Source organism: Mustela lutreola, chromosome X, assembly GCF_030435805.1.
Source record: "Mustela lutreola isolate mMusLut2 chromosome X, mMusLut2.pri, whole genome shotgun sequence".
Taxonomy (NCBI): Eukaryota; Metazoa; Chordata; class Mammalia; order Carnivora; family Mustelidae; genus Mustela; species Mustela lutreola.
Window position 1 is genome coordinate 75,083,189 of NC_081308.1, and position 288,358 is coordinate 75,371,546.

The 288,358-nt window shown below is 37.3% G+C and overlaps 2 protein-coding genes and 2 pseudogenes across 5 annotated transcripts; 2 read left to right on the forward strand and 2 right to left on the reverse strand.

Moving 5' to 3' along the window:
* The first annotated feature begins 30,040 nt into the window (after positions 1 to 30,040).
* APOOL (apolipoprotein O like) lies at positions 30,041 to 150,089 on the forward strand. Of its 4 annotated transcripts, none has more exons than XM_059157182.1 (9): positions 30,041 to 30,154; positions 63,441 to 63,545; positions 93,076 to 93,195; positions 96,190 to 96,244; positions 98,112 to 98,210; positions 109,864 to 109,955; positions 115,038 to 115,151; positions 115,358 to 115,475; positions 149,530 to 150,089. In XM_059157182.1, exons 1-9 carry the CDS (start codon positions 30,110 to 30,112, stop codon positions 149,616 to 149,618), a joined length of 837 nt encoding a protein of 278 aa, XP_059013165.1. In that variant the 5' UTR covers positions 30,041 to 30,109; the 3' UTR covers positions 149,619 to 150,089. The 4 variants fall into 4 exon arrangements, with proteins under 4 accessions (XP_059013165.1, XP_059013166.1, XP_059013168.1 ...); XM_059157183.1 differs by lacking the exon at positions 149,530 to 150,089 and adding an exon at positions 144,381 to 144,590; XM_059157185.1 differs by lacking the exon at positions 115,358 to 115,475.
* Positions 66,469 to 74,309, reverse strand: LOC131822086 (vacuolar protein sorting-associated protein 72 homolog; annotated as a pseudogene).
* Positions 150,090 to 152,866: 2,777 nt separating the features above from the next.
* Positions 152,867 to 169,326, reverse strand: SATL1 (spermidine/spermine N1-acetyl transferase like 1). Its single transcript, XM_059157181.1, has 6 exons — positions 168,292 to 169,326; positions 165,967 to 166,018; positions 158,526 to 158,606; positions 158,028 to 158,129; positions 157,419 to 157,459; positions 152,867 to 153,198 (listed from the first exon to the last, which is right to left on the reverse strand). The coding sequence occupies exons 1-6, from the start codon at positions 168,949 to 168,951 to the stop codon at positions 153,028 to 153,030; spliced, it is 1,107 nt and encodes a 368-aa protein (XP_059013164.1). The 5' UTR covers positions 168,952 to 169,326; the 3' UTR covers positions 152,867 to 153,027.
* Positions 169,327 to 283,572: 114,246 nt separating this feature from the next.
* LOC131820996 (protein flightless-1 homolog) lies at positions 283,573 to 285,199 on the forward strand (annotated as a pseudogene).
* The last annotated feature ends 3,159 nt before the right edge of the window (positions 285,200 to 288,358 follow it).

The window sequence follows — 288,358 nt, forward strand, 5'->3', positions numbered from 1 at the left end:
ATCAACATATGCAATAGTAGCTTTATTGTACATAAAAAATAAGGAAACAAAGCCTCAAAAAAGACAAAATATGTTGTCCAATGCTGCAGATACAATTAAAAGAACTTGGAATTGGAACACTTGAATGGCAGTGATGGGTTCCAAAGTAACCTGTGGCTCTGGAAAAAAGTGCTTGTAACAAATTCTCTGACTTCCAGAATCAACATCGTGTTGTTTTATGTTAAATTAAACATGAAATACTTCAAGAAGAAAGTAACAAATTACATGTTTACATAAAACAACTACTATAAATATAACTAATTTTTGTAGATTTCTGTGCTTTCTGTAGTTATAAATAACCTAAAAAATAAATTTCCTTTTTCCCCTATTTTTTTTAATTTGGTAAAATATAATTAACATAAAATTTACCCATCTTAGCTAATTTTCAGTGTACAGTTTAATGGTATTAAATATATTTATGGGGCACCTGGGTGATTTAGTTAAGCATCTGACTCTTGATTTCAGCTCAGGTCATGATTGCAGTGTCTTGGGATTGATCCCTGTGTTGGACTCCACACTGAGCGCAGAGTCTGCTTGTCACTCTCCCTCTCCCCACTTGTGTGCACTCTCTCTCTAAAATAAATAAAATATTAAATAAATAAATATACTCATAATATTGTCCAAACATCGCCACCATCTACCCCATAACTCTTTTTATCTTGTAAAATTGAAACTCTATATCCATTAAATAAGAACTCACAATCCAATCCCCAGCCCATGGAAACCACCATTCTACTCTCTGTATCTGTGATTTTGACTATTCTAAGTATGTCATATAGTGGAATCATACGGTATTTGTCTTTTTGCGACTGGCTCTTTCACTTAGCATAATGTCCTCAAGGTTCATCCATGTCAAGCCATATGTCACAATTTTCTTCCTTTCTAAGGCTAAATAATTTTTCATTGAATATTTATACCACATTTTGCTTATCTTTCATCCAACAATGGATACTCATGTTGCTTCCATGTTTTAGCTTTAATGAAATAATGCTGTTTATGAACATGGGTGCACTAATGTCTCTTCAAGACTTTGCTTTCAATTCATTTGAGCATACACAGTAGTGTAATTTCTTCATCATATGGTAATCCCTTCTTTTTTTGTTTTTGGTGGAACTGCTATATTGCATTCTACAGCAGCTATACCATTTTATATTCCCACCAATACTGCACAACAGTTTCAATTTCCCCACATCCTGGGCAGTATTTGTTATCTTCCTTTTTGTTATTTTGTGGGGTTTGTTTTGTTTTGTTTTTATATAGGTCCCATCCTAATAAGTATGAGATGGCATCTCAATGATGTTTTGATTTGCAGTCCCTTAACGATGAGTGATGTCAAGCATCTTTTCATGGACTTATTGGCCATTTTTACATACTCCTTGGATAAATGTCTATATAACTCTTTTGCCCATTTTTGAGTCATTATTTAATTCTTTTTATTGTGGAATGTTAGAAGATCTCTATATATTCTGAATATTAACCTCTTGCCAGATACATGATTTGCAAATATTTTCTCCCAGTCTGTTGGTTGTCTTTTTACTGTGTTGATGTTGTCTTTTGATGAACATTTTAAAAATACTTCGTGAAATCTCATTTGTCTGTTGTTGTTGTTTTTTTCTTTTTTTGCCTGTGCTTTCTGACTATGCTTTTTTTGCCTAGGCTTATACTGAAGAAATCACTGCCATATCCAATGTCATGAAGATTTCACCTTGTTTTCTTCTAAGAATTTTATAGTTTTAGGTCATACATTTAGCTTTTTGATCCATTTAAATTAAGTATTTATATAGTGTTAGGTAAAGGTCCAACTTCATTCTTTTGCATGTAAATATCCAATTTTCCCAACACCATTTCTTGAAAAGACATCATCAATGAATGGAATTGGGAGCCTTATCAAAAATGATTTAACCATGCATGTAAGAATTTATTGCTGGGCTATTTTTTTCATTGGTCTATATGTCCGTCTTTATGCCAGTACTGCATGGTTTTGAGTCCTATATCTTTTCAATAAGTTTTGAAATCATGAATCACAAGTCCTCCATCTTTGTCCTTTTTTCAAGACTGTTTTAGCTATTTTGGGTCCCTTGAGGTTCCAAATACATTTTGGATGGTTTTTCTATTTCAGCAAGTAACATCATGGGATTTTGATAGAGATTTCATTGAATCTATATATCACTCTGGGTAGTGTTGACATCTTAATAGTGTTAAACATGAGATGCATTTCCAATTATTTATGTCTTTTTTTTTTTTTTTTTTTTTTTTTAGTAATTTTTGTAGTTTTCACTGTACAAGTGTTAACTTCCTCGGTCAAGTTAATTGCCTTTTTCAAGGTATTGTAAATGGAACTTTTTTAATCAGTTATTATTTTTATTTCAAAATATATTTATGGGGCGCCTGGGTGGCTCAGTGGGTTAAGCCTCTGCCTTCGGCTTGGGTCATGGTCTCAGGGTCCGGGGATTGAGCCCTGCACCAGGCTCTCTGCTCAGCTGGGAGCCTGCTTCCTCTTCTCTCTCTCTCCCTGCCTCTCTGCCTACTTGTGATCTCACTCTATTAAATAAATAAATAAAATCTAAAAATATGTATATATATATATTTATTCACCTCAAACAATAATGTAAAAAAAGTATGAGATTCTTTCTAAATTGTTTATTCTTAATGCTTATAAATGCAACTGATTTTTGTGTGTTGACTTTGTATCCTGCTACACTGTTGAATTCATTTATTATCTCCAACTCTGTGTGTGTGTGTGTGTGTGTGTGTGTGTATTTGTGTGTGTGTGTGTGTGTGAGAGAGAGAGAGAGAGAGAGTGTGTAATCATTAGAGTTTTCTGTATGTAAGATCCTATCTGCAAACAGAGGTAATTTTACCTCTTTCAATTTGGATGCATTTTATTTCTTTTTCTCTTAATTGCTCTGGCTATAACTTCCACCACTGTCCTGATCTTGAAAGAATTCTTTGACCCCTGAGTATGATATTCACTGTGGGTTGTTCATGCATAACTTCTATTAAGGTAGTTTCCTGCTATCCCTAGTGTATTATGTTTTTATCATAAAAGAATGTTGAATTTTGTCATTTTTTCTACATTAAATTCTACATTTAATGTAGAATTTCTACATTAAATTCTCAATTTCATTTTTGATTTTAGCAATTTGAATCTTTTCTCTTTTTCTTAGTCCATCTGGCTAAGTGTCTCTCAATTCTGTAAATTAAATGAGATGATCATGTGATTTTCCTCATCATTCTGTTAATGTGATATAATTTACTGATCAATTTTCATATGCTGTGATATCCTTGAATTCCATGAATAAATCTCACTTGGACATGATGTATAATCCTTTTAATATGTTGCTGAATTCTGTTTCCTAGTATTTTGTTGAGGAATTTTGTGTTAGTGTTCATTAGGGATAGTGATTTATGGTTTTTTGTGTGTGATATTCTTTTCTTTTTTTTTTTTTAAAGATTTTATTTATTTATTTGACAGGCAGAGATCACAAGTAGGCTGAGAGGCAGGCAGAGAGAGAGAAGGAGGAAGCAGGCTCCCTGCCGAGCAGAGAGCCCGATGCGGGGCTTGATCCCAGGACCCTGGGATCATGACCTGAGCCGAAGGCAGAGGCTTTAACCCACTGAGCCACCCAGGCGCCCGTGATATTCTTTTCTTGCTTTGACATCAGAATAATGCTAGTCTTATAGAATGAGTCAGGAAGTGCCCCATAATTTCAATTTTTTAGAAACATTTGAGAAGGATTAAGGTTAGTTCTAGTTTAAATGTTTGGTAGAAGTCACAAGTGAAGCCATCAGGTCCATGGTTTTAATTTTGTCAGAAGAGTTTTAATTGTTGATTCAATCTCCTTATTAGTTATAGGTCTATTTACAGTTTCAGTCTTCATAATATATTCTTGGTAGATATTATGTTTCTAAAATTATTTTTCATTTCATTTAGGTTATCCAATTTGAGTATAATTGTTCATAGTACTCTCTTATAATCTTTATTTCTATAGAATTCATAGTAATGTTCTGAATTTCATTTTTGATTTTAGCAATTTGAATCTTTTCTCTTTTTCTTAGTCCATCTGGCTAAGTGTCTCTCAATTCTGTAAATGTTTTATTGATCTTTTTCTATTGTTTTTCTCTTCTCCATTTATTTTACCTCTCCTGTAACATTCCCTTCCTTCTGCTCGCTTTTAGTTTAGTTTGTTCTTTCTCTAGTTCCTTAAATTATATATTTAGGTTGTTGGTTTGAGGTACTCGTTGTTGTTTATTTTTTAGTGTAAGCATTTATAGCCATAAATTTCTCTTTTGGCACTGACTTTGCTTCATCCCATAAGTTTTGATATGTTGTATTTTCATTTTTTTTAGACTTTAAATATAATTTTTTACATTTTAAATTTTTTTCAGTGTTCCAAGATTCATTGTTTATGCATCTCACCCACTGCTCCATGCAATATATGCCCTCCTCAATACCCACCACCAAGCTTACCCATCCCCCCACCTCCTCCCTTCCAAAACCCTCAGTTTGTTTCTCAGAGTCCACAATCTCTCATGGTTCATCTCCCCCTCCAATTTCACCCAGTTGACTTTTCCTTTCCTTTTCTTAATGTCCTCCATGTTATTCCTTATGCTCAAGTAAGTGAAACCATATGATAATTGACTTTCTCTACTTGACTTATTTCACTCAGCATACTCTCCAGTCCCGCCCACGTAGATACAAAAGTTGGGTATTCATCCTTTCTGATGGCTGCATAATATTCCATTATATATATGGACCATATCTTCTTTATCCATTCATCTGTTGAAGGACATCTTGGCTCTTTCCACAGTTTGACGATTGTGGCCATTGTTGTTATGAACATTGGGGTACATATGGCCCTTTTTTTCACTACATCTGTATCTTTGGGGTAAATACCCAGTAGTGCAATGGCTGGGTCATAGGGTAGTTCTATTTTTAATTTTTTGAGGAATCCCCACACTGTTTTTCAAAGTGGCTGCACAACTTGCATTCCCACCAACAGTGCAAGAGGGTTCCCCTTTCTCCACATCCTCTCCAAAATGTGTTGTTTCCTGCCTTGTTGGTTTTTGCCTTTCTAACTGGTGTAAGGTAGTATCTCAATGTGATTTTGATTTGAATCTCCCTGATGGTTAATGATGATGAACATTTAACATGTGTCTGTTAGCTATTTGTATGTCTTCTTCGGAGAAGTGTCTGTTCATGTCTTCTGCCCATTTTTTTTTAACATGGTTATCTGGATTTTGGTTATTGAGTTTGAGGAGTTCTTTATAGATCTTGGAAATCAACTCTTTGTCTGTAGTGTCATTTGGAAATATCTTCTCCTATTCCATAGGTTACCTTCTTGCTTTGTTAACTGTTTCCTTTGCTGTACAGAAAGCTTTAATCTTGATGAAGTCCCAAAAGTTCATTTTTGCTTTTGTTTCCTTTGTCTTTGGAGACATGTGTTGAAAGAAGTTACTGTGGGTGATGTTAGAGAGGTTATTGCCTATATCTTCCTCCAGTATTTTGATAAATTCCTGTCTCACATTGAGGTCTTTCATCCATTTCTAGTTTATCTTTGTGTATAGTGTAAGGAAATGGTTGAATATCTTTCTTCTACACATAGCTGTCCAATTTTCCCAGCACCATTTTTTAAAAGATTTTTATTTATTTATTTATTTGACAGAAAGAGATCACAAGTAGGCAGAGAGGCAGGCAGAGAGAGAGAGAGGGAAGCAGGCTCCCTGCTGATCAGAGAGCCCGATGCGGGGCTCAATCCCAGGACCCTGAGATCATGACCCGAGCTGAAGGCAGAGGCCTTAACCCACTGAACCACACAGGCACCCCCCCAGCACCATTTATTGAAGAGACTTTATTTTTTCTACTGGGCATTTTTTTTTCCTGCTTTGTTGAAGATTATTTGACCATAGAGTTGAAAGTCCATATCTGAGCTCTCTACTCTGTTCCATTAATCTATGTATCCGATTTTGTGCCAGTGCCAGACTGTCTTGGTGATCACTGCTTTGCAATAAAACTTGAAATCAGGCAACGTGATGCCCCCAGCTTTGTTTTTCTTTTTCAACATTTCCTTAGCAATTAAGGGTCTTTTCTGATTCCATACAAATTTTAGGATTGTTTGTTCCAGCACTTTGAAAAATGCCACTGGTATTTTGATTGGAATGGCATCAAAAGTATAGATTGCTCTGGGCAACATAGACATTTTAACAATGTGTATTCTTCTGAGCCATGAGCATGTAATGTTTTTCCATCTTTTTGTGTCTTCTTTGATTTTTTTCATGAATTTTCTGCAGTTCTTTGAGTACAGATATTTTAACTCTTTGGTTAGGTTTATTCCCAGGTCTGTTATGGTTCTCGGTGCTATAGTAAATAGAATTGATTCTCTAATTTCCCTTTCTATATTTTCATTGTTAGTGTATAAGAGAGCAACTGATTTCTGTTCATTGACTTTGTATCCTGCCACATTATTGAATTTCTGTATGAGTTCTCATAGTTTGTGGGTGAAGTCTTTTGGGTTTTCCATATAAAGTATCATGTCATCTGTGAAGAGAGAGAGTTTGACTTCTTCTTTGCCAATTTGAGTGACTTTTATTTCTTTTTGTTGTCTGATTGCTGAAGCTAGGACTTCTAGTTCTATGCTGAAAAACAGTGATGAAAGTGGGCATTCCCATCATGTTCCTGACCTTCATGGGAAAGCTTTCAGGTTTTCCCCATTGAGAATGGTATTTGCTGTGGGTTTTTCATAGACAGCTTTTGTGATATTCAGGTAGGTTCCCTCTATCCCTACACTGGGGAGTGTTTTAATCAAAAAATGATTCTGTATTTTGTCAAATGCATTTTCTACATCTATTTTGACAATCATATGGTTCTTGCCCTTTCATTTATTAATGTGATGTGTCATGTTGATTGGTTAGTGAATGTTGAACCAACCTTGCAGCCCAGGATTAGATCACACTTGATTGTGGTGAATAATCCTTTTTATGTATTGTTGAATCCTATTGGCTAGTTTCTTGGTGAGTATTTTGGCATATATGTTCATCAGATATATTGGGCTATAATTCTCCTTTTTGGTGGGGTCTTTCGTTTTAGGATCAAGGTAATGCTTGACTCATAGAATGAGTCTGGAAGTTTTCCTTCCATTTCTATCTTTTGAAACATCTTCAGAAGAGTAGGTTTTCATTCTTTAAATGTTTGGTAGAATTCCCCTGGAAAGCCATCTGGCCCTGGCGCTTGTTTGTTGAGAGATTTTTAAATAGTGCTTCAATTTTCTTGCTGTTTTGGGGTCTGCTCAGGTTGTCTATTTCTTTCTCTTTCAATTGTGGCAGTTTATATATTTCCTGGAATGCATCCATTTCTTAGATTGTCTAATTTACTGGTATATAGTTGCTCATAATACGTTTTCAAAACTGTATTTTCTTGGTGTTGGTCGTGATCTCTCCTTTTTCATTCATGTTTTATTAATTTGGGTCCTTTCCCTATTCTTTTTCATTAGTCTTGCTAGGGGGTTATTGATCTTATTGATTCGAAGAACCAAGCTTCTAGTTCATTGATCTATTCTACTGTTCTTTTTGTTTCTTTTTAATTGATTTCTGTTCTAATCTTTATGATTTCTCTTCTCCTGCTTACTTTACCTTTTATTTGCTGCTCTTTCTCCAGATCCTGTAGGTGTAAGCCTATTAACATTCAGAGAACTACTGACAGATAGGAATTTAGTGCCATTTTATTACCTGTAAAATCCCTCTTTCCGTAGATTGTCTCTGTTCCTTTCTGGTCTCTGTTAGTTCTGGGCTTTTTCTTTGATTACAGGATCCCCTTTAATATGTCCTGGAGGGCTGGTTTAGTCAACGAAAATTCTTTTAGTTTCTCATTGTCCTGGAAGCTATTTACCTCTCCTCCCATTCTGAATTACAGCCTTGTTGGATAAAGTATTCTTGGCTGAATGCTTTAGCATGCATGATATATTCATTCCCTGAATATATCATGCCAGCCCTTTCTGGCCTGCCAGGTCTCTATGGATAAGTCTGCTGCCTGTCTAGTGTTTCCAAGATTTTAGGTTAAGAAACTCTTTCCTCAAGTTTCTTTCAGGATTTCATTTATCTCTGAAAATTTCAAGCTTCACTATTACATGTCAGGTTGTTGATCTATTTTTATTTATTTTGTGGGGCATTCTCTCTACTTCTTGGACTTGAATGCCTGTTTCTTTCCCCAGATTGGGGAGTTTCTCAGCTGTGATTAGCTCAAATACACCTGCTGTCTCCCTCTCCCTCTCTCTTTCTTCTTCCACTGGGGCCCCAATAATTCTAATATTATTTTACTTTATGGTATTGATTTCTCAAAGCTTTCCCTCAGGGTCCATTAATTGTTTTTATCTCTTTTCCTCAGCTTCCTTCCTTTTCATCATCTTGTCTTCTATGTCATGGACTCTCTCTTCTGCTTCATTTACCCTAGCTGTTAGAACACCCAATTTAGACAGCATCTCAATTAACGCACTTTTAATTTTGACCTGATTAGATTAATTTTGGCTCTAAGAGATTCTCTATTATCTTTCAAAAATTTATATTCAATTAGCCAATACATAGTTTATCATTAGTTTCAGATGCAGTGTTCAACTATTCATCAGTTGCATATAACACCCAGTGCTCATCACATCATGTGCCCTCCTTAATGTTCATCACCCAATTACCCCATCCCCCTACTCACCTCCCCTTTAGAAACTATCAGTTTGTTTCCCATAATTGAGAGTGTCTCTCCCCAGGGTCTTTTTTTTTTTCCCAAGCCCAGCTAGTAACTGGATAATCATTATCCTGAATTCCAGCCCTGATATTTTACTTACACACAAATAGAGCAGATCTGTGGCAGAGAGTATTACCTCTGGGTCTTTCATTTTTTAAAAAATTCCTCCTTCCAGTCATTTTTTTCTCAGAGAAGAATGAAAGAGAGACCAAAATCAAAAATATCAACCATGACCCAAGTGAAATACACACTAGACAAATCTGAAGAGTCAGAAACCAAAAAAGAAAAGAAAAAGAAAAAAAAGAGGGTGAGCAGAGAGAGAATATAATCTTCCAAGTGTTCCAAACAGGGTGATTGGGAGGGAGTCAAGATGGCGGAGAAGTAGCAGGTTGAGACTACTTCAGGTAGCAGGAGATCAGCTAGATAGCTATCTAAAGATTGCAAACACCTACAAATCCAATGGGAGATTGAAGAGAAGATGAACAGCAATTCTAGAAACAGAAAATCAACCACTCTCTGAAAAGTAGGACTGGTGGAGAAGTGAATCCAAAGTGACAGGAAGATAGACTGCAGGGGGCCAGCTCCCGGCAAGCAGCGGAGCAAGAGAGCACAAAATCAGGACTTTTAAGTCTGTTCCGTTGAGGGACATCGCTCCAGAGGCTAAACTGCGGTGAAGTTCACGTGCGGTCAGCATGGCCTCAGGTCCCGCAGGGTCACAGAAGGATCGGGGGTATCTGAGTGTTGCAGAGCTTGCAGGTATTAGAATGGGGAAGCCGGCTACAGAGACAGAGCTGAGGGGTGAGCTCTCAGCTTGGGGTTAACGTGAACCGGTTGCAGGCTCAGTGAGCTCAGAGGTCGGGCGGAGGCCAGGGAGACAGGAATAATTGGGCGCTATTCTCTGAGGGCACACTGAGGAGGGGGCCCAGAGCTCTCGGCTCCTCTAGGCCGGAGACTGGGAGGCCGCCATTTTCATTCCTGTCCTCCGGAACTCTATGGAGAAAGCATTCAGGGAACAAAAGCTCCTGAAAGCAAACCCGAGCTTATTACTCAGCCCGGCCCCCAGTAAGGGCAGTGCAATTCCGCCTGGGGCAAAGACAACTGAGAATCAGTACAACAGGCCCATTCCCCAGAAGAACAACTAGAAATCCAGCCAGGACCAAGTTCACCTACCAAGGAGTGCAGTTTCACTACCAAGGAGAGCAGCAGAATTCCAGAGGAAGAGAAAGCAAAGCATGGAACTCATGGCTTTCTCCCCATGATTCTTTAGTCTTGCAGTTAATTTAATTTTTTTTTTCAGTTTTTTTTCTTCTGCTGCTAATTTTTTTTTTAACTTTTACCCGTTTCTTTTTGAATGTTTTTTAACTAGTTTATCTAATATATATATATATATATATATTTCTTTTTTATATTTTTTCTTTATTCGTTTTCTTTTTTTTAATTGTTTCTTTTTTTTTTTTTCTGAACCTCATTTTATCTCCTTTCTCCTCCGACGATTTGGGATCTCTTCTGATTTGGCTAAAGTATATTTGCCTGGGGTCTTCGCCACCCTTTTAATATTTTACTTGCTCCTTCATATACTCCTATCTGGACAAAATGACAAGGCAGAAAAATTCACCACAAAAAAAAAAAAAAAAAAAAAGAACCAGAGGCAATACCAAAGGCTACGGACCTAATCAATACAGACATTGGTAATATGTCAGATCTAGAGTTCGAAATGACGATTCTCAAGGTTCTAGGCGGGCTCAAAAAAGGCATGGAAGATATTAGAGAAACCCTCTCAGGAGATATAAAAAAGCCTTTCTGGAGAAATAAAAGAACTAAAATCTAACCAAGTTGAAATCAAAAAAGCTACTAATGAGGTGCAATCAAAAATGGAGGCTCCCACTGCTAGGATAAATGAGGCAGAAGAAAGAATTAGCGATATAGAAGAGCAAATGATAGAGAATAAAGAAGCTGAGCAAAAGAGGGACAAACAGCTACTGGACCATGAGGGGAGAATTCGAGAGATAAGTGACACCATAAGACAAAACAACATTAGAATAATTGGGATTCCAGAAGAAGAAGAAAGAGAGAGGGGAGCAGAAGGTATACTGGAGAGAATTATTGGAGAGAATTTCCCCAATATAGCAAAGGGAACAAGCATCAAAATCCAGGAGGTGCAGAGAACCTCCCTCAAAATCAATAAGAATAGGTCCACACCCCGTCGCCTAATAGTAAAATTTACAAGTCTTAGTGACAAAGAGAAAATCCTGAAAGCAGCCCAGGAAAAGAAGTCTGTAACATACAATGCTAAAAATATTAGATTGGCAGCAAACTAATCCACAGAGACCTAGCAGGCCAGAATGAGCTGGCATGATATATTCAGAGGACTAAAGAAGAAACACATGCAGGAAAGAAAACTATATCCAGCTAGGCTATCATTGAAAATAGAAGGAGAGATTAAAAGCTTCCAGGACAAACAAAAACTGAAAGAATTTGCAAACACCAAACCAGCTCTACAGGAAATATTGAAAAGGGTCCTCTAAGAAGAGACAGAGCCTAAAAGTAGTAGATCAGAAAGGAACAGAGACAATATACAGTAACGTCACCTTACAGGCAATACAATGGCACTAAATTCATGTCTCTCAATAGTTACCCTGAATGTTAATGGGCTAAATGCCCCTGTCAAAAGACACAGGGTATCAGAATGGATAAAAAAACAAAACCCATCTATATGTTGCCTCCAAGAAACTCATTTTAAGCCTGAAGACACCTCCAGATTTAAAGTGAGGGGGTGGAAAAGAATTTACCATGCTAATGGACATCATAAGGAAGCAGGAGTGGTGATCCTTACATCAAATGAATTAGATTTCAAGCCAAGACTATAATAAGAGGTGAGGAAGGACACTATATCATACTCAAAGGATCTGTCCAACAAGAAGATCTAACAATTTTAAATATCTATGCCCCTAACGTGGGAGCAGCCCACTATATAAACCAATTAATAACAAAATCAAAGAAACACATCAACGATAATACAATAATAGTAGGGGACTTTAACACTCCCCTCACTGAAATGGACAGATCATCCAAGCAATATATCAACAAGGAAATAAAGGCCTTAAATGACACATTGGACCAGATGGACATCACAGATATATTCAGAACATTTCATCCCAAAGCAACAGAATACACATTCTTCTCTAGTGCACATGGAACATTCTCCAGAACAGATCACATCCTGGGTCCTAAATCAGGTCTCAACCGGTATCAAAAGATTGAGATCATTCCCTGCATATTTTCAGACCACGATGCTCTGAAGCTAGAACTCAATCACAAGAGGAAATTTGGAGAGAACCTAAATACATGGAGACTAAACAGCATCATTCTAAAGAATGAATGCGTCAACATGAAAATTAAAGAAGAATTGAAAAAATTCATGGAAACAAATGATAATGAAAACACAAGAGTTCAAAATTGGTGGGACACAGCAAAAACAGTCCGGAGAGGAAAATATATAACAGTACAAGCCTTTGTCAAGAAACAAGAAAGGTCCCAAGTACACAACCTAAAAATACACCTAAATGAGCTGGAGAAAGAACAAGAAAGAAAGCCTAAACCCAGCAGGAGAAGAGAAATCATAAAGATCAGAGCAGAAACCAATGAAATAGAAACAACAACAACAACAAAAACACAATAGAACAAATCAACAAACTAGGAGCTGGTTCTTTGAAAGAATAAATAAGATTGATAAACCCCTGGCCAGGTTTATCAAAAAGAAAAGAGAAAGGACCCAAATAAATAAAATCATGAATGAAAGAGGAGAGATCACAACTAACACCAAAGAAATACAATTATAAGAACATACTATGAGCAACTGTACGCCAACAAATTTGACAATCTGGAAGAAATGGATGCATTCCTAGAGACATATAAACTACCACAACTGAACCAGGAAGAAATAGAAAGCCTGAAGAAACCCATAACCAGTAAGGAGATTGAAGCAGTCATCAAAAATCTCCAAACAAACAAAAGCTCGGGGCCAGACGGCTTCCTGGGGTAGTTCTACCAAACATTTAGAGAAGAACTAATTCCTATTCTGCTGAAACTGTTCCAAAAAAATAGAAATGGAAGGAAAACTTCCAAATTCATTTTATGAGGCCAGCATCGCCTTGATCCCAAAACCAGACAAGGAACCCATCAAAAAAGAGAACTATAGACCAATATCCTTGATGAACACAGATACAAAAATTCTCACCAAAATACTAGCCAACAGGATTCAACAGTACATTAAAAGGATTATTTACCACGACCAAGTGGGATTTATTTCAGGGCTGCAAGGTTGGTTCAACATCTGCAAATCAATGTGATACAACACATTAATAAAAGAAAGAACAAGAACCATATGATACTCTCAGTAGATGCTGGAAAAGCATTTGACAAAGTACAGCATCCCTTCCTGATCAAAACTCTTCGAAGTGTAGGCATAGAGGGCACATACCTCAATATTGTCAAAGCCATCTATGTAAAATCCACTGCAAATATCATTCTCAATGGAGAAAAATTGAAAGCTTTTCTGCTAAGGTCAGGAACACGGCAGGGATGTCCATTATCACCACTGCTATTCAACATAGTACTAGAAGTCCTAGCCTCAGCAATCACACAACAAAAGGAAATTAAAGGCATCCAAATTGGCAAAGACGAGCACTCTTCATGGATGATCTGATACTATATGTGGAAAAGCCAAAAGGCTCCACTCCAAAACTGCTAGAACTTGTACAGGAATTCAGTAAAGTGTCAGGATATAAAATCAATGCAAATAAATCAGTTGTGTTTCTCTACACCAACAACAAGACAGAAGAGAAATTAAGGAGTCAATCCCATTTACAATTGTACCCCAAATTATAAGATCCCTAGGAATAAACCTAACCAAAGAGGCTAAGAATCTATACTCAGAAAGCTATAAAGTACTCATGAAAGAAATTGAGGAAGCCACAAAGAAATGGAAAAATGTTCCATGCTCCTGGATTGGAAGAATAAATATTGTGAAAATTTCTATGGTACCTAAAGCAATCTACACATTTAATGCAATTCCTATCAAAATACCATCCATTGTTTTCAAAGAAATGGGACATATAATCCTAAAATTTATATGGAACCAGAGAAGACCTCGAATAATCAAAGGAATATTGAAAAAAAAAAAAACAAAAAAAGAAAGCCAAAGTTGGTGGCATCACAATTCCGGACTTCAAGCTCTATTACAAAGCTGTCATCATCAAGACAGCATGGTACTGGCACAAAAACAGACACATAGATCCATGGAACAGAATAGAGAGCCCAGAAGTAGACCCCCAACTCTATAGTCAACTAATCTTCGACAAAGCAGGAAAGAATGTCCAATGGAAAAAAGACAGCCTCTTTAATAAATGGTGTTGGGAAAATTGGACAACCACATACAGAAAAATGAAATTGGACCATTTCCTTACACCACACATGAAAATAGACTCAAAATGGATGAAGGACCTCAATGTGAGAAAGGAATCCATTAAAATCCTTGAGGAGAACACAGGCAGCAACCTCTTCGACCTCAGCTGCAGCAACATCTTCCTAGGAACATCGCCAAAGGCAAGGGAAGCAAGGGCAAAAATGAACTATTGGGACTTCATCAAGATCAAAATCTTTTGCACAGCAAAGGAAACAGTTAACAAAACCAAAAGACAACTCACAGAATGGGAGAAGATATTTGCAAAACACATATCAGATAAAGGACTAGTATCCAAAATATGTAAAGAATTTAGCAAACTCAACACCAAAAGAACAAATAATCCAGTCATGAAATGGGAAGAATACATGAACAGACATTTCTGCAAAGAAGACATCCAGATGGCCAACAGACACATGAAAAAGTGCTCCATATCACTCGGCATCAGTGAAATACAAATCAAAACCACAATGAGATATCACCTCACACCAGTCAGAATGGCTAAAATTAGCAAGTCAGGAAATGACAGATGCTGGCGAGGATGCGGAGAAAGGAGAACCCTCCTACACTGTTGGTGGGAATGCAAGCTGGTGCAACCACTCTGGAAAACAGCATGGAGGTTCCTCAAAATATTGAAAATAGAACTACCCTATGACCCAGCAATTGCACTACTGGGTATTTACCCTAAAGATACAAATGTAGTGATCCGAAGGGGCATGTGCACCCAAATGTTTATAACAGCAATGTCTACAATATCCAAACTATGGATAGAACCTAGATGTCCATCAACAGATGAATGGATCAAGAAGATTTGGTATATATACACAATGGAATAGTATGAAGCCATCAAAAGAAATGAGATCTTGCCATTTGCAACGACGTGGATGGAACTAGAAGGTATCATGCTTAGCAAAATAAGTCAATCAGAAAAAGACAACTATCATATGATCTCCCCGATATGAGGAAGTGGAGATGCAACATGGGGGTTAAGGGGGTAGGAGAAGAATAAATGAAACAAGATGGGATTGGGAGGGAGACAAACCATAAGTGACTCAATCTCACAAAACAAACTGAGTGTTGCTGCGGGGAGGGTGGTTGGGAGAAGGGGGATTGGGTTATGGACATTGGGGAGGGTATGTTCTATGGTGAGTGCTGTGAAGTGTATAAACCTGGCAATTCACAGACCTGTACCCCTGGGGATAAAATATATTATATGTTTATTAAAAAATAAAAATTAAATTAAATTAAAAAAACAACAACCAGGGTGATCTACTTCATCCTGCATGTGTTTTGGTCTGTTTGTTTGGAGATACTAAGTCTGAAAAGTGTAAAGAAGGGAAAACTTGTAAATATTAAAAAAAAATTGAATACAATGAAAGGAAGCCAAAAAAATGAAGAATATATCTATAAAATGTACGTGAAAAATGAAAGTTAAATGAGGACTTAAAAACAAAGATTTGATAAAGACAAGAAACTAGTTGAAAAGGAAAAAAAGAACAAAAAGAAAGGGGAAAGTTTAATCTGAAGGATAAAAGAATAATGAGAAAAAAATAAACTTCTATATACTACTTTTCCCTAGCGCTGGAGTTTTGCCATTCTGTGTGCTTGGTAAACTTGGTATTCCCTTAATATTATAGCTGGTCTTCTGGTGTAGGGACCTGCCATGCTTATTATTAGATGTGTTTGCCTAGGCGGAGTTGTACCACTTCTTGCCAGAGAGCCAGTCTCAGTTTAAGCTGCTTCATGTTCTTCCATGTAGCTTCTTTCCCCTGAAGGCTCTCTGTGCTGCTTCAGAGGTTGAAAATAAAAATGACCATGCCTTGATCTCCAACCCTGGAGCTGAAAGATCACACTTCCCTCTTTCTTTGGTAAACCCTCAGGGAAAAGCAATCTTCATTTTTGTGTGTGCCAAACTCTGCAGACTCATGGGTTGTACACTTGTGCTGCCCCTCTTGGGGCAGGGAAGAGGGTTGCTGGGGCCCTCCCTCTTACAGGGCCCCTGCACCTCACAGTATCCCTGCACAGAGAGCAGTCACTCCATCCTACTATAGACAGTGGTTTATGGAAAATGTAAGTTACAGTAGCCAGTTTCCCGGCTAAATGCTTGGGAATTATGCTGGCTCAGGCACCCTCATTCTTTCTGTGACCCCAGGGATCCTGAGACCACACTGTCCCACTCAGGATTCTGTCCTGCTTCACCACCTGAGCACCTTTCAGGCAGGGATATCTCTCAGTGGAGTAGGTTTCTAAAGGTTCCAATTTTGAACTGTATCTCTTTCTGGTAGCCCACTCGCAGAAGCTCCTTTCTGCATCCATTTATCTTCTAATATATCCCCTCTGACTCACTTTTCCATACATTCTACCTTGCAAAATGTCATCGATTTTCATTTGTAGAAGTTCAGCAATTCTTTTCTTACATCTCAGGTTGAATTCATAGGCATTCAGAATGATTTGATAGATATCGGGCTAAATTCAAGGGTCCAGATGAAATAAAGTCTACTCTTCCACCTTCTTGCCTCCCTGTCTAGTCTACTGTTGATTCCCTCTAGTATTTTTTTTATTTCAGTTACTGTACTCTTCAACTCTCATTGGTTCATTTTTATATTTTTTAACTCTTCATTGAAGTTCTCACTGAGTTTTCCCATTAATTTCTCCAAGCCAGTGAGCATCTTCACAATCATTACTTATAATTTTAATCAAGCATATTGCTTACCCCCTTTCATTTAGTTATTTTCTGAGGTTTAGTCTTGTTCTTTTTTGGGGGGGGGAATATTCCCCTGTCTCCCCATCTTCCTTAACTTTCTGTGTTTGTTTCTATGGACTAGGCAGTACAGCTACTTCATCTAAACTTGAAGGATTGGTCTAATGTGTGATTATCTATGTAGATTTTGTGTGATTTGTGACTTTTGCTATGGCTATTGTGAGCTTGGGTCCTGGTTCTTTCCACAGAGGGACTTTCCACACTGTCAGATCATTTAAGTTGAGGTGGATGTAGATCAGTGTGTCCTGGGGTTCTTTGTGTTGAGGGTACCCTGGCAGGACAGCTGAATCTGAAATGGGTGCAAGCTGGGGTCCCCTAGGGCACTGTGTGTAGGAGATGCCCTGATGGTTCAGCTGGAGCAGAGATATTATGCAAGCTGGGAGGCCCCTGAGCTCTCTGCGCAGAGGGTGCCTTGACAGGCAAGCTAAAACTGAACTGGTTGCAGCCCAGGAGGACGCAAGGTTCTATATACTGAGGGCACCTTGGCCAGAAAACTGACACTGGAGTGGGTATAAACCAAGGATTCCAGGACTCTCTATGCATATGGTACCCACAAGGGGTGACTGCAGGGGAAGCACTGTATAGACCAGGAGTTCCTTGGTGTTCCATGAAGATGGTGCCCTGGCAATTCTGTTAAAGTTAAAATGGATCTGGGGCAGTGTGGTCCCTGGGCTCTTCATACAAAATGTGCCCTGTCAGAGCAGCTGAAGCTGAATTGGGTACAAGCTTGAATATCCCAAGGTACTCAGCTCAGTGAATGTCCTGGCCAGGTAAATGAGACCATGACTGATGTGAGAAGATGTGTTCTGGGGTGCCAGACACAGGGTGTGGCCTGGTGGAAAGGTTCAAATCAATACAACCTTGGGCTAGAGGCTCCAAGGGTGTTCCACATAGGGGGTACCCTTACAGGGCAGGAAACTTAACCAAGTTTCCTGAGCACTCTGCACTGGGGTGCCCTAGCAAGCCATCTAAAGCCAGAATGGTATAGGCCTGGAGTTTTCCACAGTGATTTGTGCCTGTGTCACATTGGCACAAAGGCTGGAGCTGTAGTGATCAATAATCAGGGGTGTTCTAGTGTGCACTGCCTTGTGGCTACCTTGGTAACACCTAGGGCCAGTGTGGGCTATAGGCCTGAGGTTCACTGATGTGACAGGTCAGTTAGGATGCCCAGACTGTACACTGGTCTGTGCTTTCAATGTTAGGGAAAGTGTAAATCTTGTCCATCATCCTTTTCCACCTACAGAGCACTCCAGCAGTTCTCCCAGCCATTTGGTAAAGGTCTAGTGCTAGATTTTTATATGCTTGTTGCTGTTTTAAGCTGCAAATTTTTAAATAAAAAAAGGAAAAAAAGGAAAAAAATGAAGAAAGGGAAGAGAAAAAAGACAACATGTAGCTTTTTGTTTTTGTTTTGTTTTGGTGGGTTTTGTTGTTGTTGTTGGTTGGTTGGTTGTTTTCTGTGTCTTGGAGTGACTGGGACTGGTGTGGGTTTGCAGACGCAGGGCTTGCAGATAGCAATTCAGGACCTTGCTCTGGTCTGTATTTTTAAGGTGGAGAGGGAACATCAACCTGCAGTTCTTCAGTTCCTATAACCCAGAGACCATTCCCATGACTCCTCTGCCATTTGGCAGAATTCCAAAGTTGTCTCTTTCACATATTACTTGTTAATTAATTAATTTATTTTAAGATTTTATTTATTTATTTGATGTATACAGAGAGAGAGAAAGAAAGTGTGAGAAGGGGGAGGGTCAGAGGGAGAAGCAGACTCCCTGCTGAGCAGAGAGCATGATGCAGGACTCCATCCTGGGACTCCAGGATCATGTCCTGAGGCAAAGGTAGATACCCAAATGACTGAGCCGCCCAAGCACCCTTAGTTGCTCTTTTAAACCAACCTTTCTTTTCTGTGCCCAGTAACAAAGGAATCTGTTATAACAAAGGCCCTCAGTACTATCCCTTCCCAATGCAGTTCACAGAGTAGGGTGGTTGACAGAGAACTTTGTTACCGTTTTTCCTTCTCTCTTGCATTTTTATTTTGCTGTTTTATCTTTTGTCATGCAGAAGTTGTTCATCTGCCCTCAGTTCTTCTTTAGGAGGACATGTTCTATAAATAAGTGTAATTTGGTGTGTTTCATGAAGGATGTGAGTTCAGGGTCTTCCTTTGTCACCATCTTGGACCAGAACTCTATACCACAGCTTTTTTATCCATTCATCTATCAAGGGACACAGGGGACACAGGCTGTCTCCCTATCTTTACTATTGTAAATAATACTCTGATAAACAAGAAGGTGCATATGTCTTTTTTATTTAGTGTTTTCATTTTCTTTGGGTAAAGATCCATAGTGGAATTATTGGATCATGTGGTATTTCTACTTTCACTTTTGTGAGGAAGTGCCACATTGTTTTCTACAGTGGCTGCACCAGTTTGCATTCCCACTAACAGTGCATGGGTGTTTGTTTTTCTCCACACCTTCCCAGCATTTGCTATTTATTGTGTCTTTGATTTTAGCCATTCTGAGAGTTGTAAGGCGATATCTCATTGTGGTTTTGATTTCCCTGAAGATTAGTAATATTGAGCATCTTTTCATGAGTCTGTCGAACATCTACATGTCTTCCTTAGAAAAAGGTCTTTCAAGTGCTCTTCACAATTTTTAATGTGATTATTTGTTTTTACGCTATTGAATTGTACCAGTTATCTATATATTTTGGATATTATCCCCTATTGGATATATCATTTGCAGATCTCTTCTTCCATTTATTAGGTCATATTTTTATTTTGTTGATGTTTTCCTTTGCCGTGCAAATGCTTCATAATTTGGTGTAACCCCAATAGTTTGTTTTTGTTTTTGTTTCCCTTACCTCAGGAGAAATAACTAGAAAAATGTTGCTAAGGCCAATATAAGAGAGAATACTCCCTATGTTTTCTATTAGGGGTTTCATGATTTATTTCTCACATTTAGGTCTTTAGTCTATCTTGAATTTGTTTTTGTGTATGATGTAAGAAAGTGGTCCAGTTTTCCCAGGACGATTTACTGACAAAACTATCTTTTCCTCATGTGGATTTATTTATGACTTCTCTATTCTGTTCTATTGATTTATGTGTTTGCTTTTGTGCCAGTAGCATACTATTTTTATTATTATAGCTTTGTAATGAAATCTAGGATTGTGATACTTGCAGCTCTATTCTTTCTCAAGATTTATTTGGCTATTCAGGAGTTATTGTGGATCCATACAAATTTTAGTATTAATTTTTCTAGTTCTGTGAAAAATGATGTTAGTATTTTGATACTAAAATCATTTGCAATAAAAGTGCAGTTTGGGGGCGCCTGGGTGGCTCAGTGGGTTAAAGCCTCTGCCTTCGGCTCAGGTCATGATCTCAGGGTCCTGGGATCGAGTCCCGCATTGGGCTCTCTGCTCGGCAGGGAGCCTGCTTCCTCCTCTCTCTGCCTTCCTCTTTGCCTGCTTCTGATGTGTCTCTGTCAAAGGAATAAATAAAATCTTTAAAAAAAAGTGCAGTTTGGTTTTAGTAGGATGGATATTTTAACAATTACAATTTTTCCACCTCATGAACACGAAATATCCTACCATTTGTTTGTGTTCAATTTTTTTCATCAATGTTTTATAGTTTTCAGAGTACAGGTGTCCTGAATTTCCATCAAACTTTCTGATAAATGCAGTTCCAGCTAACATCTTTTTTTTTTTTTAAGATTTTATTTATTGGACAGTGAGAGATCACAAGTAGGCAGAGAGGCAGGCAGAGAGAGAGGAAGGGAAGCAGGCTCCATGCTGAGCAGAGAGCCCGATGTGGGGCTTGATCCCAGGACCCTGAGATCATGACCTGAGCCGAAGGCAGCGGCTTAACCCACTGAGCCACCCAGGCGCCCCTCCAGCTAACATCTTGAGAAGAACCTCATGAAAGACCTAGAGGTAGAATCACACAGCTAAGCCACTTTTGAAATCCTGAGCCACAGAAACTGTGAAATAGTGTTGGTTTTTTGTACTGCTAAATTTGGGGTAAAATGTTAATGTAGCCAGAGATCACTAATACAGATATCAAGGCCTAGAGATCTTGACAAACCAAAGAAAATGTATGGTTCCAAGAGCATAAAGGATAATAATTGCTTAAATATAAAGCTTCAGAGGAGAAATGGTCTTCCTAGTAATAACAAATACAAGGGTATGAACATTGTTGTAGATGGCTGAAGTGAAGTAGGAGCAAAAGCCACTGGATTTTAATTAATTAATTAAAATAATAATGTATTTCCTAATATAATACCCAACTTTTGTATCAACATGGACGAGACTGGAAGGGATTATGCTGAGTGAAATAAGTCAAGCAGAGAGGATCAACTATCACATGGTTTCGCTTACTTGTGGAGCATAAGGAATAACACGGAGGACATGGAGAGATGGATAGAAGTAAGGGAAAATTGAAGGGGGAGACGAACCATGAGTCTGTGGACTCTGAGAAACAAACTGAGTGTTTTGGAGGGGCATGGGGTAGGAGGTTGGGTGAACCTGGTGGTGGGTACTAAGGAGGGCACGTATTGCATGGAGCCCTGGGTGTGGTGCATAAACAATGAATTCTGGAACACTGAAAAGGAAAAAAAAAAAAAAAACCTTATTTCAGATAAGAAAACTGAGGTTTCGACAGGTTAAGTGAGTTGCTCAAAGTCATACAGCTAGTCTTCGGTCTAGCAGCAAAACTCACATGGGTCCAAGGAGATCTACATATTATAGTTCATAGCAGCATTATTTGTAATAGAAAAAAGTGACCACAGTATCCATTAAGAGAATGGAGAGATACATATACTATATTCATGTAAAAGAATACTATGCACAATGAAAATAAATGAACTATAGCTACACATGTAAACATTATGTACCACAAACAGTGCTACTGCAGAAGAATAGATGCCACATAAATACAATTTATATGAAAAAAGCACACAAAACGACAGTGTATAAAGTTTAGGAATACATGCATATACAGTAAAAGTCTAAAAACATGCATAGCAATTATTAAATAAGTCAGGGAAGTAGCTATGGGGGGTTTCAGGAAGCAAGGGGTACACAGAGTTGGAGGGATACACAGGAGGTTCCACCTACATTTACAGTGTTCATTAATGCCTTTCTGATAACTGTAATATTTTACATTAAATTTAAAAAATCATAAATCATTGTGGATTTATCTCAATGGCTCTCTACTACCTTTAAAATAAAATTCCAACATATCCTAGCACTCAAACACTCCACCATCTTGCTGCTTTTTATCCTTGAGGAGCCCCTTTCCCACTTTAAATTACAAGATGTTAATAACTTAGCTCTTAACAGTAATTCCAAATATATTCTACCATATTTCAACAACTTTACTACTTACTTCTGGAAGGTATTCAAAAGTACATTTATACCAGAAAGACCATGAACCCCCAAAGTGTATCCATCCATCCATTGCCTTGGCCCCTCTAAGAAGCTTCAGAGCATCTGACAATTATAGTGTTCCCTCCTATGATTCCTAACATCGGTTGCTATGCTTTGAACTACAGGACTAATGCCTTGGCCAAAACTGACTAGACTAGGGATTGGTACCTGAGCCAAAGACAGCCAACTAGATGCTGTCTTATAAAGGGGCCTGATGTGCAATTTCTGCCCAAGAGGGGTACTTTGTAGTGGTTAGTGTCTAGCCGACCCAATCAAATCCTTTCCCTAGGAAAGTCTGGATATAAAACATGTAGAGTTAGCAGAAACAGAACAGTCCAGTCATGAGACTGGTAATACCAGACTTGCTATGATATTCTGAATGGTTCTTCTTGAGGTTTGTTTAGCTCGTGAAACACCTTCCCAAGCTTTGTTGCTAAACTACGCATCCAAAACAGGATGGGATCAGGAGGGAGACGAACCATAAGAGACTCTTAATCTCACAAAACAAACTGAGGGTTGCTGGGGAGGATGGGGTGAGGTAGGGAGAGGGTGGTTAGGTTATGGACATTGGGGAGGGTATGTGATATGGTGAGTCCTGTGAAAGGTGTAAGCCTGACGATTCGCAGACCTGTACCCCTGGGGCACATAATACATTTTATGTTAATAAAATATTTTTTTAAAAAACACTACTTAAGATAACTTGAACATGCCTCTGTTCTCCATAACCTTAGGACACATGGCAAGCAATATTTTATCTCCATATTCAATGAGGTTCACAGAATACCTGACCACCACCTGTGAGGATGGTGTTACAGGGAATAGTCAGTCATATGGGTGTGGGAGGAGGCAACGCACACATCATTTTCACTTTACGGCATAAAGTGATATCCTGGAACCTACACCAAACATTGTTAAATAGGTTAAGGGTTTCAAAGCGTAACTTTCAAAGCTGTACTGAAAATAAACATGTTCAACAATGCTGAATGGAAACAGGAACACTGATTTGGCTAGACATAACCACCAGTCTTCCAACCTAACAAATTTCACTTTGTTGGGTTCCAACTATTTTTTGGTATAACTTACATGAAACAAGGAAAAGGAAAGACAAGGACTAAAGTTGACAGAAAGGAATATACAGCTGGTATTATCAAGGATTTTGAAACCGTAAATCCTGTGAGGTCCATGTTCCTCCCCATACCAATCATCCTTGGCCAAAGCCCCAAAATATAATCCCAGTGATGTATTATCTCCTGTATTCTAATTTCTACAGTGCTCTGTATTTTCTCTCCACTGACCAAACTTCCTGCTATTCCTCAAAACTCCAAAAGTCCTTGCATTGTGTCTACCCTCCCCTCTCCTTGCCTGAAATGAAACATGATTGTCCTCTGAGGTCTCTACTTCCCTTACAATCCTCAAGAGAAGGCTAATCAAAGCATCTCAGGGAAAGGAGGTAGTTTTCTTCTTCCTGATATCCAATGCTACTTCTAAGCTGTTACTTCTTTACCCTTAAGTAGAAATCTCTGGTCCTATTAGTGAGGAAGTAGAACAACTAGAACTCTCATGAATGGAATGCAAATTGGTACAACCACTTTGAAAAACTATTTGGCAGTATCTACCAAAGAAAGCTGCATGCTCTAAGACCTGGCAATCCCACTCCTAGGCACGTACTCAGTAGAAATGCACACTTATGTGCACCAAAAAGACATACAGAAGAATATTCACAGGGTCATTATTTGTGTAATAGCTCAAAACTGAAGATAATTCAAATGTTCCTCAAGAGCTGGGTGGCTCAGTTGGTTAAGCAACTGCCTTCAGCTCAGGTCATGATCCTGGAGTCCCAGGATCGAGTCCCGAATTGGGCTCCCTGCTTGGCAGAGAGTCTGCTTCCCTCTCTGACCCTCCCTTTTCTCATGTGCTCGCTCTCTCTCTCAAATAAAAAAAAAATTGTTCCTCAAGAGTAGAATGGATACATAAATTATGATACATTCATCCTCTTATATCGTAATGAAAATGAATTAGTGTCACAAGCATAATGGTTGAATCACAGAAACAAAACTTTGGATGAAAGAAGCCAGACACAGCAGAGTAAATATGGCATCATTTCATTTATATGAAGTTCAAAAATAAGCAAAAATAATCTACAGTGGAGGGTAACGATGTAGAGGAAATAGAAGGAAAGGCTCCTGAGCGGTTGGTAATGCTTTTTTTTTTTTTTTTTAAATTGGGTTCTGATTAAAAAAATAATCATCTTATGAAAATTTACCAAGCTACTTATGACTCGTGTACTTTTACTGTATATATGCTATACTTCAATTTTAAAAAGTTCACATAAAAGAAATAAAACTAACGCTGCTACTTTGAAGTTGATACCATCTATTTATTCATTCTTAGTACTATCATCTACTTGCATCCTGGTCACTGCATCACATCAGAGGTTAGAATTCTGGTTAGCAGTTTTCTATACTCTAAATCCTGCTTTAACTAACAATGGCTTTAATATGCATGTGGACAAACCACCCAAAAGCCTCCCCTCACTCCTTGACTTTACCTCCATAGACCTTTATATTCATTCCACTGTGGCTATCCACTCCATGAGTACACCCTGAATTTACCACTACCCAGACTTGCTAATAGCTAAAATCATACACTCAACAAGCTTTTCTCCAACTACAACCTCCTATTGCTGCTTTGTTTTTTTTTTTGTTTTGTTTTCTGCTCTACTCCTGTTGTCTGAGCTTACCTACATTCAAAAACTTTTCATGAGAGTGAAATGATGTGCATCAACAGCTTGGCACAATGTCAGACACAAAGGAAATGCTCAATAAATGGTAGCCATATTTTCTTTTCTTTTCTTTTTTTAAGATTTTATTTATTTCAGAGGGAGAGGGAATGAGCAGTTAGGTTACTCCCTAACCACTGAGTAGGGACTCTGATGCAGGGCTTGATCCTAGGACCCTGAGATCATGATCTGAGCCAAAAGCAGAGGCTTAACCAAGTGAGCAACCCAAGTGCCCCCATATTTTGGTATTAAGTATTTTATTATAAACAAATTTTCTTTCAAAACTCATGTTTTCCTCAAATTCATTCAACCTCTGGCATGAAAGAAACTTGGCTTTTGTCTAACACTACTACAGTCTTCCCAATTCTTTTTTTTTTTTTTTGAAGATTTATTTATTCATTTGAGAGAGTGAGAGAGGTGGGGAGGGACAGACTCTTAACGACTGAGCCACCCAGGTGCCACCCTATCCCCCTGCTTTTTAGAAGTTTTTATTTATTTATTTGACACAGAAAGAGACAGCAAGAGAGGGAACACAAGCAGGCAGAGTGGGAGAGGGAGAACTGGGCTTCGTGCTAAGCAGGGAGCCTGAGTTTGGTCCAAGTTCTAAACAAATCTTTTGGTTACTTTTGAGTTTTAATAATATATATGTAACTTTCAAATCAGCACATCTTGATTACTTATTCTTTAAGAAACATTGTATTCTCCAGTGAAAGTTAATTTGGATAATTCCAAGTTATACAGTCAGTGTCCAAAAACATGTTGACTGAGCTACACAAATTCTTTTAGAGAGTAAATTTACAAAGTTTCCAAATTGTTGGAGCTCAACTTTGGTGAACGTTGCATCTCTGTCCACTGTGGTATTACAGATCCTCGCATTTAAACAGATTAGAAATGAACAATGATAGCACAGTGATTGAAAAAGACAGTGAAACAGAATTTGGATTATTTCAATTCTGCCATTTTATTGACAATTTGGGGTGTGTGTGTGTCTGTGTGTGTGTATTTAAAATTAAAAGCACTGAAACGGAGTACAAACTTTGAGGTGCAATTTTTGTTTGGAAAAGTGTAACTTAAATAATATTTATTTGAGAGAGAGAGAGAGACAGAGACAGAGAACAGGCAGGAGGAGGGACAGAGGGAGAAGGAGAAGCAGACTTCCCACTGCTCAGGGATCCCAGGGTTCCTGGGACCATGACCTGAGCCAAAGGCAGATGCTTAACTGACTGAGCCACCCAGGCACCCCGAAAAATGTAACTTTTAATTTATCACGAGTTATTTTACTGAATTTGAATTTTCTGGTATGAAAATTTAGATGAGGTTGTTAATCAGGCAGAAAAATATGTGCAAACAGCCAGAATTAGCCTCAAGCACTGCACAGTGAAAAACAAATCTTAAACTTTTCCTTGAAAATTGGGGCACAGAAAATGTGAAGAAAGTAATTTACTATGCAACAATACAATGTAAGGAAATGGAGATTACATAGAAAAGATAACCACATTTAAAAAAATGATAGCAGGAGAAATAACAGAAGATGATTTTGTGATTATTACCAGAAGAAACTAAAAGGGCATTATATGAATGCCTTGATAGTTTTCAAAAAGCACTGGAAACTTGTTTCAAAACAATGGATCAAATGATGTCGAAGTTCCTTCTTGTTTACACATTTTTCACTGATTTCTGCAGAAGAAGAAGTTCTGAAGTTTTTACCTAGTAGTATAGAAATTTATACTTTTCTGAAGAAGATATTTTGGTTTAAATTTTCAACTGTGGAAGATTTTAATGCCACTGAATTTGATCCTGAATAAACTAACACATGGGTGGTATTGTCATTCATGGAAATTCTGTGAAAGAGAATTATTATAATTCTCTTCCAAACTTATTCACAATTTTAAGACTTTTCTTATTTGTATATATGTTGCTTTACAGGAAATTAACTTTATTAATATTAAAATTAATTAAAAAGTGTTCATCTTTAAACTATAAAAAAATATACATCAAAGTCTATCTATACCACCTACTGAATATTTAAAAGTATTAGATTTTGATGAAGTTATTGGCAAATAGGCAAGCTCAAAAGCAGGAACTAATAGTTTTTAAAAGATTTATTTGTTTGAGGGAGAGAAAGTGCAAGTGAGCACAGGGGGATGTGGAGGAGGGAAGGGAGAAAGAGTCCTAAGCAGCCTCCATGCAGACCATGGAGCCAGATGTGGGTCTTAATCTCACAACCCTGAGATCACAACCTGAGCCAAACTATGAGTTAGACACCCAACCAACAGTGCCACCCAGGTATTCCAACTGAAATGCTTTTATTTATTATTCAGTAGACCAATATATAGTTTTAAGTTCCTTCTCCTTTAAAAAATACATTAATGCAATGAGAAAACATTGATCCGTTATTTTTTTCCTTTTCTGTACTGCACTATTTATGTTCTGTTTTATTTTTATGATAGATAGATATAAAATTCAATAAAAGAAAAATTTCAGTGTCTTTTATAACCTTTATTTTTAGTTTAATTTCATCCTTATTTCTTTTGAAATATTTATTTATTATAATATTTAATATTTATAAATAATATTTATGATATTTAATATTTATTAAGTAACTAATATTTTTGAGTATAGTGGACACACAATGTTACATTAGTTTCAGGTGTACAACATAGTGCCTCAATAACTCTATACATTATGCTATGCTCACGACATCTGTCACTATAAAACCCTATTACAATACCTCTGGCTGTATTTCCTGTGCTGTACCTTTTGTTATCCTGACTTATTTTATCATAACTGGAAGTCTGTATCTTCCACTCCCCTTCACTCATATTGCTCATCCCTACCCCTCCTTTCTGGCAGCCATTAATTTGTCCTTTGTACTAATGTCTGTTTCTGCTTTTTGTTTGTTTATTCATTTGTTTTGTTATTTAGTTTCCGTATGTAAATGAAACCATGTGGTATTTGTCTTTCTGTGTCTGACATATTTTATTTAGCATAATATCCTCTAAATCCATCCATGTTGTTCCAGATGGCAATATCTCATCTTTTTTGATGGCTGAATAGCCACGATATGAAAGCATTCTAAGTGTCCAACAATAGATGAATAAATAAAGATGTGGTATATATTATACAATAGAATATTACTCAGTCATCATTCTTTATCAACATAATTTTGTTATATAGAGGAGGAAGCCGTTAAAAATGATTTTCTTAGGGTGTCAAATACGTTACATACGTTACTGATGCCTGGTATATAATTTGCACTTAAATATTTGCTGAATGAATAAATGAACTAATAATGGCTATGCCGATGATCAGATTATGAGCATTTTTTTCCCCTAGCATCATTTACTGGAGGACTAGGAAAGATCTTGCTCCTGTTGAGTATGTTGCTCCTCTTCACTGCATGGTCTGACAGCACCAAGATGATCCTTTTAAAATCTAACTTAGGACATGCCACATCTTTGCTCAAAACCCTCCATTGCCCCCCCCCGCCTCCCCCCGCATTAAGAATCAAATCCAGGGGCGTCTGGGTGGCTCAGTGGGTTAAAGCCTCTGCCTTCAGCCCAGGTCAGGATTCTCTGCTCAGCGGGGAGCTTGCTTCCTTCTTTCTCTCTGCCTGCCTCTCTGCCTGCTTGTGATCTCTGTCTGCCATATAAATAAATAAAATCTTAAAAAAATAATCAAATTCAAAGTCTTTACGGTGGTATGAATAACCTCTACATAGCCTGTTATTTCATTCCTTTTGAACTTACCACCCCAGCCACATCATTGTTGTTCTTTCCACATCAAATGCTTTTCCCTAAATTCCTTCAGCACTTTTCTCAAATGTCAGCTTATCAGAAAGCCTTTCCCTAACCTATTCAAACAAGAAAATTCTCACCTTATCCCCATACTGTTTCACTTTCCTTCATAGCATTTGGCACCTGTAACATTTATTTGTCTTTTTCTCTTGGAAACATCAGCTCCATGATGTTTGTATTGATTGATGATTGCATTGTATTGTTCTGTATGTTGAACAAGTGCCTGGCATATAGGAGGTTCAGAGTGACATAGTCTGACAATGTATGAACTTGACCTTTTGTCAAAGAGGTAAAATGAAGGAAATTTTCAACTTTTCATGTGTTTGTGGGCTCTGCTCCTGGGGTCCCAGAGAATGTATCTTTTAATATTTACCAACGTCAAAATGATTCTGCAAAACTTCCAAGCATGGACTCTATTTCTGCCTCAGGCATATATTGTACACATGCTTCATTAAAAAAATAACAAAAAAGGAGCATTCCAAACATAAAGATAAGAAAAAGGAAAAAAAAATCTCCCAGGTTTCCATAAGATTAAAATTGTACAGCCTTGCACATATTAAAAACCTAAGATAAAGTCTTTAACTTTCTGGAATGTCCTTCCTCAGAATGACTTGTAACTTTTTTAAATGAAAAACAAAACAGAAGAAAACAAAACAAAACATATATAACCCTGGACCAAATGTTCCTTCCCAAGAGCACTCCTTTCTTTGTGAAGATTGTGTTTCCAGGCAATTTTTAAACTTGAGCTTGAATAAAACTCTTTTCCTTTCTCTTTTAAAATTTTAAGAAAGCTTTGTTGAATCTTCCTGGACCCGAATATATAGTTATGTAAAGCAGCTGGACTTGGATTTTAGATCCTTATCTAGACAAATCACATAATGTCTGAAACAGTGAAAATAGTGCAGACTTCTGCACTCAGAATAGCTTTCAACTGGATTATGGAGAGTATTTTGAAAAACTTCATCGAGGATGGGAACCGTCAGTCGCGAGGACAAGCGGTTTGTAGCAGCTTCCCGAAGCCGCGCTGGGAGGGCGGAGAAAGGGCGGAGCCAGCAGCAGAGGGACGTAACCAGGCGGAGCTGCGGAGGAGCCGGATTGAACTGTTTTGTCCCTCTCTGCCCACCATATGAGAACTCTGGCGGAGAAGGTCACAGATATGGCGGCTGTTAGGGTAAGTTTCAGAAAAAAACCCCAAACCTTTCTTAGTTTCTGGGTGCAGATAGCATTCTAGTAACTATCGAAGGGATCCTCCTAACTTCAGAAGGGAGCCCCACAGCAAGAGGCAAGGTGGAGGTGGGGTTGTGAGAGAATTGACAAGGCCAGAGAGTCTTAAACGTTTGAACCTTCAAAACACCTACCTCTCCCCCTTGGATTTCCTCAGTTTGGGACTGTCTCCTCAGTCCCCTGCAGTTAACTGTTTATACAGCGGCATGGTGAAAACTGGGGAACGGCTGGGTGAAAAACGGCCGGCCTGGCGACATGCGGCAGCCAATGTGTGGGTCTCGAACAGAAACGAAGAGTAAAGAATCCTGGACATTGGACTGGGCGCACAGGGCGGAGTCTCAGGACCCTTTAAAGACTTTGTTCAAACGTTATTTGGAGGTGAAATAGACTGGGATAGAGATGTCTCATAGCCTTTACGCAGTGTGCGGTGTTTGTATTCACTATTGTTCTTTCCCGGGTTTGATTAATAAACCCAAGTTTCTTTTGAGTTCTGTAATGGGAAAAGATGCCTTTACTTAGGAATCTTTGTACCGGAAGTGACTCAGCTGCCTGCTAACTGCTGTTCCCTAAGTAGGTTTCAATAATAGTAATAGATATCTACAGGTGAGTATTGGTAGCGGGTTTTAAGGGTGCAGTGCACTGCTTGAGGAAGATACAAATATGAGTAGTTCAGTTCAGCTGAAATGTGAGGTGACTCAGTATCCATCTTGTTTGACCAATCTCCATTACAGCATTTCTGGTTCTCAGAATTTATCACAGAAATCACAGCAGCCTTCTGACTGGACTCTCTGTCTCTAGCCTAGCTCTCAGCGAATCCATTTTCCCTGAACTGCCAGAGTACTCATAGTAAAATGCAGATCTGATTATACTCCTTTCCTGCTTAAAAACCTTTATTGGCACTCCGTCATCTTCCCACTGGGGTCAGGGCAGACTCCTATGTCTAAAACACCTAACCCTGGCTTGGCTTTTAAGCTTCATCTGTTCTCTCTTAGGAAATCTTTTAACATCTGTACTCCAAGCCTTTTCCCCTGCTGTTTCTTTGGACCTGATGGGAAATATCCTCATCTAGTTAGCGCCTGTTGAAGTCCATTCATTCGTTTAACAGCTCTTTGTGTACTGCCTCCTCATATACTAAGTACAAAATGCGTTTTCCAGGCAAGTGTTCCGGACTTCCCCAGTGTAATTTAACTCCTTTTTCGTGCTTCCAGAAGACTCTGGGCATACATTTACCTTAGGACTTTTCACACTTCAGCTAATAGACTATTTGCTTGCCTGTTCTACCATCCTATAAGCTGCTTTAGGACAGTAAGTAGGATATTAATTTTTCTATCCCTAGCACAGGTCTGACTTACATTAGGTACCCAGTAAAAGCTACAGGAAGAAATAAATGCCAGGCAGTGAAGTAGTAGTGTATTCTGATTCAGAGCAATAGAAGTGCCTTGCCTCGGGAGAAGTACAAAGTGATCTGAGGGTTCAAAAGAGAAAACCCAAACCTTGCTGAGGAGAATAAAGAAAGACTTTGTGGAGGAGGTGCAGAGATAGCAGGAACAGTCAGTGGTAAAAAGCAAACCAGAATAGTGTGTTGTCACTGAAGCCTAGAGTAGTGAGTTGAACAGTCTTTGGATTTGGACATTAAAAAGTCACTGGAGGCTACCATTTATTAAGTGCTTACTACAAGATCAGGCACCATACAAAAATATATATGTCATTTCACTTAAATCTCCAGACAACTTTATGTTGTAGTTATTCTGATCACTGTTTTACAAATGAAATTCTAAGATTGGGAGAAGTCCAGTAAATTGCCCCAAATCATAATGCTAATAAGAGCTGAAGTGAGAAGAACCAGTATAAATAAAGTGGAGGAGGGAGAACCTGGATTGTAAGGGGTTAAGGAATGGGTAAGGGGTGGGAAACTGGCCTTAATTTAGCACTTATTTTGGGCAGCTGCTCTACAGATATCATTTCATTTTAATCCTATTGATGACCCTAAGAAATAGGGTAGTATCCTTATTTAATTTATGAAAAAGGCTTAGAAAAATTGTGTGCTCCAGGTTATGCAGCTGCTAAGTGAAGAGTCAGGTTCAAATACAGGTCTGTTTGGCTCCAAAGCCCATGATCCTTCCATTACTCCTTGCTTCTGAAAGGAATGGTATATTACTCTTTGGAAATTGTTGTGGTGAAAGGAAGGAAATAAATCTTGGGATACAGGTAGCAAATCCCAGAAAAGGTGTCTTTTCATTTAAAGTCAGGAGACTGTCAATTGTATCTTGATAAAACTGGAAAAACAGTCAGGAGGCCTGAGCTGGTTTGGTGATGAGGGGAAATGTGCCAAAAACTAGTACAGAGGTGGGACACCTGGGTGGCTCAGTTGTGAGGCCTCTGCCTTCGACTCAGGTTATGATCCTAGGACCCTGGGATCAAGTCCCACACCAGGCTTCTTGCTCAGGAGGGAGCCTGCTTCTCACTCTGCCTGCTGCTCTCCCTGCTTGTGCTCCCCACCCGATATATAAAATCTTAAATTGGTATAGAGGAAAGATAATAATAGTTATCACAGCTAGCTATTAACTTAGTAAACATTTACCATGCTAGGCATTTTGCCGAGGATTTTACTTGATTTTCTCATGCTTTACAGTGGCCCTATGAGTAAGTTCTGTTATCAGCATTTTACAGGTAAGGAAACTGAAGCTTAGAAAGGTTAAGTAACTTGCCCACAGTCACAGTATAGTAAGCAGTAGAGCTAGATCTGCAATTACATGATCTGAGTCCCAGTTACGAGGCTTAAGTTTGAGGAAGCATTTGGACCTACAAGGTCCTAAGAGGGTGATCCATGTTCATTTTGAAGCCCTAGAGTTTAATAGAGTAAGAGAGAGAGGAACCCTGAAAGTTGGCAGAAAACTCTCAAAAAGAGTATATGTATATCTTGGAGTAGAGCTTGTTGCACAGATATGACAGTGAAACACTGACATGAAGTTAGCCTCAAGGAATAAGGACTATGTAGATTTTTCCTCCCAACTTCTTGAATTAGATATAATGATTTGAGGACTGGCCTTCATTTAAAAGGATTGGGAGGAGAGGCACCTGGGTCAGTTAACTTCTAACTCTTACTTAGTTTTTGCTCAGGCCCTCATCTCAGGGTCATGGGACAGAGCCTCATATGGGGCTCTGTGCTGAGTGTAGAGTTGGCTAAAATTTCTCTCTCTCTCCCTCTGCTCCTCCCCACCTCTCTCACTCTCTCAAATGAATAAATAAATCTTCAAAAAAAAAAAAAAGAATTGGGAAGACTGTAGTAGTGTTAGACAAAAGCCAAGTTTCTTTCATGCCAGAGGTTGAATGAATTTGAGGAAAACATGAGTTTTGAAAGAAAATTTGTTTATAATAAAATACTTAATACCAAAATATGGGGGCACTTGGGTTGCTCACTTGGTTAAGCCTCTGCTTTTGGCTCAGATCATGATCTCAGGGTCCTAGGATCAAGCCCTGCATCAGAGTCCCTACTCAGTGGTTAGGGAGTAACCTAACTGCTCATTCCCTCTCCCTCTGAAATAAATAAAATCTTAAAAAAAGAAAAGAAAAGAAAATATGGCTACCATTTATTGAGCATTTCCTTTGTGTCTGACATTGTGCCAAGCTGTTGATGCACATCATTTCACTCTCATGAAAAGTTTTTGAATGTAGGTAAGCTCAGACAACAGGAGTAGAGCAGAAAACAAAACAAAAAAAAAACAAAGCAGCAATAGGAGGTTGTAGTTGGAGAAAAGCTTGTTGAGTGTATGATTTTAGCTATTAGCAAGTCTGGGTAGTGGTAAATTCAGGGTGTACTCATGGAGTGGATAGCCACAGTGGAATGAATATAAAGGTCTATGGAGGTAAAGTCAAGGAGTGAGGGGAGGCTTTTGGGTGGTTTGTCCACATGCATATTAAAGCCATTGTTAGTTAAAGCAGGATTTAGAGTATAGAAAACTGCTAACCAGAATTCTAACCTCTGATGTGATGCAGTGACCAGGATGCAAGTAGATGATAGTACTAAGAATGAATAAATAGATGGTATCAACTTCAAAGTAGCAGCGTTAGTTTTATTTCTTTTATGTGAACTTTTTAAAATTGAAGTATAGCATATATACAGTAAAAGTACACGAGTCATAAGTAGCTTGGTAAATTTTCATAAGATGATTATTTTTTTAATCAGAACCCAATTTAAAAAAAAAAAAAAAAAGCATTACCAACCGCTCAGGAGCCTTTCCTTCTATTTCCTCTACATCGTTACCCTCCACTGTAGATTATTTTTGCTTATTTTTGAACTTCATATAAATGAAATGATGCCATATTTACTCTGCTGTGTCTGGCTTCTTTCATCCAAAGTTTTGTTTCTGTGATTCAACCATTATGCTTGTGACACTAATTCATTTTCATTACGATATAAGAGGATGAATGTATCATAATTTATGTATCCATTCTACTCTTGAGGAACAATTTTTTTTTTATTTGAGAGAGAGAGCGAGCACATGAGAAAAGGGAGGGTCAGAGAGGGAAGCAGACTCTCTGCCAAGCAGGGAGCCCAATTCGGGACTCGATCCTGGGACTCCAGGATCATGACCTGAGCTGAAGGCAGTTGCTTAACCAACTGAGCCACCCAGCTCTTGAGGAACATTTGAATTATCTTCAGTTTTGAGCTATTACACAAATAATGACCCTGTGAATATTCTTCTGTATGTCTTTTTGGTGCACATAAGTGTGCATTTCTACTGAGTACGTGCCTAGGAGTGGGATTGCCAGGTCTTAGAGCATGCAGCTTTCTTTGGTAGATACTGCCAAATAGTTTTTCAAAGTGGTTGTACCAATTTGCATTCCATTCATGAGAGTTCTAGTTGTTCTACTTCCTCACTAATAGGACCAGAGATTTCTACTTAAGGGTAAAGAAGTAACAGCTTAGAAGTAGCATTGGATATCAGGAAGAAGAAAACTACCTCCTTTCCCTGAGATGCTTTGATTAGCCTTCTCTTGAGGATTGTAAGGGAAGTAGAGACCTCAGAGGACAATCATGTTTCATTTCAGGCAAGGAGAGGGGAGGGTAGACACAATGCAAGGACTTTTGGAGTTTTGAGGAATAGCAGGAAGTTTGGTCAGTGGAGAGAAAATACAGAGCACTGTAGAAATTAGAATACAGGAGATAATACATCACTGGGATTATATTTTGGGGCTTTGGCCAAGGATGATTGGTATGGGGAGGAACATGGACCTCACAGGATTTACGGTTTCAAAATCCTTGATAATACCAGCTGTATATTCCTTTCTGTCAACTTTAGTCCTTGTCTTTCCTTTTCCTTGTTTCATGTAAGTTATACCAAAAAATAGTTGGAACCCAACAAAGTGAAATTTGTTAGGTTGGAAGACTGGTGGTTATGTCTAGCCAAATCAGTGTTCCTGTTTCCATTCAGCATTGTTGAACATGTTTATTTTCAGTACAGCTTTGAAAGTTACGCTTTGAAACCCTTAACCTATTTAACAATGTTTGGTGTAGGTTCCAGGATATCACTTTATGCCGTAAAGTGAAAATGATGTGTGCGTTGCCTCCTCCCACACCCATATGACTGACTATTCCCTGTAACACCATCCTCACAGGTGGTGGTCAGGTATTCTGTGAACCTCATTGAATATGGAGATAAAATATTGCTTGCCATGTGTCCTAAGGTTATGGAGAACAGAGGCATGTTCAAGTTATCTTAAGTAGTGTTTTTTAAAAAAATATTTTATTAACATAAAATGTATTATGTGCCCCAGGGGTACAGGTCTGCGAATCGTCAGGCTTACACCTTTCACAGGACTCACCATATCACATACCCTCCCCAATGTCCATAACCTAACCACCCTCTCCCTACCTCACCCCATCCTCCCCAGCAACCCTCAGTTTGTTTTGTGAGATTAAGAGTCTCTTATGGTTCGTCTCCCTCCTGATCCCATCCTGTTTTGGATGCGTAGTTTAGCAACAAAGCTTGGGAAGGTGTTTCACGAGCTAAACAAACCTCAAGAAGAACCATTCAGAATATCATAGCAAGTCTGGTATTACCAGTCTCATGACTGGACTGTTCTGTTTCTGCTAACTCTACATGTTTTATATCCAGACTTTCCTAGGGAAAGGATTTGATTGGGTCGGCTAGACACTAACCACTACAAAGTACCCCTCTTGGGCAGAAATTGCACATCAGGCCCCTTTATAAGACAGCATCTAGTTGGCTGTCTTTGGCTCAGGTACCAATCCCTAGTCTAGTCAGTTTTGGCCAAGGCATTAGTCCTGTAGTTCAAAGCATAGCAACCGATGTTAGGAATCATAGGAGGGAACACTATAATTGTCAGATGCTCTGAAGCTTCTTAGAGGGGCCAAGGCAATGGATGGATGGATACACTTTGGGGGTTCATGGTCTTTCTGGTATAAATGTACTTTTGAATACCTTCCAGAAGTAAGTAGTAAAGTTGTTGAAATATGGTAGAATATATTTGGAATTACTGTTAAGAGCTAAGTTATTAACATCTTGTAATTTAAAGTGGGAAAGGGGCTCCTCAAGGATAAAAAGCAGCAAGATGGTGGAGTGTTTGAGTGCTAGGATATGTTGGAATTTTATTTTAAAGGTAGTAGAGAGCCATTGAGATAAATCCACAATGATTTATGATTTTTTAAATTTAATGTAAAATATTACAGTTATCAGAAAGGCATTAATGAACACTGTAAATGTAGGTGGAACCTCCTGTGTATCCCTCCAACTCTGTGTACCCCTTGCTTCCTGAAACCCCCCATAGCTACTTCCCTGACTTATTTAATAATTGCTATGCATGTTTTTAGACTTTTACTGTATATGCATGTATTCCTAAACTTTATACACTGTCGTTTTGTGTGCTTTTTTCATATAAATTGTATTTATGTGGCATCTATTCTTCTGCAGTAGCACTGTTTGTGGTACATAATGTTTACATTGTGTAGCTATAGTTCATTTATTTTCATTGTGCATAGTATTCTTTTACATGAATATAGTATATGTATCTCTCCATTCTCTTAATGGATACTGTGGTCACTTTTTTCTATTACAAATAATGCTGCTATGAACTATAATATGTAGATCTCCTTGGACCCATGTGAGTTTTGCTGCTAGACCGAAGACTAGCTGTATGACTTTGAGCAACTCACTTAACCTGTCGAAACCTCAGTTTTCTTATCTGAAATAAGGTTTTTTTTTTTTTTTTTCCTTTTCAGTGTTCCAGAATTCATTGTTTATGCACCACACCCAGGGCTCCATGCAATACGTGCCCTCCTTAGTACCCACCACCAGGTTCACCCAACCTCCTACCCCATGCCCCTCCAAAACACTCAGTTTGTTTCTCAGAGTCCACAGACTCATGGTTCGTCTCCCCCTTCAATTTTCCCTTACTTCTATCCATCTCTCCATGTCCTCCGTGTTATTCCTTATGCTCCACAAGTAAGCGAAACCATGTGATAGTTGATCCTCTCTGCTTGACTTATTTCACTCAGCATAATCCCTTCCAGTCTCGTCCATGTTGATACAAAAGTTGGGTATTATACTAGGAAATACTAATAAATAGTATATTATGTGCCCAGCACTATGCATGAGTTATTGCAAACACCCAGTAATTCCTAGCTCCTCTTACTCTTAGTGTTTAAAAGAATATATTCCCAGCACTTATTATAATGCCATTATTTTCTGACCTCTAGATTCCAATTTAAGTCACACCTTGTTCACGCTAGTGTATTGATAACCTGTTTCTTTTGAGTATCAGTAGTCTTAAGTAAGTACAATAGAAATTTGTTGTGTTAATGTGATCAGTTATTTATTGAAATGAACATTTATATATAGCCTTGTTTCTTCTTAGACTTATTTTGATTTCTTTCAGGCTCTTGCTGCATATTCATGATACTCTTAATGATTAATAATCTTTCAAAAAGTATAAAACGTAACGTGCTTTTTTGGTCACCATATCCTTTATGTATAAAATGTTCTTGCTATCTTCATCATTCAAATCCTAAGGCAGTAAACAAAAAATTTGAATGGAGAGATTATTGCAGAGATTGTTTAGTCAAAAACTGTCATGTGAAACTTAGAACAGGTTTTATGACTTAAGAAAGATTTCTTTAAGAATCACCCTAATTACAGGGACCTGGGTGGGTCAGTTGATTAAGAATCGACTCTTGATTTCAGCTCAGGTCATAATCTCAGGGTTGTGGTATTGAGTCCCATGTCAGGCTCCATGCTCATCAGGGAGTCTATTGGAGATTCCCTCTCCATCTGCTCCTCCCCCACCACACTCACTTGCATGCTCTCTCTGTCTCTCAAATAAATAAATCTTAAAAAAAAGAGAATAACCCTGATTGAAGGTGGTAAAATTCTGGTACAGTAGGAATGACAGTATCATTTTTCACTGATCTATGAACCCTACTGATAAAAGAGTGTAATTAAGGTGTAATAGAGTCTTAAACCTTCAAGTATTGAGATACTAAAGGCTTTGTAGTTTGTTGCTGTTTTAGGCCTATAGATTTTTTTCACAGGTATTTTATTTTTTTGTCTTTTCAAATTTTTATTTATATTACACTTAACATATAGTATAATATTAGTTTCAGGTGTACAATATAGTGATTCATTACTTCCATACTAAACATGGTACTCATCAAAACATTTGCAATCCTTAATCACCATCATCTATTTAACCTATCCCTTTGCCCACATTCCCTCTGGTAACCATTTGTTTGTTCTCTATAGTTAAGAGTTTTTTGGTTTGCCTTTCTCTATTTTCCTTTTATGCTCTTTGTTTTGTTTCTTAAAATCCACATATGAGTGAAATTATAATGGTATTTGTCTTTCTCTGACTGACTTATTTCACTTAGCATAATACTCTCTAGCTCCACCCATGTCTTTTCAAAGGGCAAGATCTCATTCGTTTTTATGGCCGAGTAATATTCCAGTAATATTCTGTTGTATGCGCGTGTGTGTATGTTTATGTATATACATACCACTTCTTTAACCATCCATTAGTTGATGGGCATTTGGGCTGTTTTCTTAATGGGCTGTTTTAGATAATGCTTCTGTTAACATTGGGGTGCATGTCTCCCTTTGAATTAGTATTTTTTTTTAATTATGTTCAGATAGTCAGCATGTAGTACATCATAAGTTTCTAAAGTAGGGTTCATGATCCATTAGTTGCATATAACACTCAAGTGCTCTTCACAACACGTATTTTGGGGTAAATCCCTGTTAGTATAAATTGCTAGATTGTAGGATAATTCTATTTTTAATTTTTTGAGAAAGTGCCATGCTATTTTCCTGAGTGGCTTCACCAGTTTGGATTCCCAGCAGTGCTGCCAGAGGGTTCCTTTTTATGCCCTCTCCAGTACTTGTTTCTTGTGCTGTTGATTTTAGCCATTCTCAATGTTGAGAGGTGATATCTCATTGTAATTTCGATTTGTATTTCCCTAATGATGACTTATGTTGAGGATCTTTTCATGTATCTGTTGACCTTCTGTATATCTTTGGAAAAATGTCTATTCATGCCCATTTCTAATTAGATTATTTGTTTTTTGGTGTTGAGTTTTATAAGTTCATTATATTTTTTGGATGCTAATCCTCTATCAGGTATGTTATTTTCAAGTATCTCCTCTTATTCCATAAGTGGCCTTTTAGTTTGTTTCATTATTTCCCTTGCTGTGTAGAAACTTTTTGTCTTGATAAAATCTTAGTAGTTTGTTTTTGCTTTTGTTTCCCTTGCCTCAAGAGAATTATCTACTAAGAAGTTGATGAGGCTGATGTCAAAGAGGTTACTATGTATGTTCTTCTCTAGGATTTTGATGGTTTTGTGTCTCACATTTAGGTCTTTTATCCATTTTGAATTTATTTTTGTGTATGGCAAAAAAAGTGGTCCAACTTCATTCTTTTGCATGTTGCTGTCCAGTTTTCCCAACACCATTTATTGAAGAGATTGTCTTTTTCCCAGTAGATACTGCTTCCTCTTTTGACCAAGATTAATTGACCAGATGGTTGTGGGTTTATTTATGGGTTTTCTGTTACGTTCCATTGACCTATGTGTCTGTTTTTGTACCAGTATCATACTGTTTTGATCACTACAGCTTTGTAATGTAACGTGAAGTCTGGAATTTTGAGGTCTCCAGCTTTGCTTTTCCTTTTCAAGGTTGCTTTGGCTATTCAGGGTCTTTTCTGGTTCCACACAAATCTTAGAATTGTTTGTTCTAGCTCTGTGAAAAATACTGATGATATTTTGATGAGGGATTTCATTAAATGTGTAGATTCCTTTGGGTAATATAGACATTTTAACAATATTTGTTCTTCCAATCCATGAGCATGGCATGTCTTTCCATTATTTCGTTTCCTCTTCAATTTCTTTCATGAATATGGTATAGTTTTGAGAATACAGGTCTTTCACCTCTTTGTTTAAATGTATTCTTAGGTATCTTACTTTTTTTGCAATTGTAAATGGGATTGATTCCTTGATTTCTGTTTCTGCTGCTTCATTATTGGTGTATAGAAATGCAACAGTTTTCTGTGCATTGATTTTGTATCCTGTGACTTTACTGAATTAATGTATCAGTTCTAGTAATTTTTTGGTGGAATCTTTAAGGTTTTCTGTATAGAGTATCATGTCATGTGCAAATACTGGAAGTTTGACTTCTTCCTTGCTGATTTGGATGCTTTTATTTCTTTTTGTTGTCTGATTGCTGTGGCTGGTACTATGTTTAAAAAATAGTAATGACGGGCACCTGGGTGGCTCAGTGGGTTAAGTCTCTGCCTTTGGCTCAGGTCATGATCTTAGGGTCCTGGGATCGAGCCCCGCATTGGGAGTCTCTGCTCATCAGGGAGCCTGCTTCCTCCACTCTGCTGCCTGCCTCTCTGCCCAGTTGTGATCTCTCAAAGAAATAAATAAAATCTTTAAAAAAAATAGTGATGAGAGTGGACATCCCTGTCTTGTTCCTGACCTTGAAGGAAAAGCTCTCAGTTTTTCCCTATTGTGGGTATCAGCTGTGGGTTTTTGTTTAATATATGGCCTTTATTATGTTGATGTACGTTCTTTCTAACCCTACTTTGTTGAGAGTTTCTATTATGAATGGATGTTGTACTTTGCCAAATGCTTTTTCTGCATTTGTTGAACAGATTGTTTGGTTCTTATCCTTTCTTATCCTTTATTGTATGTCTTTATCTGGTTTTGGTATCAGAGTAATGCTGGTATCGTAGAAGGAATTTGGAATTTTTCCTGCTTTTTCTGTCTTTTGGAATATTTTGAGAAGAATGGGTATTAACTCTTCTTTACATGTTTGGTAGAATTTGCCTTTAAAGCCATGTGACCCTGAATTTTTTATTTGGTGGGAGATTTTTGATTACTGATTCTATTTCTTTGCTGATTATCAGCCTTTTCAAGTTTTGTGTTTCTTCCTTTTTCAGTTTTGGTAATTTAAATCTTTCTAGGAATATATTCATTTCTTCCAGATTATTCAATTTGTTGGTGTATAATTTTTCATAATATTCTATTATAATTTTTTATATTTCTGTGGTGTTGGTTGTTATTTTTCCTCTCTTGATTGTGGTTTTATTTAAATGGGTCCATGTTCTTTTGTTTTTGTTCAGTCTGGCTAAGGGTTTATTAATTTTACTGATTTTTTTTTTTCAAAAGCCCAGCTTCTGGTTTCACTGATCTATTCTTCTTTTTATTTTTTAAGTTTCTGTATTATTTTTTTCTGCTCTGATTTTCATTATTTTTTTCATTTTGCTGGCTTTAGGCTTTGTTCCTTTTCTAGCTCCTTTAGGTGTAAGGTTATGTTGTGTATTTGAGATTTTTCTTGCTTCTTAACATAGGCATGAATTGCTATATACTTCCCTGTTAGGACTGCTTTTGCTGCATCCCAAAGGCTTTTGGACTGTTGAGTTTTTCTTTTCATTTATTTTCATGATTTTTAAAAAATTTCCTTCATTTGCTGGTTGACCCATTCATTGTTTAGTAGGATGTTCTTTAAGCTCCATGTATTTATGGTCTTTCCGAATATTTTCTTGTGGTTGACTTCAAGTTCCATAGCATTGTTGTCACAAAAGATGCTTGGTCTGATCTCAATCTTTTTGTATTTGTTAAGGAATGATTTGTGACTTAGTATGTGCTCTCTTGTGGAGAGTGTGCCATGTGAACTTGAAAAGAATGTGTATTCTGCTGTTTTAGAATGGAATGTTCTGAATAGTCTGTTAAGTCCATGTGGTCCTGTGTGTCATTCAGAGCAGCTGTTTCCTTGTTGACTTTATATCTAGATGATCTGTCCATTGGTGTAAGTGGAGTTTAAAATCCCCTGCCATTACTGTATTATCAATGAGTTCCTTTAAATTTGTTATTAATTGTTTTATATATTTGACTGCTCCCTTATTGGGTGCATAAATAATTACAGTTGTTAGATATTCTTGTTGGATTGTCCCCTTATTATGGTATAGTGCTCTTCTTCATCTCCTGTTACAGTCTTTTGTTTAAAGTATAGTTTTCCAATATAAGTATTGGTACTCTGGCTTTCTTGTGACTTCCATTTGTATGATAAATGTTTCTCCCTCCCCTCACTTTCAATGTGCATGTGTCTTTCAGTTTATAATAAATCTCTTGTAGGCAGTATATACTTGGGTCTTGTTTTGTTTAGGATTTTTTTTTTTTTTTTTTTTTTGACAGAGAGAGAGTGAATGCTTGTGTGTGTCTGTTGAGGGAGGGACAGAAGGAAGGAGAGAAAAATCTCAGACTCTGTGCTGAGTGCAGAGCCTGAGCTGGGGCTTGATCTCACCACACTGAGATCACAACCTAAGTTGAAATCAAGAGTCAGTCACTTAAGTGACTGAGCCACCCAGCACCTGGGACTCGTTTTTTTTTTTTTTTTTTTTAATACATTCTTACACCCCATGTCTTTTGCTTGGAGCATTTAGTCCATTTACATTCAGAAGAATTATTGATAGATATGTATATAGTTCCATTTTATTACTTATTTTATCATTGCTTCTGGAGATTTTTCTACTCAGAGTCTCCGTTACTATTTCTTGCAGGGATGGTTTAGTGGTAAGGAACTTCTTTAGTTTTTGTTTTTTTGGAAAACTCTTTATTTGCCTTTCTGTTCTGAATAATAGCCTTGCCTGGTAGAGTATTCTTGGGTGAAGATTTTTTCCATTCAGCACCTTGAATGTCATGCTACTCCCTTCTGAGTTGCAACATTGTGTTGAGAAATCTCCAGCTAGCTTAATGAGTCTTCTCTTGTGTTTGTCTTGCTGGTTTTATGATTTTTTTCATCACTATATTTTACAAATTTAATTACAATATGTCTTGATTTGGGCCTGCTTTTGTTGATTGTGATGGGAGTTCTCAGTGCCTCCTAGGTCTGGATGTCTGTTTCCTTCCCATGATTAGGGAAGTTTTTAGCTGTTATCCCTTCAAAAAATTTTTCTGCCCCTTTTCCCACTCTCTTCTTCAGGGATTCTTACAATATGAATGCTATTAAGTTCAGTGGAGTTATTTTGTCTTCTAGGTTACTTATTCAGTCCTCTCTTTTTTTCCAGCCTGCTGTTCATTGCATCAAGCCTGTGTCCAATCTCAGTTATTGTATTTTTCATTTCTTTTTTTTAATGTTTTCTTTTATGCTGGGTGTGGAGCCCAATGTGGGGCTTGAAATCTTGATCCTGAAATCAAGATCTGAGCTGAAATCAAGACTGGATGCTTAACCAACTGTGCCATTCAGGCATCTCCCATTTTCCATTTCTTACTTTTTAAATTCTTTTATGTCTGTGGTAAGGGCCTCCCTAACGTCTTCCATTCTCATCTCAGCCTCAGCAAGTATCCTTATGATTGTTAGTTTAAATTTCCATCAGGCATGCTACTAATATTGTTTTGGTTAGATTTCTGGTGGTGACTTTAGCTTGTTCTTTCATTTGGGATGAATTCCTCCATCTTGACATTTTTTCTAAGTCTTTGCCACCTTCTGTGTTTTAGAAAAGCCCATTTTGTTTCCTGCTCCTGGAAGTAATGGCTTCATGAAGATGTTATATAGTGTTCAGGGCTTTCTGCTTCAGGGAGTGTCTTTAGTCTGTGCTATGTGTGCTCTGCTGTTGTCCTTTGCCTTTTCTGTTCTTCAGGCCATCAACTGCAGAGGCTTTCCTAGCTTCCAGTGGGCAGTGTTTAGTCCTTAGCCAGAATGTGGCAAGTTTTAACTAGGTGTGCTCCAGTTTGCTCTTTAAATGAGACCTGATACTGCTTCCACTAGAACTGAAGCCCTGCAGAGCTGTCTGGGCTGGACACTTGTTTTGGGCAGGGGTTTCTTCTGGTCTTCTGGCAAAGGGGCCCGCCGTGTTGGTACTGAGGCAGACTCGGCTGAGAAGGGCAGTACTGCCAGAGTGTAGGGGTATGGGACTTGTAACCAGGTTAAGCAGCCAGTGGAGGTGCTGTGGTGTTTGCTACAGGTGGCTCTGTGTTTATGCTGAGGGGCAGATCAGGGAAATGAAGCCAGCCAGCTTCTGTTTCTCTGCAGAGGGCTCTGGGTGCTTGCTGTTCTCCATGAAGCACTCTGAGAAGAGCATATAATCTCTGCACTGTGTGTTCTAGGCTTTTTTCAGATTGGTTTCTACACTGCCTTTGGGTTGTTTACCTGCCTTACTTTCAGGAGCAGGGCATTGCCCCTTGGGCTATGTTCCAGCCAAATCTGCTGCCTTTTAAACTCTAGGCCTTAGGGTCCAAATGGTCTTCTGGGGAAGGCGCTTGCCATACTGGGACTGAAGAAGGCTAACCCAGAAGGGTTCCCACACCAGAACACAGAGGTGTGGGACTTGGTGTAAGCAGGTTAGGCTGCCAGTATTGGGACTCATCTGCTTTCTGCAAGTGGCTTTTTAGTTATGCTTAGGGGCAGGGAAGGGAAATGACTCCATGCACCTCCTTTATCCTGGAAGAGGCATCTCTGCGAATGCTGCCTCTCAGGGATGTGCTCCAAGAAGAGTGAATAATCTCCCAGTGTGTGTCCCAGGTGTCCTCCCTCTCCTCTGCAGGACTCACAGCTTGTTTCTCCCCTTAACCATGTGTCCATACTTCCTACCTTCTTTAGTGTGATTTCTTCTCTTCCTTTAGTGGTAGAATTCATTCTGCCAGTCTCCTGATAGGTTTCTGGGGCATTTAGAATGATTTGATAGTTGTCTAGCTGTGTTTGTGGGACAGGATGAGCCTAGGGTTCTCCTATTCCACCACCATCTTCTCTCTCAACTAGCATTTCATTCGTTTGAAGTACACTGTTTGATATGCAATTGTGGAAGGACCAAATTGTATAGGTACATTTTTGTAGTTTATTTGTTCTTTAGTACCACTATATTTTTCAAGAATTTCATGAGAAAATATAGGCAGCGTTTTAAAATTTTCTATTTCAGTGAATTATCTGCTTTTCATGTAGCAGAATAATGAAAAATGGCATAACTGGGAGACTGCTATTCTCTGTAGATTTAATGATAGCTTATTCTCTTAGAAGTGATTCACCCACTCATTATTTTTTGAAGAAAATAAGCACCATGATACATACAAATTTTTGTTAGTGACTCAACTGGTTCAAACTGTACCTTCATGTAAGACTTTTACATTGCTGTCAAGAAATAGCTCTTGGGCTATGGCTACACAATGCGACATTAGCACCTTTTCTTGTTTTACTTTTAGTCAGAAATAATATTTCTGTTAGAGCAGAAGATGAGTTCAGTAGCATTTGCCATTATCAGAAATGTTATTACCCCTAGAAAGTAGAACAGGAGACACAAGGGTACATTCCAGAAGTCATTTAAAAGGGAATCAAAATATGCTTTCATGGGCAAGTATGGCTGGATGAGTCCTGTATGACCCAAAGGAGTGGAGCCAGGACCAGTGAAAATATATGGGCATGTATTTCAGTTTTGTCTGTGGATGAAATTTTTCATAGAGCTGTATGAAGATGAAATGATCTGTCAGCGGAGTTTCCCATTAGTGAAGGGGTTCATATGTAAATTGGAGGAATTCATAATGAGAGAAATGGTTGGACCAGAAGACCTTTAAGGTCACTTTGCATTGTGATATCAAAATTCTAGTACAAAGATGGTAATATGCCTGAGACAATGCCTTGTATTTTGAAACCAGTCTTTCTTTTGCGATTTTATCCAATATCCATTTTATCCATAATGATCCAATAATCATTAGTTTATTCAGGAGCAGTGCTTGATTTTTCAAGCCAGTTTGCCTTCCATCTCCTATCTGATACGTCAGAAGAGGCTAAACTTCATCAATTACATAGTTATGCCCCCATGTTTGTTTACCTCAGGAGTATTTGTACATTAGGTTCATAGATAACAAAAATCACCCAGAAAAAGTAGTACTGATAGAGTCATCCACAGTTCTCCCTTCCCTGCTGATGATGTAAGCTATTAGCAGTTGAGGTCTACAAAGAAAGGAAAGGGAAAAAGAAGAAAAAGAAATAGGAAGGTAAAATAAAACTTTAAGATCAGTTGGAACATATAATTGCTGGAAAAACAAAGGTTAGAAGAAAGAGATGAAGAGAAGAGCAAAAAATGGGAGAAATTGGAGATGGGTAGTCTTCTTTCTCCTTTACGGAAGATGGAAGACTATAACTTCCTTCTCTTCCCCACCCAGGTCTTGTGATCTAGAGTCATAAATAGCCACATGGTGTTGAGTTTTTTCTTGTGAACAGCTCCTAAAAGATAACAGCCCCACACACTGAAAGAGAAACTCCTTTCATACATTTCCCACTCCTTCCATTTCTCAAACTTTTGACCTCCACAAAAAGGCTTTTTAAGAGTATATATTTAAGCAGTGTAGTATACAGGAGTGTTTTTCTGTAAGGGATTCCTTAATCAAGGTATCATTGATAATTCTAGCTAAAAATGTATCAGTTTAGAAATAAAGTGTATTTTAAAACATTTATTTGATATGGTAATCACCACATTAATTTGACCGAGAAATTTTGTCATGGCATGTGCAAAGTAGAGTGTTGTTTCCAGTAAGAAAGAATCATGTTGGGACAAGATGTCAGGGAAGTAGGAGGAGGCACCATTTCAACCTGTACCCTAAAGTGAGCTAATTACCTACCAAAGAACTCCGATCACCCATAAAATCAGCCTGAGATCAGAATTATACACGTCTGGATCTCTACAGGGCAGAAGACGCCAGTGGACAGGTAAAGTGGAGTGGGAATGGCGGACTGATATCAGAAGATAAACAAAAGGAGGAGGGAGCCACCAGAGGCGACCGGTTGGAAAGTAATACCCCCAATACGAGCGAAAGTGCCCTGCATCTGGGGACCAGCATTAACTTGGAGACTGGTTGAAAGCACTCCAAAAGAGCAAAGGATCATGGGGGTAAATTGTGGGAATCGGGGTGGCTATGGCCAGGGGCTTAAGTCCCTGGTCCCAGGACAGCCTCCCCTGGCACTGAGCCAGAGAGAGTGCAGCGGAGAAACCAGGTCTTGGTCCCTAAGCCGCAGGTGCGCCCGAGAATGCGTGGGGTCCAGCTCCTGTGAGGGGATGGGAGCCACGCTGGACGACAGAACGCTCAAGCCATGCTATAGAGCCTGAGATGCGCGTGCCCCTCATCCTCCCCTGAGAGAGGTACAAAGGCCCAGCCGGCGCCCTTTGATACACGCCATTGTTTCAGAGCCTAAGATGCGTGCACCAAACTCTCCCCCCAGAGAAGTGCGCGAAGGCCCAGCCTGGTGCTTTTGGACCTGCGCCCCATTCTCAGAGCCTGAGACCCGCGCGCGACCCACAGCCTCCCCTAAAAGAGGAGCGCACAAGCCTGGTGCTCTTAGACCCAGAAAGACCTGGCACTCCCAGCCCGGGCCAGCGGGAAAATCTCGGTGTGCGATTGCTCCTTGGAACCTCTCTGGTGATCTGGAGCTGCCCAGACAGCCGCCACTGCCTTGGCTTTGGGTACCAGCAAAAGATCCTGCATCCCCAGGGACCGCGACTCAGAACCTGCTCTGCCAGCGGCCAAGGGGGAACTTATTTGGGCTCTGCAGCCAGACTGAGCCTTCTCTCTAAGAGGGAGGTCAGGGTGCAGTTTGTTTTTCTCTAAAAGTATAAAACCATCAAATGCGGTCAAGGTGAGAGAAATAAAAAGTGAACAAACATAAAAACCGCCAGAGAACAAAAGCCTGAAAAAAACCAGTTTCGTAATAGAGCTAGAAGTGCGGAATTGTGATGCCACCAACGTTGGCTTTCTTTTTCAATATCCCTTTGGCTATTCGAGGTCTTTTCTGGTTCCATATAAATTTTAGAATTATTTGATCCATTTCTTTGAAAAAGATGGATGGTACTTTGATAGGAATTGCATTAAATGTGTAGATTGCTTTAGGTAGCATAGACATTTTCACAATATTTATTCTTCCAATCCAGCAGCATGGAACATTTTTCCATTTTTTTGTGTCTTCCTCAATTTCTTTCATGAGTACTTTATAGTCTTCTGAGTATGGACTTCAAGCTCTATTACAAAGCTGTCATCATCAATACAGCATGGTACTGGCACAAAAACAGACACATAGATCAATGGACCAGAATAGAGAGCCCAGAAATAGACCCTCAACTCTACGGTCAACTCATCTTCGACAAAGCAGGAAAGAATGTCCGATGGGAAAATGACAGCCTCTTCAATAAATGGTGCTGGGAAAATTGGACAGCCACATGCAGAAAAATGAAATTGGACCATTTCCTTACACCACACACAAAAATAGACTCAAAATGGATCAAGGACCTCAATGTGCAAAAGGAATCCATCAAAATCCTTGAGGAGAACACAGGCAGCAACCTCTTCGACATCAGCCGCAGCAACATCTTCCTAGGAACAACGCAAAAGGCAAGGGAAGCAAGGGCAAAAATGAACTATTGGGATTTCATCAAGATCAAAAGCTATTGCACAGCAAAGGAAACAGTTAACAAAATCAAAAGACAACTGACAGAATGGGAGAAGATATTTGCAAACGACATATCAGATAAAGGACTAGTGTCCAGAATCTATAAAGAACTTAGCAAACTCAACACCCAAAGAACAAATAATCCAATCAAGAAATGGGCAGAGGACATGAACAGACATTTCTGCAAAGAAGACATCCAGATGGCCAACAGACACATGAAAAAGTCCTCCATATCACTCGGCATCAGGGAAATACAAATCTAAACCACAATGAGATATCACCTCACACCAGTCAGAATGGCTAAAATCAACAAGTCAGGAAATGACAGATGCTGGCGAGGATGCGGAGAAAGGGGAACCCTCCTACACTGTTGGTGGGAATGCAAGCTGGTGCAGCCACTCTGGAAAACAGCATGGAGGTTCCTCAAAATGTTGAAAATAGAACTGCCCTATGACCCAGCAATTGCACTATTGGGTATTTACCCTAAAGATACAAACGTAGTGATCCAAAGGGACACATGCACCCGAATGTTTATAGCAGCAATGTCCACAATAGCCAAACTATGGAAAGAACCTAGATGTCCATCAACAGATGAATGGATCAAGAAGAAGTGGTATATATACACAATGGAATACTATGCAGCCATCAAAAGAAATGAAATCTTGCCATTTGCGACAACATGGATGGAACTAGAGCATATCATGCTTAGCGAAATAAGTCAAGCAGAGAAAGACAACTATCATATGATCTCCCTGATATGAGGAAGTGTTGATGCAACATGGGGGCTTAAGTGGGTAGGAGAAGAATCAATGAAACAAGATGGGATTGGGAGGGAGACAAACCATAAGTGACTCTTAATCTCACAAAACAAACTGAGGGTTGCTGGGGGGAGGGGGTTTGGGAGAAGGGGGTGGGATTATGGACATTGGGGAGGGTATGTGCTTTGGTGAGTGCTGTGAAGTGTGTAAACCTGGTGATTTACAGACCTGTACCCCTGGGGATAAAAATATATGTTTATAAAAAATAAAAAATTAAAAAAAAATTATCATACATAAAAATTCCCTAATACCAGGTACATGGTCAGTGTTAAAGTATCTCTGCATATGAGGTTGGTTGGAAAGATGACATAGTAGTAGGACTCTAAGATCACCTCATCCCACAGATACACCTAGATAACACTCACATCAGCTTAAGTAATCTAGAAAATGATGTGACAACTCGCATGACAAACTCCAGAGATATAGCCTGGAAACAGCAGTTTGAAAAAGACCAGGGGCATATGGGAGGTAGTTGTTTACTCATCTCAGAGAATGGCCCTAAGAGACAGGGATTATAGGGAGACCTCTCCAGGAACAAAGGAGATGGCAGGCACTAATTCCCTCCCCTATCCCCAGGTATGAATAGTGGCCACTTGCTGGAAGCAGAGCACCACAGACACTCTTTACTTAACATCTTATACCAAGCCCTGCCCATCCCCTCATCCACCATGCGTCTGTGGATTCTTACCTCCCAGTCATGATATACTTAGTCCTGGTGCTGCAAGCCCCTCGCCTGGAAGATAGGAGCAAACCTTGCCAATACCACATTTCCCAACCTGTGTGTTTTGTAGGACCTCAGTTCCAGAGGTGCTAGGTGCAGATCTCATTTCACAAGGAGACCACTGCACATCATGTTAAAATTTGCCCCAACCTGCTGGGGACCAAACACTGCAAAGAGAACCTCTGCAGACAACTGGATTGAAGGATTGAAGGAAAAAGAAGCCAAGACTCAACAGCAGAGCACACGCAACACATATAGGACATAGTCCCTGAAATGCTAGGCTCTGGTGCATTTCTAGTGCACTGCACTGCAGGACACTACAGGATCTCTTTTTCTTAAGGCCATTACTTTCAAAAGCAAGAGACATAGCTAACTCTACTAACATACAGAAGCAGACACAGAAACAAAATGAGAAGACAGAGAAATATGTTCCAAATGGAAGAACAAGACCAAACCATAGCAAGAGACCTAAGCAAAACAGATATAAGTAATATGGCTGATAGAGAATTTAAAGTAATGACCGTAAAGATACTCAGTAGACTTGAGAAGAGTGTGGAGAATATCATTGAGACACTTCACAAAGAGATATAAAAGAATCATTCAGAGCTGAAGAACACAATAAATGAAATTTAAAATGCACTTGCTGGAAAAAAAATAGCAGACTAGAGGAAGCTAAGGAACAAATTAACTACCTGGAAGACAAAGTAATGGAAAGTAACCAAGCTCAGCAAAGGAGAAGAAAACTATTCCAAATGAGAGCAGTCTGCATTATAGGGATCTCAGAAGAAGAGTGAAAAAAGGAGGCAGAAATTTAATTTGAAGAAATAAGAGCAAAAAAACTTCCTAATTCCAATCTGCAAGTGTCTTTAAGTCTATAATGAGTTTCTTGTAGGTAACATAAGGAAGCACAGAGATTCCCCCAACAAAATGAACCAAAGGAGATCCATAACAAGACACAGACAAGACTCAATTTAGCAACACTGTTATTCGAAATAGGAGAGAGAAAGAGTTTCCCAAACAAAAACTAAAGGAGTTTGTGGCCAGTATGCCAGCTCTTCAAGAAATATTAAAGGGGACTCTTTGGAAAGGAGAGACCAAAAATGACAGTATTAAGGCAGGAAGCACAAAAGCAGTAAAATGAGTATTTCTGTAAAAAAACAGCCAAGTAATTCACACACATAAAAGGTATAAAATATAATGACATATACCTAAAACATGAGGAGGAGAGGAAGAAAGAATGGATTGACACTTGAATGACCATAGAGTTAAAATATACTGCTATTTTCAGAAGAGGTTACACAGAAAGTTAGTGGTAACTATCAAAAACCATTACTAAATATGCTAAGGATAAAGAAAAAGAAATACAGATATATCACTAAAGAAAATAAGCGAAACCTGAGAGAAATACAATAAAGGAACAGAAAATTTTCAGAAACAACTACAAAATAAATAAAATTGCAATAAGTACTTATCTATTAATAATTACTTTGTACATGGACTCAGTGCTCCAGTCAAAAGATTTACAGTATCAAAACATATAAAAGAAACCAGACTGGGGCACCTGGGTGGCTCAGTCAGTTAATTGTCTGCCTTCAGATCAGGTCATAATCCCAGGGTCCCAGGACTGAGCCTCTGCATTGGGCTCCCCACTCAGCAGGGAGCCTGCTTTTCCCTCTCCCTCTGCTGCTCCCCCTGTTTGTGTGCTCTCTCTCTTTCTCTCTCTTTCTGTGCCAAATAGATAAATAAACAACTAAACAAACAATAAATAAATACATAACATTTATGTTACCTACAAGAAACTCATTATAGACTTAAAGACACTTGCAGATTGGAAGTGAGAGGATGGACAGATGTTTGTCATGCAAATAGGTGTCATAAGAAAGCTGGAGTAGCAATACTTGTATTGGACAAAATAGATTTTAAAGCAGAGACTGCCATAAGGCACAGTAATGGTACTGTATAATAAAGGGGACAATTCATCAAGAAGATAGAAAAGTTATAATTATTTATGCACCCAAAATGATTAATAGCAATCATTAAGGAACTAATCAATAGTACTACAATAACAAATAGTATGGAACATTAACACTCCACATAACATCAATGGGCAGATCGTCCAAACAGAATATCAGCAAGAAAATAATGGATTTGAGTGACACACTGGACCAGATGGATGTAACAGATGTATTCAGAACTTTACATTCTAAAAGAGCAGAATACACATTTTTTTTCAAGTGTACGTGGAACATTCTCTAAAATAGATCACATATTATGTCACAAAAAATGGCCTCTGTTGGGGCGCATGGGTGGCTCAGTGGGTTAAATCCTCTGCCTTCAGCTCAGGTCACAATCCCAGAGTCCTGGGATCCAGCCCCACATTAGGCTCTCTGCTCAGCAGGGAGCCTGCTTCCCCCCTGCCCCGCCTGCCTCTCTGCCTACTTGTGACCTCTCTCTGTCAAATAAATAAAATTTTTTTTTAAATGGCATCAACAGGATACAGGAAGATTGCAGTCATACTATATGCCTTTGCTGACCACAATATGAAACTTGGAATTCTACCACAAGAAATAATTTGGAAAGTACACAAGTACATGAAGGTTAAATAACATGGTAGCAAACAATGAATGGGTCAACCAGGAAATAAAAAGTTTAAAAAATACAATGGAAACAAATGAAAATTAAAACACAACTACCAAAATGTTTGGGATGCAGCAAAAGCAGTCTTAAGAGGGAAGTATGTAGCAATACAGGCCTACCTCAAGAAACAGGAGCAATCTCAAACGACCTAATTTTGTACCTAAATCAAGAGAAGCAACAAAGGAAGCCTAAGACCTGTAAAAGGAAGGAAATAATAAAAGAATAGAGCAGAAATAAATGATATAGAAACTAAGAAAACAGTAGAACAGATCAATGAAACCAGGAGCTGGTTCTTTGAAAATATCAATAAGATTAACAAATCTGTAGCCAGACATACCAAAAAGAAAAGGGAAAGGACCCAAATAAAACTATAAGTGAAAGTGGAGAAATACCAGCCAACAGCAGAGAAATACAAATTATTAGAATAGTATGAAAAACTATATGTTAACTAACTGGACAAGCTAAAAGAGATGGATAGGGACGCCTGGGTGGCTCAGTTGGTTAAGCAGCTGCCTTCGGCTCAGGTCATGATCCCAGCGTTCTGGGATCGAGTCCCACATCGGGCTCCTTGCCCCGCAGGGAGCCTGCCTCTCCCTCTGACTCTGCCTGCCACTCTGCCTGTGCTCTCTCTCTCTCTGACAAATAAATAAAATCTTTAAAAAATAAAATAAAATAAAAGAGATGGATAAATTCCTAGAAACATACTAACTGCTAAAACTGAAGCAGGAAAAAAAGAAAATTTGAACAGACCAATCACCAGCAAAGAAATTGAATCAGTAATCCATAATCTTGCAACAGAGTCCAGGACCAGATGGCTTCATGGGAGGATTCTACCAAACATTTGAGGAAGAGTTACTACTTACTCTTCTTAAATGATTACAAAAGATAGAAAAGCCAGCATAACCTTGATACAAAAATGAGATAAATACACCATGAAACAGACAACTACAGGCCAATGTCTCTGAGGAGCATCGATGCAAAAATCCTCAACAAAGTACTCGCTGTTGAATCTAAGCATACATTAAAAAAAATTATTCATCACAATCAAGTGGAATTTATTCCTAGGTTGCAAGAGTGGTTCAGTAGTCACAAATCAATCAGTGTGATACACTGTATTAATAAATGATACGAAGCATTTGATCTTCTCAGTAGATGTGGAAAATCATTTGACAAACTGCAACATCCATTCATGCTAAAAATCTTAAATGAAGTAGCTTTGGGGGCAGCATACCTTAACATAATTAAGTCCATATGCTAAAAGCCCACAGCCAATATCATCCTTAATGGGGAAAATACTGAGAGCATTTCCCCTAAGGTCAGAAGCACAACAGCAATGTCCTCTTTCACTGCTGTTATTTAATATTTTACTGGAAGTGCTAGCCACAGCAATCACACAACAAAAAGAAATAAAAGGCATCCAAATTAGCAAGTAAGAAGTCAGACATTCACTATTTGCAGATGATGGAGTACTATATGTAACTAAATTAAAATACCACCCCATAAAACTGCTAGAACTGATAAAATAATTCAGTAAAGTTGCTGGATACAAAATCAATATACAGACATTATTCCATTTCTGTACACCAGAAATGAAGTAGCAAAAAGAGAAATGAAGAAATCAGTCCTATTTACGATTACATAGTAAACACTATGGTACCTTGAGTAAACCTAACCAAAGAGGCGAAAGTCCTGTACTCTGAAAACTATGAAACACTGATTAAAGAAATTGAAGATGACACAAAGGAATGTAAAGACATTTCATGCTCAGGAACTAAAAGAACAGATATTGGTAAAATGTGTATAGTACCCAAAGTAATCTATCCATTTAATGCAATGCCTGTCAAAACAGCAACATTTATTTTTCACAGGAACAAATAATCTTACAATTTGTATGGAACCACAAAAGACCCTGAATAGTCAAAGCAATCTTGTACAAGAAAAGTATAGGTGGAGGCATCACAGTTGGTCAAGTTATTTTACAAAGCTGTAGTGATCAAAACAGTATGGTACTGGCATAAAATTAGAATAGAATAGGAAACCCAGTAATGAATCCATAATTATATGGTCAATTAATCTTTGACAAAGCAAAAAGGAATATCCAATGGGAAAAAGACAAGTCTCTTTAACAAGTGTTCAGAAAACTGGATAGCAACATGCAAAATAATGAAATTGGACCACTTTCTTACACCATAAACAGAAATAAATTGTAAATGGATTAAAGACCTACTGTGAGACCTGAAACTATAAAAATCCTAGAAGTGAACACAGGTATTAACTTCTTTGATATTGGCTATAGTGACTTCTTACTAGATATGTGTCTTGAGGCAAGGGAAACAAGCAGAAATAAACTATAGGGACATCTTCAAACTAAAAAGCTTCTGGATAGTGAAGGAAAAAATCAACAAAGCTAAAAGTCAACCTGTGGAGTAGGAGAAGATATTTGCAAGTGACACATCTGATAAAGGGTTAGTACCAACAATACCTAAAGAACTTAGAAAATTTAACACCTAAAAAATGAATAATCCAATTAAAATGTGCAGAAGACATGAATAGACATTTTTCCAGAGAATATATACAGATGACCTACAGATACATGAAATGGTGTTCAACATCAAAGAGCATTAGGGAGATTCAAATCAAAACTAGAGTGAGATACCATCTTGTCAGAATGGGTGAAATTGAAAACATTAGAAATGTTAGTGAGGATGTGGAGGAAAGAGAACACTCTTGCACTGTTTGTGGAAATGCAAACTGGTATAGCCACTGTGTCAAATGCTATGATGGTTTTTCAAATAATTAAAAATAGAAGTACCCTGTGATCCAGTAATTGCATTACTGGGTATTCATTCACACAAAAAATGCAAAAACGTTAATTCAGAGGGATACATGCACCCCTATGTTTATTGCAGTATTATTTACAGTATGTATACTGTGGAAGCAGCACAAATGCCAAATGCCCATCAGTAGATTAATGGATAAAGAAAATGTGTGTGTGTGTGTAGGTTGTTATACACACACACAATGGGATGTTGTTCAGCTATGGAAAAGAGTGAAATCTTAACCAGCTGCAAATATGGATGGAGCTAATATGTGTAATGCTAAGTGAAATAAGTCAGAAAAAGACAAGTACCATTTGATGTCACTCATATGTAGACTTTAAGAAGCAAAACAAATAAAGAAAGGAAAAAAAGACAGACTATTAACTATGGAAAACCTCCTGAGGGGAAGTGGGTGGGCAATGGGTGAAACAGGTGACAGTTATTAAAGAGTACATTTTAAAAATAATACACCCTTGCTTGAGCTGCACATATATTAAAAATAATCTCTGAATGTGTCATAATTTTTTTAAATTTATTTTTTATTTTCAGCATAACAGTATTCATTGTTTTTGCACCACACCCAGTGCTCCATGCAATCTGTGCCCTCTATAATACCCACCACCTGTTACCCCGACCTCTCACCCCCCGCCCCTTCAAAACCCTCAGATTGTTTTTCAGAATTCATTGTCTCTCATGGTTCACCTCCCCTTCCAATTTCCCCCAACTCCCTTCTCCTCTCTATCTCCCCATGTCCTCCATGCTACTTTTTATGCTCCACAAATAAGTGAAACCATATGATTATTGACTCTCTCTGCTTGACTTATTTTACTCAGCATAATCTCTTACAGTCCCGTCCATGTTGCTACAAAAGTTGGGTATTCATCCTTTCTAATGGAGGCATAATACTCCATAGTGTATATGGACGACATCTTCCTTATCCATTCGTCCGTTGAAGGGCATCTTGGTTCTTTCCACAATTTGGCGACCGTGGCCATTGCTGCTATAAACATTGGGGTACAGATGGCCCTACTTTTCACGACATCTGTATCTTTGGGGTAAATACCCAGGAGTGCAATTGCAGGGTCATAGGGAAGTTCTATTTTTAATTTCTTGAGGAATCTCCACACTGTTCTCCAAAGAGGCTGCACCAACTTGCATTCCCACCAACAGTGGAAGAGGGTTCACCTTTCTCCATATCCTCTCCAACACATGTTGTTTCCTGTCTTGCTAATTTTGGCCATTCTAACTTTGTAAGGTGATATCTCAATGTAGTTTTAATTTGAATCTTCCTGATGGCTAGTGATGATGAACATTTTTTTCGTGTGTCTGATAGCCATTTGTATGTCTTTATTGGAGAAGTGTCTGTACATATCTTCTGCCCATTTTTTGATATGATTGTCTGTTTTGTGTGTGTTGAGTTTGAGGAGTTCATTATAGATCCTGGATATCAACCTTTTGTCTGTACTCTCATTTGCAAATATCTTCTCCCATTCCGTGGGTACATAACTTTTTAAAGTTCATTTTTAAATTCTCATTCCAAATGGTATCATATGTTTGAATTTATTGATTTTAAGTCTCGTAAGTCTCTGCCTCCATTTTGTGTTTATTTATTGAGGAAATCAGGTCATGTCCTTTTCCCCTTAGAGCTTCTGAATTCCTCAATTTTCTTTTTTTTTTTTTAAGATTTTATTTATTTACTTGACAGACAGAGATCATAAGCAGGCAGAGAGGCAGGCAGAGAGAGGGTGGGGAAGCAGGTTCCCTGCAGAGCAAAGAGCCTGATGCGGGGCTCGATCCCGGACCCTGGGACCATGATCAGAGCCAAAGGCAGAGGCTTCAACCCACCGAGCCACCCAGGTGCCCCTGAATTCCTCAATTTTCTTAATGAATTCCCATAGTGTATTTTAATGTGTTTCATTGTCTTTATCTCCTGTATCATAGTAATGTAGGATAATTAACTGACAATTTCTATTTAAATTGAGAGCTAGAAGATTTTGCTTTAATTTCATCTATCTTTTTCGCATACAAAAATCTCAGTCTTTCAAATGCCAATGTACTTTGTTTTATTCTACAAAACAATATATGCAACAGTTTCCTTATAAAGTGTTAACACTGCTTCCAACAGTGTGATTATTAGAAATATATTAAATACATTATTAAAAACAGTTTTAAGATTTTTGTTGTTTTTGCATATGTATTTTTTGCTGTTCTTTCTGGCCTTTGGTTATATTACCCATTAGGGATGGACAATCAATTAACTTGGTTGTAATCACTGTGAATTGTTCCTCTCTGCGATCATTGCCTCTGCATTGTTTATTTCATTTTCTATTTAGTTTTTAGGGCTTACCTTTTATCTTTAAATTTTTGTCAAGATTTACTTATTTCAGAGGTAGAGAAAGCAAGAGTATGTGAGTGGGGGAGGGGCAATGAGAGAGAGGGAGAGAAGCAGACTCCCCGCTGAGCTTGTAGCCTGGCTTGGGGTACGATCCCAGGACCCATGACCTGAGCTGAAATCAAGAGTTGGATGCTTAATCAACTGAGCCACCCAGGCACCTCTTTTTTAATCTTTAAATTTAAAAATTTTATACTTATCATAGGACTCTTGATTTCTTTTTTTTTCTTTCTTTAAACTGAAATTCAATTAGCCAACATATAGTACATTATTAGGTTCAGATGTAGAGTTTAGTAATTTATCAGTTGGATATAACACCTAGGACTCCTGTTTAATACAAAAAATCCTTTGTTACGTGATGATCTCTAAATCATTAGGACTGACTTTATATTAGACTAATAAATATGTAGTCTTTATTACAAAATAGGTAACAAAAATTCTTATAAAGAAAAATTTACATTTCAGTTCTGTTAGGAAAGCAGAAAATAATCCATATTTTATATTCCCAAGTGAAGACGGATAAGGCACTTACCCATTCTGACAATTGTGAGGTGATATCTCATTCTACTTTTGATTTGGATTCCCCTAACTATCCCAACTGTGATCTAATTAGTCCTACATGTTTTTCTCTTTTTTTGGTGGTGCTGCTATTTAAAATGACTCCCATGCGTAGTATACAAATGCTGTCTAGTATTTTTAAGTGCAAGAAATACGTGATGTGCCTTACAGAGAAAATATGTGTTCAATATACTTGGTTTAGGCATGAGTTATAGTGCTGTTGACCATAAGTTTAATGTCAGTGAATTAACTATATATTAAATAAGGTGTTTTTAAACAGAAACACATATGAATCAAGGTTATATATTGGTCAGTTGATAAAAATGTAACCAGAGGATTGCAAGAAATTAACCCCTTATTTTCCCTAGGAGCAGTGTTTCAGTATTCCCTAAATCACTTTTCACAGCTATTTTATGGAATGCAGCTACTGCAAATAATGGGAATCAACTGTATTTTGATTAAAGAAGTGCTTGGAAAGGATGAGTCTTTTTTGTGGGAGTTAATCTGATGCTCTTCTTTAGTGCTGGTTTTTGTAAATCTTTGTCTGATAGAATTCTGTTCTAGGACCTGTTATCTTTTGGAAGAAGCCAGTTTCTCTGTTTTATTGATTTTAAACAAGTCATTAATAATTTTGAATTGACAAGTCATTATTCTAAAGTTTTAAATAATTTTAATGCATGGTCTTCTTATATTATGAAAAGTAGGATTACCTTTGTAAGTTTTAATGCTATTTAATTAATGGCCTTATGGGACTATAAGTTTGTATAGTATGAAGCTCTGATATTTTTTTTAAATCTCTTATTTAATTTTCTAAATCAGGAGTTTTTTCTGTAAAAGTTTAGATAGCAAATTTGTTAGACTCTATAAAACACAAGGTCACATTTTCTTCTTTGTTTTTTATTTTTGTTTTTACAATTCTTTATTTAAAAAAAAAAAGAAGAGGAAGAAGAAAGAAAACAGGACACCTGGGTGGCTCAGTTGGTTAGGTGTCTGCCTTTGGCCCAGGTGGTCTTGGGATCAAGTCCCACACCGGCCTCCTTGCTCAGCAGGGGGCCTGCCTCTCTCTTTGCCTACCACTCCCCCTGCTTGCGCTCATGTGCTCTCACTCTCTCTGGCAAATAAATAGAATCTTTAAAAAATGTAAAAAAGAAAAAAGAAAAGAAAGAAAAAAAACATTTTTAGCTCAGAAGCCTGGTCAGATTTAGCCCAGAGCTGTAATTTGCCAATTCCTATTCTAAAATTTTCATGTGTTATGCAATCAGCTGCCCCTCTTTGGGTAGGGAATCCCTTCTTCATCAGTATAACCTGTGTTTGAAAAAGGCTGAGGATGCTAATGTACCTGTTTTCTTTTAATCAAAATCTTGGCTTTTGTTTTGAGACATCAGGTATGTTGTGTTTTATTGATATGATGTATCTTGGCCAGAACCTCACTAACATCCCATACATCTGAGAAGAAAAATGAGGAGTAAGACCAGCCACTTAACATCTTTGTTCAGCAAGGAAAGACTGGGGAGCTAAAATTACTTGTCCATTTGCCAAGTACAATCCATTTTTATATAATTATGTATTTAGTCTTCATGATAACCATATAAAAGGAAGGCATTTTCATGTTTTTCAGATATATAATCTGAAACTCTAAGGTAGCACTGGACAGTAGGATTTTCTTCAATGATGGAATTACTGTGTATCTGTCCTCTACAGTATACTGTTGAGAATTACTGTATACTGATTACAGTATACTGTGGAATTACTGTGTATCTGTGTTCTACAGTATACTGTTGAGCACTTGAAATGGAGCTAATGTAACTAAGGAAATAAATTTTAAGGTTTATTTTTTTATTTAAATTTAAATAACCACAAGTAGCTAATAGTTACTTGTGCAGCATAGCTCTAAGAGCTTAAGTTACTTGCCCAGATTTAGACAGTTCCACAACTGGAATTCAAAACCAGGTCTGTGTAACTCCTAAGCTAATGTTTTTGCCATTATTCCACACTACCTCATTTATTAAAGGTGGATGGGCCCTACTCTACTGAGTAGAAAATGTAGCAAATTTATGTAGCCATTTTTCAAAATATGTTAACTTTTAGGTCACTAGTTCAGTTAATCTAGACTCTGGAGCACTGGATCATGAATATCAAGCAATACCTATGAATTTATTTTATAGTATATATATTATTACAGTATTATGTGAAGTAAGATTAGTGTACACTGAGAAGATTAGGGCAATAAAATGTTTTTAGCTATTAGCATACTTCAGTGTTTTTTTGTATCTAGGGAATAAGAAAGATCTAATCAGCTGTTTTTAAAATGGCTTTTAACTGTGAGAATTTACATTCTTTAATCACTTCAGAGATAAATTAACAAAGTATCTTAGGTACATGGGAGCGCGTTCTTGATGGCATCAGCTTTAATATTTTTTTATTGAGAAATGACAAAGGTATGGTATAGAAATCTTAATTCATTAGTGAATACCAAGTATAATGAAATCAAATGGAATGTCTTTTGGGAAGGCAGGCCTAGATAAATTATTCTGTGATGCTGATACATCTATCAGAGGGAGGCTTGAAGGGAAAATAACAGTGAATAAAATTTTTATTAGAATTGAGTCTGTAGGGGCACCTGGGTGGCTCAGTGGGTTAAAGACTCTGCTTTCGGCTCAGGTTATGATCCTGGGGTCCTGGGATCAAGCACCACATCGGGCTCTCTGCTCAGTGGGGTGCCTGCTTCCCCCGTCTCTCTGCCTACCTCTCTGCCTGCTTGTGATCTCTAAATAAATAAATAAAATCTTTAAAAAAAAAAGATAGGGGGCGCCTGGGTGGCTCAGTGGGTTAAGCCGCTGCCTTCGGCTCAGGTCATGATCTCAGGATCCTGGGATCGAGTCCCGCATCGGGCTCTCTGCTCAGCAGGGAGCCTGCTTCCCTCTCTCTCTCTCTCTCTGCCTGCCTCTCCATCTACTTGTGATTTCTCTCTGTCAAATGAATAAATAAAATCTTTAAAAATAAATAAATAAATAAATAAAAAGATAGAATTGAGTCTTCATTTACCCTGTCTGAAGTCTCGGTCTAAATCAGTTATGACTGGCTTAAACAGAAAATAGCCTAACTAGAGTCTCTAGCTTCTCCTCTTCTGCTCAGAAAATATTGAAAATGTGTCATAAATGAAGTATAGGCACTATCACTGTCATCAGAGAATATTTAGAGTCCTTTGACTAGTATTTCTTCCAGTTCTTTTATAATTTCCCTTGTTTGTAAGCCAAAGAGACCTCTTTCCTCTGGATGTCCTTTGTCAATTTCAGCAAGCCTCCTTTCCTATGTAAAGAATCAAGCTCTTAAAATATTTGTTCCCTAGGGAGCTTTGCATTTGGCCTTGAATGGATAATCTTTGGGGAATATTTTGATACCTGAATGACACTGGAACATTTTGTTCTTAGAGCCAGTGATTTTCCTGCATTATTTTTTGCTTAAATATTTATTAATTTAGAGATCAGGAGAGAGAGAGAGAGAGAGAGCATGAGCAGGAGGGGCAGAGGGAGAGAGAATCAAAAGCAGACTCCATGCTCAGCGCAGAGCCCCATGCAGGGCTTGGTCTCAACCCTGAGATCACAACCTGAGCCAAAACCAAGACTTGTAGCTTAGCTGACTCTGCCACTCTGGTGCCTCTTTCCTGCATTCTTATTCAAATCAGATTACATCCAAAACACAGTTCACTTTGGCTTCAGATTAAGCATGAGATACGTAAGAAGGAATGTTTTAGAAAGTTAGGAACAAAGGATTTGTAATGGAAGGAAATTGTCTTTATGAATAATATCAGTATAAATGGTATTTCAAGATACAACTTGAATCATCCAGTACTCCAGATCACTCTTATTTTTTACTTTCTCCATAGCATTTATCACTTTGTAATATATAACTTATTTATTGTATTTATTGCCTGTCTGTGCTCCATTAGAATATCAGCTCCATAAGAACAAGAATCTTTGTTTTGTTTATGTATATCCTAAGCACTTGAGACCATGGTCTGACGTGTATTTGTGTACTAAGTGAATACTATGATCTATCCTACTACATCCCTCAAATTTTGTATTCACTTCTTCTTAGTAATTATTTTATTGGTATATTCCATATAAATTAGGCAGTTAACTAATAAAAAATAATACTCTGCTATCCAGGATGATGAGAGAATTTTAGGAATTATACTCTAAAAATATATGCAGCAGTTTGGAGTGCTTGAGTTTTTAATACTTTAAATAAAACCCATCGTGTTGCTTGGATACCCCCAAAATGTATCAGGAAATGGAGGATGACAATCTTCTCAATTAAAAAAATATTTTTGATATATCTTTCTCAGATGGGAAAGCTGACACCCGTACCTGCAGGTCTGATATGTGCATCTATAACTGTGCTTGCAGCTAAAGAAGAAGAATACAAAAAGCAGCTAGTAAAACCGGAGCAGGTAATTTACCTACAAAAGTTTGTGGATTTTGTATAATATAAATATGATGCAAAAGCCATGAGTGTTTTTACTTTTGAGTTATCTTATTCATCAAAAATGTATTTGAAGTATTTGTTAAGCCCATATTACAAGTTGAAAGAAGTAATTTTAGGGTATGTCAAAATAAACACTATATTTTTTATATGTAAATCAAATATCTAAAATTCTAACCCCAATAAAATAAATAGTGATTTTTCTTAGTGAATAATCAATTAGTAGTAGTACTGGATCTTAGTACTTAAAAGCAGTCTGATTTGTTTTTTCTTAACAAATTTATACAAGCACACCTGATATTTGAAAACCCTAGTTTAAGAAATTCATTAAGATCTCAGCTTTGAAAGTGACCTTAAATATTTCCTTTTTTTTAAAAATTAAATTTATTTATTTTCAGCATAATAGTATTCATTATTTTTGCACCACACCCAGTGCTCCATGCAATCTGTGCCCTTTATAATACCCACCACCTGGTACCCCCAACCTCCCACCCCCCCCCACCACTTCATTCCCCTCAGATTGTTTTTCAGAGTCCATAGTCTCTCATGGTTCACCTCCCCTTCCAATTTCCCCCAACTCCCTTCTCCTCTCCAACTCCCCATGTCCTCCATGCTATTTGTTATGCTCCACAAGTAAGTGAAACCATATGATAATTGACTCTCTCTGCTTGACTTATTTCACTCAGCATAATCTTTTCCAGTCCCATCCATGTTGCTACAAAAGTTGGATATTCATCCTTTCTGATGGAGGCATAATACTCCATAGTGTATATGGACCACATTTTCCTTATCCATTCATCTGTTGAAGAGCAGAAAGATTCCCTTTTTTTTTTTTTAATAAACATATATTTTTATCCCCAGGGGTACAGGTCTGTGAATCACCAGGTTTACACACTTCACAGCACTCACCAAAGCACATACCCTCCCCAATGTCCATAATCCCACCCCCTTCTCCCAAACCCCCTCCCCCTAGCAACCCTCAGTTTGTTTTGTGAGATTAAGAGTCACTTATGGTTTGTCTCCCTCCCATCCCATCTTGTTTCATTTATTCTTCTCCTACCCACTTAAGCCCCCATGTAACATCCATCTTTTTCAAAGAAATGGAACAAATAATTCTAAAATTTATATGGAACCAGAAAAGACCTCGAATAGCCAAAGGGATATTGAAAAAGAAAGCCAACGTTGGTGGCATCACAATTCCGGACTTCAAGCTCTATTACAAAGCTGTCGTCATCAAGACAGCATGGTACTGGCACAAAAACAGGCACATAGATCAATGGAACAGAATAGAGAGCCCAGAAATAGACCCTCAACTCTACGGTCAACTCATCTTCGACAAAGCAGGAAAGAATGTCCAATGGAAAAAAGACATCCTCTTCAATAAATGGTGCTGGGAAAATTGGACAGCCACATGCAGAAAAATGAAATTGGACCATTTCCTTACACCACACACAAAAATAGACTCAAAATGGATCAAGGACCTCAATGCCAGAAAGGAATCCATCAAAATCCTTGAGGAGAACACAGGCAGCAACCTCTTCGACCTCAGCCGCAGCAACATCTTCCTAGGAACAACGCCAAAGGCAAGGGAAGCAAGGGCAAAAATGAACTATTGGGATTTTATCAAGATCAAAAGCTTTTGCACAGCAAAGGAAACAGTTAACAAAATCAAAAGACAACTGACAGAATGGGAGAAGATATTTGCAAACGACATATCAGATAAAGAACTAGTGTCCAGAATCTATAAAGAACTTAGCAAACTCAACACCCAAAGAACAAATAATCCAATCAAGAAATGGGCAGAGGACATGAACAGACATTTCTGCAAAGAAGACATCCAGATGGCCAACAGACACATGAAAAAGTCCTCCATATCACTCGGCATCAGGGAAATACAAATCTAAACCACAATGAGATATCACCTCACACCAGTCAGAATGGCTAAAATCAACAAGTCAGGAAATGACAGATGCTGGCGAGGATGCGGAGAAAGGGGAACCCTCCTACACTGTTGGTGGGAATGCAAGCTGGTGCAGCCACTCTGGAAAACAGCATGGAGGTTCCTCAAAATGTTGACCTTAAATATTTTCTAATTCAGCCTTCTGTATGGTAATGTAGTCCCTTCTACGATAGGCACACTAAAGTGGCTATTTGTCTTCTATAACAATAAAACTCTGGATAAAGGAACCTAAGGCAATCATCCATTTCCAGGCAGCTCTCATTCAAGTTAAGGTACTTCCCTATGTCAAACACAAACCTGTTTCATAATAAGTTCTATCCTTTGGCCTTGTTTCTCTTGGCATTGCTACTGTGCAGAAAAATTCTATCCCTGGATAGAGTCAGATTCTGACTTCTCTTATTCTTGATAATGTATTTCTGTTAATACTGCCCGAGATTACATTTATTTTTATGTTTATGTTTGTTTTGAGTGTTCTTATAATCAGCCTTGCTTATAATCAGCTTTTGACCATGAAATAGTTAACTTGGAGTTCTCTAAAATTAATCAAACCTCGTTATATGGGCCACTGGTAAGCTATTTATTTTTCCAGTTGGTACTTATGTTTATGGACTTTTTTTTGGATTCCATTACAATTATGCCTCTTTAACTTAAATTTTGTTGATCTAGTCTATCATACCAGCTTGTTGATACCTAATTATGGCTGTTGATTCTGTTCACCATTGTACTTTTTTTTTGTACTTTTTTTTAAGGAGAATCTTTCTCTTTTATTAGATTAAAAAACAAATAAAACCTAGAGGAATTGAGGGAAAGAAATACAGAAAAGATCTGGGCAAAGCTCAGAGATGACAAAGTAGAGAAACAGAGAGAGGTGGGGGAACATTAAGAGCCCCAAGTCAGGCATGAAAGAGGTTTCTAAAGAGTAAAAATCTCCTTATTTAATGACAGTTTTCTGGTATAAGACTTGGGGCCCAGAGCCAAGGAGTGGCTCGGAAAGTGCTGAGGTACTGGGCGGCAATCCATAGGCAGTGAGGTTCTATTTGTAGGCATCATTGATGATCTTGAAGCCTTGAGCAGTGAAATAGGGGAGGTCTGTGACAGGGTCTAAGTACAGGGCTGGGCAGTGGGTTGCAGGGAAGACCTCCCAGAGACCTTGGGGGCTGCCCTTGGGGAAACCATTACTCAAATGTCACTTCAGTCATTATCACTGAAAATTATGAATGCACAGGACAGTGAGAAGGAGGGTTGATGGGTCCAATGCTGGCACAGGGAGTCAGTGCAGAATCTGTGGGAGCAGGATCAAGTCCTTGCACATCCACAGTCTCTTCTTTAGGGTGTGGCTCCCCTACAGGCAGCACTGCTACTGAATGGTAGGTGATTATGGGCCCAGGGCACTTCTGCTTCTTCTGCACTTGCTTCTTTTTGTCAGCCTTGATCCACTCATATGTTTCTAGTAAATGAAAGTTGAGCTCTGTGATCTTGGCCTTTCTGAGCAGTGCCTCCTGGATCAGTAGCCACTCGCAGTGGGGACTGCTTTCACTGCTATGACTGGCCCTGCCTCTCCTGTACCCAAAGGAATGTCTGTCATGTATGCTCAGCTCAACACATGGAATTCTGCCAGAGCCATTTTCCTGTAATTCCTAGTGGCAGCAGTGCTTTCTCTTATCAGGCCTTCTGAGAGCTACTACCTGGAATGCTGACTTTTTGAGGTCTCAAGATCTTGAGAGGCTCCTTAATGCTTTGATGACTACTCAGCACTTACTTCTTGGTTTTTCTGCTTCTCTGTCACTGGATGGTTCATCCCCTTCATGGATGTCAAAGTCAGAATCCACCTAATCCTCTGTGTCTGACTGGTGCCCTTGATACTCATTATTTCCCAATCCCTCTGTGAAACCCCCATAAATCATCTGATAGAACTCATCTTCCTCCTGTGCCTCCAGGAACCCAGAAACCTGGTTCCTCATGGTCTTCTGGGGACCTGGTTGCCGGCCAAACTCATACCACCTACAGAAACTGCGTTCCTACCAGCAGCCCCTCCTCCCGGCGCCCTGTTCACTGTTGTAATTTTTATCTTTTCCAGCCTGAAGTCACCCCTAAGGTTTGTCTGCATTCTTAGAGAAATTTATGTAAGTCTGAATCTGAATCCTGACTCCACCACTGACTATTCAGATGACATTAAAGAGAATTCTTAATGGTGGGATAAATATTTGGTTGTATGAATGTACCATTACCAAATGTACAATTTCCATAATTTTTTTGAAATTTAATGTCATTCCAATTATTTTGCTATTGTAATCAGTGCTTTGTTGAAACACCTTGTACATAAATCTTTACATACATTTATAACTCTTTCCTTAAAATGAACTTCTGGAAATGGAACTGTATGTCAGAAGGCATAAAGAATACCAATACCATTGCCAAACTGACATGCATAAAGGTAGTATTCATTTAACAAAACTGTTTCCTGAATTCCTCTTGTCTGTGTATGAGGCACTGTATAAGCACTGGGTAAAGTTTCTTAAATTTTCTTTAGCAATCTACGATAGTCATTCTCCTATATACTTGCTAATACACAGTTTTTTTCCTCCTTTTTATTAATCTTAGAGAGATGATGATTTTAAGCTTACCTTGACACTATCATCTTTGAAGAGCTCAAAGTCTGGGTATTCCCGAAAATCTGTTTGTCTCAAATAGCTGAACTTACATATTTCTGAATTTAAAAATTTGTATTCTTTACTATATTATAGAATACACAGAATTCCTTGGTATTTATTGTGTTCCACAATACATTTTAAATAGAATTTAATTGAATTACTTTTCAAACAAAATTGGTGGCCAGCTAAGTGCTGGGGAATATTCCCAAAGATGGAATCCAATTTCTGAGGAACTTAAATTTATGAAGTTCTGGGTAACTTTATTCGGTTGTTATGGGTAACATTGTGTACATTGTAAAGTGAGTTTTGCCTCCTTTTAAATTTACTTAAAGCCTGTACTAAACCAAAACACTGTGAATGAGGTATTCTGGTTAATAGAATCTTCTAGTAAAGTTGTGGTTAACTCAGAAAATCCTTTTATAGTTCAACTCTTATTGTTAAACATCTTTTTAAAAGTTTCAGTATATTTCTACCTTATTAAATACCATCTAGTAAAATAATTAAATATGTTAGAAAAATTTGCAGAGCCACGGGGTTATCATTTTTAAAATATTTTTATTTATTTGACAGAGAGCGAGTGAGAAACACAGTGAGAGAGAGAGAGCACAAGTAGGGGGAGCGACAGGCAGAGGGAGAGGGAGAAGCAGGCTTGCTGCTGAGCAAGGAGCCTGAGTGAGGGCTTGATCCCAGGACCCTGAGACCATGACCTCAGCCCAAGGCAGCCTCTTAACTAAGCTACCCAAGCACCCTGGAGATTATCATTTTTTTAAATTATGAAATTTTCAGTATTATATGTAAAATGGTGCATTTGCACTGTGTGTATACAATCAGCCATAGACATCATTACATGTTTCTTTTTAAAATATTTCTGTGATTCAAGTTTGATTCACTGTTATTTGCTTGTTTTGACCCAAAAAAGAAAACCCCCCAAAATAACAACAACAACAACAAAAACAGAAGAAATACTGATTTAAGAGTTCTAGTTACTTTGGTTCAGTTTAAGTTAAATGTGGCTTTATATGGTTTTATAGCTTACTTAATCTAATTGTAATTTCTAAGAGAGTACAAATTGTATTTGTACAATATGTGCCATTTCAGCCCAGAGCCTCTAATCCATAGTAGGAATGTTCTTCCCTCAGTGAAGACAAAATTCTCAGAGTACAGTTGAAGTTCTTTTTTCCAGCTTTATAACTGACAAATGGGAGTTGAATATATTTAAGGTATACAGCATGAGGTTTAGACCTATGTATTACATTATAAAATTATCACCACAATCAAGCTAATTAATATGTCACCTCTCATAGTTAACATTTTCTTCTGTGTATGTGTGGGGGTTGTAAACACTTAAGATCTACGCTCTTAGCAAATTTCAATTCTACAACACAGTATTATTAACTATAGTCACCATCGTGTACTGTATTTCTGGAACTTATTCTTTAATTGAAACTTTTTACTCTTCAGCCATCACCTCCACATTTCCTTCTCCACCCATCTCTGGTAACCACTATTCTACTCTGTGCTTCTTTTTGTTGGTTGGTTGGTTTGCATTTTGGTTGTAAGTGAAATTGATCTTGCTTTCATTGGATTATTGGCATTTGTATTTTTTTTTGTTGTTCAGGTATAATTAACATACAATGGTAAATTTGTTTCAGGTATACAGTGTAGTGATTCAACAATTCTGTACACTTGTGTGTTTGTGTATCTCACATCTTGTTTATATCTTATTTATTCATTCTTTAGTTGATGGACATGTTGGTTGCTTCCATATCTTTCCTATTGTAAATATTGCTACAGTAAACATAGGATTGCATATATCTTTTTGAATTAGTATTTTTGTTTCCTTTGGATAAATACCCAGAACTGGATTTGCTGGATCATATAGTTGTTCTGTTTTTAATTTTTTGAGGAACCTCCATACTGTATTCCACAGGAGCTGTACCAGTTTACATTGACATGAGGGTAGTGCATGAGGGTTCCCTTTTGTCCATGTCCTCACCAACACTTATTATTTCTAGTCTGTTTGATTTTAGCCATTCTGACAGGTGTGAAATGATATTTTGCTTTGCATTTCCTTGATGATGAGTGATGTTCAGCATCTTTTCATCTGTGTATTGGCCAACTGTATGTCTTCTTTTCAGGTTTTCTGCCCATTTTTAATTGGGTTGCTTGCTTTTTTGGTGCTGAGTTGTATAAGTTCTTTATATGTTCTAGATATTAACCCCTTATCAGATACATCATTTGAAAATATCTTCTTCCATTTAGTAGGTTACCTTTTTGTCTTATTGTTTGCTTTGCTGGGCAGAAGCTTTTTATTTTGGTGTAGTACCAGTAGCCTTATTTTTGCTTTTGTTTCTCTTGCCTTCCAAGTCACATCTAGAAATTTACTTCCACAGCCTGTGTCAAAGAGATTGCTGCTTCTGTTTTCTTCTAGGAGTTTTATGTTTTCAGGTATCACATTTAGGTCTTTAATCCATTTTGAGTTTTTGTGTGTATGTACTTTGAAAGAAAGAAGTCCCACTTCATTGTTTTGCTTGTAGCCATCCAGTTTTCCGAGCACCATTCATTGAAAAAAACTGTCTTTCCTCCATTATATACTCTTGCCTCCTTTGCCATAGATTAATTTATTTTGTAAATGTGCATTTGTCTCTAGGCTCTGTATTCTTTTCTTTTGATCTTTGTATCATTTTTTGTGCCAGTATTTTATTGTTTAGATTACTCTAGTCTTGTATCTTGAAATCTGACAGCATAATACCTCAAGCTTTGTTTTTTTTTTTTTTTTTTTTTTTCTTAAGATTGTTCAGCAAGGGGTGCCTGGGTGGCAGTCTGTTAAGAAGCTGACTCTTGGTTTTGGCTCAGGTTGTGATCTCAGGGTCATGAGATCAAGCCCCACATTGGGCTCCATGTTCAGTGGGGAGTCTGCTTAGGATTCTCTCTCTCTCTCTCTCTCTCTTTTTCTCCCTCCATCTCTCTGAAATAAATAAATCTCTTAAAAAATAGATTGCTTTGGCTAATAGGGTCTTTTATGGCTATATACAAATTTGGGGGTAATTTGTCCTAGTGCTATGAAAAATGTTCTTGGCACTTTGGTAGAGATTGCATTAAATCTGTAGATTGCTTTGTGTAGTATGGTCATTTTAGCAATGTTTGCTTTTCTAGTCTGTGAGCATAGAGTGTATTTCCATTTCTTTTTGTCAGTCATCTTCAGTTTCTTTCATCAATGATTCATAGGATTTGGAATACCAGTATTTCACCATCCTGGTTATTACTAGGTATTTTATTACTTTTAGTTCAGTTGTCATTGGGATTATTTCCTTAGTATCTCTTTTGGCTACTTCATTATTAGTGTGTAGAAATGCAATGGATTTCTGTATATTAATTTTATATCCTGTGGCTTTGCTGAATTAACAGATTTAGTAGTTATTTGATGGTTCTTTAAAGTTTACTATATATAATATTATCATCTGCAAAGAGTGAAAGTTGTATTTCTTCCTTATCAGTTTGGATGCCTTTTATATCTTTTTCTTGCCTGATTACTATGACTAGGACCTCTGGTACCACATTGATTAAAAATGGTGGGAGTGGATATCCTTGTTTTGTTCCTGATCTTAAGAGGATAAGCTCTCAGATTTCACCATATAATATGATGTTATCTGTGGGCTTTTCATATGTGGCCTTTACTATATTGAGGTATGTTCCCACTAGACCTATTTTGTGGGGAGTTTTTATTGTAAATGGGTGTCTTACTTTGTCAAATGCTTGTTATACTTGTATTGATGTTATTGTATGGTTTTTGTACTTTCACATGTTGATGTGATAGATTACATTGATTTGTGCTTACTAAACCACCCGTGCATACTCGGAATAAATCCCACTTGACCATGGTGAGTGATTTTTTTCACACATTGTTGGATTCACTTTGCTAACATTTTGCATCTATGTTTATCAGAGATATTGGCCTATAGTGGGTGTGTGTGTGGGCGTGGTATCTTTATCTAGTTTTGTTGTCAAAGTAATGGTGTCCTTGTAGAATGATTTTGGAAACTTTCCTTCCTTTTTTATTTTTTCGAATAGTTTGAGAAGAATATATATTAACTCTTTTTTAAATGTTTTGTTGGATTCACCTGTGAGTTCATTGGATCCTAGACATTTTTGTTGCCAGATCTTTGATTACTGATTCAATTTCATTGCTAGTAATTGTTCTGTTTCAATGTTCTATTTCTTCCTGATTCAGTTTGTGAAGTTACATGTTTCTAGGAATTTATTCATTTCATCTAGGTTGTTCAAATTGTTGGTATATAATTTCTTATAGTATTCTCAATAACCTTTTGTATTTTGGTGGTGGTGGTTATTATTTCTTTTATTTCATTTCTGATTTTATTTCCTTGAGTTCTCTCTCTCTCTTTTTTTTTCTTTATAAGTCTTGCTAAAGATTGATCAATTTTGTTAACCTTTTCAAAGAAACAGGTCCCTGGTTTCATTGATCTATTGTAGGTTTTTTGTTGTTATTTATTTTCTAGTTCTGATTCATTCTTCTTCATCTAGTCTACCGTTGAACCCCTCTGGTGTATTTTTCAGTTCAGTTATTATATTTTTCAGTTATGTGACTTCAGTTTGGTACTTTCTTATATTTCCTTATATTACTGACATTCTCACTGTGTTTATTGTTTTTTCCCCCCCTACTTTGGTGAACATGTTTATTAACCATTACTCTGAATTCTTTATCAGGTAGATTACTTATCGTTGTATCATTAGGGTTATTTTTCTGAGGTTTTCTCTTGTTCTTTCATTTGGAACACATTTCTCTTTATTCTCATTTAGCTTGACTGTCTCTCTCTACCTCTCTCTCTCTCTCTCTCTTTTTTTTGTTTGTTTGTATGTATTAGGGAAAACATATGCCTAATTTGAAGCTAGACCTCAGGCAGCACCTTTGAAACCATATAAATATTTATAGTTCTGTGGAGCCAAATTTTAATTTCTGTCGATCTCCAGAATATGAGATTTTGAGGTATCCCCAGGGTGATACTTGCCAAAATTGTGGCTCCAGATGAATGTGTAAGTTCTTTCTGGGAGATCTCCTCAAAGTCAAAGTGGTGTACAAGAATGGCATTTCCCTGCTTATGTTCTAGGAAACACCTCATTAACCTATAGATATATGGGTAGCCTAAAGCCTGTTGCTAGACTGAAGCTCCAGGCTAAGTATATAGACCTATTTTTTTTTTTTTTCAGAAGACTAGGGTTATGTTTTACTTTACTGTCTGTGCAGTACCCTGGGTTGGACAACTGCCAAGTACTTTCTTTCCAATTTTTACATTTCCATAGTACTCTGGAAAGCCAGTCCCTTTGACCACCAAGCCCAGATGGTTGAGGAGTATCCTCTCAGTGAACAATGTATGCCCACTGGCTTTAGCTAGGCAGGTGGAGAGTATAGGGGGCTGGGCACATTCACTGGCTTTAAAAAAACAGGGAGGGTGCCTGGGTGGCTCAGTGTGTTAAGCCTCTGCCTTTGGCTCAGGTCATGATCTCAGGGTCCTGGGATCAAGCCCCACGTCGGGCTCTCTGCTTGGTGTTAAGCCTCTGCCTTTGGCTCAGGTCATGATTTCAGGGTCCTGGGATCAAGCCCCACATCGGGCTCTCTGCTTGGCTTCCCCCTCTCTCTCTGCCTGCCTCTCTGCATACTTGTGAGCTCTCGGTCAAATAAAAAATTTAAAATCTTAAAGACAACAGGGAAAATGTTTTGACTATCAAGCCTGTGGGCTTCAGGAATGCAATGGAAGTTTGTAGGAAAATGCTGTGACTGCTTTCATTTGCCAGCCTCAGCCAAGGAAGAAGGGATTGACACACTGTCCATGTTTACTGACTTTAGCTAGGGAGTGGGAAGATGCTATGACTGTGCTAGCCTGCCCCAGCCAGGAGCTAGGTAGTGCTGCAACCACTGACAATTTCTGTCTTGAAGGCAGCGGGATAGTGCCACAACCATTCACCCTGCCTGTCTTACTAAGTCAGTGGGAAGTTGCCATGTCTCAGATCACCTACCTGTACTATCAGAGTAGGTGGAGAGTACAAAATTAGTGTCAGCATCTCTGTATCTGAGGAGATTTTCAACAGTCCCCTGCTTCTCCATCAAATGCTTTTAGGTAGGCATTTATCCTTTACATAGAATTTAGATGCTTTCAAACTACTGTTTTTTAACTGGCTCTCAGGTTGAGTGGGAAAAGGCCTTTATTTTTTTTAAAGATTTGTTAATTTGGGGAGACAAGATGGCAGGGAAGTAGGAGGAGGCGCCCTTTCAACCTGTACCCTAAAGTGAGCTGATTACCTTCCAAGGAACTCTGATCACCCACGAAATCAGACTGAGATCAGAATTATACACGTCTGGATCTCTACCGGAACAGAAGACGCCAGTGGGCAGGTAAAGCGGAGTGGGGAAGTTGGACTGATATTGGAAGATAAACAAAAGGGGGAGGGAGCCACCAGAGGCGACCAGTTGGAAAGTAATATCCCAATATGGGAGTGCCCTGCACCTGGGGACCAGCATTAACTAGGGAGTCTGGTAGAAAGCACTCAAAAAGAGCAAAGGATCACCAGGGGGAAATTGTGGAAATCGGGGTGTTAGGGTCAGGGGCTTAAGTCCCCAGACCCAGGACAGCCACCCCTGGTGCAGAGCTAGAGAGAGTACAACAGCGAACCAGGTCTTGGTCCCTGAACAACCAGCGCTTCTGAGAGTGCCTGGCGCCCGGCTCGCCTGAGGGGCTGGGAGCCTCGCCAGCCAACAGAAGCACAGCCTTTTTGCAGTCCCCACGCAAGTACCCTGTCCTGCCATCAAGAGTCTGAGTCGTGCCCCACTCCCTACCCAGAGAGAGGTGCACAAAGGCACCAGCCTGGTGCTCTCAGACCAGAAAGACCAGGCATTCCCAGCCCGGGCCAGCAGGAAAATCTCAGTGTGTGATCACTGCTTGGAACTTCTCTGGCAGTCTGGAGCTACCCAGACAGCCTCCACTGCCTTGGTTTTGGGTACAAGCAAAAAATTCTGAGTCCCCAGGGACTGCGACTGGGAACCTGCTCTGCCAGCGGCCAAGGGGGGATTTATTTGGTCTTTGCAGCCAGACTGAGGCTTCTCTCTGAGAGGGAGGTCAGGGTGCAGTTTGCTTTCCTCTAAACCTACAAAAACCATCAAAAGCAGTCAAGGCAAGAGAGGAAAAACAAAAGTGAACAAATACAAAAACCTCCAGAGAACAAAAGCCTGAAAAAAACAGTTTCCTCAGAGCCCACCCCCTTGAGGGGGGCAGGAGGACTTAACTCAGAGAACATCATTGACTGAAAACCCACATGGCAGGCCTCTTCCAGAAAACCAACCAGGAAAGGAAAAAAAAAAAAAAACCCAAAAAGACGACAAGAGAACAACCACCACTACTTCACAGGACAATTTTTATTATTAAATCGATCCCACTGTTCTGGCCATTTTTTATAGAGGTAATTTTTTATTATTATATAGATAATTTTTTAACCTATTTACCGTCATGGTGAGATGTCCAGTACATCAAATTCCATAATAACCTTCTAACCTGAACTTTTTGATACATACACCTGTGTTTTCCTTTTGCACCTCTATTTTTTAAATTTCTTTTTCTTTAAATTTTAGTTTAGTCTAGTTTATACCTTTTTTACATTTTTTTTCTAATATTCATATAGAGTTAAACTTCAAGGTAATCCCTTTTCCCCAATCAATGCCACCCCTATAGGTAAACCAATTCCTAATCCCCCTTTATCTTCAGAAAGTTGAGTCCTTTAACAAAGATATCAAGATACATCCAAGAAGAATCAAAACAACCTTCCTCACCCCCACTGAGAATTTACAACCACTCTCCCATCTTTTTCTTCCACCAGTATTTCTGTGTTTTTGTGTTTGTCCTGATAGTATATAAATCTTATACTGCGGGTTCTTTTTGATGAGGTTCTTCCTTTATTTGCATATATATGCAAATATATATATATATATATTCTCTTGTCATATACTTTTATCAGTCTTTTTGTTTGTCTGTTTTTGTTTGTATACTTCATAAATCTTACCTTGGGGCCATTTGGGCTGAACCTTCTCTTTTATCTCACTTTCCGTTCCTGTCTCTCTCCCTCTCTCTTTTTTTGCTTTCCTTCTCTTTTTTGTCTCATTTGGGTGGGGAACCCTGATTGCTCAGAAGCATTCCAGGGTGCACCTTCTTTGACTGCATCACAGTCGATACATCCAGCTACACCCGTTCAGCCATCTCTTACCAAAATGACTAGGAGGAGGAATGCCCAACAGAAGAAAAATACAGAGGATGGACCTTTTTTAACAGAGCTAATGGCTATCAACATAGACAATATGTCGGAAAGAGAATTCAGGCTAACAATTATCCAAGCAATAGCTAGGTTGGAGAAAGCCATGGGTGACCAAATGGAATTGATTAGGGATGAACTGAAAACGACCAGAGATCATGTTTTCAATATTAGGGAAGAGCTAAAAGCTACCAGGGATGAGCTTCATAATGCTCTCAATGAGTTCCAATCTAATCTAAATTCTCTCAATGCTAGAGTAACTGAGACAGTAAATAAAATTAGTGATCTGGAGGATAAACAGAGAGAAAGGATCAGGAGGAAGCCTGGAATAAACAGCTTAGGAGCCACGAAAACAGAATCAGGGAAAGAAATGATGACATGAAACGTTCCAACGTCAGAATTATTGGAATCCCTGAAGGGGAGGAGAAAGAAAGAAGTCTAGATGATATAGTGGAACAAGTTCTTCATGAAAATTTTCTGAATCTCCTGAATGGAACCAGTGTTCATGTAATAGAGGCCGAAGGTTTCCCCCCAATATTACATATTCTCAAAAGTCCTCGAGACACCTAATAGTAAGAATGAAAAATTATAATTGTAGGCAGAACCTCTTGAAAGCAGCTAGGACAAAGAAGATCCTTACGTACAGAGGAAAGCCCATCAGAATAACGTTAGATCTGTCCACAGAGACCTGGCAAGCCAGAAAAGGCTGGCAAGATATATTGAGGGCACTGAATGGGAAGAACATGCAGCCAAGAATACTTTATCCAGCAAGACTGACATTCAAAATGGATGGAGAGATAAAGAGTTTCCAAGACCAGCAAGGCTTAAAAGACTATGCAACCACCAAGCCGATACTGCAGGAAATATTAAGGGGGCTTCTTTAAAGGAGGAAAAGGCCCAAGAATAGCATTGAACAGAAATATAGAGACAATCTACAAAATGATTGACTTCAAAGGTAACACGATGTCAATAAAAACGTATCTATCAATAATCACCCTCAATGTGAATGGCCGAAATGCTCCCATAAAACGGCACAGGGTTGCAGACTGGATAAAACGACAGGACCCATCCATACGTTGTCTAGAAGAGACTCATTTTGAACCTAAAGATACACCCAGACTGAAAGTGAAGGGATGGAGAAGCATCTTTCATGCCAGTGGGCCTCATAAGAAGGCTGGAGTAATGATTCTCATATCAGACAAATTAGATTTTAAACTAAAGACTGTAGTCAGAGATACAGAAGGACACTATATTCCTTAAAGGGACTATCCACCAAGATGATCTAACAATTGTAAATATCTATGCCCCCAATATGGGAGCAGCCAATTACACAAGAAAACTGTTAATCAAGATAAAGAGTCATATTGATATGAATACACTAATTGTTGGAGATCTTAACACACCTCTCTCAGAAATAGACAGATCACCAAAGCAGAAAATCAGTAAAGAAACAAGAGCATTGAATGACACATTGGACCAGATGGACCTCATAGATATATACAGAACATTCCACCCTAAAAAAAACACAATACTCATTCTTCTCAAGTGCACATGGAACTTTCTCCAGAATAGACCACATACTGGGTCACAAATCAGTACTCAACTGATACCAAAAGACTGAGATTATTCCCTGCACATTCTGAGATCACTGTGCTTTGGAGCTCAATCACAAGGAAAAGTTCAGAAGGAACTCAAAGAACCTGGAACTAAAGACCACCTTGCTTAAGAATGCTTGGATCAACCAGGAAATCAAAGAAGAACTTAAACAATTCATGGAAACCAATGAGAATGAAGACACTTCGATCCAAAACCTATGGGATACAGCAAAGGCGGTCCTAAGGGGGAAATACATAGCCATCCAAGCCTCCCTCAAAAAAATTGAAAAATCCAGAACACAGCAGCTGTCTCTACACCTTAATGAACTGGAGAATCAACAACAAATCAAACCAACTCCACACATAAGAAGGGAAATCATCAAGATTAGAGCTGAGATCAATGAGGTAGAAACCAGAGATACAGTAGAATGTATCAATGAAACTAGAAGCTGGTTTTTTGAAAGAATCAATAAGATCGATGAACCATTGGCAACACTAATCCAAAAGAAAAGAGAGAAAGCTCAAATACATAAAATTATGAATGAAAAGGGACAGATCACAACTAACACCAAGGAAGTAGAAACAATCATCCGAAGTTTTTATCAACAGTTATATGCCAATAAGCTAAGCAACCTAAATGGAATGGATTCATTCCTCGAAAACTATAAACTCCCAAAATTGAACCAGGAAGAAGTTGACAACCTGAATAGACCAATATCTAGTAACGAGATTGAAGCAGTGATCAGAAACCTCCCAAGAAACAAGAGCCCAGTTCCTGACGGATTCCGTGGGGAATTCTACCAAACTTTCAAAGAAGAAATAACACCTATTCTCCTGAAGCTGTTTCAAAAAATTGAAGCAGAAGGAAAACTTCCAGACTCTTTCTATGAAGCCAGCATTACCCTGATCCCCAAACCAGGTAAACACTCTACCAAAAAGGAGAATTTCAGACCAATATCACTGATGAATATGGATGCTAAGATTCTCAACAAGATCCTAGCAAACAGGATCCAACAGCCCATTAAAAAGATTATCCACCATGACCAGGTGGGAATCATCCCTAGACTACAAAGGATGGTTCAACATTCGCAAATCAATGTGATAGAACAAATTAATAAGAGAGGAGAGAAGAACCACATGGTCCCCTCAATTGATGCAGAAAAAGCACTTGACAAAATCCAGCATCTGTTCCTGATTAAAACGCTTCAAAGTATAGGGATAGAAGGGACATTCCTGAACTTCATAAAAATCTATCTATGGAAGACCTATAGCAAATATCATCCTCAATGGGAAAAAGCTTGCGTCCTTCCCGTTGAGATCAGGAACACGACAAGGATGCCCACTCTCACCACTCTTGTTCAACATAGTATTAGAAGTCCTAGCAATAGCATTCAGACAACAAAGAGAAATAAAAGATATCCACATTAGCAATGAAGAAGTCAAACTCTCTCTCTTTGCAGATGACATGATTCTTTATATGGAAGACCCAAAAGACTCCACCCCCAAACTACTAGAACTCATACAATTCAGCAACGTGGCAGGATACAAAGTCAATGTACAGAAATCAGTGGCTTTCTTATACACTAACAATGAAAATACAGAAAGGGAAATTAGAGAATCGATTCCATTTACTATAGCACCAAGAACCATAAGATACCTGGGAATAAACCTAAGCAAAGAGGTAAAGGATCTGTACTCGTGGAACTACAGAACACTCATGACAGAAACTGAAGAAGACACAAAAAGATGGAAGACCATTCCATGCTCTTGGATCGGAAGAAGAAACATTGTTAAAATGTCTATACTGCCTAGAGCAGTTTATACTTTTAATGCCATTCCGATCAAAATTCCACCGGCATTCTTCAAAGAGCTGGAGCAAATAATCCAAAAATTCGTGTGGAATCAGAAGAGACCCCCGAATCGCTAAGAAAATGTTGAAAAGCAAAAATAAAATGGGGGGCATCATGTTATCTGATTTCAAGCTTTACTACAAGCTGTGATTACCAAGGCAACATGGTATTGGCATAAAAACAGACACATAGACCAGTGGAACAGAGTAGAGAGCCCAGATATGGACCCTCAATGCTATGGTCAAATAGTCTTCGACAAAGCAGGAAAAAATATACAGTGGAAACAAGGCAGTCTCTTCAATAAATGGTGCTGGGAAAACTGGGCAGCTATATGTAGAAGAATGAAACTCGACCATTCTCTTACACCGTACACAAAGATAAACTCCAAATGGATAAATGACCTCAATGTGAGACAGGAATCCATCAGACTCTTAGAGGAGAACATAAGCAGTAATCTCTTCAATATCAGCTACAGCAACTTCTTTCAAGATATGTCTCCAAAGGCAATGGAAACAAAAGCGAAAATAAACTTTTGGGACTTCATCAAAATCAAAAGCTTCTGCACAGAAAAGGAAACAGTCAAAAAAATAAGAGCCCACGGAATGGGAGAAGATATTTGCAAATGACAGTACAGACAAAAGGTTGTTATCCAGGATCTATAATGAACTCCTCAAACTCAACACACACAAAACAGGCAATCATATCATAAAATGGGCAGAAGATACGGACAGACACTTCTCCAATGAAGACATACAAATGGCTATCAGACCCATGAAAAAATGTTCATCATCATTAGCCATTAGGGAGATTCAAATTAAAACTACATTGAGATATCACCTTACACCAGTTAGAATGGCCAAAATTAACAAGACAGGAAACAACATGTGTTGGAGGGGATGTGGAGAAAGGGAACCCTCTTACACTGTTGGTGGGAATGCACGTTGGTGCAGCCTCTTTGGAGAACAGTGTGGAGATTCCTCAAGAACTTAAAAATAGAACTTCCCTATGACCCTGCAATTGCACTACTGGGTATTTACCCTAAAGATACAGATGTAGTGAAAAAAAGGGCCATCTGTACCCCAATGTTTATAGCAGCAATGGCCCCGGTCGTCAAACTGTGGAAAGAACCAATATGCCCTTCAATGGACGAATGGATAAGGAAGATGTGGTCCATATACACTATGGAGTATTATGCCTCCATCAGAAAGGACGAATACCCAACTTTTGTAGCAACATGGATGGGACTGGAAGAGATTATGCTGAGTGAAGTAAGTCAGGCAGAGAGAGCCAATTATCATATGATTTCACTTATTTGTGGTGCATAACAAATAGAATGGAGGACATGGGGAGATAGGAGAAGGGAGTTGGGGGGAATTGGAAGGGGAGGTAAACCATTAGAGACTATGTATTCTGAAAAACAATCTGAGGGTTTTGAAGGGGCGGGGGGTTGGGAGGTTGGGGTACCAGGTGGTGGGTATTAGAGAGGGTACGGATTGCATGGGCACTGGGCGTGGTGAAAAAATAATGAATACTGTTATGCTGAAAATAAAAAATAAAAGAAACAGAGGAAAATAATGATTTGTTAATTTATTTTAGAGAGAGAAAGAAAGCATGTTGGGTGAGGGGCAGAGGGAGAGGAAGAGAGGGAATCTCAAGCAGACTCACTTTTGAGTGTGAAACCTGATGTGGGGCTCGATCCCACAATCCTGAGCTGAAAACAAGAGTTGTACCCTCAACCAAGTGAGCCACGCATGTGCTCCAAGAAACCCTTTAAAAGCAGAATCTCCGTTTCTTGTAGTGCTTTGGGGCCCTTGGACGTTAGCAACGTCAGTTTTCTAAGGTGGTAGATGTTTGGGGGCTCATCTCTATAGTGTCGATCCTAGTCATTGGGGTGCCTGATGTGGGCTATCGATCCTTCACTCTTTCTGGAGGAACACTGGACTTGTGAGATCCCTCTCTATTGTGTGTTGTCTAGCCAGAAGTTTGGGTTGGTGAGACTGTGTCTTTGTCTCTCTTACCTGTCTCAATGTAGTCTTTTTATCCTTTTTTGTGAAAAAGCATTTCATCTAGTTTTCAGATCTTTTTCAGAAAGAAATATTCCTGTATGTAGCTGTAGATTTAGTATTTCCATTGTAGGAGGTGAGTTTAGGAACTTCCTGTGACACAATGTTAGAGAAGTCCTAGTTCTTTTGTTTTTATCTGCTTTTGATCAACCAGTTGCTGAGAGAATAAGTTAAACCCCTATCTTGTTTATAATATTTTGAGGATATGTTACTAGGTGTATACAAGTTTAAGATTATATTATCTCTGGTTGTTTAAACTTTTTGTCTTGATAGAGTCACTTCATATTTAGTAATGGATTTTGTTTTAAAGTCTTTTTTCTAATATTTAAAATTTTTTTCATCAGTATATATATATTTTTTTAACTATTATCCCAGTTATAGTATGTCATTAGTATTTGATATAATGTTCAAGTATTCATTAGTTACATGTGTTCATCACATCACATCCCTTCCTTATTGCCTGTCACCAAGTTATCCCATCCTCCACCCACCTCCTCTTTATCTAATATTAATATAGCTTGTAGTTGCTTTCTTTTTGTTGCAATTTGTTCAGTATGCCTGTAAAGGTTTGTTTAAGCTTCCTAAAGAGTTATATTCAGAGTGTCTCATGAACAGCATGTGACTATATTTTGGAAATGCTATCTGATGTCATCTTTGGCTTTTAATTATGCCATTTTATCCATTTGTATTTATTATTGTTACCTTTTGAATTCTACAAAATCTTGTAGGTTTTTAATTTTTTGCACATCTTGTTCTTTTTTTCTCTTTTTAAAGATTATTTTTGTCTACTTATTTTTCTGCACAACAGTTACTCAATTATGAATTCTGATTATTTTCTGTAATTGATGAAGTAGAAATTTTAACCTCCATTTGTTTTCAAGTGTGATCAGTATATTCCTCTGAACAATATTGAGAACTTAGAATATTTTTCTGAGTTTTTTCTTTTTTATTATGTTAAGTTAGCCACCATACAGTACATCATTAGTTTCTGATGTAGTGTTCAGTTATTGATTAGTTGTGTATAACACACAGTGCTCATCACAGTATGTGTCTTCCTTAATACCCATCACCCAGCTGCCCCATACCCAACCCCACTCCCCTCTGACCCCCTCAGTTTGTTTCCCAGAGTCCATAGTGTCTTCATGGTTTATCTTTCTCTCTGATTCTCTCCCTCCCAGTTTTCCCTTCCCTCCCCTATAGTCCTCCATGCTATTCCTTATGTTCCACATATGAGTGAAATTGTATGATAACTGTCTTTCTCTGCTTGGCTTACTTCACTTGGAATAACCCCCTCCAGTTTCATCCCTGTCAGTGCTATTAGTAGGCATTCATCCTTTCTGATGGCTGAGTAATATTCTATTGTATATATGAATCACACCTTCTTTATCCATTCATCTGTTGAAGGGTGTCTTGGCTCTTTCAACAGTTCCGCTATTGTGGACATTGCTGCTATGAACATTGGGGTGCATTCTTTTTACAACATCTGTATCTTTGTAGTAGTAGTAGTGCAGTTGCTAGTACCTAGTAGTGCATCTGTTGGGTCATAGGATAGCTCTATTTTTTTAAAGATTTTTATTTATTTATTTGACATACAGAAATCACAAGTAGGCAGAGAGAGAGGAAGGGAAGCGGTCTCCCCGCTGAGCGGAGAGCCTGACTCGGGGCTTGATCCCAGGAACCCAAGACCATGACCTGAGCCAAAGGCAGAGGCTTTAACCCACTGAGCCACCCAGGTGCCCTTAGGGTAGCTCTATTTTTAACTTTGTGAGGAACCTCCATACTGTTTTTCAAATTGGCTGTACCAGCTTGCATTCCCACCAACAGTGTAAGAGGGTTCCCCTTTCTCCATATCCTTGCCAACATTTGTGGTTTCCTGCCTTGTTAATTTTTGCCATTCTGACTGGTGTAAGGTGATATTTAAATGTATGTCATCCCTTCTTATACTATATTAATGTTCATAATTTTGTTCTATTTTTCAAATATATGCATAAAACATTATATATTCATTGGTTCATGTTTACCCACATATTTACCACTTTCTTTGGTAATCATTCCTTCTTATATCTCAAACCTTCTCAATGAGAATATTTTCCTTCTGCCTTAAAAGAAGAGGGCAGCAAGATGGTGGAAGAGACAGGGACCTCATTTCATCTGGTCCCTTGAATTTAGCTAGAGATTTATCAAATCATTCTGAACACCTATGAATTCAACTTGAAATGTAAGAAAAGAATTGCTGAAATTCTACAAATAGAAAAGTAACCACTTTTTGCAATGTGGGAGGTACAGAGAAGTGAATCTGAATGTATATATTTGAAGATACTCTGTGGGGTGAGGGAGCCTCCATCAGCTCCCTATGGGAAAGTAATACAGCCCTGGACCGCAAAATCAGAACCTTTAGAAATCTGCTCCAGTGAGAGACATCCCTGCCTGAAGGGTGCTCAGGTGGTGAAGCAGGGCAGAATGCTAGGTTAGACAGTGTGGTTTCAGGATCCTTGGGTCACAGAAAGAATGGGGGTGCCCGAGCTAGGACAGTTCCCAAGCATTGGAGTGGGCAAACTGGTTCAAGTCAATGAACCCAGGAGGGGGCTCTCAACTCAGTTTGCCATAAACCATGAACTGAGACTTGGCAGGTGACAGCTTTCTGTGTGGGGGCACTGCAAAGGGCAAAACCACAGGAACCCTACACCATTCCTGGAGGTTCATCGCAGGTGTGCACATGACTGGTTGACAGCTCTCTGTGCCGGGGCCCTGCAAAGGACAGAAACAGAGTGACACTCTGCCTGCATGCACCGCAGGAGACTGTGGAGTTTGGCATACACTAAAGTGAAGACTGCTTATCTCTGAGAGTTTACTGAAGAGAGAGAACCATGTCTTTTAGCTTTACTATGCTGTCATTTTTATTTTAGTCCTCTAAAGAGGCACAGAAAGCCCTCACGGAACAAAAGCCACATAGAAAAACCTGAAGCAGTTTACACTGAGCGTGGCCCTCTGGCAAGGGGCGGTGTAACTCCACACAGACAGACACTTGAGAATCAGTGAAACAGACTCCTCCCCAAGAAAACTAACAGGAACATCAGGCTAATACTAAGTTTATGGAGCACACAGGACTGTAAAACTACAATGCTAGGGCAAAATAGTTATATAGAAGTTGAGATTCTCTTTTCCTCATGATTTGCTTATCTTTTAGTTTAAAATATTTATTTTATCAATTCTTTGTTTTGAAGTCTTTTTTAAACTTTCATCTTTTACATTTACATTTTATAGACAGTTTTCATTGTGGCTTCCTTTTACTATATTCAAATATATATATATATATATATATATATATATATATATATATATATACACACACACACACACACACACACACACACACTTCTGCTTTCTTTACAATTTTGAGAATTAGTGTCTTCTAACAAATAGACCAAAACACTTCCAGGACCAAGTGGATCACCCTGTTTTGCCCACTTGGGAGATCATATTCTCTCTTCTTCCACTCCCTCCACTTTTAAAATTGTTTTGTTTGTTTGTTTGTTTTGATTTTGGTTTGGTTTGGTTTCTGACTCTTAGGATTTGTCTAGTGTGTATTTCACTTAGGTCATGGTTGGTATTTTTTATTTTGCTCTCTCATTCATCCATTCTTCTCTGGGCAAAATGACTAGAAGGAGAACTTCACAACAAAAGAAAAACAGAGGGAATACTCTGCCACAGATCTAATTGATATGGACATAAGTAAAATGTCAGAGCTGAAATTCAGGAAAACAGTGATAAAGTTACTAGGTGGGCTTCAGAAAAGAATGAAACATACTAGAGAATTTTTTAGTGCAGAAATAAAATCTAATCAGGCCTACATTAAAAATGCTTTAACTGAGAAGCTGTCTAAAGTGGACTAACAGCTGGGGTAAATGAGGCAGAAGAGAAAGTAAGTGACATAGAAGGCAAGTTGATGAAAGTAAGGAAGCTGAGGAAAAGAGAGAAAAACAACTAATGGAACATGAGGTGAGGCTTCAAGAAATCAGTGATACCAAAAAATATGAAACCAATGTTAGAATTACTGGGATCCCAGAGGAATCCTGAAAGCAGCTCAAGGCAAAAACTTCTTAACCTGCAATGATAAAAAACATTAGGCTGGCTGGCAGCAGTCCTATCTACAGGGACCTGGCAGGCCAGAAAGGGCTGGCATGATATATTCAGGTTACTAAATAAGAAGAACCTGCAACCAGGAGTACTTGATCTGGCAAGGTTATCATTTAGGATGGAAGGAGAGATAAAGAGCTTCCAGGACAAAGGAACTAAAAGAATATGTAGCCACTAAATCAGCCCTGCAAGGGATAATAAAGGGGATCTTGTAAGTGAAGAGAAAGCCCAAAAGTAACATAGACCATAAAGAAATGGACACAATCTACAGAAACAGGGACTTGCAGGTAATATAATGGCACTAAATTCATATCTGTGAATAGTGACTCTGAATGTAAATGTACTAAATGCTCCAATCAAAAGACACAGAGTATCAGTTTGGATAAAAAGGCAAGACCTATCCATATGCTGTTTACAAGAACTCATTTTAGATCTAAAGACACTTACAGACTGAAAGTGAGGGAATGGAGAACCATGTACCACACAGCTGAACCTCAAAAGAAAGCTAGGGTAGCTACCCTCACATCAGACAAATTAAGTTTTAAACCAGACTGTAGTAAGGGGTAAAGAGTGATACTATGTCATACTTAAAGTGTCTGTCCAACAAGGTCTAACAATTGTAAATATTTATGCCCCCAATATGGGGGCAGCCAATTGCATGAACCAATTAATAACCAAATTAAAGAAACATATTGATAATAATACAATAATAGCAAGGGACTTCAACATCCCACTCACAGCAAGGGACAGATTAAGCAGAAGGTGAATGAAGAAATAAAGGATTTCAGTGACACATAGGACCAGATGAACTTTGCAGATAAGTACAGAGCATTCCGTTCTAAAGCAGCATAATACACATTCTTCTTCTTGAGTGCACATGGAACCTTATCCAGAATAGATCACATACTGGGTCACAAATCAGGTTTCAATCATACCAAAAGATTGGGATTATTCCGTGCATATTTTCAGACCACAATTTTGACACTTGAACTCCAACAGAAGAGGAAATTTGGAAGAAATTCAAATGCTTGAGAGATACAGGGCATGCACCTGAAGAATGAATGTGTCAACCAGGAAGGTAAAAATAATTTTTTAAAAATTATGAAAACAAATGAAAATGAAAACAGCTGTTCAAAACCTTTGCGATACAGCAAAGGTGGTCCTAAGGGGGAAATACATAGTAATACAAGCCTTTTTCAAAAAAATTAGAAAAGTCTCACATGTACAAGCTAAATTTACACCTAATGGAGCTGGAGAAAGAACAACAAATAAGCCTAAACTAAGCTGGAAAAGAGAAATCATCAAGATTAGAGCAGAAATCAATGATATAGAAACCAGAAGAATAATAAAACAGATAAGTGAAATAAGGAGCTTGTTTGTTGAAAGAATAAGATTGATAAAACTGTAGCCAGACTTACCAAAAAGAAAAAGAACCCAAATTATTAAAATCATGAATGGAAGAGGAGAGATTATGATCAACATCAAGGAAATACAAACAATTTTCAGAACATAATGTGAGCAACTATATGCCAACATATTAGGCAATTTGGAAGAAATGGATACATTCCTGGAAACTAATAAACTACCACGACTGAAAAGGGAAGAACCATATGATACTCTCAATAGATGCTGAAAAAGCATTTGACAAAGTACAGCATCCCTTCCTGATCAAAACTCTTCAAAGTGTAGGGATAGAGGGCACATACCTCAATATCATCAAAGCCATCTATGAAAAACCCACCGCAAATATCATTCTCAATGGAGAAAAACTGAAAGCTTTTCCGCTAAGGTCAGGAACACGGCAGGGATGTCCATTATCACCACTGCTATTCAACATCGTACTAGAGGTCCTAGCCTCAGCAATCAGACAACAAAAGGAAATTAAAGGCATCCAAATCGGCAAAGAAGAAGTCAAATTATCACTCTTCGCAGATGATGTGATACTATATGTGGAAAACCCAAAAGACTCCACTCCAAAACTGCTAGAACTTATACAGGAATTCAGTAAAGTGTCAGGATATAAAATCAATGCACAGAAATCAGTTGCATTTCTCTACACCAACAGCAAGACAGAAGAAAGGGAAATTAAGGAGTCAATCCCATTTACAATTGCACCCAAAACCATAAGATACCTAGGAATAAACCTAACCAAAGAGACACAGAATCTATACTCAGAAAACTATAAAGTACTCATGAAAGAAATTGAGGAAGACACAAAGAAATGGAAAAATGTTCCATGCTCCTGGATTGGAAGAATAAATATTGTGAAAATGTCTATGCTACCTAAAGCAATCTACACATTTAATGCAATTCCTATCAAAGTACCATCCATCTTTTTCAAAGAAATGGAACAAATAATTCTAAAATTTATATGGAGCCAGAAAAGACCTCGAATAGCCAAAGGGATATTGAAAAAGAAAGCCAATGTTGGTGGCATCACAATTCCGGACTTCAAGCTCGATTACAAAGCTGTCATCATCAAGACAGAATGGTACTGGCACAAAAAAGAAAGACATAACCTAAACAGACCTATAGCCAGCAAGGAAATTGAAATAATAATAAAAAATCTCCCAACAAACAAGAATCCAGGATCAGATGGCTTCCAAGGGGAATTCTACCAAATGTTTAAATAAGAACTAATACCTATTCTTCTGAGGCTGTTCCAAAAAATAGATATGGGGAAAAACTTCCAAAATCATTTTTCAAGGCCAGCATTACCTTGATCCCTAAACAATACAAAGTTCACATCAAAATGGGAATTATAATTGACTTTCTCTGCTTGACTTATTTGACTTAGCATAATCTCCTCCAGTCTCATCCATGTTGATGCAAAAGTTGGGTATTCATCCTTTCTGATGGCTGAGTAGTACTCCATTGTATATATGGACCACATCTTCTTTGTCCATTCGTCTCTTGAAATGCATCTCGGCTCTTTCCACAGTTTGGCAGTTGTGGCCATTGCTGCTATGAACACTGTGGTGCGAATGGCCCTTCTTTTCAGTACATCTGTGTCTTTGGGTTAAATACCCAGTAGTGAAGTTTCTGGGTCATAGAGTAGCGCTAGAGGGGAGGGCGATGAGGAGATGGGTGAGCCCAGTGGTGGGTATTAAGGAGGGCATGTATTACATGGAGCACTGGGTATTATAAGGAAACAATGAATCACATAAAGGTCTTGTATCCAAGATCTAAAAAGAACTTAATAGACTCAACACCCCCAAAATCAAGTAATCCATTTAAAAAATGGGCAAAAGACATAAGCAGATACTTCTCCAAAAAAGACATACAGATGGCTAACAGGCACATGAAAAAATGTTCAACATCATTCATCATCAGGGAAATACAAATCAAAACCACAATGAGATCCCACCTCACACTAGTCAGAATGGCTGAAATAAACAATTCAGGAAACAATATATGATGGTGAGAATGTGGAGAATGGGGAACCCTTTTACACTGTTGGTAAGAATGCAAGCTGGTAACAGCCACTCTGGAAGACAGTATGGAGGTTCCTCAAAGAGTTAAAAATAGGGCTACCCTTTGACCCAGGAATTGTACTACTAGGTATTTACCTCAGAGATAGAAACATGGTGAATCAAAGGGGGCACCTACACCCTAATGTTCATAGCCCCAATGTCCATAATAGTCAAAGTGTAGAAAGAGCTGAGTTGTCCATGGGCAGAGGAATGGATATAGAAGATGTGGTTTATATATGCAAAGGAGTATTACTCAGCCATCAGAAAGGATGAATAATTACCATTTACATTGACATGGATGGAACTGGAGGATATTATGTTGAGCAAAATAAGTCAATGAGAGAAAGATAATTATTATTTGGCTTCATTTATATGTCAAATATAAGAAATGGGGCAGCAGACCACAGGGGAATGGAGGGAAAACAGAATGGTAAGTCATCAGAGAGGGAGAAAAACCATGAGAGAAAGAAACTGAAGTTTGCTGGAGGGGAGGTAATTGGGGGATGAGGTAATTAGGTGATAGGCATTAAGGAGGGCATATAATATGTTGAGCAGTGGGTGTTTTATGCAACTGGTAAATTATTGAACAGTACATTTGAAAAAGAAACAAAAAACAAAAAGGAAGGACACCTCAGTGGCTCAGTCAGTTGTATCTGACTCTTGATTTCACTTCAGGTCATGATCTCATGAGTCCTGAGATCGAGTCCTGCATTGGGCTCCACACTCAGTGGATAGTTTACTTCTCTCCATCTTCCTCTGCCTCTCCCCCTGCTCATGTGCTCTCTCTCCCCCCTTCTGAGATAAATAAATCTTTTTAAAAAAATCCAAAAAGATGCAGTTTGAAGAGCTTCCACATTGAACACATGGATATGTGGGGAGGATGGTGTACCTGGAGAGGGCATGGAAGCTACATTCCCTTTCCCCAGGCCTTGACCTATGCACCTCTTCCATTTAGCTGTTTCTTAGTTATAGCCTTAATAATAAACTGGTGATCTAGTAAGTAAGTATGATCAAGTAAGTAAATAAATAAACTGCCTAATGAGAGTTATTTGGTTGCAGAGTATCTTGGGTTTTATCTGTCTGAATGTATTCTTGCTACCCCCTCATTTTTGAAACAAAAAACCCCTTAATTTTATTGAGTATATAATTCCCAGTTGTGTTACTTCTTCTTGGCACATTGAAGATATTATCTTGTGCAGTGTTGTTATTGAGAAGTCAAAATTTTATTTAATATTTATTCCTGTGAAGGTAATCTATTCTCTGGCTTTTTTTTTTTTTTTTAAAGATTCCTTTTCTGTCATTGGCATTATGGAGTTTTACTATTGTATATCCAATTGTGGTTTATTTTTTTCTTTATCCTTCTAGGGATATGTTGGATTTCTGAATCTCCCCAGTGTTTAGTTTAGTCCTGGAAAAATCTTGGCCATTCTATTTAGATATTTTCTCTGCTCCTCTCTTTTCATTCTATCTTACACATTTCTTTCATTTCTTAAATTTCTTTGCATAATTTCTTCAGATTGACCAGTTCACTAAGTCTTTCAATAGCTATATCTAGTCTAACTTGTCAATTGAGTTCTTTTTCTATCAACTTTTTAATTTTAATTCTAGTATAGTTAACATATGCTGTTATATTCATTTCCAGTATACAATATACTGATTCAACAATTCTATACATTGCTCAAGTGCTCATTGTAAGTGTAATATTTAATCTCCATGACCTATTTTACTCATCTGCCCACCCACCTCTTATCTGGTAACTATCAGTTTGTTATCTATTGTTTAAGAGACTGTTTTTTTTTTGGTCTTTTGTTTTCCTTTGCTCATTCCTTCTCTTTCATTCCACGTACGATTAACATCATGTTGTCTTTCTCTGACCAACTTATTTCACTTAGCATTATACTAATTCCTTCCATATCCTTGCAGATGGCAAGATTGCATTCTTTTTATGACTAAATAATAGTCCTCTGTGTGTGTGTGTATGTATATCACATCTTCTTTATCCATTCATCTGTCCATGGACATATGGGTTACTTCCACAGTGTGGCTGTTGTAAACAATGCTGCGATAAACATAAGGGTATATGTATCTCTTTGAATTAGTGTTACTGTATTTTTGGGTAAGTACCCAGTAGTGCAATTACAGAATTATAGAGGGAACTTCAGACTGTTTTCCACAGTAGCTACACCAATTTTCATTCCCACCAACAGTTCACAAGAGTTCCTTCTTTTCCACATCCTCAACGACACTTGTGTCTCTTACGTTTTTTATTTTAGCCATTCTGACAGCTGTTGAGTTGATAGCTCATTGGGGTTTTGATTTGCATTTTTTTGATGATGAGTTATACTGAACCTCTTTTTTTTTAAGTCTGTTGGCCATTTGTATGTCTTCTTTGGAGAGATATCTGTTCATATCTTACGCCCATTTTTCAAAGGGATAATTTGTTTTTTGGGTATTGATTTTTATAAGTTTTTTGTATATATTTTAGATACTGACACTTTATCAGATATAATATCTTTTCCCATTCAACAGTTTGCAGTTGTATTGATGGTCTCCTTTTTTGTGCAAAAGCCTTTTATTTTGATTAGCCCCCAAAATTTATGTTTGCTTTTATTTCCCTTACCTCAGGAGGCATATCTAGAAAGATGTTGCTGCAGCTAATGTCAGAGTAGTTACTGCCTCTGTTCTCTTCTAGGATTTTTATGGTTTCACATTTAGGTTTTTAATTCACTTTTAATTCATTTTTGTGTATGGTGTAAGAAGGTGGTCCAGTTTCATTCTTTTGTGTATGGTTGTCCAGTTTTCCCAACACCATTTGTTGAAGAAACCGTCCTTTTTCCCATTGCATATTCTTGCCTCTTTGGTTGGAAATTAATTGACTGTATGATATTTGGTCTTATTTCTGGATTTCCTGTGTGTTCCATTGATTTATGTGTCCAGTTTTCTGCCAGTACTACTCTGTTTTGATTACTACAGCTTTGTAATATAACTTAAAATCTGGATTGTGATACCTCCACAGTTTTAGTTATCTTTATTAAAATTGCTTTAGCTATTTGCAGTCTTGTGGTTCCACACAAATTTTAGGATAGTTTGTTCTAGTTCAGTAAAAAAATGCTATTAGTATTTTGATAGGGATGGTATTTTATCTGTAGATTGCTTTTTCTAGGTTTTGTTCATGATTCCATGTTCTATGAACCATCTATTTTAAAGCACATGGTGACAAGGTAAAAGCTGGCTATATTGTTTATCTCTGCATTTCTGTTGTTTTTTAATCTAAGCTTCTGAAAAGTCTTTATAAACAGCTTCCTGGATCATTCCTCCCATTTAAGATATTTTAAAATATATTTTATCAGCATTTTTAGTTGCTTTTAGCATGAAGGTCGATTACTTCTGCTATACTCCTGAAAAAGAAGTCCAGCTGTTTTACATTTTTGACATGATTTTTTTTTTTGCCTCTAGCTTCCCATATATACTGCACCACCTCTGCAGTCTAAATATGTTGAAGAGCAGCCTGGTCATTTACAAAGGGGCTTTGCATCCATCCGCAGTACAACTGGTCATTATATTGGCTGGTGCAAGGTATGTGAGTACTAATAGTGGTTCAACGTTGGAGGTTTCTGATTTTTTCAGACAGGTAATTCTTCTGTTGCATTTGGTATTGGCAGAGGTTACTCAGTGACATTCATCAGGTGAATGGGTTGATCTAGAGGCCCTAAGACGGTCCATTCTCCTCTTTAGTACCTTGTCACAGATAGCTAGAAGGCTGGGCTCAGCTAGGAATGTTGTGTAAAGCAAATACATGTGGCCTGTCAAGCCTTGTGATCTGAGCAGTCAGATAACTTACACAGGCACTTCAGGGCTCTTACAAAGAGGCCCTTGGCAGAATTTACTAAGCTTCTTATTTATCATCAGATGTCCAAGAAAGTTAGTTATACAGCATTCTATTGTTAGATCACAAAGGCCACCCCAGTTTTAAAGGGAGTGGAATTAGATATCACCTCTCAATATGAGTAGCAGCCAAGAATTTGTGGCCATATTTAATCTACTATATCACTACTACATGTATTAAGATAGTTCAGCAAGCATTTATGTTATTTTTCATGTACAGTTGTTTGGCTATTTACAAGAAGTTCTGAAATTATTTCGCAATCTTTTCTTACTTGGCTAAGCAAAATGTTAACTTGTTGGATATAGTTTATAAGACCATTCTGAATATAGTCAGCTATTGGGAAAAATGAAATTCATCTCACTTTAATACTTAGCCTTGGGCGCCTGGATGGCTCAGTGGGTTAAAGCCTCTGCCTTCAGCTCAGGTCATGATCCCAGGGTTCTGGGATTGAGCCCCACATTGGGCTCTCTGATCAGCAGGGAGCCTGCTTCTCTCTCTCTCTCTCTCTCTCTCTCTCTCTCTGCCTGCCTCTACCTACTTGTGATTTCTGTCAAATAAATAAATAAAATCCTTAAAAAAAATACTTAGCCTTTAGTCAGCGTTATCTAGCAGCAGAGTGATGGAGTAAGGATAAAATATTGATGTTACATTATCCTCACATCAACACAGTTGTGTTGGCATCAACATATCCAATGTCAGTGTCATAATGATAATGTTGGTACCATGTTTTCATCATTCTGACCTAATAACTGACCTAACAACTTTTTTTTTTTCAGATACAACCTATCCAATTGTGAACCCTTGTTCTTTTTTGTTTCTAATACATTCTTTTTTTTTTTTTTTTTTTAAGATTCTAATGGTTTTATGAAACACTAAATATGAACTCTGGTCATTCCAGGTGATATTTAAAATATCTGATGAATACTGTTTTTTTTTTTTTTTTAATTTGTGTCTGTCAGACAACTCTAATAATATTAGTTATATTATACACTTTTAATAGTTTGATCTCAGAGGAAAGTGTATTAACTAATAAGGGTTTGAATCATGCCCCTAATACTATATACCAGTAGCCAGATGATTCATACTTAAGTCTCCTGAGACCTAATTTTCCATGGTGTTCTCAAATTTGTTTTCAGTGAGGTAAATTGTTCCTGAGAGATCCTTAAATTGCTGTTGTTAACTATCACCCAATTTAAGACTAAAAGAACTTTTATTCTCTTAATATGCTAAAGTGAATAGGTGGAAGAAGGCACTTTGAATGCATTTCATCTTAGTGTAAACAACTTTTTCTCTCTAATTTTCCCCTAAAAACATAATCTATTCTTTAAAAAATTACTTCTGACTCAGGTTGCATTCTGCGTTAAACTTAGAATCTTGCAGACCAAATTCAGTTCTTCTTCTTCTCCTTAGTGTTTTGAAATTTAGGTAGCAGTGACCCACAGTGGTAAAAGTGATTTCCTAAACAAGCTAAGGAAGACTTCCCAAAAGGAGTGACTACGTTTTTTCCTCAACAGTTACATGGTTTTCAGTCAGCCAGTCAATAGGTATTATAACTTTAAAGGTGAGGTCTTCTTGAGAGAGTCTTTAGGGAGAAGTAACTTTGACAGTTAAGGTCTGTGCTGGTTTGTACAGCTTGAAACCACGATGAAGGGATGAACCTCTACATCTCTGATCTCTGATCTCTGATCACCATGAAAATATCTGTGATAAGGTTACTATTATGGAGATATCATGATAATAATGACTTCTTTGTTTCCTGTGTAATGAAATTATTTCTCTGTTCTTTGCTTTGAAAAATGTTTTTGTTCTTTTTATCCCATGGTTTCATAGCAGCTAGTTCAGAGATGGAGACCATATATTTCAGTTGTATTTTCTGGTTTCTTCAATAGAGTACAGCATGACTATGGGCAATTACTCTGGGTAAATCATCCTCTGCCTTCATTTTTGAAGGCAGATATAATTGAGGTAGTATCTACCACTCGGTAAATGAGTGTAACCAAATTCCTTGCATTAAAATGAATTAGTTAGAAATAGGTAAAAGAGCAAATTTGATTTAAAACTTTAATCACTTCAGTGAGTTAATGATCTTAATTTTTAGAGAATTTATATTCCTATGTAAAAATAATATAAACACTAGTCTTTGTAGGATGATTTCTATCCTGAAATAAATGTCTTATTTAGATTTTTTCCCATTCTTATGCACACTTTTAAAAAAGGAGAAGATGAAGTACTTTCTTTAAGTTTGTTGTTATTACTTTCTTTACAAATCATTATGTCGTTGCTACCACATATGTATTAATTAGATGTTGCTTCTAAGCTGAAATATACCTCTATCCATGATTTATTTAAATTCAATTCATTTTTCTAAGGCTTTATAAAGTAAGATGATAAGTCTTTGTATTTCTGCAATAAATTATCTGTGAGATGCTCTGACTACTTTATAGGCATTACTTCTTTATATGAGGAAAATAGTAAACAAGTATTATCCATGTTAAACAGAATGAAAAGCAGGGCATGAAGCTAATTCAACAAGTATTCTCATGTGAATAAATAGGAAAATTAGAGTTAGATTTGAATACAATGCTAAGTCAACATTTTAATATGGTCTCAGAGATATGGACTATATGATTTAATTATCAACATCTTCAAAAATGCAGATGTCCTTTTTTTTTCTTTTTGCTTAGGGTGTTTATGTGTTTATGAAAAATGGGATAATGGATACAGTACAATTTGGAAAAGGTAGGTGAGTGAACCATCCATAATTAGAAATGTTAAGGAGGGCACGTATTGCATGGAGCACTGGGTATGGGGCATAAACAGTGAATCTTGGAACACTGAAAAAATAAAATCAAATATAATTGGAAAAAAAGAGAAGTTGTAGAATAACAGAAAAAAACAGAAATGTTCTGTTGTCTTGTTAACTTGCAAGGTTTAAATGTGAGAGAAATAAAGGCAGTAAGTTATTCATTATCATGTTTTACCAACTGAGAAGATACTCTATAGAACTTTATGAGAATATGAGAGTAATAGTAACTGTCATTTATTAAGCAATTATATGTTAAGGCACTATGATAAGCATTTTATACAATTTATCAAATTTAATTTCTATACCAATTCTATGAGTGTTGGTATTATAATTATTCCCCTTTTTACAAGATTTTATTTATTTATTTGAGAGAGAGTGTGAGGGTGGGTATGAGCACAAGCCAGGAGAGGTGGAGGAAGAGGGACAAGCAGACTTCACGCTGAGCACAGAGCCCAACATGGGCCTCCATCTCATGACTGTGAGGTCATGACCCAAGCTGAAGTCAAGAGTTGGATACCCAACCAACTGAGCCAACCAGGTGCCCCTGTGATTATCCATTTTTTACAGATAAGACAACTGAGGTTTAAAAAGATAAAGTAGGTTGCCAAGGTCACATAGATACTAAGTGGCAGCGCCTGGACTCAAACTGAGGTCTGTTTAGCTGCAAAGCTCATATTATATGCTCAAAGCATAAAATAGAAACATGTCCACGTTGTTATGAATTAGTTTAAATAGGTGCTGTTTGCTGTTAAAATACATAGAATTTTGGCATCCGTTGCTAGGAAACACTAATACCAGTCATTAGAATATTTGAGCTAATGTTGGAAAGCAATTTTATTTGATTATTTAATTTGATAATGGTATTTGACAGTAGATAGATCTTCCTAATATTCTTGGCCTAAGCCAATTGTTCAAATAAATGTGTATGGGAGACAGAAAGATCAGCTAAAATTTTAAATATCTCCATGATATTGATGACATGTAAAGGTATTATTACTTAAGGTATATAGGAATTAATTCCAAATTATATTCCTCATCAGTCTTGAGGAATATAATTAAACAGGTGATTACTATTAAATAATTAAATGTGATTAAGCATCTATTTTTTGGGTTGCATGGAAACAAATAATTTAATTATATAAAAAGCCAAAACATCTAGGCTTGTGCCCACTCTTCATCTACTTTTGGTTTAGGCTCACTTCTCCTGATCATTGGTTTTAACAAAAAGCATTGGCTGCTCTGGGTATTGGGGAGTATTGGCAAGCAATGTCTACAAGCTACATGTATCCCTAGTTAATTATTCAAAGTTCCTATAATATAGAAAAGTTCCTATAATAGTTCCTATAATAGAACTATAATAGTTCCTATAAAGTTCCTATAATAGAAATAAAATATTTCTATTCCTACTGGATCCTGTCAAACTTTGAACAGGTAGGTCCAGAAGCATTTCCATTAGACAGATAAATACTACATAAACAAGCAGTTACTTTATAATAATTCATGCAAAGGTGTGAACTCTAGCATCATATTTCATTAAAGAGTAATAATTGCCTGTATTAAGAAAACAGTAAGTCAGCTATGGAAGGAAGATTTTATTTTGTAGCAAATAACTTTTAACTAGCTTTTTCATTTGCTGCTCAAATCATTATTTTTGTAGCTTTTTTTGAAGAGTGTTTACCATCTTCTACTATCTTGGCAAATCTCTTTAGCATTTATACATCATATTTAGAATGCCTAAGTCATTTATATTAGTCATTATTATAAGTCATTTATATTAGTTTTTAACTTACTTCTTAATAGATGCATATATTTACCTGAAGAATCCACCTCAAGATTTTCTCCCAAAACTTGGAGTGATTACAGTTTCAGCATTGGCAGGCTTGGTTTCAGCAAGAAAAGGTAGGGTTTAAAAAAATAATTTTTTCTTTCACTTCCTTTATATTCTGAATTTTACAGTCATGGGAAAACCTCATAGTCTTTATTGAATAGTGTTAGGATAGGGTACTGTGAAAATTTTTAGATTCTACGTTACAACATGTTTATTTTTATAAAGACTGTACTTTAAAAAATATAGCTATTTCAAGATGTTTAACATCATTAGCTATTAGGTAAATGCAAATGAAAGCCACAGTGACAATATTAGAATGTCTAAAATTAAAAAGACTCACCATACCGAGTATAGTCAAGAATGTAGAGCAACTGAAACTCATATACTGCTGGTGGGAGTACAAAATGGTACCACCATTCAAGAAAACAGTTTGACAATTTCTCTTTTTTAAAAGGTTTTATTTAAAGAAATGAAATCTTGCCATTTGCGACAACATGGATGGAACTAGAGCGTATCATGCTTAGCGAAATAAGTCAAGCAGAGAAAGACAACTATCATATGATCTCCCTGATATGAGGAAGTGGTGATGCAACATGGGGGCTTAAGTGGGTAGGAGAAGAATAAATGAAACAAGATGGGATTGGGAGGGAGACAAACCATAAGTGACTCTTAATCTCACAAAACAACCTGAGGGTTGCCGGGGGGAGGGAGGTTGGGAGAAGGGGGGTGGGGTTATGGACTTTGGGGAGGGTATGTGCTTTGGTGAGTGCTGTGAAGTGTGTAAACCTGGTGATTCACAGACCTGTACCCCTGGGGATAAAAATAAATGTTTATAAAAAATAAAAATTAAAAAAAAGGCTTTATTTATTTATTTGACAGCGACAGACACAGTGAGAGAGGAAACATAAGCGGGGGAGTGGAAGATGGAAAAACAGGCTTCCTGCTGAGTGGGAAGCCCGATGTGGGGTTTGATCCCAGAACCCTGGGATCATGACCCAAGCCGAAGGCAGTTGCTTAATGACTGAGTCACCCAGGCACCCCAAGTTTCTCTTAGAAAGTTAAACATGCTCTTATCATGAGATCAAGTAATCACACTTCTGGGTATTTACCCTGGAAAAATGAAAAATCTGTACCTAAATGTTTATAGTAATTCTATTAATAATTACCAAAAGCTGGAAACAACCTAAATGTCTTTCAAGGGTAAACTAAACTGTGGCACATCCAAAGGAATTAGACTCATGAATAAAACGAATAAACTATTGACACATGCAGCAGTCTTGATGAATCTGACATAAAGAAGCCAGTCTAAAAAAGTTATATGTGCTGTGATTTTATTCATACAACTTTCTCAAAAAGACAAAACTATACTAACAACAACAACAACAAAATATCAGTAGTTCCCAGGAGTTAGGTATGGGAAGGTGTGACTGACTATAAGGAGGTCACATAAGATTTTTTTTCTTTTTTTTTTTTTTAAAGATTTTCTTTTTTTTATTTGACAGACGGAGATCACAAGTAGGCAGAGAGGCAGACAGAGAGACAGGAGGAATCAGGCTCCCTGCTAAGCAGAGAGCTGGATGTGGGGCTCGATCCCAGGATGCTGGGATCATGACCTGAGCCGAAGGCAGAAGCTTTAACCCACTGAGCCACCCAGGCGCCCCGAGATTTTTTTTTTTTTAACAGTGATAGAACTGTTCCATATCTGAATGTACTGGTGGTTACATGACTCTATACATGTATTAAAAGTGATAGAAGTATAGATCAATTTTCTGTATGATATTTAAAATAAAATTCAAAAATATATAGCTGTTCCTATTAAAATTATAATTTATCATTTTGTCATCTTTTAGATAACTTTATTTTTTAAAAGGTTTTTTAAATTTAAATTCCAGTTAGATAACATACAGTATAATATTAGTTTCAGGTGTACAATTTAGTGATTCAACAGTTTCATACAACACCCACCTCTCAGTACAACAAATGAACTTCTTAATCCCCATCGTCTATTTAACCCATGGCCCACTTACCTCCCCTCTCATAATAGTCAGTTTGTTCTTTATAGTTAAGAGGTTGTTTCTTGATATGACACTCTTTTTTTCCCTTTGCTCATTCATTTTGATTCTTAAATTCCACATATGAGTGAAATCACATGGTATTTATCTTTCTCTAACTTATTTCCCTAAGCATAATACTCTCCAATTCCATCCATGTCCTTGAAAATGGGAAGATTTCATTCTTTTTTAAGGTTGAGTTAAACTCTGTGATTGATATCTGTCTTCTCTCCTTCATCCAATGATCCATTTATCAGGCAATGGATACTTGAACTGTTCCCATAATTTGGCTACTGTATATAATGCTGCTGTAACATTGGGATGCATGTATCCCTATGAATTACTATTTCTGTATTCCTTGAATAAATTCCTAGAAGTACAGTTGTTGGTTCATAGTTCTATTTTTAACTATTTGAAGAAATTCCATACTGTTTTCCAAAAGGCTGCACCAGCTTTCATTACCACCAGCAGTGCCAAGAGGATTCCTCTCCACATCTATCACTAACTCTTGTTTCTTATGTTATTAATTTTAACTATTCTTAAAGGTGTTGTAGTTTTGATTTGTATTTCCCTGATGATGAGTGATACCAAACATCTATTCAAGTGTCTGTTGGCCATCTGTATATCTTCATGAAAAAATACCTAGTCATGTCTTCTGCCTACTTTTTAACTGGATTGTTTGTTTATTGTTTAGTTTTATAGGTTGTTTATATATTTTGAATAATAACCCTTTATCAGATATGTCATTTGTAGATATTTTTTCCCATCCTGTAGGCTGCCTTTCAGTTTTGTTGGTTGTTTCCTTCACTGTGCAGAAGCTTTTTATTTTGATTAAGTCTTAATAGTTTCTTTTTGCCATTGTTTCCCTTGCCTCCGGAGACATATCTAGAAAGAAGTTTCTATGGCCAATGTCAAAGAAGTTACTGCCTGTGTTCTCTTCTAGAATTTTCTTGGTTTCCTGTCTCACAATTAGGTCTTAGCTCCATTTACAGTTTATTTTTGTGTATGGTGTAAGGAAGTGGTTCAGTTTTGTTCTCTTGCATATTCCTGTAGAGTTTTCCCAACACCATCTGTTGAAAATACTGTCTTTTCCTACTGTATTTGTTCTTTCTTCAATATTAATTGACCATATACTTCTAGGTTCATTTCCATTCACTTCCATTAATCTGTGTATCCATTTTATGTCAGTACTGTGTTGATCACTACAGCTTGATAACTTGAAGTTTGGAATTGTGAGGCCTCCAACTTTGCTTTGCCTTTTTTACTGCTTTGGTTATTCAGGGTATTTTGTGGTTCCATGCAAATTTTAAGATGTTTTGTTCTAGTTCTGTGAAAAATGCTGTTGGCATTTTGATAGGGATTGCATTAAGTGTGTACATTGCTTTGGGTAGTATAGACATTTTAACAATATTTATTCTTTTAGCCCATGAACATGGAATGCCTTCCTATTTCCTTCTGTCATCTTTAATTTCTTTCAGCAGTGTTTTATAGTTTTCAGAGTAAGGTCTTTTGCCTCTTTGGTTAGATTTCTTCCTAGATATCTTACTTTTTTTAATTATATTTTTAAATTTAAATTCAATTAATTAACATACAGTATATTATTAGTTTCAGAGGTAAAGTTCAGTGATTCATCAGTCTTATATAACTCCCAGTGCTCATTACATAGCATGCCCTCCTTAGTATCCATCACCCAGCTACCCCATCCCCCACCCCACCCCTCCAGCACCTTCAGTTTATTTCCTATGATTAAGAGTCTCTTATGGCTTGTCTCCCTCTCTGATTTCATCTTGTTTTATCTTTCCCTTCCTTCCCCTGTGGTCCTCTATTTTGTTTCTTAAATTCCACATAGGAGTGAGATCATATGATAATTGTCTCTGGTTGACTTATTTCGCTTAGTATAATACCCTCTAGTTCCATCCACGCTGTTGCAAATGGGAAATGGCATTTCTTTTCTATTGGCTGAGTAGTATTCTATTGTGTATATATATATACCACCTCTTCTTTATCCATTCTTCTATTGATGAACATATGGTCTCTTTCCATAGTTTGTCTACTGAGGACATAGGTGCTATGAACATTGGAGTGCAGGTGATCCTTCGAATCACTGCATTTGTATCTTTGGTGTAGATACCTAGTAGTGCCGTTGCTGGATTTTAGGATAGCTCTATTTTCAACTTTTTGAGGAACCTCCATAGTGTTTTCCAGAGTAGCTGCACCAGCTTGCATTCCTACCAATAGTATAAGAAGGTTTCCCTTTTTCCACATCCTTGCCAACATCTGTTGTTTCCTGAGTTGTTTATTTTAGCCATTCCAACTGGTGTAAGGTGGTGTCTCATTGTGGTTTTGATTTGTATTTCCTCAGTGCCCAGTGATATTGAGCATTTTTTCACAATAACATGATACACTATGTGGAAAACCCAAGAGACCCCCACCCCAGAATTGCTAGAACTCATACAGGAATTCAGCAAAGTGGCAGGATAAAAAATCAATGCACAGAAATCAGTGGAATTTCTATACACTAACAATGAGATAGAAGAAAGAGAAATTAAGGAGTTGATCCCATTTGCAATTGCACTAAAAACCATAAGATACCTAGGAATAAACCTAACCAAAGAGGCAAAGGATCTGTACTTAGAAAACTATAAAGTACTCATGAAAGAAATTGAGGAAGACACAAAGAAATGGAAAAACATTCCATGCTCATGTATTGGAAGAATAAATATTGTTAGAATGTATGTGCTACCTCAAGCAATCAGTACATTCAGTGCAGTCCCTACCAAAATACTATCAACTTTTTTCACAGAGCTGGAACAAATAATCCTAAAATTTGTATGGAGCCAGAAATGACCCTGAATAGCCAGAGGAATGTTGAAAAAGAAAGCTAAAGCTCGTAGCATCACAGTTTTGGACTTCAGGCTCTATTACAAAGTTGTAGTCATCAAGACGGTATGGCACAAAAACAGACACATAGATCAGTGGAACAGAATAGAGAACCCAGAAATGGACCCTTAGCTCTATGGTCAACCAATCTTTAACAAAGCAGGAAACAATATCCAGTGGAAAAAAGGACAGTCTCTTCCATAAATGGTGTTGGGAAAATTGGACAACCACATTTAGAAGAATGAAATGGGACCATTTTCTTATACCATACACAAAAATAAACTCAAAATGGATGAAATATTTAATTGTGAGACTGGCTCCATCAAAATCCTAGAGGAGAACACCTGTAGCAACCTCTTTGACCTTGTCTACCACAACTTTTTGGTGGACACACCTCCAAAGGCAAGGGAAACAAAGGCAAAAATCAACTATTGGTACTTCATCAAGATAAAAGGCTTTTTGCACAGCAAAAGAGACAATCAACAAAACTAAAAGACAGCCAATAGAATAGGAGAAGATGTTTACTAATGTCTTATCAGTTAAAGGGCTAGTATCCATAATCTATAAAGAGTTTATCAAACTCAACATGGAGACAATAATCCAATCAAGAAATGGGCAGAAGTCATGAACAGGCGTTTCTTCAAAGAAGACATACAAATGACCATCAGACATGTGAAAAAATATTTCTGGTTATCTTACTGTCTTTGCTGCATTTGTGAGTAGGATTTATTCCTCAATTTCTCTTTCTTCTGTGTCATTATTGGTGCAGATGCACAGAATTCCGTATATTGATTTTGTACCTGCAACTTTACTAAATTTGCCTATTCTAGCAGTTTTTTGTGGAGGCTTTCAGGTTTTCTATATATATGTATTGCTGTGTCACCTGCAAATAATGAAAGTTTTGCTCCTTCCTTGCCATTTCAAATGCCTTTTATTTCCTTTTGTTGCCTTACTGGTGTGGCTAAAACTTCCAGTACTGTGTTTAATGATCATAGTGAGAGTTCGTATCATTGTCTTGTTCCTGACCATAGAGGCAAAGCTCAAAGTTATTGCCATTTAGGATGCTATTAGCTATGGTTTTATCATATGTGACCTTTATTATATTGAGGTATATTCCCTCTAACCCTACTTTTTTGAGGGTTTTTGTCATGAATGAATGTTCTACTTTGTCAAATGGGGTTTTTTTGGCATGTTTTGAAAGGTTCCTATATTTTCTTTTAACCTTTTAATAATGTGGTGTATCCTGTTGTTTGATATGTAAACATTACTCCCCCCTTGCAGCCTAGAAATAAATCCAGCTTGATTGCAGTGACTGATTTCTTTAATATATTTTTGGATTTGGTTTGCTAGTATTTTATTGAAAATTTTTACATCTATGTTCATCAGTAATATTGGCCTGTAGTTCTCTTTTTATTGGGGTCTTTATCTGGTTTTGTTATCAAGGTAATGCTGGCCTCCCTGAATGAATTTGGAAGTTATCCTTCCTTTTCTATTGTTTGCAATAGTTTGAGAAGAATAGGTATTAACTCTTCTTTAAGTGTTAGGTAGAATTTGCCCATGAAGCCATCTGGCCCTGGACTTTTGTTTGTTGGGAGGTTTTTGATTACTGATTTTTTTTTTAAGATTTAATTTATTTATTTGACAGACAGAGAGGCAGGCGAGGCGGGGAGCAGACTCCCCACTGAGGAGGGAGTCTGATGCAGGGCTCCATCCCAGGACCCTGCGATCATGACCTGAGCCAAAGGCAGAGGCTTAACCCACTGAGCCACCTAGGCGCCCCTCTTTGTAAATTTCCTCATTGGGTCATTCATTGTTTAGCAGCATATTGTTTAACTTCTGCGTATTTGCGGTTGTTCCAAATTTTTTCTTTTGGTTGCCTTCCAGTTTCATAGTGCTATGGTCAGAAGAGGTACATGGGATGTCTTCAATCTTGTGATATTTTTGAGGCCTGCTTTGTAATACAATATGTTATATATTGTGGAAAATGTTCCACGTGCTCTTGAAAAGAATGTATTGGTGTATAAAAGTTAGGCAAGTAGTGTTGGTGCTGTACTACCTTCTGCCAGTAGCTGTGTGCTAATGCTGAAAGGCAGGAGATGGAAATGGTGCTGGCCAGCTCCTTTGTTCCTGGAGAGGTATCTGTGAATGTTGCCTCTCAGATATGCACCCTGAGAAGTGCGAATAATCTCCCTACTCTGTGCCTCAGCCCCTCTTCAGATCACTGTTTCCACACTTTCTGCCCTCCTAGTTGTTTGCCTGCCTTCTCTCCAGGTGCAGGACAGTACCTTCTAGACTCTGTCCCAGCCAAGCCTGCTGATCTTTAAATCTCCAGGTTTTAAACCCTACTGGTTGATTGAACTCACAAAGTTCAGCCTCTCTTATTCTCTGAGCCATTGGCTTTAGAGAAACCTTCTTGTCCATTTCCTTGTGTGTTCCTCTCTGTCTCACCCTTCTCTAGACCACGGGTCCCTCTCCTCTGCAACTGCTAGGATCCATTTCTCCCCTAAACCACATCCCCATACTTCCCACCTTCTTTGATGTGGCCTTTTCTTTCCCTTTAATTATAGAAGTTGCTCTGTCAGTCTTCAGGACAATTTCTGGGGTATTTAGGATGATTTGATTGTTATCTATTTGTGTTAGTGGGATAAGGCGAGCCTAGAGTCTTCCTACTCTGCTGCCGTCTTCTTCTCTCCCTTTAAAAAGATTTTCAAGGGTGCCTGGGTGGCTTAGTTAGTTAAGCATCTGCCTTTGGTTTAGGTCATGATCCTGGGGTCCTGGGATTGAGCTCTGCATCAGGCTGCCTGCTAAGCAGGGAGTCTGCTTCTCCCTCTCCTGTTCCCCCTCCCCACTGCTCATGCTCTCTCTCTCTCTCTCTCTCTCTCTCAAATAAATAAATAAAACTTAAAAATTAAAAAAAATATTTAAAGGTTTTCAGTCTCTAGCTATCAAAAAAAAAAAAAAAAAAGACCTTGGTAGTTTTATGTTAATGTGAAAGTGTGTGCTAACCACTCAAACTTGTTTTCTCTGCTTTCTGATGACCATCCATATTCTGGGGACTATATTTAGGATTTGAGATAGAGACGCTGGTATCAGAAAAATATTTTATTCTCTCATAATTTCATCCTGACCAGAGTTCCTAGAAGTGACACCAGCCACCTCAGAATGGAGTTTGCGAAAGTAGACAACTCGTTCAGCACATGAAGCTTGATAAGCTTGATTTCTTTTTTCCCTCTTTTACCCTGTATCTCTATGAACTTTGTCATTCGTTCTCACTCTACCACTTTTGTAGAGGGTCCCCAACACCACCCACGGGTTTGATGGTTAAGTAGGAAAGGCTTAGAAGACTCAACCTATAGTCACAGGCCTTATTACAGTGAAACACTGCAATGTAAAATAAGAAAAGGGAAAAGGCAAATGGGGCAAAGCTTATAAGAAACTAGGTACAGGCTTCTAAGGATCCTCTTCCAGTGGAGTCATATAAGATGTACTTAATTCCTCCTCTAATGGATTATGACAATACATATAAGATGTTGTCGGCCAAGGAGGCTCATTAAAGACTGAGCAGTCAAGGTTATTATTAGCAGCTGATCACCTAAACACAGTCTGTAGCATGTCCAGAATTCCATACTGGAAAGAAAGTAGCATAAACCATATTATTTCAACAAATGGTTTAGGCACAGTGCATCACTCTTATCATTCAGAGAATGTTTTCTATCATTGTAGGGAACTATATACCAGTGAAGTCCCCAGATGCCAATCAAGAGTCAGCTTTACAAGCAGCTTTTCTAATAATGGCAGTCTTGAACTACTATGTGAACACTTTCTGCACACTATTATATAACTATCTTTCATTAGCACATAGAGAATTTTGTATTTTCCTATCTTCTACCTCTGAGTATGGAAATTCTTCTCAGTAGGCATTCCTGGCTCTCCTCCTCACTGAAGCTGGTACGGCTCTCTGGTCAGTAGCCATTTTGATCACCTTCCATTCATCTTCTGTCCACCACTCAGTTGCCAGTCATTGCCCCCAAACGAAATTATGTGTGCTTCAAAGTCATAGCTCTGAACCAGTCTGGAATCAAATATCATACCTTACGGTTTGTTTGCCCAGCTTTAGTCCTTAAAGTAGTCTCAACTCAAGTATACCCAATTGGATATAAAACCTTGGTGAATTATAAGAACATTCCAACATTCTAGCTCTGGTCCATATATCTCATCCTAATAGACCTAGCAGTCTCCCAATAGCTAATAATGGCTCCTGATTTATCATTTTTAATTCTAACACTCTGTGCAACTTTCACGTGGATACATATTATAAATTACTTACTAGGAAAAAAATGGAAAACCAAGATTACTCTGTGTAGCATATAAAACTCAAAGAAGAACATACTAATCAATTTTCAGTAAGAAACTCATAATCCACCTGCAAAAGAATGTTTCTTAGGTCATTCACATTGTTTCTAAATTTCAGAGCTAGAATAATCTAACCCACTGTTTTTCAAGTTGCAGATCTCAACCTATTATTAGATAATGAAATAAGCATAGTGAATCTCAGGAGACATTTTATTAAAGAAATAAAATACAGGAGAACAGCAAATGTCAGAGTGTTCTGTACTTAATATGGGCAAATACTGTGAAAGTTTTGTTTCCATGGAGTGTGTGTGTGTGTGTGTGTGTGTGTAAGATAGGTCATAGGTCATAATGTAAATTTTTTCTGAGTCATGGTCAAAAAATATTTGAAAGCTGCTGATTTAGCCTAACCCCATTAGCTACATATAGAGGTCCAGAAAAGGGAAATCACTCAGTGATTTCATAGTACATAACTTATTGGTGGCTGTGTCTAGAGTCCTTTCCTACTTATGGGAGTAGAGCTATTGAATCCAAATGAAATTTATATTTTGTTAAACTGACCCTTCATATCAGGTAAAGAGAAAATGAATGTAAGTCTTTTTTAATATTTAAAATGACAAAGCAAGGGGGAAAATGCTACTTTCTGAGGTTAGGAGCAGCACAGTTAGGGGAATTTGACTAAGTCAAGGAAACTTGTATTATGAGATGTTAGGTCAGTAAAATCAAGAAACAAACTATAGATACTAGAATAATAGTGAGCAGGACCTGAGTAAAGGAGCAACTTAAGACATGTTTGATTTTTCTGTCTTATGATATGTCTTAACAAATCTAGACCCTCTTTCACAGTACCACACAAACCAGTCTAAAACCAAAGGAAAGCTAGATTAGAGGTCGAAGCAGCCTACCTACCCACCTCTACCAAAGCTCAGTCCTGTAGATATGACTGTAGGCCTCCTTCAGATAGGTAAACCAGACACAGAAATAGCTCTTGTTTCTATCTTTTTTATCTTTCATTAACATTGCCTGCAAACATTGCCAGTTATTTTTTTCACCTTAGCCTTTACTGATATACCAATTAGGCTGTACCATTTTTAAAATAAGGGTCGTAAGAGGTGTTTCAGAGTAAAAGTACTTACCCCAGTTAGAAATCCCATCATCTAAATGCCCAGTTCATAAGAGTCCAAGGTACCCATTCAAGCATTTAGGATACATACTGTTTTGAACCAGTGGTCTGTTGGAACTAAGCTATGGCTGTATGAAGTTACTAGTGAGATTATATTTGGAAGATTTTTTAAAAAGGATTTTGCTGTTTTTTAAAAAAAAAAAGTTTGGGAGCTCCTGGGTAGCTCAGTCAGTTAAATGTCTGACTCTTGATTTTGGGTCAGGTCATGATCTCAAGGTTGTAAGATTGAGCCCTACATTAGGGGGAGGGAGAGAGGTGGAGTCTGCTTGTTTCCTTCTCCCTCTACCCCTCCCTCTGCTCATGCTTTCTCTCTCTAAAATAAATAAATCTTTAAAAGGTTTGAAAATGTCTCTTAGATACTCTTTTGGAAATGAGCACATTTCCAACATTTCCAAGATTTCGTTACCTGCAGTTATTAAATTACTAATTCTGTGTTTTAAATCAGTGACATGAAGGAGTTATATTCCTTTTAAAGTCCTTAACTGATTAGTTACTTCAATATTTCATGTTCCTAAGGACTTAATCAAAACAGGATATGTATATATAACTATCATATGATCTCCCTGATATGAGGAAGTGGTGATGCAACATGGGGGCTTAAGTGGGTAGGAGAAGAATCAATGAAACAAGATGGGATTGGGGGGAGACAAACCATAAGTGACTCTTAATCTTACAAAACAAACTGAGGGTTGCTGGGGGGAGGGGGTTTGGGAGAAGGGGGGTGGGGTTATGGACATTGGGGAGGGTATGTGCTTTGGTGAGTGCTGATTCACAGACCTGTACCCCTGGGGATAAAAATACATGTTTATAAAAAATTAAAAAAAAAAAAACAGGATATGTAGTAAGAGTCCATTTCCCTTTAACATGGTGTCACAAGTATGGTAGTTGATCAGTTTTTTGATATTATTATGCCCTATTAGATACTTGAAAAAAATGTGGTTACAACTTTGATTTTCTTAGGACATGAAAAAAAAAAAAAACCTAGTTTTTAAAAAGAAGAAAATTATCCATTCCCTTTGTGTAGCTAATTATCAATTTTAAATTGAGAATATTATTCTAAAATTGGACATGACAACTAAGGCATTGAATTGTGATCCTTAAAAATATTTTAGCTACCATTTTGATTAGTATTATTATTTAAAGAACAAATTGACATAGGGCAATGACTTGAAGAGGAACAAAGAGAACATTAAAGTTATTAAACCATCAGGTCTCTGCTAGAATCTGTTTGGAGTTTAATAGTTTGTTTGAATTTCATAGGTTCTAGGTTTAAGAAAATTGCTTATCCACTGGGGCTGGCCACTTTAGGAGCAACTGTTTGCTACCCAGTTCAGTCAGTAATAATTGCAAAGGTAAGTTCCTTTGAAGTGATAGCTACATTTCAATATTTATTTAAACCCTTACAGTGACAATACTTAAATGTCCTAAGTATCTTCAACTTTAATTTTCAGAGAAATATAGTGAGCATCAGCTCTTACTTTGGCAAAATCGCATTCATTTCAGGATGGTAAATGCCATTCTTAATTACATGATCATCACATGCTGAAAGAAACTTGTGCACTTAATACATTCAACTTCCTCATTTTCTCATTTACTGATGAGAAAACTGTGGCCCAGGAAAGTTTCACAGTGACTGATTTGTCCAGGGTTCTATTTAGTTTCAGGTATCCTGCTTCCCTGTCCATTTCTCTTCTCAGTGTGTAATGTTGCCACTGAATCTTTTGGTTTGTTTAGAGTAATGCCTTAATGTTTTTTTAAATAAAATTCGTTACTACTTGTCCTTAAATGATTTAAGCATTATAGAAAAGTATAGGAAAGAAAAAACAATTAACCACCTGGAATTTTTTTATCCAGAAAAATATCAGTGTTAACATTTGGTAGAATGTTGTTGAGACCTTTCTTTATGTGTATATAGAGATAGATAGATGGGTGAATAGGCAGATACAGTTTCATAATAACAGGATAACTTTGTAGTATGTATCTTAATTTTTTTAAAAGATTTTATTTATTGATTTGACAGGCAGAGATCACAAGCAGGCAGAGAGGCAGGCAGAGAGAGAGGAGGAAGCAGGCTCCCTGATGAGAAGAGAACCCAATGTGGGGCTCGATCCCAGGACCCTAGGATCATGACCTGAGCTGAAGGCATAGGCTTTAACCCACTGAGCCACCCAGGCGCCCCACATCTTTTTTTTAATTTTAAGAATAAAGTATTAAACTTAATTTTACTCTGACAGAAGGAAAATAAAGGAATTCCTGAACTTCAAATAAAAATTTCTATGATAAAAGATATTAGTATGATTTCCTGAAAGTTATTCTATGGTTAAATACTTATTGTTTCTGAAACTCCTAGAGACCCTTGCTTTTTCTTTGACTGGCATCAAACAATGTCATGTGTAATAACTGATGGATTCTAATATATATATAACATGGATTCTTAACCTGAGATCAATGATAAACTTCAGAGTGACTCCACCACCCAAAACTTTGAAAAATTTTATATATAGAATAGATGCCTTCTAATTTGATATTGTTGGGACCAGTAGTTACCAATTAATTAAAAATGTTAAAGTAGAAAGATTTTAAAAATCATGAATACAGACCTTAAATATTTTATTTCAAATTATAACGAATGTGTGTCTGGTTTTCTCTCTTTTGAAGTAGGTATTTTCTATGAGTATGGGTCTCCTAGTTGAAGATCCATAACATCTGTCTTATGGTTAGCCATTTATGTCTTCTGCTGTTTTCAGTTTAGATCTCCTTAAAATAGAATGAACACTGAAAACATTTTTAAAATAATATGAGTGCAGAATCCTCTTAAATTGTTATTATTTCTTCCAGCCTTTAACAGTTGACTTTGCCTACCTCTAATTTGAGTGATTATTTTAATTAATTATTAATTAATTAATTTAGGTAAGTCATTTTTTTTAGGCTTTACAAAGCATTTAACTTAATTTTCCTGTAGGCAACAGTTCTTTTCACACTCATATTTCATCCTATTATGTTATATTTTAATTTTTTAAGTTATAGTAAAATGGATATAGAGACTTAGAAATAAATACAACTGATTCTTGGTAAGTGTACAGATCACTTGTGAAAGACAATACTTAGACATATTTGAGAGTACCTACTATCGATGAATACTCAGCATTCTATGAACATTTATTTATTATACATTTTTAAGACATCTTTAGTTAATCAGACAAATCTCTTCAAAGGGTATCAGGTAAGAGCTTGTCTGCTATATGGGTATTTTTCTTAAGGAAAGGGCCCATACTTTTAGGAAATCCTCTGAGGTCTATGACATTAAAAAAAAATCACAAAATGATAGTCCAGAAAGGTCTTTAAAAAATAGAAGTTACACTCCAGTTATTCACAATTTTGGAAATGTACTTCAAGATGGGGTTACTTTTTGCTTTTTATGATTTTCCTCACACTGTTTTCATTATTAACTTACATAAAGAACCTCAAGTAATCTGTCTTTGAAAACTATAAAATATCTAGGAATAAACTTGTCAAATAATGTTCTAAGACATATTTATTTAAAACTACTAAACTTTACTGAAAGGCATTTTTACAACTTTAAATACATTTAGAGACCTATCTAGTTTCTAGATGAAAGGACTGAATATTGGAATATGGCATATATTCCCAAATTTAGAAGTTTAATTTGGTTCTTACAGAATTCCTGGATTTGTAGGGAGTATGACATTCATTCAACCAGTATATGTTGACCATATACCATGTACTGGTAACTGTGCTAGCATAGACAATAAAATAGACCCCCCCCAAAAAAAAAACCCAAGAGAACGTCCAAAAACAAATATATCAAGTATGTCTTTGTATACATTGTGGGATAGGGGGAGGGTATAGTAAAGGTGGCATTTCAGATCAGTGTGTAAAGAAAGGATGGATTGGTTATTTTAGACATGTGTTGGAATAATTAGCTTTTTTGATAAACATCTTAGACCTTTACCAGTTATCATGCAAAAATAAATTCCAGGTGGACTAAAGATCATAAAATATAATACTGTAAAAATATTAGAAGAAAGAAGATAAATATTTCAGTGATGTTGAGATAGAAAAGGCCCTCTTAAAATCCAGAAGCCATCAAAAAAAAATTAATGCATTTTACTACATCAAAATAAATGTATTTCTTCTGATCACAATATAATATATACAAAGTTAATGGAAAATACAAAACTGGGAAAAATATTTGCAACATCTATAACAAAGGAATAAATAATGGCCTTTCTATATTAAGAACTCCTATAAATTGATAGGAAAAAGATAAATGTCCTCTAAGGAAATGAAGAAAGTAAAAAAAAAGAAAAAGAAAAGAAAATGAAGACAGTAATACACAAGCAATCCACAAAATAAGAAACATAAATGGCCTAATAAATGAAATATTCTTAACTTTATCAGCAATCAAATGCAAATTTAAAGATCATTTAGAGATTGGCTTTGAGTCTTTCACTTTGATAAAGATTTAAAAGACTCATAATAATACTGCTTCTGGTAAATGGGGTAGTAAAACATTTTTGTTGGGCGTATAAATTACTACATTATATCGCTGACTTTATGGAGGCAATGTGTCAATATTATAAAAAATTAAAATGCATATAATCTTTAATCCAGATATTTCACATCCAGGAAACACCACAAAGATGTGTGGTCCCAGTTTTATGTGTAAGAATGCTAATCACAGCATGCTTATAATTGTCCAAAAAAAAAAAAAAATCCCATATTCCCCAACATAGGGAATTTATTAAACTAACTGTGGTATAGTCATTGTGAATACTTACTATGTAGCTATTATAAAAGAAGCAGATCTACAGGTATATAAACTGATATGGAAACATCTCTGACAAATTGCTGAGTTTTTAAAATATCAATATGTATAGTGTGATCCTATTTGTATTTTGAAAAAAGGAAACAAGCTAAGTGTATATGTGTGTGGTTTATTTTAAAATTTAAGGGGGGCCTCGGTGGCTCAGTGGGTTAAAGCCTCTGCCTTTGGCTCCAGTCGTGGTCCCGGGGTCTGGGATCCAGACCGCGACTGGCTCTCTCCTTGGCAGGGAACCTGCTTCCTCCTCTCTCCCTGCCTGCCTCTCTGCCTGCTTGTGATCTCTGTCTGTCAAATAAATAAATAAAATCTTTAAAAAAAAATAAAAAAATTTAATTTAAAACATAATTGAGATTGTAGAGTATAATCTGTTCTCTAATCTTGTCTTTTCAATTTAGTGGTTCATCATGGAAATCCATATCAGTGCATATAAATCTAAAATCTACCTCATCCTTTTTGGTAGATCCAAATAGATATCAACATTCCATTTGTTCTAAAATATTGTCTGTATGTATCTAATGCACATATGAGAGGAAAATCTCAGGGACGATAGCCACACAGCTGTGACCAAAGTTACATTTTGGGGAGGAAGAAGACTTTATATTAGTGGATTGATTTATTTTTCTTAAGTGTAAGTATATACTTAGCAAAAAAAAAAATTATATTTTAAACAAGAAAGTCACAGTTTTAAAAAATTTTTAAGTTCATGTTTATAAAAAGTATAATCCTGAAAAGCTTCCAAAACCTCTTTAAAACTTGAAAAGTCATAGCTATTGAAATTACTTTAGCCATAGGGAACAAAAGGATGGGGAAAGAATAGAACGAAGGAATCAGGAGATTTTTAAAGGGAAAGAAATCTGAAAGTAACAGCAGCTTTAGGAAGTCACTCACCATCCTTGCCTCTGCTTTGGTGTGTTTGTAGTTCATTTTGTATTTTATGTTTCTACTAAAAGAGAATATTATTCTGTGGAGAAATGCATTAATACATTATGACAGGGGAAAGCACCATAAAAATTTGAACAAAAGTATTAACTTTGTAGCATCTTAGAATCTTATTTTCTTAGTTTATTATCTCAAGCTGTCTTTCCCAAACTTCTGTTAAATAGGCATAGTTTTAAATTCACATATTGCAGTGGGAATGCAAACTATACATTTTTAAGAATTTATTTTTCTAAGAGCAGTTTTAGGTTCACAACAAAATTAAGCAGAAGGTACAGAGATTTCCTGTGCACATATGCTTAGCATCCTCCATTATCCGTGTCTGTTTTCCACATCCCCCATTAGAATGGTACATTTGTTGCAATTGATAAGCCTACGTTGACACATCATCACCCAAATTCATAGTTTACTTTAGGATTCACTCTTGGTGTTGTCTCAGCTCTACATTTTTTAGCCTTTTACATGAGGCAAATGATCTTTCATATAAGATTGAAAAAAATGGGGTTTTCTGTTACATGATCTAAAGATTTATATCTTTATTATTGATTCTGACCTGAGTGTTCACATAAAATTCCTGACATAATTTTTCTGATATTTGTTATTTTGACTTTTAAAAATACATCTTATTTGATTCATTTCTTGTTTTAATTAGGTAACTGGGGAAAAGGCATATACTGTAAGCCAGCAAATTTATGGAGCAGTTAAATCATTGCGGACAAAAAGCAACAAAGAAGAATCACTTCCTAAACCTAAAGAAAAATCTAAGGTAGAGTTTAAATGGACCAAAAAGGTAGACATTGAGTTTCATTGGTTGGGGTGAGGGATTGGCTTATAATAGGAGTCATTGACAGAGGTCAAGAAAATGAAAGGAGATGAAGGACATAGTATATTTGCATACTATACGTTTTTAGGATGTTTTATTGTTTTGGCAAAATGATTTACTTATGAAGGAAAAATCTTTTTGGTAAACAGCTAGGAAATTCTGCTACACTAGAAATACCTGAAAAAACAACTGACAGCCTGAAATACTCAGTTTCTTTGCCAGCAGAACTCAGCTCTGAAACAAAGACAAAATCAGAATCCACCTCAGGTTAGTTTGAAATAATTCAATTTTATTTTCATTCTTTTACCAAATAATTTTGTAGTATTATTAGGTATAGTTTGAACTTATGTAAGTGCTTTCTTTATAAATGTTTTTTCTTTCTCATATCTGTAGTCTATATATCTTTTTAGATTATGAGATACTGGTATACTTGGGACTTTTTCTAATTGCCATATTGTTCATAGTACCAATCTTTGCATATAGGAGTGTGAAGTAGCACTGGTGGGTTGGGTGAGTGAAGCATTTAATATCACTTTATAAATGTGAGCTTTGCAATTAGGTGGCGGAAAGTGTGCCTTTCTAGGTTCTATAGTGTGAGTCATATCTACATAGAAGAAATATTATCTTTCCATTTCTTGTGCTATTTACCCCTATCAGTCTTAGTTTCCACCATCACTTATATTTAGTTTAGCTACTAGGAGAACATTCAGCATGAAATAATAAAATAACACCAATAATAATACTAATAACTTTTTTTTAATATTAGATACTGGCAGTTTGTACTTTATGAGACCAAATAGTGACAGTTGTACTTTCTAGGCAAATATTCCCATAGTTTTATTGTAATCATTGAGAAGATAACAGTGTTTAATACCATTTTAGGAGTGTATTCACAGAAACTCAGCAGTCACTAGGTTACACAGGATTATCTGTCTGTACAATGTGAATGGTACTACCCATTGTTTTACTGCAAAGGAAATAAGACCAATTCAGAGATAAGGAAGTAGAAAATAATGATAATATCTGCCCTTTACAGAGCGCTACTGTGGTATTAAGAATTATAAATACGCCTAGTCCTTGGGCCGGGCCCTGCCCAGCCAGCCCCTCTGCACACCCGCCTTCCTCCCACCCCCTCCCTGCACCCTCAGCCTAGCACCCAGGATGCGTCCCAACCTCCAGCCTGGAGGGGGACCAGGCAGGGCTCCGCGCCAGGCCTGGGCCCACTGTGGGTGTGAGAGCAGCTGTGCCATGCAACTCACCCCTCCCCCCCACTACCCTCAGGACTCCAGCCGGGCTCCCTGGTGGGTATTTTATGTTCAGCAATAAAGGTTCTGCCCCGTGGAAAAAAAAAAAGAGTTATAAATATATCCTGTGTTATTCAATTCTCACCCAAAAGGCAAAACAAAACAAACAACTCTTCTGCATATGTAATTATAATCATTGCACAATGAACAGCTTGAGACTCAGGAAGCTTAAGTAACTTGCTCAAAGTCATGAGGAGTAGAGATGTATTCATAGCCTAGCTTTTTCAAATACCAAAGTCCAAGCTCTTTCTATTGTATATAGGTTACCTATATACAATATAGATATCTGATATATACAGTATATCTATATACAATATATATACACTATATATACAATATCTGTATACAATATATATAACTAGGTAGGTTAAAATCAGAGTTTAGTCTCTAATTTCTCCCCTATTTTAATTTTTACAAAACCTGTCACTGATTAACAAACCTGGTAGGAGTTTTACAGTGTTCTCCTGTCACCTCTCATTTCTAATATGATGGTTTACAGTATTTACTTTTTTATTATTTATTTTCAATTCTGGTACAGTTAGCATACAGTGTTGTATTAGTTTCAGGTGTACAACACAGTGATTCAGCTCTGCCATAGAACACCCTGTGCTCATCAAAACAAGTATACTCCTTAATCCCGAACAGCTCTTTCACCAATCCCTCACCAACCTCCCCTCTGGTAACCATCAGTTTGTCCTCAGGAGTTAAGAGTCTGTTTCCTGGCTTGTCCCTCTTTTTCTATTTTCTTTTTTTTTCTTGCATCCATGCAGATATAGATAGATTAGATAGATTATATGTAAAGGAGATGTGTGTGTATGTGTATATATGTGTGTGTATCGATGGACATTTGGGCTATTTTCATGTTTTGACTGCCACTGATAATGCTGTTAAAAACATTGTGGTGAAAAAAAAAAAGAAAAGAAAAAAAACATTGTGGTGCATGTACCCCTTCAAATCTGTACTTTTGTATTCTTTGGGCTAATACCTAGTAGTGGTATTTGTATTGGTAGGTAAATTCCTAGTAGTGCAATTGCTGGGTTGTGGGTAGCTCTGTTTTTAATTTGGTGAGGAACCTCCATACTATTTTCCAGAATGGCTGCATCAGTTTGGATTCCCACCAATAATGTAACATGGTTCCACCTTTTCCACATCCTTGCCGACATCTGTTGTTTCCTTGTTCTTAAAGTTAGTGATTCTGACAGGTCTGAAGTAGTACTTCATTGTGTTTTGATTTGTATTTCCCTGATGATGAGTGATGTTGAGTATCTTTTCATGTGCCTGTTAGCCATCTGTATATCTTCTTTGGAAACATGTTTATTCATGTCTTCTGCCCATTTCTTAACTGTGTTGTTTGTTTTTTGGGTGTTGAGTTGGATATTTCTTTATAGATTTTGGATACTAAACTTTCATCGGGTATGTTATTTGCAGCTATCTTCTCTGATTCTGAAGGCTGCATTTTAGTTTTCGTGATTGTTTCCTTTGCTGTGCAGAAGTTTTTTATCTTGAGGAAGTCCCTGTAGTTCATTTCTGCTTTTGTTTCCCTTGCCTCTGGAGATGTGTCTGATAATAAGTTACTACAGCCAGGTCAAAGAGGTTTCTGCTGTGTTTTCCTCTAGGAATTTGATGGTTTTCTGTCTTAGGTTTAGGTCTTTATTTCGGGTTTATTTTTATGTATGGTGTAAGAAACTAGTCCTGTCATTCTTCTGCATATGGCTGCCCAGTTTTCCCAGCATCACTTCTTGAAGAGACTTTTTTTTTTTTTTTGAGTGGGAACACTAGCAGGGAGGAAGGGGAAGGGGAAAAGGAGAGAGAGAATTTTAAGCAGGGCCTACACATGGAGCCTGACACAGGGCTTGATACCATGACCCTGAGATCATGACCTGCGCCAAAATCAAGAGTTGGACACCCAACTAACTGAGCCACCCAGGCACCCCGAGACTTTTTTCCATTGGATATTCTTGCTTTGTCAAGATTAATTGACCATATAGTTGTTGGTCCATTTCTTGGTTTTCTTTTCTGTTCCACTGATCTTCAGATCTGTTTTTGTGTCAGTACCATACTGTCTTGATGACTACAACTTTGTAATATAGTTTAAAGTCTGGAATTATGAGGTCTCCAGCTTTGCTCTTCTTTTTCAGGATTGCTTTTGCTGTTTTGAGTGTTTTGTGTTTCCGTACAAATTTTAGGATTATTTGTTCTAGCTCTGTGAAAAATACTGGTGGTGTTTTGATAGGGATTGCCTTAAATGTGCAGATTGCTTTCAGTACTATAGATATTTTTAAAATGTTTGTTCTTCAAGTCCTTGAGCATGGAATGTTTTTCCACTTCTTTCTCTCCTTTTCAGTTCTTTCATAAGTGTTCTGTAGTTTTCAGGGTATTTTTTACCTCTTTGGTTAGGTTTATTCCTAGGAATCTTACGGTTTTTGTTGCAATTATAAGTGGGACTGATTGCTTTATTTGTCTTTCTGCTGCTTCATAATTGGATTACAGAAATGCAGCAGATTTCTGTACATTGATTTTATAATGTGTCATTGCTGAATTGATGTATTAGTTCTACTAATATTTTGGTGGAATCTTTTGGGTTTTCTGCACAGAGTGTCATGTCCTCTGCAAATAGTGAAAGTTTGACTCTTCTTTGCCGATTTGAATGCTTTTTATTTCTTTTTGTTTTCTGACTGCTGAGGCTGACTTCCAGTAACTATGTTAAATAGCAATTGTGAGACTGGAAATTTCTGTCTCCTGACTGTAAAGGAAAAGCTCTCAGTATTTCCCTACTGACGATGATATTGGCTGTGGGTCTTTTGTATACTGCTTTTATGATACTGAAGTATGTTGCCCCCTTCCTACATGGTAGAGGGTTTTTATCAAAAATTGATTCTGCATTTTGTGAAATGCTTTTTCTACATCAATTGAGAAGATCATATGGTTCTTATCCTTTCTTTTATTAAAGTGGTATATTGCATTGATTGTTTTGCTATTGTTGAACACCCCTGAAGCCTAGAAATAAATCCCACATGATTGTGGTGAATAATTCTTTTAATATACTGCTGAATGTGAATTGCTAGCATCTTATTGAGAATTTCTGCATCCATGTTCATCAGGAATATTGGCGGTAATTCTCCTTTTTGGTGGGGTCTTTGTCTGGTTTTGGAATCAAGGAAATGCTGGCCTTGTAGAATGTTTGGAAGTATTCCTTCCATTTCTGCTTTTTTGGAATGGTTTGAGAAGAATATATATTAACTCTACTTTAAATATCTGGTATAAATCTGCTGGGAAGACATCTGGCTCTGCATTTTGTTTGCTGGGAAACTTCTGATTGCTGATTCAGTTTGTTTGCTGGCTATGAGTCTGTTCAAATTTTCTAATTGTTCTTGTTTCAGTTTTGGTATTTTGTATGTTTCTAATTATTTGTTCATGTCTTCCAGATTTCCCAGATTTCCCAGATGTCGTGTTGGCATATAATTTTTCATTACTCTCTTGAAATTGTTTATATTTTTTGTGTTGGTTGTGATCTCTCCTCCCTCATTCATGATTTTGTTTATTTCAGTCATTTTCTTTTTTCTTTTTGATAAGTCTGGCTACGGTTTATCAATGTTATTACTTCTTTCAAAGTACCAGCTCTTAGTTTCATTGATCTGTATAACGTTTATTTATCAGAATAATGTTTATTTCTGGTCTAATCTTTATTATTTCCCTTCTTCTTCTGGCTTTGAGTTATTTGCTGTTCCTTTCCTAGCCCCTTTATGTATAAGATTAGGTTATACATTTGAGAATTTTGTTCCTTCCTTAGGTAGGCCTGTATTGCTATATTATACTTCCCTCTTAGGACCACCTTTACTGCATCTGAAATGTTTTGGGCTGTCGTGTTTTCATTTTTTAAATTTCACCTTTAATTTCCTGGCTAAGCCATTCTTTAATAGGATGTTCTTTAACCTTGATGTATTTGTTGTCTTTCCAAATTTTTTCTCGTGATTGACTTCAAGTTTCATTGTGTTGTGTTCTGAAGCTATGCATGGTGTGATCTCAATCTTTTTGTACTTGTTGAAGCCTGATTTTTGATCCAGTGTGTGATCTGTTCTGGAAAATATTCTGTGTATACTTGAAAAGAATTTGTGTATTTTGCTGCTTTAGGATGAAATGTTCTGAATATATCTGTTTAGCCCATCAGTCTAGTGTTTCATTCAGAACCATTGTTTCCTTATTGATTTTCTTCTTAGGTGATCAGTCCATTGCTGTAAGTGGAGTGTTAATGTCCCCAGCTATTATTATTTTATTATCAGTGAGATTCGGTGTTTTTGTTATTAATTGATTTAAATATTTGCATGCTTTCTATTTGGAGGTATAAATATTTATAATTGTTAGATCTTCTTGATGGATAGACCCTTTAATTTTGATATAATACCCTTCTTCTTGTTACAGTCTGTGCTTTAAAATCTAGTTTGTCTGATAAATGTATGGCTATTCTGGCTTTCTTTTGACATCGATTAACATAAGAGATAGTTCTTCATTCCTTTATTTTCATTTTTTTTAAATTTTTTATTTCTTTTCAGCGTAACAGTATTATTGTTTTTGCACTAAACCCAGTGCTCCATGCAATCCGTGCCCTCTCTAATACCTACCACCTGGTTCCCCCAACCTCCCACCCCCTGCCCCTTCAAAATCCTGAGATTGTTTTTCAGAGTCCATAGTCTCTCATGGTTCATCTCCCCTTCTAATTTCCCTCAACTCCCTTCTCCTCTCCATCTCCCCTTGTCCTCCATGCTATTTTTTATGCTCCACAAATAAGTGAAACTATATGATAATTGACTCTCTCTGCTTGACTTATTTCACTCAGCATAATCTCTTCCAGTCCCATCTTTGTTGCTACAAAAGTTGGGTATTCATCCTTTCTGATGGAGACATAATACTCCATAGTGTGTATGGACCCCATCTTCCTTATCCATTCGTCCGTTGAAGGGCATCTTGGTTCTTTCCACAGTTTGGAAACCGTGGCCATTGCTGCTATAAACATTGGGGTACAGATGGCCCTTCTTTTCATTACATCTGAATCTTTGGGGTAAATACTCAGTAGTGCAACTGTAGGATCATAGGGAAGCTCTATTTTTAATTTCTTGAGGAATGTCCACACTGTTACAAAGTGGCTGCAGCAACTTGCATTTCCACCAGCAGTGGAAGAGGGTTCCCCTTTCTCCACATCCTCTCCAACACATGTTGTTTCCTGTCTTGCTAATTTTGGCCATTCTAACTGGTGTAAGGTGGTATCTCAGTGTAGTTTTAATTTGAATCTCCCTGATGGCTAGTGATGATGAACATTTTTTCATGTATCTGATAGCCATTTTTATGTCTTCATTGGAGAAGTGTCTGTTCATATCTCATTGTGGTTTTGATTTGTATTTCCCTGATGCCGAGTGATATGGAGCACTTTTTCATGTGTCTGTTGGCCATCTGGATGTCTTCTTTGCAGAAATGTCTGTTCATGTCTTCTGCCCATTTCTTGATTGGATTATTTGTTCTTGGGGTGTTGAGTTTGCTAAGTTCTTTATAGATTTTGGACACTAGCCCTTTATCTGATATGTCGTTTGCAAATATCTTCTCCCATTCTGTGAGTTGTCTTTTGGTTTTGTTAACTGTTTCCTTTGCTGTGCAAAAGCCTTTGATCTTGACGAAGTCCCAATAGTTCATTTTTGCCCTTGTTTCTCTTGCCTTTGGCGATGTTCCTAGGAAGATGTTGCTGTGGCTGAGGTCAAAGAGGTTGCTATCTGTGTTCTCTTCAAGGATTCTGATGGATTCTTTTCTCACATTGAGGTCCTTCATCCATTTTGATTCTATTTTTCTGTGTGGTGTAAGGAAATGGTCCAATTTCATTTCTCTGCATGTGGCTGTCCTATTTTCCCAACACCATTTATTGAAGAGGCTGTCCTTTATCCATTGGACATTCTTTCCTGCTTTGTTGAAGATTACTTGACCATAGAGTTGAGGGTCTATTTCTGGGCTCTCCATTCTGTTCCATTGATCCATGTGTCTGTTTTTGTGCCAGTACCATGCTGTCTTGATGATGACAGCTTTGTAATAGAGGTTGAAGTCCGGAATTGTGATGCCACCAATTTTGGCTTTCTTTTTCAATATTCCTTTGGCTATTCGAGGTCTTTTCTGGTTCCATATAAAGTTTAGAATTATTTGTTCCATTTCTTTGAAGCAAATGGATCGTACTTTGATAGGAATTGCATTAAATGTGTACGTTCCTTTAGGTAGCATAGACGTTTTCACAATATTTATTCTTCCTATCCAGGAGCATGGAATATTTTTCCATTTCTTTGTGTCTTCCTCAATTTCTTTCATGAGTACTTTCTAGTTTTCTGAGTATAGATTCTTAGCCTCTTTGGTTAGGTTTATTCCTAGGTATTTTATAGTTTTCGGTGCAGTTGTAAATGGGATTGACCCCTTAAGTTCTCTTTCTTCTGTCTTGTTGCTGGTGTAGAGATATGCAACTGATTTCTGTGCATTGATTTTATATCCTGACACTTCACTGAATTCCTGTACAGGTTCTAGCAGTTTTGGAGTGGAGTCTTTTGAGTTTTCCACATAAAGTATCATATCATCTGTGAAGAGTGATAGTTTGACTTCTTCTTTGCTGATTTGGATGATTTAATTTCCTTTTGTTGTCTGATTGCTGAGGCTAGGACTTCTAGTACTATGTTGAATAGCAGTGGTGCTAATGGACATCCCTGCCGTGTTCCTGACCTTAGCGGAAAAGCTTTCAATTTTTCTCCATTGAGAATGATATTTGCAGTGGGTATTTCATAGATGGCTTTGATAATATTGAGGTATGTGCCCTCTATGCCTACACTTAAAAGAGTTTTCATCAGGAAGGGATGCTGTACTTTGTCAAATGCTTTTTCAGCATTGATTGAGAGTATCATATGGTTCTTGTTCTTTCTTTTATTAATGTGTTGTATCACATTGATTGATTTGCAAATGTTCAACCAACCTTGCAGCCCTGGAATAAATCCCACTTGGTAGTGGTGAATAATCCTTTTAATGTACCGTTGAATCCTATTGACTAGTATTTTGGTGAGAATTTTTGCATCTGTGTTCATCAAGGATATTGATTTGTAGTTCTCTCTCTCTTTTTTAAATATTATTTTATTTATTTTAAGCATAACAGTATTCATTATTTTTTCACCACCCCCAGTGCTCCATGCAATCCATGCCCTCTATAATACCCAGCACCTGGTACCCCAACTTCCCACCCCCGCCACTTCAAACCCCTCAGATTGTTTTTCAGAGTCCATAGTCTCTCATGATTCCCCTCCCATTCCAATTTACCCCAACTCTCTTCTCCTCTCTAACTCCCCATGTCTTCATGCTATTTGTCATGCTCCACAAATAAGTGAAACCATATGATAATTGACTCTCTCTGCTTGACTTATTTCACTCAGCATAATGTCTTCGAGTCATGTCCATGTAGTTCTTTTTTTTGATGGGATCCTTTTCTGGTTTGGGGATCAAGGCGATGCTGGCCTCATAAAATGAATTTGGAAGTTTTCCTTCCATTTCTATTTTTTGGAACAGTTTCAGGAGAATAGGAATTAGTTCTTTAAATGTTTGGTAGAATTACCCCAGGAAACCGTCTGGCCCTGGGTTTTTGTTTGTTTGGAGACTTTTGATGACTGGTTCAATCTCCTTACTGGTTATGCGTCTGTTCAGGCTTTCTATTTCTTCCTGGTTCAGTTGTGGTAGTTTATATGTCTCTAGGAGTGCATCCATTTCTTCCAGATTGTCCAGTTTGTTGGCGTAGAGTAGCTCATAGTATGTTCTTATAATTGTCTGTATTTCTTTGGTGTTAGTTCTGATCTCTCCTCTTTCATTCATGATTTTATTTATTTGGGTCCTTTCTCTTTTCTTTTTGATGAGTCTGGGCAGGGGTTTATCAATCTTATTAATTCTTTCAAAAAACCAGCTCCTAGTTTCGTTGATTTGTTCTCTTGTTTTTTTGGTTTCTATTTCATTGGTTTCTGCTCTGATCTTTATGATTTCTCTTCTCCTGCTGGGTTTAGGCTTTCTTTCTTCTTCTTTCTCCAGCTCCTTAGGTGGAGGATTAGGTTGTGTACCTGAGACCTTTCTTGTTTCTTGAGAAAGGCTTGAACCACTATATATTTTCCTCTCAGGACTTGAACCACTATATATTTTCCTCTCAAGACTGCCTTTGTTGTGTCCCACAGATTTTGAACTGTTGTGTTTTCATTAGCATTTGTTTCCATGAATTTTTTCAATTCTTCTTTAATTTCTTGGTTGACCCTTTCATTCTTTAGAAGGGTGCTGTTTAGTCTCCATGTATTTGGGTTCTTTCCAAATTTCCTCTTGTGATTGATTTCTAGCTTCAGAGCATTGTGGTCTGAACATATGCAGGGAATGATGCCAATCTTTTGATACCGGTTGAGTCCTGATTTAGGACCGAGGATGTGATCTATTCTGGAGAATGTTCTATGTGCACTAGAGAAGAATGTGTATTCTGTTGCTTTGGGATGAAATGTTCTGTATATATCTGTGATGTCCATCTGGTCCAGTGTGTCATTTAAGGCCTTTATTTCCTTGTGGATCTTTTGCTTGGATGATCTGTCCATTTCAGTGAGGAAAGTGTTAAAGCCCCCTACTATTATTGTATTATTATTTTTTTTCTTTTTTCTTTTTTATTATTTATCTGACAGACAGAGATCACAAGTAGGCAGAGAGGCAGGCAGAGAGAGAGAGAGAGAAAGAGGGAAGCAGGCTTCCTGCGGAGCAGAGAGCCCGATGCAGGGCTCGATCCCAGGACCGTGAGATCATGACCCGAGCCGAAGGCAGCAGCCCAAACCACTGAGCCACCCAGGCGCCCCTATTGTATTATTTTTGATGTGTTTCTTTGATTTTGTTATTCATTGGTTCATATAGTTGGCTGCTCCCACGTTGGGGACATAGATATTTATAATTCTTAGATCTTCTTGTTCGACAGATCCTTTGAATATGATATAGTGTCCTTCCTCATCTCTTATTATAGTCTTTGGCTTAAAATATAATTGATCTGATATAAGGATTGCCACTCCTGCTTTCTTCTGATGTCCATTAGCATGGTAAATTCTTTTCCACCCCTTCACTTTAAATCTGGAGGTATCTTCGCGTTTAAAACTTGTAGGCAACGTATAGATGGGTTTTATTTTTTTATCCATTCTGATACCCTGTGTCTTTTGATTGGGGCATTTAGCCCATTCACATTCAGGGTAACTATTGAGAGATATGAATTTAGTGCCATTGTATTGTCTGTAAGGTGACTGTTATTGTATATGGTCTCTGTTCCTTTCTGATCTACTACTTTTAGGCTCTCTCTTTGCTTAGAGGACCCCTTTCAGTATTAACTGTAGAACTGGTTTGGTGTTTGCAAATTCTTTCAGTTTTTGTTTGTCCTGTAAGCTTTTTATCTCTGCTTCTATTTTCAATGATAGCCTAGCTGGATATAGTGTTCTTGGCTGCAGGTTTTTCTCTTTTAGTGCTCTGAATGTATCATGACAGCTCTTTCTGGCCTGCCATGTCTCTGTGGATAAGTCTGCTGCCAATCTAATATTTTTACCATTTTATGTTACAGACTTCTTTTCCTGGGCTGCTTGCAGGATTTTTTTCTTTGTCACTAAGACTTGTAAATTTTACTTTTAGGTGACAGGGCATGGACCTATTCTTTTTTTTTTTTAAGATTTTATTTATTTATTTGACTGAGAGAGATCACAAGTAGGCAGAGAGGCAGGTAGAGAGAGAAGAAGGAGGAAGCAGGCTCCCTGCCGAGCAGAGAGCCTGATGCGGGGCTCGATCTCAGGACCCTGAGATCATGACCTGAGCCAAAGGCAGAGGCTTTAACCCACTGAGCCATCCAGGCGCCCCATGTGTGGACCTGTTCTTATTGATTTTGAGGTGGGTTCTCTGTCCTGGATTTTGATGCTTGTTCCCTTTGCCATATTGGGGAAATTCTCTCCAATAATTCTCTCCAATATACCTTCTGCTCCCCTCTCTCTTTCTTCTTCTTCTGGAATCCCAATTATTCTAATGTTGTTTCATCTTATGGTGTCACTTATCTCTCGAATTCTCCCCACGTGGTCCACTAGCTCTTTGTCCCTCTTTTATTCAGCTTCTTTATTCTCTATCATTTGGTCTTCTATATCACTAATTCTTTCTTCTGCCTCATTCATCCTTACAGTGATAGCCTCCATATTTCATTGCACCTCATTAATAGCTTTTTTTATTTCAACTTGGTTAGATTTTATTTATTTTATTTCTCCAGGAAGGACTTTTATATGTCTCAAGAGGGTTTCCCTAATATCTTCCATGCCTTTTTCAAGCCTGGCTAGAACATTGAGAATCGTCATTCTGAACTCTAGATCTGACATATTACCAAAGTCTGTATTGATTAGGTCCCTAGCCTTCGGTACTGCCTATTGTTCTTTTTTTTGTTGTGAAATTTTCTGCCTTGTCATTTTGTCCAGAAAAGAGTATATGAAGGTGCAATTAAGGTACTAAAAGGGTGGCAACAACCCCAGGAAAATATGTTTTAACCATGTCAGAAGAGATCCCAAATCGTGAGAGGGGAGAAAGGGGGTAAAAAAGAGGTTCAGAAAGAAAAAAAAAAAAAAAGAAAGAAAATAAAAAATACAAAAAAAGAAAAGGAATACAGAGAAAATATAAAAAAGAAAATATATATATCAGATTAACTAGTTTAAAAAACCTTAAGAAAAGGGTAAAAGCAAAAAAAGTTTAGCAGAGGAAGAGAAAATAAAATAGAAAAAGAAGAAAAAATTAAATTAACTGCAAGACTAAAGAATCATGGGGAGAAAGCCATGAGTTCCGTGCTTGGCTTTTGTCTCCTCTGCAATTCCGCTGCTCTCCTTGGTATTGAAACTGTACTCCTTGGTACGTGAACTTGGTCCTGGCTGGATTTTTTGTTGATCTTCTGAGGGAGGGGCTTTTGTAGTGATTCGCAAGTGTCTTTGCCCCATTCGGAATTGCACTGCCCTTATCAGGGGCCGGGCTGAGTGATCCGCTTGGGTTCGCTTTTGGGAGCTTTTGTGCCCTGAGCGCTTTCCGTACAGTTCCAGAGGATGGGAATGAAAATGGCAGCCTCCCGGTCTCTGGCCTGGAGGAGCCGAGATCTCGGAGCCACACTCCTCAGTGTGCCCTCAGAGAACAGCGCCCAGTACCTCCCGTCTCCCTGGCCTCCGGCTGTGCTCCTAGCTCACTGAACCTGTGACTGGTTCAAAGTAACCCCGAGCTGAGAGCTCACTCCTCAGCTCTGTCTTTGTAGCCGGCTTGCCCGTTCAAATACTGTAAGCTCTGCAACACTCAGACACCCCCGATCTTCTTGTAACCCCACATGGGCTTCACCCTGGTTTAGCCTCTCAAGCGATGTCCCTCAGTGGAACAGACTTTTAAAATTCCCAATTTTGTGCTCCGTTGCTCCGCCGCTAGCCGGGATTTGGCCCCTCCGCCCGTGGTCTATCTTCCCATTGCTTTCAATTCACTTCTCCGCCAGTACTACCTTTAAGAAAGTGGTTGATTTTCTGTTTCTAGAATTGAAGTTCTTCTTCTCTTCAATCTCCCGTTGGATTTGTAGGTGTTTGCAATCTTTAGATAAGCTATCTAGCTGATCTCCTGCTACCTGAAGTAGTCTCAGCCTGCTACTTCTCCGCCATCTTGACTCCTCCCTATCAAATATTATTTGACCATAGAGTTGAGGGCCCATATCTGGGCTCTCTACTCTGTTCCACTGTTCTATGTTTTTGTTTTATGCCAGTACCATGCTGTCTTGGTGATAACAACTTTGTAGTAAAGCTTGAAATCAGGTAACGTGATGCCCCCAGTTTTGTTTTTGTTTTTCAACTTCTCCTTATCTATTTGAGGTCTTCTCTGATTCCATACACATTTTAGGATTATTTGCTCCAGCTCTTTGAAAAATACTGGTGGAATTTTTATCGGAATGGCATTAAAAGTATAGATTGCTCTAGGCAGTATAGACATTTTAACAATTTTTATTCTTCTGATTCCAGAGCATGGAATGGTCTTCCATCATTTTGTGTCTTCTTCAATTTCTTTCATGAGTGTTCTGTAATTCATTGAGTACAGATCCTTTATTGGTTAGGTTTATTCCCAGGTATCTTATGGTTCTTGGTGCTATAGTAAATGGAATTGATTCTCTAATTTCCCTTTCTCTATTTTCATTGTTAGTGTATAAGAAAGCCACTGATTTCTGTACATTGAGTTTGTATCCTGCCACATTACTGAATTGCTGTATGAGTTCTAGTAGTTTTGGGGTGGAGTCTTTTGGGTGTTCCATACAAGCAATCATATCATCTGCGAAGAGAGAGAGTTTGACTTCTTCATTGCCAATGTGGATACCTTTTATTTCTCTTTGTTGTCTGATTGCTGTTGGTAGGACTTCTAATACTATGTTGAACAAGAGTGCTGAGAGTGGGCATCCTTGTCGTGTTTCTGATCTCAACAGGAAAGCTGTGAGCTCTTTCCCATTGAGGATGATATTTACTGTGGGTCTTTCATAGATAGATTTTATGAAGTTCAGGAATGTTCCCTCTATCCCTATACTTTGAAGCATTTTAATTAGGAATGGAAGCTGGATTTGTCAAATGCTTTTTTCTCCACCAATTGAGAGGACCATGTGGCTCTTCTCTCTTCTCTTAATGATTTGTTCTATCACACTGATTGATTTGTGAATGTTGAACCAACCTTGCAACCCAGGCATGAATCCCGCCTGTTCATGGTGGATGATTTTTTTAATGTGCTGTTGGATCCTATTTGCTAGGAGCTCGTTGAGAATCTTATCAACCATATTCATCAGGAATATTGTTCTGAAATTCTCCTTTTTGGTGTGGTCTTTGCCTGGTTTGGGGATCAGGGTAATGCTGGCTTCATAGAAAGAGTCTGGAAGTTTTACTTCTGCTTCAATTTTTTGAAACAGCTTCAGGAGAATAGGTGTTATTTCTTCTTTGAAAGCTTGGTAGAATTCCCCAGGGAATCCATCAGGTCCTGGGCTCTTGTTTTTTGGGAGGTTTTTGATCACTGCTTCAGTCTCTTTACTAGATATCAGTCTACTCACGTTGTCAATTTCTTCCTGGTTCAATATTGGGAGTTTATAGTTTTCCAGGAATGCATCCATTTCATCTAGATTGCTTAGCTTATTGGCATATAACTGTTGATAATAACTTCTGATGATTGTTTCTACTTCCTTGGTGTTCGTTGTGATCTCTCCCTTTTCATTCATAATTTTATGAATTTGGGCTTTCTCTCTTTTCCTTTGGATTAGTGTGGCCAATGGTTTGTCAGTCTTATTGATTCTTTCAAAAAATCAGCTTCTAGTTTCATTGATACATTCTACTGTATCTCTGGTTTCTACCTCATTGATCTCTGCTCTAATCTTGATGATTTCCCTTCTTATGTGTGGAGTTGGTTTGATTTGTTGTTGATTCTCCAGTTCTTTAAGGTGTAGAGACAGCTTGTGTATTCTGGATTTTTCAATATTTTTGAGGGAGGCTTGGATGGCTATGTATTTCCCCCTTAGGACCGCCTTTGCTGTATCCCATAGGTTTTGGACCGACGTGTCTTCATTCTCATTGCTTTCCATGAATTGTTTAAGTTCTTCTTTGATCTCCTGGTTGATCCAAGCATTCTTAAGCAGGGTGGTCTTTAGCTTCCAGGTGTTTCAGTTCCTTCCGAACTTTTCCTTGTGATTGAGCTCTAGTTTCAAAGCATTGTGATCTGAGAATATGCAGGGAATAATCTCAGTCTTTTGGTATTGGGTGAGTCCTGATTTGTGACCCATTAGTGGTTTATTCTTGAGAAGGTTCCATGTGCACTTGAGAAGAATGAGTATTATATTATTTTAAGGTGGAATGTTCTGTATATATCTATGAGGTCCATCTGGTCCAATGTGTCTCTCAATGCTCTTGTTTCTTTATTGATTTTCTGCTTTGATGATCTGTTTCTGAGAGAGGTGTGTTAAGATCTCCTACTATTAATGTATTCATATCAATATGACTCTTTATCTTGATTAACAGTTTTCTTATGTAATTTACTGCTCCCATATTGAGGGTATAGATATTTACAATTTTTAGATCATCTTGGTGGATAGTCCCTTTAAGAATTATGTAGTGTCCTTCTGTATCTCTGAGTACAGTCTTTAGTTTAAAATCTAATTTTTCTGATATGAGAATCATTACCTCAGCTTTCCTTTGAGGCCCATTAGCATGAAAGATGCTTCTCCATCCCTTCACTTTCCGTCTGGGTGTATCTTTAGGTTCAAAATGGGTCTCTTGTAGACAACATATGGATGGGTCCTGTCATTTTATCCAATCTGCAACCCTGTGTCGTTTTATGGGTGCATTTAGGTCATTCACATTGAGACTGATAATTGATAGATACGTTTTTATTGACATCATGTTACCTTTGAAGTCTTTCTTTCTGTAGATTGTCTCTCTATTTCTGTCCAATGCTATTCTTAGGATTTTTCCTCTTTTATAGAACCCCCCCTTAATATTTCCTGCATTATCGGCTTGGTGGTTGCATAGTCTTTTAAGCCTTGCTGGTCTTGGAAACTCTTTATCTCTCCATCCATTTTGAATGTCAGTCTTGCTGGATATTGTATTCTTGGCTACATGTTCTTCTCATTTAGTGCCCTGAATATATCTTGCCAGCCCTTTCTGGCTTGCCAGGTCTCTGTGGACAGGTCTGACGTTATTCTGATGGGCTTTCCTCTCTAAGTAAGGAGCCTCTTTTTCCTATCGGCTTATAAGAGATTTTATCTACAATTATGATTCATCAATTTGACTATCTGGTGCCTTGATTTGTTTTGGAATCTATAATCTTGGGTGGAGTCCATTCTGCCTCTAGTACATGATGCTGGTTCCATTCACGTGATTGGGAAAATTTTCATGAAGGACTTGTTCCACAATATCTTCTAGATTTCTTTCTTTCTCCTCCCCTTCAGTGTTTCCAATAATTCTGACGTTGGAACGTTTCATGGCATCATTTATTTCCCTGATTCTGTTTTCATAGCTTCTAAGCTGTTTGTTTCAGGATTCCTCCTGATCATTTCTATCTTTTTGTCCTCCAGATTACTAATTCTATCTTCTGTCTCAGCCTAGCTTTGAGAGAATTTAGATTAGATTGGAAGTCATTGAGAGCATCGTGAACCTCATCCCTGGTGGCTTTCAGTTCTACCCTAACATTGTGAACATCATCCCTGGTGGCTTTCAGTTCTGCCCTAATCAGTTCTGTTTGGTCATCCATGGCTTTCTCCAACCTAGCTATTGCTTGGATAATTGTTAGCCTGAATTCTCTTTCGGACATATTGTCTATGTTGATAGCCATTAGCTCTGTTGCAGAAGGCCCATCCTCTGTATTTTTCTTCTGTTGGGCATTCGTCCTGCTAGTCATTTTGGTGAGAGATGATTGAACGGATGTAGTTGGATATATCAACCATGGTGCAGTCAAGGTGTACCCTGAAACGCTGCTGATCAATCAGGATTCCCCACCCAAACGAGAGAAAAAAGAAAAGAAAGAGAAAACAAAGAGAGAGAGAGAGAGAGATAGGAAAAAAAAAGGGGGGAAGATAAAAGAGAAGGTTCAGCCCAAATGGGCCCCAAGGTAAGATTTATGAAGTAGACAAACAAAAACAGACAAACAAAAAGACTGATAAAAGTATATGAGAATAGAAAAAAAAAGTATATATATAAGCAAAAAAAAGGAAGAACCTCATAAAAAAGTACCCCAAGTATAAGATTTATATACTATCAGGACAAAAACACAGAAACACTGGTGGAAGAAAAAGATGGGAGAGTGGTTATAAATTCTTAGTGTGGGCGAGGAAGGTTATTTTGATTCTTCTGGATATATCTTGATATGTTTGTTATAGGACTCAACTTTCCTAAAAATTGGTTTACCTATAGGGGTAGCATTGATTGGGGAAAGGGGATTACCTTGAAGTTTAATTCTATATGAATATTAGAAAGTTAAAAATAAAAAAGGAATAAACTAGACTAAACTAAAATTAAAAAAAAAATTTAAAAATAGAAATGCAAAAGATAACCCAGGTATATGTATCAAAAAGTTCAGGTTAGAAGGTTATTATGGAATTTGATGTACTGGACATCTCACTGTGATGGCAAATAGGATAAAAAAAATTATCTATATAAAAAAAATGAACCAGAATATTGGAAATGAGTTAAAATAGAAGTTGTGTCTATGAAATAGTGGCGGTTTTTCTCTTATAGTCTTTTTTTTTTCTTTCCTGGTTGGTTTTCTGAGGGAGGGGCCTGCCCGGTGGGTTTTCAGTCAGTGATGTTCCCTGAGTTAAGTCCTCCCAGCCCCCCTCAAGGGGGTGGGCTCTGAGGAAACCGGTTTTTTCAGGCTTTTGTTTTCTGGAGGTTTTTATGTTTGTTCACTTTTTTTCCTCTCGCCTTGACCGCTTTTGATGGTTTTTGTAGGTTCAGAGGAAAGCAAACTGCACCCTGACTTCCCTCTGAGAGAGAAGCCTCAGTCTGCTCCCCTGTGGGGGCTTCAGAGCCCATCTAAATTCCCCCCTGGCAGTTTGCAGAGGAGTTTTGAGCCAGGGTCCCTGAGGACGTAGGATCTTCTGCTTGTACCCAAAACCATGGCAGCGGTGATCGCACACTGAGATTTTCCCACTGGCCCGGGCTGGGAGTGCCTGGTCTTTCTGGGTCTAAGAGCACTGGGCTTGTGTGCACCTCTCTCAGGGGAGGGTGTGGGTCGCTCGAGTCTCAGGTTCTGGTAGCAGGGCACGGGTCTGAGAGCACCAGGCTGGGCTTTCACACACCTCTCTCAGGGGAGGGTGAGGGGCTCGCATGTCTCAGGCTCTGTTAGCATGGCTTGTCATTCTGCCATCCGGTGAGGCTCCCAGGCCCTCACAGGAGCCAGAACCCATGCCCAGAGACCAAGACATGGTTTCTCCGCCACACTCTCTCTGGCTCAGCGCCCGGGAAGGCTGTCCTGTGTCCAGGGACATAGGCCCCTGTCCCTAGCTGTCCTGATTCCCACAATTTCCCTCCCGTGATCCTTTGCTTTTTTTGAGTGCTTTCAACTAGACTCCAAGTTAATGCTGGTCCCCAGATGCAGGGTGCTCTTGTATTAGGGTTATTACTTTCCAATCAGTCGCCTCTGGTGGCTCCCTCCCCCTTTTGTTTATCTTCTGATATCAGTCCGACATTCCCACTCTGCTTTACCTTTTCACTGGTGTCTTCTGCCCCTGTAGAGATCCAGACGTGTATAATTCTGATCTCAGGCTGATTTCATGGGTAATCAGGTAATCAGCTCACTTTAGGGTACAGGTTGAAACGGTGCCTCCTCCTACTTCCCTGCTATCTTGTCTTCCCCCATCCCCTTACTTTCAGTCTCCAAGTGGCTTTAGGTATAAAATGAGTTTTCTGTAGACAGCATATATAAGGGTCTTTTTTTTTAATCCATTCTGATACCCTGTGTCTTTTGATTGGAGCATTTAATGCATTTACATTCAGAGTGATTATTGGTAGATATGAATTTAGTGACATCATGTTATCTGTAAATTGGTGTTTCTGGTGGTGCTCTCCTTTCCTTTCTAGTCTTTGTTTCTTCATATCATCTTTTTCCCTACTCAGAGTGTTCCCTTTAATTTTTCTTGCAGGCCTGGTTTAGTGGTTACAACCTCCTTTTTTTTTTTTTTTTTTTTTTTTTTTTTGTTTGTTTGTTTGTTTGTTTCTTCTATTGTTTGTTGATTCTGAATGACAGGCTTAGTGTATAAGTATTCTTGGCTGCGTATTTTTCCCATTCAGCACTTTGAATATATCACACCACTGTTTTCTGCCCTACGATGTTTCTGTGGCTAGGTCTGCTGCAAACCTGACTTGTGTTCCCTTGTTTAAGGATTTTTTCCCTATTGCTACTTTCAGGATTCTTTCCTTCTCTGTGTGTATTGTGAATGTATAGTATATATACATATGTATACTGAATGTGTATAATGGGAGTTCTTTGTGTTTCTTAAATTTCAGTGTCTATTTCCTATCTCTGATTAGGGAAGTTTTCAGTTATACTTTGCACAAATAAACCTTCTGCCTTTCCTTGTTTCTCTACTTCTTGGACTCCTTTGATATGACTGTTACTATATTTTAAGGAGTCACTGAATTCCCTACATCTACATTCGTGATCCAGTAACTTTTTTTTACCTCTTCTTTTCAGTTTCATTATTTTACATAATTTTATCTTCTGTATTACTGATTCCTCTGGTGTGTCCATTCTTGTCATTATATCCAGTCAGACTGTCATCTTGATTATAGCATTTTTTATTTTGGCTTGACTAGTTTATAGTTCTTTTACCTCTGTTGTAAGGGATTCTCTGGTGTCTTCTGTGCCTTTCTCAAGCCTAGCTAGGATCCATATAATCATTATTTCAAATTGTGGTTCAGGCATCATGCTTATATCTGTATTGATTAAATCCCTGGCCATCATTTCCTCCTGTTCTTTCTTTTAGGGTAAATTCCTCCATAGTGTCATTTATGTCTAGGTCACTGTTTTTTTTTTTTTTTTTTTTTTTTTTCATGTGTTATTGTTAGGAAAGCCTGTTCTGTTGCTGCTCCTGAGAGTAATGGCTATTTTAAGAGGTCCTATACTGTCTTGGACCTAGTGCTTCAGGAGGTGTTTCAAAGTGTGTGCTCTGCTCTTGTGTTTTTGTTGTTCCTTTCCTCAGGGAAGTCCTCTGCAGTTTCTCCTTGCCTGCAGTGAGGGATGTTTAGACCATGTCTACTGTGTGGCAAGGTTTAAATAGGTGCGTTTTGGTCTGCTTGTTAAAAGAAGCTAGATGAGGGCGCCTGGGTGGCTCAGTGGGTTAAGCTGCTGCCTTCGGCTCAGGTCATGATCTCAGGGTCCTGGCATCGAGTCCCGCATCGGGCTCCCTGCTGAGCGGAGAGCCTGCTTCCTCCTCTCTCTCTGCCTGCCTCTCTGCCTACTTGTGATCTCTCTCTGTCGAATAAATAAATAAAATCTTTAAAAAAAAAAAAAAAAAAGAAGCTAGATGAAAAAAAAAAGGTAGATCCCATTTCCCTTAAAACTAAAGCTTTGCTGCACTCTGTGAATTAGTAGACTTGGTGCCTGCAAGGGTTTTGTGCTGATCTTCTAGGGGAGGGCCCTGCTGCACTGATTCTCATCCACACTTGCCCTAGTGGAAATGCACTAGGAGCACTAGGGGATGGGGCTTGGTGTAAGCAGCTCTGGCCTCCACTGAGTGGTGCTATGTTGCTCTCTGAAGTCAGTCAGTGCTAATGGGTGAAGGAAGAATGGGTGGGAGGGTCACCCTCCTCTCCTTTCCCTGGAGCAGGGAATTCACACCTGCCACTCTTCAGGAAGTCCTCACTGAAGAGCAGACAGTCACCTCTTGTGTATCACCAGATTCCTTAAAATCCTTGCCTTTACCCTCTCTGGGGATATCTGAGCTATCTCCCTGCTAGGTGCCACAGTACCCCTGTGTTTTATCACAGGCCTGTAGCTGGGTTACAAAACTCCAAATTTTAGCGACCCACTCGGTGTGGACCTATACTGATCCTCTAGGGGAGGGTTTAGCTGTGTTGTGCCCTGTTCTGGTCTGTCCCAGAAAAGCAGTAGCATGACTGTGCAGTGGTTCAGAGTTTATGTAAAGCACACCAAAAGGCTGGTGCCAAGGTTTGCTGCCCACAGCTGGTATCTTTGTTCCTTTGCTAGTGAGCAGGGCAGCACATTGGTACCGCCAGCTCTTTTGTCCCCAGAGGTGCTGTGACAGCACTCTCAGATGCACTGCAGGAATGGGAACTTTCTCATTATGTGACCCGTTGGCTCCTCAGACCATGCTGCCTGCTCCTGGGTCTCAGCCTTCCTTCCCTACTGGAGCATCACTGAACCTACCAAGCATGACCCCAGTGATAGTGCAGACTTCTGATTTGACTTTGAGCTCTGCTGCTTATAAAAACTTAAGTAGTTAACCCTTCTCATTTTCCCAGTCAGTAGTTTTGGGGAAGAGATTTTCTTGTGCATTCCCCTGCTTGTGCTTTCACTCTTCTTTCTCTCCCTCTCTCTTTCTCTCTTGCTTTTCTCTTCATGATCAGGACTCCCTCCACTCTGCCACACCCACAGTTCTTTTCAACTCTCCACAACATCTACCTTCCCAAAGGTGACTGTTTTTCTACCTGTAGATGTGCAGTTTGTTCTGTTCTCAGATTTCTTGGGTGTTCAGAATGATTTAATATTTATCTAGCTGTGTTCAAGGGATGAGACAAACTTAAGGTCCCCCATTCCTCTACCATTTTTACTCCTTTGCCACATCTTTATCCATTCATCAGTCAGTGGATACATGTGTTACTTCCATATCTTGGCGATTATAAATAATGCTGTTATAAACACAGGGGTGCCTGTATCCCTTTGAATTAGTATTTTTATATTCTTTGGATAAATAACCACTAGTGCAGTTGTTGAATCATAGCATAATTCTATTTTTAACTCTAAGGAACCTCCATACTGTTTTCCAGACTGGCTGCCCCAGTTTGCATTCCCACCCAGTGCAGTAGGGTTGATTTTTCTCTACATCCTCCCCAATACCTTTTGTTTCTTGTGCTGTTGATTTTATCCATTCTGACAGGTTTGAGTTGATACTGCATTGTAGTTTTGATTTGCATTTCCCTGATGACAAGTGATAATGAGCATCTTTTCATGTGTCTTTTGGTTATCAGTATGTCTACTTCAGAGAAATACCTGTTCATGCTTTTTACCCATTTTTAATTACATTTTTTTACTGTTGCTTTCAGGTTTTAAGTTGTATTAAGTTCTTAATATGGTTCAGATACTAACCCTTTTTTGGCAATGTCATTAGCAAATATCCTCTACCATTCAATAGGTTGCCTTTTAGTTTTGTTATTTCCTTCATTGTGTAGGAGCCTTTGTATTGATTTACTCCCCATAGTTTATTGCGTTTCTTTCCCTTGCCTCAGGGGACCTTTCTAGAAAGGGTTGGCTATGGCTGATTTCTGAGACATTATTGCCTGTACTCTCTTCTAGGATTTTTAGGGGTTCAAGTCTCACATTTAGGTCTTTAATCCACTCTGACTTTAGTTTTTTGTATGTTATAACAAAGTGTTCCTAGTACCAGTAGTACCACTTTTAAATATGTTACTTTCTGGTTTGCCCAACACCACTGGTTACTTTTTGTTGCTTTGTTGAAGATTGATTGACCATATAGTTGTGGGTTCATTTCTGTGTTTCTATTATGTTCCATTGATCTATATATCTGTTTTTGTGCCATTATCATACTGATTTGAGTACTACAGCTTTGTAACGCAATTTTCATGCCTCCAGCTTTGTTTGCTTTTTCAAGGATGCTTTGGTGACTTGGGGTCTTTTGTGATTCCATACAATTTTAGGATTGTTTGTTCTTGTTCTGTGAAAAATGCTGGTGGTATTTTGATAGGGATTACATTAAATGTGTAAATTGCTTTGGGTAGTATAGCCGTTTTAACAGTATCTCCACTTCCATCTGTAAGCATGAAATGTCTGCTTCTTTGTGTCATCTTCAGTCTCTTTCATAAGCATTCTGTAGTTGTCAGAATATACGTCTTTCACCTCTGTGGTCAAACTTATTCCTAGCTAACTTTTTGTTTTTGGAACATTTGAAAATAGGATTGATTCCTTAATTACTTTCTGTTTATTCACTACTGGTGTCTAGAAATTGCAACAGCTTTCTGTACTTTGATTTTGTGTTCTGCAACTTTTAAATCTTTTATCATTTTGCAGTTTTTTGGTGGGGTCTCTTAGGTTTTCTGTATAAAATACAAGGTCAGCTGCAAAGAGTTAAAGTTTAACTTCTTTACCAAATTGTTGTCTTTTATTTCTTTTTGTTGTCTAATTGCTGTGGCTAGGACTTCCAGTGCTATGTTGAATCAATGTGGTGAGAGTGGATATCCTTGTCTTGGTCCTGTTAGGGGAAAAGATTTCAGTTTTTCCCTCTGGATCATCATGTTAATGTGGGTTTTTCTTATATTGCATTTATTATGTTGATGTTTGTTCCCTCTAAATCTTTGTTGAAAGTTTTTATCATGAATGAATGTTGTACTTTGTCAAAGGCTCTTTCTGTATCTATTCAGATGAAAATATGTTTCTTACCCTTTCTCTCATTGATGTGATGTAACCTGTTGATTGATTTGTGAAAAATAAACCACCCTTGCAACACAGATATAAATCCCAGTTGATTGTGATGAATGATTTTTAATGTATTGTTGAATTAGATTTCTTAGCATTTTGTTGATGTTTTTTGCATCTGTGGTCATCAGAGATAACGGCCTATCGTTTTCCCTGTTAGGGTTGTCTTTATCTGGTTTTGGTATCAGGGTAATGCTGGCCTCATAGAATGAATTTGGAAGTTTTCCTCCCTTTTCTACTTTTTGGAACAGTTTGAGAAGAGTAGGTAGGAACTCTTCTTTTTTTCTTTTTTTTTGTTCTATACACATTTGTTTTCTATAATATCTCCTAAAGTATTTAACATATTACATTTATTTTTTTTTATTTTATTTTACTTCTCAGTGTTCCAAGATTCATTGTTTATACAGCACACCAGTGCTCCATGCAATACGTGCCCTCCTTAATACCCACCATCCATCCTCCCAATCCCTCCCTTCCAAAAGCCTCAGTTTGTTTCTTAGAGTCCACAGACTCTCATGCTTCATCTCCCCCTCCTTTAAATGTTTGGTAGAATGCCCTTGTAAAGCCATCTGGTCTTGGAATTTTGTTGGTTTGGGATTTTTTGATTACTGATTCAGTTTTTTAAATGGTGATCAGTCTGTTCAAATGTTCTATTTCTTCCTGTTTCAATTTTGATAGTTTATACTTTTCTAGAAATTTATCCATGTCCTCTAGGTTGACCAATTTGTCAGCATATTGATTTCTTAATATTCTCTTATAATTGTATTTCTTTGATGTTGGTTTTATTTCTCTTCTCTCATTTATAATTTCATTTACTGGAGTTCTTTCCCATTTTTTTCTTAATGAGTATGGCTAGATTTTACCAATTTTATCCTTTTTTTTTTTTCAAAAAACCACCTCATTCAAAGAAACCAGGTTTCATTGACCCTTTGTATTGTTTGCTTTTTTTAGTTTATATATCATTTGTTTCTGCTCTGATCTTTATCATGTCCTCCTTTCTGCTGGTTTGAGGTATTGTTTGTTTCTCTTTTCCTGCTTCTTAGGTGTAAAGTTACATTGTTTATTTGAGATTTTTATTGCTTCTTGATGTAAGCCTGTGTTGCTATAAACTTCCTTCTTAGAACTTCTTTTTGCTATGTCCCAAAAGTTTTGAATCATTGTGCTTTTGTTTTAATGTGTTTCCATGTTCTTTCTTATAACTTTTTTTAATTTCCTGATCGACACATTCATTCTTTAGTAGCATGTTATTTAACCTCCATGTATTTGTGGACTTCGCAGATTTTTTTTTCTTGTGGGTGACTTCTAGTTTCATAGTGTTGTGGTCAGAAGAGATATGTGGTATGCTTCAATTTTTTTTCAGTTTGTTAAAGCTTTTTTGTGATCTCATATATTATTTTTTTTTAAGATTTTTTTTTTTAATTTATTTGACAGAGATCACAAGTAGTCAGAGACGCAGGCAGAGAGAGAGGAAGGGAAGCAGGCTCCCTGCTGAGCAGAGAGCCTGATGAGGGGCTCGATCCCAGGACCCTGAGATCATGACCTGAGCTGAAGGCAGCGGCTTAATCCACTGAGCCACCCAGGCACCCCTCATATATTATTTATTCTGGGAAATAGTCCATGTGTACTTGAAAAGAATGTGTATTCTGCTCTTTTAGGATGAAATGTTCTGAATATATTGGTTCAGTCTATCTGGTCCTGTGTGTTATTCAAAGCCATTGTTCCCTTGTTGATTTTCTTTTTAGATGATCTGTGCATTGCTCTTAAGTGGGATGTTCAAGTCCACTACTATAATTAGATTATTTTCCTTTAGTTCCTCTATGTTTGTTATTAACTGTTTCATGTATTTGGGTGCTCCTGTGTTGGGTACATAAATATTTAGAGTTGTTCTTTCTTCTTGTTGAAATATCCCCTTAATGGTTGTATAGTACCCTTCTTTGACTCTTCTTACAGTCTTTGCTTTAAAGTATGTTTTGTCGAATATAAGTATTGTTATTCCAGCTTTCTTTTGACATCCATTTGCATGTTAGATGTTTCTCTGTCCCCTCACCTTCGATGTGTAGGTGTCTTTAGGTCCAAAATGAGTCTCTTTTAGGCAGTAAGCTGGGTCTTATATATTTTTTTAATCCATTCTGATACCCCATGTCTTTTGATTGGAGCTTTTATTCCATGAACATTCAGGCTAATTGTTGATAAATATGTATTTATTGCCAGTATACTCTCTATTTTATGGTTATTTCTGATTCCTCTGATTTTTCTTTCTCTCTTCCATGGTTTGCTGGTTTTCTTTAGTGATATATTTGGATTTCTTTGTATTTTCTGCATATCTATTATAGGTTTTCTAATATGGTATTACCATCAACTTTGTATATAGCATCTTCTGCATGTAGCTCTATATTATTTAATGGTTTGGACCAGTTTATTCTTCTCCTCTCTCTGTGTTAAGGATATGGTTTCATATTTTATATCTTTTTATTTTGTGGGTTCCTTGTCTAATTTTTAGAGAAATACTCGTTTTTGCTGCTTTTATGTTTCCTACCTACATTCTGTCACTTTTAGTCTTTCCTTTCCACTCAGAGTCCCCTTTAATAGTTCTTGCAGGTCTGGTTTAGTTATCATGAACTCCTTTACTTTTTGTCTGGGAAACTTTATCTCTCCTTGTAGTCTGAGTTAAAGCCTTGTTGAATAGAACATTACTGGTTGCAGATTTTTCCCATTCAAAACTTTGAATATATCATGCCCGTCTCTTTTTGCTTGCAGAGTTTATGCAAATAAATCCCTTGGTAGCCTGATGGTGTTTCCTTTGTATGTAACTGTCTACTTTTGTCTTGCTGCTTTTAATTTTTTATCCTTTATCACTGTATTTTGTCATTTAATTATAATATGTCTTGGTGTAAATCTGCTTTGTTGACTTTGTTGTGGTTTCTCTTTGCCTACTGGATCTCTTTCCTTGCCCAATTAGGGAAATATTCATCTGTTATCTCTGAAAGAAATTTTCTGTGCCCTTTTTTTTCCCTCTTCTACTTCTGGGACTCCTATAATGTGAATATCATTACATCCATGTTGTCACCGAGTTCTCTGAGTCTATCCTTGTTTGTATATATATTTTTTTCATTTTTTCAGGTTGATTACTTTCCATCACTCTGTCTTCTGGGTCATTAATTCATTCCTCTCCTCCCGGCATGGTGTTCATTCCATCAAATGTGTTTCTCATTTTGTTTATTGAGCTCTGTCTCTCTATTCTGTTATTCCTTATCTCTGTTTTAAGAGTCTTCTTTATGCCTTCCACTATTTTTTTTTAATTCCAGTTAGTGTCCTTTTTATCTTTAATTTAAATTCTCTATCATGCATGTTACTTAGATCCATTTCACTTAGATCTCTGGTCATGGTCTTGTCCTGTTCTTTAATTTAGGACAAATTCCTGTCTTTTCATTTTTCTGTTTCTGTGTTAAGAAAGTCAGCTATGTCTCCTGTTCTGGAGGATAGTGGCCTTATGAATAAGACATCTGAGTGTTCCCTGTTCCCTAGTGCCTGGAGCTTCCAGGAGTGTCTCTAATATGTGCTGTGTGTGCTCTATTATTGTGTCGTGGCCACTTTATTCTTTAGGGCAATTGCTTGCAGAGGTTTTCTTTGCCTGTTGTTGGCAGTGTTTTATCCTTGGCCTAAATGTGGCAAGTTTTAACTAGGCGTGCTCCAGTCTGCTTTTGCTACCACCTACAGAACCAAGACCCTGCAGATCTCCCTGGTTGAGACACATGTTTGGATAGGGGTTTGGGCACTGAGGGGCCCTCTGTACTGCGACTGAGGCAGGTGTAACTAGGAGGGACACTTCCCCCAGAGCATGGGGGGCATGACCTTGTGTAACCAATTTAGGTAGTGTGGAGGCTGTGCTGGTTCCTGCAGATGGCTCTTTTTTTTATGCTGAAGGGCTGGGAAGGTAATTGATGCCTGCCAGTTCCTTTGTTCCTGGAGGTGTCTCTCTGTGAATGCTGCCTCTCTGTGACATGCTCTGAGATGAGCAAATAACCACTGCAGTTTTCTTCCAGGTGCTCTTCAGATCACTGTTTCCACACTAAATGTCCACAGGCTGTTTGCTCTGCCTTCTCTCTAAGAGCAGTGGTTCTAGGCTCTCCCCAAACCCTGCCCACTGACCTTTAAGCCCAGCTGGTTGCAGGCACTTCTGAAATTTGTCCCCTCACACTTTCTAAGCCACTTGCTATGGAGGTTTTTTTTCCCCCTGTGCTCTTGTTTCTCTGTCACCCTTCTCCAAGATTGTACCTCCCTGTCCACCATAGTGGCCATCTATTTCTCTCCCAAACCTAAGTCTCCATACCTTTTACTTTCTTTAATATGGCCTCCTTTCTGCCTTTAGTTGTAGAGTTTGTTCTGCCAGTCTTCATGTCAATTTCTGTGACTTAGGATGATTTAATAGTTACCTAGTTTCATTCATGGGACAGGATGAGCCTAGTGTCCTCCTACTCTGCCACCATCTTCCCCTTTCTCTGTTCTAGAATGGTTTGCAGGTTTTAGACTCTGATAATCCACAGTTCACCATATTCCCACAAGTATATATCCTGTCAGTTTTCTAAATACCTGTCAATTAAAGAATATTTTTGTGGAGATGAAACATGTTACAGCATAACAGTGGAGCCAAACCATTGCTAGCCCATGCTTTTTCTTCACACATGTGTATTCTAGAACCCTTTACCCACTTGTCATGGCTAATGTATTATATGAAAATCATTCTAAGTTCACCTGTAAAGGAGAGAAATATGCCAGTACTATTCATCCTTATTCATCCTTATCATATATTATTCAAAATTGATTATACAGAATACTTTTGGTATTTATCATTTCCACATTTCACATGCAATCCCAAAGGTCCAAGACATGGAAAACAGTAGTGATTATGAGCACAGATTTAAGTGTAAGACTTGGAACAGAATCCTAGATCCAACATTTGCTAGTTCTCTTACTTGGGACAAATTATCTAATACCAGGACACCTAGGTGGCTCAGTGGGTTAAGCCTCTCTCTATATAGATAATCCTAAAGAATTAAACAGAACAAAACAAAAAAAACCTTAGACCTGGTGCACCTGTGTGGCTCAGTGGGTTAAAGCCTCTGCCTTTGGCTCAGATCATGATACCAGGGTCCTGGGATCCAGCCCTGCATTGGCTCTCTGCTCAGCAGGTAGCCTGCTTCTTCCTTTTTCTCTGCCTGTCTCTCTGCCTACTTGTGATCTCTGTCTGTCAAATAAAGAAATAAAACCTTTTAAAAAATTATCTAATACCATAAGCCTGTCTTCTGATCCACAAAGAAGGGAACAATAGTGTTTTTCTCACATAGTTGTAAGGATTAAATGAGATGCTGCATGTAAAGCACCAAGTACCATGTCAGTCACATGCTAAATTCTCAGTGAGTGTTAGAAAATATCATTTGCCCAGAGAAATTAGCCATTTTTCTGATAAACAAGTCTTTCCATTGAGCACGCTTTGGGAGCACACCATTTAGCTAGAGAGCTTAGCCATAGCTACCACTTACCACCATACAGAATATGTTGGTTATACTAGACAGAGAACTTGGTAATTTATAGTCATTCATATACATTATTAACAAAAATTATGTTATTTTAGGATAGCAAATTCCTAAAGACATGGACCTCTTCGAAATCTGATGAAAGAAGAATAAAATCTCTCACATTCTCCCAGGATTAATATCTCTCTCAAGCAGATTTTGCCAAATCTGGCTCTCCATCTATTTTGTAAATTTCACAAGCCAAGAATGATTTCTACATGGTTTAAATGGTCGGGGAAAAAAAAGTATTTTGTGACAAGAAAACATTATATGAAAGTCAAATCTTAGTGTCTATAAATAAAGTTTTATTGGAATACAGCTGCACTCCTTCATTTATTGTTTGTGGTTGCCTTCATACTACAATGGCAAAGTTGAGCACTTGCAAAGGAGACCTTATGGTTTACAAAGTCACAATATTTACTCTCTGGCCTACAGCAGAAAAAGATTGCTGGTATTTCTTTTAGAAGGATGAGGTGTACCATAAATATATGACTCATCCTCCCTTTATAATATTTGCCAGCTGTTCTATGGGTCAGGAGACTAAATAGCCAAGCTCCAAACATCTGAAGGGGCAAAACCAAATTTTCTAGTCTTTTTTAGCCAGGGAAACAGAAACTCATCAGGCTCTCAGTCAGCATCTTTGGTGTTTGCTATACCTGAGGAAAAGAGAGGAACAAGTGGTTGATTGACTCTTAACACTTGGTTTCAGCTCAGTATCTGATTGGATTAAGATGATAAGCACCTTACCCTTCCTAAAGAGGAAAGGGTCTACTTTCTCATAGAAGATACCATCTGGAGCTTCTATGGTTCTTTTATACACAGTGTCCACCATGCAAACAAACAAAATATTAGTTATGCAAAGAGGCAGAAGGATGACTGACAGGCAGAAAGATGTGACTGACAAACAAGAAAATAACAGTAGACCTACAGGTGCTCTAAATATTGAAGTTTGTAGAAGAGGATTTTAAATTAACTGATTAATATGTAAAATGGAAAATATGAACAAGTAAAGATAAAAAATGGATAATTTCGCAGAAATTGAGATCTACTTAAAAAATCAAGTGGATATTCTAGAAGTGAAAAACATAATACCTGAAATTAAGGACTCATTGGCTAAATATAACAGCAGACTATATACAAAAGAGAACAGAATTAATGAACTCAAATACAAGTAAATAGAACGTAGCCAAAGTGAAGCACAGGAAGAAAAAAGAATGAAAATAACAAGAGTGTGAGAAGGTAAATTGCAGTGACTAGTCTCAATTACTTAGAAGCTCAATGCTGAATATCATCTCAATTTTATACAAAGAAACAAATAGAATTTATAACAATACTAACTTCACTCAGAAATTTATTAGTGATCTGTCCCATTTTTATATCTAACTTGCTCAGAATATAAATGAGATAATTTTGTGAACTAAATTATCAGTGAGTAGATATCACATGATGGCTATTTAAGAAAATTTATTGTTATTTTATGACTTTAAACATCTTTATCCTTTCCTGTTTGTTGTAACACCAGCTTTTAAGTTTTTATTTAAATTCCAGTTAGTTAAATACAGTGTAATACTAATTTCAGGCTTACAGTATAGTGACTCAGCACTTCTGTACAAAAACCCAATGCTCATCATAACAAGATAACACCAGCTTTTTAAAATCTAAAAAACTAAGTATGAAAGCCGCTTTTTAATGAAAGATTAAAAATATGATAAAGTACAAAGAAAAACATTCTAATGGGTTAAGATTGAGATTCAAGAAGAGTTATTACTGTTAACCCTTTGGGAGGAGAGAGCTCTTGATCAGCTCAAGGGGTGAAGAAATTTCTAAGAGGAAAGATGTAATCCTTAGTTACTCAAAATAGCAGGAGATGAATCTTTTTTAAAAGGCAGAAAACAAATGACCTAGGCTAAGTGGTTCTAAACTAGAGAGATCCATGTTACAGTTACTGAAGTTGTTTGTTTTCTAAAATTCACTTTACTCAAGGATTATAAATTAGAATCTTCAGAGGTGAAGCCTCTAAGCAGATGGATTGTAGGCAAAGGTCCACAGGTAGTTCTCTGTGTGTATTCCTCTAGTTAATAATGTCTGACATAAGCTGTGGATAATTTAAAATTCTGAGGCCTTTCAATAAATTTTGAAAGGTAGGTCAATGGAACGTTTCAATTTGGGTGAGCTGAAGTTATGACTAGACTTTGGACAAGAATATATATTAAGGAAATAAGTAGAAGTGTTAGAGAACTTAGTCAACTGATTGGCATTGTTAAGCAAATTAGGCACATTCAGACTTATGTAAAATATTTGTTATACACTTAGTGCAATACGTTTGATAAAGAAGAAAATGTTTCCTAGGATGCTTTTCATTTGTACTGAGGAAACACTTCCACCAGGTGGCAGTAAAGATACATTTGAGAAAGAAGCCGAATGAGTTTCTTAAACTTTTTGTGTGTGATGGATCTCTTCTCAGAATAATGCTTTTAAGTCGATAAAACAAAATATATGATATGTGTTTCTTTAAATGTATTAAACAACAGTGCCTAAAAGATCTAATAAAATCCATAGTTTTGAAGTAGTGGTAAGTATAAATATTTCAAAGTATTTGCAACTGCAGCATGATATGAAAATATTTGTGATATCTGTTAGTGACAAAATCTGAGGTCCTCCTAATACTATTGTGTGTTTGTTGCCTACATTCATTACTGAAGAAAATATTCATTTTCAGTCCGAAGTTAATGAAAATGAAGACAAATTTCCTACACTTAAATTCATAGATCATATGAATTCTGTCCCTAGACCCCCCAAAGGATCCCATATTAAGAATTTCTATCCTAAAAAAAGTTTCTCTTCTATGGAGAACTATATGAGTGTATGGATAGTGATTACTTATGATCTGGGTTTTTAAAGATATATTTGGTAGTGAAGTTACGTATAGGTATATGACACTTTATGAAATAGAAAGTTTCTGAAGAGATAGACATAAAATAAATTATTATATGTAAATCTGTTTTTCCCCTTTGTTTTCATAAAATTGGAAATTAAATTCCTCTCTGGGAAAAAGATATTTCCCAAATATAACTAAATTATTTTAAATCAGATTTTGAAAAAAAAAATTTCTGAAAAAATGTTTTTAATCTTACATCACAAAGTAAATATAAAAATAGCTATTTCTTGCCTACTTACCACGCACAGGGTATTATATGCAGCACTTTGTATTATTAAATTGAATACTAAAATAATCGTATGACATTGTTACTACTTTAACCCCCATTTTATAAGAGTCAGGGTGGTTGTTTTGGGAGTCAGACTAACCTGGATTCAGAACTAGCTCATTTATGAGCTAAGTGAGATGGGTAAATTTTCTTAACATCTGTAAATTAAAATGTCCTTTTCTATAAAACAAGGATAATATAAAAGTATTATCTGTCTCGTTATTTTCATGTATTATCTCATTATCTGAGATATTATATATATCTCATTATCTTAGATAATACATGAAAATAATGTAGTATCTTACCTGTCACACAGTTTATCAAGATCACCAATGATCTGCACGTTGCCAAATCCAGTCCATTTTCTTTTTTCTTTTTCTTTTTTAAGATTTTATTTATTTATTTGAGTGACAGAGATCACAAGTAGGCAGAGAGGCAGGCAGAGAGAGAGGAGGAAGCCGGCTGCCTGCTGAGCAGAGATCCTGATGCGGGGCTCGATCCCAGGACCCTGGGATCATGACCTGAGCCGAAGGCAGGGGCTTTAACCCATTGAGCCACCCAGGCGCCCCTCCAGTCCATTTTCAATCTCCATCTTATGCAATCTATCAGTAACTTTTAACACAGGTGATTACTCCCTCTTCCTTGAAACAAATCTCCTCACTTGCCTTGTGGGATAGCACTTGCTCTTGATTCTCTGACTTCACTGACTGGCTGTTCCTTCTCAGCCTTTTCTGATACATTCTCCTAATTTTCTTAAATTCAGAAGAAATGGAGTATCCAAAGGACTCATTCTTTAAACCTCTTCTCTGATGCTCTAGATGATCTCATAGTTCCATAATTTTAAATGCCATCTGTAAATTAGTACCATAAAATTTATAAAGCAACCAAGATCTCTCCTGAGCTCCAGAGACTCACATTTCCAACATATTACTCATCATTTGTACTCAGATGTTTAGTTAGCAGTGCAAATTTAGCACATCCACAACTTGACACTTACTTTGCCTTCCCCCAGATATGCTTCTCCCACATTATTCCCTATCACAGTAAGTGTCACCTCCATCTTTCCAGTTTCTTAAGTTAGATTCTCTCTCACACAACATATTCAGTCCACTTAGGAAATCCTGCCCATTCCATCTTCAGAAGTTATCCAGAATCCAGTCTCTTTTTACCACCTCCATTGCTACTGGTCTCTGTGCTTCCACGCTCATTTCCCTGTAGTCTTATCCCTACAGACAAGAGTGATTTTTTTTTAAGATTTTATTTATTTATTTGAGAGAGACGGATAGGAGGAGAGAACATGAATAGGAAGGAGAGGGAGGCGCAGGCTTCCCACTGAGCAGGGAACCCAACATGGGTCTCAATCCCAGGATCCTAGGATGATAACCTGAGTTGAAGGCAGACGCTTAACCGACTGAACCACCCAGATGCCCCAAGAGTGATCTTTTAAAAAAGTAAAACATCATGCCAATTCTCTGCTCAAAACTGTCCATCTAGCATTAAAATAAAAGAGAAACACCTTACCATGGACCTGTATGGCTTAGCCTTCTATTGTTTTCTGATCATGTCTCCTAACACTCTCACTGTACCCACCATCACCACATCTTACCTATTCTGTTCCAGCCATACTGACCATTTTGTGGTTCCTCAGGCATGGCCTCAGGTCCATTATACTTTCAAGACATTTTCCTCTGATAGCTACAGGGCTCAAATCCTTACCTCCTTCAGTTCTTTGCTCAGTTACCACCTTTTTTTTTTTTTTGAAGGCCACCCTGTAAATTGCCCAAGTGCTCTATATGCCCCTCCCTGGTTTTTTTTGTTTGTTTTGCATAGCACTTACCACCATCTGATATATCTTTTACTTAATTTATTGTCTGTGTTGCCAAACTTAAATGTTAGGTCCATATCAACAGATATTTTACTTGCTTTATTCACTGCTGTATTCCTAGTACCAACAATTCATTTGTGAAATGAATGACTTTTTTTCATTTTAATACTTTATCAGGTGCTACACAGTTTATGCCTGACCCCAAGCTCATGGATCATGGACAGTCCCATCCAGAAGATGTAGATATGTACAGCACTAGAAGCTAAAATACTCTGCGTAGAGAACTACAAGATGTATGAAGTTGAAAATAATGATGGAAAAATCATGTAAAGGGTAACTGATACAGAGTATAACTTTTTTTGGGGGGGTATAACTTTTAAACAAAGCTTTTCTCTCACATCTTCTAATGTAATGTACAGTTTGACCAATCACATAAGAGATTAAAACACAAACTGTGAATTTAATCCAAACAATATTAAGTAATTGATGAAGAGGCAGAAGTATTGGGATGCATTTAATGATTTTTAAGGTGTGTTTATAAAAAACTAGAGTAAATATATAAATACTTATGAAATATGTATGTGTATATATAAATATTTATACAGATACATGCACATATTTGCTTTAGCTTTTTCAAATTAATGTTAGCTAAATTAGAATGGTGTGTAGAAGGATGTGTCCCCTCCTTTTTTTTCCATACCCCAGAGCTGGAATAAAATATCCATTATTTTACGACACTTGGGCTTGGTTTTGTCTTTGTTTTATAAATGGCAACTCCTCTTAAATGTCCAAAAACACTTTTTTTAAGAGGACCATAGTCTACAAGGCACCACAATGCTGCCTAGTAATCCTACTGGTTCCTTTAGGTGGTTTCCTGTTCTGTTCCCCAGGAGAGATATTACACACCTTCTATTCTTAAGCCTTCTATACCTGCCGAAGATGACTGTCTGTTATGTAGAGGGGAAACATGAGCTTTATGACCATTTCAACTTCTTCCCCTCTACCTTCAAGACTTACCTCTTTCTAGCCATGCATCCCCTTCATCTAAGGCCAATGCTTATTCGTGTTCCTGATCTCCTTCTTTGCCATGTTTTTCAGTACCATACTCTATCCTGTTTAATCTTTACCTTTTGGTTTCTCTTTTCATTAATTTCTTTTCCTCAATCTGTAAATAGATTCAGATCTTCTTTGTCCAAAAACAAGAATAACAAAAACATTTCTTTAACCCTGCCACTTCCTCTCAAGCTGCCTTTCCTTTCTCTTTCCTATGATTGCCATACTTTGGGAAAAAACAGTGTCCCTTTCTTACTTCCACAGTTTTGGTTCCTCTCTAACTTTCTGACTTCCTGACCTCTTTACCTATTTGAATTTTCTGTAATTATTGACTCTTAAACACTCCCTCCCTGAAACTCACTCCTCCCTTTGCTCTCTGTTATTCCTGCTTATCTTGTCATTCTTCATTCTCTTGCTCTGAATCAAAATGCTGTGGTTCTTCAGGTTGCATTCCTAGTCATCTTTTCTCATTTTATATGCTCTCTCATTTTCATTCAATATACTTTACTGGCTGTAGCCACCATTTATATTTCCTTATCATTTATGTTTCCAGATCCCATATTTCTCTAGAGCTATATACCTATTTTCTAATTATTTATTAATATATCTACCTTATCTGCCATAGGTGTCCCCAATGTTAATATGTCTAAGACTAAATTGCTTCTGCCTCTCTTTTCTTCAATTTCTGTGTTTTTCAAATCTACTCAACCTTTTCTACTCTTCTCTAATCCTTGCTTCCATTCAAGTTTTTATCACCACCTTCCTGAATTATTACAATAGTCCTTCATCTGCCCTCCATCAATCTTGCTTTCTGTCACTTGAGAATGTGTTGTCTCTGCAGGTAACAGTAAACCAGTTCACAGTCAATGACACTCTATATAAAAATCTGGAATTGGGCAGTACAGGGTTCATTCAGTAGCTCATTAGTGCCATCAAGGACCTAAACGTATTCTCTTTTCACTCTGCTCTTTAGTATGTCAGCTTGTCATCTTATGGTCACAAAGTGGCTGTTGTTGCTCTAGGGAACATATACACATTCAGTGTAGGAAGAAAAATTAGGGCAAACCCTACTAGATGTTTCTGACCCTCTCTTATCAAAAAAGTAAAATGCTTTCATAGAGTGCCTCTCAGAATTCTTATCTATATCTTGACTAGAACTTACCATGTAGCCACCTTAGCTCAAGGCAAATGGGCAAATCATATTTTTTTTCCTATGGTGAGGAAGTCAAGGAGAAAGGGATATGGAATGGGTGTTGAGTTTCAGCTAACTTATATTGTCTACTACCCTATTCTTCTAATCCATCTGTCATATTATGGCATAATTGCCTTTCTAACAACTATTATGGTTAGTTGTCTCTGAAATCTTCCAGTGGTTCATCATTGCCTATATAGTCATCAAATGAAGACTCCTAAGCATGACATATAAGGCCCTTCACTTATGGTCCCAATTCAACTTTAATCCTATCTTTCCTCTCCTTTCCTACCCTACTGCCAGTGTATATTTTATCTATAATATAATATAATAATATAATGTTAATTGCTCCATGAACATGCTTTGTTATTTTAAGTTGGGTTTTTTTTCTGTCTGTGCTTGTATTTCCTCTTAGAATTTTTTTTTTTTTTCTGTATAATCCTTTTCCATATTCCAACTTCCTCCTCATCCTTCAAACCCAATTCTGGTGTCACCTTCCTCCATCATCCAAGGTAGGATTAAAATGCTCTCTATTCTTCCTTCCTTTGTACTTCATAGCTGTGACAACCCATCCAATTTATTATTAAAACTAAAACTAGTATTTTTTCACAGACAAGATTCCTTGTGGGTATGACTAAATCATCTTTGTGCAGCTTTTATGCTCATGAAATACATAGCAGAAACTTGTGTTCTATGCTTGCAACACAGGATACAAAAGTAATTATACTCCTATCAAAAGGTTTATATTTCTACTAGAAAGGAAAGAAACATATGCATAGATGATATTACATATAGTATTTTCCCTCAGATAAATACAACCAAAGAGCTGTAAATGCTCAGAGATAAAATACAGTTCAGAAATAAACTGTAGTTCTGAGATGATCTTAAGGGGTCAATGGTACTTGAACTACTCAGGGTAGGGAAATAGTTCACTTACTAGTGTTTCATAAGTAAGCTCCTCAAAATTTACCTTCAGTATTTTAAATGAATTTTTTGTAACTCATCTGTTTATAATAAAACAAATCCATATTTCATCAATTCTAAGACATGTTATTTACCTCTAAGAAAAAAGTGCTACCAGTGGGTAATTATACTTATCCCAGTTTCAGCTATGTTAAGATGTGAAAATATAAACATCTTAAATTTAGTGAGATATGGTAGTTAAAAAATAAATATCCTAACACCAACTATAAAGTGATTCTTGATTTATCTACTCTTTTGATTCATCAGCTCCGCTACTAGTCATTAGTATATTTGGATAAAGGAAGGTTGATCATATCTGTCAAATCTGTTTCAAAGTAAAAGATCTGCTCAAACCAGAGTTTCATCACTTGCTGTATTGTACAACACTCAAAGTCAAACTGCTGTTGGACTCAGGTGACATTTGAATGTTGGAGCATGTATTGGGACAAGTTGAAATGGGTCATCTTTCACTCTTCCTTTGCCATATCCATGAGTTCTTCTCTGTTAAACCTGAATAGATGCCAGCCCTCTTCAGAAGAAAGGTCTAAGGCCCCTCGACGAGTGTAGTAGTCAATAGAAGCCTGGTTCCAAATGACAACAAGAAAATGCATGCAGTTACATTGGCTTCTGATGGCTATCTGTTTAAAAACAAATAAAAGTTATTTTTAATTGAAAGCATAGTCTTTATTAACACATTTATTTTATTAAAAGTCTATATGCAAAGCACTATATCTATATAATACTTCCAAATAATAATACAATAGTTAACTCTAGGACTTGCCTAAAGCTGTAAGAAGAAAAAGAAATTCTGTTGAATTTTAAAACTCTTTCTTTGAAAAGTCCAAAAATGATTTGCAAAGTCTACGCATTGGTTTTTCTACAAATCCAATTCAGTTTTTCTCTTTATGGAAAAAAGCCATATGATACAGTAATTCCACTACTGAGTACTAATTCAAAAAGATATATGCACCCCTATGTTTACTGTAGCATTATTTACAATAGCCAAGCTAAAGAGAAGCAACCTTTGTGTTCATCAACAGATGAATGGATAAGAAGATGTGGTATGTGTATTTACATACATATACACACACAATGGTATATTTCTGAGCCATAAAAAGAACAATATGTTGCCATTTGCAACAACATGGATGTATCTAGAGGGTATAATTCTAAGTGAAATTAAGCCAGAGAGAGACAAATACTTTGTAATTTCACTCATGTAGAATTTAAGGATCAAAACTAATGAACAAAGAAAAAAGTCAAACAGAACAACATTCTTAAATACAGAGAACAAACTGGTGATTGCCAGATCCTAAAATTTTCATATTCATTTCCAAAGTACAAAAGGATCTTATTTTTATACTATGCTTTTTTTTTCAAGTACAATTAACATTGTATAATGTTATATTAGTTTCAGGTATACAGTATAATAAATGATTCAACAGTTTTATATATTTCTCATCACTTATCAAGTTAAGTGTACTCTTAATTCCCTTTATCTATTTCACCCATCCCCTCCACCCACCTTCCCTCTGGCAATCACCAGGGCCCTGGGATCATGACCGGAGCTGAAGGCAGACACTTAACTGAGCCACCCAGGCACCCCTTTTTAAGAACCCATTCTAAAAGCAGTAAATTTTTATCCTACCCCCCACGATTTTATGTATAATATGTCCTACTTCATGCCCTTCCATTTTCTGAATCCTTTGACTTGGTATTTATAGATACACTTGGTCTTAACTGCTTTTGTGCTTTAACCTCCATACTGGTTTTATAAGTGATTGATCTGTGGCTTTTATTTTGTTTGTATTTAACTAAAGCTTTTTCCTTTCATAATTTCTTACTCCTGATTATCATGTTTTCTTTCTACTCGAAGAATTCTCTTTACTGTTTTTTCTAAGGCTGGTTAAGTTGTGATGAACTGCTGTGCTTTTCATTTGTCTGGGAAACTCTTTATCTCTATTTCTGTTCTGAATGATGACCTTGCTGGATAGCCATGAAATGAGTATTCTTGATTGCAAGTGTTTTTCTTTTCATCACTTTGAATATATCATACCACTCCTTCCTGACCTACATGGTTTCTGCTGAAAAATCAGCTGATGGCCTTAAGGGGGTTCCCTTGTATGTAACTTTTCTCTTACTGCTTTTAAAATTCTCTCTTTTCAGTACTTTCTTGCCATTTTAATCATTATGTGTGTTGGTATGGATCTCCTTGTGTTGATTTTCTTGGGGACTCTCTGTGCCTCCTGGATCTGAATGTCTGTTTCTTTCCCCAGATTGGAGAAGTTTTTAGTTATTATTTCTTCAAATAAGTTTTCTGTCCCCTTCCCTCATTTCTCTTTTTGGGATCCACTTAGTGTGAATTTTATTAGGTTTGATGATGTCGCTGAGTTCCCTAACCATATTCTCATTTTTAATTATTTTTTTTCTTTTTCCTCTTCAGCATTGTTGCTTTCCAGTACTGTCTTCCCACTCACTGATCTGTCTTCTGCCTCCTCTCATCTATTGATTCCCTCTAGCCTGCTTTTCATTTCAGTAATTAAATTCTTCATCTCTGATTGGTTCTTTTTTGTTTTCTATTTCTTTGTTGAAGGTTTCCTTATGTTTTTCCACTTTTCTCAAGTCCATTATCTTTATGACCATTAGTTTGAATTCATTACCAGGCATATTCTTTATTTCCATTTCATTTAGCTTTTTTGCTGTGGTTTTGTCCTGGTCTTTCATTTGGGATATATTCCTCTGTTTTATTTTGTCTAATTCTCTATGTTTGTTTATATGTATTAGCAAAATCAGTTACATCTCCTATCCTGAATGTAGTGGTCTTACAAAGAAGAGGTCCTGTGGTTTCCTGTAGCACAATGGCCCCTGTTCACCAGAATAGGTACTTCATGGGTATCCTCTCTGTGGTTTGTGTGCCCTACTGCTGTGGCTAAGCCTCATTTGCTTTCAGTCCATTCTTTGAATTTTGTGGGCTGTGTTTGGTCTTGTGTTGTTCAGGGCCATTCTGCGGCCATAGGCTTATAGTTGGACATTGTCAGCAGTCAGACTAAATGCCTGCCCTAAGCCCAGTTTGCTGGGGCTCTAGTCATACCAGACTGCAGAGTGTTTTCCCTATGTTGTCTTCTAAGAGGCTTCTGTTGGTGGGCAGGGGCTGTAAACAAATTAGATGCTATCCCGTTTGTCTCTTAGGGCTGTGGTAGCACCAGCCTGCAGGGTGCTCTCCTGCCTTGAGAGGCTTTTATTTGTTGGCAGGGCTGGCAGACCAGATGTCTATTGCCAAGCTTCCATCCAGTGACCCCAAACTGTACAAGTCTCTCTATTTGCTACCCCTGAGGGGTTTTTGTTGTTGGACAGAGCCAGTTATCATATCAGGTGCCTGTCCCCCAGTCTATGTGTTGATACTGCAGACCCACTGATCAGCAATACACTCTCTGCACTGTCAGTTACATGGTTTAGCTGCTAGGACTTCAGTCAAACTGATGTCCAGGGTTATCTTTCCCTCTCCCCGAGGCAGGAATCATTTTGGATTGGTGCAGGTCACTGCCAGAGCTGCTTAAATAAGACCTGGCAGGAGCTGCTTTGGAGGGACTCCTGCTGAGTGGAGTGAAATGGATGGAGTGGATCCACAGGAGAATGTGGGGTAGGATGCATGGTATTAGCAAGGTAGGTGCAGTATATCCTGTTTCCCACAGGTATCCCACTCTCTAGGCTGGGAAGTAGGGATTTAGTGAGAAGAGAAATGGTTCCCACCAGCACATATTCTGAGATTTGTAAAGAAATCCTCTTGGATACCTTGTGCATTTTTCATATTGCTGCTTCTATGCTCTATCTTTGTGGGGTTGTTTTGTTATGCTGTTTCTTTAAGGTCGGGGACTCTATTTCCTGTTGCCCTCTCACTCTCAGTGCTAAGCCCACTGACTTTTTTTTTAAAGATTTTATTTATTTATTTGACAGGGAGATCACAAGTGGGCAGAGAGGCAGGCAGAGAGAGAGGAGGAAGCAGGCTCCTTGCTGGGCAGAGATCCCGATTCGGGACTAGATCCCAGGACCCTGAGATCACGGCCTGAGCCCTGAGCTAAAGGCAGAGGCTTAACCCATTGAGCCACCCAGGTGCCCCAAGCCCACTGATTTTTAAAGCTCCCGTAGTTAAGCCCAGCTGGTTGTAAAAACTCAAGAAGTTAAGCTCCATGGTCTTCAAAGCCAAATGTTATGGGAACTTGTCTCCAATGCAGATCCCTCATGCCTAGGTTTCCTGGTGTGGATCTGATCCTCTCCTTTCTATGTGCTTGTGATGTCTCTCCCACTTGTGCTTAGTCTCCTCAGGAATTTGGTTCTTGACCTTGTCTCTGACTCTCCTACCCTTTTTGATGTGAACTCCTCTCTTTGATTAACTGTGGAATATCTGTTCTGCTAGTCTTTAGGTCATTTTCTGGGTTGATTATACTGATGTGGCTGTTTTCTTGGTGTGTCCCTGGGACAAAATGAGCTTAGGGAGGCTCCTACTCCTCCAACTTCCCAGAAGTCATTTTTATGCTCTTCTTATATTCATACCATGGACCTATTTTATAGGTAAAATTGAAATTGCCTTCTAATCCCCCTCTTGCTTACTTCTGCTTTATAGGAAAGTGGTGTATAGTATGGTTGTGGATTACATACAAATCAATTTTTGATTAAATATAATTCAGATATAACTTATATGACTATCTGATTTGAAAATATGTTTTTAATTGGAATAAAAAGTATGTTTTGAGGATATATTCAGAAGGTGAGAGAAATTATCTAATTTACACCCTGTCAATTAATATTTAATGAAGAAAATTATAACATATAGAATACCAATACTAAATGTAATACATACCTGACTTAACCTCTTCAGCATTTCAGCTCCAATACCTAGACCTTTTAAATAGATAATGAAAAATGACATGAGTTGAAAAAAATTCCACTTAAGTTCATTTGCTTTAATCTTAAATAAGTAAAACATAAAACCCTATATCTGGCTGTTATATATTCTTAATAAGTTATGTTGAAACTCAACTCAAACTCATGAATGTTTTTAATATCTTCTTCCTAATTGTAAAGTGGTTCCAAAGGTAGTAGAAGAGATTTTGTATTTAAAGACTGGTGAAGCATAAATGAGTCCCTGTCATGCTCGATATAGTATACTTATTATTCATTTTCAGACAACACAATCTAAAATATAAATAGATTTTTTTAAGATAAAAGGGTAGCTGTGATAACTTGGTGTATTCAAACGTTGATAGGAGCCATGAAAGTCATTTTCTAATCTGTGATTGAGTTTTCACCATATGCAAAGATAACTAGGATAATGATCAGTCTCATTAAATAGAAGTGAGTTACATAAACTAATTTAAATACCATATTTATACTGAAGCCCTATCTCTACTCCTTAAAATGTGCCATTTTAACTTCTAAACTGTACGTAGTAATATAAGTATAGCTTGACCTCGGTAAGCTTGTATGACATAAAAGTCCTCTAGGTAAAGTAACTTGCCAATCCAGGGGTCGTATGTAAAATAGTACATGGCAAATCCAACAGTCACTTTGCCTAGAAGAGGGAAGAGAAGGTACGATGAGGTTAATGCTTTGAATCTTAGAATGTTCTTTCCTCTAAAATTGAGTATCTTAGTGATTTCCTTATTAAACTAATAAAAGCTTACTGGACAAAATATCAAACAATAAAAAAATATATATAATGTAGGCTTAAGTCCCTTATAACACAATCTTAAAAAAAGATAAGCCATCTTTTAATAATGTATATTCTTCAAAAATTTTCTATGCATATACAAATACATACCACACATATTCTTTTAAAAAAATGAGTTTGTGTGCTTATGCCCTTCTACTCTATTTAATAGTAATTCTGTACTATCAAACTGTTCTTCATTTTCAGGGTAGAGAAAGTATACTCCAGATTAAATTGGAAGAGGCAGATTTATTTTACCTGATGGTTTTTGTTGATTGTGTACTTCTGCAATTAGGCAGTAGAAAAGGGGATTGTCCCCAAAGCCATCCCTGAGTAAGTCTGAAATACAAATTCATATATAGTATGTTAGAAAGTTTATAATAAAGAAAAGGAAGATGGTAGAGTAGGCAGCACCAGAAATTCATCTCTTCACATGTATAACTGTACTGGCAGTGGATATTCTGGAAGTCTAGAGTTTATTTGAACATTTGCAACTTCCAGAGGACAGCTTGGCTGGTAAATTTCAGTTAATGTTGGTTAAATTCAGCTGTCAGCCCACTGGTGGCTTACAAGTCTCCCCTGTCTCCTTGCTTTATGGAAGCAGGTATACAAAACATAAATTGCTGAGTGATTTGCTGGAGCCAGGGTAGGCATTAGGCATTATCCTCCAAACACTAGAGTTCTGTGTTCTGATCATGGATTGCTACTCTGAATGCTGAGGCATGGATTGCTACCCTGAATGTTGAGGTAAGAGCTATGAAGTTGGCCACCATTTTTCCAACCTTCACCAATGAAAGCAGCTTCCAGATGTAAAAAGAGCCACACTTGTTTCATTTGATATTTAAAACAACCACATATACAGAGAATTTACAAAGCTACTGTGCATGACCAGGGAAAGACACAGATTTAGAAATGACCTCACAATACCTTAAACATTTAACTCAGGCTGATCTCTTAACAGAGATACCCTATAATAATAAAAACAAAACAAAACCAAAAACAAAAACAAAAACCATTCCTGGTAAAGGGGGAGAATTTTTTTTTTAAGATTTTTATTTATTTATTTGACAGATCACAAGTAGGGAGAGAGGCATGCAGAGAGGAGGAAGCAGGCTCCCCACTGAGTGGAGAGCCCAATGCAGGGCTCGATCCCAGGACCCTGGGATCATGACCCGAGCCAAGGGCAGAGGCTTTAACCCACTGAGCCATCCAGGCACCCCGAAGGGGGAGAATTTCATTTCCAGAGTTAAAACATATTAAGATTCAAATGTCCGGTTTTCAACAACAACAAGTCACAAGGCATTCAAGGAAACTGGAAGCTATTCCTCATTCAAAAGAATGAAATGAATCAGTAGAAAACGTACCTGAGGAAGCCCACATGTACTAGACCAAGACTAAAAGAGCTGTCTTAAAAATGCTCAAAGAGCTAAAAAAAAAAAAAGAATGCACAAAAACGGGAAACAAATATGTGAATAAAATAAGAATCTCAGTAACAAAATACAAATTATGAAAAAAGAACACCAAAAAATTCTGAAGCTGATAATTATGTACAATAACTGAAGTGACAAATGCACTGTAGAGGAGAAAAATCAGAATTGAACTAGCAGAAGAAAAAAAATCCGTGAATTTGAATATAAGACAATTGAAATTACCATCTCGGGAACTGAAAGAAAAATAATGAAGAAAGTAAACAAGGCCTAAGGGCTTTGTGGAACACTATTGAGTGGGCCAATATACACACTATATGGCAGGTTCTTAGGAGGATGAAAGAGAGGAAAAAAGTATCTGAAGAAATGATGGCTGAAAACTTTCTAAATTTGAATCAGTTAATGTATCTACAAATCCAACAAGCTCAACAAATTTCATACAAAACAAAACTCCATACAAAAACAACTTCACACAAATAAATCCAAAACAAGCAACACCAAGACACATACTTTAACTGCTGAATGACAAAGAGAAAATTTTGAAAGCAGCAAGGGAAAAGGAACTTGTTACCTACAATGGATCCTCAGTAGGATTATCAGCTGATTTCTCATCAGAAACCGTGGAGACCAGAAGGCAGTGGATTGATCTATTCAAAGTGCTGGGGGAGCCTATCAACTGAGAATTGTATCTCCACCAAAACTGCCCTTCAAAAATGAGGGAGAAATTGAGACATCCCTTGATCACCACCCAAAACAAAAACCTGAGGTATTTCATTATCACTAGACTTCCCTACATAAAATGCTAGTTCTTCAGGTTGACATGAAAGAAAGCTAGATAGTAACTCAAGCCACATAAAGAAATAAAGATAAAACTAAAGGTACCGAGGGGTGCCTGGGTGGCTCAGTGGGTTAAGCCTCTGCTTTCTCTCTCTCTCTGTCAAATAAATAAGTAAATAAAATCTTAAAAAAATAAAAAACTAAAGGTACTGAGTTAAAGGTAAATACATGGGCATTTATATTTTTTTAAAGACTTTTTATTTATTTATTTGACAGACAGAGATCACAAGTAGCAGAGAGGCAGGCAGAGAGAGAGGGGGAAGCAGGCTCCCTGCTGAGCAGAGAGCCAGATGCGGGGCTCGATCCCAGGACCCGGGGATCATGACCTGAGCCAAAGGCAAAGGCTTTAACCCACTGAGCCACCCAGGCACCCCAATACATGGGCATTTAAAAGGACTATAGTTATTTTAATTTGTTTATAACTCCACCTTTTATTTTCTACATCAGTAACATAAAAGGGGGAAATGGAGACATATAAGAGAAGAATTTTATATATTATTGGAATTAAGCTGATATAAATTCAAATTAGATTATTATAACTTTGGGATGTTAAATGTAATTTCCATAATAACCACAAAGAAAATATCTATAAAATATACACATAATGAAATGTGAAGGGAATCAACATATTTCAATACAGAAATCAACAAAACACAAAAGGTAGTACTGGAGGAGATGAAGAACAAAAAGGCTGTATGGCATATAGAAAACAGCAAAAGACAGAAATAAGCATAATGGATTAAAACAAAATTAAATTATCCAACTCTGTGTTGTTTATAGGGGACTCAGTTTAGATTTAAACACACAAATAGAAAGGTTAATAGTGAAATAATGGGAAAAATATTTCATGCAAAGAGTAACCGAAAGAGAGCTGAGGTGGCTGTAGTATATATACACTTTAAGTTAAAACTGTTACAAGAAACAAGGAGGTTGTTTATTAATATTTATGTATTAATATATATTTATTAAGAAAAGGTCAACTCGCCAAGAGGATGTAACATTTATAAACATTTATGTACCAGTCATTAGAGATTCAAAGTATATGAAGCAGATAGTGACAGAATTGAAGCTACCTACACTAATAGTAGGAAACTTCAGGTCTTCAATTTCAGTAATGTATCGAACAACTGGGCAGAAGATAAATAATTTACTAGATTATTTGAACAACAATATAGATCAAATGGACTGAAAAGAAATATACAGTACACTCCACCCAACAACAACATAATGCCCATGTTTCTAAAGTACACATGGAACTTTGTCTAGGATAGGCCATATGTTAGGCTACAAAACAAGTCAATAAATTTTGAAAGATTTAAATCATGCACAGTATCTTCTCCAATCACAGCGGAATGAAACTAGAAATCAACAGCAGAGGGAAACTAGGAATATGACATATATGTAGAAAGTAATGGACTTTTTTTTTTAAATTTTTTATTTTTTATAAACATATATTTTTATCCCCAGGGGTACAGGTCTGTGAATTACCAGGTTTACACACTTCACAGCACTCACCAAAGCACATACCCTCCCCAATGTCCATAATCCCACCCCCTTCTCCCAAACCCCCTCCCCCCAGCAACCCTCAGTTTGTTTTGTGAGATTAAGAGTCACTTATGGTTTGTCTCCCTCCCAATCCCATCTTGTTTCATTGATTCTTCTCCTACCCACTTAAGCCCCCATGTTGCATCACCACTTCCTCATATCAGGGAGATCATATGATAGTTGTCTTTCTCTGCTTGACTTATTTCGCTAAGCATGATACGCTCTAGTTCCATCCATGTTGTCGCAAATGGCAAGATTTCATTTCTTTTGATGGCTGCATAGTATTCCATTGTGTATATATACCACATCTTCTTGATCCATTCATCTGTTGATGGACATCTAGGTTCTTTCCATAGTTTGGCTATTGTGGACATGGCTGCTATAAACATTCGGGTGCACGTGCCCCTTTGGATCACCACGTTTGTATCTTTAGGGTAAATACCCAATAGTGCAATTGCTGGGTCATAGGGCAGTTCTATTTTCAACATTTTGAGGAACCTCCATGCTGTTTTCCAGAGTGGCTGCACCAGCTTGCATTCCCACCAACAGTGTAGGAGGGTTCCCCTTTCTCCGCATCCTCGCCAGCATCTGTCATTTCCTGACTTGTTGATTTTAGCCATTCTGACTGGTGTGAGGTGATATCTCATTGTGGTTTTGATTTGTATTTCCCTGATGCCGAGTGATATGGAGCACTTTTTCATGTGTCTGTTGGCCATCTGGATGTCTTCTTTGCAGAAATGTCTGTTCATGTCCTCTGCCCATTTCTTGATTGGATTATTTAATGGGAAAGTAATGGACTTTTAACCAATAGGTCAAAGAAGAAATCACAAGGGAAATTAGAAAACAGAGATGAATGAAAAAGATGAATGAAAATGAAAATACAACATATGAAACTTATGGAATGCAGTGAAAGCAGTGCTTGGAAACTTACGCTATAAATGCCTACACTAAAAACAAAACAAAACAAAACAAAACAAAAAAAACTCAAGTAATACCTAACCTTATACTTTAAGAAACTAGAAAAAAGGAGCAAACTAAGCCCAAATCTAATAGAAGGGAGTTAATAATAAAGTTTAGAGCAGAGATAAACAAAATAAAGGGGAAAAGTACAATAGAGAAAAATCAGTAAAACCAAAAGTTGATTCTTTGAAAATATAAAAAAACTGGATAAGTAGACTGACAAAAAAGAGAAGATGCAAGTTAACTAAAATCAGAAATAAAGCACCACTACTACTGATGTTATAGAGATAAAAATGATAAATTAATGCTATGAACTTTACTCCAAGAAATTAGATAACCTAGAAGAAATGAACAAATTTCTTGAAACTCACAAATGACCTAAACTGAAACAAGAAAAAATCTGAGCAGACCTGTAACAAGAGTTTGAATCAGTAATCAAAAAAAATTTCTCAAAACAAGGAAAGTCAGGAACCATGAATGGTTTCCCTAGTCAATTTTATCAAACATCTTTTTTTAAGATTTTATTTATTTGACAGACAGTGAGAGAGGGAAAACAAGCAGGGGGAGTGGGAGAGGGAGAAGCAGACTTCGTGCAGAGCAGGGAGCCCAATGTGGTCTCAGTCCCAGGACCCTGGGATCATGACCTGAGCCAAAGCCAGATGCTTAATGACTGAGCCACCTGGATGCCTATCAAACACTTAAAGAAGAATTAACATAATTCCCAAGCTCTTCTAAAAAAATTTGAAGAGAAAGAAACATGTCCTAACTCATTCTATGAAATCAGTATTACTTTGGTACGAAAGATAAGTAAAGACATCACAAGAGGGGCACCTGGGTTCCTCAGTCGGTTAAGCGTCTGCCTTTGGCTCAGGTCATGATCCCAGGTCTTGGGTTTGAACCCCATGTCCAGCTCTCTTCTCAGCCAGGGAGTCTACTCCCCCCCCCCTTTGCCTCTCCCCCCACTTTTGCACTCTCTGGCTCTCTTTCTCAAATAAATAAATAAAATCATTTAAAAAAGACATCATAAGAAAATAAAGTTACAGACCAATATCCCTCATTAATATAGATGCAAAGATCTCCAACAAACTATAAGCAAAGTGAACCCACGGCATAGTAAAAGAATTATTCACCATGACCCATAACCAAGTGTTATTTATCCTAGGGAAGAAAGGATGGTTCAACATATGAAAATCAATCAATATAATGCATCATTAACAAAACAAAAGGAAAAAAGCACATGAATATCTCAATTGATGCAGGAGAGGCATTTGACAAAATATCCTTTCACGACAAAAGCCCTAAAAAAACCAGGAGTAGAGGAAAGTTCCTCAACATTTTTGATAAAGGGTACTTATTAAAAACCCATTAACTTCATGCTCAGTGGTGAATAGCATAAAGCATACCCCCTAAGATTAAGAAGGCAAGGATGTTCATTTTTAAAATTAACATATAATGTATTATTTGTTTAAGGTGTACAGGTCTGTGAATCATCAGTCACACAATACATAGCACTCACCATAGCACATACCCTCCCCAATGTCCATAACCCAGTCACCCTATCTCAACCCCTCCATTCCACCACCACCTCCACCAGCAACCCTCAGTTTGTTTCCTGAGATTAAGAGTCTCTTATGGTTTGTCTATTTCCCTGGTCCCATCTTGAAAAGGGTGCCTACTTTTTACTACTGCTATTCAACATTGTACTGGAAATTACAGCCAAAGCTTTTAGAAAAGAAAAAGAATTAGAAGCTATCTAACTTAGAAAGAAGGAGGTAAAATGAGGGGCACCTGGGTGGCTCAGTTGGTTGAGTGTCTGACTTTGGCTCAGGTCATGATCCCAGGATCCTGGGATTGAGGCCTGTGTTGGGCTCCCTGCTCAGCAGAGAATCTGTAGCTCCCTCTGCCCTCCCCCCACCCCACTCGTGATCTCTCTCACTCTCTCTCAAATAAATAAATAAAATCTTTTAAAAAAGAGGTAAAATGATCTCTGTAGATGACATAATCCTACTGATAAAAAAAATCAAAAGAAAGTTACTATAGCTGATAAAGGAATTCAGCAAATTTGCAGATGACAAGATCAACAAAAGTCAGTTTTGTTTCTATACATAAAAAGAACAAACGAAAAAGTAAACCAAGAAAGCAACTCCATTTACAGTAGCCTCTAAAATCAATAACTAGGAATAACTATAACCAAAGAGGTGAACTATTTGCATGCTGAAAACTACAAAAACATTGCTGAAAGAAAAGGACCTAAATAAATTGAAAGACTTCTTGTATTCACAGATAAGAGTTAACATTATTATTAAGAAGTCAGTACTACCCAAAGTGATCTAAAGATTTAATGCAATCCTTATCAAAATTCCAGTCCCTTTCCCTTTTCACAGAAATGGTAAAGCCAATCCTTAAATTTATTTAGAAATCCAAGTGTATAATGTTCTACACTTCAATCATCTTTTAGTGTTCATATTTCCTGCCTAAAAGGTTCTAATTCATTATAAAACACAAGCCTATCCTTTTAATATTGCTGGCTATCAAAATGTAGTAAATATCTTGAAAATAGCTTGTCATTTTATGTTTATCCATTTCATCCTATAAAGTTACTATGGACATATTGGGCATTAAATTTACTGTTTTTGAACAGTTACACTGCTCATTCTACATTTTGAAAATTAGTTGAAGTCTATTGCAGCCATAAAAATGTAAAAACTCTTAAATATGAATTTCATACTTAAAAGATGGGGAAAATATAAAATAGTGGATCACTGACAAAGCTACCAAGCCATTGTCCTGTCCATGTAGATACTATTAATGGCACTATCTTTGTATGCCAAGGACAGCAGCTTCCACATATCTAGATACAAGCAGTATATGTGTATATTTTATGCCATGTTTCTTTTTTTTAGCTCTGAAAATACTTTGAAACATCTTACCTGTTACTGTTAACTTCACTGAATCTAACATGTTTTCACAGGAAGCCAATTCCTATCAAAGTAGAGAAAACATTCAGTTTATGGCTTAATAACATTTTTACTATGATAATCATGAAGTTTTTTTCTTGAGCACTTATTTATTGAGCATTCATTAACATAAGATGCCCCAGTCAATTTTTTTTTTTTAGATTTTTTTGTTTATTTGACAGGTATAGATCACAAGTAGGCAGAGAGGCAGGCAGAGAGAGAGGAAGGGAAGCAGGCTCCCTGCTGAGCAAAGAGCCCAATGCGGGGCTCCATCCCAGGACGCTGGGATCATGACCCAAACTGAAGGCAGAGGCTTTAACCCACTGAGCCACCCAGGTGCCCTTCCACAGTAAATATTAATAGACGTGAGTGAGAATTAACTCCAATCATCTAGAACCTTAAAATCTAAATGTACATAGAGAGAATATCAACTATGTCAATAACTCACTCATGAAGATTGTCCAGGTAACTTGAATACAACCAGAAAGGTGGAAGTAAAGTGAAAAATGTTCCTGCATATTGAAGGTAGATGTCACAAAGTCTATATACAATAAAGCTAGTAGACTTTACAGAAACATCTGTCATATTTGCCTGTGATGTGTTTTTCCCAGTTTAGACTTTGTTGATGTGGCTTTTCACTATATAATTTGTTTTGCACATTCAAATTAATAGATGGTTTGGATCTCATGCTTGGAAAATCATTGCCCACTTTCAGATTATTAGAGCATAAATCTCAAAGCAAATTAATTATTACATTCATGTCTATGAGTAAGTAATGTCTCATTTCTATAAGAGTAAGTAATTTTGGCTTTTCTGTTACTTTTCTAGTGAATACTCACTAGAATTATTCCCAAGAAACTTCTGGAGTATATTCTGGTATATGAGGCAAATTTAAAAGTAAATGTGATCAGGAACTCCACAAATACAGGTTCATTTAAGTGGGACAGTCTATGATATATTTTTCCCTTGGTGATGTTTGGAAAGATAAGGTAATTTTTCTGGATAGAGAAGTTCATTGCCATTCAAAAATAAATTTATTAATTGCCAACTGAGTGTCAGATACTAAGCTACAAAAAATTAATTTTTTTACATGGGAAAGTGTGCTTCTGGAATAATTAACATGTTGTACCTAGTATTTTGATTGGTGATCTAATCATGCAGATTAATGCCAGTTAGAGAAATGATATGGGAACTTGTGGGGATAGAACAGAATGGAAGATATAGAAGGATAGATAACCCAGTTCTTACAGATCTGTAATAGGACCTAGCATCATTCCATCAGATGGATTTCACTAGAAAATGCATGGTATTCTATTTTGGCCATTAAAACACATTCTCTGATCAAAGGGAACAGAAACTTGACCTGATTTAAGGATAGATAGATAGGAAGAAAACATATATATATATATATATATATATATATATATATATATATATATATATATATAAATCAATATAAATCAGTATGTATACCTAAATTAGTAGATGGGAATATTTTCATTGCAAAACTCTTTATAAGGTTCCCTTATCTATAACTTGTGCCTTATTCCAGTCTCATATTTAATCCATTAAAAATCTAGGCTACTACTTTTATATGGAGTTGTTTAGGTTGTGCATCACATAAGTGATTGCTTTGAGTACCACAGAACTTCCGCACAGTAACTGTCAATATTAGTTTGTCCTCTTTACTGGGATGATTTCCAGGAAAACCATTAAAATGGGCTTTAGGAGTCAAAGAATTGTCTGAAATTGTATGGAAAATTATTCTAGTTGAATATTGTTTCCTGTACAATCATTAGCTTCTACATTTGGGTGTGGTCCTAAAAGCAACGAGAAAAATCTTAAACATCCTAAAAATCCTAAACATCCTAAACATCCTAAAATCTTGTACATTAATACCTGAAATTCTATCACTGATAGGTCATTCATTTAAGTGAAACATTCCTTTTCTCTATGATCCTCTTTTAAAGTTAAAAATTCCCCAGGAGGGACAAAATACTAGGTCCCTGAAATATCCACGAATTCATCCCCCCCAACTTCCTGAGCCCACTACTTTAAGTAAAAAAAATTATGTATATTTATTTTATGTTATTACAACAATATTTTCATGTAGATAGTGTTATGACCTTGATTTTAGATGTGAAAATTGAAGCCTAGAGAGGTCCAGTAACTTCCAGAAAGTTGTGTACATGGGTCATAATTAGCAGAGCTAGGATTCAAACCCAATCTAAGCCTTCCTTACTCTCAGCCCTAAACTAACGTCATGAAACTCCACAGAATAAGGAGATAGATGCTTACTTTAATTAGGCGCAGGATTTCTGGGCAGTCATGAGCCTCTGCAGGTCTTACTCGGAAAGAATTCTTGTTTGGTTGCCTCATGCCTGATTGGCTTTTGCCCGGTTGCCTCATGCCTGATTGGCTTCTGCCCGGTTGCTTCATGCCTGGTTGGCTTGGACTTGGTTGATTCATACCTGCATGACTTGTTCCTGATTGGCTTGTTCCTGCTTGACTTGGGCCTGATTGGCTCCAGCCTGGTTGCCTCATGCCAGATTGACTGATACTGAATTGGCTCAGGCCTGGTTGCCTCGGGCCTGGTTGACTTGTGAATGGTTGGCTTGGGCCTAGTTGCCTCATGCTTTGTTGACTTGTGCTGAATTGGCTCGAGTATGGTTGCCTCATGCTTGGTTGGTTCATGCCTAGTTGGCTTAGGGCTGGTTGGCTCAGGCCTAGTTGGCTCAAACCTGGACGGCATGTGCCTGGTTGACTTCTGCCTGATTGACTTCTCCCCGGTTGTGTCATGCTCAGTTGGTTCATGTCAGTTAAGCTTGCATTTGGTTGATTTATGTCCAGTTGGTTTGTACCAAATAAGCTTGTGCCTGGCTGGCTCATCCCTGGTTGGTTCATGTCTGGTAAGCTTGATTCTTTGATGCCTGATTGGTTCACGCCCAGTTGATTCATCCCTGGTTGGCTAAGGACTTGTTGACTTATGACTGGTAGGCTGAGGATTGGCTAGCCGATGATGGGTTGGCAGATGACTGGTTGGCCAGTGACTAAGTGTCTTGATGGAGGAGGGGTCTTTAACTACAGTGCTGTAGTGGGAGGCTTTAGGATTTTTCTGTTTTTTTTTCTCAACTTGATTCGTACTTTGAGACCCCTCTATCAAAATGAGAATGGGTAAAATAAAGGTCTACCTAAAGAGTATTGATGCCTCTGATTTGCTGGAGTTGACCTCACCAGCGATTACAGCTGTAGGCTTGGCTGGATTTCAGGTTGTCATCTGGCCTTTCTCTGCCAACAGGCCAGAAGTGAGGGGAAGAAGAAAATGATCCTGGGGGAGTATTACTGCTTCACCCCCTTGCACAGTCTCTGCGTCATAGTGATGAAGTCACAATGCTCATGTTTAATGTGCCTAAGTGCTCCCCCATGTGGTGAGGGACAGGACCTGTTTGACCACCACTTTATTTCCTCTTTTCTTGGATCTTGAGAGAGTGAAGCAAGAAGCTGGAAGGAGTCTGAGGGCTTATTTATGCTTGGCAGTCTCCCTAAATTACCTGATATTTTAACCACTCAATTCAAAGATAGTTCCTTTAATTCTGCTTGTCCCATTCCCTGGCCCTGAAATAATTCACTTCCTATTTCTGTCCTGACTTCCACTTACTACCTCTTTCCCATAGGCATCGAAACTAGAATGCTTAAAAAGGTTGTTCTAATGAGGTGCTCAAGTCTCTAATACAGAAAATATTTCTTTACAAATAATTAAAAAATAACTGGTTACTATTTATTGACTTATTTTGTGACCTAGGCTCAGTGAGAAGCACATTACATTTTCTCATTTAATCCCATGGCAATCCTATTTTTCCCACTTCTGGGGAAAATTGTTCAGAAGATCTGGTAAAATAACTAAGGCCTAAACGATTGGAAAAGAACCTGAATTCAGGCCCAGATCTGTCCAACTCCATTTTCAGGCATTTTGCTATCATACTATCCTGCCTCTTACACACGCTATGCTTATTCTTCACCCCAATAACTGTGAAATCAAGTGTATTATACCCCATCCTCCCTCACAGTAACCCTTATCCCATTTTATTTGTTGGCTCATTTCTACAACAATGTATATTATGTAATAGATACTAAAATTGTTACAGATGGAATGAATTTTATTTTTTAACTATACCAGAGAGCCTTGACTGAAGCTGTTTTAAGTCTCATACTTTATATATGCATTACTTCTTTTAATCACCAAAGCAACTCTGTGAAATATATACTGTTCTACACTTTATTAATAATCTGAATTAACTAGTTTTTCCAAGTCTACTACATGGCAGAAGGGGGACAGAGTCCAAAGCCCATCGCATGGACAAAACAATAAATAGAACCGTGGAGGCACAATCACCATTTGGCATATACTGGTTGTAAATGGAAACTAGAGAGTCCATTTTCATATAATGACAGGCAAATAAGTCACATCACAAAATTATGGTAAACCTGACACATTATATGTAGGTAATTTGATCTCAACCCATTTGTAATAATAATGAGATGCAAAATTTTATGAATGATTCCTGTGATGTTAGGCATGATTTTAAGGAAAAATTTACTTGCAGTAATTTATTTAATCCTCACAAAGTCCAGTGACATGGATGATATTATTATGACCATTGTTTCAGGTAGAAAAACAGAGAGGTTAGATAATTTGACTTAAGTTACACAATGAAAAGTTCAGACAAAATTTGGAAAACCCAGTTACCATTTTGGTTTTTCTGAAATGCCATGAAAGGGGTGAAGTAACTTTACTGTTTGCTTTACAAAATCAGACCATTTGCATAATTTATCATGGGGATGTTTGACTTTTTTTTTTTTTCTACTATTTTAGAGGAGACATATGTCTAGTTGATCCCTTAAAGGGATAAAACCAGAAATTTGTTTAGTGACCTATATCTGTTAAATAGTTTCTTTTGTATTTTGGCTCATAAACATTTACATCTCTTGAAAGTCATGTAGGTTTTCATTTTCTTTTTTAAAGAATGTTTGGTTTGAATATTACTCAATTTTGATTTTAAGAGAACACACCAAGAATGCATATTCCTGCTCAGTTACTTATTAACACAAATTGTCCCATCTTTGGAATACAGAATGAGACTGCCTCCATCAGCCATGCAAGTATCTTCACACTGTAGGTGTAATACCATCCGGGAAAAACTAGGTGGTTTTTTAATATTTAAACAAAACCCTCCATAATAAGTGTTTGCCACAAGGTGGCAGTGTTATCCAGTTTGGGAACCCAAAGTCTAAATGATTAATCAAAGTATACATACTCTTAATTTGAGGTTTTTGTCATTTCCAGATGTTATCAGAAAATTTTTTAAAAATCTTATTAGTCTTAACATACTATTTTGTTACAGTCTAGGTAGTGAATTATATATGGCAAGACCTGCCAGATTCTAAGATTTCAAACTGCATGCATTGTCTGCTCTACCAAAATGTTTTAAATTTAATATAATATATAAAGCCACCACCAATATATCTAAAAATATGGATATGTTTATGCGTTAAAATGACTTCAACTCAGAATGTGCCCTTTTCTGAAGAAGCTAAGTAAAATCCTGTATTCTAAATTCTGACCCTAGCTTGGTGTCATCTAAAGGAATATGCACAGTTTAAAAAGGCATTTGTATAGTTTTAATCTATAGCAAACAGAATTTAAGTTTGTTGGAATTTTCATATACTTCAGAGCCAATATTTTTTCTCCTACCCCTTTAATTTTTAGTTTTTGCTTCTGTTAAATGCAAATAAAAAGAAATAAAAGAAAAAGAAAAGACAGAAGATTGAGTAGACTGGAGGATAGGGGGTGTGTGGGAGGGAGGGGTGGATCTTAATGTAGGGAGCCAGACTAGAACAGGGCTAACATATGGGATATCTTCTGAAATAAAAACTTAGAGTGCTTTGGAGGCATCTATCAGTAAGTACCACTTAATATTTTCATAATATTTGCTATATTTTATTTTATTTATTTTATTTTATTTTATTTCAGAATACATGCTTATTTTAAAATATTTGGAATATATCTGACAGACAGCCAAAAAGAAAAAATACCTCACCACTTCACTGTGATTGGAAATGAGCACACCCAAGAATTTGAAGTTTATTTCCAAATAGCAGTAAATTTCCAATTAAGTGAAAACTATCACTTTACTCATGCATGAGGACAACGTTGAGCAACTTTTCATGTGTCTGTTGGCCATCTGTATATCTTCTATGGAAAAATGTCTATTCATGTCTTCTACCTGTTTTTAATTGGATTTTTCATTTTTGTGTGTTGAGTTTTATAAGCTCTTTATATATTTTGAATACTAACCCTTTATCAGATATCTTCTCCCACTCCACAGGATGCCTTTTAGTTTTGTTGTTTCCTTCACTGTGCAGAAGCATTTTATTTTGATGAGGTCCCCATAGATTATTTTTGCTTTCAATTCACTTGCCTCAGGACACATATCTAGAAGTTGCTATAGCCAATATCAGAGGTTACTGCCCATGTTCTTCTCTGGGATTTTTTTTTTTAATTTTTTTTTAAGATTTTTAATTTTATTTATTTGACAGAGAGAGATGACAAGCACGCAGAGAGGCAGAGAGGGAGAAGAGGAAGCAGGCTCCCCGCCGAGCAGAGAGCCCGATGCGGGGCTCGATCCCAGGACCATGGGATCACGACCTGAGCCGAAGGCAGCAGCCCAACCCACTGAGCCACCCAGGGGCCCCAGTCTTCTCTGGGATTTTAATGGTTTCCTATCTCACATTTAAGTCTTTAATCCATTTGAGTTAATTTTTGTATTTGGTGTAAGAAAGTGGTCCAGATTCATTCTTATGCATGTGGCTGTCCAGTATTCCCAATACCATTTGATGAAGAGACATTCTTTTTCCCATTGGATATCCTTTCCTCCTTTGTTGAAAGTTAATTGATGATATAGTTGTGGGTTCATTTCTGGGATTTCTATTCTGTTCTATTGATCTTTGTCCTTTTTTTTTTTTTTTTTTTTTTTTGCAAGTACCATACTGTTTTGATTACTGTAGCTTTGTAATATAATTTGAAGTCTAGAATAGTGTTGCTTTTCTTCTTATCTTTTCTTTTTTTTTTCTTTTCTTTTCCTCCCCCCCCCCCCGCAAGGTTACTTTGACTATTTGGGATCTTTTGTAGTTCCATAAATTTTAGCAGTTTCTTCTAGCTCTGTGAAAAATGCTGGTGGTATTTTGATGGAATTGCATTAAATGTGTAGCTTGCTTTGGGTAGTATAGACATTTTAACAATATTTGTTTTTCCAATCCATGAGCATGGAATGTCTTTCCATTTCTTCATGTCATCTTCAATTTCTTTCCTCAGTGTTTTATAGTTTTCAGAGTACAGATATTTAACCTCTTTGGTTAGGCTAATTCCTAGATATCTTATGGTTTTGGATGCAATTATAAATGGAAATGATTCCTTAATTTCTCCTTATGCTGCTTCATTGTTGCTGGGATGATTACAGATTTCTGTAATTTGATTTTGTATCCTGAAACTATACTGAATTCATGTATCACTTCTAGCAGGTTTTTGGTCAAGTCTTTAGTGTTTTCATTATATAGTATCATGTCATTTGAAATAGTATGGATGCCTTTTCTTTTTTTAAAATTTAATTTTATTTTTCAGGGTTTCAAGATTCATTGTTTATGTACCACACCCAGTGCTCCATGCAATACGTGCCCTTAACACCCACCACCAGGCTCACCTATCCCTCACCCACCTTCCTTCCAAACCCCTCAGTTTGTTTCTCAGAGTCCACAGTCTGTCATGGTTCATCTCCCCCTCCGATTTCCCCCACTTCACTTTTTCTTTCCTTCTCCTAATGTCCTCCATATTATTCCTATGTTCCACAAATAAATGAAGGCATATGATAATTTTGTAACCTGACTGCTGTGGCTGATACAATGTTAAATAACTGGTGAGAGTTAGACATCCCTGTCTCCTTCCTGACTGTCAAAGAAGAGCTCTCAGTTTTTGCCCAATTTAGGATAATACTAGCTTGAGTTTTTCATAGATGGCTTTAGGATTTTGATGTATGTTCCCTCTAAACCTCCTCTGTAGAGGGTTTTTTTTTTTAATCATGAATGGATGCTGTACTTCATCAAATGCTTTTTCAGCATTATTTGAAATGATCATATGGTGCTTATCATTTCTTTTATTAATGTGGTATATAGCATTTCTTGATTTGTGAATAATGAGCACCATTTCCTCATGGGAATAATTCCCACTTGATTGTGGTATATAATTGTTTTAATGTATTGTTGCCTTTGGCTTGTTAGTATTTTGTTGAGGATTTTTGCATCTATGTTCATCAGAGATACTGGCCTGTATTTCTCTTTGTGGTGTTTTTATCTGGTTTTCATATCAGGGTAATAGTGGCCTGATAGAATGAATTTGGAAGTTTTCCTTGCATTTCTGTTTTTTTTAAAACCTGTGAAGTCATCCAGAGCTAGACTTACTTATTGGGAGTTTTGTGATTACTAATTCAATTTCTTTGCTGGTTATTGGTCTGTTCAAGGTTTCTATTTTTTCCTGTTTCAGTTTGGTAATTTATCTTTCCAGGGCTTTATCCCTTCCAGTTTGTCCAATTTGTTGGCATGTAATTTTTCATAATATTCTCTTATAATTATATTTCTGTGAAGTTGGTTGTTATGTCTACTTTCTTTTTATTTTATTTATTTTGGTCCTTTCTGTTTTCCTTTTGATAAGTCTAGCTAGGGGTTTTAACAATTTTATTAATTTTTTGAAAGAGCTAGTTTTATTAATCTGTTCTACTGTTTTTCATTTGTTTCTGTATCATTTATTTCTGCTCTAGCTTTGCGCAGTGGCAGTATCATAGCCAATGAATTTTATCCGAGGCGCGATTATTGCTAATTTATTTCTGCTCTACTCTTTATTATTTCTGTCCTGCTGGCTTTAGGCTTTGTTGTTCTTTTCGTAGCTTCTTTATATGTAAAGTTAGGTTGTGTATTTGAGACTTTTTGTGCTTCTTGGGATAGGCCTATATTACTATATGCTTCCTTCTTAGGACTGCTTTTCCTGCATCCCAAAGATTTTGAACAGTTGTTTTCATTTTCATTTTTTTCCATGAATTTTCAAAATTCTTCTTTAATTTCCTGGTTGACCCATTCATTCTTTAGTCGGATGCTCTTTGGTCTACATGTATTTGAGTTTCTTCCAACTTTCCTCTTGTGGTTGAGTTCTAGGTTTAAAGCGTTATGGTCTGAAAATATGCAGGGAATGATCCCAAACTTTTGGTACCAATTGAGACCTGATTTATGACCCAGGATGTGATCGATTCTGGAGAATGTTCCATGTGCATGACAGAAGAATATGTGTTCTGTTGCTTTGGGATGGAATGTTCTGAATATATCTGTGATGTCCATCTGGTCCAGTATGTCATTTAAAGCCTTTATTTCCTTGATCTTTTAATTAGATGATCTGCCCATTTCAGTGACGGGGGTGTTGAAGTCCCCTACTATTATTGTATTATTGTTGAAGTGTTTCTTTGATTTTATTATTAATTGGTTTATATAATTGGCTGCTTGCATGTTAGGGGCATAGATATTTAAAATTGTTAGATCTTCTTGTTGGACAGACCCTTTAAGTATAATATAGTGTCCTTCCTATCTCTTATTATAGTCTTTGGCTTAAAATCTAATTTGTCTGATATAAGGATTGCCACCCCAGCTTTCTTTTGATGTCCATTAGCATGGTAAATGGTTTTCCACCCTCTCACTTTAAATCTGGAGGTGTCTTTGGGTCTCAAATGAGTTTCTTGTAGACAGCATATTGATGTGTCTTGTTTTTCTTATCCATTCTGATACCCTATGTCTTTTGTTTGGGGCATTTAGCCCATTTACTTTCAGAGTAATTATAGAAAAATATGAATTTAATGCCACTGTATTGCCTGTAAGGTGACTGTTACTGTATATTGTCTCTGTTGCTTTCTGGTCTGTTTCTTTTAGGCTCTCTCTTTTCTTAGAGGACCACTTTCAATATTTCATGTAGGGCTGGTTTGGTGTTTGTAAATTCTTTTAGTTTTTGTTTGTCCTGGAAGCTTTTTATTTCTCCTTCTATTTTCAATGACAACCTAGCTGGATATAGTATTCTTGACTGCATATTTTTCCATGTAGTGATCTGAATATATCACGCCAGTCCTTTCTGACCTGCCAGGTCTCTGTGGATAGGTCTGCTGCCAATCTAATATTTCTACCATTGTAGGTTACAGACCTCTTGTCCTGAGCTGCTTTTAGGATTTTTTCTTTGTCTCTGAGACTTGTAAGTTTTACTATTAAATGATATTAAATAGGGCGTTGACCTATTTTTATTGATTTTGAGAGGAGTTCTCTGTGCTTCCTGGATTGTGATGCTTGTTTCCTTCCCCAAATTAGGGAAGTTCTCTACTATAATTTGCTTCAATATACCTTCTGCCCCTCTCTCTCTTTCTTCTTCTTCTATGATCTCAATTATTCTAATATTGTTTCATCTTATAGTATCACTTATCTCTTGAATTCTCCCCTTGTGGTCCAATACTTGTTTATCTCTCTTTTTCTCAGCTTCTTTATTCTCCATAATTTGGTCTCCTATATCACTAGTTCTCTCTTCTTCCTCATTTATCCTAGCAGTAAGAGCCTCTATTCTTATTGCACCTCATTAATATTTTTTTTTATTTCAACTTGGTTAGATTTTTATTCTTTTGTTTCTCCAGAAAGGGATTCTCTTGTATTTTCTATGATTTTTTTTCAAGCCCAGCTAGTATCTTTATAATCATCATTCTGAACTCTAGTTCTGGCATCTTACTAATGTCTGTATTCATTAGGTCCCTAGCAGTTGGTACTGCCTCTTGTTCTTTTCTTTTTTAAGGTGAAATTTTCTGCCTTGTCATTTTGTCCAGAGAAGAATAGATGAATGAGAAAACAAAATGTTAAAAGGGTAACAATGGCCCCAGAAAAATATATACTAACCAAATCAAAAGAGACCCCAAACTGGGGGGAGAAGAAAGGGAAAAAAATATGATTAGACTGTGAATAGAAAAGTACCACACACTTGATTTGGGGTATATTTTGGTCTGTTAGAAGAAACTGACTCCCAAAAATTTTAAAGAAAAACTTACATATATACAAAAGATGGGTAAGCATGATGAAGGGATGGAATATAACTGTAAAGATGAAAATGAAAAAAGATTCTAAAAAAGGAATTGAAAATATAACAAGTTAGTTTAAAAGAAAGAAAAAAAAGGAGAGAATGTGATCATCAATGGAGATGAGAACAAAGCCATGTGCTAGATTTAGGGTATATTTTAATCTGTTAGAAGAAACTGTATCCCAAAATTTTAAGGAAAGGAAAACTTATATGTATACAAAAAATAAGGTTAAATACAGTGAAGGGAGAATATGACTATAGCAATGAAAAATTTAAAAAATTTGTAAAAAGGTTTTGAAATGATAAAATAATTAAAATAGGTTGAAATAAGAATGATGAAAATTTTTTAAAAAGAAAAAAATAATGAAATTTTAAAAATTTTAACTTTGAAAGACTAAAGAATCATGGGAGGAAAAGCCATGAATTTGATGTGCTGTATTTCCCTAGTTCAGGAGTTTTGCAGTTCTCATTGATCAGTAAACTTCGTCTTAGCTGGTAGTTCTTGCTGATCTTCTAGGGGAGGGGTCTGTAGCAGTGATTCTCAAATGTCTTTGCCCAAGGCAGATTACAGCACCCTAGCCAGAGGCCAGGCTAAAGAATCTGCTCAGGTTTGCTCTCCGTAGCTTTTGTTTCCTGTACAGCATTGGAGGATGAGAATGAAAATGCCAGTCTCCCAATCTGCAACACTGGAGAAGCCAAGAGTTCAGGGGCCCCCCTCTTCAATGAGCCCTTAGAGAAAATCAGGCAGTCACTTCTATCTCCTTGGCCTCCAGCTGTACTCCATGCCCACCCAACCTGTGACCAAGCATTTCTATCTCTGGCACATGGCCCTTTTTGGAGCCTCCAAGCCCAGCAGATTCCTGCAGTGTACTTCCATGCTGCTCCTCCTGGCAGAGGAAGGGGGCCTCCCCAGATCTGCCACTTGTGGGGTCCCTGCTGGAAGAGTAGTGTCTTGACTTTGCATCAGATCATGGTTTATGGCAACCCCAAACTGAGAGCCCCTTCCTTGGCTCCATCTTTGCAGCTTTCTTCCCCGCTCTGATACCTGGGACTCTGCCACACTCAGGCACCCCCAGTCTATCTGTGACCCTGAGTGTCCTGAGACCACACTGTCCCTATGAGGATTCCAGTCCATGCTTATTCACTGGAGCAAAGTCCCACCGTGGAGCAGACGTCTAAAGGTTCTGATTTTGTACTCCGCTGCCCTCTCACTTGCCAGTAGCTGGATGACAGAGGCTCCCTCCCCTCCATGGTCTATCTTACCATGTATCAACTTGAATTCACTTCTCCACACATCAACCTTCTAGAAAGTGGTAGCTTTTCTCTCCATAAAATTGCTGCTCTTCTTCTCTTCAATCTCCTGTTGAGTTTGTAGGTGTTCAGAATGGTTTGATAACTAGCTGAATTCCTGGGACCAGATGAAATTTAGGTCTCCTACTCCTCTGCCGTCTTGCTCCTCCCATGCCCCCAGCCACTACTTTTGAGAAAACAAAACAAAACAAAGAAACCCAACTAAGAAAAAAAGACTCCCTCTGCTCTCACAAAGCTATTACATTTCTCACAAAGCTGTTACATTCTAGCAGGGAGAGAAACACAAAGCAAGGAAGCCCATGATCAGGCACTTAGTAACCTGGAAGGGCCAAGATGGACAACAGTAGGGAAGAGAAGCATGTGACAGGGAGGAGGGGGCTGCATCTGAGGGGCACAATAGATGAAATGTGGAAGGTTAAGTAGGAGGTGGAAGGGCTGGGGGTGGGGCAGTGCTATTATTTCTTCAAATAAATTTTTTGCCCCCTTTCCTCTCTCTTCTTCTGGGACTTCTGTAATACATGAATGTTATTGTATTTGATGGAGTCACTGAGTTCCCTACATCTGTTCTTGTTTTGTGTAGTTCTTCTTTCTTTCTTTTGTTCAGCTTCATTACTTTCCATTATTGTCCTCTAGGTCACTAATTTATTCTTCTGCTTCTTCCAGCCTGCTTTTTATTGCATGAAGCATATTTCCAATTACATTTATTAAACTCTTCATCTCTGATTGATTTTTTTAACCCTTTATTTCTGTGGCAAGGATCTCACTGATGTCTTCTATTTTTTTCTCAAGTCCAGTGAGTATCCTTATGATTGTTGCTTTAAATTCTCCACCATGCATATTATTTATATCTGTTTTGCTTAGATCTCTGAGAGTGGCCTTATCTTTTTCTTTCACTTAAGATAAATTCCTCCATCTTCACATTTTGTCTAAGTCTCCTCCTTCTCTGTGTTAGAAAAGCTAACACCGAGGTTAGTAACTAACTAACTAACTAACTAACACCGAGGCACTTAGTAACCTTTTAAAAGGTCATGTGTCCTGCTCCAGAAAGTAATGGCCTTATGAAGAAGGAATCATGTAATGCCTGGGGTATGGCACTTCAGGGAGTCTCTTTTATGTACTGCATTCATTCTGCTGTTGTGTTTTGGCTGCTCTAACCTTTAGGCCACTCTAATGCCAAGGCTCCTTTTGCCTGCTGTGGGCAATGTTTGGTCCCTGGACTGAGTGGTTTTAGCTAGATGTACTCTGGTCTGCTTGTGAAATGATACCTAACACCATCTCTACCAGAACTAAGATCCTACATACACTCTGGTTGGAAGACATGGTGTGGACAGGGATTGTGCTGGTCTTCTGGGTGAGGGTCCCACTGTGCTGAAACCAAAGTAAGCATGATTGAGAAGGGGAAATCCACCAGAATACAGGGCTATAGAGCTTTGTCTGTGCAAGTTAAGCAACCAATATTGGTGCTATAGTGCTCAACACCCTGTCTATGCTGAGGGGCAGAGAAGGGAAATGGCTCTGGCCAGCTTCTTTATTCCCAGAAAGGTCTGTCTGTAAGCACTGCCTCTCAGGGACATGCTCCAAGAAGAGTGAGTAGTCTCTCCCCTGGGTGCCTCAGGTGTTCTTCAAATTGCTGTTTCTGTGCCATCTGCCCCTGGGTTGTTTGCCTGTTTTCTCTCCAGAAGCAGGGTAGTGTCATCCAGTCTCTACCCTGCCAAGCCTGCTAGTCTTTAAAATGCCAGTCGTTAAGCCCTGTTGGTTACAAGTACTCACAAGATTCGGTTCTTCTTGTTTTCCAAGCCAATGGCTTTGCAGAAACCTTTTCTTTGTGCATTCCCCTGGGTGTTACCCTCTCTCTGTGACCATGGCTCCCTTCCTTCTAAAGTACCCACAATCCATTTCTCTCCTCAACCACATCTCTCTACTTCTTACCTTTTTTTTTTTTTAAGATTTTTATTTATTTATTTGACAGACAGAGATCACAAGTAGGCAGAGAAGCAGGCAGAGAGAGAGGAGGAAGCAGGCTCCTTGCTGAGCAGAGAGCCCAATGCGGGGCTCGATCCCAGGACCCCAGGATCATGACCTGAGCCGAAGGCAGAGGCTTTAACTCACTGAGCCACCCAGGTGCCCCTGTACTTCTTACCTTCTTTGAGGTGGCTGCTTCTCTCTGATTGATTGTGGAAATTGTTTTGTCAGTCTTTATATTGATTTCTGGGGTATTTAGGATGATTAGTTATCTGGTTGTGTTCATGGAATAAGGTGCACCTATGGTCTTACTCCACCATCATTTTCTTCTTCTCATGGCTTTTTTGTTTAGTCAAGTGCCCCAAGGGTGACCTTTTGTGAAAGGCAAGATGAGTCCAGAGCATAGTCTGGGATGGAGACTGAGAATTAAATTGCTTTGCACATAAAAAGCACTTTTTTTAAAGGGAGCCAGAGGACTGGAAGACATGAGTTTCCTAAAAAATATATATATATAATAGAAATGAAAAACCTGTCAGAATTCTATCTAGAGATAACTATTTACATTTTAATGACTATCTTCTCTTCTTTCTCTAATATATACATATATAATTTTATAATAAAAATATACATAAAGTATAATTATATAAAATTTTAAAATATAATTGATATGTGGTAGCTACCTCTTTTTGCTTAGCAATATATTATTAATCTTCCCCCATGCTATACCATTACATACAACATTTTAAAAAATTTGTTGTCACTGCGCAAATATTTATTAAACACCAACCATATGGCAAATTGTTTAAGGCCCTGTTGAACATTTATCAAGTGTCTGGTGCTATGGCAAATGCTTTATATATATATATATATGTAATCCCATTTAATCCCCACAATAAGGTAGGCATAATGACCGTAATTTCTTAGAGAAAGTGAGGCTTAGAGAAATTAAACTTACTAAGATCATACAACTTGGTTTGAGCCAATATTCAAACCCAGAGCTAGTGTGATTCCTGAGCTCACTGCTTTGAACCAGATGCTGAGTTACTTCACTTTTTGTGTATATGTTTTCTTTAATATGACATTTGATGTGCATTTTTGTTTCCAGTTTTATAGTGTTAAACAGTGTTCCAGTCAGCATATTTGTGTAATATGTTTTTAAATATAAATCACTTTAAATATGTCTGGAGAACCCAGAAACTTTTTAGAAAAATATCAGTAGATGAAACACAAAAGCTCTATTTAAGATATTTAAATACCTTTCATTTGATATATATGACACTTAGGTAAAAGATCTCCCTCAATATACAAGGTTCAGCAAATACCCAGGGAGTATCAAGTTAGGATATACTTTTCATATTAAAAAATGTAGGGGTGGACAGACTGTGGGGAGGGGCAAGGTGGCAGGTAAGTAGGAGACACTGTATCAACTGTCCCCTAAAGTGAACTAAATACCTACCAGAACACTCTGAACACCCATGAAATCAGTCTGAGATGTAGGATTATACATTTCTGGTTCTCTCTGGGGGCAGTAGACACCAATGGAGAGGTAAGGCAGTGTGGGACTGCTCAGACTAATATCGGAGGATAGGCAGAAAGGGGAGGGAGCCACCTGAAGCAATCCACTGGAAAGTAATACCCCAATACAAGAGTGCCCTGTGATTGGGGACCAGCATTAGCTTGGAGTCTGGTTAAAAGCACTCAAAAAGAGCAAAAGAGCTTAAGGGGCAACTGGTAGAATGGGGCAGTCATGAGCACAGGTCTAAGCCCACGGACCTAGGATGGCCACTGCCAGCAACTACCCATGCCAGAGAGAGTCTGGTGGGGCCTCTATTCCATGGTCCCTGAGCTCCTGGCATTGCATGGCTTGCACTGCTGCTCAGCTGGGGGCACTCTTGTCCCCGCATGAGGGAGTCTGGTGTGGGTGCTAGCCTGTGCTCTCTGGAACTACAGCCTTTTGCACTCTGCAAGCACTGTGCGACTGGTGTCTAACCCACTCCCTGCCTGAGAAAGCTCCATATGAGCACTAGCTGGCAGTCACCTACCAAGGGTCTGGACCTTCCCATCCCAGGCCTGAAGGAACTTGGTGCAATCTCTGGTCAGGATCCCTTGGTGCACCCGGTGGCATGAGCCTGGTCCCCAGACAGCAGTCCCGACAAAAGCAACTACTGGAAGTGGGCTCCCTGGACCAATATCATTGCAGTTCTAGTGGCACAGGTGTGCAGAGACAAGCGGGCACTTTGGGTGATCCCCTGAGACAGTGGCTGGGGGCCCATACACTGCCTGTGGGAGGTTGCGTGGCTCAGCAGAGTTTGCAAAGGAGGAATCTGTGTGTTCTGGGCCACCCAGAAAGGAACAGTCTGAGGCTTCTCTCTGAGACAGAGATCTGGGTACAATTTTCTTTCCACTAGCCCCCCACCCCACCAAAAGCCGCAAAAAGCTGCCAAAGAACAAAAGCCTCCAGATAACAAAAGCATGAAAAACTGTTTTCTGCAGAGCCCAGCCCCTTGATTGGGGGCAAGACGATGCAACCCAAGCAAGACTGACTGAAAAACAATGTGGCAGGTCCCTCCCCCAGAAGGAAAGCCAAAAAAATGAGAAGACAACCACTACAGGGTCCCCATAAAACTGTAAAACCCCAACATTGGGAATAAAAATATATTAAGCTCCCAGCATTGCCCTAAAACCTGTATATTTCATAGATACAACTCTTTTTTAAATTTGTTCTCACAATTCTTGATCTTTTAATTTCTTTAACCTACCTACCATTACAACCAGAGGTTTAATACAACATACTCCATAGCAACCTTTTAACTTGAACTTTATTCATACATATATCTGTATTTTCTTTTCTTTTTTCTTTTTTAAAAAATACATATGGATATAAGTTTAAAGGTAATCCTTTTTCCTTATTCAATCCTACCCCTATATATACACCAGTTTTAATCTCCCATTATCTCTGTTGAGTGCTTTAACAAAGATAATAAGATACACCGAGAAAGAACTAAAATAACCTTCCTCGTCCACATCAAGGATTTATATCCACCCCCCATCCTTTTCTTCTGTCAGTGTTTCTGTGTATTTGTTTTTCTTCTGGCATTATATAAATCTTAATCTTGGGTTTTTTTTTTTTTTCTTTCCTCTCATTTACTTTTGCCCGTCTTTTTGTCTGTTGGTTTTTGTTTATATACCTTATAAATCTTACTTTTGGGGCTTAATCTGGTGAGCCCTAGAATTCTTTCTTTTTGGTAGTGACTTCTGATTTCTCCAAAGCATTGCAGGATGCACCTTGCCTGGATCATTGTTGATATAATCAGATTTAAATCCCCTCAACCACCTCTCACCAAAATGATTACCAGGAGGAACACCCAACAGAGGAAAAATTCAGATACTGTGCCCTCTCCATTAGAACTATTGGATATGGACATAAACAGTATGTCAGAAAGGGAATTCAGAGTAACAATTATCCAGGCAATGCCTAGGTTGGAGAAAACCATTAGTGACATCATAGAATCTCTAAGGGCAGAAGTGAGAGCCACCAGGGAAGAAGTTAAAAATGCTATCAATGAGAGCCGATCTAATATAAATACTCTAAAAGGTAGGGTAACAGGGGCAGAAGATAGAATTAGTGATCTAGAGGACAACATAATAGAGAAGAGGATCAAAAGGAGGGATGGAACAAACAGCTTAGAGGCCATGAAAATAGAATTAGGGAAATAAATGATGCCATGAAACGTACCAACGTCAGAATTATTGGCATCCCTGAGGAGGTGGAGAAAGAAAGAAGACTAGAAGATATAGTTGAACAAATTCTGGATGAAAATTTTCCTAGTCTGGGGAATGGAACAAGTGTTCCTGTCCTAGATACAGAAAGAACACCCCCCAAGATCAATGAATCTGGAAAGACCTTGAGGCACTTAATTGTGAAACTGACGACTCATAATTTTAGATAAGAACTTCTGAGGGCAGCAGGGGAAAGAGTTTCCTTACATACAGAGGAAGGTCTATCAGAATAACATCAGACCTGTCCACAGAAACCTGGCAAGCCAGAAAGGGCTGGCAAGACATATTCAGGGCACTAAATGAGAAGAACATGCAGCCAAGAATACTTTATCCAGCAAGGCTGACATTCAAAAAGGATGGAGAGATAAAGAGCTTCCAAAACTGGCAAGGTTTAAAAGAGTAGTGACTACCAAGCTGACACTACAAGAAATATTAAGGGGGGGTTCTATAAAAGAAGAAAGAACCCAAGAGTGGCATATAACAGAAATTTACAGAGACAGTCTATAGAAACAAGGACTTTACATGCAACATGGTGTCAATAAAAACATACCTTTCAATAATCATGCTTAACATAAATGGCCTAAATGCTCCCATAAAATGGTACAGGGTTGCAGATTGGATAAAACAAGAGGACCTGTCCATATATATGCTGTCTACAAAAGACATGTTTGGAACCTAAAGATACATCCAGACTTAAAGTGAAGGGATGGAGAAGCATCTTTCATGCCAACCGGCCTCAAAAGAAAGCTGGGGTAGTGATTCTTCTGTCAGATAAATTAGATTTTAAAGTAAGGCCTGTAGACACTACATTCTTAAAAGGTCTATCGACCAAGAAGATTTAACAATTGTAAATATTTATGCCCCTAATATGGGAGCAGCCATCTACATAGGCCAACTGTTAATCAAAATAGTCATATTGATATGAATAAATTAATAGAAGGGGATATTAACATGCCACCCACAGTAACAGACAGATCATCCATGCAAAAAATCAATAAAGAAACAAGAGCTTTGAATGACACATTGGACCAGATGGACCTTATAGGTATATACAGAACATTCCACCCTAAAGCAACAGAATACTCAGTCTTCTCGAGTGCACATGGAACTTTCTCCAGAATAGACCACATACTGGGTCACAAATCAGGGCTCCACCAATACCAAAAGATTGAGATTATTCCCTCCATATTCTCAGACCACAATGCCTTGAAACCTGAACTCAACCAAAAGAAAAAGTTTGGAAGGAATTCAAACACTTGGAAGCTAAATACCACCCTGCTTAAGAATGTTTGGATCAACCAGGAAATCAAAGAAGAACTTAAACAATTCATGGAAACCAATGAGAATGAAGACATAACAGCCCCAAACCAAAGGGATACGGCAAAGGCAGTCCTAAGGGGGAAATACATAACCCAAGCCTCACTCTAAAAAATGAAAAATCCAGAATACAACAGCTCTCTTTATACCCTTAAAGAACTGGAAAATCAACACAAATTAAGCCAAACCCGTGCACAAAAAAGGGAAACAAACAAGATTAGAGCAGAGATCAATGAGATAGAAACTAGAGATACAGTAGAACACATCAATGAAACTAGAACCTGGTTTTTTGAAAAAATCAGTAAGATTGAGAAACCCATTAGCCAGACTAATCCAATGAAAAGAGAGAGGGCCCAAATTAATAAAATTATGAATGAAAGGAGAAAGATTATGAATAACACCAAGGAAATAGAAACAATCATCAGAAATTATTATCAATAGCTATGTGCCAATAAGTTAAGCAACCTAGAGGAAATGGATGCCTTCCTGGAAATCTATAAACTTCCACTGAACCAGGAAGAAACTGACAACCTGAATATATCACTATCTGGTAATGAGGTTGAAGCAGTGACCAAAAACCTCCCCAAAAACAAGAGGGACCAGACGTATTTCCTGGAGAATTCTACCAAACATTCAAAGAAGAAATACTACCTATTCTCCTGAAGCTGTTTCAAAAAATAGAAACAGAAGGAAAACTTCCAGACTCTTTCTATGAAGTCAGCATTAACCTGATCCCCAAACCAGGCAAAGACCCCATCAAAAAGGAGAATTTCAGACCAATATCTCTGATGAATTTGGATGCCAAGATTCTTAACAATATCCTACCTAACAGGATGCAACAGTACATTAAAAAGATTATCCACTGTGACCTGATGGGATTTATCCCTGGGATGCAAGTGTGGTTCAACATTCGCAAGTCAATCAATGTCATAGAACAAATCAATAAGAGAAGAGAGAAGAATCACATGGTCCTCTCAATTGATGCAAAAAAAAAAGAAAAAAAAAAAAGCATTTGACATGGTACAGCATCTGTTCCCAATTAAAATGCTTCAAGGTATAGGGATAGAGGGAACATTCCTCAGCTTCATAAAATCTATCTATGAAAACCCACAGCTAATATCATACTCAATGGGACACAAAAGATGGAAGAGAATTCCATGCTTATGAATCAGGAAGTTAAACTTTGTTAAAATGTCTATACTGCCTAGAACAAACTATACTTTCAATGCCACCCTGATTGCCAATCCTAAAATTTGTACCTAACCAGAAGAGACCCTGAATTGCTAATGAAATGTTGAAAAAGAAAAACAAAACTGGGGGCATCACATTTCCTAATTTCAAGCTTTACTACATAGCTGTGATCACCAAGACAACATGGTGCTGGCATAAAAACAGGCACATAGACCAGTGGAACAGAGTAGAGAGTCCAGATATGGACTCTCAACTCTATGGTCAGCTAATCTTCAACAAAGAAGGAAAAAATATTCAGTGGAAAAAAGACAGTCTCTTCAATAAATGGTGCTGGGAAACCTGGGGAGCTATATGTAGAAGAATGAAACTCGACCATTCTCTTACACCGTACACAAAGATAAACTAAAAATGGATAAAAGATTTCAATGTGAGACAGGAATCCATCAGAATTCTAGAGGAGAACATAGGCAGTAATCTCTTCAATATCAGCCACAGCAACTTCTTCCAAGATATGTCTCCAGGGACTCCTGGGTGGCTCAGTTGGTTGGGCGGCTGCCTTCGGCTCAGGTCATGATCCCAGCGTCCTGGGATTGAGTCCCTTATCAGGCTCCTTGCTCGGCAGGGAGCCTGCTTCTCCCTCCACCTCCATCTGCCAGTGCTCACTCTCTCTCTCTCTCTCTCTCTGACAAATAAATAAAATCTTTAAAAAAAATATATGTCTCCAAATGCAAGGGAAACAAAAGCAAAAATGAACTTTTGGGACTTCATCAAGATCAAAACCTTCTTCACAGCAAAGGAAGCAGTCAACAGAACAAAGAGGCAACCCATGGTATGGGAGAAGATATTCGCAGATGACTCTACAATGATGAGTTGATATCCAAGATCTATAAAGAACTCCTCAAACTCAACACACACAAAACAGATAATCATGTCAAAAAATGGGCAGAAGGCATGAACAGACATTTCTCCAAAGAACCAAGATGCCCTTCAATGGACGAATGGATAAAGAAGATGTGGTACATATATACTAAGGAGTATTATGCCTCCATCAGAAAGGATGAATACCCAACTTTTGTAGCAACATGGACGGGACTGGAAGAGATTATGCTGAGTGAAATAAGTCAAGCAGGGAGAGTCAATTATCATATGGTTTCACTTATTTGTGGAGCATAACAAATAGCATGGAGGACAAGGGGAGATGGAGAGGAGAAGAGAATTGAGGGAAATTGGAAGGGGAGGTGAACCATGAGAGACTATGGACTCTGAAAAACAATCTGAGGGTTTTGAAGGATCGGGGGGTGTGAGGTTGGGGGAACTAGGTGGTGGGTATTGGAGAGAGCACGGATTGCCTGGAGCACTGGGTGTGGTGCAAAAACAATGAATACTGTTACGCTGGAAATAAATTTTAAAAACTTTAAAAAAAGAAGACCTACAAATGGCTAATGGACACATGAAAAAATGTTCATCATCATTAGCCATCAGGGAGATTCATATCAAAACCACATTGAGATACCACCTGACTCCAGTTAGAATGGCCAAAATCAACACAAGTGTAGGAGAGTATGTGGAGAAAAGGTAACCCTCTTACACTCTTGGTGGGAATGCAAGTTGGTGCAGCCACTTTGGAAAACAGTGTGGAGATTTCTTAAGAAAATTAAAAGAGAGCTACCCTATGACCCTGCAATTGCACTACTGCGTATTTACCCCAAAGATACAGGTGTAGTAAAAAGAAGGGCCTTCTGTACCGCAATGTTCATAGCAGCAATGGCCACAGTCACCAAACTGTAGAAAGAGCCAAAATGCCCTTCAACAGACTAATGGATAAAGGAGATATAGTCCATATATACAATGGAATATTATGCCTCTGTCAGAAAAGATGAATACCCAAATTTATATCAACATGGACAGGACTGGAGGAGATAATGCTGAGTGAAATAAGTCAAGCAGAGAGAGTCAATTATTATATGGTTTCACTTACTTGTGGAGCATAAGGAATAACACGGAAGACATTGGGAGTTGGAGAGGTGAAGTGATTTAGGGGAAATCAGAGGGGCATATGAACCATGAGAGACTGTGGACTCTGAGAAACAAACTGAAGGTTTTGGAGGGGAGAAGGGTGGGGCTTGGGTGAGCCTGGTGGTGGGTATTAAGGAGGGCATGTACTGCATGGAGCAATGGGTATGGTGCATAAACAATGAATCTTGGAACACTAAAAAAAAAAATAAATAATAATAATAATAATAATAAATTTTTAAAAATGGAGGAGTGCCTGGGTGGCTGAGTTGGTTGTGTATGACTCTTTAAAAAAAAAAAAATTTTTTTTATTTATTTTCAACATAACAGTATTCATTGTTTTTGCACCACACCCAGTGCTCCATGTGTATATGACTCTTAATCTCAGCTCAGGTCTTGATCTTAGGGTTGTGAGTTCAAACCGCATGTTGGACTCCATGCCCATGTGGAGCCTACTTTTAAAAAATATATATTTTGGGGGCACCTGGGTGGTTCGGTGGGTTAAAGCCTCTGCTTTTGGCTCAGGTCATGATCCCAGGGTCCTGGGATCAAGCCCCACATCAGGCTCTCTGCTCCGTGGAGAGCCTGCTTCCTCCTCTCTCTCCCTGCCTGCCTCTCTGCCTACTTGTTCTCTCTCTCTGTCAAATAAATTATATATAGATAGATATAGATATAGATAGATATATTAATATAAATATAAATATATATATATATATTAATCTAACTCTTGAAATATTTTTAACCTTTTTTTTTTCTTTAGAGAGAAAGAGAATCCTAAGCAGGCTCCATGCCCAGTGCAAGGCCAGACACAGGGCTTGATCTAATGACCCTGAGATCATGACCTGAGCCAAGATCAAGAATCAGATGCTTAACTGACTGGGCCACCCAGGCACCCCTCTTCAAATATTTTAAGGAGAATCAGAGGAAAGTGGAGGAGAAAAGCTATCCTTAAGAGGTTGTTTAAATATGAAACATTAAAAGGAAAAAAAAATCAAGTACTAGAATAAAACAATTCAGGATACATTTAAGAAATAACTTTTCCCTTTTTAATTATTAATTATTAAGCAATTTAATGTAATTTAAATCCTGATTTTCCCCCTTCAATTAATCTTCCTTTTAAACTGTGTAGTAACCCAACTAAATCTTATTGTAATCTTACTTTTCTAGTCTCTGCAAATATCCTTGTTCCTGTACTTGTTTGGTGATGATATTCTCAACATTGTAATGGCTTTCAGTCAGTTGAAGTAAATAGGATTTTGGAAGATAAACTCAGAATTCAAAATGATCTCAGAGAAAGAGAGGAATATTGAACTTAGTATCAAAAAACCAAAAACAGAACAACAAACAAAAAAAAAAAAAAAAGGAAAGTAAAAGTAAAGCTGTTAAGAAGAATATAATTCTGGGATGAACGCAGACCAAAAATGCTAACAAGAAATTGAGAATTCGGGGCGCCTGGGTGGCTCAGTGGGTTAAGCCGCTGCCTTCGGCTCAGGTCATGATCTCAGGGTCCTGGGATCGAGTGCCGCATCAGGCTCTCTGCTCAGCAGGGAGCCTGCTTCCCTCTCTCTCTCTCTCTGCCTGCCTCTCCATCTACTTGTGATTTCTCTCTGTCAAATAAATAAATAAAATCTTTAAAAAAAAAGAAATTGAGAATTCAATTTACTTCAAGATTATTGGGAAATATTCAAGATAGCAGGAAGCAAAGTTAAAGGAAACATGTTTCCAGAAACTGAGTTTATGTTACTGGTGTTTGATGAGAGAATTCTCCTTCACTTGAACTTTGGAACTGGAAAAGTCATAACAATAAACAATCTTCTGTAATATTATGGACTACTAATGGAAAATGTTATTACTCACCAAATGCTAGTGATTTTGAACCATATACTCTGAAACACACTCCTCTTCTTCTACAAACCTATCTATTACCAAAAAAAAAAAAAAATTTAGAGTTATCCATCATAGAAATGGAAAAAAAAATGGGTTCTACTTAAGTTGGCTCTGGGCTCTGTGCTATCATCACTTGTTTGGTGATGATATTCTCAACATTGTAATGGCTTTCAGTCAGTTGAAGTAAATAGAATTTTGGAAGATAAACTCAGAATTCAAAATGCTCTCAGAGAAAGAGATAGAGGAATATTGAACTTAGTATCAAAAAACCAAAAACAGAACAACAAACAAAAAAAATCTTAGTTCAAGAGTCAAGTCTGTGCTTCTTAGTAACTTTCCAGCCTTAGGAAACTTAAACTCTTTGAGCCATAGTTTTCTCATATGTAAAGTTGAGATAATAATACCTGTGCAGCCTACTTCACAGATTTGTTGTGAGGGTTTATTCAAATGAAAAAATATATATATAAAAGTACAAATGTAAGGGATTATTAAATACAGAGTGATAATGATATCTGTAAGTGTAAAACAAGAACTACTAATTGATTAAGAATATAACAAAATAATTAAATGACCTTCTTAATCGTCTTAACCTCCTTCACACCTCCCTTAAATGTTAATGATCCCTATGGTAGCACCCTTGGTTATCACCTCAAGGTACCCTTTCAACTGGGATTCTTATCCACTTGCCACTCTCCTACCTACTACAAACTCTGTTCTTAGCCATATGGAACTTATTTCACTTTCTGATTACAGACACTATCTCTCTCTCTCCCTCTCTCATATTCAGGCAGCGTGTCTTCTTGTTATACTTTTACTCACTTCTCAATGCCCAATTTCCAATTGCCTGGTTAATTCTTACTAATTATTCAAATCTCAAGGTAGACATAACTTTTTGCAGAATATTTCAGGTTCCCTTTAAACAAATTTGCCCCTGTGAACTTCCTATTGAACCCCATTCTTCCTCTATACATTGCCAAAAGAAAACACCCACATCAGAACACCTGGGAGATTATTAAAATGCAAACTCCTAGAATCCACCCTCCTGGTGTTCTGATTCAGTGGGTCTGGTATAGAGCCAGTCTTCAATTTAACTAGCATCCCAAATGATTTTGATGAACACTAAATATTAAGAGCCACAATCTTTCATAATACTCATCACCCTGAATTAAAATTATATATCTGTCTCTTCCCTCTAACTTGTAATGAGAGCACTATGTTTGTCTTGCTCACGATTTGTGTTTCCAGTGCCTGGTATACAGTAAGGACTCAATACGTGTTGAAACAAAGAAATAAATAAGTGACTATATGAAAGAAAGGAAGGGGAAAAAACAGGTCCCCTAAAGTGGGAAAAACAATGTGAATTCCGTGAGGCCCTTTGAACCTTACATATCAATTACTACAAAGAGATATGCTCTAAGAACACACACACTAAATGATAAACATTTACCCATTCCAAGATTCACTGTTGTAAAATCTGTCAAACATGAGTTACATAAATCTTTTAATGGAAATTGTAGATGATTTTTCAGAAACCAAAAAGGCACATTGCCAACACAGCATACTGATAATCTGGTTACTGCTGAAGAGTGGGATTGGGACAAGGGTAAGGGACTTAGGTTTTTACTTCATATACTTCTGTATTGTTTGATTTTTAAAAAATGAGTACATATTACCTTTGAAATTAAAAAAAAAAAGAATTGCTTTAAAAAGGCAAGGGCTATGCTATTGACTCCATGATTTATCAATATGCCATTCTATAAAAATGCATTTGAATAGTTATTTATAATCCAGCTTTCTCTATGATACTTAGATATTTGGGACTAAATTGTAAATATTTAGTTTCAAACATTTGCCTTATTCTTTTCTTCTGTTACTTTATATACAGCTCCTGGGAATATCCTTTATATCATCGACTTAGTGAAAATATCACACTAAACAGATATTAAAGCAATGTGGTAAGGAGCTGAGATTGAGGGAATTGGGGAGATGTCTAAGGGTTAAAAACTTACAACTAGTTGATAAATAAGTTCTGGAGATCTAATGCACAGCATAGTGATTATAGTCCACAATACTGTAACTTCAAAGTCTCTAAGACTACATTTCAATTATTCTCAATACAAGAAAAAAATAATTATATGACATAATAGAGTAACACCACTGTAGTGATCATACTGTAATACATAACTTACACAAAGTTATATGTCAGTTATTTCTCAATTAAAAAAAAAAGCAGCAATGGGCTAGAGCAAAGAGCACTAGCTTTGGAATCAAGCCATCTTCACATTGAATCCTGGCACAGCCATTTAATAATGCTGTGATGTTAGAAAAGTTACTTAGTCTCTCTGAACTTCAGTTTCCACCTCTTTAAAATTTACTAATAATACCATCCTCACAAAACTGTTGTAAAGAACAAGTATGATATAGTATATGCTAGCTAACTGAACATAGTAAAAAATAAAAATAAATTTAAAAAAGAAAATGAGTTTATGTGTAAAGTGTCTAGCATAGGGCTAGGTATTCAATAAATGCCAGCTTTCTTCTCCACTTGGTTCATTAAACAAATAATGTACTGAGCACTTATGTGCCAGACATCACTTCATGCACTGGGTATACACTGGCTCAAAAAACCAGTGTGGTTCTTGCCCTCATGGAGCTAGAGTATAGTGGGACAGGCAAACATTAAATTATATCTAATCATCTGTCTGAGAAAAACTGTGATAAGTGCCATGAAGAAGAACCATAGAGTCTATTAGAGAGTATCACAGGGATATTGAATTTGTTGGGTCTTCTTTTAATGTAAAAAAGTGGATACCTTAATTGGGAAGTGACATTAAAGTGAGTAGGTGTTGGCCAGGCAAAAAGTGAAGGCAGAAGCAAAAATAACTCTTCATTGCTTAAATCTGATGCATGTGTTTTTCCTTCCATTTGAAGGTGTGTGTGTGTGTGTGTGTGTGTGTGTGTGTGTGTTGTGTCTAGGGAGAGGAAAAAAGAATTGGCCACTGGCTTATTTAAACAGGAGATATCACTTCTGAACTTGGCATACACAGGAATTTATCTTAAAGTCAGTCTGTAACGACCTATTGATAGATGATGACAGATGATAGATGATATAGATGAAGTCAATGTAAGTACTGTGCTAGAGATATGCAGAGAGTGCAAAAGGAGCAAGCAAGAGAACATCGGTCTCAAATTGAATGATCAAGTAAAGTTTTTTGGAGTAGATGAAAGCCTGAGCTGAGTTATAAGTGAGAAATAGAAGTTATTCGTATTAAAGGAGATTGGGGTGTATTTCTGGTAGTGGAAGAAGCTTTTTATTAATGTCTTGAGATAACAAAAAGCAAGGAGGATTCCATGAGATTGAAACTTGTTCAATGTAAGTGTGATGGAAGGAGCAGCAATAGATGAAGCTGAAGATGTAAACAGGAGCCAGATCTTAAAAAATATACTTGGTATGATGTTGCTTAGGAGTTTGATTTTATCCTGAAGGGATTGAGAGCCATGAAAGTATTTTAAGCAGGACAGTGACATAAGTATTGTTTCAGAGATAAATCTAATGAAAGAGGGAAAGAACCAAAATCAGTTGAGAGATTGTTACTTTAATCTATACTTTATTATTTTTATTTTTTTGTTATGTTCAGTTAGACAGCATATAGTATATCATTAGTTTTTTAAAAATTTTTATTTTTTAAAAATTCCTTTTCAGTGTTCCAGAATTCATTGTTCATCCTTAGTTTTTGATGTAGTGTTCAATGATTTATTAGTTGCATATAACACTCGGTGCTCATCACAGCACATGCTCTGGTTATTACCCATCTCCCAGCTAACCTATCCCTCCTCCCCTTGGAAACCCTCAACTTGTTTCCCAGAGTCCATAGTCTCTCATGTTTTGTGTCCCTCTCCGATTTTCGCCCCTTCAATTTTCCCTTCCTTCCCCTATTGTCCTCCATGCTATTCCTTATGTTCCACACATGAGTGAAATACAATATGATAATTGTCTTTCTCTGCTTAACTTATTTCACTTAGCATAATCCCCTCCTTTTCCATCCATGTTGATGCAAAAGTTGGGTATTCATCATTTCTGATGCCTGAATAATATTCCATTGTATATGTATACCACATTGTCGTGGCCAGTGTGACAAATCTACCAGGAATGTGAGGGTAAGAGGATAGTGAAAAGGAATTAAGAGACAAAGAGATGGGGGCAGGAGGACACTGAGGAGATTGATTGTCCAACAGTGCCAATTTTATTCAAGGCTGTGAGGCATTATATAGTTATCAGAAACAATTATAAGGAAGTATCTATTTTCGATTGATTGCTCATACACACGTAACATTCACATGAAACCCCTCAAGCTTTTAGGAAGCCCATTTCCCAAGCGCTAGTAGTGGATCTTCTGAGGCCAGTAACTTTTGTCTACTTAGCTAATCTTTAACTAGCAATTCCCGAGCTTACAATGGTGCAATTTATAATCCATGCAAGTACAGGGAAATCTTATAACAGTTAAATGTACAACCCAGTTTTGCCTCTTAATACATGCAGGCAGTCACGTTGGCAGGTCCATAGCTCAGGCTCTTTCTCAAGCACAACTCAACTGATATTCAGGAGGCATGAGTAAGGGCCTGGTTTGATCCCTCGCCTCTAGCTGGGTCTGTGGCTGCCTACACCATATCTTCTTTATCCATTCATCTGTTGAAGGACATCTCAGCTCAAAGATACAGATGTAGTGAAAAGAAGGGGCACATGCACCCCAGTGTTCATAGTAGCAATGTCCATAATAAACTACACTTTAAAAAATGAAGTTCTGAAATAAAGCTGCGGATGTACAGAGGAAAGAGGATACATTCAGTAATTATTTAGGGGTAGATATGAGGGGACCTGATTACTGACTACATGTGAGAATGGGAGAGATGGTAGAATATAGGAAGACCCCTGGTTTGGGGCCTTTGTGAATAAATGGATAAGAATGCAGTTTTTGAACACTGGGAATTATACACAACTAATGAATTATTGAACACTACATCAAAAACTATTGATGTACTATATGGTGGCTAACTGAACATAATATAAATAAATAAATACAGTTTAATGAAACATAGCATATAGAGAGGGGAAGAAGCAGGCACACAGGCAAAATTATGAGTTCAGTTATGCCAAGCTTCAGGTAACTTGGACATTTCCAAGCAGAGATGTTCAGTTAGCAGTTGGACTTCTGTGTTGGGAATAGACTTAGGCCTACTTTCAGAGAGTTGGTAATTGAGGACTATGAGTTTACTCAACAGAGAGTACAAAAAGTAAGATCAGAACCCCAGTGGTAGAGTCCTAAGAAGTATCATTGTATATGGACTAAATAGAAGAAGAGAAGCACCTGAAGAAGATTGAAATGAATTCTCTATAGAGGTATGGAGAAAGTCAGGGAGATAATTGTTGGGCTGGCAGGAAGGGCTACCAAAGATGGCGAAAGTTCCCGCCACAAGACCTGAGCTCGGACAGGAGAACAAAGGCCCAAGCAGGAATCTGAGACCCCCACCCCGGGCTCCTGTAGACCAATGGGATCCCGATGAGTGGCGGGATATCCAAATAAGGGAAACTTGCCAAAAGACCCCTGAGCTTTCCCCAAGACCCCTTAAAAGCCCCCTCCTCCCTGCCTTGGGCGCGACTTCCGCCACTCTGCTTTCCAGAGTGGTGGAACCTTGCCCGAGGGTGCCCACCTCCTCCCGGCGCAACTTTCCTGGCTCCCCTTCTCCTGAGCCCTGAAACTTCGCCGGAGAGCATTTTTAATAAATCTTGCCTTGCACCCACTTTGCCTGGTGTTGTGTTTATCTCGCCAGAAAAAACCTTACAATAATGATATCACAGAAGCCAAGGGAACAGAGTGTCCAGAAGGAAGTAGTTACCAGTGTCAAATGTTGCACAGGACATAAAGACTGAAAAGTATGCACTGGATTTAGCAACATGTAGGTTATATATAACCTTATTGAGAACAGTTTCAATTTCAGTGAAATGAATGGAATGGAATCAAACTGTTTTAGGCTGAGGAGTGGATAAGAAGTGCAGGAGTAGATACAATGAATGAATATTATTCTTATATCTAGCTGTGCTATGAAGAAGAGAGAAATCGTGATAACTGAAGGCACAGTTGGCTTAATGGAGGTCTCTCTCCCTCTCCTTTTCTTTCTCTTCCTGCCTTCTTCTTTCCTACTCTCCTTCCTGATGAGGGAGCATGAGGCTGGCTGAAGACAAAGCAAAAGCTGGCGCCTTGCACCCCCCTCTCCATCCACTCCCCCTCGGTAATATGTGTAGCATTCTTCAGGCAGCCCCAACTGCCATGAACAATAAGCAAATAATTAACTTGCAGAGATCACAATCCTGCAAGACAGGAATCTCCCAACTATTTGATGTTAATGGCTTGCTAAAAGACAACATTGGTCTTCTGGCACATTGTAGGCCCTCTTTAGCATATGAAAACTCCGTTGAAACCTCCCTTCCCCTCACCTTCCCCCAACCGCAGGGTACGTAACCTGCCACCCCTCACAACTGGGGCAGCAGCTCTTCCTGCCCACGGGTCCTGTCCCCATGCTTTAATAAACCACCATTTTGCACCAAAGATGTCTCAAGAATTCTTTCTTGGTCGGCTCCGGACCTCAGCCCACCGAACCTCACCTAGGTTCTAGAACTTCATCACAACAACAGCACCATTTGCATGCACATAATTAATGAACTTCAAAGACTTGTCTTTTTTTTTAATTATCTTTGTCTCCATAACAGTTTTTTTTTTCACTTCTCTCCCTCTTTCTCTCTTTCAAAAGACTTGATTATCTTTAAATGCTGATTAAAAGGAGCCAACATAAAGACAAACATAAAGAAGCCTGAGATTCAGGAGAAAGGGGGTAATCAAGGAAGAGGGAATGTAAGGAATCTGAAGAGGTTGGGATCTAGAACACAAATGGAAGGATGGGAATGAAGAAGTTAATGATGGAAGCCAGTGTAGAGAAGCTTTTATATGTGAAAGGTCAATGGCAAGAGTCAGGAAGCTAATGAGTCATCACATCATAACCTCAATTTTACCCTATGAAAATTGTTATTTAGGGTGATGAAAGTCTGGAATAGTAGATAAAGGTAATATTTAAAGGAGATGACTAGAGTTAAAAAGAATCCCTGGTTTGTCTGATGCTGGAGGCCATGTGCCATGCTCTTCACTTCTAGTTATTTTTTTCTTAAAATATTTTATTTATTTATTTGAAAGACAGAGATCACAAGTAGGCAGAGAGGCAGGCGTTGGGAGGTGGGGGACAGGCTCCACACTGAGCAGAGAACCCAATGCAGGGTTCGATCCCAGGGCCAAGGATCATGACCTGAGCTGAAAGCAGAGGCCTTAACCCACTGAGCCACCCAGGCGCCCCATACTTATTCTTATATCCCATTTCTAATCCTTCAGGAAATTCTGTCAGCTTTACATTCAAAATATATGCTAAATCCAACCACTTTTCTCTAACTCCACTACCACTACCCTAATCTGAAACAATAGTATCTCTCTTTGATGATTGTAATAGCTCTCTCTGCCCACCCCCCAACCCCAGCTTCTCTAAAGGATTCTCTTTGCTTTTGTTTTCCACAGTTTTAATCTGATAATACCTACATATAGAGTTTTTGGTATTTAGCTTGTTCAGTGTTCTCTGAGATTTCTGATCTACGGTTTGGTGTTTGTCATTAATTTTAGGAAATTCTCAGCTCCTATTACTTCAAATAGTTCTTTTGCTCCTGTATCTATTTCTTCTCCTTCTGGTATTTCCATTACACATACGTGATGCCTTTTGTAGTTGCCCCATAGTTCTTGGGTATTCTATTCTATTCTGTTTTTTTTCTTTTCCTCTTTGCATTTCAGTTTGGGAAGTTTCTACTGACATATTTTCCAGCTCAGATTTTTTTCCTCAACCATGTCCAGTCTACTAATAAACCCATTAGAAGTATTCTTCATTTCTGTCATGGTGTTTGTTGTAGAATTCCATTATGAATGAAATTCTATCTGTCTCTCTGCTTACATTGCCCATCTATTCTTGTGTTGTCTACTTTTTCCATTTGAAGCTTTAGCATGTTAATCACTATTATTTTAAATTTCCAATCTGATAAATCCAAATTTTCTGCCATATCTTATTATGACTCTGATGCTCTGTTTGAGGTTTTCAGACTTCCCTCCCATCCCTGCCTTTGAGCATGCCTTGTAATTGTTTTTTTTTTTTTTTTTTTTTTTTTTTAGAAAACACAGGTTTTTTTTTTTTTTAAGATTTTATTTATTTATTTGATAGAGAGAGATCACAAGTAGATGGAGAGGCAGGCAGAGAGAGAGAGAGAGAGAGATGGAAGCAGGCTCCCTGCTGAGCAGAGAGCCCGATGCGGGACCCGATCCCAGGACCCTGAGATCATGACCTGAGCCGAAGGCAGCGGCTTAACCCACTGAGCCACCCAGGCGCCCACCTTGTAATTGTTTTAAACCAGACATGATGTATAAGGTGGGAGGAGCTGGAATCAATAGACTTTTAGTGTGAGGTATCATCTTTATCTGAAGTAAAACTGTATTTACTGTTTCTGGAGTTGTTGGTGTCAGTGGCTAAAATGTCCTCTAATGTCCTTGCTTTTGCCCCCACCCCCACTGTGTTTGGATTTTCCTAAAGATCCTTAAATGGAGCCTTTGTCTCACAGCTCTCCTTATTGTAATCCTACTGTTATTATACCACAGTCCTATTTTAGTGACAGTAAGGTATAAGGAAGGGGAAGTGTTCTATAATCTTGTAATCCATCTCATTTTGTTAATGGGCCTGAGTCCTTAGGCTGTAACCTTTAAAAGCACTTCATAGCCTTTTTTTTCACCTCTTATATCTGAAAAAGGAACACTCCAGGGGACTGGCATTGTCTAATTGCCTTTCCTACAAGTCAGATAAGGCTCTGGTAAAGTAGTTTTCCTTGAGAGCAGAACCTTGTTATTGAGAACAGAATACTCTGAGCATTTCAAAGTGGTTATTTTCTTCTGATCATATTTTAAAATGCTTACTTTTCCCCTCTTCCTGCCCCAAACACATGGGTTTTTCTCTGATCCTCACTGTGAAAACTTAATGGGGCTCCTGAAGGTAAACTTAATGAAAGTGCACCCCAACCCCAAGACTGGGCCCCAGAAGTTTTTTAATTCTCAAGTTTTTCCATGTTCAGCCTTTAGCAATTTTTCAGTTGCTATTTAAGTGTTCCTACAAGTTAGTGCCTCCATTAACTTCTGTACCAGGGAAACTAATCTGGGCCATTACTCGTTATGTTCACCTGTCTCCAGTTTAGAGGCAGTGACTTGCCCTGTAACCTCAGTTCTCTAACAGGTCTAAGAAATATCACTGGTCTTCAGTTTGTGTGGCTTTTTCCTTGCTGCAAGGAAGGGAGTGATGACTTTCAAGTTCTGCATGTGTTGAAGCTGAAATTAGAAGACTGTAATAGTGTTCTACTATCCCTTTGCTTCTACCTTTTCCCTTTGCAGCATTTTCTCCACACAGTGGCCTATGTGATCTTTTAAAACACAAGTTGTGTAATGTCACCTGTTTCCCTTTCTCAGAAATCCATGTGACTCCATCCCTCAATTCCTTTAACTCTCTACCCAAATAGCACTTGCCTCCATGAAGCTTACCTTCCAGTTGAGGGAGACAGAAATAATCAACAAATAAGGTGTGTATAATGTCAAATGGATTTAAATATTATGCAGAAAATAATGCAGGGAAGGATATTTGGGAGAGCGGCATTGTGAAGGTGATGCAAATTTAAAATACGCTGGCCAGGGAAGCCTAATTTAAAACTCAGCATTTTATCAAAAACGTAAAAGAGTGAAAAAGTAATGTATTTGAATATCTGGAATTTCAGATTTCCAGTCTGAGAGAACAAGTACATAGTCCCAGACAATACGAGTGTCTAACATTCTGGGTTAACAGTAAGGAGGCTAGTGTATTGGTTTAAAGTTCAATAAACAAGGAGGCAATTGGGAGATATGGTTAGATTAGATAGTGTCTTTAGGGCATGGTAAGACTGCAAGAAACTAATTTAAGGGGAAATATTAGAAGGTTTGGGAAATAAGTCTGAGACACTTGTTTAGAATCAAGTTGAAGTGTCTGGTAGGTTGTTGGATATTTGAGTTTGGAGATTAGAGTAGTTTGGAGTGGAGATAAAAATGTCAAAATCATTAGCCTGGAATGATATGAGATCAATGAAATGTAACAGAGAAAAGAAGAGGTTTAGGTTTAGTCCTTGGCACTCCATTGCTTAGAAATTAATAGCCCAGCAGAGATGTCTCTGAAGGAATGGCCAGTAAAGTAAAAGGAAAAGCAAGAAAGATGTCCCAGCATCCAAGTGAAGAAAGTGTTTCAATAAATAGAGAGTGAAACAAAACAAAACAAAGAAATAGTGAGCAACTGTGTCAAATAGGTAGGGTCAGGTGATCATGTAACTTGTAGCCTGAAGTGGGACACTTCTGAGAGTGAAAGAGAATGCTATTAATAATCATGTTCAGAGAATAGGCAAAAGCTAAAACTGTCCTGGGCAACCTGGACATATGATCACCAAGATAGGTCACGTATCATGAGGACTGAGAATTAGCCATTGGATTTAGCATCATGGTGATCATTGTTGAGCATGACAGAAGCAGTTTTAGTGGAATGGTGAAAAGAAGGCTTGATTGAAGTGAATTTGAGACAGAATGTGGAAAAGCTGGAGATAATAAGCCTAGACGTCTCTGAGTTTTTTAATTTTAATGAGAATAAAGGAAAATAGGTGAAGGAAGAGGTCAAGGAATTTTTTGTTCATAGGAGAAGAATAAATGAAACAAGATGGGATTGGGAGGGAGACAAACCATAAGTGACTCTTAATCTCACAAAACAAACTGAAGGTTGCTGGGGGGAGGGGGTTTGGGAGAAGGGGGTGGGATTATGGACATTGGGGAGGGTATGTGCTTTGGTGAGTGCTGTGAAGTGTGTAAACCTGGTGATTCACAGACCTGTACCCCTGGGGATAAAAATATATGTTTATAAAAAATAAAAAATTAATAATTCAAAAAAAAAAAAAAGAAAATGCATAACACGAGAGCATGTTTGTTGATGGGAATGATCCAATGAAGAACCAAAAACTCTAATGCAGAAGAGAGAGGGAAGAATTAATGAGCAAAATCCTTAAGTAGGCAAGAAGAGATAAGAAACAATGTACAAGTTATTATCATTAAAATGTTATTGTTGCTCTTATTGTTATTTTTTTTTAAAGATTTTTTTCTTTATTTATCTGACAGAGATCACAAGTAGGCAGAGAGGCAGGCAGAGAGAGAGGAGGAAGCAGGCTCCCTGCAGCGCAGAGAGCCCGATGTGGGGCTTGATCCCAGGACCCTGGGATCATGACCTGAGCCGAAGGCAGAGGCACTCTTATTGTTATTTTTATTCAATACACATGCTCTTAGGGTTGCCTGATTCACATGAATCTGTTTCTACTGTTCCAGATGGAAATTTTTAGCCTTTTGCTAACCACCATTGTAACCAGCCTTGCCCTTTGATAAATCATAACTTGGAGATCAGAACTGAATGTTAATTCTGCCAAAGAATAAGAATCCCTCAGTGTATGAGATGTTGTTTTTAAAAGGAGAGGAGCCTAGCATTTGTGATAATGGCTAATACTTTAATAGCATCTACCCTGTGCCAAGCACAGTTTCAAACACTTTTCATAGATTGATTCATTTCATTATCACAATAACCCAGTGAAGTAGATGCTACTGTTATTCCCATTTTACAGATGGGGAAACTGAGATACATAGTGAGTAAATGGAGGAGCCAAGTCATGAATCCCACTGTTGGGCTCTAAAGTTTGTGCACTTAATGCCACCACAATATTTTTCCTGTCTTCTGAGCAATAATTCATTTAAGGCCTTGGTTTACTGAGATTAATTTAGTCTTCAAAGAAAGCAAGCTAAGTTCCTTATTACAATATCTTGGCCTATTCTCATAATTCTCAAAGAGACTTCTTGGATTAATCTCACTTTCTTATGGGCTTATTATTCATGGATTTGCCTTTGTCCATCAACATGTAAGGAAACATCAAATATGCCTTTCTGAAAGCCAAGGATCTGAATTTAATTTACATTAAACTCATTATATTCTTTCTATAAGAAGACCCAACTCCCCTTTATAAAACAACTTTTTATTGAAGTATTGCATTCATAAAAATATATGAATCATAGGTGCACAAGCACGTAATCTTTCACAAAGTGAGCATACCCATGTAAATAGTACCCAGATCAAGAACCAGAACGTTATCCACACCCCAGGATTCCCCTGTTGCTCTCAGTCATTACTCTCCCAATGGTAACTACCATTAGTTTTCTATGTTTTTGAACTTAAATCCAACCTACTTTAAAAATACATGCATGGGGCGCCTGGGTGGCTCAGTGGGTTAAAGCCTCTGCCTTCAGCTCAGGTCAGATCGCAGGGTCCTGGGATCGAGCCCCGCATCAGGCTCTCTGCTTGGTGGGGAGCCTGCTTCCTCCTCTCTCTCTCTCTGCCTACTTGTGATCTCTCTCTGTCAAATAAATAAATAAAATATTTAAAATAAATAAATAAGTAAATATAAAAATACATGCATACTGCCATTAACAATCTGTTTATTTCTTGACTGCTTTTTTTTTTTTTTAAGATTTTTTAAAAAATTTATTTGACAGACAGAGATCACAAGTAGGCAGAGAAACAGGCAGAGAGAGAGGAGGAAGCAGTCTCCCCGCTGAGCAGAAAGCCAGATGGGGGACTCAATCCCAGGACCCTGGGATGATGACCTGAGCCGAAAGCAGAGGCTTTAACCCACTGAGCCACCCAGGCGCCCCTCTTGCCTGCTTTTGATGCTCTTTTCACTCATTCAAGGATGAAAGCCAAAATTATACCCTATTCACCTAAATGACAATGATTTTGTTCTTCTAATTTTTTAATTTGAATTGAATTTTTCATAAAATTATAAATAATTATGATAATAGCTCTCACTTATCATGTACTTCTTGCATGCCAAGTAAGTGCTCTGTTACATTTTTGATCCTCAAAACAAGATTATGAAGAAGGTACTATTATTATCATTCCTTCTTTTCAAGAGGAAACGAAGGCTCAAAGAAGTTAGGTAACTTGCCCAAGGTCACACAGCAAAAGGCAGAACTAGGGTAACATTTTTGTTCTTTTGAAATAGTATGTTTGACCATATCTAGACCAAGCTACATAGATGAGCTCCTGTTATTGTAAGATTACTTTTACTGAATTATTTACAATATATTTTATTAACAGCTGATTATACTTTCAATGCAGGCTACACTAAATTCCCATTATATAATTATTTTAAAATTTGGGACCCATTGTTAGCCTTCTTGGATTTAACTGAATCCTGTTTCTGAGATTAACATTTAAATCAGTAAATTGTGATTTAATCAGATTACCCTTCATAATGTGGGTAACGTGGGCAGGACTTATTTAATCATTTAAATGCCTAAATTGAACAAAAAGTCAAACCTCCTCAAGCAAGAGCAGTATAGAAGACTGTTCTCTGGTAGTCCAGGAGACTGCCTTGGAACTGAAATTGCAGCATGGGTTCTCCCGGATTTTCAGCCTGCCAGCCTACACTGCAGATTTTGGATTTGCCAACCTCCATAATTATATGAACTTATATCATATATATACTTTAAAAAATAATTGTATCCTGTTTCATGCATCAGATTAACAGGTTTATAATCATTACCCCCAAATTCTTAAAAAACCACTTTAGTTGATCTGTGCTATTGTTTGTTTTCATTAACATGGTAAATCAGAATACTTTTCACATCAAATACAGAACATCTGATTAAATGTTGTTTAAACAATAGAAGCTTATTAATAAAACCCATATAACAGGAAAGATTAGGCACCACCAGGCTTGATTTGGTAGTTCAGTGAGGTCATCAAGTACTTGGATTTTTCCCATCTTTTCACTCTGTAGCCTCTATTGTGTTAGGATGTCTCTACTCATGGTTATAGGGTGACTGGGACTATTCTAAGCATCACATATTGATACAGCTATATGCAAAGCAGGAAGAAAGAGGACTGCAAGAGAAAGGAACCTTTTTCTTTTTACCAGAGAGGAACATTTTCTGAGAAGCTCCACAGACTTCTCTTTAAGTCCCATTAGTTAGAATTGTGCCACATGGCCACATCTAGCTGCAAAGTAGGCTGAGAGAGCAATAACTAGCAATTTCACCCTCTGTTGGGGGAAGAAAGGTTTTTGCCTACATAGAAGAAGGTGGGAGTTGGGCTAGGAAGGAACAATTTATTGTTGGAATTGCAACCATCATTATGGGCCTCACGTAGATAATTGATAGCTTAATGTCTTAGAAAGGAGAGAAATGAAGAAGGGATGTACATATTTACTATGTCCATAGTAAATTGGATATGTTAACTGAAATGTTCCCTTCTCACAAGTTTTCTGCCACTGTGCTTCATAAGTCTCACTATATGGCAGGACTTTCTAAGTGGTCCACAGTGATTTTGTTCCATATTGGCTGAAAGTTTCAAGAAAGAAGATTTTCATTTAATAGAAAAAGAATATTTCTAACAGAGCTCACTACTTCCAGAGCATCTGAGTTTCCTCTCACCAGAATGTTTAAGCAGAGCACTTTAGTGACAATAGTACCCTATAAATTTTGAACCAAAAACCCTGAGATTCATCTCAGAAGCCAGTGTAATTTTGTAGAGGAGATCCAGGCAGAGGTTATATAGAAATACTCTCTATTCTGAGTGATTCATAACCTTTTTAAAATCTTGTCTTACTAAACATTTAAATAAGGACTTGGGTCTTACAATGATAGAAATAAACAAAAATTCCTGTTTTTAAAAAGTGAGTATACATATTCTGTTAATATGATACCAATACCATTAAGTACATATTTTACTGCTATAAGTATTATAAAGTAAAATCATTTTTAAAGTGAGATAGAATTGTTGTAAACAAAGAAGTTATACTGGGTCAGGGTGATCTGGGTAGATAAAAAATTATCTATCTGTATTAACAGGTGGCATAAAGGTTCAACATGGAACCTTCATGAAACTGAAGATTTCAGTTGCCAGAAAAAAGGGGTAAAGAATAAAGTACAATCATGGATAAATTATAAGCAGGAAATAGTACATAAAATACACTTAACAGTAGATAGGGAAAATAGTACATTTTGAGATACACAGTGGATGCAAGGTTAACAACTTATCAAAATCACCTAGATGAAAAATATATAAAAGGTAATATTGCAGAATGTGAACTGACATCCTGATAAATATGAACTTGAAGGGAAAGGAAGAGAAAGAGAGAGAGAAAAATATGAGGGGGGAAGGATCCTAATAAAAACCTGGTGTCCCAGCTGGGTTACATCTTGTGTCTGTTGCTCTGCCTAATGCTTCCTTGTCTCCTATTTATTTTCTCTTCTGGCAGCTCTCCTTATTTCTGTTTCTTTCTTTCTGCTCTCTTCCAGTTTCTTTTTTTTCCCCTGCTCTTTATTTTTTTTCTCCTTGTCACTGATACCCAGTGATGTCCTCAGATCATTGCTTAGCAATCCCAACTGGCTTTAAGGTCAGAGATCTCCGGCTTTGGCAAAGCTGAAAACTACATTTGTAGCAGTATATTTCAACATGAGATTAAAGAAAAAATATAATAAGACACTATAAAACCTAGTACAAAGATGAACAAATAGTTCTTCTGAGTAACAAATAGCTGTGAGTAAACTCAAACAGTAAACAACTGATAGGTAAGTCATGTGTGTTATACAGAGAGAGACTATAGATACGGGGAACCAACAAAAAAATTAACTAGTAATTTACACAGGATGGGGGGGAGTTCAAAATCCATGCTCACTTATCTCCTATTATAAACCATTCACAATCTCTGTTTACTTATCACCTCTCATAATTGAAGTAGACTTTAAGTGCCCTGGTTAGGACTGCTTATGTTTCTGCCTCACTTTCACAATGGTTTATAACATGTTTATGTTGACTAGAATTCTATTCATCTCCTGCTGTTTTCTGACTGTACATTGTGCACAACACAAAATTTTAAATTACCTTATTTTCATTGGTTGAAGATTTGAAAAATTAATCAGATTTTAATTAGAAAGAGAATTAAGCCTGCGGTAGGTAGCCTAAGAGACTAGACTGTATTCCATGCAAAGTTCTGTTGTTAAAAATTCACAACAAAAAGTGAATTCCTACAATAGGAGAGAGATATCCAAATAAATAAATTATATAATCAAATAATCATCTTTGTCTAAAAATATAGCCTAAAATATTTGGCAAGCCAAAAAGTACAATTATTTTTCAAAACATTGCCTGTTGAAAGCATATATGGCTTAAATTTCTCTTAAGTAGCACCATTTGACCCATTAATTTTGATGAGGGGTTTTTATTATGTTGGATAGTTAGATGGTCAGTGGAGCATTTTGGTCAACTGAAGTTCTTTCCATATTCAAATGTTTGAGTGGAACTGTTTTTAAAGTACTGTATAGTGTTTTCAATTAAAAATTCCTTTATGTTTTGTGATATCACTCTTTTATTTCTTTTAGATATGTTTATGTAACAACATCAATGTGTTATGTTTTATGTCAGAAAAAATATACTCTCCAAAGGGCAGTTTGCTTTTGGATTCTGTGGGCCTGATGTTATCAGAAACATTTTCTCTTCTTACCTGCCTTAAGATACTCAAAGGTCTGAAACTCCCACAGTCTGAAATTTCACTTCATAGGATCTCTTTGTGTTTATGCTGACAGAGGGTCAAAATAGTTACTCCTTTCTTGGAATCACATTTTCTATGCATGTTTATGGGTCCTGTGACTCCTAATAAATTTTCCTACTACTAATTTTCAAAATATAGAAAGCCTTTTCTCAGTCCAGATTGCTGGAAGGGATACTGAAGATATTATCATTGGCAGAATGACTCTCCAGTGTAATCTTAGAAATATGAAAAAATCATTAAGTGTTAGGGCTGAGGTGCCTGCCATCCCTCAGTGGCCTACCTGTACTAATCTCTCTGTTTCAGCCAGGGCACTTTGAGAATGAAAAAAGAAGTATTAATAATTATTCCAGGACAACAGACATAAACTAGAACAGTCCTAGCAAACCATGACACATGTTGACTCTAATTGGTCATATCGGCTTGTCTTCCATTAGCTAAAGATGATATTCAAATTCAGTCTGAAAGAACTTTGTTTTAAATGTTAGACATCCTTTGGTCTATAGTGCTGCATATGGACTATTAATTTTAAGTCATGCTATGAAAATCATCAAGTACAAAATACTAGAATGAAATCATGTTTGTGGATTATCTTGATTTATAGAGACTAGTACTTGAATACATGATATTTGAACATTCAAAGTTATTTTCACTTTTGTTTTTTAAGATTCCTTAACATAGTTTTTCTAACATGTAGAACTTTTCACATGTATATTAGCCAAGTATAAAACATTTTGTTTTATATTGTTGAGGGATATTTGAATGTTGTTATTTACAGCCAATTGTATATCTGTGACTGAGTTTCATGATTGTCTAGGGACTATAACAGATTTCTGTCCAGAGCATATTGTTTGTGTATACAAAGTTGGAGAGCTTTTTGCAAATAAGGGGTTATTCATGCTCTAAAAGCAGAGTAACCACAATGTATATTGTAAGTAATAATTCACTTTGTTTTTATTGTTTGCTATATTCGATGATGCAATACTTGTTTTAAAAGGCTGCTGACATATAGCATGGTTGTTGTAGATTTCCTAAAATATTTTAATTGTTTTGAAAACAACATAATGTAAAACGTTAACTGACCCAATTTATATTAACTTTAAAGGGATTAGCATCATTCAAAACTTTTGTTAGTTAGACTTTTTACAGATAAGTTACATAATTCATAAATAAACTGTTTTATTATTCTAAAAAAGGAGAAAAAATTAAGGTGTGCCTCATATTATGCAATAGCAATAATCCTGGCATATTATGTGTGAATAAGGTTTATTTGTAAATCAAGAAATATTTTTTAAAAGATTTTATTAATCATTTGAAAGACAGAGATCACAAGTAGGCAGAGAGGCCAGCAGAGAGAGAGGGGGAATCAGGCTCCCCGCTGAGCAGAGAGCCCAATGGCCAGGTTGATCCCAGGACCCTGGGATCATGACCTGATCCGAAGGTAGAGGCTTTAACTCACTGAGCCATCCAGGCACCTCATGCAAGAAATATTTTAAAGGCACTGTGACACCCACTTTTTTTTAATTAATTTTTTCAATTTATTTATTTTCAGAAAAACAGTATTCATTATTTTTTCACCACACCCAGTGCTCCATGCAATCCGAGCCCTCTATAATACCCACCACCTGGTACCCCAACCTCCCACCCCCCCACCCCGCCACTTCAAACCCCTCAGATTGTTTTTCAGAGTCCATAGTCTCTCGTGATTCACCTCCCCTTCCAATTTACCCCAACTCCCTTCTCCTCTCTAACACCCCTTGTCCTCCATGATATTTGTTATGCTCCACAAATATGTGAAACCATATGATAATTGACTCTCTCTGCTTAACTTACTTCACTCAGCATAATCTCTTCCAGTCCCGGCCATGTTGCTACAAAAGTTGGATATTCATCCTTTCTGATGGAGGCATAATACTCCATAGTGTATATGGACCACATCTTCCTTATCCATTCGCCCACTTTTTGTTCTCAAGTTTACTTCTTTAGAAGAGTGTGTTCTTTGATTAATAGTTAATATTTTTCTTTTAAAAGTCAGGCATATTTTCCGGCAACCCTCTTAGGACCCCGCCTTTGGAAGCTTTGTAATACCCTCAATAAACTTTGCTTTGCTGCACACCCAAAAAATAAATAAATAAATAAATAAATAAATGAAAAATTGGGCATTTTTTTCTACTTTTTCCTAACCACAAAAACAAGAGTAGTTGGGTCAAAAAAGTGAAGAAGATGCAGGAAAACAGATAACATAAGAATAATAAAGGTGAATATGTAGAGAAAGAGAGGATAGGTGGGGAGGGAGCAATAATCAAAGGTTTTCCAGGACCCATGCTGAACTTTGAAAACTGATAGTAAGAAAACCAGGAAAACCAGGTGTAGGGAAAGGGACCAGTCTGGGCAAAGGCACTGATATTTGAGAGAATTTTGTGCTTGCAGAAATATATATATATAAAATAATATAATATAATATTATATTTTATATATTATATATAATGTAATTATATATAATTTTATATTTTATATTATATATTTATAATTTTACATATACACTTAAAAATCATATATAATATATAAAAATTATATATAAAATATATTATATATGAATATATTATATAATTTGAATAATATAATATAATTATATAAAATACAATACATAAATATATAATAATATATAATTGATATAATATATTAATAATGTATAATAATAATAATAATAAAAATATATTAACATTATCACTAACATTAATAATATTGTTTAATATTAATTATATTAATATTTATTAATAATATATAATATATTAATATAGATCATTAACATTAATAATCATATTAATATAATTATTAATGATATATCATTAAAACAAATTTAAAATGTGTTTAAAGTTAAACAACTTAGTAAAATTTGTCAAACTAAGAACACATACCTGATATATTAATGATATATCATTAATAATTATATTATTATTAATATTAATTCATATAAATAATATATTATTAATGGTATGTAATTAACATTAATGGTAATAATATATCATTACTAATTTATTATTAGTATATTAATTACAATAACATATGACTAATATATTAATAATATAATTATATAAATATTATTAATTTATTGATAATATATTATGGACAATATATTATCTGTGGTATATATTAAATAATTAATAATATATTAATTCTACATTAATAATTAATTATGATCATTAATCATATATTATATTAATCATATATTATTAATATAATCAGTAATTATTTTATTAATTATATTATTAATATCATTAATAATACAATCAACATTAAAGATATATTAATTAATATTATATCAATATTATGTTAAGATAAATATATTAATATTTATTAAGATAATATTAATTAATAGTATATTATTAAATATTAATATATTAGTAATATAGTATTAACACCATTACTAACAACATTATTAATAATATTATTATATCATTAATAATTATACAATTAGTGTATATATAATTATTATATAATCAATAATGATATGATAATATATTAATAATATTATTAATATTGTTTGATATTATTTAACATGTTAATAATAATAATAACAATATAATATATTATAATATAATAATATAATTATAATAACATATTTAATATAGTAATAATATTATTAGTATTATATAATTATTAATGATATATTAATATTATTAATATTATTAGTAGTGGTGTTGATACTATATTATTAATATAATCATTAATTATTTTATTAATTATATTATTAACATCATTAATAATACAATCAACATTAAAGATATATTGATTAATATTATATCAATATTATGTTAAGATAAATATATTAATATTTAATAAGATATTATTAATTAATAATATCTTATTAAATATTAATATATTAGTAATATAGTATTAACACCATTACTAACAATATTATTAAAATATTATTATATCATTAATCATTATACAATTAGTGTATATATAATTATTATATAATCAATAATGATATGATAATATATTAATAATATTATTAATATTGTTTGATATTATTTAACATGTTAATAATAATAACAATAACAATATAATATATTATCATATAATAATATAATGATAATAACATATTTAATATATTAATAATATTATTAGTATTATATAATTATTAATTATATATTAATATTTTTAGTAGTTGTGTTAATACTATATTATTAATACATTTTTAAAATTATTATTCCAACTCCTAGTTGGAAGGAATTCTGGAGGCATTTTATCAACATGTTGGCTAAAAGCCAATTACCCTTTCTCTATTTTCCTAATCCTTATAATAATTATTTGTCCCATTTGTTTTACAAGTCTTTACAATTCTTAACTGCCACATCACACAGACCTTATACCTATTTTGAAATATTTTTCTCTGCCAAGTTCATTCAACTTTTTTTTAACCTGTGGATCTCAATATGGAACCATAACTGCTCTGGATTTGCTGTGCCTTTCTACAGTCTTTCATAGCAACTCTATCAGTTCATTTGCTTAGGCCTGTTGAATTCTTTGAGTGTCTACCTGATGACAAGAGATCATCTTTACAACTAAATATAGTTATCTCACAATTTGGGTCAGTTATTTTGATATTGTTCATCAGAGGTAGGCACTAAAATCAGAATTGAACATACCAAACTAAATGATGTAATTATTATTTTTTAGTTCTTAAAATATTTTGATGGCATTGCTGATGTTGTCTGAAGGTTCATATCTGCCACCACCACACACAGCCCTACAGGCAGATCTCTCTCTCACACACATACACACTCACTTACATGTTCTGAATGTTTTATTTAAATAAAGAATAGACAAAAACCAAATTTAAAATGTGTTTAAAGTTAGACAACTTAGTAAAATTTGTCAAACTAAGAACACATACCTGATATATGCCTCTAAAAATTTTCAGTCATGTTTTATTTTGAATAACTAATTTTACATTGTTGCAAATAGAATAAAGTTTAAGATAATTTTAGATACTGAATTTTAGATAAAAAACTGAACTAACTCTCCCCCTCTACCTCCCTCACCCTTATTAAAATGAGCATCAGGGAGAAAGAGCTAAGATGGCAGAGTAGTAGGAGGACCCTAGGTTTGCCTTGTCCCTTGAACACAACTAGATAAATATGAAATTATTTGGAATATCCAAGAAATTGATATAAGAACTGACAGAACAAACTGCACAACTAGAGGGAAAGAAGAGGCCACATCATGGAAGGTAGGAGATGTGGAGACATGATTTGGGGGAGAAACAAATCACAGGTGCTATGGCAGGGAGGGAGCCCTGTCTCAGAGAGAAGTGAGAGGCATAAAGAGAGAGAGGAGTGCACAGGGGATCACACAAAGAAAACATTTCCCTAAAGCCATTGACTGGGAAAACAAGAGGGACTAATTTTCATGGATTCTTACAATGAGCAGGGCTCAATGACTGGAGTTTTAGAGGTCCACAGTGTGGCTGGTGTGGAGCCCTGCGGGTACTGCAGTACTCCTGTGGAGAAGGAAGACAGATAGCTCAGAGGTAGAATGTGAGATCTGAGGATACCTTGGAATGCACAGGGAGAGATTGTCCCCCTTCTTGGAATGTATCTAGGAGAGGTGGAATTGTCTCTCTAGGAACAAAGAAGCAGGTGGACACCATTTCCCCAACTCACCCCTCAGCATAGATGCAGAGATACCTGCTGTGGGAAGCTAACCTGAACACTGGCTCTTTGCTGTGCTTTACTCCAAACCCCATGTCTCTATGCTTTGGTGCAACAGCCCTACTGGGACAAACTTACCCCAGTCTCAGCATAGCAGGACCCTTCTGTAGAGGACCAATGTGGATCCCTGCCATGCCAGGTCCCTAAAGTTTGGAATTTTGAAACTCAGCCAGCCTGTCTGGAATAGAGCCCAAGGTGCACTGCTCCTGAGTAGACAGATGGCTGAGACACAGACGGCAAGAAAGCAGTGATCTGAGGGATGCTTGTGACACACAAGGGGAGATTGTTCACTCTTCTGGGAGGGATTCCCAGACAGCAGCAGATGCAAACTCCCCTCTTCTGGGACTAGGATGCTGCCTGGCACCATTTCTTTTCCCTGCCCCTTAGCATAAACTAACTTTATTAAGCAATACAACACTAACACTGGCAGCCTAAACCACTTTCACCAAGCCCCACCCATCCTGCACTCTCCTGGTGCTGCTTTTCTCAGGCAAGTGTGTTTGAGAACTAGTGCAGTGGGACCATCTGCCAGAAGACTAGCACCCCATACATGCACCATATCTACAAACCATGAAGTTCTACAAAGCTTGGGCTCTAGAGGAGATAAGACCAGTCTTTTAACAAGAAGACCAGAACACACATAATTAAAACACACCATATTCTGGCCAATGTTCTAGCACTTCCTATTGCAGGCAAGGAGAAATTCTGCAGAGGAATGACCTGAGGGAAAGAGTAGCCAAAATACAGCAGCAGAGTACACACAGCATACACCAGAGATACTTCCTGAAGCATCAGGCACTAGACAGTATGTGACTTCTTCTTCTTAAAGCCATAGTAGCACACAGAAGAAGGAGCTTTAGTAGCATGTAGAAGAAGATAGAGACCTAGAAAAAATGCCAAGAGAAGGAATTCATCCCAAATGAAAGAAAAGAAAAGCTCTAGGACAAACATCTAATCAAAACAGATATAATATTCCTGATGGAGAATATAAAGCAACAATCAAAAGGATACTCACTGGGCTTGAGAAAAGCATGGGAGATGTCAGGGAGAATCTTATTGCAGAGAAATAAGAGTTTAAAAATAACTGTTAGAAATTAAGAAGGCAATAACAGAGATTTGAAACAGATTGGATGTAATGACCACAGGGATGGAAGAAGTAGAAAAATTAATAAATGATACAGAGGATAAAATTATGGAAAATAATGATGCTGAAAAGAATAGGGAAAGAAAAATATTAGACCATGAATGTAGACTTAGGGAACTGAGCAATTCCATAAAGTGTAATAACATTCATATCATAGGAGTCCCAGAAGAAGAGAGGGAGAAAAGGGGCAGAAGGTTTATTTGAGGAAATTATAGCTAAAAACTTCCCTAAACTGGGGAAGGAAACAGACATCCAAATCCAGGAAGCACAAAGAATTCCCATCAAAATCAACAAAAGCAGGCCAGCACCAAGACTATCATGGTTATATTTGCAATCTAGAGCTAAAGAAAATATCCTAAAAGTAAAAAGACAAAAGAAGTCCCTAAACTGAAAGGGAAGACAAATAAGGTTAGCAGCAGATATCTCCACTGAAACATTTCAGTCAAGAAGATGGCACGGTATATTCAATGTACTGATATGCTGCCTACAAGAGAATCATATTAGACCTAAAGACATGTGCATATTGAGAGGGAATGGAGAACAATTTATCATGTAAATGGATGTCAAAAGAAAGCTGGAGTAGCAAAGCTTATATCAGACAGACTAAATTTTAAACCAAAGACTATAACAAGAGATGAAGAAGGGCACTATATAATAATAAAGGGATCTATCCAACAATAAGATCTAACAATTATAAATATCTATGCTTCCAAATTGGGTGTACCCAAATACGTAAAAAAATAAAAAACAAACAGGAAGGAACTATTTGATAATAGTAAAATAATAGTAGAAGACTTTAATAACCCACTTATAGAAATAGATCATCTAAGCAGAAAATGAACAAGGAAACAATGGCTTTAAGTGATACACTGGACTGGGAGATTCAAATTAAAACCACATTGACATATCACCTTACACCAGGTAGAATGGCCAAAATTAACAAGGCAGGAAACAACATGTTTTGGAGGGGATGTGGAGAAAGGGGAACCCTCTTCCAAGGTTGGTGGGAATGCAAGTTGGTGCAGCCACTTTGGAGAACAGTGTGGAGATTCTTCAAGAAATTAAGTTAGAGAGGAGAAGGGAGTTGGGGTAAATTGGAAGGGGAGGTGAATCATGAGAGACTATGGACTCTGAAAAACAATCTGAGGGGTTTGAAGTGGTGGTGGGGGGTGGGAGGTTGGGATACTAGGTGGTGGGTATTAGAGAGAGCACAGATTGCGTGGAGCACTGGGTGTGGTGAAAAAATAATGAATAGTGTTATGCTGAAAATAAATTTTTAAAAAGCAAGAAAAATATAAAATATGAAACCTAAACTTACACCTAAAGGACCTAAAAAAGAACAAAAAATGAAGCCTAAAGCCAGCATGAGGGAATAATAAATTAGAGCAGGATAAATGATATAGAAATAAACAGACAAAAAAAACACAGTAGAACAGATCTGTGAAACGAGGAATGGTGAAAATATTAATAAAATTGATAAAACTCTAACCAGACTTTTCAAAAAGAAAAGAGATAAGACTGAAATAAATAAAATCACAAATGAGAGGAGAAATCACAACGAAGACCACAGAAATACACTAATTATAAGAGAATATTATGAAAAATTATATGGCAGCAAATTGGACACTCTGAAAGAAATGGATAAATTCATAGAAACACAAAACCACCAAAACTGAAACAGGAAGAAATAGAAAACTCAAACAGATGGATATCCGGCACAGAAATTGAATCAGTAATCAAAAATCTCCCAATAAACAAAAGTCCTGGCCCAAACAGCCTAAAAGATGAATTCTACCAAACATTTATGGAAGAGTTAATACATATTCTTCTGAAGTTGTTCCAAAGAATGCAAATGGAAGGAAAACTCCCAAACTCATTCTCCAAGGCCAGTATTACTTTGATTCTAAAACCAAAGATGCCACCAAAAAAAGAGAGCGCCAGGTCAATATCTCTGATGAGCATGGATGCAAAAATCCTCAACGAAATACCAGCAAACAAAATCAAATAGTATGTTAAAATAATCATTCACCATAATCATGTGAGATTTATTCCTGGGCTGCAAAAGTGGTTCAGTATTTGCAAATCAGTCAACATGATACACTATATTAATAAAAGAAAGGATGAGAATCATATGATCCTCTGAATATATGCAGAAAAAAGCATTTGACAAAATATAGTATTAATTCTTTTTTTTTTTTATATTTGGTTAGCCAACATATATCACATCATTAGTTTTTGAAGTAGTGTTCAATGATTCTTTAGTTGCATCAATTCTTGATAAAAACCCTCAACAAAGTAGGGTAGAGGGAACAAACCTCAACATCATAAATGTCATATATGTATCTAACAAACAAACCTATATCTAATAACACCCTCAAAAGGGAAAACTGAAAGATTGCCCTCTACAGTCAGGAATAAGACAAGGATGTCCACTGTCCCCATTGCTATATAACATAGCACTGAAGTCCTAGCCTCAGCAAAAAGACAACAAAAAGAAGTTAAAGAATCCAAATTAGCAAGAAAGAAGTCAAATCTTCACTACTTGCAGATGACGTATTTCTCTATGTTGAAAACCTGAAAGACTCCACCAAAAAATTTCTATAACTGATGCTCAAATTCAGTAAAGTTGCAAGATAGAAAATCAATGTACGAAAATCTGTTGCATTTCTATACACCAATAATGAAGCAGTAGAAAGTGAAATCAAGGAATCAATCCCAATTACAATTGCACTAAAACTATACGACACACAGAAATAAACCTAACAAAAGACTTAAAAGATCTGTACTCTGAAGACTAGAAGACTTATGAAAGAAATTGAAGGGGGTACTTGGGTTGCTCAGTTGATTTAGTGTACAACTCTTGATTTTGGCTGAGGTCATTATCTCACAGTTATGAGATCAAGTCCTGCATCTGACTTCACACTCAGTAGGGAGTCTGTTTCTATTGCTCTCCCTTTGCCCCCCTCCCCTGACTCTCTCTCTCTCATTCTCTCTCAAATAAATAAATAAATAAATAAATCTTTTTTAAAAAGGAAATTGAAGATGAAACAAAGAAATGAAAAAACGTGCCATGGTCATGGATTGGAAGAACAAATATTCTTAAAATATCTATAAAACCCAAAACAATCTACACATTTAATGCAATCCCTATCAAAATACCAACAACATTTTTCACAGAGCTAGGTCAAACTATATTAAAATTTGTGTGGAACCACAGAAGACTTTGAATAGTCAAAGCCATCTTTAAAAAAAAAAAAAAAAAGCAAATCTGAGGTATCACAATTTTGGTCTTCAAGTGATATTACAAATCTGTAGTGATTAAGATAGTACATTACTGGCAGAAATACAGACACATAGATCAGTGGGACAGAATAAAAACTCACAAATGAACCTACAACTATATAGTCAACTAATCTTTGACAAAGTAAGAACAAGTATTCAATGGAAATAAGACAGTCTCTTCAACAAATGGTGTTGGGAAAACTAGACAGCAACGTGTAGAAAAATGAAACCATACCACTTTCTTACACCACACACAAAAATAAATTCAAAATAGATTAAAGACCTAAATTTGAAGTGGGAAACCTTCAATATCTTAGAGGGTACCACAGGCAGTAACCTCTTTGACAACAGCCATAGCAACTTCTTACTAGATGTATCTCCTGAGGCAAGGGAAACAAAAGCAAAAATGAACTACAGGAACTACATGAAAATAAAAACTTCTGCACAGTGAAGGAAACAATCAACAGAAATAAAAGACAACCTATGAAATAGGAGAAGATATTTGCAAACGATGTATCTGATATATAGTTATGGTCCAAAATCTATAAAGAACTTATCAAACTCACACCCAAAACACAAATAATCCAATTAAGAAATGGGCAGAAGACACGAGTAGACATTTTCCCAAAGAAGACAAACAGTCCACAGACACATGAAAAGATGCTCAACATTACTCCTCATCAGGGAAATATTAATCAAAGGTACAGTGAGATACCACCTCACACATTTCAGAATGGCTAAAATTAACAACACAGGAAACAATATGTGTTGGTGAGGATGCAAAGAAAAGGGAACATGTATAGACTCTTGATGGGCACTAAGCATATCCATTACCTCCAAAAATTTTCTTGTGATATCTTTTCTTTCCATTTTTTAAACTCTATCATCTTGACATATTTTAAAGTGCACAATTTTGTATTGTTAATTATAGATACTGTTGTACAATGTAATTTTGTACTGTTAACTATAGATACTGTTGTACAATGTGTGTGTATGTGTGTTTGTGTGTGTTATCTGCCTTTAGGGAATATGGAATTCATTATGTATAATAGTAACTTTATACCTACTGAAAAACACTTCCCCTTTACCCCTTTCCCTCCAGCTCCTGACAACCTTCATTTGATTCTTCTTCTCTGAGTTCAACTATTTTTATTTGTAAGTTAATTTATCTTTCTACTATCTTCACATACTTACTATTAAGTATCTTAAGATGGGCTGTGGAATGACCTCTGGAATGACCTACAATTACCTTTATTTCTTTTATAAATTTTTTAAAATATATAATGTATTATTTGCCCCAGGGGTACAGGTTTGTGAATTGTCAGGCTTGCATACTTCACAGCACTCACCATAGCACATACCCTTAACACTGAAATCTCTATCCAAGGAGGATCCTCTGCCTCATTTACATAACATACAATGTGTGTATAGGCCTGTTTCTTTAAGGTGGATGTGTGACCTATGCTTACCTCTATAGAGAAGGACAAGGCTTCCCTATCTATTCATCTGAACACTAAACAAAAGGGACTCATTCACCCTCTCTTGGGGGGAGTCATAGCTTTGGAAGCCTTTCCCTATGATCTCCTTCTTTGCTGCAAATAAATTTTCTTTGTGTGACAACTCAACCTGGTGCATTTTTTTTTTTTCACAAGGAGTGAATTCACATTGATTTGGTTACAGTTCTGCCTTTAAAAAGATGAACAGAAATAAACCATTTTTTACTCCTACCCCCACTGTTATTCTGTTCTAAGATATTCTGGTCATCTCTTGCCTAGATTACTGAACAGCTTTGTGACCTTTACCCTGCTCTTCTACCATACTCCCCCAACTCACTATGATCCACTACCCTGATTTCCTTATGTTCTTCATACAAACAGGTGCACTCCCTCTTGCTTTAGAACCTTTATTTACTTGAGGTTATTGCGGCTTAGAATGCTCTTTCCCCAAAATACACTATGGCTAACTCTCACTTCCTTCAAATTTCACCTTCTTAAAAAGGCCTACCCTTTACTACCTTGTTATATGACTGAAACCTGTCCCATTATCCTGCCACCTATATTGCTAATCCCTCCTACTCTCCTCTACTTTTTCTTTTTTCGTTAGCACTTACCATCTTTAATCATTTTAGATAATTTACTAATTATGCTTATTTTTGTTGTCTGTCTTCCTCTGCTATATTTTTAGCCACTTGAGGTTATGAATCTTATTTTTATTTTCAGCATAACAGTATTCATTGTTTTTGCACCACACCCAGTGCTCCATGCAATCTGTGCCCTCTCTAATACCCACCACCTGGTTCCCCCAACTTCCCACCCACCGACCCTTCAAAACCCTCAGATTGCTTTTCAGAGTCCATAGTCTCTCATGGTTCACCTCCCCTTCCAGTTTCCCTCAATTCCCTTCTCCTCTCCATCTCCCCTTGTCCTCCATGTTATTTGTTATGCTCCACAAATAAGTGAAACCATATGATAATTGACTCTCTCTGCTTGATTTACTTCACTCAGCATAATCTCTTCCAGTCCCGTCCATGTTGCTACAAAAGTTGGGTATTCATCCTTTCTGATGGAGGCATAATACTCCATAGTGTATATGGACCACATATTCCTTATCCATTCATCCGTTGAAGGGCATCTTGGATCTTTCCACAGTTTGGTGACCGTGGCCATTGCTGCTATAAACATTGGGGTACAGATGGCCCTTCTTTTCACTACATCTGTATCTTTGTGGTAAATACCCAATAGTGCAATTGCAGGGTCATAGGGAAATTAGAGAATCGATTCCATTTACTATAGCACCAAGAACCATAAGATACCTGGGAATAAACCTAACCAAAGAGGTAAAGGAACTATACTCGAGAAATTACAGAACACTCATGAAAGAAATTGAAGCAGACACAAAAAGATGGAAGATCATTCCATGCTCTTGGATCAAAAGAATAAACATTGTTAAAATGTCTATACTGCCTAGAGCAATCTATACTTTTAATGCCATTTTGATCAAAATTCCATGGGTATTTTTCAAAGAGCTGGAGAAAATAATCCAAAAATTTGTATGGAATCAGAAGAGACCCCGAATTGCTAAGGAAATATTGAAAAACAAAAATAAAACTGGGGGCATCATGTTACCTTATTTCAAGCTTTACTACAAAGCTGTGATCACCAAGACAGCACGGTACTGGCATAAAAACAGACACATGGACCAGTGGAACAGAGTAGAGAGCCCAGATATGTACCCTCAACTCTATGGTCAATTAATCTTCGACAAAACAGGAAAAAATATACAGTGGAAAAAAGACAGTCTCTTCAATAAACGGTGCTGGGAAAACTGGACAGCTATATGTAGAAGAATAAAACTTGACCATTCTCTTACACCGTACACAAAGATAAACTCAGAATGGATAAAAGACCTCAACATGAGACAGGAATCTATCAGAATCCTAGAGGAGAACATAGCAGTAACCTCTTCGATATCAGCCACAGCAACTTCTTTCAAGATATGTCTCCAATGCAAAGGAAACAAAAGTGAAAATGAATGTTTGGGACTTCATCAAGATCAAAAGCTTCTGCACAGCAAAGGAAACAGTCAAGAAAACAAAGAGGCAACCCACGGAATGGGAGAAGATATTTGCAAATGACGGTACAGACAAAAGGTTGATATCCAGGATCTATAAAGAACTCCTCAAACTCAACACACACAAAACAGACAATCATATCAAAAAATGGGCAGATGAACAGACACTTCTCCAATGAAGACATACCAATGGCTATCACATGAAAAAATGTTCATCATCACTAGCCCTCAGGGAGATTCAAATTAAAACCACATTGAGATACCACCTTACACCAGTTAGAATGGCCAAAATTAGCAAGACAGGATCTTTGTTTTATTTAAAAGTATATCTCAAATGCCTGAAACAGTGCCTGGCACATAGTAAGTACCCAATAAATGTTATTGAATAGATGAATGAAATGTTATTATTTAATAGATACTTCCTTTTTGGTTCATTCCTAAGGAAAATAGGAAATGTACTCTTGCAAAGGTCTTTTTTCCAGGAAGAAATCCATAAGGGTTGAAAAGACATATTTTTCAAATATATTTCAAATATATATTTTGACCTCCTTAATGAATGACATTGTTACATATTATAAACTATCTCCTAATGAGTAGATTAGTGTATAATAAATGCAATAAATGTTGGTAAGTGCATTTTCTTACAGAATCCTAGACTATCAGAACTATGAAAGTTTATAGTACTAACTTAATTCTTTCATGTTATCCATGACAGTACTTTTTAATGTACTGAAACAATACAAATCAGGAGTAACTTACTTAGGATCCGACACTTTCTTTTCAACTGGGTAATCCTTAACCAATTCTAAGAACACAATGAATCAGTCTCTAAAACACTACATGAACTAACCCCTCCACTAGTTACTCCCACAGAGGATGGTGAGAAGTCATACTATTTCTTTCCACAAAACCATAGACATTTCTATGTGGGCATATGCTATGCCAGTATAGTCAGTGCACCAGAGAACCACATTCAGGTTATTTGGCAGATTGTCAAGGCTCTATGCAAACACCAGAAGTTCATATATAAGTCATTTACTTCTATAAAATAGAGGAGAGCAATCTATAGTTGTGGGAAAGACGGGGGCAGGCAGATTTCCCTGGCAGCCCATTCTCACCTTCTCAGGTTTCTTGTATTTGCTGCAGAGTGGCTGTCAGTTTACTTATCTTTATTCATCACTTAGGAGTGGGTGGAAGGACTCACCTAGCCTGCATTTACAGACAGAACTGGTCAACTAGGCTGCTTCAAACTTTTTTTTTTTTTTTTAATGGCACTGATGGAACTAAAATAGCCAGAGTGAATAGAGGCATGAATGGTAGGCAAAATGTGAACAATTTTAAAAGCAGTCTTAAGATAGACATTCTGGGTGAACCATTTTTTTTATTTCTAACTAACTGCTACATCTTTACTAGCTAATAGTTGGGAAATCTTGACAGCCTTCTGCATGCTGACTCAAATGTTAAAAGCTGTAGGTTTTAGAGGGTTTTCTTAAGTTGAAAATAGGACAACATAAATCTTTCTTTAAAGGGAAAAGTCCTGCTTTAGTAACAAGGAAATGTTTGACTCATTCAGGGGAGATAATTTTTTCTTCTAATTTGTGAGCTTTTTCTATTTCTATTATCTCTATTTACATGTTCAAATTTCAGAGGTCAGTGGTGGAAATTATTGGCACATGGGCGCCAAAAGTCACCAACTCTGGAATACTCTGAACCTTATTTAGTAACAGTATTGCCTGGTATAGGATTCACTTTAGTAGTTGGTGTAACAATCCAGACTATCCACTATTGTAAAAAGAAGTGAAAGAAGAATATAAATGATCACCAGTAAGAAATTTCTAAATACGTCTGAGAATGGTGGGAAATCTCTTGTAAAATCAGCAAATGAATCAAGAAATAATAGATATCATTTATCATGCCCACAACTGGTATGTTTGCTTTTATATTCATCAACACTTAATTAAATTGAAATAAAAGTCAGGATAAACAAATACATTTTGTTCAAGATTTGGTTAAAAAAACTGGGAAGCCTCTTCCCCAGATAAAATCCAAGTGTAATTTATTAAAGAATTATCCTAATTCACTGCCTTCCTCCCACCAAGACACTATCTGTGGGCACCACACATACTGTCCTAAGAGTGAAACTGGAGGTGCTGCTATACCAGTACCTCCTATTCACACCACCTCCAAGCAAGAATGTCAGAGAAATGGAAAGAGGAACCCAATAAACTTGACTATTACATGACTCTATCTTGGGATAAATCTCTTCACTTCACTTGGCCTCAATTTCCTCATGTACAAAATAAAGATTGTTATAATCTGGACTACGCACCTCATAAAAATTGTAAGAATAATACTGAAAGCAACAATAATTTCCTGAGGATTTATTATGTGTCTCAGGCTGAATTATAAATGTTTCATACCTATCAACTCATTTAATTCTCACAAGAATCCTATAAAGTACAGATGAGCTTTCTGAGAGACAGAGATCAAATAACTTGGCCTGGGCAATCTGGTTCCCAGGCCTGAATCCTTAATCCCCATGCTATATTTATGGAATCTAATGAGATAAAATGGTGCTTTGAAAGCTGCAAAGCCCTGCTACATTCATTTTATTTCTTTGTTGAAAAGTGAACAGTACCCTTTATAATTTCCATTGCCTCTGAATGGTACAGATATGAGGAGTAAACACGAATAAGGTAAAATATCATCAATTATTTCAGTTAATTCAAATTAACATCTATTTTGATGTATCATTCTCCAGTGACAAGATAATACTACCCTCTATGCAATATGACAATAGTTTGAAATGTAATTTTAAAACTGGAAGTGCTGGCACTGTGAGCCTCACACTCCTAAGAATTGGTTTGCAAATTTCAATAAAATCAACAATTTGGGGGTGCCTGGGTGGTTCAGTTGGTTAAGTGCCCAACTCTTGATTTCAGCTCAGGTCATGGTCTCAGAACTGTGGGAACAAGCCCTCTGTCAGGCCCCATGCTTTGCCTGGAGTCTCTTTGTCCTTCTGTCTCAGCTCCTCTTCTGCTTTCTCTCTATCAAATAAATAAGTAAAATCTTTAAAAAAAAAACACAACTTGAACAGTATTAGTTATTTGTCTCTGAGAGGATTGAGATAAACTCTGCAACCTTTTTGTTGTTTCATGATCCTAATCTTTTTTTGCACCATTATTCCATAGGCATAAAATCAATGTTAATTAACATTAATTTTGTAAATTGAAATTAGTGTGGAGAATTTCATATTACTGCTTGACTTACATTGGAAACCTCATGAGATTTTAAAGATTCATTATATTTAGAAATCATACTTGCAAATAGGTCACCTTCTAAGCATTTTCCATAGTTTTCCTGCTCCAAAACTTACTAGAACACTGGTTCAAGATCTTCCAATCAGCTCTCTTCTACTAACTGGCTATGGCTTTGAATGGATCCCTTAGCTCCTGTTTTCTGCTTTATAAATAGAGAATTGAGGAACACATATTCTATTTTTGTTATAGGATTTCTTTTCCTCCAGGGCCCACAGTTCTTGGTCATGCCACTTTGATGAGTGAAAAGGTAGACCAGATGAAGTCTGGTGGTCAGCAAAGCAAAGTTCATTGAGCAATAGTACAAAGCTCATGAAGAGAGATGGGACCCAAGAGCGTTGCCACTGGAGTTTCTAAGTCTAGAGATTTTTATGGGCTTGTTGGTGAGCTGTTTTAATCTGGTTAACCACTCCCCCCTTGCACCTGTCACCCAATTATGTTTTTGTCATCTACCCATTCGTGGGAAAGGGGGGAGGGCTCCTTCCAGGGTGGTGTAAAGTCCAGTATAGTTAACATACAGTGTTAATTACTTTCAGGTGTACGTATAGTGATTCAACAATTGCATACGTCACCCAGTGCTCATCCTGACAAGTGCACTCTTTAATCTCCATCACCTCTTTAACCTATCCCCCTACCCACCTCCCCTCTGGTAACCATCAGTTTGTTCTCAATAGTTAAGAGTCAATTTTTTCCCTCTTTTCTTCCTTTGCTCCTTTTTTATTTTCCAGATTCCACATATGAGGGAAATTATATGATGTTTGTCTTTCTCTGACTTATTTCACTTAGCATAATACTCTCTAGCTCCAACCATGTTGTTTCAAATGGCATGATTTCATTATTTTTATGGCTGAGTAATATTGCTTCTCTATATATACCAGTTCTTCTTCTTTAAGATTTTATTTATTTGAGAGAAAGCGATCACAAGTAGGTAGAGTGGCAAGCAGAGGGAGAGGGAGAACCAGGCTCCCTGCTAAGCAGAGAGCCCAAAACAGGCCTTGATCCCAGGACCCTTGGACCCTACACCCAAAGGAAGACACTTAACCAACTGAGCCACCCAGATGCCCCATATATACCACTTCTTATTTATATATCCATCAGTTGATGTACACTTATTCTGGCTCCATAACTTGGCTATTGAAGATAATGCTGCTATAAACATCGGGGCTCGTGTATCATTTTGAATTGTTATATTTTTTCCTTTGGGTAAATACCTAATAGGGCAATTGCTGATATTCTATTTTTAACTTTTTGAGGAACCTCCATACTGTTTTCTATAGAGGCTGTACCAATTTGCATTCCAATCAACAGTATAAGAGGGTCCCTCCTTCTCCACGTCCTTGCCAACACCTGTTGTTTCCTGTGTTGTTCATTTTAGACATTCTGACAGGTGTGAGGTGATAGCTCATTGTAGTTTTGATTTGTATTTTCCTGCTGATGAATGATGTTGAGCATCTTTTCATGTGTCTGTGGGCCCTCTGTATTTCTTCTTTGGAAAAATGTCTATTCACCTCTTCTGCCCATTTCTTATCTGGATTATTTGTGGGTTTTTTTTTGGGGGGTGTTGAGTTTGGTAAGTTATTTATGGATTTTTGATACTGACCCTTTATCATATATGTCATTTGAAAATACCTTCTCCCATTCCATAGCTTTCCTTTTAGTTTTTTTTTTATTGTTTCCTTTGCTGTGCAGAAACTTTTTATTTATTTATATTTTTTAAAATTTATTTTTTATTTTCAGCATAACAGTATTCATTATTTTTGCACCACACCCAGTGCTCCATGTAATCCGTGCCCTCTATAATACCCACCACCTGGTACCCCGACCTCCCACCCCCCTACCACTTCAAACCCCTCAGATTGTTTTTCAGAGTCCATAGTCTCTCATGGTTCACCTCCCCTTCGAATTAATTGGAAGGAAAGGTGAAACTTTTTATTTTTGATGAATTCCCAATAGTTCATTTTTGCTTTTGTTTCCCTTGCCTCAGGAGACATACTGAGTAAGAAGTTGCTATGGCTAATGTCACAGAGGTAATTGCTTGTGTTCTATAGATTCAGGACTCATATTCTGGTCTTTAATCCATTTTAAATTTATTTTTGTGTATGGAGTAAGAACGTGGTTTCATTCTTTTTCATGTTGTCCAGTTTTCCAACACCATTTGTTGAAGATACTGTCTTTTTTCCATTGGATATTCTTTTCTGGTTTGTTAAAGATTAATTGGCCCTATAGTTGTCGGTTCATTTCTGAGTCTCCTGTTCTATTGGTCTAGGTGTCCATTTTTGTACCAGTTACCCTAATGCTTTGATTACTACAGTTTTGTAATATAACTTGAAGCCCACAATTGTGATACCTCCAGCTTTTCTTTCTTTTTCAAGGTTGCTTTGGCTATTCAGGGTCTTTTGTAGTTCCATATAAAGTTTAGTACTGTTTGTGAGAGAGAGAGAGAGAGCACAAGCAGGGGGAGCAACAGAGGGAGAGGGAGAAGGGGCAACTCACTGAGCAGGGAGCCTGATGTGGGGCTGGATCCCATGACCCTGAGATCATGACCTGAGCTGAAGGCAGACTCTTAACTAACTGATCCACCCACGTGACCCTGTTGTTAGTATTTTTATAGGGATTGCATTAAATATATAGATTACTTTGGGTAGTACAGACATTTTAACAATATTTGTTCTTCCAGTCCATGAGAATGGAATGTGTTTCCATTTCTTTGTGTCATCTTCAATTTCTTTCATCAATGTTTCATAGTTTTCAGAGTACAGGTATTTTACCACTTTGATTAAGTTTATTCCTAGGTATCTTACTGTATTTGGTGCAATTATAAGTGGGAATATTTCCTTAATTTCCCTTTCTGCTGCTTCATTATTGGTGTATAGAGATGCAACAGATTTCTGTACATTGATTTTATATCCTACAACTCTACTAAATTTGTGTATCAGTTGTAGCAGTTTTTTGGCCAAGTCTTCAGGGTTTCCTATATAGAGTGTCATGTCATCTACAAATAGTGAAAGTTTGACTTCTTCTTTGCCAATTTGGATGCCTTTTATTTCTTTTTGTCATCTGATTGCTGAAGTTGGACTTCTAGGACCATGTTGAATAACAGTGGTAAGAGTGGACATTTTTGAAAGACACTACTTTCTAAGTTCACCATAAGTATTATTAGACATGAATTGATGGTAACAGAAATTTGAAAAGAACAAAGTTGCATCTTATTAATGCCACACATGACATGACATTTTGATATTTTCTCCTCTTTAAATTGTCCTCAAAACTGATCTAATTATTTCACTATTGCAACTTAAACACCCGAGTTTGACATTGAGAGTTCATCTGTGGAGATAGTTCTTTGGAAAACTTCAACCAATGCAATGAGAAAAATATGATCTTCTGTATCCTAAATATTTGGGTAGATCATTTATTTTGTCCTGAGTTAGTATGAAAAAAAGAGTCTACTTGATGTCATACAAATTTACTTGATACATTAAAATTTTATACTGCAGTGATAGCTTTGATTATTTCTCTTCTCCATACTACCCAACAATGTCTTTCCTTTCCTACTCCATTCATTCACATAAACTTTTTACAATTCTTACCAGTATTTGTATCATTAGTGGCGATTGGTTTCTTTCTCCCTGGCCCTTTATGCAACTGGCCTATGTACACAATCTGAATCTTAATATTTAGCTAACACTATTGTGCTACAGGATGAACACATTGCTGACATTACTCACCATACAGCTGCAGAGGTGATTCTGGAGCCACTAACACTACACTTACAAACTGCCTATTACCTGAATTTCTCTCCAAGCTTCTGATGCTCTTAGCACCTGAAAGATCTCCAGGGCATTGCTCTAGATCACCTAGCTTTAGGTCATGTGGGTAAAGTCAGGGTATTGTTATGCAGGTAAGCCCAGAGTTTGTATTTCATGGGGCAACATGATAATGTTATGGAAACATGAGCTATTGAGCCAAAGGCCTAGAATTTACTAGCTGCTGGCGGGTCACTTGAATTTTCTGGGTTTGAGATTAAAATTAATTTATTGGGCACCTGGGTGGCTTAGTCAGTTAAGTGTCTGCCTTCAGCTCAGGTCATGATCCTGGGTCCTGGGATCAAGTCCCACATCAGGCTCCCTACTCAGCAGAGACAGCCTGCTTTTCCCTCTCCCTCTGCCCCTCCCCCCACTCATGCTCTCTCTCTCTCTGTGTCAAATAAATAAACCTTTAAAAATAAATTTAAAATTAATTTATCTTTGGGGCACCTGGGTGCCTCAGATGGTTAAGCATCTGCCTTCAGCTCAGGTCAAGATCCCAGGGTCCTGGGATCGAGCCCCACAGTGGACTCCCTGCTCAGTGAGGCTCCTGCTTCTCCCTCTCCCTCTACTTTTCCTCCTGTTTGTGCTCTCTTGCTATTTCTGTCAAATAAATAAATAAAATCTTTTAAAAAACAATTTATCTTTAAAAAATTTAAATTTTTAATATTTTATTTTTAAAATTTTATGTTTTCAGTGTTCCAAGATTCATTGCTTATGCACCACATCCAGTGCTCCATGCAATATGTGCCCTCTGTAATACCCAACACCAGGTTCACCCAACCCCCCACCCTCCTCCCCTCCAAAATCCTCGGTTTGTTTCTCATAGTCTGTGGTGTCATTTGCAAATATATTCTCCCATCTGTGGGTTGCCTCTTTGTTTTGTTGACTGTTTCCTTTGCTGTGCAGAAGCATTTGATCTTGATTAAGTCCCAAAAGTTCATTTTCACTTTTGTTTCCTTTGTCTTTGGAGACATGTCTTGAAATAAGTTGCTATGGCCAATGTCAAAGAAGTTACTGCCTATGTTCTACTCTAGGATTTTGATAGTTTCCTGCCTCATGTTGAGGTCTTTCATCTATTTCGAGTTTATCATTCTGTATGGTGTAAGAATGATCGAGTTTCATTCTTCTATACATAGGAGAGGATGTGGAGAAAGGGGAACCCTCTTACACTGTAGGTGAGAATATAAGTTGGTGCAGCCACTTTGGAAAACAGTGTGGAGATTCCTCAAAAAATTAAAAATAGAGCTACCCTATGGCCCTCCAATTGCACTACTGGGTATCTACCTCAAAGATAGAGATGTAATAATTTATATTTTAACGTTGTTTAAAGGATTAAATGATATATTGCTTACAAGGAGGTCAAAACAATGCCAAAAAAATAGTGCTTTTGAAATAATATCTGTTAATGATGTTTACAATAGGTAAACATGTATAAAATGTTTCATGTTGGCTGTCTTTCATGTTGGCTGTTAGGGAAAGACAAGCAGAGTGCTATGCCACTATAGCCACTGTAGCATTCCAAGTCTATGAGTACAGATAGAATAATCTTATTGCCCCCCCAAAGCAAAGTTTTACTATACTTTCCACCAGCATGCAATTGAAGAAATGACGCCATTGGTGGACAAAGGGATAGTGGAGCGAGTGTGGGGTAATAACTTGACTTATCATTAAATTTCAATGTCTTGCTCAGCAATTATCATAGAATGAACCTGAACTGTTGACCTAACTGAAGAAGGGTCTATGATAGGACAAGGAGCATCTCTAGACTTCTCAGAGCTCAGATATTTGTACCAGAATAGAAATAGTTTCTATCCTCTCGCATCTCCTTGCTACTTCAACAGATTCCCTCATCCTTCTGGGATGAACATAAACCCATAAAGATAATTTTGTACCTGCCCTTGCTGGATCACTCTCTAAGGGCAGAAAACAAAAACTCTTTGCACGATGCCAGGGTGGATCACTGAGTACTGGTATCTGGCCCATAAAATTTTATGCTAGCTGCTGGGAAAACAAGTAATTTTCTGATGTTGGTGGGATATATTTAAAAACTAACTGTACTACATCCAATAGAGTCTCCCTCAGCTATAAATATAGGGGGTTCATTCCTTATGTCCACTTTCTGTGGGAAATAAAGTAGCAGATAATTACTTCCAAGTCCAAGCCATGACAGACCTAGGAACAGAAGGCAGGCTTGTGGACCAGTAACTAGCTTGCATGCCACATAGCTGATCTCACCCAAATGTGACTCAAAATTGTTGCTGATGGGTGACTCCCTCTAGGAGAATAGTTATTCATTGAGCTATATTTAGGGGGCCACATGGAGAAGCTAATAATATCCATCATCTACTTGGTTTTCAACCCTTCTGACTGGTGATTTATGACCCAATCATTTCCCATCTGTTAAACAAAAGTATTAATGAAGCTAGAACTTTCAGATATCTATAGTGAAAAGAACAGTGATATATGTAAAAAAGTCTTTGAAATATATCTCAATTTGAGTATACAATGATTTTTTCTTTAAATTTAATTAATTAACATATAATATATTATGAGTTTCAGAGGTAGAGTTCAATGATTCATCAGTTGTATATAACACCCAGTGCTCATTAAATCACATGACCTGCTTAATGCCCATCACCCTGTTATCCCATCACCCACCCGCTCCCCTCCAGCAACTCTCAGTTTGTTTCCTATGGGTAACAGTCTCTTATAGATTGTCTCCCTCTTTGATTACATCTTATGTTTCCCTCCCTTCCTCTATGCTCCTCTGTTTTGTTTCTTAAATTTCACATGAGTGAAATCATATGATAATTATCTTCCTCTGATTTATTTATTTCATTAGGATTATACCCCCTACATCTATCCACATTATTGCAAATGGCAAGATTTCATTTTTGATGGCTGAGTAATATTCCTTTGTGTGTGTGTGTGTGTGTGTGTGTGTGTGTGTGTATAAAACACATTTTCTTTACTCATTCATCTATCATTGAACAACTGGACTCTTTCCATAGATTGGCTATTGTGGACACTGCTGCTATAAATGCCCCTTTGGATCACTACATTTGTATCACTGAGGTATATACCTAATAGAAAAATTGCTGGGTCATGGGTAGCTCTGTTTTCAACTTTTTGAGGACTCTCCATAGCATTTTCCAGAGTGGTTGTAACAGCTTGTATTCCCACTAGCAGTGTAAAAGTGCTCCCCTTTCTCCACATCCTCTCCAACATTTGCTGTTTCCTGAATTGTTGAGTTTAGCCCTTCTGACAAGTGTGAGGTGGAATCCTCTTGTGGTTTTGATTTGTTTTTTCCTGATGCCTAGTGATGCTGAGCATTTTTTCATGTGTCTGTTGGCCATTTGTATGTCTTCTTTGGAGAAATTCTGTTTATGTCCTCTGCCTATTTTCTTGATGGGGTTTTTTGATTTTTGAGTTTGAGTTTCATAAGTTCTTAATATATCTTGCATACCAGCCCTTTATCTGATATGCCATTTGCAAATGTCTTCTTCCATGCAGAAGGAAGGTTGCCTTTTAGTTTTGTTGAGTGTTCCCTTTGCTGTGCAGAAGCTTTTTATCTTGATGAAGTCCCAATAGTTTATTTTTACTTTTTTTTCCCTTGCTTTTAGAGTCATGGCTTGTCAGAAGTTGTTGCAGCCAAGGGTGAAGAGGTTGATGCCTGTATTCTCCTCTAGGATTTTGATGGATTCCTGTCTCACACTTAGGTCTTTCAAACATTTTGAGTTGATCTTTGTGTGTGGTGTAAGAAAATGGTTCAGTTTTATTCTTCTGCACATGGCTGTCCAATTTTCTAATCACCATTTATTGAAGAGACTGTCATTGTTCCATTGGATATTGTTTCCTGCTTTGCAAAGATTAGTTGAACATAGAGTTGAAGATCCATTTCTGGGTTCTCTATTCTTTTCCATCGATCTATGTGTCTGTTTTTGAACAGGAAATGGGAGAAGATATTTGCAAATGACAATACAGACAAAGGGCTGATATCCTTGTATAAAGAACTCCTTAAACTCAACACACACAAAACAAATAATCAGGTCAAAAAATGGACAGGTGACATGGACAGATACCTCTCTAAAAAAGACATACAAATGGCTAACAGACACATGAAAAAATGTCCATCATCACTGGCCATCAGGGAGATTCAAATCAAAACCACATTGAGATACCACCTGACCAGTTAGAATGGCCAAAATTAACAAGACAGGGAACAACGTGTGTTGGAGAGGATGTGCAGTAAGGGGAACCCTCTTACACTGTGGTGGGAATGCAAGTTGGTGCAGCCACTTTGGAAAACAGTGTGGAGAATCTTAAGAAATTAAAAATAGAGCCTCCCTATGACCCTGCAATTGCACTACTGGGTATTTACCTGGAAGACACAGATGTAGTGAAAAGAAATGCCATCTATATCCCAATGTTCATAGCAGCAATGGCCACAGTCACCAGACTGTGGAAAGAACCATGAAGCCCTTCAACGGATGAATGGATAAAGAAGATACGGTCCATATATACTATGGAGTATTATGCCTCCATCAGAAAGAATGAATACCCAACTTTCATATCAACATGGAGTGGACTGGAAGAGATTATGCTGAGTGAAAGAAGTCAAGCAGAGAGTCAATTATCATATGGTTTTGCTTATTTGTGGAGCATAAGGAATAACATGGAGGACATGGGGAGACAGAGAGGAGAAGGGAGTTGGGGGAAACTGGAGGGGGAGACAAACCATAAGGGACTGTGACTCTGAAAAACAAACTGAGGGTTTTAGAGGGGAGGGTGTGGGAAGTTAGGTGAGCCTGGTGGTGTGTATTGTGGAGGGCACGTTTTGCATGGAGCACTGGGTGTGGTGCATAAACAAGGAATTCTGGAACACTGAAAATAAACTAAAAAAAAAAAAAAGAATTAAAAAGACAAAAAAAGCAAGTATTAGGAAAAAAAGAAGAATTACAGCTCTGCTTTTTGTAAAGTATACATAAATGTACATGGATATACATTTACCCAGAATATTAGCCATTCCTTTCTTTACGTGGGAGTCTATGGGTGCTTTTGCTTCCCTTATCTCGATTTTCCCATGTTTTTCGAAATTCTGAATTAAAATTTATTTGCCTTTTCCAAATATAAAAAATAAATTATTAAGTGGGAGGAATCTTCCAAAACAGAAGAAATTAAAGAATCACAAAAGACAACTTTGTCCTAACCTATCTAGATATATGTAAAAAGATGGATTAGATATTTTTCTAGGAAAATATAAGTATTTCCAGAAAAAAATATTAAACAGAGTGATTTCCATGGAACTAATAGAGAAATCCCTCCACCTCCATACACACACAGAACACTAGATACATCAGTGTCAACCAGGATTTCCAATTATAGTTAAACTATTTCAGAGCATATAAAAGGAGGAAAACCTCTACATTTTTAATGAAGTGAGTATAACATTGATTTAAAAATCTGAAAAAGATTGCATTTAAAAAGAAAATCATAGAATGATCACCTTTACAAATGTAAGTCATAAAATCCTAAACAAAATATTAGTGAACAGCATCTAGTGGCACATAAATAATAAATTGTGACTAAGTGGGATTATTCCCAGAATAAAAGGGTATATAATTAATCATATTAATACATCAAAGGAAATAATTTTATGATCATCCCCACAAAAGTTAAAAGGCAACTGACAGAAATTAATACTCATTCATGGAAAAAAGCACTTAATAAAAATAAAAATCCATTAATATTTTGACAACATAATAAAATATAATTCTCCCAAACCAGAAGTCAGCATTAGTCATAAAAAACATAGTGAATCCCTCTAAAATAAGGAACAAAACTAGTATGCTTACTATTACTACTATTATTTAACAGTATTTGAGATGGCAACCAAATAGTTAAACAAAGACAGAAACTAGAGTTATAAGAATTAGAAAGGAGAGTAAAAGCTATCATTATTTATGTACAGTAAAGTCACATAGAAAACCAAGATTTTGAATAGAATCAGTAGCATCCATTTGGTCAAACAATGAGTTTAGAAGATAAAGCAGAAGAAACTAATCAGCAATAAAAAAGAATTAAAATATTTACATATAAAAAAACTGAAACCATGTAATTACTAGAGGAAAACATTAGAGAAATCCTTTACAAAATTGGAATGGGGAATTTCTTTCTATGACTCAAGATATAGAAGCCATAAAATGACAAAGGAAATTTTACTACATTAAAAACAATACAAACAAAATAAAACAGAAAAAGCTCTATGTAGTCAAATCACCATGAACAAACACAAGTTACAAAGATAGGAAAAAAATATTTGCAACTGATACTGTACTATTCAGGGTTCCAGGAAGAAACAGTTAATTCAGGGTGAGTTTTTTTTATGACTAATATTCATTTTATCTGGAAAATAGCATTTTTAGACTACTTCTTTTTCCACCCACTCCAATCAGAAATGTCTCCTCTAACTTTCACTTCCCCAGCTACTTCCAGCTTTTACTTTATCATGTTTTTTAAAAAATTTTAATTCCAGTGGAGTTAACATAGAGTGTGATATTAGTTGCAGGTGTACAATATAGTGATTCAACAATTCTGTATTCTACTCAGTGTTCATCATAATATACTCTTTAATTTCCATCACCTATTTCACCCATCACTCCACCCACTTCCCCTCTGGTAGCCATCAGTTTGTTCTTTATGCTTAAGAGTCTGTTTCTTGGTTTCTCCATCCCTCTCACTCTATTTCCTTCATTCCACTGTTTAATAAATTCCCTTATGAGTACAATCATATGAGTACAATCATATGGTATTTGTGTTTCACTGACTTATTACACTTATAATTATACTCTCTAGCTCTTTCCCTGTTGTTGCAAATGGCAAGAATTCATTATTTTTTATGGCTGAATAGTATTCCATTATGTATATATCTCTTCTTCTTTTTTAAAAAATTTCTTTTCAACGTAACAGTATTCATAGTTTTTGCACAACACCCAGTGCTCCATGCAATCTGTGCCCTCCATAATACCCACCACCTGGTTCCCCCAACTTCCTACCCCCCACCCCTTCAAAACCCTCAGGTTGTTTTTCAGAGTCCATAGTCTCTCATGGTTCACCGCCCCTTCCAATTTACCCCAACTCCCTTCTCCTCTCTAACTCCCCATTTCCTCCATGCTATTTGTTATGCTCCACAAATCAGTGAAACCATATGATAATTGACTCTCTCTGCTTGACTTATTTCACACATCATAATCTCTTCCAGTCCTGTCCATGTTACTACAAAAGTTGGGTATTAATCCTTTCTGATGGAGGCATAATACTCCATAGTGTATATGGACCTCATCTTCCTTATCCATTTGTCCGTTGAAGGGCATCTTGGTTCTTTCCACAGTTTGGCGACCGTGGCCATTGCTGTTATAAACATTAAGGTACAGATGACCCTTCTTTTCATTACATCTGTATCATTGGGGTAAATACTCAGTAGTGCAATTGCAGGGTCATAGAGAAGCTCTATTTTTTATTTCTTAAGATTCTCCACACTGTTTTCCAAAGTGGCTGCACCAACGTGCATTCCCACCAACAGTGTGAGAGGGTTCGCCTTTCTCCACATCCTCTCGCACACATGTTGTTTCCTGTCTTGCTAATTTTGGCCATTCTAACTGGTGTAAGGTGGTATCTCAATGTAGTTTTAATTTGGATTCCACCGATGGCTAGTGATGATGAACATTTTTTCATGTGTCTGATAGCCATTTGTATGTCTTCATTGGAGAAGTGTCTGTTCATGTGTTCTGCCCATTTTTAGACATGGTTATCTGGTTTGTGTGTGTTGAGTTTGAGGAGTTCTTTATAGATCCTGGATATCAACCTTTTGTCTGTACTGTAATTTGCAAATATCTTCTCCTATTCCATGGGTTGCCTTTTTGTTTTGTTGACTGTTTCCTTTGCTGTGCAGATCTTGATGAAGATCTTGATGAAGTCCCAAAAGTTCATTTTGATCTTGATGAAGTTGATTTTGATCTTGATGAAAACTTCATTTCAAAAAAAGTTCATTTTGATCTTGATGAAGTCCCAAAAGTTCATTTTCGCTTTTGTTTCCTTTGCCTTCTTTCAACTATCTTGAAAGAAGTTGCTGGGGCTGATATCGAAGAGATTACTGCCTATGTTCTCCTCTAGGATTCTGATGGATTCCTGTCTCACATTGAGGCCTTTTATCCATTTCGAGTTTATCTTTGTGTACGGTGTAAGAGAATGGTCGAGTTTCATTCTTCTACATATAGCTGTCCAGTTTTCTCAGCACCATTTATTGAAGAGACTGTCTTTTTTCCACTGTATATTTTTTGCTGTTTTGTCAAAGATTATTTGACCATAGAGTTGAGGGTCCATATCTGGGCTCTCTACTCTGTTCCACTGGTCTATGTGTCTGTTTTTATGCCAGTACCATGCTGTCTTGGTGATCACAGCTTTGTAGTAAAGCTCGAAATCAGGTAACATGACACCCCCAGTTTTGTTTTCCTTTTTCAACATTTCCTTAGCAATTTGGGTTCTCTTTTGGTTCCATAAAAATTTTAGATTATTTGCCCCAGCTCTTTGAAAAATACCAGTGGAATTTTGATTGGGATGGCAGTGAAAGTATAGATTGCTCTAGGCAGTATAGACATTTTAACAATGTTTATTCTTACGATCCATGAGCATGGAATGGTCTTCCATCATTTTGTGTCTTCAATTTCTTTCATGAGTGTTCTGTAGTTCCTAGAGTACAGATCCTTTACCTCTTTGTTTAGATTTATTACCATGTATCTTATGGTTCTTGGTGCTATAGTAAATGGAATCGATTCTCTAATTTCCCTTTCTGTATTTTCATTGTTAGTGTATAAGAAAGCTACTGATTTCTGCACATTGACTTTGTATCCTGCCACGTTGCTGAATTGTTGTATGAGTTCTAGTAGTTTGGGGGTGGAGTCTTTTGGGTTTTCCATATAAAGTACATGTCATCTGTGAAGAGAGAGAGTTTGACTTCTTCATTACCAATTTGGATACTTTTTACTTCTCTTTGTTGTCTGATTGCTATTGCTAGGACTTCTAATACTGTGTTGAACAAAAGTAGTGAGAGTGGGCATCCTTGTGGTGTCCCTGATCTCAAAGGGAAGGCTGAGAGATTTTCCCCATTGAGGATGATATTTGATGTCGGTTTTTCATAGATAGATTTTATGAAGTTCAGGAATGTTCCCTCTATCCCTATACTTTTAAGCCTTTTAATCAGGAACGGATGCTGGATTGTGTCAAATTCTTTTTCTGCATTGATTGAGAGGACCATGTGGTTCTTCTCTCTTCTCTTATTGATTTGTTCTATCACATTGATTGATTTGTGAATGTTGACCCACCCTTGCATCCCATGGATAAATCCCACCTGGTCATGGTGGATAATCATTTTAATGTGCTGTTGGCTCCTATTTGCTATGATCTTGTTAAGAATCTTAGCATCTATATTCATCAGTGATATTGGTCTGAAATTCTCCTTTTTGGTGTGGTCTTTGCCTGGTCTGGGGGTCAGGGTAATGCTGGGTTTATAAAAAGAGTCTGGAAGTTTTCCTTCTGCTTCCAGTTTTTGAAACAGCTTCAGGAGGATAGGTGTTATTTCTTCTTTGAAAGTTTGGTAGAATTCCCCAGGGAATCTTTCATGTCTGGGGCTCTTGTTTTTAGGGAGGTTTTTGATCACTGTGTCAATCTCGTTACTAGATATCGGTCTATTCAGGTTGTCAGTTTCTTCCTGGTTCACTTTTGGGAGTTTATAGTTTTCCAGGAATGCATCCATTTCATCTAGGTTGTGTAACTTATTGACATATAACTGTTGATAATAACTTCTGATGATTGTTTCTATTTCCTTGGTGTTAGTTGTGATCTCTTCCTTTTCATTCATAATTTTATTAATTTGGGTCTTCTCTCTTTTCTTTTGGATTAGTTTGGTCAATGATTTATTGATCTTATTGATTCTTTCAAAAAACCAGCTTCCAGTTTCATTGATGTGTTCCACTGTATCTCTAATTTCTATCTCATTAATCTCTGCTCTAATCTTGATTATTTCACTTCTTGTATGTGGAGTTGGTTTAATTTGTTGTTGATTCTCCAGTTCTTTAAGGTGTAGCAACAGCTGGTGTATTCTGAATTTTCAATTTTTTTGAGGGAGGCTTAGAGCGCTATGTATTTCCCCTATAGGACCATCTTTACTGTATGCCATAGGTTTTGGATGGAAGTGTCTTCATTCTCATTGGTTTCCATGAATTGTTTCAGTTCTTCTTTGATTTCATGGTTGATCCAAGCATTCTTAAGCAAGGTGTTCTTTAGCTTCCAGGTGTTTGAATTTCTTCCAAACTTTTCTTTGTGGTTGAGCTCCAGTTTCAAAGCATTGTGATCTGAGATCATGCAGGAATAATCTCAATCTTTTGGTATCAGTTGAGCCTTGGTTTGTGACCCAGTATGTGGTCTATTCTGGAGAAGGTTCCATGTGCACTCAAGAAGAATGAGTATTCTGCTGTTTTAGGGTGGAATGTTCTGTATATATCTATGAGGTCCATCTGGTCCAATGTGTCATTCAATGCTCTTGTTTCTTTATTGATTTTCTGCTTCAATGATCTATTTCTGAGAGAGGTGTGTTAAGATCTACTATTAATGTTATTATATCAATATGACTCTTTATCTTGATTAACAGTTTTCTTCTGTAATTGGCTGCTCCCATATTGGGGGCATGGATATTTAGATCATCTTGGTGGATATTCCCTTTAAGAATTATGTAGTGCCCTTCTGTATCTCTTACTACAGTCTTTAGTTTAAAATCTAATTTATCTGATATGAGAATCATTACCCCAACCTTCTTTTGAAGCCCATTGGCATGAAAGATGCTTCTCCATCCCTTCACTTTCATTCTGGTTGTATCTTTAGGTTCAAAATGGGTCTCTTGTAGACAACATATGGATGGATCCTGTCGTTTTATCCAATCTGCAACCCTGTGTAATTTTATGGGTGCATTTAGGCCATTCACATTGAGAGTGATTATTGATAGATACGTTTTTATTGACATCATGTTACCTTTGAAGTCTTTCTTTCTGTATATTGTCTCTATATTTCTGTTCCTTGACATTCTTAGGATTTTGTCTCTTTTATAGAACCCCCCCCTTAATATTTCCTGCAGTATTGGCTTAGTGGCCGCATACTCTTTGAAGCCTTGCTCGTCTTGGAAAGTCTTTATCTCTCCATCGATTTTGAATGTCAGTCTTGCTGGATAAATTATTCTTGGCTGCATGTTCTTTTCATTTAGTGTCCTGAATGACAGTCTGATGTTATTCTGATGGGCTTTCTTCTGTACATAAGGAGCTTCTTTGTCCTAGCTGCTTTCAAGAGATCCTGTCTACAATTATGATTCATCATTCTTACTATCAGGTGTCTTGAGGACTTTTGAGAATCCATAATCTTGGGGGAGATCGTTCTGCCTCTAGCACATGAACACTGGTTCCATTCACGAGATTGGGAACATTTTCATGGAGAATATGTTCCACTATATCTCCTAGATTTCTTTCCTTCTCCTCCCCCTCAGGGATTCCAATAATTCTGACGTTGCCACGTTTCATCGTGTCATTTATTTCCCTAATTCTGTTTTCATGGTTCTAAGCTGTTTGTTCCAGGCTTCCTCCTGATCCTTTCTCTCTATCTGTTTGTCCTCCAGATCACTAATTCTATCTTCTGTCTCAGTTACTCTAGCGTTGAGAGAATTTATATTAGATTGGAACTCATTGAGAACATTGTGAACATCATCCCTGGTGGCTTTCAGTTCTGCCTTTATCAATTCCATTTTGTCATCTTTGACACTCTCCAACTTAGTTCTGCCTGGATACTTGTTAGCCTGAATTCTCTGTCTGACATATTGTCTATGTTGATAGCCATTAGCTCTGTTGCAGAAGGCCCAGCCTCTGAATTTTTCTTCTGCTGGGCATTCTTCCTACTAGTCATTTTGGTGAGAGATGGCCGAATGGATGTAGCTGAATGTATTTACCATGGTGCAGGCAAGGTGCACCCTGGAATGCTTCTGAGCAATCAAGAGTCCCCACCAAAATGAAAGAAAAAAGAAAGAGAGAGAGAGAGAGATTGACGGGGAAAAAAAAGAAAGATAAAATAAAAGAGAAGGCCCAGCCTAACTTGGCCCCAAGGTAAGATTTTTGAAGTATACAAACAAAAACAGACAAACAAAAAGACTGATAGAAGTAGATGACAAGAGAAAAAAAAAAAAAAAAATATATATATATATATATATATATATATATATATATATATATTTAAGCAAAACAAAAAAGAACCTCGTCAAAAAGAACCCCAAGTATAAGATTTATATACTACCAGGACAAACACAAAAACACAGAAACACTGGTGGAAGAAAAAGATGGGAGAGTGGTTGTAAATTCTCAGTGTGGGTGAGGAAGGTTGTTTTGATTCTTCCTGGATGTATCTTGATATCTTTGTTAAAAGATTCAACTTTCCTAAGATAAAGGGGGATTAAAAATAGGTTTACCTATAGGGGTAGCATTGATTGGGGAAGGGGATTACCTTGAAGTTTAAATCTATATGAATATTAGAAAATAAAAATTAAAAAAGAATAAACTAAACTAAAATTTAAAAAAAATTTAAAAATAGAAAAGCAAAAGAAAAACATCTGTATATGTATCCAAAAGTTCAGGTTAAAAGGTTATTATGGAATTTGATGTACTAGACATCTCACTGTGATGGTAAATAGGTTAAAAAATTATCTATATAAAAATGAACAAGAATAGGGGAAACGAATTAAAAGTAAATGTTGTATCTATGAAGTAGTAGTGGTTGTTCTCTTGTCTCCCCCGCCATCTCGTTGGCTTTCTAGGGAAGGGGCCTGCCACATGGGTTTTCAGGCAGTAGTTTCCTGAGTTAAGTCCTCCCACCCCCCTCAAGGGGGTGGGCTCTGAGGAAACCGGTTTTTCAGGTTTTTGTTCTCTGGAGGTGTTTTGTTTCTTTGTTCATTTGTTTTTTTCTCACCTTGACAGCTTTTGATGGTTTTTGGAGGTTTAGGGGAAAGCAAACTGCACCCAGACCTCCGTCTCAGAGAGAAGCCTCAGTCTGTTGCCCTCTGGGTGCTCCAGAGCGTGTAAATTCCTCCTCAGCTGCTGGCAGAGCACATTCCCGGTCGTGGTCCCTGGGGATGCAGGAACTCCTGCTTGTACCCAAAACCACAACAGCAACAACTGTCTGGGTAGCTCCACACCACCAGAAAGGTCCCAAGCAGTGATAGCACACTGAGATTTTCCCGCTGGTCTGGGCTGGGAGTGCTCAGTCTTTCCGGGTCTGATAGTGCCGGGCTGGCGCCTGCAAGCACCTTTCTCAGGGGGAGGTATGGTGCTCTCAGGCGTGCTCCTGGCTCAGGGACCAAGACCTGGTTTCTCCACCACACTCTCTCTGGCTTAGCGCCAGGGCTGGCTGTCCTCAGTCCAGGGACTTAAGCCCCTGTACCTAACCGCCCTGATTCCCACAATTTCCCCCAACGATCCTTTGCTCTTTTTGAGTGCTTTCAACCAGACTCCAAGTTAATGCTGGTCCACAGACGCAGGGCACTCTCTTAGTGGGGTATTACTTTCCAATGGGTCACTTCTGGTGGCTCCCTCCCCCTTTTGTTTATCTTCCTATGTCAGTCCAATGTTCCCTCTCCACTTTACCTGCCCATTGGTGTCTTCAGCCCCCGTAGAGATCCAGACGTTTATAATTCTAATCTCAGGCTGATTTCCTGGGTGACCAGAGTTCTTTGGTAGGTAATCAGCTCACTTTAGGGTACAGGTTGAAACAGCACCTTCTCCTAGTTCCCCACCATCTTGTCACCCTCATATATACCTCTTCTTTATTCATTCTTCTGTTGATGGACATATAGGGTTCTTCTATGATTTGGCTATTGTGAATAATGCTGCAGTAAACTTAAGGGCACATGTATCCCTTTGAATTAGTGTTTTTGGGTTTCTTAGCTAAATACCCAGCAGTGCAATTATTGGATTTTAAAGCAATTTACTGTACTGTTTTCCAGAATGGCTGTACCAATTTATATTCCCTTCAACAGTGCACAAGTGTTCTTTTTTCTCCACATCCTCACCAACACTTGTTGTTTCTTGTGTTTTTTGTTTTAGCTCTGCTGACAAGTGTGAGGTGATAACTCATTTTAGTTTTGATTTGCATTTCCCCGATCATAAGTGATATAGTGATATTGAGCATCTTTTTATGTGCCTGTTGGTCATCTGTATGTCCTCGTTGGAGAAATGTCTGTTCATGTCCTCTGACCATTTTTAAGTGAATTGTCCTTTGGATGTTGAGTTGTATCAGTTCTTTATATATTTTGCATATTAACCCTTTATCACATATGATATTTGCAAATATATTCTCCCATTCCATAGTTTTGCCTTTAGTTTTTATGAGCTTTTTATTTTGATGTACTCCCAACAGTTTATTTTTGCTTTTATGTCCCTTGCCTCAGGAGAAAAACATAGAAAGATGTTGCTATGGCTGATGGCAGAGAAATTACTGCTTCTGCTCTCTTCTAGGATTTTTATGGTTTCAGGTTTAGTAATCCATTTTGAATTGTGTGTGTGTGTGTGTTGTAAGAAAGTGGTCCAGTTTCATTCTTTTGCATGTACCTGTCCAGTTTTCCCAACACCATTTGTTGAAGAGACTTTTCCCATTGGATATTCTTCTTCCTTTTTCAAAGATTAATTGACTATGAAATTGTGGATTTATTTATGTGTTTTCTACTCTCTTACATTAATATATGTGTCAATTTTTATGCCAGTACCATACTGCTTTGATTACTACAGCTTTGTAATATAACTTGAGGTCTGCAGGTGTGAATTTCATCTTTTGCAATTCGTTGAGATTTGTTTTGTGGCCTAATATGTGGTCTATTCTGGAGAAAGTTCCACGTGTACTTGAAAGTAATGTGTGTTCTGATGTTTTTGGATGGAATATTCTCAATATATTTGTTAAATACATCAAGTCCAGTCTGTCATTCAAAGTCACTGTTTCCTTGTTGATTTTCTGTTTAGATGATCTGTCCATAGATGTAAGTGGAGGGTTAAAGTCCCCTACTATTATTGTATTAATATTGATTAGTTCCTTTATGTTTGCTTTTAACTTTTTATGTATTGGCTGCTCCCATGTTGGGTGCATTAAGTATTTATAATTGTTTCATCTTCTTTTAGGATTGTTCCCTGAATGATTACATAGTGTCCTTCTTTGTCTCATTAGCCTTTGTTTTACAGTCTATTTTCTCAAATATAAGTATTGCTACTATGAATTTCTCTTCACATCCATTTGCATGATAAATATTTCTCCATTACCTCACTTTCAATCTAAAGGTGTCTATAGGTCTGAAATGAGTCTCTTATAGGCAACATACAGATGGGAATTTTGTTTTTTAATCCGTTCTGCCACCGTGTCTTTTGAATAGAATGTTTAGTCCATTTACATTCAAAACAATTATTCATAGGTACGTATTTATTACTATTTTCATACTTGTTTTCTGGCCATTTTTATTTTTTCCTCTGATTTTTTTCTTCCATTGCTGTCTTTCAAGGTTTGTAGATTTTCCTTAGATTCCTTTCTCTTGATTCTTTGCATATCTATTACTGGCTTGTGATTTGTGGTTCTCATTAGGCCTGTATATAACATGCTCTTCATATAGCAGTGTATATTAAGTTGATGGTCACTTAAGTTTGAACCTCTTGTTTACTCTTCTCCCCCGCCATCCCATGTTTTAGGTACATGGTCTCACATTTTACATCCTTTTATTTTGTGAATCCCTTGATTGCTTTTTACAAATGTATTTATTTTTACTGCCTTTTTTTTTTTTTTCGTTCCATACTCTTATAGTCTTTCCTTTCCATTCAAAGAGCTCTTTTTAATATTCCTTGCAGGGTTGATTTAGTGGTCATAAACTCCTTTAATTTTTATTTATCTGAGAAGCTATTTTTTCTTCTATTCTGAATGATAGCCTTGCTGGATAGATTATGTTTGGCTACAGATTTTTTCTGTTTTAGCACTTTGAATGTATCATGCCAATATCTTCTGGCCTGCAAAGTTCTGCTGAATAACCTGCTGATAGTCTTAGTGGGTTTCCTTTGTATATAATTGTCTTCTTTTACCACTTTAATTTTTTTTTCTTTATCACTACATTTTTCCATTTTAATTACTTTGTATCTTGGTGTGGACCTCATTGGGTTGATTTTTGGAGGGATCTTTGTGCCTCCTGGATCTTGACATTTGTTTTCTTCCCCAGATTTTTTGAAGATTTCAACTATTATTTCTTCAAATAAACTTTCTACCCCCTTTTCTCTCTCATGTTCTTTTGGGGCCTCTATAATATGAATGTTACCACAGTTGAGTTCTCTATGTGCATTCTTATTTTGCATAACTTTTTCTCTCATTTGTTCACCTTGATTATTTTCATTACTCTGTCTTGTAGACCATTAATTTATTTCTCTACTTACTCTGGCCTGCTATTTTTTCCAAGGATATTTTAAATTTTATTTATTGTGTTCTTCTCTGATTGGTTCTTTTATTGTCATTTTGTTAAGCATCTTACTGATGTCTTTCACTCTTTTTTCATGTCCAGTGAGTACCTTTGTGATCATTCAAATTCTCTATCAAATACCTGTTTCATTTAGGTCTCTTACTGTGGTTTTGTCCTGTTCCTTCATTTGTGTCATATTTCTTTGTCATCTCATTTCATCTAAGTCTATCTTGGAAATCAGCTACATCTCCTCCTCCTGAAGGTGATGGCCTTATGATGAAGAGGTCCTGTAATGCAGTGTCTCCTATTCCCCAGGACCTGGTACTTCAGGGAGTTTCTCCTATGTGTATTGTGTATGCTCTGTCTTTTAGTTCTGGCCACTTCTTCCTTCACTCTAGTTATCCGCAGAGGTTCTCTCTGCCTTGTGTGGGGCCTATTTTGGTCCCCACTGCATGAGGAACATTTTAACAATGTGTGGGCTGGTCTGCTTGTGAGATGACACCCGCTGCCACTGACAAAAATGCATGGGCCAGGGGATAAGATATTGGTATGGTTTGCACTGGTCTTCTGGGTGAGGGGGCTCACAACATCATGACTGAAATAAAAGTGACTGGGTATGACAGATCTATTGATATGTGGAGGAGGGTCAGCAATTGGTTTAAAGAAGTTACATAGTGAGTGTGAGAGCCACACTGGTCCCTACAGGTGGCTGTGTGTTTATGCTGGGGGTAAGGGGAAGGAGTTGGTGCCTGACAGCTCCCTTTTTTCCTGGAGAGATCTCCCCACAATCCCTGCATCTCTGGGTCATGCTCTGAGATGAGTAAACAACTTTCTCCCATCTGCCTCTGTTTTTTCCAAACTACTGCTTCCAATCTGTATGTCCACTGGTCTTCTGTCTTGTCCCTTAAAGGGTTGGAATGCCACTTCTTAATGCTCTCTGGTCTTTCCCAGAGCTGAGCCTGCTGAACTGTAACATTCCAGGCTTTAAGTACCTCTGGTTGTAAGAACTCATGAGATTTGGCTCCTATCTTTTTCAAAGTCAAACTTTATGGGAATTCATCTTCCCCATGTGGGCTCCCTGATGTGATAGTCTGTTTTTTGTCCTTCTTGCCACTGGTCCCTCCCAACTGTGGATGGGATCGATCTATTTTTCTCCCAAACCATGTCTTCACCCTACCTTAACATGGCCTTTTCTCTGTTTTTAGCTGTGGAGTTTGTTCTGCCAGTCATCAGGTTGTTTTCTGGGTTATTTATCCTAATGTGAATGTCATCTAGTTGTCTTCAAGGAAAGTTTAATAAAGGAACTATTTAGAAAGGTGTGGATAGCATAAGGGAGTCACAAGGATAACATAACACCCTAGAACTAGTAACATCAAAGCTTTTACCACCTTTAGGCTTGAAGGAGTTAAGAAAGGGAATGGTTACTGGAACCTGGAAGAAAAGAGTTATGTGGAGAAGACCAGCTTGATTAAGGTATGCAATCATCTCAAGGCAACCCTGTAGGGAGGGCACTGGAGGAATAACTACTTCATTCTCACTCTCCTACCTCCCTCTTAACTTCTAATGAGAATTCCTTTAACCAAACATTATAGGCCAAGGGAGCCCATTGGCATGATGTGGGTCAGTATTCTGGGGCACAGAACAGGAAGGAGAAAGATGAGTAGTAGATCAAAAGGAACAAACAGAAGATGTCCAGCATAAATATAACAAGAAAGCTAATTTTTCTTCATATGTTAAAAACTCTTCATAATCATAAAGGATCAATTAAAATGGTAAAATAAGATGAACTGACAGTTCACTTAAAAAGGAGATTTGAATAGTTCTCAAACATGAAAAGATGTTCACATTCCTTTGTATTATGTGAGAAATGTGACCAAAATTACACTGAAATACATTTCTGTTTGCTTATCGTATTTAGTAAGGATCCAAAATTTTGACAATACATCCTATTAGAAAGGCTATGAGGAAACAGCTGGTAGAAAAGGCACTTTGGTGCTTGCAAATATACATATATATGTATATTTATAATATATTCATAATATAATATATTCATAATATAATATAATATATTCATAATACATGTATATTTATAATATATTCATCATATATCAATAATATAATATATTCATGATATAATATGTTTATAATATATTATAATATATTCATAATATATTATATTATATTATATTCATAATATAATATTCATAATATAATAATATAATATTATATAATATATAACATATAATATAATGTTATATAATATATTGATAATATAATAATATAATATAATAATATAATAATCATAATATAATAACATAATATAATATATTAATGATATATTCATAATATAATATTTCATATCATATATATAATATATATAATATATAATATATATAATATATATAATATATATATAATATATAATATATATATATATATAATATATATAATATATAATATATATAATATATAATATATATGATATGAAATATTATATTATGAATATATCATTAATATATATTAAGAACTTATATATTAATATATATATTATATATATTAAGAACTTCATTTTTTAAAATGTTATATAATATATATAATATATAATATATATGATATGAAATATTATATTATGAATATATATGAAATTTATATATATATATGAAATATATATATGAAATTTATTATATATATTATATATATATGAAATTCATATATATATATGAAATTTATTATGAATAAATATATGAAATCACTTGACCCAGAAATGTCACATCTTGGAGTATATTCTACAGATATATTCCCACAGGTAAAAACTAATACATTTACAAGATTTTTATCACAGTCATAAATCACAATAGGAAGGATTGGAAGCAACACAACTGCCCATCCAGTGAGGCTGTTTAAATAACCTATTGTATCTTCATCCAATGGAGTGCTATGGAACTTTACAAAAGAAGAAAGTTATCTGCGTCCTGGTATGTCTCCAAGACATAATCACTTGGAGGGGGGGTGTGATACAGTGTGTATAGTACACTTCCATTTGTGTATAAGGGGAGAGAGTGAGAATATATCTTCCTATTTGCTTATATTTATATAAAGAAACTCTGGATGAATACCCAAGCAAGTATAAAAGTTATGCTTAGAATACTGGGGGTGAGAAATGAGTGGTTAGGGAACAGAGCTGAGAAAAAGAACTTCATTTTTTAAAATGTTACTCATTCAAAAATTTTCAGAATATTTTGCTTTTAATTATGCTATAAAAAACCCATGTTTTATTTATTTATTTATTGTTTTATTCATTTTTAAATTTATTTTCAGTGTTCCAGAATTCATTGTTTATGCACCACACCCAGTGCTCCATGCAATACATGCCCCCCATAATACCCACCACCAGGCTCACCCAAACCCCCTATCCAAAATCCTCAGTTTGTTTCTCAGAGTCCACAGTCTCTCATGGTTCATCTCCCTCTCCAATTTTCCCCAATTCACTTCTCCTGTTCATTTCCCCATGTCTTCCATGTTATTCCTTATGATGTTTTAAAGCAGAAATATGTCAGAAACCACCTTAACCATGTGATCAAAGTTAATGTTGCTAATAATAAGTCATATTGACATAATGTATGTTCTGATATGTTGACTAAGAAGGGCACATCACTCCTATGGTTTTCTTGCCAAAAATGAAAAACTTCAATATGGGGTGCCTGGGTGGCTCAGTCACTAAGCATCTGCCTTTGGCTCAGGTCTTGATCCCAGACTGGGATCAAGCCCTGCACTGGGCTTCCTGCTAGGGAGGAAGTCTGCTTCTCCCTCTTCCACACCCCCCCTTCTTGTGTTCCTATTCACTGTCTCTCTGTGTCAAACAAATAAATAAAATCTTTACAAAAAAAGAAAACCTTAAATATAATAATGAGGAAACACTAGACAAACTCATTTAAGTGGCTGTTCTACAAAATAACCAACCAGTATTCTTCAAAAGTGTTAAAGTCATGGAAAACAAAGAAAGACAGAAAGCCTGTCACTACCTGAAGAGACTAAGGAGAGATGGCATGTGAAAGAAATGTGGGACTCTGGGTTGGATCCTAGACCAGGAAAATGTCATTAGTGGGAAAACTGCTGAAATTAGCCTACGGAGGCACCTGGGTGGCTCAGTTGGTCATTTTTTTCCCCTCACGTCATGATCCCAGAATCCTGGGGTCAAACCTTGCATTGGGCTTTCTGCTCAGCAGAGAGACTGATGCCCCCACTGCCCCTCCCCAACTCATGGTGTAGCTCTCTCAAATAAATAAACAAAATCGTCACAAAAATTAAAAAAGGAAAGAAATTCACCTAAGGTCTGTAGTTTAGTTCATAATATTATACCACAGTTATTTCCCTAATTTTGATGAGATACTATGGTTGTGTAAGATGTTAATATTAGAGGAAGATGAGTCAAGGAAATGTGGAAACTCACTGTACAATTTTTGCAGCTTGTCTGCAAGTCCAAATTATTTAAAAATACAAAGGTATTTTAAAATAAGCATTGGTCAGAAACCTCTTTGGTCCACAGGCCTGCTGGGACATGTGGAAGATAGATAAACATCATTATCCCTGGTTTGAGGAATATGATAAAGATCCTAGCTCAGGTTCCTTTGCTATACACTCTTGTAGGAAGATGTTTCTTCCTTCATAACACACCTAATTTTGCATCTGTACACTCATTTGGGTGGCTATTATTGTAATGTCTGCTTCCCCACCAGGAGCAGGGAAATGTATGGACATATTGTCCATGATAGGTGTCTTAAAGCATGTGTAGGACATATAAGTGGAAGGATTATGTTTATTTTGCATACTTCATAAAGACAGAACCAAAACCAAAAGTGGAGATTACAGGAGGCAAATTTCAAACAAATTTTATCTTTTAACAGTGGGAGCAATCAAATAACTAAATATATATAAACTAAATATAACTAAATAATAACTAAATAACTAAATATATATATTTATATATACATATAACTAAATAAGAATTAATAACTAAATATATATATTTATAGCAATCAAATAATTAAATATATATATATATATATATATATATATATATATATATATTTATTTATTTCCAGCCTCTTCTGAAATACCTCCAGTTCTGAGAGGTGCATCCTCACAGTGGAACTATATATATATATATGTATATATATATATATATACATATATATATATATACACACACATATATATATATGACAGACAGGAGACAGGAGTGACATCTTCAGGAGAGCACAGTGCACAGACTAGATAACAGCTAAGAGGCAAATTTATTTGCCAAATCAAATAACTAAATATATATAAACTAAATATAACTAAATAATAACTAAATAACTAAATATATATATATACATGTAACTAAATAATAACTAAATATATATATTTATAGCAATCAATAATTAAATATATATATATATGTGTGTATATATATATATATATATATTTCCAGCCTCTTCTGGAATACCTCCAGTTCTGAGAGGTGCATCCTCACAGTGGAACTATAGTTATAGTGGAGGTATTCCAGAAGAGGCTAGGATGAGACAGGAGTGACATCATCAGGAGAGCACAGAGCACAGACTAGACAACAGCTAAGAGGCAAATTTCAGCTCAGTGTAGTACATTTATCTTCTAACAGTTGGAGCAATCAAATAACTATATATATATATACACACACACACTACACACACACACACACACACATATATAGGTCCACTGTGAGGATGCACCTCTCAGAACTGGAGGAATTCCAGAAGAGGTTAGGATGAGACAGGAGTGACATCTTCAGGAGAGCACAGACTAGATAACAGCTAAGATTCTATGAGAGTCAACTCTTAAGATTTTTGTATACTTTTCAGCATATTTTACCTTAAATTTGCTTCAACTTCCTTCATATTTGAAGAGTCAAAGATCTTTTGCTTTTGCTGCCCTTCAACTCTTTTGTTTTCAGTATGTTAAATGCCAAGTTTATTCTTTAATGCCTATTCTCTAATAAATAACATTTAGGTCATTGAAGCTTCTCTGCTGAGTTCTACCCACTCACCCAGCCTTGGGAGATCTTCATGTAGATTATCTTTATCAGGTTGACAGTTCATTATCAGGCCAGCATCAAATTTTAGTTTGGAAGAAATTATCTGTACTCTAGTCCCATATTACCTAAATTTTAAAAGGTCTTTGGTGTGGAAACTTGTCAAAGTTTGTTTAAAGTCTGCATAAGATGCAACCATTCTAATCCCTTTATTCAAATTGCTCAAAAAATCTTAGCTGATTTCTTATGTGCCATTCTTGTCTGTCTCATAAAGCTGTTGTGAATATTCAGTGAGATAATAAAGGTAAAGTACTTCAAATGACCAGAATTGTTACACAAAAGACTATATTATTACAGAGAAAGGGATGAAAATTGTTTTTTTAGTACTAAGCACTAAAGTAATGTGCACATTTTTTCCTGAATTTTGTGCACATTAAAAACATATACCACTCAAGGGGTGCCTGGGTGGCACAGCCGTTGAGTGTCTGACTCTTGGTTCTGTCTCAAATCATGATCTCAGGGTCATGAAATTAAGCCCTGCGTCAGATTCTGTACTCAGTGTGAAGTCTGCTTTAGATTCCCTTTCCCTCTCCTTTGGACCCTCACCCCTGCTCTCTCTCTTTCTTTCTGCATCAAATAAATAAATAAATAAATAGATCTTTTAAAAAGTATACCACACTGGGGCACCTGGGTGGCTCAGTGGGTTAAAGCCCCTGCCTTTGGCTCAGGTCATTATCCCAGAGTCCTGGAATCAAGCCCCACATCAGGCTCTGTGCCCAACAGGAAACCTTTTTCCCTGTCTCTCTCTACCTACCTCTCTGCCTACTTGTGATCTCTGTCTGTCAAATAAATAAATAAAATCTTTAAAAAAATAAAAAAGTGTACCACTCAAAATAAAGCATATCATTATGTTTTTAAGTTCTAAACCTTTAATTTTTTCCAAGTATTTATTTAAATTATAGTTAGTTAACATGCAGTGTAATATTAGTTTCAGGTGTAGATTTTAGTAATTCATCACTTACATATAACACCCAGAGCTCATCAAAACCATGCCCTCCTTAATCCTCATCATCTGTTTAACTGACTCTCTGCCCACCTCCCTTCAGGTAACCACTACAGTTAAGAGTTTGTATCCTGCTTTGCTTCTCCCCCCCACCCATGTGCATCTGTTTTGTTTGTTTCTTTTTTAAAAGTTTTTATTTGTTTATTTAATAGACAGAAATCACAAATAGGCAGAGAGGCAGGCAGAGGGAGAGAGGGGGAAGCAAGCTCCCTGCCAATCAGAGAGCCCGATATGGGGCTTGATCCCAGAACTCTGGGATCATGAGGTGAGCCAAAGGCAAAGAATTTAACCCACTGAGCCACCCAGGCACACATTGTTTCTTAAATTCCACATATGAGTGAAATAAAATGGTATTTATTTTTCTCTGACTAATATATTTCTTAGCATAATACTCTCTAACTCCATCCATGATGTTGGAAATCACAAGATAGTCTTTTTGATGGCTTAGTGATATTCCATTATATCTATATCTATATCTATCTATATTACATCTTCTATATCCATTCATCACTCAATGCACATTTGTATTCTTTCCATAATTTGGCTATGGTTGACAATGCTGCTATAAGCATTGGGGTGCATATCTCCCTTCGAATTATTATTTTTGTATCCCTTGGGTAAATATCTACTAGTGCAATTGCTGGACCATAGGATAGTTCTATTTTTAACTTTTTGAGGAACTTCCATACTGTTTTACAGAGCGACTGCACTAGTTTGCATCCCCACCAAAAATCTCAAAGGGCACCCCTTTCTTGGCATCCCCACCAAGACCTGTAGTTCCTTGTGTTGCTAATTTTAACCATTATGACATATGAGGTGTTATCTCATTGTGGTTTTATTTGTATTTTGATGATGATGAGTGATGTTGAGCATCTTTTCATGTATCTGTGTGCCATCTGAGTGTCTTCTTTTGAAAAATGTCTATTTGTGCCTTCTGTCCATTAATTTTTTTATTGTGTTATGTTATTCACCATAAAATACATCATTAGCTTTTGATGTAGTGTTCCAAGATTCGTTGTTTATGTGCCACACCCAGTGCTCCCATTTTTTAACTGGATTATTTAGTTTTGGGGTGTTCAGTTTGATAAGTTCCTTATATATTTTGAGTACTAACCTTTTATTGGATATGTCATTTGCAAATATCTTATCCCATTCCATTGGTTAATTTTTTTTGTTTGTTGATTGTCTCCTTTGATGTGCAGAAGCTTTCAGTTTTTATTAACTCCCAGTGGTTCATTTTCCTTTTCATTCCTTTGCTCAGGAGACATATCTGGTAAGAAGCTGCTGTATCCAATGTCAAAGAGGTTACTGCCTGTGTTTCCTAGGATTTTGATGGTTTCCTATCTCACATTCAGGTCTGTCATCCATTTTGAATTTATTTCTGTGTATGTTATAAGAATATGGTCCAATTTCATTCTTTTGCATGTTGTTCTTCAGTTTTTCCAATGCACTTTATTGAAGGGACTCTCTATTCCATTGGATATTTTTTCCTGCTTTGTTGAAGATTAGTTGACCATATGATTGTGGGTTCATTTGTGGGTTTCTATTCTGTTCCATTGATCTATGTGTCTGTTCTTGTGCCAATACCATACTGTCTGGATCACTACAGCTTTGTAATAGCAGTTGAAGTCCAAAATTGTGATGCCTCCAGGTTTGCTTTTTTTTTTTTTTTTTTTTTTTTTAGGTTGCATTGGCTATTCAGGGTCTTTCGGGTTCAGTAAAAATTTTAGGATTGTTCTAGCTCTGTGAAAAATGCTGGTGGAAGGGCAAAGATGGCAGAACAGTAGGGACCCTATTCCAACCAGTCCCCTGAATTGAGCTGGATATCTACTAGACCATTCTGAACACCCACAAAATCAGTCTGTGCTGTAAGAAGATATACCTGGATCTCTATAAAGAAAGTATCTCAGGTGGTTGGTTTCAAGGTATGAAGCAGGGAACTGTGATTCTGCAGGCAAATATTGGAAGATAAACAGAATCCTGTGCCTCCTGAGCTGGGGCTGGGCACAGACTTGCAGACAAGTAGCAGCAGGGAAAATAATTTAGGTCAGCCCTCCAGACTGATACCTGGAGCTGTAGGGGCATGCATGCAAACTGGGGAGGCTGATGCTTTTAGAAGGACAAAAGGTAGAAATGTGCCTTGACCTGGAAGTGAGGGCTGAGAGTGCTGCTGTAGGGGGCAGAATCCAGAACACGGCAGTTTTTGCCAGTACAGACAGAATTGGAGACAGTGTGGCCTGGGGATGCCACTGAGGGGCAGACTGTGATCTCTGTCCTGAAAAAGAGGTTTGGACACAGTCACTTCTGCTCTGACTCTTGGGGCATGGAAAGCTGCCAGAGAATAAAAGCTCCCCCCCCAACCGGTTTTCATTGAGCTCATCCCCTCCCAAAGAGGGAAGGGCAACTCTGCCCAAACAGGGTTGCCTGAGTAACAGTGCAGCAAGCCCCTCCCTCAGAAAACAGGCTGGAAGAACAAGAGGCAGAAAACCTTGAGGTCCCAATAAAACTGGTGCATATTGCATGAGTTGTGGTCAGTAATTTCTACATTTCCTCAACTACCCCTCCAAAGAATGACTAAGAGGAGGAACCTCTAACACAGGAAAACCACAGAGACTGTCTCCTCTGCCACAGAATTAATGGATATGGATATAAACAAGATGTCAAAAATAGACTTCAGGGTAACAGTTATGCAGACAATAGCTAGGATGGAGAAAACTATTAATGACAACATAGATTCTCTAAGGGAAGAAGTGATCTGATCTGGAAGAACTTAAAAATCAATGAAATCCAATCTAATCTAGGTACTCTAACAGCTAGGGTGAACAAGGTAGAAGAACTAATTAGTGATCTAGAAGACAAACTGATTGAAAAGAAGGAACAGGAGGAGGCTGGAACAAACAGCTTAGAATCCATGAAAACAGAATTAGAGAAATAAATGATGACAAGAAATGTTCCAATGTCAGAATTATTGGGATCCCTGAGGGGGTGGCAAGAGAGTGAGGACTAGAAGGCATATTTGAGCAAACCGTAGCAGAGAAGTTCCCTAATCTGGGGAATGAAACAAGCATTCATGTCCTCGAGGCAGAGAGGCATATTCTAGAGGCTGTTTTCCCAGCATTTCTTCCCCTGTCCTGCATGGTTCATGCCAGAGAACCTTCAGGTCCCACCAGCAACCGTAGTAGCAGCTTCCACCCCAGGACTCCCAGAAGCTAGAGACCAGGAGCCACCTTAATCAGCAGAAGATCCTCACTACCCCTCTTACAGACTCCCCTTGCCCTTCCTGAATGCACAGTCTTCCCACCCCTACCCTTCAGCCCCCTGCTTGGCTGTATGCACTGTCTATATAGCACTGAAAAAGGAAGGGACAGCAGGAGTGAGGCAGAGAGGATGGAGAAAGGACAAAGCTCAGCACCAACCCTGCTGGACCCAACTCCACCTGCCCGAGCTTGCTTCCACCCAAGAGGGGCAAAGGGGTGGTGTTTGCATGGGAGATGTTTCTGACTGCCCTCAGCCTGATGTCCCTGGTGGAGTGGGTGCTTCTGGGTGGGCCAGCCTCTAATTTGCACCCCTGAAAATTACGGAATTGAGTTTAGACAGATTGATTCATATTATCAAGTGAACAGACCAATGCCCCAGCATATAATAGTAAAAGTCTCAAATCTTAGAACCAACGAAATCATCTTAATGGAAGTTGGAGGAAGAGATTCCTTGCATACAGAGGGAGGAACATCAGAATAAAGTCAGACCTGTCCACAGAGACCTGGCAAGCCAGAAAGGGTTGGCAAGACATATTCAGGGAACTAAATGAGAAGAACATGCAGCCAAGAAATCATTATCCTGCAAGGCTGTTATTTAGAATAGATAAGAAGATTTCAGGACTGGCAGAAACTGAAAGAATATGTGACCACTAATCCAGCCCTGCAAGAAATGTTAAGGGGGGGCGGCTCTAAAAAAGGAAATAGACCTCCAAGAGTAATATAGAATAGAAATATACAGAGACAATCTATACAAACAAGGACTTCACAGGCAACTTGATGAGAATAAAATCATATCTTTCAAAAATCACTCTCAACATGAATGGCCTAAATTGTTCCCATAAAATAGTACAGGGTTGCAGATTGGATAAAAAGACAGGACCCATCCATATGCTGTCTACAAGAGACTCAGTTTGAAGCTAAAGATACATCTGGACTGAAAGCGATGGGATGGAAAACCATCTTTCATGCCAATGGATTTCAAAAGAAAGCTGGGATAGCAATTCTCATATCAGATAAAATAGACTTTAAGTTAAACACTGTAGTCAGGGATGTAGAAGGACACTATATCATTCTTAAAGTGTCTATACAGCAAGAAGGTTTAATTGTAAATATCTATGCTTCCAACATGGGAGCAGCCAACTACAAATGCCAACCATTAACCAAAATAAAGAGACATATTGATAATACTGCATTAATAGAGGGAGGCCTTAACACTTCATTCTCAGCAATAGATGATAATCTAAGCAGAAATTCATGAAGAAACAAGAGCTTTGAATGACACATTGGACCAGATGGACCTTATAAATATATACAGAACACTCCACCCCAAAACAACAGAATACTCATTCTTCTCAAGTGCACATAGAACTTTCTCCAGAATAGACCACATACTGGGTCACAAATCAGTTCTCAACTGATAGGAAAATATTGAGATTATTCCCTGCATATTTTCAGACCACAATGCTTTAAAATTGAAATTCGATCACAAGAAAAAGTTTGTAAGAAATTCAAATGCTTGGAAGCTAAAGACCATCCTACTCAAGAATGTTTGGGTCAACCAGGAAATCAAAGAAGAACTTAAACAATCCGTGGAAGCCAATGAGGATGAAAACATATCAGTCCAAATCCTATGGGATACAGCAAAGGCAATCCTAAGGGGGAAGTACTGAGCCATTCAAGTTTCACTCAAAAAAAAATATATATATATATTTATATATATATATATATATATATATGAAATACACAAGCTCTTTTTAAACTTTAAAGAACTGGAGACTTGACAACAAATGAAGCCTAACCAAGGCACAAGAATGGAAATAATTAAGATTAGAGCAGAGAAGAATGAATTAGAAACCAAAGGTACAGTAGAACGCATCCACAAAACTAGAGCTGGTTCTTTGAAAGAATTAATAAAATTGGAATACCACTGGCCAGACTTATTAAAATTAAAGGAGAAAGGACCCAAATTAATAAAATTATGAATGAAAGAGGAGAGATCATGAATAACACCAGGGAAATAGAAACAATGGTCAGAAATTATTTTCAACAGCTGTATGCCAATAAGTTAAGCAACCTAGAAGAAATGGATGCATTCCTGGAAACCTATAAACTTCCAAGACTGAAACAGGAAGAAATTGACAACCTGAATAGACCAGTAACCAGTAATGAGATTGAAGCAGTAATTGAAAACCTTCCAAAAAACGAGTCTAGGACCTGATGGATTCCCTGGGGAATTTTGCCAAACACTCAAAGAAGAAATAATACCTATTCTCCTAATCTGTTTCAAAAAATAGAAAGAGAAGAAAAACTTCCAGTCTCATTCTATGAGGCCAGCATTACTTTGGTCGCAAAACCAGGCAAAGCCCCCATTAAAAAAGAGAACTTCAGATCAATATCCTTGATAAACATGGATTTCAAGATTCCCACCAAGATCCTAGCTAATAAGATCCAACAGTACATTAGAAGATTAATCCATCACAACCAGATGGGATTTATCCCTGGGATGAAAGGGTGGTTCAACATTCACAAATCAATGTATAGAACACATAAATTAGAGAAGGGACAAAAACCACATGGTCATCTCAGTTGATTGAGAAAAAGCATTTGACAAAATACATCATCTTTTCCTGATTAAAACTCTTCAGAGTATAGGGATAGAGGTTAACATCCCTCAATTTCATAAAATCTATCTATGAAAAACCCATAGCGAATATCATTCTCAATGGAAAAGCTAACAACCTTTCCCTTAAGATCAGGAACATGACAAGGATGTGCACTCTCACTACTATTGTTCAACATGGTACTAGAAGTCCCAGCAACAGCAATAAAACAACAAAAAGAAATAAAAGGTATTTAAATTGCCAAAGAAGAAGTCAAACTTTCTCTCTTTGCAGATGACATAATACTTTATGTGGGAATCTAAAAAGATTCCACCTCCAAATGACTAGAACTCATACAGCAATACTGTAATATAGCAGGATACAAAATCAATGCACAGAAATCAGTTGCATTCTTATACACTAACAAAAAAGTAGCAGAGGGGAAATTAAAGAATTGATTCAATTTATGATAGCACCAAAACCCATAAAATACCTTGTAATAAACCTAACCAAAGAGGTAAAGGATTTACACTTGAGGAACTACAGAACACTCACAAAAGAAATTGAAGAAGATACAAAAAGATGGGAAAACATTCCATGCTCAAGGATCAGAAGAATAAACATTGTTAAAACGTCCATGCTGCCCAGAGCAATGTACACTTTCAATGCTATCTGGATCAAAATACCATCGGCAGTTTTCAAAATGCTGGAACAAACAATCCTAAAATTTGTATGGAACCAGAAAAGACCCTGAATTGCCAAGGAACTGTTGAAAAAGAAAAACTAAGCTGAGGTCATCATGCTGCCTGATTTCAAGCTATAAAACAAAGTTGTGGTCACCAAGACTGCATGGCAGTCTAGACCAATGGAAGAGAGTAGAGAGCCCAGACATGGACCCTCAACTCCATGCTCAATTAATATTCAACAAAGCAAGAAAAAATGTCCAGTGGGAAAAAGACAGTCTCTTCAATAAATGGTGCTGGGAAAATTGGACAGCTATATACAGAAGAATGAAACTAGACCATTCTCTTACACCATAAATAAAGATAACCTAAAAATGGATGAAAGATCTCAGTGTGAGATGGGAATCCATCAAAATCCTAGAGGAGAACCTCTTCAACGTTGGCCACAGCAACTCCTTTAGAAACACATCTCCAAAGGCAGGGGAAAGAAAAGTGAAAATGAACTTTTGGGACTTCATCTAGATAAAAAGCTGCTGCACAACAATGGACATATTCCACAAAACAATGAGGCAACCCACGCAATGGGAGAAGATATTTGCAAATGACACTACAAAGGGCTGGTATCCAAGATCTATAAAGAACTTCTTAAACTCAACACTCGAAAGACAAGTAAGTCAAATAATGGGCAGAAAACATGAGCAGACCCTTCTCCAATGAAGAAATACAAATGGCTAACAGACACATTAAAAAAAAAATGTTCATCATTAGCCATCAGGGAAATTCAAATCAGAACCACATTGAGATACCACTTTACACCAGTTAGAATGGCCAAAATTGACAAGACAAGAAATAGGAAATGTTGGAGAGGTTGTGGGGAAAGGAGAACCCTATTACACTGTTAATGGGAATGCAAGTTGGTGCAACCACTTTGGAAAACAGCGTTCAGGTTCCTCAAAATATTAAAAATAAACCTACCTTATGACCCAGAAATTTCACTATTGGGTATTTACCCCAAAGATACAGATGTAGTGAAAAGAAGGGCCTCAAGTACCCCAATGTTCATAGCGGCAATGTCCACAATAGCCAAACTGTGGAAAGAGCCGAGAAGCCCTTCAACAGATGAATGGATAAAGATGTGGTCCATGTACACAATGGAATATTACTCAGCCATCACAAAAGATGAATACCCAACTTTTGCATCAACATAGATAAGACTGTAGAAGATTATGCTGAGTGAAACAAGTCAATCAGAGAAAGTCAATTTTCATATGGTTTTATTAATTTGTGGAATATAAGGAATAACATGGAGGATATTAGGAGAGGGAAGGGAAAATGAAGGGCAGGAAATCAGAGGGGGATATGAAGCATAAGAGACTATAGACTCTGAGAAAGAAACTAAGGGTTTTAGATGGGGGGGGATGGGTTAGTCTAGTAATGGGTATTAAGGAGGGCATGTATTGCATGGAGCACTGGGTGCTTTAGGCATAAAATGAATCATGGAACAGTACATTAAAAACTAATGATATACTGTATGGTGACACAATAACAATAAAAAATAAATAAAAATAAAATATAATAATCTAAAATGCAAATAAGTAAATAAAATGGGGATAATAATAATACCTGCTTCATTGGATTCTTTTTTTCCTTTTCCCTCAAATATTTATTTAAATTCCTGTTAGTTAACATACGGTGTAATATTACTTTCAGCCATACAATTTAATCATTGAACATTTCCATACAACTTCAGTGTTATTCAAAAGTGCTCTCCCTAATCCCCATTACCTGTTTAACTCACCATCATGCCTACATCCACACTGGTAATCATCAATTTGTTCTCTATAATTAAGTCTGTTTCTGGTTTTCTTCACGTTTTTCCCCCATGCTTATAACAAATGCCATGTGATCTCACTTATATGTAGTATCTTAAAAATGAGACAAATGAAGAAACAAACAAAAACAGAGATGGAACCATAAATACAGAGAACAAGCTTGTGGTTGCCAGAGGGAAAAGGGTGGGAAGGAAGTGTAGAATAAGTGAATGGGATTAAGAGGTTAAAAACTTCCAGTTATAAAATAAATCAGTAGGTCATGATGACGAAAAGCATGACATAGAGGATATGGTCATTAAAATTGGAATAATATATGGTGACATGGTAACTACACTTATCATGGGAAAAATATAATGTATAGAATTGTTGAATCACTATGTTGTATAACTGAAACTAATATAATATTTATGTCAACTGTACTTCAGTTTTAAAAAGGAAGTAACAATAAAACACTTACCCTTGATAATCAGGTTCATCTTACTAAATATTGTGTTCTTTTATGCATCACTGAATCCTGGAGGAATTTCCTTATCATAAGAGGTAATAAATTAATAGAAATTATATTTGCTGATCTGAAAATGAAGACATATGGTCTGAAAATGATTTATTTAAAAATTTTTGTGTTCTGTATATATTTTTTTGCACAGATATGGCATCATATTTAGGTAATATATATGGTACATTTCCATTATTAAAAGGAAGTTACATGAACTCAGAGTTGTCCATATAAAAGTACAGGTGTATGGTGTCTTTATTACCTGTAGTGTCATTGGAAGAAACTGTAAGTAACGTGAGTCAGATTGCCTCAGAATTTAAATTACTCAGCGGTTGTAAAAGGAGTACCTTTCGCAAATCCCTTCACTCTTTCTGGTGTGCAATATCTCAGAGTACCATTTTGTGGTACTAAATAGAATCCAAGAGAGGTGGTTGAATTTTTAATGCAGCTGCCAACACACTCTCCTAAATCTGTATGTGTGTTTCTGCAAGTGTGCATATGCATGTGTGTGACTTCACTCAAAAGGAAGAAGTTTTACTAATAACTTTTTTAAAGATTTTATTTATTCATTTGACAGACAAAGATCACAAGTAGGCAGAGAGGCAAGCAGAAAGAGAGGAAGGGAAGCAGGCTCCCTGCTGAGCAGAGAGCCTGACACGGGTTCGATCCCAGGACCCTGGGGTCATGACCTGAGCTGAAGACAGAGGCTTTAACCCACTGAGCCACCCAGGCGCCCCACTAGTAATTTTTACATACTTAATTTTGTAGGAAGGAGAGAAGATGGTGGAGCAGCAGGAGGACCCTAGGCTCATCTCATCTCACAAACCCAACTAGATAACTACCAAATCATTCTAAATACCACAAAAATCAACCTGAAGACAGGAAGAATAAACCCTACAACTAAAGAGAGAGAAGCCACATTAGAGAAGATAGGAAGTACAGAGACTTGGTGTGGGGGATAAATGGACCATGGGTACTGCAGAGTGGAGAGAGCTATGTCTTGGAGAAAGGTGAGAGAGAGAGAGGAGCATACAGAACACACAAAGAGAACATCTCCCCAAAGCCATTGGCTGGGAAAACAAGAGGGGCTGATTTTCATGAGTTCTTGCAGCAGGCAGGGCTTAAAGACTGAAGGTTTAAAGATCCTGGACTTGGCTGGAATAGAACCCTGAGGGCCCTGCCCTACTCCTGGATAGAAGGCAGACAAACAACCTGGGACAGATGACATAGAAACAGCAATGCAAAGAACTCCTGGGGCACAGAGAAGGGAGATTATTCACTCTTCTTAGAGTTGTACCAGAGAGGCAGCATCCATGGAGAGGCCTCTCCTAGGACAAAGGAGCTAGCAGCACTATTTCCCTACTCTGACATCAGCATAAACACAGAACCACCAGCAGAAAGCAGCAGAAAGCAGCTCACTGGCTGTCTAAATTGCTTACACCAAGTCACATACCCTTGTGCTCTGGTGTGACTGCCTTTCTTGGTCAAACTTGCTTGAGTCCCAGCATGGCAGGACCCTTCTTTCCAAGGTCAGTAAAGGCTCCTGCCAAATCTATGTCCATAAATCCTGGAGTTTTAAAACTCAGCAGACTTGGGTTTGATAGAGGTTGAAGGGCACCTCACTGCTCTTGTTGATAAAACAAACAAATAACCCAGAAGCACACAGTGTGGAAATAGCGGTCTGAAAAATGCCTAGGACTCACAGTGGGGGAGATTGTATTCTTTTCTCCCAGTGCTTCCCTGAGAGCCATCATGACGGAAATGCCTCTTCAGGGAAAAAGGAACTGGCTGATGCCATTTCCCTCCACCCATGCCTCAACATAAACCGAGAGCCACTTACATAAAGTAAGCACCAAAGTTCTGACACTGGTTGCCTAATCTGCTTACACCAAGTCCAACACGACTGCACTCTGGCTGTGTTGCCATTCTCAGTCAAGTTTGCCTCAATCCCAGTATGTCTGACCCCTTCACTAGGAAACCAGCAATAACACCTGCCCACATCACCTCTCCCAACAAGAGATTCTGTAGGGCTTCTGTTCTAGTGGAAGTAGTATCAGGTCTCATTTAAAGAGCAGATTGGAGTACACCTAGTTAAAACTTGCCACATTCTGGGCAAGGAGAAAACACTAACCACTGAAGGTAAAGAGAGCAAAAAAGATGACTGGACTAAAGATAGACCAACCATAACACAACATTACAGAACATGCAGCACACACAAGAGGCACACCCTGAAGTGGGAGGCTTGAGATGCTATATAATAACTTTTTCATAAAGTTATTACTATCAAGAAAAGCAACATAATAGGCTTTTTAAAACACAGAAGCAGACTCTCAGACAAAATGTCAAGACAGAGAAATTCATCCCAACTGAAAAAAACAAGATAAGTTCATAAGTTCATAAGTCAGAGATCTAAGCAAACCAATATAAGTAACATTCCTGAAGGAGATTTAAAACAACAATCATAAGGATCACCTAGGCAGAAAGTCAACAAGGAAACAATGGCTTTGAATGATGCACTGGACCAGATAGACTTAACAGATATATTCAGAACATTTCATCTTAAAGCAGCAGAAAGCAATTTCTTTTCAAGTGCAGTAAGACATTCTCCAGAATAGGTCACATAGTAGATCACAAATTAGGCCTCAATAAGTACAAAAAGACTGAGATCATACCATGCATATATTCTGACCACAGTGCTATAAAACTTGAAATCAACCACAAGAAAAAACAATTTGGTAAGACTACAAATATATGGAGGTTAAAGAACATGCTGCTAAAGAATGACTGGGTCTACCAGGAAATAAAAGAAGAAATTAAAAAAAAATACATGGAAGCAAATAAAAAGAAAACATGATGGTCCAAAATTTCTTGGATGCAGCAAAGGAAGTCCTAGGAAGGAAGTATATAGTAATACAGGCCTACATCAAGAAGGGAAAAAAATATCAAATAAACAAACCAAACTTTATACACATAAGGAGATAGAAAGAGAACAGCAAATAAAACCTAACATCAGCAAAAGAAGGAAATGATAAAGTTTAGAGCAGAAATAAATGATATAGAAACTAAAATAACTAACTAAATAAATAAAAAACAAAAACAAAACAAAACCAGAACAGAACAATGAAACCAAGAACTGATTCTTTGAAAAAAACTAACAAAATTGATAAAACCCTCATCATATTTGTAAAAGAAAATAGAAAGGAACCAAGATAATAAAATTAAAAAAAAATAGAGAGGAGAAATAACTACCAACCTCACAGAGATACTAACAATTATAAGAGAATATTATGAAAAATTACATATCAACAAATTGGACAACATGCAAGGGATAAATTCCTAGAAAGATATAAATTACCAAAACTGAAACAGGAAGAAATAGAAAACTTGAACAGACCAATAACCAGCAAAGAAACTGATCTGTAATCAAAAAGCTCTCAACAAATAAGTCCAGGTCTGAATGGCTTCACCAGTGAATTCCACCAAACATTTAAAGAGGTGTTAATACCTGTTATGAAACTATTCCAAAAAATAGAAAAGGAAGGAAAACTTCCAAATTCGCTCTATGAGATCAGCATTACCTTAATACCAAAATCAGATTAAGATACCACAGAAAAAAAAGAACTATAAGCTAATATCTCTGATGAACATTGATGCCAAATCTCTCATTGGAATACTAGCAAAATGAATCCAACAGTACGTTAAAAGAATCAGTCACAACATGCAAGTGGAAATTATTCCTGGGCTGCATGTGTGGTTCAGTATTCACAAATCAATGTGTCACACTACATTAATAAAAAAAAAGGGTAAGAACCATAAGATCATTTTAATAGATGTAGAAGAAGCACATGACAATATACACCATCCATTCACGTTTAAAAACCCTCAGCAACATCAGGTTAGAGCAAGCATACCTAAAGCATCATAAAAGTGATATGTGAAAAACCCTCAGCTCATATCATTCTCAATATAATATATATATAATATATATGTGCACCATATTTTCTTTTTCCATTCATCTATCGCTGGAGATTCAGACTGCTTCCATAATTTAGCTATTGTAAATAATGCTTCAGTAGTCAAGTCCAGAAGCACAGAAAACCCTCATCAAAATCAATAAATATGGGTCAATACCTCAACATAGTATAGTGAAACTTGCAAATCTTAGAGATAAAGAGAAAATCCTGAAAGCAGCTCAGGACAAGAGGTCTGTAAACTACAAAGGTAGAAATATTAGACTGGAAGAAGGCCTATCCACAGAGACCTGGTAGTCCAGAAAGGACTGGCATGATATATTCAGTGTAATAAATTAGAAAAAGATGCAGCCAAGATTACTTTTCCACCACGGCTGACATTCAGAATAGTAGGGGAGCTTGGATAACAAATATAAACTAAAAGAATTTGTGATCACTAAACCAGCCCTGCACGAAATATTAAAGGGGATTCTTAAAGCAAGGAGAGAGCCCAAAAGTAATGCAGACCAAAAAGGAACAGAGACATTTTTTACAAACTGACTTTACAGATAATAAAATGGCACTAAATATCTTTTGAAAGTTACTCTGCATGTAAAAAGGCTAAATGCCCCAGTCAAAAGACACAAGGTATCAGATTGGATTTAAAAAGTTGCCCCATTGATATGCTGTCTGCAAGACATTCATTTTAAACCCAAACACACTTCTAGATTGAAAACAAAGAGTGGAGAAATGTTTATCATGCTAATGAACATCAAAATAAAGCTGGAGTAGCAATACATATATTAGACAAATTAGATTTTAACCCAAAGACTGTAATGAAAGATGTAGAACATCACTATATCATAATTAAAGGGACTATCCAACAAGAAGATCAAACAAATATAAATATTTATGCTCCTAACTTGGGAGCAGCCAATTATATAAATCAATTAGAAAGAGACTTAAAGAAATTCATTGATAATAATTCAATAACAGTAGAGGACTTTAACACCCCTCTCATTGCAAAATATCTAAGCAGAATTATCAAGAGAATATCAACAAGAAAATGAAGAAATTGAATGACACACTGGACCAGATGGACTTCACAGGTATATACAGAACATTCCATCCTAAAAAACCAGAATATTTATTCTTTTCAAGTGCACCTAGACCTCCTCCAGAATAGATCACATTCTGGGTCACAAATCAGGTCACAACTGGTACCAAAAGATTGGAATTATTCCCTGCATATTTTCAGACCACAATGCTTTAAAACTTGAACTCAATCACAAGAGAAAATTTGGAAGGAACTCAAACACTTCAAGGCTAAAGAGCATCTTACTAAAAAAATGAATGTACCAACCAGGAAATTAAAGAAGAATTTATAAAATTCATGACACTAATGAGAATGAAAGGACATCTGTTCAAAAAATTTTTGATACAGCAAAGGCAGAATGGAGTTGGTGTGGTCTGGAGGGCTTTCTGGAGAACAGACTGCAATCTTTGTTTCTGCTTTATTGTTTTTTCACTTGTATTGATTTTTATTTTTTCATTTTTTTATATTTTCTTTTTTTAAAATAAATTTTTCAATTTATTTATTTTCAGAAAAATAGTATTCATTTCTTTTTCACCACACCCAGTGCTCCATGCAATCCGTGCCCTCTAGAATACCCACCAGCTTGTACCCCAACCTCCCACACCCCCGCCACTTCAAACCCTCAGATTGTTTTTCAGAGTCCATAGTCTCTCATGATTCACCTCCCCTCCCATTTTACCCCAACTCCCTTCTCCTCTCTAACACCCCTTGTCCTCCATGATATTTGTTCTGCTCCACAAATACGTGAAACCATATGAAAATTGACTCTTTCTGCTTGACTTATTTCACTCAGCATAATCTCTCCCAATCCCGTCCATGTTGCTACAAAAGTTGGGTATTCATCCTTTCTGGTGGAGGCATAATACTCCATAGTGTATATGGACCACATCTTCCTTATCCATACATCCATTGAAGGGCATCTTGGTTCTTTCTATAGTTTGGTGACCATGGCCATTGCTGCTATAAACATTGGGGTACAGATGGCACTTCTTTTCACAACATCTGCATCTTTGGGGTAAATACCCAGGAGTGCAATTGCAGCGTCATAGGGAAGTTCTATTTTTAATTTCTTGAGGAATCTCCACACTGTTCTCCAAAGAGTCTGTACCAACTTGCATTCCCACCAACAGTGGGAGAGGGTTCCCCTTTCTCCACATCCTCTCCAACACATGTTGTTTCCTGTTTTGTTAATTTTGTCCATTCTAACTGGTATAAGGTGATATCTCAATGTGGATTGATTTTTAGATTCCTCATATAAGTGAAATCATATCATGTCTGTCTCTGAATTATTTCACTGTAATAATATCTTCTAGGTGCATCCATGTTGTCACAAATGACAAGAACTCATTTTTTATGGCTGTGTAATATTCTACTATGTATGTAAGAGATATTATGTATATTATATATATGATTGTATATATGTAGATAGATAGATAGATAAAAAATTTTTATTGATTCATCTATCAATGGACACTTAAGTTGCCTCTCTGCCTTGCTTATTGTTAATTAGAACTAAATAGACTCAACAGCAAAATACAAATGGAAAAATAAAGTGTCAGTGAACATGATAGGTCAATAAAAATTATTTAATCTAAAACAGGGGAAAAAAGGACTACAAAGAGTCAGTCTAGCTTACAAAGACTTGGAATAACAGAGAGATGGAGACAGAAAAAATATTTGGAGAAATAACGTATGAGAATTTCACTAAATTGTTGCAAACACACTTACAGTTACCAGTAGCTTGGCAAACTCGAAGCAATATATACATGAGGAAAACTACACCTAAGTACATCATGGTTAAACTGCTGAAAACCAAAAATTAAAGGAAAAACTTGAAAGTAGCGAGAGGAAATAAAAAGTTACATCAAAAGCAATGGAGGTCCAAAGACAACCAAACAATATTTTTTTAAGTTTTGTTCTCTCCTGCTTTCTTCCTTTTTGCAAATTCTATTTATTATATTTTGTTCTGTTTTGCATGTAGTTTTCTCCTTTTTAGTCCATGTGAACTCATTCTTCCTACCTTGGCTTAAGCATTTCTTTTCATAAATCCTTCCTGACTTTATAGTTTTTAAAATGACCTTCCTCTCTGCTAATTTCATATATTTTCAAGTCTTGATTATAATTTGAGACTCAATCTAGTATTGCTGACTTTTTAAAAAATACTTTTCTTCCTATTAGTTTGTGAGGTCCTTGATGAAAGATATTACCACATTCATTTTTTTTTTTTTAAAGATTTTATTTATTTACTTGAGAGAGAGACAGTGAGAGAGAGCATGAACGAGGAGAAGGTCAGAGAGAGAAGCAGACTCCCCATGGAGCTGGGAGTCCGATGCGGGACTCGATCCCAGGACTCCAGGATCATGACCTGAGCCGAAGGCAGTCGTCCAACCAACTGAGCCACCCAGGCGTCCCACCACATTCATTTTTTATGCTCTCCTAGTACCTTGCCTATGAGTGCAAGATGCTACAAATTAATAGATGACCAACATATGTGCCCAATTTATCCATTTAGAATATAATGGGGGAAAACATTAAAGAAGTTAAACAAAATTAAGGAAAATATCACAATTGTGACTAGTGATAGAAATAAACTGCAATACAAAGAAAAGAACAGGGAAAGAAAGAAAAGAACTTAGTAAACCAATTTAGAGTTGGAATCAAGGAGAATTTTGTAGAGACATACTTGATCTGTCTTATGGTTGTGGTTCCAATGAGTTATTTTTGCTCCATTTATATGTACTTTCTATAATATTTATGGATTTTTTAAAATCATGGATGTGAAACTTTTCTCTAAGTTCCCAGGCCAGCCTAGTATGAATTAAAGAACATTAAGAAAGTAAATATTCACTTTACAGACGACCCATAAGAGTTCAAAAAGAGACTAATTTTGGTAAACAAAGCTATTATTTGGAGGCAGAAGCAGGAAAAGAAACAGCTTCTTTCTGATTATTGTAGTAACCCTAGAGTAAGGGATTGAAGACTACCTGTTTCTTTCCCTTTCTTCCACTTCTTTGACTCATGTATTTCCTGGATGTGTTACCCATATTCACTAGATCTTAAATATTCAATATCTAAATATCTTTTGTTTTGATCAGGAAGTGAGGCAAGAGGAAATGTGTATATAGTTTATCTCTAGAAAATAATCAAATTCCCCTTCACAGTATTTTTTCTGCTACTAGCTTTTGATTAAAGTTGCTAATGGAAGACAAATTGATGAGCTTGAGAACCAAATTTTATTTCTCATTCTTATTCTCCTTATGAGGACACAAAGGTATCAAAAGGTAGGCAGGCAGAATGATTGAGATATAAAGCATCCTGCATAAACAGTAGGCTAGTTCTGATTGAAAACTCATTATGCCTTATTTATTTTTCAGACTATTCCTCATCTGGGATTAGTATTCTTTCAAGATAAATACATGAATTGGCCATTAAAGTATAGGATTATAACAAAGGGAGTGCAGTCTCCATATTAGAAGAAACCAATATTATTCCCTTTGGCCCTCAGCATAGAACCACACTCAGTAGTGTTTATTAGACATTATCATTCTTTCATCCAGCCAACAACAACAAAAAATTATTGCCTACTATCTGCTTGGAACTGTTGTATACCCTGTGGATACAGGGGTATCTGAGATTAAGTCTTATTCTCATGGATTTTCCATTGTGGGGAGGGAGAGGAGGCAGACAGTTAACAAATAAGGAAGCAAATAAGATAATTTTAGATTGTGATAAATTATAAAGGTACAGAAAACAGGGTGATGCGACTTGGAAGTGGACAATGTTAGATGGGAAGACTCTTTGAAGAGATAATATTTGAACTCAGACTGAAATCTGAACAAAACCCTTTGTACAGAAAGTCAGGGAAAGAAGCACGTGTGTGGCTCATCAGCTAAGTATGACTCTTGACTTTGGCTCAGGCCATCATCTCAAAGTTGTGAGATTGAGCTCCATGTTGGGTTTCACACTGGGCATAGAGTCTGCTTACAATTCTCTCCTCCTCTCTCTGCTCCTCTCTCTCTGTCAAAAAAAAAAAAAAAAGAAAGAAAGAAAGAAAGAAAAAAAGAAAAGAAAAGAAAAAGAAAAAATCCAGGGAAAGAACTAAGCAGCAAGAGCAAGTTTGTAGGATATTGTTAAGATATTTAGTTTTATTGCTGGCTCAATGGAAAATCACATTAGAGGGCTTTCTTTGCAGGAATGATTCTGAATGCTGTGCAGAGAATGGTTTTCTGGGTTCCACAACTAGAAGGAGAGAGAAAAGTTCAAAATCTGACAGAAGTCTAAGAGAAATATATTGATATCTTGGACTAGAAATTGACAGTGGAAAGAAAAAGAAGTAATCTATTTTAGAAGTGTAATGTTTACTGATAGATTGGACATGTGACATAAGGGAAAAAGAGAAACTAAGTGTGACCAAAAATTTTGGTTTAAGTAGCTGAATGAAGGGGGAACACTGGAGGAGGAAGAGGGGTGTTTTGTGGGGGTAGGGATGAAATCTTTTTTTTGAAATGGTTAGTTCCCCTACTAAATACCCAAGTGGAAGTCTTGTGTAGGCAAGATATAAATCTGGATCCCAGGAAACAATTTTGAAGTAGAAATAGAAATTTGATAGTCATCGGGATATGGGTGCTATTTAAAGTCATGTTACTGGACTTATGGACAGAGTGTAGATACAGAGAAAAAGAGAGGTTAGTAACAAGACCTCAGGTGTTCCAACATTTAGTAATCAGGTAATGAAGGAGCATCTGGGCCAGCAAAAGGAATTGGGACAGATCACATAAAGCAATAGGAGCAAAAAGAGAGTGTGGTACCATGGGAGCAAAGAGAGAAAAGAAAGTATTTCAAGAATTAGGGAATAACCAACTATATTTAATTCTATTATTTAATGATACTGCAAGAAAAGTCAGATGAAGAGAGAAATAACTTTGGACTTGGCAACATGGGGTGGTTGATATCCTTGACAAGAGTTGTTTTAGCAGAGTAATGGCCATAGAAACAAGCCTGGCATGGATTGACAAGTGAAAGAGAAGTTAGGGAGTGGCTACAATAAGGGTGGACAAATTTATTTTGAAATTTTCTATAGTGACAGAAAGTGGAAAAATGAGGTAGTAGCTGGGAGATAATGTGGAGTTAAGTTTTTTTTTTTTTTTGTAATGAAAGTCTATATATCAAAAAGGATGACCCAGTAATGAAGAATAAAAGTTGTACTACAAGATAGAATGGGAATAATTACATAAATTCCTGAGAGGGCCAGAAGAAGAAGGATCCTGAGCACATTTGGAGGAGTTGCTTTTTCACACAAGCACTGATACTTTATCCAAATAGATTTAATGGATACAGAGGGAAGTAGGTTGGTAATTTGGTGGTGGGAAAATAAAAATAGTCTTTTGTAATAATTTATATTTTCTTAGTCAAATAAAAAGTAAGATCATCAACTGAGAATAAAGGAGATGGAGAAGTTGGAGTTTTGTGAAGAGAGGGTGTGGTGAAAGAATTGTCTCAGAGAACAGGAGTATTAATAAATTAATGAATTGTAGTATGGTTAGGCAGTGCTATCAGACCCTTTACAAAAATTTTTATCACATATTTTCAAACCTGAAGATCATCTGAAAAAATCAGATCCAGTCCCCTGTGGTGCAGTCTACTCCTGATTCCTGGTATCGCTGTCCTAAATTGAGCCTCAATCTATAACAATTGGAAAAACTCTATTGACACTGGAAAGGAGAACTGATTTGTTTGAATTCTAATACATGGGCACCTAGTCAGGCAGTCCTAGCCAGATTAGATGGACCTTTTGTGTATATTCCTGCACACATTTTTTTTTTTTTTTTTTTTGCTCGTTGGAATGTCATCAGAGAGCTCCAGAAACTTCTGTTGATTTCTTTACTTTTCCCAATCCTCAGATGATGTTTTGTTCTTTGATCATGAATTCAAATGTGAATCTGCTGATTTTCCTTATCAGGTCTTAATGGAACCCTCCACATGATTTTTCTCTGTCCTTTGAAATTGTCATGTTAGACCATGGCTTAATGTTCTACTGAACATATCCGTCTCACACTCTCACATCATCAATCTTTCTACAGGTACTGAATAATGGAATTAATTATTTTGCTCATGTAATACCAGATAGGGTATTTCAAGATTTTCTTAAACAAACTATGGAAAAGGAATTACTTTTGATGGAGAAAGTGAAAGCCACACTGACTGTGTTTCTGAAAAAGATTAAGAGGCTCAGCTATGGGTCCCAAAACAGTGACTTCAAAATAGAGTGATCAGGATAGTCCCACTTTCTATTGGTTGTTCCAATGTAAACATTAACAGTCCCCATTATACACCTTAGTGTTCTGATTTGTACAATACACTATATTATCACCCCGCCTCAAGGGTTTGATAAGTCACTGACTCTGGAGAAAACTGTCTTCTGTAGTCAGTTGCTGTTCTTTCTGGATCCCCATGTGCTCATCAGAGTAGAATGCCACACTGCTATAACCACTACCATCACCAGTACCTTTAGGTCTCAAAAATAATCTCACACTGTCAGTGTGGCCCTGTCTTCTACTCTATAATTTTCTACCCTTACATTCTACCTAAAACACTTTTTGACATTTACCTAGTTGAACCAAGGCTGGGTTTGCATTAATGACTTTAAATTAAACCAAAACTGGGAAAATGAGAGGTACATGAAAGTCCATCTACATGTTGAGACCCCCCCTCACTTTTTTTCTATGGTATTCTTCTCAGTATATCCACACTGCTGAAGCTAGAGAATTTGGTTTATGACTTCCAAGGCCAAATTTTAGATAAGCCTCTTTTCGTCACATCAGAAATACTATTCTCTCTTGCTTGCTGAAGAAAGAGACCTGGACTTATGAACTTAGGTCCACAATGGAAAGAAAGGTAGCCCTTTTAAGACCTGATGTATGGAATGGTCAGGAACCCTTGATTCTGACTACTATGACATCAGGGATCAAAGACCAGAGGGACTGGATATAGACACAAGTGAAGCTTTCTTCTCAAGCTTCATAGGAATCACACTTTCAAAAGTCATGATTTTCTTCTTTTGTTTTTTTGTGGTCTTCTGTTTTATTTTAAAGAAGATCGCAAAAACAAAGCAGAAGAGGAAAGCCCAAAGACAAAAGAAAGATAATTAGACAACAGAGGAGAAATAATGGGTATGTCTCATTCTTCTTGTTTATATCAGTTTGTCTTTCCAAATACCTAATTTTTATCTCATCTCTGATATTATTACCAGTCCAAGATTCCCCACTCCCCAGAGGTGGTTGTGGACATGAGTTGAAACTTAGGAATGAGTCATGGTGCATACAATAATCTTTTTTTTAATCAGAAAGTACAATGTTTTATAGTCTGCATCAAATTTCTCCATATCAAAATAGCTCTATCAAAGTAGCAGTGGCGCCTGGGTGGCTCAGTGGGTTAAGCCGCTGCCTTCAGCTCAGGTCATGATCTCAGGGTCCTGGGATTGAGTCCCACATTGGGCTCTCTGCTCAGCAGGGAGCCTGCTTCCTCCTCTCTCTCTCTCTGCCTGCCTCTCTGCCTACTTGTGATCTCTCTCTGTCAAATAAATAATAAAATCTTTAAAAAAAAATCCTTGATTTCAATGTGGCTCCATCAAAATGGCCATGTCACAAAGTTATGTACCCACACATAACCAGTGTGGCTATAAGAATAAGCTTTGTGTAGATCTGGTCTGGATACATTGTTATATGCCTCATATCTGTGATAAAATGGCAATATCTTGTTCCAATGCTCATAATTATTACAACTTATTCTTTGCTACTGCACTTAAAGTAGAGTCTTTAAGTACCAACTATTTAAAAACTGATTTGTATGTATTAGTTTCCCTCCAAAATTCTCTGCAGTGTGCTGTCACTATTTGAGGCTGCAGCTCTCAAAATTGAGTCTTAGTTACTTTTGTCAACTGTGTTTTATCTGGGTACGTTTTCCACACTATAACAATCGGAAGGCGGGTTTATATTTAATTCTTTTGGATAGAAAGGTCACTTAATGCTTAAAGTGACAGCTGAAGTAAATATTCCATTTCTATATCTCCTTCAGTAAGCCATTCTCCATCATGGATAAATAGATGATAGATAAATAAGTAGATATATGTTAGATAATAGATAGATGATAGATGATAGGAATGTGAGATAAGCTTGCTCAGTTGTCACTATCAGTAAGCATTTGTTTTTTTAGCAATACCTTTGTTTATGTGTGATTCATAATAATCTTGCCTGGAACTACCTTGACATTTAAATATTTAGCAGGTAGAATCAATGTAGGCTATTCTGTTTCAAATTTCCTTAAAATCATGGTTAAACATTTCCTTCCTTCCTTCCTTCCTTCCTTCCTTCCTTCCTTCCTTCCTTCCTCTATGTGCAGAGTCCCTGGAGCTCATCCCATCAGAGCATCCTTCCTTGAAGTCCTGTACCTCCACCACCAAAGTTCTGTGGAAGAAATTACAAGTAAGCTCTCTTAAAAGGAAAGTTAAAATTTGTAAATACTGAAAAAGAAAAAAAGCTCAATCTTATTTGGAAAGAATTTTAGGAGAGAGTTTTATGCATTTATTTTTCAGTAAGAGGTGGGCTTGCAGATAGGAAGAGGCATAGTCAAAGATAACAATGTTTCTAACCACAAATATCTACATAGCTGTATTTATGCCAGATTAGAAGATAACTCTGACAAATTTCCTAAGAAAAAATTCAGCACTGACCAAATTAATCTGTAAGATTTTTATAATTGTACTTCCTTCATTTATCTAAATATCATAATAATTTCTCAAACATTCTAAGAAAGAACAGGAAATATTCCTTAACAAAAACCCTAGTGAGAAATTGAATAAAAGGAGAATGGTTTTCTTTGTTTTATGAGGGTGCCATTATTTTATTATGTGTTAAATCAGTCTGATGTGACTTCTGGATGATTTCATTAATTTTCTTCCTGTATAATGTGGTAAGAATCTATTTTACCATAACACTTAACACTACATATTTTAGTTTTTTTTTAAAGTACAATGAAATATTTCATATTTATTTTTAAATTTCAAATAGCTTATGATTCATGAACCCAAAGAAGACAATCCTTACATCTATCCAACTTATAACTGGGATGGCTCTTGGAAACAGCTAAACTTGAAACAAATTATGAGAACAAGTATTCTTCAACCACACACTTAAAGCCACTCTTTGTATGTATTGTACATTTCAATTTCTATATGTGATTGTCATCACCATATTTCAAGTAAAAGTAACACATGAATGCTAAGACTTCGCTATGGCAAAATTATATGAAAGTATCAGTTGAGATGAAGTTGGAAAGCTTAGTTTATAAAATACTTGTTACTACTATAATTCCATTTGTAAAATTAGATTAGGAAATATGAGTCAAGGGTATAGTATATTTAATAGTCTATATGCATGAATATACCTTATTTATATAATATTTTGTATACATAATGTATGTATGAGTTATATGAGTACTATAAGTAAAAATTATAGTCTATATAATACTTCATATATATCAATATTATATATATGTACATATATATATCTCTTATTTAATGTGCAATTTTTAGAAAGGAGATTTGATATCAAAGGAAGACTGGTTAAATGCCATGAGACTAATTCAGAGGTCAGAATGATTTTATGTTATTATAATCATTAACTTGTCATAGTTTAACAAGGCAACTCTTACTTCATGCTTTCGTGTACATAATACATGAAATAATACACTGCTCAAGCTAATGATGAATACTCATTGATTGCTGATCTGTAGTTACATTAATTGCAAACTGTATTTCTCTGTAAAAGTAGAAATAGCAATCAGAAAAAAATAATGAAATGGATTATTACCTAAAAGTTATCTTTATAAATTTTCTTGAAATACAATAAACTATAGAAAAATGGACTAATTCAGCAAAAATTAATAACGTGTTTGTTTACATATTGATATTTTTTGAGAGGCATTATTAAGTTGATCACATGACAAAATAACCTTCTTCCAAAAACCCACTGTGTGGAGTGATATCACTCAGGGAGTAATATAAGGCTTTCCTGACTTCACTCTCCCTCACAAGAAGAAGAACTAATGACTATTAATGAACAAGACACCATTGAGAAAATCCTAGAACACAGGACGGAGGTTGGTGCACCCAGCTGTGCCACATAGACTAAGATGGCGCCACTTGAAGAAGTCTCCCCTGAGTCTCCGTTTCCTCCAGTGGGAAATAAAATGCCCAGGGGACAATTAGAATTGTCCCTAGCATTAACCCCTAGCATTGTGGAGCTCCCTAATGTGGTCTCACCCCATGGAGACTACAGTGGAATATGCAGGTCTTAACCACTGGCAATCTGTGACAGAGAAGGCAGGGAGCTTGCAACAACCAGTACACAAATCTTGGAAAACTGAGTTCATATCTGCAGTGCCCAAGTAGTAATCCCAACTAGAAGTTCTGCTCATCTGAAGAACCAAGTTGATGGCACCTTTTGACTAGAGACCTTGTTGGAATGAAGATCTGCCTGATTTGGGTTCTTAAGTGAGTTTTGCAAACCTTAGTGTCAGTTTGCTTATTCCCAGGCAAACCCCTGAATGGGGAGAGTGTCTCTTGGCCCCATCTGCCATAGGGGCTGGCAAGATCACATAGCTATATAGTCCAACAATTCTCCACCTGAGAGGCACATGGAGCCAATTGCCCCCTGAACAAAGCAAGTACCAGGCATGAAGGATTCCCCTGCTATGCCCAGGCAGGGGGATTAATTTATAGTCCAGGAATGGGCATTAATTTGTAGCTCTCAGATCCTCCAAACTGTAAAGCCTTTTTGTGAAAATGGTGAGAGACTTGGAGGGACCCCTCCTTATTTTGCCCAAACAAGGAAACTGAGACATAGCTCCACCCACTGTGGAGAGTATTTCCCAACCTCATCTGAACAGAATGGCTGGCTACAAGACCTGGAAACTGTGTAACCCAGCAATGCTGAAGCTGAGAGATAGGCAGGCAGAGCCAACAGACAGCAGAAGAAAGCCAGAAGCCCTGCGTAGCCAGGTAACTTGGGGCTGTGTTGCCTTAAGTTAAGAAAACAAAGAGCTTTATCAGCTTAAGAACTGCTTCTCCTGCTGTACCTGGAAAAGGAAATTAATTCATAGCCCCACTCATTGGTTAATATAGTCTTCAGCCTTCCTGACAAGGGAATCTAACAAAAAAACATAGGAAATTGTGTAGCTCATCCACAATTCTTGCTCACAGTGACACTTGAACTAAGAGCACAGCCTTTGGCTTTCCCTATCTGTAGAGAAAAACTAGTGGCCTCACCTGACCAGGGGATTCAGTCATACATTTACATGACTGGAGTCCCCCATCCCTTGGATCCCAAACTGCTGCCCTGCTAAAGCAGGAAAGCTAATTTATATTCCCATTTACTACTGAATATAGTACTCAGGCCCAACCATGCTGTAAGCCTAACCAGAGATTCAGGGCAACCCCAGTGCCCATGCTACAGTTTCACATGAGCAGGGAACAAAGCCACCAGTCCTATATAACTGTTCTCAGTTAGTGATACACCCTTCTCTAGTCCTGACTTCAGAGCTTAAACTGTTGCCTCACCCCAAAATATACCCTAATAGAAGGTCCCACCCAACCAAGGACACTACCAGAAGACACCCAGAAAACCAAACTGCACTGAATGGTGAAAATATGTCTCTACCAAAGGAAACTTATAAAGTCTGGAAGAAAATCTCAACTACTCAAATGTGTAGATACTAATATAAGAAATAAAATATAATGAAAAATCGGGTAAATATGTCACCACTAGAGGAAACTAATAAAGCTCCAATAACTCATCCTAAAGAAATAGATATTTATGAATTGTCAAAGTATTCAGAGTAATACCTTTAAAGAAGATTAGCAACTAAAAAAACACAGAGACAACTCAAGAAAATCAGTAAAACAATGCATGAACAAAACAGGAAATTCAACAAAGAAATAGAAGCCATAAAAAACCCCAGAAATCCTAGAGTTGAAAAATACAATAACTGAGGGATGCCTGGATGGCTCAGTCAGCTGAGCATCCATCTCTTGGTTTTGGCTCAGGTCATGATCTCAGGGTCATGAAATTGAGCCCCATACCAGGCTCAATGCTCAGCATGTAGTCTGTCTGAGATTCTTCCCCTTCCTTCTCCTTCCTTCTCTGTTCCTCCTCTCCACTTGTTCTTTATCTTTCTCTCTCAAATTAAAAAAAAATACAATAACTGAAATGAAGAATTCAATAGATAGATTCAAAAGGAGATTCAACCATGCAGAAGAAAGAATCAGTGACTTGAGGACAGGATATTAGAAATCACTTAGAGGAGAAAAAAATGTTATAAAAAATGAAAGAGTGAAAAAGACCTATAAGACTTATGCACAAAAACATATACAATATTCACTTTATGGGAATTATAGAAGGAAAAGAGACATAGAAAAAAAAAATCCTGAACTTGGGGAGGGAAACAGACTTCCAGATCCACGAGGCCCTAAAGATCCCAAATAATTTGAACCTGAGTAGAGCTACATTGAGACAAATTATAATTAAATCATCATAAGTCACAGACAAAAAAAAAAAAAAAAAAAAAAAAAAGATTTTTAAAGGCAGCAACAGAAGAAAGAGAAGTTACATACAAGAAAACCTCCAGAAGACCAAGGATAGATTCCTCAAAATAAACATTTTAGGTCAGGAGACAATGGAATGACAGATTCAATTATTCAAAGAAAAAAAAACCTATCAACAAAGAATACTATACCTGGTGAAGCTGTCCTTCAGAAATGAAGGACAGATAGACAGATAAAGACTTTTCCAAACAGAAAATGAAGGATTTCATCACCACTAGATCTGCCTAACAAGAACTACTCAAACAAGTTATTGGAATGAAAGTAAAAGGATGCAAACTAATGTACCATACCCTGGCAAATTGAATTTAAATAAAAAATAAAAAATAAAGTAAAAGGATGCTAATTAACATCATGAAAACATTAGAAGTTAATGTAAAATTCACTCAATGGTAAGCATATAGTTAAAGTTAGATTCTGTAACTTGGTAATGGTGGTTCATAATTCACTTACAATTCTAGTTTAAAAATAAAAACAATGAATGTAGTAAAAATAACTGTTACTACAATAATCCATTATTAGTTATGCAGTAAAAAAAATGTAAAGTGTTTCAGCAGTAACCTAAGATGTAAAGGGGAGGAAAAATAAATGTGTAAAGTTTAAGAATTACATTGAAGTTAAGTTGTTACTGGCTTAAAAATAAGGTGATATAATATAACCTTACTATGTAATCCTCATAGTAACCACAAGGAAAAAACTGCAGCAATTACACAAAATAACATGACAAAGAAGTCAAATTACACTGATACAAAATACATTAAAACATACACAAAAAAGACAGCAGGATAAGAAAAAAAAAAAGTGAATCTACAAAATCCCAGAAAAGAATTAACAAAATGGCAACAGTAAGTCCTTACCTGTAAACAATACTTTAAACATAAATAGATTAAATTTGGGGGAGGAGTCAAGATGGAGGAGAAGTAGCAGGCTGAGACTACTTCAGCTAGTAGATCAGCTAGATAGCTTATCTAAAGATTGCAAACACCTACAAATCCAAGAGTGGATCAAAGAGAAGAAAAGAAATTCTAGAAACAAAAAATCAACCACTTTCTGAAAGGTAGGACTGGCAGAGAAGTGAACTCAAAGCGACGGGAAGATATACCCCGGGGGGAGGGGCCTGCTCCCAGCAAGTGGCACAGCAACGGAGCACAAAATCAGGAATTTTAAAAGTCTGTTCCGCTGAGGGACATCACTCCAGAGGCTAAACCGGGGTGAAGCCCATGCAGGGTCAGCGTGGCTTAGGTCCCGCAGGGTCACAGAAGGATTGGGTATCGCAGAGCTTACAGGTATTAGAACAGGGAAGCTGGCTACAAAGACAGAGCCAAAGAGGGAGCTCCCAGCTCAAGGTTACCTAGAACTGGGGGCAAGCTCGGTGAGCTCAGAGTGTGGCTGGAGGCCAGGGAGATGGGAGTAATTGGGCACTATTCTCTGAAGGCACACTGAGGAGTGGGGCCCCAGGCTATCGGATCCTCCGGGCCAGAGACCAGAAGGCCGCCATTTTCATTCCCGTCCTCCAGAACTCTACAGAAAGCACTCAGGGAACAAAAGCTCCCAAAAGCAAACCCGAGCAGATTACTCAGCCAGGCCCCTGGTAAGGGTGGTGCAATTCTGCCTGGGGCAAAGACACTTGAGAACCACTACAACAGGCCCCTCCCCCAGAAGATCAGCAAGAAATCCAGCCAGGACCAAGTTCACCTACCAAGGAGTGCAGTTTCAATACCAAGGAGAGCAGCAGAATTCCAGAAGAGGAGAAAGCAAAGCACAGAACTCATGGCTTTCTCCCCATGATTCTTTAGTCTTGCAGTTAATTTAATTTTTGTTTCTTTTTCAATTTTTTTTCTCTTCTTCTGCTAATTTTTTTAAACTTTTACACTTTTCTTGCTTAACGTTTTTTAACTAGTTTATCTAATATATATATATATATTTCTTTTTCATACTTCTTCTTCATTTGTTTTCTTTTTTTTAATTGTTTCTTTTCTTTGCTTTTATTTTTTCTTTCTGAACCTCTTTTTATCCCCTTTCTCCCCCCTCACGATTTGGGATCTCTTCTGATTTGGTTAAAGCATATTTTCCTGGGGTTCTTGCCACCCTTTTAGTATTTTACTTGCTCCTTCATATACTCTTATCTGAACAAAATGACAAGGCGAAAAATTCACCACAAAAAAAAGAACAAGAGGCAGTACCAAAGGGTAGGGGCCTAATCAATACAGACGTTGGTAATATGTCAGATCTAGAGTTCAGAATGACAATTCTCAAGGTTCTAGCCAGGCTCGAAAAAGGCATGGAAGATATTAGAGAAACCCTCTCGGGAGATATAAAAGCCCTTTCTGGAGAAATAAAAGAACTAAAATCTAACCAAGTTGAAATCAAAAAAGCTATTAATGAGGTGCAATAAAAAATGGAGGCTCTCACTGCGAAGACAAATGAGGCAGAAGAAAGAATTAGTGATATAGAATACCAAATGACAGAGAAGAAAGAAGCTGAGCAAGAGGGACAAACAGCTACTGGACCACGAGGGGAGAATTCAAGAGATAAGTGACACCATAAGACAAAACAACATTAGAATCATTGGGATTCCAAAGAAGAAAGAGAGAGGGGAGCAGAAGGTATACTGGAGAGAATTATTGGAGAGAATTTCCCCCATATGGCAAAGGGAACAAGCATCAAAATCCAGGAAGCGCAGAGAACCGCCCTCAAAATCAATAAGGATAAGTCACATCCCTTCACTTAATAGTAAAATTTACAAGTCTTAGTGACAAAGAGAAAATCCTGAAAGCAGCCCGGGAAAAGAAGTCTGTAACATACAATGGTAAAAATATTAGATTGGCAGCAGACTGATCCACAGAGACCTGGCAGGCCAGAAATAACTGACATGATATATTCAGAACACTAAATGAGAAAAACATGCAGCCAAGAATACTATATCCTGCTAGGCTATCATTAAAAATAGAAGGAGAGAGTAAAAGCTTCCAGGACAAACAAAAACTGAAAGAATTTGCAAACACCAAACCAGCTCTACAGGAAATATTGAAAGGGGTCCTCTAAGCAAAGAGAGAGACTAAAAATTATAGATTAGAAAGGAACAGAGACGATATACAGTAACAGTCACCTTACAGGCAATACAATGGTACTAAATTCATATCTCTCAATAGTTACCCTGAATGTTAATGGGCTAAATGACCCAATCAAAAGACACAGGGTATCAGAATCGATAAAAAAAACAAAACCCATCTATATTTTGCCTACAAGAAACTCATTTTAAACCCGAAGACACCTCCAGATTTAAAGTGAGGGGGTGGAAAAGAATTTACCATGCTAATGGACATCAGAAGAAAGCAGGAGTGGCAATCCTTGCATCATATCAATTGGATTTTAAGCCAAAGACTATAATAAGAGATGAGGAAGGACACTATATTCTACTCAAAGGATCTGTCCAACAGGAAGATCTAACAGTTTTAAATATTTATGCCCCCAACGTGGGAGCAGCCAACTATATAAACCAAATAATAACAAATACAAAGAAACACAAGAACAATAATACTATCATAGTAGGGGACTTTAACACTCCCCTCACTGAAATGGACAGGTCATACAAGCAAAAGATCCACAAGGAAATAAAGGCCTTAAATGACACACTAAACCAGATGGACATCACAGATATATTCAGAACATTTCACCCCAAAGCAACAGAATACACATTCTTCTCTAGTGCACATGGAACATTCTCCAGAACAGTTCACATCTTGGGTCCTAAATCAGGTCTCAACCGGTATGAAAAGATTGGGATCATTCCCTACATATTTTCAGACCACAGTGCTCTGAAGCTAGAACTGAATCATAAGAGGAAATTTAGAAAGAACCCAAATACATGGACACTAAACAGCATCCTTCTACAGAATGAATGGGTCAACCAGGAAATTAAAGAAGAATTGAAAAAAATCATGGAAACAAATGATAATGAAAACACAACGGTTCAAAATCTGGGACAGAACAAAGGCAGTCCTGAGAGGAAAATATATAGCATTACAAGCCTTTCTCAAGAAACAAGAAAGGTCTCAGGTACACAACCTAACCCTATACCTAAAGGAGCTGGAGAAAGAACAAGAAAGAAACCCTAAACCCAGAAGGAGAAGAGAAATCATAAAGACCAGAGCAGAAATCAATGAAATAGGAACCAAAAAAACATTATAACAAATCAACAAAACTAGGAGCTGGTTCTTTGAAAGAAGACTTATCTAACAGAAAAGAGAAAGGACCCAAATAAATAAAATCATGAATGAAAGAGGAGAGATCACAACTAACACCAAAGAAATAAAGACAATTATAAGAACATACTATGAGCAACTCTACTCCAACAAATTTAACAATCTGGAAGAAATGGATGCATTCCTAGAGACATATAAACTACCACAACTGAACCAGAAGAAATAGAAAGCCTGAACAGGCCCATAACCAGTAAACAGTCATCAAAAATCTCCAAGCAAACAAAAACCCAGGGCCAGACGACTTCCGGGGGGGAATTCTACCAAACATTTAAAGAAGAACTAATTCCTATTCTCCTGAAACTGTTCCAAAAAATAGAAATGGAAGGAAAACTTCCAAACTCATTTTCTGAGGTCAGCATTGCCTTGATCCCAAAACCAGACAAGGATCCTGTCAAAAAAAGAGAACTACAGACCAATATCTTTGATGAACACAGATGTGACAATTCTTACCAAAATACTAACCAATAGGATTCAATGGTACATTAAAAGGATCATTCACCATGACCAAGTGGGATTTATTCCAGGGCTGCAGGGTTGGTTCAACATCCGCAAATCAATCAATGTGATACACCACATTAATAAAAGAAAGAACAAAAACCATATGACACTCTCAATAGATGCTCAAAAAGCATTTGACAAAGTACAGCATCCCTTCCTGATCAAAACTCTTCAAAGTGTAGAGATAGAGGGCACATACCTCAATACTATCAAAGCAATCTATGAAAAGCCCACTGCAAATATCATTCTCAATGGAGAAAAACTGAAAGCTTTTCCGCTAAGGTCAGGAACACGTCAGGGATGTCCATTAACACTACAGCAGTGGTCACCCGTCCCAAGGTGGAACTGCTGCCCAAGATGGCTGCTGCAGAGCCTGCTGGACACGCACTGCATATACATCCTGGACTGGTGGTCTGATGTGTTCATCTGGCTGGGCCGCAAATCCCCGTGCCTGGTGCGAGCCACCACCCTCAAGCTGGGCCAGGATCGGTGCGGGATGTTGCACAGGCTGGCGCCACGCCACATTCAGCCGCAGCCTGGAGGGCACTGAGGCGCAGGTGTTTAAGGCCAAGTTCAAGAATTGGGACTACGTGTTGACGTGGACTACACGCGCAACGCGGAGGCTGTGCTGCAGGGTCCGGGACTCACCGGGAAGGTGAAGCGCGATGCGGAAAAGAAAGATCAGATGAAGGCTGACCTCACTGTGCTGTTCCTGCTGCAGCAGCCACCCATGGCATTGGCAGAGGCAGAGCAGCTGATGGAGGAGTGGAACTAGGACCTGGATGGCATGGAGGGCTTCATGCTGGAGGGCAACTAATTCGCGAGGTTGCCGGAGGAGGAGTTCAGCCACTTCTACACGCAGGACTGCTACGCCTTCCTCTGCAGGTACTGGGTCCCTGTGGAGTACAAGGAGGAGGAGGAGGAGAGGGAAGAGAAGGAAGAGGAAAAAGCGGGAGCGGAGGGCAAAGAAGGCAAGGAGGCAGCAGCTGAGGCAGAGGAAAAGCAGCTTGAAGAAGACCTCCAGTGCATCGTGTACTTCTGGCAGGGCCCGCAAGCCTCCAACATGGGCTGGCTCACCTTCACCTTCAGCCTGCAGAAGTTTGAGAGCCTCTTTCCTGGCAAACGAGAGGTGGTACGCATGACACAGCAGCAGGAGAACTCCAAGTTCTTGTCCCATTTCAAGAGAAAGTTCATCATCCATCGGGGCAAGAGGAAGGTGGCTCAGGCTGCCCAGTAGCCCAGCCGCTACCAGATTTGCACCAATGGCAGCGCCCTCTGCACCCAGTGCATCCAGAGCAACACTGACTCCAGCCTCCTCAACTCTGAGTTCTGCTTCATCCTCAAGGTTCCCTTTGAGAGCGAGGACAACCAGGGCATTGTGTAAGTGTGGGTGGGCCGGGCGTCGGACCCAGATGAGGTCAAGCTGGCGGAAGATATGAACACCATGTTTGACACCTTCTACAGCAAGCAGGTCATCAATGAAGGTGAGGAGCCCAAGAACTTCTTTTGGGTGGGCATCGGGGCCCAGAAGCCTTATGATGACGACTCTAAGTACATGAAGCACACCAGGCTCTTCCAGTGCTCCAATGAGAAGGGCTACTTTGCGGTGACGAAGAAGTGCTTGGACTTCTGCCAGGACGATCTGGCAGATGACGACATCATGCTGCTGGACAATGGTCAAGAGGTCTACATGTGGGTGGGGACGCAGATAGGCCAGGTGGAGTTCAAACTGAGTCTGAAGGCCTGACAGGTGTACATCCAGCACATGCGATCCAAAGAGCATGAGCAGCCACGCCGCCTGCGCTTGGTCTAAAAGGGGAACGAGCAGCACACGTTCACCCGCTGCTTCCATGCCTGGAGCACTTTCCGCAAGGCTCTGGCCTAGGACAGCAAGTGCCCCCATCTACAGCACCCCCATTGCAGCCCTGAGCTCTGGGCCGGGGTGGCTCGTCAGTCCACTGCCGCTGGCAGAGGCTGTGTGCAGATGGCAGCCCCTGTTCAGCCACCTGGCCCCCAGTGCCACGGTCCCAGGCTGCACAGCCTGAGCAGCACCAGGGGGGACGCCCTGACCCAGGACCTCAGGGATCTGGGCAGCTGGAGTCCCTCTGAGGAGAGCTACTGTGTGACGCCCCCGCCCTACCACAGAGAAAGCAGCTTGGTTGCCTTTTAAGAGATATTAAATGCTTTTATTTTCAATATTTTAAAAAAAAAACATAAAAACATAAAAAAACGCATTTCAACATAGTACTAGAAGTCCTAGCCTCAGCAGTCAGACAACAAAAGGAAATTAAAGGCATCCAAGTTGGCAAAGAAGAAGTCAAACTATCACTCTTCACAGATCATATGATACAATGTGTGGAAAACCCAAAAGACTCCACTCCAAAACTGCTAGAACATGTACAGGAATTCAGTAAAGTGTCAGGATATAAAATCAATGCACAGAAATCAGTCGCATTTCTCTACACCAACAACAAGACAGAAGAAAGAGAAATTAAGGAGTCAATCCCATTTACAATTGCACCCAAAACCATAAGATACCTAGGAATAAACCTAACCAAAGAGGAAAAGAATCTGTACTCAGAAAACTATAAAGTACTCATGAACAAAACTGAGGAAGACACAAAGAAATGGAAAAATGTTCCATGCTCCTGGATTGGAAGAATAAATATTGTGAAAATGTCTATGCTACCTAAAGCAATCTATACATTTAATGCAATTCCTATCAAAGTACCATCCATCTTTTTCAAAGAAATGGATCAAATAATCCTAAAATTTATATGGAGCCAGAAAAGACCTCGAATAGCCAAAGTAATATTGAAAAAGAAAGCCAAAGTTGGTGGTATCACAATTCTGGACTTTAAGCTCTATTACAAAGCTGTTATCATCAAGACAGCATGGTACTGGCACAAAAACAGACACATAGATCAATGGAACAGAATAGAGAGCCCAGAAATAGACCCTCAACTCTCTGGTCAACTAATCTTTGACAAAGCAGGAAAGAATGTCCAATGGAAAAAGACAGCCTCTTCAATAAATGGTGCTGGGAAAATTGGACAGCCACATGCAGAAAAATGAAATTGGACCATTTCCTTACACCACACACAAAAATAGAGTCAAAATGGATGAAGCACCTCAATGTGCGAAAGGAATCCATCAAAATCCTTGAGGAGAACACAGGCAGCAACCTCTTCGACCTCAGCCACAGCAACATCTTCCTAGGAACATCGCCAAAGGCAAGGGAAGCAAGGGCAAAAATGAACTATTGGGACTTCATTAAGATCAAAAAGATCAAAAGCTTTTGCACAGAAAAGGAAACAGTTAACAAAACCAAAAGACAACTGACAGAATGGGAGAAGATATTTGCAAATGACATATCAGATAAAGGGCTAGTGTCCAAAATCTATAAAGAACTTAGCAAACTCAACACCCAAAGAACAAATAATCCAATCAAGAAATGGGCAGAAGACATGAACAGACATTTCTGCAAAGAAGACATCCACATGAAAAAGTGCTCCATATCACTCAGCATCAGGGAAATACAAATTAAAACCACAAAGAGATATCACCTCACACCAGTCAGAATGGCTAAAATTAACAAGACAAAAAATGGCAGATGCTGGTGAGGATGTGGAGAAAGGGGAACCCTCCTACATTGTTGGTGGGAATGAAAGCTGGTGCAACCACTCTGGAAAACAGCATGGAGGTTCCTCAAATGTTGAAAATAGAACTACCCTATGAGCCAGCATTTGCACTACTGGGTATTTACCCTAAAGATACAAACGTAATGATCCGAAGGGGCACGTGCACCTGAATGTTTATAGCAGCACTGTCCACAATAGCCAAACTATGGAAAGAACCTAGATGTCCATCAGCAGATGAATGGATAAAGAAAAAGTTATATATATACACAATGGAATACTATGCAGCCATCAAAAGAAATGAAATCTTGCCATTTGTGATGACGTGGATGGAACTGGAGGGTATCATGCTTAGCGAAATAAGTCAATTGGAGAAAGACAACTATCATACGATCTCCCTGATATGAGGAAGTGGAGATGCAACGTGGGTGGCTAAGGGGGTAGGAGAAGAATAAATGAAACAAGATGGGATTGGGAGGGAGACAAACCATAAGAGACTCTTAATCTCACAAAACAAACTGAAGGCTGCTGGAGGGAAGGGGGTTCGGAGAAGGGGGGTGGGGTTATGGACATTGGGGAGGGTATGTGCTATTGTGAATGCTGTGAAGTGTGTAAAACCTGGCGATTCACATACCTGTATCCCAGGGGATAAAAATACATTATATGTTTATAAAAAATAAAAAAATTTAAAAAAATTTTTTAAAAAAGAAAATTCATCATGAAAAAGAAAGATTCATTTCTCTAATGATAAGACATAGAATAGCTAAATGAAAAAAAAAAGTGAGATCCAACAATAAATTGCTTCTCAAGAAACTCACATTAGCTTTAAAGACACACACAGACTGATGGGATAAAAAAGACTTTTCAAACAAATGGTAAACAAACAGACAAACAAACAAAAACCACTGGTAATTATATCAGACAAAATAGGCTTTACAGTAAAAATGGTAAAAAGAGACAAATAATGCCATTACAAAATGATGAAGTAGTCAATCCATCAAGAAGATGTCACAATTATAAATATTTGTATGCCAAACATTGGAGCACCTAAATATATAAAATAGATCTAAAAGGAGAAATAAACAGAAATACAATAATAGTTGAAAACATAATATCCCACTCTCAAAAATAGATTATCCAGACAGAGAATCAATGAAGAAACAGTGGATTTGAACAACACTGTGGACCAAATGGAACTAACTAATATATACAGAACATTCTGTTCAATAACTGTAGCATACACATTGTCTCAAATACACATGGATCATTTTCAAGGAGAAATTGATCATATGTTAGGCCAAAATATACATCTTAGCAAATTAAAGATGATTGAAATCATACCAAGTATCTTCCCTGACCATAATAGACTGAAACTAGAAATCAATAATAAGAAAAAAAAAAAACTGGAAAGTTCACGAATACATTGAAATTAAACAACACTTTCCTGA

Coding starts and splice junctions, on each gene's coding strand:
- SATL1 (XM_059157181.1), bottom strand. CDS start 168,951: ATGAATCAACTGGGCGTGAACCAATCAGGCATCAAAGAATCAAGCTTA. Junction 158,607..165,966: donor AGTGAAGTTAACAGTAACAG/GTAAGATGTTTC, acceptor TTTGTATTTCAG/ACTTACTCAGGGATGGCTTT. Junction 157,460..158,027: donor TGTCATACAAGCTTACCGAG/GTCAAGCTATAC, acceptor TCTATTTAAAAG/GTCTAGGTATTGGAGCTGAA.
- APOOL (XM_059157182.1), top strand. CDS start 30,110: ATGAGAACTCTGGCGGAGAAGGTCACAGATATGGCGGCTGTTAGG. Junction 30,155..63,440: donor CAGATATGGCGGCTGTTAGG/GTAAGTTTCAGA, acceptor TATCTTTCTCAG/ATGGGAAAGCTGACACCCGT. Junction 109,956..115,037: donor AGTCAGTAATAATTGCAAAG/GTAAGTTCCTTT, acceptor TGTTTTAATTAG/GTAACTGGGGAAAAGGCATA.